General features: G+C 39.6%; 5 protein-coding genes across 22 annotated transcripts; 1 reads left to right on the top strand and 4 right to left on the bottom strand.

Moving 5' to 3' along the window:
* The first annotated feature begins 1,154 nt into the window (after positions 1-1,154).
* On the top strand, positions 1,155-87,307 carry MED24 (mediator complex subunit 24). Of its 7 annotated transcripts, none has more exons than XM_039358836.1 (26): positions 1,155-1,229; positions 4,769-4,910; positions 19,969-20,051; positions 21,057-21,095; positions 22,949-23,022; positions 25,316-25,539; positions 30,612-30,723; positions 30,816-30,966; positions 32,210-32,323; positions 35,667-35,714; positions 39,034-39,116; positions 53,400-53,486; positions 54,205-54,316; positions 55,750-55,892; positions 60,837-60,874; positions 62,208-62,290; positions 63,637-63,815; positions 64,403-64,502; positions 67,675-67,850; positions 68,480-68,744; positions 69,266-69,447; positions 70,575-70,668; positions 74,127-74,241; positions 79,110-79,190; positions 81,862-82,010; positions 86,941-87,307. In XM_039358836.1, exons 1-26 carry the CDS (start codon positions 1,212-1,214, stop codon positions 87,055-87,057), a joined length of 3,009 nt encoding a protein of 1,002 aa, XP_039214770.1. In that variant the 5' UTR covers positions 1,155-1,211; the 3' UTR covers positions 87,058-87,307. The 7 variants fall into 7 exon arrangements, 6 of the variants coding, with proteins under 6 accessions (XP_039214770.1, XP_039214773.1, XP_039214774.1 ...); XM_039358839.1 differs by having other exon boundaries at positions 79,113-79,190; XM_039358840.1 differs by having other exon boundaries at positions 74,127-74,226.
* A 31,154-nt stretch (positions 87,308-118,461) lies between these two features.
* Positions 118,462-127,636, bottom strand: LOC120315179 (myelomonocytic growth factor-like). 3 transcript variants are annotated; one of them, XM_039359116.1, is made up of 5 exons: positions 127,541-127,636; positions 126,594-126,754; positions 123,812-123,919; positions 121,668-121,814; positions 118,462-120,238 (listed from the first exon to the last, which is right to left on the bottom strand). In XM_039359116.1, exons 1-5 carry the CDS (start codon positions 127,554-127,556, stop codon positions 120,119-120,121), a joined length of 552 nt encoding a protein of 183 aa, XP_039215050.1. In that variant the 5' UTR covers positions 127,557-127,636; the 3' UTR covers positions 118,462-120,118. The 3 variants fall into 3 exon arrangements, with proteins under 3 accessions (XP_039215050.1, XP_039215048.1, XP_039215051.1); XM_039359114.1 differs by having other exon boundaries at positions 118,462-120,277; XM_039359117.1 differs by lacking the exon at positions 127,541-127,636 and adding an exon at positions 127,128-127,340 and having other exon boundaries at positions 118,462-120,277.
* Positions 127,637-149,895: 22,259 nt separating this feature from the next.
* On the bottom strand, positions 149,896-162,625 carry PSMD3 (proteasome 26S subunit, non-ATPase 3). Its single transcript, XM_039359090.1, has 12 exons — positions 162,340-162,625; positions 160,373-160,563; positions 159,751-159,888; positions 158,904-159,040; positions 158,612-158,802; positions 154,682-154,785; positions 154,468-154,582; positions 153,464-153,583; positions 152,893-152,996; positions 152,413-152,568; positions 151,708-151,758; positions 149,896-150,558 (listed from the first exon to the last, which is right to left on the bottom strand). Exons 1-12 carry the CDS (start codon positions 162,518-162,520, stop codon positions 150,481-150,483), a joined length of 1,566 nt encoding a protein of 521 aa, XP_039215024.1. The 5' UTR covers positions 162,521-162,625; the 3' UTR covers positions 149,896-150,480.
* A 1,736-nt stretch (positions 162,626-164,361) lies between these two features.
* Positions 164,362-196,601, bottom strand: GSDMA (gasdermin A). 2 transcript variants are annotated; one of them, XM_039358965.1, is made up of 12 exons: positions 196,111-196,601; positions 189,533-189,650; positions 188,251-188,431; positions 182,953-183,118; positions 182,747-182,840; positions 179,573-179,611; positions 178,105-178,131; positions 177,671-177,697; positions 175,147-175,289; positions 173,408-173,558; positions 168,648-168,721; positions 164,362-167,675 (listed from the first exon to the last, which is right to left on the bottom strand). In XM_039358965.1, the coding sequence occupies exons 2-12, from the start codon at positions 189,546-189,548 to the stop codon at positions 167,433-167,435; spliced, it is 1,161 nt and encodes a 386-aa protein (XP_039214899.1). In that variant the 5' UTR covers positions 189,549-189,650; positions 196,111-196,601; the 3' UTR covers positions 164,362-167,432. The 2 variants fall into 2 exon arrangements, with proteins under 2 accessions (XP_039214899.1, XP_039214898.1); XM_039358964.1 differs by lacking the exon at positions 189,533-189,650 and adding an exon at positions 192,855-193,091 and having other exon boundaries at positions 196,111-196,600.
* An 11,992-nt stretch (positions 196,602-208,593) lies between these two features.
* On the bottom strand, positions 208,594-244,374 carry ORMDL3 (ORMDL sphingolipid biosynthesis regulator 3). 9 transcript variants are annotated; one of them, XM_039358790.1, is made up of 8 exons: positions 244,156-244,374; positions 237,991-238,052; positions 237,227-237,415; positions 229,647-229,704; positions 227,518-227,642; positions 225,926-226,117; positions 220,974-221,125; positions 208,594-217,166 (listed from the first exon to the last, which is right to left on the bottom strand). In XM_039358790.1, exons 5-8 carry the CDS (start codon positions 227,545-227,547, stop codon positions 217,031-217,033), a joined length of 510 nt encoding a protein of 169 aa, XP_039214724.1. In that variant the 5' UTR covers positions 227,548-227,642; positions 229,647-229,704; positions 237,227-237,415; positions 237,991-238,052; positions 244,156-244,374; the 3' UTR covers positions 208,594-217,030. The 9 variants fall into 9 exon arrangements, 8 of the variants coding, with proteins under 8 accessions (XP_039214724.1, XP_039214723.1, XP_039214726.1 ...); XM_039358789.1 differs by lacking the exon at positions 237,227-237,415; XM_039358792.1 differs by lacking the exon at positions 227,518-227,642.
* Between the last annotated feature and the right edge of the window lie 22,413 nt (positions 244,375-266,787).

Raw genomic sequence — 266,787 nt, forward strand, 5'->3', positions numbered from 1 at the left:
TAGTTTTTGGCCTTCTTTTTTTAGCCTTCTGCATGAATCTGAAAATATTTGAGCTTTGTAATGAATAGCATAGAGGGGCTAATGTGATGTCTAAAATAATAATAATAATAATAATAATAATAATAATAATAGTAGTAGTAATAATAATAGTAGTAGTAGTAGTAGTAGTAGTAGTAGTAGTTGTAGTAGTAGTAGTAGTAGTAAAGTTGGAAGGGACTTTACTTTCATTTAGTCCAACCCCCTGCTCAGGCAGGAACCTTACACCATTTCAGACAAATGGCTGTCCAATATTTATTTAGAATGTTTGGAGTGTGCACTGCAACTACACAATTTATTTGAATTTATTATTTGTTGATGATAAATGATGATTACAGGTCACCAAATCATTGTAGATTCTTAACGCCGCATAGTTTTTCTCCATGATTTTGTTAGTGAAAGGAGACAAAGAAAGAAGACTATGATTTTCCTCCCCACTATTTGCTTGTATAAAAATTGGATTAAATATCTCTACTTGCTAGTTTTGAACTAGCTTTTTTTCCTTATATCTTTAAATACATCTCTATTTATTTTAGCCTTAAAATTTTAAAGCATGAGATGCATACTTAAAAACTGCATTGGCATTCTCTTTCTCTTTCGCTCTGTTTGAATTCTGAACTATTTTTTTCCAGTCAGAATTCTGTTTTTAATTTTTACAAAACGCTTTTTTAAAATATGCTCAGTCAGCCTGATGACTAGGAAATATAATAGGTATGAAGGACATTTCTTTAAGAAATCTGTTTTACAGTATCTGAATATATTAGTGATAAGTCTAAAGAATTTCCTCCATTTGAACGTCTTAGTTTTGGCTCGTGGATTTTAACTACAATAGTAAAAATGATGTACTAATGCAATAAAATTCTAAGAAGCAAGATTAAATATAATTAAGCACACCCATAAACATGATTTCTGAAACAAAAGCTGTAATCTCAGACTATGAAATTAGTGTTTTAGTTATCTTCTTTGTAACAGCGTAATATGTATGTATATTCAGAAATAAATGCCACTTTTCCCTGACCATTTGAGCTTAACACGTGTTAAACAATTGTTACTTTTGAACTACAACACCCAACAACCTTTGCAGTGCAGAAAGTTGTTACAGCCAATCCGGGCGAGCCTCTTTCTAAAGTGCAAAGATGGCGGATTCCCGGAAGTAATGGCTGTGCGTTTCCTTTATGTATGAAAGGGAACTGGTAAGTCTAATGTAGGATGCTCATCCTTCTCTTTTCGATATCATAAATGAGCTCTAGAGTGATTCTCGCTATTTAGTTTTTCCGCTTTAGTCCATCACATTTCGTGTCTCAAATCCGGTAACAGAAACTAAGGAAGAGTAATGTATTTCGGTTCTGGGGTAAGCTATTTTATTAATTTGTTTCCGGAGTCGGCCCATCTCCTTGAAATTTAGTATCAATTCTATTAAAGGATTCCAGGGCATGCGTAAAAGGGGAGTTTGTAGTGTTATGTATGACTGCTTGACAGTAAGTCCACTAAATTACTTCAAACGTACATTTGTAAAATTGCCATTTAAGATCTCGTGCTTATCACTCGTACTTGGAGTGTGTTTAAGATCCTAACGACGCCTTTTCTAATCAAAACAGGGTTTATCGTAATATAAATTGTTTGTGTTTTGACAATTCCAGTACGTAATAATCTGCTATTGAGATTGCCCACCAGCAGGCATATGAAAAATTTAAGGAACTTATATAGGACCTTACTAGAGATAATGTTAAAATTCAAGAAGTGTAAAGTACCTAATTATTTTACAAATATTTGTAATTAAATAAAAGTGTAAGGGTCTTAATTTGCTTGCTTGTTAATAAGAAGTAAGCAAAATATATTTTTTCTTATTTCTGAATTTAGATATAATTGTGTAATGATCCCAACATGCTTGTATTCAAGATTTTATACTTCCCACTTCCCAGTTGCTTCAGCATGAAAACATAAATGGTTATTGACAGTGGTTATTAAAAAGTGAGCAGGAGATATTTTCTTCTGATTCCAGATAAGTTGCATTAATTTAGTATGATTTCATATAATTATTTTCCATTTTTTATACAAAGGTTGCATTCCTATAATACTTAAGCAGTGTAAGATCTATTAGAAATGTTCTCATGATGTTCTAAGCTAAAGAGTATAAACAAGTTGTACATCCTATTACTGTGTTTTATTCTACATTATGCATAACTTTTTAACAAAGCTGCATGTCTCTACATTGTTCAATGTGGAAATAGCCACTGTTTAGGATTGGGTCTTGTGTTGCACTCTCTCAGGGTCATGTGATCACCATTTGTAATCTTCTCAGCTGGTTTCTGACAAGCAGTGTCAATGGGGGAAGTAAGATTCACTTAACAACTGCATGATTCGCTTAACAACTGTAGCGATTTGCTTAAAAAGGGTGGCAAAAGATTGTAAAAAGAGTAAAACTCTTAACAACTGCCTTACTTAGCAACAGATGTTGGGCTCAGTTGTGGTCATAAGTAGAGGACAACCTGTATTTTAAATATTCTCTGTTTAAAATATAGGTAATTCTCGACTTAACGACATTTTTTATGAGTGTCCTTGTTTTTTCTCAGAGCAATGTGTGAAATGACTGTTCTTTAATATTTTGTGATCTGGTGTATTAATATTTTCTCTTTGCACTTTCTGTTTGAGAATTGCTTCCTGAATATTCTGGCCATATGTATCCTAGTCTGGGCAAAATGTTTTGGGAGTGGTGAAACATTTGTCCTACATACAATATTACACAGCAGGGGTGTCAAACTCAATTTCATTGAGAACCGCATCAGCATTGTGGTTGCCTTTGGGAGGCCGGGTGGGCATGGCCAGAATGGATGTGGCCTATTGGATGGGCATGGCCAGCTCTACATTGTTCGCGTCAAGGGTGCCTGTGCGGGCCTGGGCAGGAGTGAGACAGATCTGAAGGTCTCTGTCAGAAGAGGGTGGGACGAGGGCAAATGCCAAGGCATGGTCCACTGGAGGAGTCTCACGGTTCCTCTCAGACCATGTGGGGGGGGGCTGGATGGTGGTGCAGGCTGCCCAGAGCCCTGGGCAGCAGAGGTCAAACACCCAGCCTGCCCTCAAGCACCCGCAGCACCAAGCCCAGCCCCACTTTCCCAAGGGGGCGCCCAGCTGCACTTTCTCCTCAAGGCTTCTGCTGCTATGCTTGCTCTCCTTAGCCAGGTTGCTCATGATGAGTACGAGGGCAAAGTCAGAGGGAGGCCCATTCCCTCTCCATGGGAGGAGACCTGGCTCTGTATCCAAAGCTTCCTTAGTAATAGGATGGGAGACCTCCAGGAGAGGCCAGGATGAGGGGGCAAGGGGATGATAAAGAGGCAGCAGGGCAGGACTAAGGCAGGACTTCCCTCAGACCCTCCTTTTCCGTCTTTCCTTTCTTCCTTCCTATGTACAGAGTGTTGGGAAAATATTTGAGATGAGGGAGGGGAAAAACAGGCAAGAAACGCAGCTGTATAGACATGTCAAACACAAGGCCCAGGGGCTGGATCTGGCCCGTAAAGTGGTTTCATGTGGCTCATGAAGCCATCCTGGAAACAGTGAGAGAACGGCCCCCGCTGCCTTGGCCCTGGCCCAGGCCAGCCAGGAGCCAGTGTACAATTTTTTGGTCGCCACCTATGCTGAAACACATTCAGTCTTAGTTCCACAAGACCATCTGGAAACAGCGAGGAACCAGCCCCTGCCACATCGCTCCTGTCCCCTGCATGCATGCTGGGGAGGTGTCACCTTCGTGAGGAACGAAGAAATGCACCATTGCCTGGAAGTGGCCAGCCCATGGCCCTCATCTACTTCACATATCTGGCTTGGTGGGCTCTGGGGGAGCTGATGCCATGAGCAACGTGAGAGTCAATGTTACTTGCGCAATGCTGCCTAGCCCCCAGCCTGCCCGATGTCGGCAGGCAGCGGGGTGCTCTCCTCATAGTGCCAAGAGGCTGAGCTAGGCGGCACGAATCTGAAAAGAAGCGCGATGCCGTCCAGCCCCCAGTCTGCCCGGTCTCGGCAGGCAGCAGGGCGCTCTCTTCACAGCACCAAGAGGCTGAACCAGGCAGCGCACATCCAAAAAGAAGCGCGATGCCGCCCAGCCCCCAGCCTGCCCGGTTTCAGCAGGCAGCGGGGCGCTCTCGTCACAGCACCGAGAGGTTGAGCCAGGCGGTGCGAAGCTCGCCAGCTTTGCACCTTGCTGCCTGCTGAAACTAGGCAGGCTGGGGGCTAGACAGCATTGCACTTCTCATCAGTTTCATGCCACCCAGCTCAGCTCTTGGCGCTGTGAGGAGAGTGCCCCCTGTCTGCCAAAACCCCTCCCCTGGAGGCCACCAAGCTGGATATGTGAAGTAGGTGAGAGCCATTTGCTGGCCACTTCTAGGCAATGGTGCATTTCTTCATTCCTCACAAAGGGTGACACCTCCCCAGCATGCACTCAGGGCAGGGCTGACGTGGCAGGGGTTGGTTCCTCACTGTTTCTAGACGGCTTTGTGGAGCTAAGACTGAATGCATTTCAGCATAGATAGCCACCACAAAATTGTACATTGGCTCCCGGCCGGCCTGGGCCAGGGCCAAGGCAGCGGGGCCGTTCCCTCACTGTTTCCAGGATGGCTTCATGGGCCACATGAAACCACTTTGCGGGCCGCATCCGGTCCCCGGTCCTTGTGTTATATAGTTATATAGTTCTGAAACCAGGGTTGGACATGCCTACTATGAACCTTTTCTCTATTTCTTTCAGGAAAGGAAGATGATGAAAGTAGTCAATCTCAAACAGGCCATCCTCCAGGCTTGGAAGGAAAGGTGGAGTGATTATCAGTGGGCCATAAATATGAAGAAATTTTTCCCCAAAGGGACTACCTGGGACATCCTGAACTTAGCAGGTTTGGTTCATACCTTTTGTACATGATAAATGTTAAACTGTGAACAACCAATTGCTATGAATGACAAATTATTTCTTCTTTAGCAGTATATAGCTTAGTATTTGACCACTCTGGTACTTCAGACAACCCCAGCCTTACAGTGAATTCCACAACCTAGTAAGTGCAGTGCTAAATCAAGCTTAGTTACTACAAGGCAAGAGGTCATGTTAGAAATTATGTAAGTGGTGCCAAGTATTCAAATTAGCTATTATTTTCCTTTGGAAAAGAAATCTTTGTCCTATAATCTCCTTACAACTACTACCTAGAGTCTTTGGTATGTAGATTTCTATGAATTATGAAGCAGATCAATTAAAAATGGGGGTTGCACTCTTTTAAAATGCTTGTCTTTTTCCTTATGGTACATGATGAAATCAAGATATTTTTTGTTGTTTAAGATTCAGGCTAATAAGAAAGCTGAATCACTGTGGAAATATCCCTTTGAGGTAATTAAGTATAGTTAAGCATTTTTAACTATCTAACTATTAAGGAATTGCAAGTTGTAAAAAGAGAAAAAAGTATAGTAAAACATAGTTGAACTTACAACAGTGTGCTGTGCAAATGAATATCTTGAATTTACTAATTATTTTAGTATTTTACATTTGGAACTTTAAAAGTCCCACTAAGTTAAGGCTTTTGTCCATTACCACACTAATGGTAATGGTAACCTTTTCATCTATTGTACCACTTTTAGGATATGGCAATATCCGAGTACCACCAGTTGCCTAGCAAGGTGTCAAAAACTTGATGACCAAAAAAAAAAGGAAAAAAGTGATAAAGTACAGGTAGTCCTTGACTTACAACAGTTCGCTTAGTGACTGTTCGAAGTTACAATGGCACTGAAAAAAATGTCCCCCAAGCCACAGCCGAGCAAGACACCTGCTTGCCCACCCGGCAACGCTCTTCCTCCTATCTGAGGTTTCCATTGTTGTGAGCATGTCTGTTGAGGATTGGCAACGGGGGTGGGGTGGGAGGTGTTTGATTTTTATTCCCGTCTGCTGAGTGGTTGCAGCAGGTTTTGGTCACTTCACATGACCCTGGGACACTGTGACCATCATAAATATGAATCAGTTGCCAAGCATCTGAATGTAAATCACAAGACCCTGGAGATGTTGCAACATTTCAGCTGATTGGCACTTCTGGGCTCAGCAGAAGCGCCAGGATCAGCACCGGGCTCCAACTGGAGCTGGTGCTGATCCTGGCGCTTCCGCTGAGCCCTGACAGCGCTGCAGCTCCAGCCATCTCTCGCTCAGGCTTGTACAGTGCTGCCACCGGTTCAGCTCATTCCCTTCTCCCGCTACCACTTTTCTAGGATGTTCGCGAACCACCTGCCAGGAGCCAATGTACCACAGGTGGTACCCATACCACTGGTTGAAAAGCCCTGGTCTATATGAGGCAAATTAGGAAGCATTGCTTTCACTTCCATATTGCGTGAATAAATGCAGTCCATGCTGGCTGAAACACTCAGCCAATTCTTCATACCTCACCCTAGATGGCATGACTTCAGCCCTGCTCACTTTCTCAGGATGGGAAATGTGTGGAACAGTTAATAAACTTGCATCTCTGAAGATTCTCAAAGTGAAACACCTTCAAGGGTAATTGTATCAAATTCTGGCTGCTCAGTATCTATGTCCCTTAAAAGTACGGTATCTTATTTCAGGCTGAGTGTACACACAATAAGTTGTAGTCACAAGTAGAGAGTGCTACAAATAGAGCAGCAAGTAACCATACATAAGGCAGACAGAAAGCTGCGAGAAATATAGATTCAGGTTTAGAGATTGAAACATAGAATCCAGAATGTCAACCAGCCAGCCAGTCAGATAAAAGAATCAAGGTTCAGATAATAAGGAGGAACACAGGAGAAAAGAAGACAGATTCAAGGTTGGTATGGTTGTTGTTAAAAGAGACTGGTAGCTGCTCTGATGTAGCTCATCGCAGATGGCTCAGTTATAGGCAGTTTCCTAGAGGTCATCTCAAGGTTGTCAGTGAAGATTTATGGTTCTCAGTGACCTCAATCTGCCCTCCCTGGGTTTGGTCTGAGAAGCAGTTCAAGAGTTCATGACCACCATGACAGCCACGTCCCTATTCCAGATTATCACTGGTTTGACTTGGGACAGTAGTCACAAGCCACACCTGATATTCTTATTGGAGCAATGTCAATGTGATCTGGTGGGGAATCTAGCATTATCCCCCCCCCCCCCCGTTGTGGTCAGATCATGCCCTCATGTTCTTGAGGCTCTCTTAAACCATCCTACTCTGCAGGGAAACTGGACTCATTTGTATGGTCTGCCCTCAGAGACTGAAGGACCCAAATGGGTTCCAGAGGGAACTAGAGGATATCCCAAAGGCTTTGCTGCACGGCCCGGCCAAAGTCTTAGTAACAGCTTGGAAACAAAAGGCTGTTGAGGCTCTGGACAGGTTTGTGTCTATGGGGGCCTCTCTTAGCCTATTACTCCCGTCTTTCACCATGGTTCACAGAGGAACTGAGGGTTTTGAAACAGATTAAGTGATGCCTATGCACTGCTGGAAAAAATAAAGGATGACTTTGAAAATGTATTATTTACGCAGAGGTCCCCAGTCTTTTGGGCACAAGGGACCGGTTACGTGAAGAGAGGTTTTTCCGTGGACTGGGGGTGTGTGGTTTTGTGGGCTGCCTGGATCCCACAAATGGGGCTTTGCTTGTTTGTGTGGACCAGTTGCTGGCATGCCGTGGCCCAGTACTGGTCCATGGACCGGGGGTTGGGGACCCCTGATTTAGCGTATATTCTCTATAGAGGTCAAAAGGATGACTTTGACAGGACGTGATTTAGAGCCACTATTAAGGCCTATCTCATGGCAATAAGAGCAGCAAAACAACATTATTTCTCTGTCCTTATTGCATCTGCAGAGTGTTGCCCATCAACACTGTTCTATTATTCTGTAATTTACTGCACTAAAGCCATATTTTTTTCACTGACTCCCCATATTCACACATGCAATTAATCTAAAATTAAATACTTCAGAACAGCAGAATGTGTAATTTCTATTTATTTTTTGCCATTGAAGGAACTGTTAAACAGAAATATAAAAATATATTTCTTAAATAATAGTCGGTATAGGAAATGGACTAATTTTTACTCTTGCTTGGATATTGTCAATCAACTTTTTCTTCAACTAAGCCCATTCCTGGCTTTGGGTTTCTTTTGAGAAAGGGAGGATAAAAATGTCTTGATCAACTTCTTATCCAAATCTGGTGACATTTTCTTAAATTTGAAATTATTATAGCATCTTTGTTTGTACTGAGAGTCCACATTGCAGTTGCCTACTCCGGTTTGAAAAAGCAGGGGACAGTGTGTGTCTTTGTGATTGAAAACTGCTCAGCTACCAATGTGAGATGCTCCAAAAGAGAAATTTCTTACTACTTTGCTGAATATGTGTGCAAAACATGGGTTGTAGCCTGGCTGTCCAACTATAAACATTTTCTGGCTCTGCCCCAATCTTTAATTCAGATTTACCATAAAAGCAGGTTAGTTTGGAGATAAATTATAGTTTGGGAAAAGCTTTTTTCTCTCATTTAGAGAAAGCCAATATGACTTGCTACACTAATGGAACTCTTCTAATCTACAGAATTGATTTAGAACAAGCTCATTTTTGTAGTATAGATAGGTTCTCAGTATGTCTTACTATCTTTCTCACTTCTTACAAATCCTCATTCTGTTCTGCTTTCTTTTTTGGAATGCCACACAGAATTTTTTTTTCTTAAGATTGTTCTAGCTTTAGCAATAAAAGATAAAGAGATCGAATAAATATGCAGTTAAGCAGAATTTAACTTTCTCATAAAATTGTAGCTCTTGAAAGGTTTTTAGAAGATACAGACAAAACTTGTAGCTTCTAATTTCTTTCTTAGTTTCTCATACTGGAAATATATTAGAACCTACTTCTGTTTATGATTTACTGAATTTTAGGATTCATCTAAAGGCAGATAAAATATAATTATCTCAAAGCTGTTTTAGTGAAATAAATATAATTAATGATTACTTGAATAATGATAATGAAATAGATTTCTGTCAAATCATAATTAAGATCTTTTGTGGCTTATTCCTTCAGAGAAATAAAACAGAGCTTATTTAAAAATGGAACTACAATACTTAAAATTACCATGTAGAAAATTAGATAAAGGAAAATATATAACCCAAAGGCTCGCTATGACTCATTTATGCAATGAAAAATACCATTTCGGTGATAATTAAAGTGGTCTCGCATTGATTTAATTGTTCTATGCAGGTATTCCTTCTTGTTATTCATTGTCTCCTGATACTCTTCTTCACAAGACTTCTACAAGTCTTCATAAAATTATTAAAAATTTCAGGTAGTGTTCAACTTATGACCAAAATTGAGCCCAAAACTTCTATTGCTAAGCAAGATAGTTCAGTGAGTTTTACCCTTTCTTGCCACAGTTGCTAAACAATCACAGCAGTTGTTAAGTTAGTATCTCAGTTGTTAAGTAAATCTGGCTGCCCCATTGACTTTGCTTGTCAAATTGTTGGACTCTGCAACCAGGTTTCATGCCATTTGTCCAAATTTTAATCATGTGACCATGGGGATGCTGCAATGGTTGTAAGTATGAAAAATGATCGGTCACTTTTGTCAAAGTTGTAACTTTGAACGGTCACTAAACAAATGGTTGTAGGTTGAGGACTACTTGTAGTTCTGTAGGATGGGTAATATATCTATCTGGAACTCTGCATAAATTAATTAAATGTTCTATTATCACTATAGATTTCTCCATTTTCTCGCCTTTTGATCAATATTGCATTTTTTCTATTTCTCTTAGTATTTTTTTAAAGATCCTTTTTATAATAATCCTAGTATCATTTTTTTGTATGGTGAAAGCTTGGGAATTCGAAATCTGCTCAACATTTTTTAAGTCTATAAAGCTTTTAAAGCTGGATACTGTTCTGTTTAATTTTGCAACATACCATCTGGATTAATAATGAAATCTAAACAAACATAGTCATTATTAATTTTAGCTCCTTGTTTAGAAAGAATACTTTTTTCTGCATAATTATGCAAACAATCCACCCTGTAAAAACCACGGGTAATTATCAAAAGTGTGAATTTGTAGAAATAGGAGATTAAGTATGGAGTTAACATGGGAATGAACATCTTAAGAGCTAAAGGAATGGATATCATAAATATACTTTCTGGTGATCAGAAGGTAGCATTGAAGTCGTCAAAATCCATTTCCTTTCTCTTGATTGATTGCCCTCTAAAGTATTAAGATAAATTATTTGTATTTTCCAAAATGTTGCCTATTAAACAGGCTATCTTATTAGCCTATGCTAATCTTGAATTTGCACCGTAAGTATTCTTAATACAAATAACATTGTGCAAGTATATCTAATTTACATAGAAAGAATGTGCAAAATCACACATAATATAAACATAAAACAATGGAAACTTTATTGGGACTACAACATCCAGAATTCACAGCAAAAATGGCTTCTCTAAAACTGCTTTAGAGGCAACCCCAAAAACATGTACCAGTAGTGAAGATTATGTGAGCTGAATGGCTGCTAAGTATAGCACCCCTGGCAAGACCTATTGATTACTGAAAATTTGAAATTTTTAACAGTTGGAATTGGAATGACAGTAGATGCATGGAACAATCCATCAGAACAATTTTTAGGAGAGTCACTAACTCTTAGAAAGATGTGGGGTTTGAAATATCAGTTCCCTTGTGCAGAAGTTCTTTCTAGTGATATTTGTTATTAGTAGACCAGAGAAAGGTTTCTATGCACTACTTTTTTTCTTTGTTAGAACCCAAAATTCTAATAACTAAAACTGTATTGCACAAGATGTACAATAAAAACAAAGATACCTGGATGTTAGGAAGCCTGGTCACTTCTTTTATCCAAGCTTTATTCTGAAGAATATTAACATCTGTTGGCATTCTCCTTAAAAGATTGATGGGGAAGACATGCAAATTCTCAGTGTGTGTGTGTGTGTGTGTGTGTGTGTAGTGGAAAGAACAATGAAGTAAAAATTAAAACCAAGTTGTAAATGTACAGCACTAATGATGGCATTTGTGGTGAAAGAAGGCTCATGAATGTGTCAACAGAAGAAATGGCGAGGTCCTGTATTTATAGGAAAATAGAAGTAGGTGGCTGGAAAAATCATGCAGCGTGGAAAACTGAGAAACATGTAAGTGGAAGAAGTAGAAGACTATCATAGGCTATAACAGGTATGTCGCGCGACGTATCGGAGCTTTTTTGCCATTGCCGGCAATGGGGTGGGCGTGTCTCTGGTATGATGAAACCGGTCCGCGGGCTGGCAATTTGACACCCTGGGCTATAATAACATAATTGTGGATTTTCATTATGTAGTAGAGAAAGAGTGTACATAGGAAGGAAGGTAACTGACTTATGAAGGATATGGATTGTGGTTGGGACTTTACATTGTATTTGTTTTGTTCATTTTTTGATTTGTGGAATTGGCAGAAAAGAATGTTGAGTTGGGAATTACTGGTGTAAATAGTGATTTTATGGAGATTAACATTTCTTTGGAACTGTTCACAAATTATTTACAAAATATATTTACCGTTTATGATTACAAACTATATAATTTTGTGGCATTTTAATGAAAAGAGAATCTGTGTTGTTTTTGTTACTGTCATGACTAGAAAACAATATGGGATATAACTTGCTGTGGGAAAAAAAGTTTGTCACCAAGGTTAGTCCCATGCTATCTTTTGCTCTTTTCCTTTGCTATTTTGGGTAAAGTAGATTTAAGAGTAATTGCTTTATTTACTGGTTTTGTAAATATGATTTGAATTGATATTTAAATTGTTGAGTTGGTGCTTCTATATTTGGGTGGGATTTTGTATAGGTGCTTCATTTTATCAAGTAGGATTTGCAATTTGAGAAGGAATAGTTGATTAGCAGTTTCTGGAGCAGATGGTAGTTCCATAATGGAACTAGAAGCAGTTCTTTCAAGAAATAGATAGTCAAGTAGATTATTCCTGTTCCTTCATTTGATTTCCAGCTAAATGGGAAGACACATCCATACCTCATTTTTGTACTTGTCTTGTTGAATTCTAGATAATTTTAAATAAGGGCATCATCTATTCTAGGTGATTTGATCCTAGATTGTGAAACTGAACTGATTTGTATGTCAGAAACCTAGTAGGAGAAACTAGGTGATATCATCTGGATGCATCTGTTCACCATATGTCTAAATTCAGAAGTAGAAACAGGAAGCAGGATGGGAAGAAGGTATGGCTGTATCATTGCTAAATATTCTATCTATTTTGTAAGATTAAGGTGAAAGAAGCTAAGAACTCAAAATATGTTTACCTGGAATTGAATGAAATATTGTTTATGGACATTGTAAGACACTTGGGTAAATTTTCAGGTTATTCAGTTAATTGTAATAGATTTAATATACTTGCTACTAGTTCTAAAATTTTTATGGATTCATTTAAAAATCTTGAAATATATACCCAGAAATGTCTTTGTTGCTGAAGCTAATATTCTTTTTTTCAGACCTATAATATATAGTTAAAAATCCCCATGAATTTATGGAGAAGAATAAATATAGTGTATAACTAATCTTACTCAAAATTTGATATATATTCTTTTACCATATTATTACCTATAAAACATTAATTTATACTAAGAAAGGTTTTATGGAATTTAGTTACTCCTAAATTATAGTATTTATATGATTTGGGATTGATAAGTTAATTTTTCAAGCAATTTGGGGACTAATGTGGCCTTTTTAGAAGTGTGAAGTCTTCCTTGAACCTTTGGGAGCAAACTGTGATGTCTTTATAGACTTTGTTTATAAACAAAGTTGCTTGTATTCATGGCCTTATTCATTATTGTCCATGAATATAAGCAACTTTTTTATATTCATAACATTGAATGATCTTACATTGATTTGTTCTGGATTATTGAATCAGTTTCAGTCTATGAACATGGTGCTTTGATGAGTCTCTGTGCAATCACATATCCTTGAAAGATCAGCCAGGGAAATGCTTTGTGATCCTTAATATTTCTCTCAGCAGTGGGGCGATACCAGTGGTATGCCTTGTTTTACAAAACCAATAATAGATTCTTTGCTTTTTAACTATTTCAGGCCATCTTTGAATTTTCCATTTCTGAGAGGATGATGGTGGAACAATTTCAAGTTCTTTGAGTGAAATCAATTATCTAAATCTGTTTCAGGTCAAATAATAACAGAGAGATGATATGAGTTGCCTTGATGGATTATTTATTAACAGAGTCTGATAGGGACAACTTGTCGCTTTTTGTGAATATCTTGATAGCTTCTGACTTCATTAACTATGGTATCGTTCTGAACCATATTGAGACTTGGAAGTTATAGTATGGCTTTGTTGTGGCTCTGTTATTAAGTTAAGACTAGGTTTAACACACAGTAGTACTTCACACCTTTTTTGACTTAATTCTATTCTCCAGGTCAGTTACCATCTTTTTGTAAAAGGTTTTAAAGCTCAGTGGTACTTTTATGCACCTTCACTTTTCAATTTTTGTCAGATTTGCTGGGCTCCTTCCTGCCAAGACTGTGCTACAGACAGCATGAGTTGTAATAGATTAAAATTAAATCCAGACAAGCCTGAAGATTTAATGGGTAGAGAAAAGAGATTAATCAATTTGAGGGGATACTTTCTATCCCCAAAAAGGGTATTTTCACTCTTAAAAGTCTGGTCCACAATTTGGAGGTGATCTGAGACATGATATCCATGCATGTGTAGGTTAATGAAGTGGTTAATATAACATTGCCATCCACATCAAGTAACTTATCTTCTGGACTGTTTTTTGTTGTGGATGATTTAGCCACATTTACACATGTAGTTGTAAATTCCTGATTAAACCATTAGAATGAGATCTTCAAGAAACTGTCTTTAAGAAGTAGTGGACAGGTGGACTGTAGATAAAAAAGAAGGAATAACACTAGAGATGGAAATCTGGTTATTCAGATTAAAGATCAGAGTCAGGCCCATATAAAAAGAATTTACAATGCTTTAATAGAATTAGACTCTGAAACAGAATTGGTTAAAGACTGTATGATTAAATGGGCTCAGAATATCCAGGATCCGATCCCATTGGACTTATGGGAGACAATTTGGATTAGAAATGTTAGATTTACACAAGCTCAAAATTTGAGGGAAAATTTTTATAAAATGTTTTACAGATGGCATTTAGATCCTAAAAAATTATCTTGTATGTATCCAAATTTACAACCCAAATGTTGGAGATGTGGTAATATGGATGCGACATATTTTCATGTTTGGTGGAATTGTAAAAAGTAAAGGCTTTTTGGATTATGATTTGGTGGAACATTCAAAAGATTTTTAAAAGGAAGATAAAGTTCACCCCTCAATTATTCTTATTGGGTATCTTTGTGGATTAAATGACAAAGAAACTACTTAAATGTTGAATTTATTAACTGCAGCAAGGTTATTAGTAGGCTCGTATTGGAAGAAGGACTTGTTGCCTACTTTAGAAGAATGGATATTTAAAGTTTCTAACTTTGCAGAAATGGCAAAAATTTCTGCTTATTTGAAGGATCATACACAAGAAAGATATATTATTGTATGGAGAAGATGGATAGATTATATTCAGAAAAAATATGGGACTATAAAGTTTCCTTTATTTTATGAGTAAATTTTATAGTAACCGTTGTAAAGATTTGTTTATATGACTTAATTTAAGGGGAGGTAAAGGTTAAGTATGATGTTTTTTTCTCTTTTCTTTTTTCTTTTTTTCTTTTTTCTTTTTTATTATTGTTAACTTCCTTAATAATAACCCTGTATTCTGCTCTGGGAAGCGAGGGGGGGAGGGTTGAGGGTGGGTGGGTGGGTGAGTGGGTGGGTGGGTAATGATAATATAGACATGGTAAATGCTTGGGCATTTCCCCTATGCTGCGTTCATGTGTGTGAGAGGGATGAGAGGGGAGGAAGGAGTAGGGAGGAAGTAGGATGGTTAGAGGAGAAGGGGAGGGGAAGAGAGTAGGAGGAGAGGAGAGAAAGAGGAGGGAAGTGGGGAAGGATTAGAGAGGGTGGACGCAGCCTGGGGGGAATGGGCAGGCGGTACCAATGGTTAGGAATTTAATTGTATTTTGTATGAATAAATGGAAAATAAAAACTTTTTAATAAAAAAAGAAAAAGAAAAAAAGAAACTGTCTTTAAGAAGTTGTGGAAATTGTAATTGGCCCCAAACCTGGCAGCTAAATTTCTGGTAGAAGTTTCCTGGTTTAAAATTTATTCTTCACTCCAGATTTCTTAATTCCAGAAATTCAGTTATTTTGCTGGGAAATATGAAGATAAATTAGGGCCATATTTAAACAGTTGGAAGAGAGAACACTTACTTTTTTTCTACCTTGATGTTTTAGAGCAATGTTTCTTAAATGTTTTCTCTCAGGTCCCCTTCCCACTTTTAAAAATTATGGAAGACCGCACATTAGCTTTTGTTTGTGTGAGTTATATTTATCAATATTTTCTGCATTGAAAATTAAAATTGAAGTATTCACTGCCATTACTGCTTCTCATGATTGGTTAATGAGATTTTAATATTATATTATTTTCCAACATAGGCTGGCAAATAATTTTGATTTTGATTTTAAGAATTCCTGAGATAGAAACTCCCCCCCCAGGTCCTAGGACCACACTGGTCTAGACGAGCATAAATATGAATCAGTTGCCAAGCATCTGAATATAAATCAGGGCTCAGCAGAAGCACCAGGATCAGTGCCGAGCTCCAACTGGAGCCTGGCGCTGATCCTGGTGCTTCCGCTGAGCCCTGACAGCCTGCAGCTCCAGCCATCTCTCGCTTAGGCTTGTGCGGTGGTGCCACCAGTTCAGCTCATTCCCCTCCCCCGCTACCACTTTTGTAGGATGGTCGCGTACCACCTGCCAGGTGCCAATGTAGCACAGGTGGTACCCATACCACTGGTTGAAAAGCACTGGTCTAGAGCATGTAAATCTTAAATAGACTTTAATAGTTAATTTTTCAAACTCTCATAATTTTTAGAGGTTTTGCAAGTAGCTTAATACTGATAATCTGTGAGATTGTGATTAATGTTCATGGGAAATAAATATGCAGATAAATAAATTTCTAAAACACGAAATTGTGGCCTTATTAGAAATAGAATAGATAGAATTTTGAGGATAAGAAAGAACTTATTAGGGAAAATTTAAGGAAAGCCATAGAATACCCTATGTTGAAGAATCTCCCTGTGCCTTTTATGTTCATCTATATAGTCATTCAAATAATTAATTATATTTTATAATTAAAAATTTCCGCAGCAGTAGAAATATTTTATAGATGAGAAACAGCAGGCAAAGAGAAATGGTTAATATATGAAAACTTAATAATACAGGTACAGGAAGATGAAAAGAGAACAACTAACTAACTGCAGAGGGATTTAGTGTTCAGTCGTTTTTATATGCACAATTAAGAGAAAGTTTAATGTTGATAAAAAGTTTAATGTAGATTGAACAACATAAAGCAGGATTTGAAATAATTTGTGTACAAATAATAAACACATGATTCCAAAACCAAATAAACTGTTGAAATTTGAAATAGAAGAGGAACAAATTAAAGATTGCAGGAGAAAAGGAGCAAAGAATATTGGTTACAATATAAGGTGAATCAGGGAGAGAATGTTAGATAAATTGAACTTTAAGGTTGAAATTCATATTGTGTTATAGTTTTTAAGAGATATCTTACAAAATGATGTATAGCTGGAATATGACATCAGAGAAATTATCTAAGTTATGTAAACATACTTCAAGTCAATGGTAGAAATTTGAAAAACATGAAGGGACATTTTGCATGCATTGTGGACCTATGAAAAAAAATGGAGACAAATATAGCTGATGATACAAAGACGTTTGAAGATTAATATTGAGATGAAATCAGAATTCTTTTTTTTTTTATTTTAGACCAGTGGTTCTCAACCTGTGGGTCAGGACCCCACTTGGGGTCGAACGACCATTTCACGGGGGTCGCCAAACAACGCAGTCCGGCATTTTTTCCCCTTTTCCTTAGCTGTGCTATTCCCTTTTATTCTATTAGCTTTTGAAAGCCAATAGAATAGACTCTCTTGAATAGAGTCTAATTCTATTGGCTTTCAAAAGCCAATAGGAATTGTCCAGGATGTCTCTGCCCTGCTGAGCCTGCCAAAAGTCCCATTCTGTAAATGGTGCTGCACCAGTTGAGTAGTCCTCGACTTACGACCGGTTGAGTAGTCCTCGACTTACGACCGGTTGGGGGTCGCGGCATTAAAAAGGTTGAGAACCACTGTTTTAGACCAACAAAACAAAACAAAACACAACAAACATTACACACATACAAACGTAATATATCCTTTTTTGTTAACAGCAGTTTGTAACAGTACTCTTCTATTCTTTACATTTCCCCCCTCTTTCTTCTTTGAAATATTTGTCCTTATTGCCCCATTGTTTCTTATTTACATTTTCCTTCTTTGATATTCTACTACTTACTAGGAATCCAACATTATTCTTTGTAGTAACACTCATATTTTTTATAAGACTCGACCGGAATTCCATCTAAGCATGGTGATCATACAAATATTCTCATATTATTTAGTGCATATACTGTTTTTACTCTAATACTATTTCCAACATTAAAATTCACCCCTTTTCATCCAAGTATATTTATTTAATTTTATTTTTCTTTGACATATATAATAATTCCTCCTTTCTTGTTTTATGCTAATATTGTGTATAATGTTTCTAAATTTTACTTTCTCTAGTAATTTTCTATAATCCTATTTTATGTAAACTTCCTAAAGATACATCACATCTACATCCAATTTCCTTAAATTGTTAAACGTCTAAACTCTTTTTCTTGATATATTTAATCCATTAATATTTATAGAAAAGAGCTTAATTACGTCTCCCATTTTTAACTTGATCTATTTTTTTGTTTTTATTTTGTTTTATACTTCTTGTGTCTATAAGTCTTCCTTTTGCTTCTCTTTCTAACCTTTCTCTTTCTTGTAACTTTTGTATTTCTCGCTCTCGATCAACTTCCTCTAATAGATCTTCATCATAACTTTTACTCTCCAGCTCTTCCCTACTTTCTTGTTCTTCTCCTTGTGAAAAGTAACTCTCATAAAAGTCCTGTGCTTTCTCAAGTGTATTTATCTATTGGGACCTATGGATAATTTGGCAGAAAAGGCTTATGGAATACTGATTTTATATATGGTAACTGCAGCAAGATTATTACAGGCAGTCCTTGACTTACAATAGTTTATTCAATAATGATTTGAAGTTACAACGTACTAAAAAAGTGACTTATGACCATTTTTCACACTTACGATTGCAGCAATCCCATGATCATGTGATTTACATTTGAATGCGTGACAATTGACTCACATTTATGACCATTGCAATGTCCCAGAGTCATGTGATCCCTTTTATAATCTTTTGACAAGCAAAGTCAATGGGGAAACCAGATTTACTTAACAGTCATGTTACTAATTTAAGAATTGCAGTGATTCACTTAATAAACTAACCAAAGAGAGAAGCAACCTAGAACTAAGGAGAAACTTCCTGACAGCTAGAACAATTAACCAGTGGAACAATCTGCCTCCAGAAGCGGTGAATGTTCCAACACTGGAAGTTTTTAAGAAGAAACTGGACAGTCATTTGTCCAAAATGGTATAGGGTTACGTGCCTGAGCAGGGGGTTGGACTTGATGACCTCTAAGGTCCCCTCCAACTTTATTACTTTATTACTAAATGTGGCGAAAAAAGTCATAAAATGGGGCAAAGTTCACTTAACAAATTTCTCACTTAACATAAATTATGGTTATAAATTGAGGACGATCTCTATACTCAAAAAGATGGGAGAAATATTGAAATATCTGTAATGAAGGAATATCAAAACTGACCTGTTTGGTCAGAGATGAAACGATAAGTATTTTTATGAAAGCCTGGAAACCTTTTATAGACTTTTTGCTCAAAATGGAAAAAGTACTAGATGATTCCTAGATCTGATGATTTTAAAAAACAATAAGGGGCTGAAGAGACTATTGTAATTTTAAGGAAGGAGGAGGGCCACTAGTAGTCCTTGACTTATGACTGTTCATTTAAGGATGGTTCAAAGTTATGATGGCCTTAGAAGAAGTGACTTATGACCTGTACTTGCACTTAGAACTATCACACCACCCTTGCAGTCTCACAATCACTTTTGGGTTGCTTGGCAACTGACTTACATGTTAAACTGGTTGCAGCATCACTAAAAGACTGTGGTGATCTGCTTATCAACTGTCATAAAAGTTATTGTAAAACTGAATCTCACTTGATTTTCAATTGCAATGACTTACTCTACAAAAGACGTTCCGGTCCCAACAATGGCTCTAAATTGAGGGCTATCTGTGATGAGTTTGTAAATACTATAAAGAAATTGTTTCTTAACTATCTTTTTTCTTTCTTTCTTTAACTGTATTCTTTTCTGCCCTTTTCCTTTTTTCTTTCTATTCTTTATATATTTCTGTATTTGTCTTTAAGTTATATAAAAAGTTTTAATATTTGTTTTAAAAAATCTAATTAATTAAAAATAGAGGAATGTAGGAAAAATGTATATGGTTCTTTATTTTTATTTAACATATTTAACACACATAATTAACACATATCTTTAAATTAAAAAAAAAAACCAAAACAAATTTAGAAAAGAAATAATCCAAATAAAAGAATATAATCTATGAAAAAAAGAAAGAAAAAATTCTCACATTTTATATTTATTGATATTCACTGGTTTATTAAATGCAGTACTTTAATACAGTATTGTAAAATATCACAAAATCTTTACCATCCTCCTGCATCTTTTGATTAGTAGAAAACATTGCCTTTTCCAAAACAGATAAATCACAAATTTTCAAAGTGATCTAATTGCATGAGCGATTTTAGTAGATCAAATTATGGTCATTGTTATTCTTTGTGAAAATGATTGTAATTTTCTAGAAAGAATTTCCTTTGTTTTAAATTACAGAAGCACTTCTTGAACAGGCCATGATTGGCCCATCGCCAAACCCATTACTCCTATCCTATCTGAAATATGCCATCAGTTCTCAGGTAATAATCCCATCATAAAACCTTTCAATTTCAGAGGATGTAAATGAATGTTAATGGATTAAATATTATTTTAGCTGTAGGACTGAAGTATCTTTGAATTAAGTGAAGGACTGAAGCATCTTTGAAAAAATTGAAAAAATCTGAGATAATCCAGTTTTAAGTAGCTCATAGCGCAATTTTAAAATAGTGTGCAAATTTCATATTTTTTTAATTTGTGTAAATTATTTTCATTTTGCTGAATTGTAAGAAAGGTTTGTGAAACTCTACCCCTGATTTTATTCACATGCCCACTTTAACTTTTGAGAATAACTTTTTTTTTAGTGAAATCAATGAATCTTAATCAGTTGCTTTCCTGCTGATCTGCAGAACTACAGCAGATACTTGGCTTTATTGTGAGGAGAGGGTTCAAATGTTTGAATGGTTTAAACATGAATGTTGGACTTCTACTTTTGTAGAAAAATTAAAAAAAATATTTTATGGCCAAAAGAATAAAAAGAGTTGTGGAAGCCTATATCTTAAAATAGAAATTAGTTAGTCTTAAATGGAGTTAACCAACTGATTTTGGGCTAACATAGATTTTACCCTCTACAATGGTAGCAGTATTTGTACTTGTACAGGTTTTGTGATGATTGTGGTGGTGATGTGTTTTCTTATCATAGTATTCCCAAAATGAAACAGGTGAGTGCTTTTCCATTGCTATGAATTGCCCCAGTGCTGCGAGATTCTTGGTAAAATTGCTATAACAGAAGCTTTTGGGTTTCATTTTAAACTCTCCTTTTTTTTCTTGTGCTGCTCACTATAATGTTGGTGTGAAACTGTACACCATTGCCTAAAAATGTCCGTTTAAATTTGTGCCAGGCCAGTGCTTCAGCAAAGCTGTATTGCTGATAAGTGACTTTGCTGTTTGTCACCCCCTTCACACAGCAGTTGAAATGGCAGATCTTGTTTGTGGGTTTGATTAAACATTAGCTTTAGCTTGTAACCCTCCCCCCCTTTTGTTTACAGATGGTGTCATATTCGACTGTTCTGATGGCCATCAGCAAGGTAGTATTCAAACATTTCTGTGTCCCTTCTCTGAATTTTGTTATTCTATTCTTTGCAGGTTTGGCTCATATAGAGGGCACCAGTGTATATTCAGAGCCTGCAGAAACCACTTGGCAGCATTGCCTAATTGTCATCTGCTTCCTTTTGTAGACCTGTCTTCAACAAACTTTCTCTTTTCTCAGTCATTCAACAAAGAAACATATACTGTATATGCATTTCACTAAAAAAATCATAAAAATATGAGGTGCAGATATATTCCATTAGCTTGATTGGCTTTCATATCATAGTCTTGGAACCCTTTCAGAATTGGGTATGTGAAAATAGAGACCTCAAATACCACAATCATTATATTTTTCCTTTCCCTTTCCCGAGAAATATTTATACAGTGCATATACCTCTCGACTCCCATTAATTCTGATCACCTTATCCTGGGCAAATGCCTTATTTGCTATTTCCCAGATTAAACTTGGGACTTTAAATCTAGATGCATGTATTTAATTATGTTTTAAGGCTGCATTCATACACTCTGCTAAGTTTATTTATTTATTGATTTGTATTCTGCCTTTATTATTCTTACAAATAACTAAAGGCTGCAAACATATCCAACACATTCCTTCTCCTATTTTCCCCACAACAACATCCCTGTGAGATGAGTTGGACTGAGAGTGACTGGCCCAAAATCACTCTGCTGGTTTTTATGGCTATTCCTGATCCTAACACAGCTTATACAGTTTGGCTTATATCATAGTATAGACTCAGCTATTGTCGTTTTCAAATCACAGTGCAATATATGGCTTGCATGTGGTATAAACCCAGTTAATTGTGAGTTGGTAAAGCACAGTAACATTAAGCACACAATGATATAACCAAATGAGGGAACCTATCCTAAGTGTTATTGACTAGCAGATGGCAGTCAAAATCAAAAGAGTGAAGAGTGTAATATAGTGTGACTCACAACCATTTGTTTAATGACTGTTCAAAATTACAATGATACTGAAAAAGATGACTTATGACCAATTCTCACACTTATGCCCATTGGGCATTCCCACGGTCACGTGATCAAACTTCAGGTGATTGGCAGCTGGTATGTATTTACAGTGGTTGTAGCATTCGGGGTCCTGGGATTATCCCTTGCTACCTTTCCAGAAGGCTTCTGATAAGCAGAGTCAGTGGGGGGAGCCAGATTCCCTTAACAACCACATGATTCGCTTAAAGATTGTAGTGATTCACTTAATAACAATGGCAAAAAATTGTAAAATAGGGCATGATTGACTTAACAATGGCCTTACTTAGCAATGAAAATTTTGGGCTCAATTATATTCATAGGTTGAGGACTGTCTCTATATTTTCTCCAACATTTATTTTCAGAATTTCTAATTTGCTAGTAGAACCTAATTCACTAGATGCAAGACTGGGTTAAAATGACTGGTCTCCTCCCTTCTTGCCTAGTCCCATCCATTTTGCAGGAAGATTCACAATCATATGTGGCTGAAGTTTTTAAAAATCTATGCCAGGTAGAGTGAATAAAAAATATATAAAAGGTAAAGATTCAATAGGTGGTAATTGTCTTCCAGTTTTTAGACTGGACTGCATCTCCATTTAAAAAGGCAATACTTGGTGATATTTTGATAAATCAGAAAACGTACTTTGGAGACTTAATTGTAAAATATAAAGTATGAGACATTTTGATAAAACATAATGGGAACATAATTATTAATATTTTGTAAGGCTCTTAAAATATCAAATTGCTTTAGAAAAAGTGGTAAGAAACATTAACCTTACACGATTCAAGTCCGTACCTTAATTTTTGTATTACTTAAGACCAGTTTATGTTTTTGTGGTCCCTTTTTTAGTTTGATGACTTCTCCCGAGATCTCTGTGTCCAATCATTACTAGAAATTATGGACATGTTCTGTGACCGTCTCAGGTAGGGAATGAATTGTATTCGTAGGTGCATATGTGTTGAATGTAATTCTGAATAGATGAGAGACTAGCAGTATTGGACAGTGGCTTATCAAATGCCTGCTGGTTGCTAGGATCAGTCTTTTAACTATGATGTTACAGTCAAAAATGTATTTATGTATGAATATTTGGACTGAATTCGGTTCCCAGATGGTGTCGTCTCTTTGGTCCTTTCTATTCAGTGTAAACTCTTGATAAAACTCACTGTCTCAAAAGCAAAATCCTTTTTGCAATCTTTGAAGCCAAGTGATTCTTAGAGAAAGAATCATTGTTAACAAAAAGAACTAACATTCTTTTTTAAAAGAAACAGAGAACACAAGACCTCAAAAGAAGTAGAAGACTGAAACACAGTGAAAACTGAAAATTGAACTGAAAATAAGCACACTGAGATAAACAAAATGATACATTTAGTTAGGGTGCTAGGAGCATTGATGATGTTACCTAGTTTGGGTAATGAAATGTCTGCAAGGAAACAAGCATGTCTGAATTGGAGGAAGCTACATAGTTAGTCAGGTCCAATCTTCAAGTATTATGAAGCCACTAACCTACCTGTGATAACTGGCTGTGGTTTCAGCAATATATATATTCAACAATTGCTTAAGTTAGTGAGCTAGATTAAAAAAAACATAAAAGGATACAAAAAAGAACAGGAAGAAGAAAAATACTTTACTGTGCTGTGTATGTGAAGAGAAGCATTTGGATTTTAAAAAGCCAGGCAATTAGCAACTGAATCTAGATATAACTATCATGTATGTTAATTTATTCTACCTCATTTCCAATATTCCTGGGAGAACCACAATTGGTAGGTAAGGCTTTTTAAAAAACTTTATTTTATCTTTGATTTCAAAGAATTAAAACTCTATAAAGATCTTACTTCTAAATTCAGATTAAATGTGTTATATAGAGGTAACAGGTGAGGATACTGGAGTGGATTGAAATGTGAGGAAACAGAAACTTCCTATAAAAAAATAGAAACAATGAATATTAAATTGTCACAGAACACTGATAAACACCTGTTACAGCCAGATACAAAGCCCAATACTTAATCCTTTCTCTGCTTAATTCAATGTTCTGCTTTTTAATTTGATCAGAACCCTTCAGCTCCGAGATTATTGCTGCTTGTTGAAAAAGTACTTGTCCCATCAACAAGATTTTTCTCTTAGTCTCCATCTGCTTTTTGGGCCTAGTTATGTTAATCACTGAATAACTGAATAATTTCGCTTTTTAATTTGTTTAAATAAAGGCATGAATTGTAATGAAAGTGACAACCTGCACTGTGGTGCCACATTATGCAAGATGTTTGATGTCACTACTTCGATACCTCTGGCTGATAATATAAATTCCCTGATATTTTACTATTTCCTGGGATGCTGAGAGATCCCCAAAAGAAAGGAGTGGACTTGAAGTTGGTTAGAGAAATCAAAGTAATAACGCTTTACATTATCTTATATTTTGGGGTATTCAGATTAATCCTATGCTGTAGCAATCCTATGCTAACATTGCAGATGGAAGGCTGAGATTAAGCACTCATGCAATTTCACTACTGAAGTAAGATTTGAAATTGGCAAGTTATTCTCATAGTAGGGTACTTACAGGTCTTTGAGGCTTAAACCACTGTGTTGACCATAGTGTTGCTTGTATTCTTGCACCATTTTGTTCTACTGCTTTCACTATTGGATTCATCATTTCCATAAAGGGAGTTTACTCCTGCTAAATTACAACTGAGGTGTAGCTACAGGAAAGTATATCCATTCTTTTCACTGTATAGAAGCCATATTATCAAATACACTTGATTGGACTCAATAGCCAGAAGACCTTACACAAAGTGATCTTTTAAGAATTAGAAGTGGCTATGAAACTGGGAAGTTAATAATAGGCAGGAAAGTGGAAAGAAGATTACAAAGATCATTAGGGCTTTCAGAAATAGGATCACCCTATCATTTCTTCTTTGCAGTTGAGATTTATCTGGCCACCATGACAATTGAATAATGATGAGAACTGAAGCTTTCTTTCAGGTTCTTCCTTGTCTCTTATCTTTTTTCTTTCTTTGCATCATAGCCCATATTAAAGTAGGGGAAATCTTTTCTCTGATATTTTTTGTCAGTTTTGGCATTTCTCCTGCACCCCTCCAAAGAAGCTAGGATTAAGTTTATGTTTCTGAAGATCATGGAAATTCTGCAGTAATTGTCTGCATGCCAAGCAAGATAGTCTTTTTGCTAGAGATGATTTATTTTGTCCCTTCCTTACTCTCCTTGCAGCTGCCATGGTAAGGCAGAAGAATGTATTGGCCTCTGTCGTGCCCTGATGAATGTTCTCATTTGGATGCTGCGGTGTGCTGCCTTCTATACAGAAAAGCTGAAAGAACTGCTGGAACAGGGGGCTGCAGAGAACCAGCTCAATATGTGCTTGGAGCGTCTGGTGAAAATCCTGGCGAGCATCAAAAATCGGGCCCTGATTCATATCGCCAAGCTGGAAGACACATGTATGCGGCCAGTGTTCATATGGGAAAATTATTTTTTTAAATTATGAAAAAAGCAACATAGTGCAAATTTTAATACAGAACATTTAGTCTCTAGACTTTGAACTCACTTGTGCACCTTGAATTAAATTAATGATAGAAGTATTTTGTTGGGATTCTTTTTTTTTTATTAATTTTTTTTATTTTCCATTTATTCATACAAAATAAAATAAATTTCTAACCATTGGTACCACCTGCCCATTCCCCCCAGGCTGCGTCCACCCTCTCTAATCCTTCCCTACTTCCCTCTTCTTTCTCTCCTCCCCTCCTACTTTCTTCCCCTCCCCTTCTCCTCTAACCATCCTACTTCCTCCCTACTCCTTCCTCCCCTCTCATCCCTCTCACACACATGAACGCAGCATAGGGGAAATGCCCAAGCATTTACCATGACTATATTATCATTACCCACCCAATCACCCACCCACCCACCCTCAACCCTCCCCCCCTCGCTTCCCAGAGCAGAATATAGGGTTATTAATAAGAAAGTTAACAATAATAAAAAAAAGAAAAGAAAGAAAAAAGAAAAAAAGAAAAGAAAAAAAATCATACTTAACCTTTAACTCCCCTTAAATTAAGTCATATAAACAAATCTCTACAACAGTTACTATAAAATTTACTCATAAAATAAATGAAACTTTATAGTCCCATATTTTTTCTGAATATAATCTATCCATCTTCTCCATACAATAATATATCTTTCTTGTGTATGATCCTTCAAATAAGCAGAATTTTTTTGCCATTTCTGCAAAGTTAGAAACTTTAAATATCCATTCTTCTAAAGTAGGCAACGAGTCCTTCTTCCAATACGAGCCTACTAATAACCTTGCTGCAGTTAATAAATTCAACATTAAAGTAGTTTCTTTGTCATTTAAATCCACAAAGATACCCAATAGGAATAATTGAGGGGTGAACTTTATCTTCCTTTTAAAAATCTTTTGAATGTTCCACCAAATCATAATCCAAAAAGCCTTTACTTTTTACAATTCCACCAAACATGAAAATATGTCGCATCCATATTACCACATCTCCAACATTTGGGTTGTAAATTTGGATACATACAAGATAATTTTTTAGGATCTAAATGCCATCTGTAAAACATTTTATAAAAATTTTCCCTCAAATTTTGAGTTTGTGTAAATTTAACATTTCTAATCCAAATTGTCTCCCATAAGTCCAATGGGATCGGATCCTGGATATTCTGAGCCCATTTAATCATACAGTCTTTAACCAATTCTGTTTCAGAATCAAATTCTATTAAAGTATTGTAAATTCTTTTTATGTGGGCCTGACTCTGATCTTTAATCTGAATAACCAGATTTCCATCTTCTAGTGTTATTCCTTCTTTCTTATCTACAGTCCACCTGTCCACTATTTGTAAATATTGAAACCATGACTGTAGAATATTTTCTTGCCTTAATACATCTAGAAATTTTAAATGCCAATCCGAACCTGACCAAGTTAATAATTCTTTATACGAAATTTTATCAAAGTTCATCCCCTTAAAAATCCCCTCAATTGCATGTCTAGAAATCCCCCAGATAGGTATTTTATAATTTAACCTATAATAATACTTTTTCCAAACTCGAAGTAAGGCACTCCTCAAAATATGTGGAGTGGTCCACTTTCTTATTAAAAATTAAATATGCATGCCAACCATACATTAAATCCCACCCTTCAAGAACAAGAATATCCTTATTTGTTAAATTAAGCCAATCACTTATCCAAGTTAAGGCGGCTGCATCATAGTATAATTTCAAGTTAGATGCTTTAAGTCCTCCTCTTTCTCAGGCATCTTGCAAAATCTTAAACTTAACGCTTAGTTTTTTTCCCAGCCCAAATGTATTTATTGATACTCTTCTGCCATTCCTCCAAATTTACATCTTTTTTAAAAATAGGTATCATCTGAAACAAGAAAAGAAACTTTGGTAGAACATTCATTTTTACAGCTGAAATTCTCCTCAACAGTGACAATTGCAGTTTTTTCCAGTCATTTAAATCCTTTTGCACTTTTGCCCATAGTAATTCATAATTATTTTTATACAATTTTCCATTTGAGGCAGTTAAATATACTCCCAGATATTTAACCTTTTTCACCATCTGAAAACCTGTGGCTTTAACCAACTTTCCTTGTCATTGGCTAACATATTCTTAGATAATATCTTAGTCTTATGGTTATTGACTTTAAAACCAGAAACTTTTCCATACTGTGTTATAAGTTCTAATAGACAATCAACCACTCTAATCGGTTGTTCCAAAATCAAAACCAAATCATCCGCAAAAGCCCGTAATTTATACTCATTTTTTCTTATCTTTATGCCCTTGATTACCGTTGATTCTCGAATCTGGATCAACAAAATCTCCAATGTTAAAACAAATAACAATGGAGATAATGGACATCCTTGTCTTGTCCCTTTTTCAATATTAAAAGTCTCAGTCAATCCCCCATTAACAACAATTTGAGCAGATTGTTGCTGATATATAGCCTTAAGTGCATGTAAAAAATTATCCCCAAAATTCATTTTCTCTACCAGTGAGAATAAGAATTGCCAATCTAATTGATCAAAGGCTTTTTCAGCATCCAAAAATATAAAAGCCGCAGGAATCTGATTGTTCTTATCCAAATACTCAATTAAGTTAATAATTTGTCTAACATTATATTTCATGTATCGCCCTGTTATGAATCCTGATTGATCACTGTGAATCAAATCCTTCATAACCTGCATTAATCTATTTGCCAAAATTTTTGTAAAAATCTTGTAATCTACATTTAATAATGATATCGACCTATAATTCTTAAGCTCTGTAAGATCTTGATCCTCCTTCGGAATCAATGATATAAATGCTCTTTTCCAAGAGGGAGGAACTTGTGCTCCCAGCAATCCATCTGTTCCTGGAGACTTTCCCACCTTTAACTGCTTGATAGCTAAGCCAATTTCCTCCACAGTAATTAAACAATTCATCCCATTTTGCTGTTCCTCAAAAAGTTTAGGAAAATGTACTGATTGTAAATATTTATCTATATCCATTCCCTTTATATTATCACGAGTATAGTTTTGTGTAAAAATCTAAAAAACTCTTTTTAATCAAATTTTGCTGAAAAACCTCAGTACCTTTATATTTTACTTTCTCTATAATCCTAGCCTTCTGTTGTTGGGATTCTTTATAAGGCTTGAAGCAGCACAAGTCTCTTAGGATCCTGATTTTTTTTTTTTTTGGTGGTGGAGCCACAAAACTTTATAAACCTAATCATTATTCCCATTGCTTCCCTGAAATTCAAGGAAACAATAGCACACTTAATCTAGGCACATAAGCTTGGTTAGATTAGATGAAGTTAGGACTTTGGATAGTAGCTGCAGATGAGTAGACTGAATTGATATAAAACAGATCTTTATACACGTATTTTAAATCCAGCAAAACTGCATATGCCTGCAAATAGGTGAGGCTGTTAGAAAAACCAGGGAGACTGGAAGTCTTATCCTTGTCTCTGATCCTGTCCATCACTATTCATGGGTATGAGCAATAAATATACTCAATAAGGTTCATTCTTATCACTTTGCCTTTTTTCCACCCAGGTTGCAGTCTGCCAAATTTCAAGTCATTTTCTAACTGCATGTGTGTGAGAAACTAAGTGTGCATATATATATATATATATATATATATATATATATATATATATATATATATATATATATATATATATATATATATATATATATATTTGGGGCTGTTGTTCGTTTAGGTTGTTGGACAAACTGTGTGATTAAAATGTAACCTTTATGGTGACATTTTGGACAAAGAGGGAAAACTTAAGGACAGGCAAACTTTACAACTACAAGGTATTGACTTGACATGGTGGTCGTATTTCAAACAAGATACGAAAAAGATATAAAATCGACAGGTTTTTACAAAGAACAGACCCCATTAGATAAAATTTTGTTAAAAACAGATGAGAATTTGATTAGAAAACTCTATAAATTTCTTTTAAACTGGAAGATGGAAGAAGAACAAGTGAAAGAAACAATGATAGTATGGGCAAAGAACTTTGGACATTCTATAGATCTGGAAGACTGGCAAAAACTTTGGGATAAAAATATTAAGCTTACAAAAGCGGTAGCATATAAAGAAAACTTATATAAGATGTTTTATAGATGGCATATGACACCAGTTCGCTTAGCAAAAATGTTTAAAAATGTTTCGGATATTTGCTGGAAATGTAAACAACAGCCAGGCACTCACTACCATGCCTGGTGGATATGCCCTATTGCTAAGAAATATTGGTCTAAGATCCATAGATGGTTGGAAAAGATAATGAAACTACAGATAGAATTTAAACCGGAATTCTTTTTGTTAGGAATATTAAGACCTAATTATGGTAAAGAGAATGACTATTTGATATTGCATGTTTTAACAGCTGCAAGGATAGTATTTGCCCAATTTTGGAAAAATGGGAACTTACCATCTGACTAGATTATAATTACTAAAATTTTAAAGTGTGCAGAAATGGATAGACTAACATTAGAAATGAAAGAAAAAATGATTCAATTTATTTTAGAACTTGGGAAAATTTTTATCAATGGTTAGAGACACATTAGAACTTGAAAGATTCAATATTTTAGAATAGATGACTGACTTTTAATCGAGTTCTAACTAACATTTTGATGATATGATTATTTTTCCTGACTTACTGATTTTCATTTGTTACTTTTGATTGTTAGGATTTTTTGAGATTTTATTAGTAGTGTTTACTTAATAGATTAACGTATTTGTTTACTAATTGTTCTTAATATGTTATAGTCTAAGCTTCGGTAAAAATGGTTGAATATGATGTTTGCTCATTATTATGATCCTGACGGTAGCTTGTTTGTTGAAATACGTGAGTGTACCTATCCTTATTTTACCCTAAACCCTTTATTCCCTTCCCCTTTCCTCCCACCCCCTCCCTTTACCATACCTGTATTGTTCCTATTTTTCCTCATCTATATAAACTTAATAAAATTTTGTTTAAAAAAAAGTAACCTTTATGGTGTTTTGTTTAGCTTCCTGGAATGCAATTGAACAGTCCCTTGCCAAATTGGGAGACAATGTAGGACATATTAACAACAATCAGTTACGGAATCAATTGGAAGAGTGCATTAATCTTGTCAAAAGGTAAGCAAACAACAGCCACAGGTTAAGGAATAAACAGTTTTTCTTTTCATATGTAAGTAAAGTTAAACCGTATCTTCTTTCTTTGTGTACAGTATCCCTACTATGCTCTCAGTTCATTCAGAACAGCTAAACAAAACAGGCTTCCCTACCATACATGCTGTGGTGCTGCTAGAAGGAACCATGAATCTGACTGGAGAACCACAGCCTTTAGTTGAACAACTGATGATGGTGAAAAGAATGCAGGTATCAATGGATCATAGAGGAATTCTCTTGTCTTTTTGTTTGCTCCTCTATAGATAAAATATGGTAGAATATATCTTTTTTCAACTATCGGTGAAAGATTCTGTCTAATAAAAAAGCATCTATTGCTTACCATGTTGAGTAGAATTGGCTAGAATTCTTCTGTCTTGACAAAAAAGAGTAGGTTCATACAACATACATAACCATGTTAGCTGTATGATGTATGTGTTGACCTCTACCAAATGGCTTAGCATCATGTGTGAGCCTATTGTTTCATTTTGTTCAACAATGTACAGTAGCTAAACTTGTGAATAGCCAGATATATGACCTAGCCATAGTCTTCTACATGCAGAATATATGTATGTGATGGAATATCAGGTTAGGACATTTCACTTGTATTCATTCTGAGTTGGTACAGCCCAATATTATTTTACTATATAATAACTATCTAGACTAGAGTAAGCCACCTTTTTGAATGAGGCTACAGTGACATACAAGGAATTATTTAAGGAATTTCTTGGTGGGTAGGCTAGTGAGTGAGATCAGGACACAATCATGTGTCTTTTTACATGTTCCATATCTGCTGTCTCAGACATCTATTCTCCTTTCCAGAAATGGAGAGACATTAGATACTTGACCTTGATCTTCCTTTTTTTTAAAAGTTTTCTTCTTTCTAGAACATTAGGATCCCTGATATCCATTTGGCTTCTACATATTCTTGGTTCTCTTGAGATTCCATATTCAGTCTCCTTTTTTGGGGAGGAGTGGTAGTGTGGAACTAGCTATATCACCATTTCACCTGTTTTTTTTTTAAATGGTAAAGCTTTTCCCTGCCTTTTTTGCAAGCATAGAATTGATGACATTATTCTAAAATGTCAAACAGGTTCAGCAGCCCCCAAAGGTTGGAGACCTGACAGAAAGTTTTCCCTTTTCATTTGCTGTGGAATGAAAGATATATAATTGGCTTTGTAAAAAAAAGAAAGATGCTTCTCTTTTCAGAAGCTCTGTTACATATCATTGGCTACCAAATGATTTTTGAATTCTTAGCAGCAAGAAGCATTTTGAGAGAGCAGGAATCTGTACTGTTTGGTTGAGGTTGGGTGAAATTGAATTTCTAGAAAAGCTATGGATAGTCTGTACATTTACATATTTAGCTTATGGTGAAGCCTAGGTCATTTCATATTATAAGTATTTTTGTTTTGGTCAGACCTGAAGTTTTCTGGGGGGTGTTTCTGCTTTTGGTTAGCGTATCCCATCCCCACTCTTCATTCTGGAAATCTGGAAAGCGTGCTTTGTGGGACTGATTGAATCTCCTGAAGGGACGGAAGAGCTGAAATGGACAGCCTTCACTTTCCTCAAGGTAAGCCTGAATGTCAGGGAGAGACAGCTGGGCTTAGCTGCCTTCAGTCAATTCCTGACATTTCCACACACACAACTGTGAAAAACTTATGTATGAAACTTGAACTTATTACAGCCAACTTCAGTTGAACAGACCACTTGTCTGAGGTGATATAAAGCAGTTTCTTTCATTCCTAATGGAGAATTGTTTAGTTACTCGTCTTTGTTTATTCCAATGGTATGATTTAGGCAAACAAAAGGAATTTAATATGAACTATTTCCAAAATCTGTATTACTCCTTTGCAAATATATGTTTCATAGCTGTTTGCTTTTTCTCCATTTACTGCAAGCTTTCTTACAGTCTCTGGCATTGCACAAACCTGATTAAATATCCAGTGAATGGGTTGCATTTCAACCCATTCATGCTCATTCAGCTATGCACCTACATACATCTTTTCCTTGGTTAGTTACTTTTGTAGGTTTTTTTCTTCTTCACTGTAGAGTAAAGAAGAAGTTTATTGTAGAATGATAGCAGTGTCAGAAGTGCATTTAGGTGGCTCTTTAGCTTTCTACATGAACTACGGATGCTTTTGTAAGTTTGTTTTTGCTTTTTCTGCAATTGAAAAAAGTTATTTTTAAAGGAATGAAAATGGAGAATGCTCAAGCACATGACTATTCAGTGCTAGCTTTTAAACCAGGAGGGTCTTAACTTTGATTTCCTATGGCCTTCAGTGAGAATTTAAAAATCCACCATAAGTAGTCTGTTCAGGTGTCTGACAAACAATATCTTTTTTGTTCCCTGTGAGGAGTAGTATGTGGGAGCAGAAAGGTGAGGGAAAAAGTGGATGACGTAAAGAGAGAGAAAACATGGAATTATCTTACTTACTTTGGCTGTGACCCTATTCATCGATGGCATGACTTTTCCAACATAAGGGGAATTGTTTACTTCCCTTGGCAACTCCAGATCAAACTGTGCTGGGGACCTTGGTCAGGATTAGCTGCTCCTGGGGGCAGTATACCAAAGATTAGATGTTCTTTTTATAATAGAAGGATATTTACAGGCATATCTGATCTATATGGAAAATCTTTCTTTAGGTACTGCAGCCATGATCATTCTTGATTTTGACTCTGCATAAATACAAGCCTTCTTTTTCTGTATAGCTGGTGACATTCATTGCTATATTAGTGACCTGAAGCCCAGGTTATTCTTTGTTCTTTCTTCTGGGCTGGTGTCTTTTGGTAGAGTACGGAGAAATCTGCATTAAGCTTCATAATATTTTTTGTAATATAAACATAAGCCAGATGGCTACGTCTTTCTTCTTCCTGGCTTTCTTGGTAAACACACCATGACGCTACTAGATTCCCCAAAAGAGACTCAACAAATTGCAACTTAACATTCCTGGCTTGTTTAATAAATCACTACTGCAGTTCAAGGACATCATGTATCCAATTGTCCATGCAGAGATGAATACATTAAGCATGAAAAAGACGAACATACACAGGCACAGCCTGTGGACAAATTGGAATATTATGGAATAAAATAAAGTAAAAGATAGGACAGTTAACTTGTGAAACTGCATGAAAATCAGATTAAAAACATCAAAGTGTTCCTTTATTATTTTTTTGGATCTTCTCCACAATATCATTGTTGTGTCTTCAAATGTTTATTCATATTCAGCCAATGTCATAGCTAAGCAGAGTTATTAAATCTGGCTTTTCTACCTCCATCGTATCAGAAGAACTTCAGATTTCTTCTAAAAATATAGAAATTTCTAAGTGCATGGTGTATAATAGAGAGCTCTTGTTGAAACTCTCCTGAGGCATTAGTTGAGTTACTTTAATGTCACAAAATGTTCACAAATATTGTTGCCCAAGCCTTTGGTGAAGCTCTCTTTAGATTGTATGCATTGTTTTCTTTGTTCCCCATCTGGTTTTGTCATTTTCCCATCTTTACTCTTCCTTTGTTGTTGTTTTCTTGTTTTAAATGTTTTAACAATTTTTAAAATATCCAGAATTGCTGGGAGTCAGACAGCATATACATTTGATGAAGAAAAAAAAAAGAACCTTTTTATCAGCAAAACTCCATTAAGGGTTACCAGAGAGGAACAATATATTCGTTTTAACCTTGATCACATAAATCAATTTTATATTTCTTCTTTTTACTTCTAACAGTCTTGATCTTTAATCCCTTCAAATAATCTCCTAAAATAATAATCTCCTAAAATAATAATCTCTTCTTTGTCCTTCTTCTAGAAGGAGCTTTGACAAATCCAGTATAGAAAAATTAGCCAGGTTTTGGTCTGTTATTTATATATCCCTTTTAATTATTAAAATATCAACTGGCTTTTTTAATTTGTGCAGTGTAGTACTTTTTCCCACATCATTTTTGTAACATCTTTTTTTAATCCACTTTCACATCTTGTCATATATAACTTGTTCCTTTTTCATGACATCTTTTAAACATAGTCTATCTATACAGGCAGACAATATTAAAAGTAATTTCTGAACTCATTGTTCAAAAATTATCATTCAATATGTTCAGTATTAAAATATGTTGCTCCCTTCTGTATTAGTAAGTCAAATTTAAATATTCTTATGCTTTAGTTATAATATTTAATGCCTTTTGATTCCCTCTAATGTACAACCTTCAAAGTTCATCCTATTGTGTATTTTTTAAGATAGTTCAAAACAAAAGCATTTTCCCAAAGGAAAGTTTATTCCAATTAATTCCAAAATCTTATTTCAAATCCATCTGGATCTTTAGTCCTTTTGTAACTTTCCAAAATCAAAGTTCTAAATCTAATCACTCTTTCACAGGTTATTCCAAAATATTTCTAAAGTCTTTAAATTTGTATTTAAAACTTCTTTCCTTGAATATTGAAGGAAATTTACCCAGTGCTGTAAAATGTATTGACTGAGAATTTCCTAATAGCTGTTATCAATAGCAGTTAAAAAACAATATCCAAAAGTGATTTGTCCAGAGAGGAATTATGAAATTCCTTATTATATTATTTTTTCTTTTTTCTATTTTACTTTCTATTTTTATTTTTTGTAGTTCCTATTTTTTATTCTTTCTAGTTTATATTAGTTTTTATATTTTTCATTTTAAGTCTAGTCAACCCCCCTGCTCAGGCAGGAAACGCTATACCATTTCACACAAATGGCTGCCTGATAAATAGTTGCTTAGGAGGAGAATCTTGAAAAATGATCCAAAGTTTATGGGAGGAATGGGAATAGATTTATATGGAAGAAACAGGGTCAGATGGAAATGAAGATTTTTGTATTAGGAGGACAGATGAGAAAAAGATGGGGAGAAAAGACTAGGAATAAAGATTCCTAAGTGGCTAATTTTATTCTTTTTTTAGATACCACAAGTTTTGGTGAAACTGAAAAAGTATTCTCCAGGAGAAAAGGTAAAAATATATCAGAGTGACATTGAGGTTTTATTTTAGTGCTCTGTTTTGTTTCCTATATTTAATTTTTTAAATATGGGAAAACAGAAACAAATTGACCATAACCTCCCAACTGATAATGAAAATTGTTAGGTTAGTGGTGATTATGTAAACTTGAGGTGTCAAACTCAATTTCATTGAGGGCCACATCAGCGTTATGGTTGCCCTCAAAGGGCCAATAGCTGGGTTGCTATGACTAGGTGGGCATAGCTTGGTGGGCATGACTGGCCTGATGCTGTTTACTCGTTGTGGCTGACTTGGGATGGCTGGGTCAGGACAGAACAAGTCATACTAGACAAGCTCCTTGCCTCCCCAAACTGCTGTCAGCCAAGCACATGCATACATGCACGCACACACACACCATTCCAAGTTTGGGGATTTTTATCCACAGAGGAAGAAGATGGCCTTCTCCCTAAGCCCAGGCATGATTGGCAGTTTATAAACTCAGATGTGGATAACAGTCTCCAAGCTTGGAATGGGGTTTGTGTCTGTGTGCATATGTGTGCATAGCATGCCAATGGAGACATTCTTCTCCCAATCCCAGACATTGGTGTTTCTGTATCTGTGTCCCTCCCAGCAAAGCAGGAGGCAGCGGACAATGCTGCTGTGTGTGGGAAGCACGAAGGAGAAAGTTTTCAGGAAGCAGTTTCCTCCAACTTCTACTTTGACAGATCTCTGGAGAGCAAAAGGAACAGCACTCCCTAGTCCTGCACAAGGGAGGCTGGCCCTTCTCAAAAGGAATCCCCATTTCCAATTGAGTGTGGTAAGGATGCTGACTTGTTGGGGCAATCTTCCCTCCCACAGCTCCCCCGCCACCCACTCCTCCTTTCCAGAGATCTGTCAAGGCAGAAGTTGGACTTGAGGGAAACTACTTCCTGCAAACTTTCTCCTCCACGCTTCCACACGCAGTAGGTTAGGTTGGAAGGGGAGATCCAAGGTCTCCAGCGGAGGAAGATGAGACCAGAGCAAGCGCCAAAGTGCAGTCCACCAGAGGAGCCTCACCATCCCTCTCAGGCCATGCGGAAGACTCCTGCATGGCAGTGTGGGCTGCCCAGAATCCTGAGCAGCAAAGGGCAAACGCCCAGTCCAACCCTCAAGCTCCTGGGGCACTAGAACCCTGCAGCCCAGCCCAGCCTGGCTTTCTCAAGGAGGTGCCTGGCTGTGGTTATCTTCTCCCTGAGGCTCTGTTGTGCTCGCTCTCCTTGGCCAGATTGCTTATGGTGGGTGTGGGAGGGCAAAGTGCATGGGTCAGAGGAAGGCCCATTCCCTCTCCATGCGAGGAGACCTGGCTTTGTAACCAAAGCATCCTGAGCGATAGGATGGAAGACACCCAAGAGAGGCGAGGAGGAGGGGGCAAGGGGATGGCAAAAGGGTAGCAAGGCTGCTGGTGGCCAAGTGCTAAGGCAGGACTTCCCTCAGACCCTCCCTCCCTCTCATTCCAATCTCCTCCCTTCCCTGCCTCCCTTCTGCTCATTGCCATCACCTTCCTTCCTCCCTCTCCTTCCTTCCTTTCCTGCCTCCCTTCTTCTCATTCACAACTCCTCCCTCCCTCCCCTCCTTCCTTCCCTGCCTCCCTCCTTCTCATTCCCATCTCCCTCCCCCTCTTCCTTCCCTGGCTTCCTCCTCATTCCCATCTCTTCCCTCCTTCTATCCCCCTCCTTCCCCTCCCTGCTTCTCTTTCCCACCTTCCTTCCTGTTTCCCTCCCTCCTTCCCTGTCTCCCTTCTTCTCATTCCCATCTCCCTCCTCCCTCCCTTCCTCCCTTCCTCCCTCCCTCCCTCCCTTCCTTCCTTCCTTCCTTCCTTCCTTCCTTCCTTCCTTCTTTCTTTTCTTTTCTTTTCTTTTCTCTCCCTCCCTCCTCATTCTCATCTCCTTCCTTCCTCCCTCCCATCCTCCCTCCCTCCCTCCTTGCCCAGAAAGGGATGAAGGGAGGGGGAGAGGTTGGCAGCGTTGCCAGTAGCTGTGCAGCTGGTGGCCATGGCTTTCCTACACGGGCTGCAAGGCCAGGCCGGTGAGCAGGCCATGGAGGCACTGGTGGTGGGCACGGCACTGATCTGCAACTTTATGGCAGTCATCTCATCCAGAAGGCAGTCAGCCTTAAATCCGGCCAACAGGGCTGCCCTGGAGACAGTGAGGGGCAGCCCCCGCTGCCTCAGCCCCACCTCTGGGCATGCACACAGGTGGGGAGTGCGTGGGGCCTGGTGTTCCTGGTGACCTTGTCCCACAAGCTGACCATGTTCTAAGTGCTTCCTTTCACCAGGGACGCCAGTCCCCATGCGCTCGCCACCTCTGTGTACACCCAAGGGGCGGGGCTGAGGCAGTGGGGGCGGCCTCTCACCATCTCCAGGGCGGCCACGCGGATCTAAGGCTGACCAAGTTACGGCAGGGATGGCCACCACGATGTTGTAGATCAGTGCCCGGCTCGGCGAGGGCTGAGGCGGCAAGGGCCAGTCCCGTGCTGATTCCAGGGCAGCCCCACGGCCCAGATCTAACCACATTGCAGGCCAGATCTGGCGCACGGGCCTTGTGTTTGACATGTCTAATGTAAACTGTGAAAGTGTCCATATCAGTGACTGCTAAGAGTGAAATGCCTATATTGAGGAGCAGTATAGTTTTTATTATTGGTTTGATTATTACAACAAAAAGGGAAATTAACAGTGAGTTTATGACTGACTTGAGATTTGAATCTTTGTGTCCCTTATTTATTTTAGGAGGCCTTATCATGAACTTTGAAGAAAATTAAAAGAAAATTAAATGCTCACTAACAGCTTTTATTTGACTTCTTAAGATTCTCCCTTTTGAAATTGGAAATCTTTATAATCTGCTGCTACACACACACACACACACACACACACACACACACACACACAGCCCACCCATCATAATTAAATTCCACTGAAAGCTGGAAACAATTAAAGAGTGTGTTTTGCAAAGCAGCAATATTTTTTTTAATCCAAGGTAATTGCATAAAATATAGATAACAGTTTACCACATACAAAGGTAGGGGAAAGGAAGTATCCATTTATAAAATTTCACTCTGCACACTACAAACAGAAACATAAAAAGTTATCAGGATATCAAATGGGAAATAATTATTTTTTAACCTCATTAAACATAAAAATGCATATTCCAGTTACTTTAAAAAATTGAACAGCATATCTTATTGAAATGCACTGTGTCAGCTTAAATTTATAACAAATTAGGGGTAGAGTTACTAGTGCTCAATTCCTAGATTTTTAAAGATCTAAGGGAGAAGCTATTGTATTGTTATGCTGTTGTAGGATTTCACAGAAGATGTGAATTGTGCCTTTGAATTTCTACTGAAGCTGACACCACTCCTGGATAAAGCTGATCAACGGTGCAAGTAGGTCCCTTTTGTTGTAACATCACACATAGAATATGTAGAACTTTCTACTTAGAATTTCTGTCTCTATGACTATAAGACTCCAGTGCTACCAGGAATATGGCATGTCTGACTTGCAAAATATCGGCCATACATTCAACTGGGCTTTAGTTTTTAAGAATAAGTGAATACCCATTCGTTTACTGAGAAAAGAGATGGCCAGATGGGGAAAAAATGGAAAATTAAGATGAGGACAGTATTTAGACATAGTAGTTCAGAGGAGGGCTAGTAATAGGGAAAGCAGCCAATATATTTGACATATGGGCTAAATCCTGAAAATTAGCCTGTTAAACAAGGTATTATTATTACCTGACAAGGTCTGAATAATTGAAAATATGGGTAAGTTTCAGATCAAAGTCTGAAGTTAATTAACTACTGATGTACGTTTGCTTATCAATATGTATTCTGTTTGTATAGAAGAAAAGTACCCTATTGTGAGTTGGGTTGTTCCATTCCTCAAATTTTGTAGTCAGTTTGAGGAAGACACGATGTCTGTTAGGCCTTAGCTTCTGTATTACGTGCAAAGAGAGAAAGAAATAGAACACAACTGATATGAAGTTTTTGTTTATATTTAAGTAAAATTAGATAGTTGCATTAATAGTTTAGAGAAGTGTTTGTTTTATTTCATTTACAAAATTTTGTATAATAATTCGTATTTTAAAAAGTCATGAACCATAGTTTATTATAAATGTATGAACCAGGTCAGAAGTTGGGTAGCAGTTAAAAGATGTCGATTGAATTCAGTTTTAAGGGACTGCTTTTCTGATTCATTGGCTAATTGCAGAATACAGGCAGTCCTTGCTTAGCTGCCACAAATTGGTACTGGCAATTCGATTGCCAAGTGGAAAATCAGATGATCATAACAGAGTTATAGCATTACTTCCCATTCTGTTGTTAAGCAGCTGCTGACTGATATGTGACTGTAACTGACGATTTTACTTTCATGTTCTCCATTAATTCTGTTTGTTCCAAAAGCACGCAAATATGACAATGGGATGCTACAATAGTTGTAAATGCATGCCAGTTGCAAAGTGCCTGAATGGTGATCACATGAATGTGGGACACTGACAGTCATAATTGTTAGGATTGGTTGCAAAGCTGTCTTTTGCAACACCATCATAATTTTATATAGTCACTAAACAAGGCAGCCAATAAGCAAGGACTACTGTATGTAAAGCAAGCAGACAGTACAAATGAACCTTGTTTATATAATAGTTACAGACTGGTAATTTGGTATCCAATGACAGATTTTGCAGTATATACATTTAGAAGGCAGTAGGAATGATGAAAATTGGACATAAGTTTAGCATTTGGAAAATTGGACTGACAATTCTAGGTGAAAAGGACATAGAAGTCAGGAAACCGACTGAATTAACTTAGCTGTATCATCATATCTCAGCCTAACTCTGCATAAGGCATTTTGGGAGGTTACTTTGACATTATGTCTGGATAAACCACCTGGAAGGACAGGAAGCAATTGAACATGATATAGTCAATTTAACCTATTGTTGACTCCATTTCCACCAAGTGCTGGAAGCTGCTTTAGAAATCCTCTTTGGGTTGTTATTGTTGTTAACGATGAAAGGTCTAGAAAGAACCAATTTTATATCTGGTCCTTCATATCAGGAAGAGATTAAAATACAAATAAAAATGTAAAGCAACAAACAGAACAGCACAGCAATATTTACTGCATGAAACCAATATTTTCATAGTTGAAAGGCCATGGAAAATAAAATAAGTCTTTTCCTGTTACCAAAAAGCATTAATGAGAAATTTCTGTCCTTGGTTCTTAAAGAAGGCATCTCCGCAGAGAGGTTTTTTTTTTTTTTTTTATCATTTGCCACTTCTTTGCAGGTAGTTGGGGCACACTGTGAAAAGCCTCTGTGAGGGCAGGTTCATGGACAGATGAATGAATTCATAACAATAAGAGAGGTTTGTTGTTGTTGTTAATTGTGAAGTTGTGTCCGACCCATCGTGACCCCATGGACAACGTTCCTCCAGGTCTTCCTGTCCTCTACCATCTTCTGGAGTCCATTTAAGTTCACACCTACTGCTTCAGTGACTCCATCCAGCCATCTCATTCTCTGTCGTCCCGTTCTTCTATTGCCCTCAATCTTTCCCAGCATTAGGCCTTCTCCAGTGAGTCCTTCCTTCTCATTAGGTGGCCAAAGTATTTGAGTTTCAACTTCAGGATCTGGCCTTCTAAAGAGCAGTCGGGGTTGATCTCTTCTAGGACTGACCGGTTTGAACGCCTTGCAGTCCAAGGGACTCGCAGGAGTCTTCTCCAGCACCATAGTTCAAAGGCCTCAATTCTTTTGCGCTCAGCCTTTCTTATGGTCCAACTTTCACAGCCATACATTGCAACTGGGAAAACCATGGCCTGGACTATACGCACTTTTGTTGGCAGGGTGATGTCTCTGCTTTTTAGTATGCTGTCTAGATTTGCCATAGCTTTCCTCCCCAGGAGCAAGCGTCTTTTAATTTCTCGGCTGCAGTCCCCATCTGAGGTGATCTTGGAGCCCAGAAAAATAAAATCTGTCACTACCTCCATTTCTTCCCCATCTATTTGCCAGGAATTGAGAGGGCCGGATGCCATGATTTTGGTTTTCTTAATGTTGAGTTTCAAGCCAACTTTTGCACTCTCCTTCTTCACCCGCATCAAGAGGCTCTTTAGTTCCTCTTCACTTTCTGCCATTAGAGTGGTATCATCTGCATATCTTAGGTTGTTGATATTTCTCCCAGCAATCTTAATTCCAACTTTTGATTCATCTAGCCCTGCCTTTCTCATGATGTGCTCTGCATATAAGTTAAATAGGCAGGGCGACAGTATGCAGCCTTGCCGGACTCCTTTTCCAATTTTGAACCAATCAGTGGTTCCGTGTCCAGTTCTCACTGTTGCTTCTTGACCCGCATATAGGTTTCTCAAGAGACAAATAAGATGGTCTGGTATTCCCATCTCTTTAAGAACTTGCCACAATTTGTTGTGATCCACACAATCAAAGGCTTTAGCATAGTCAATGAAGCACAAGTAGATGTTTTTCTGGAACTCCCTAGCTTTCTCCATGATCCAGCGTATGTTGGCAATTTGATCTCTAGTTCCTCTGCCTCTTCGAAATCCTGCCTGTACTTCTGGTAGTTCTCGATCCACATACTGCTGGAGTCTAGCTTATAGGATTTTAAGCATAACTTTACTAGCATGTGAAATGAGTGCAATGGTGCGATAGTTTGAACATTCTTTGGCATTGCCTTTCTTTGGAATTGGAATGTAAATTGACCTTTTCCAATCCTGTGGCCACTGTTGAGTTTTCCAAATTTGCTGGCAAATTGAGTGTAGCACTTTTACTGCATCGTCTTTTAAGATTTTGAATAGCTCAGCTGGAATACTGTCACCTCCACTAGCTTTGTTGTTGCTCAGATTTTCTAAGGCCCATTTCACTTCACATTCTAGGATGTCTGGTTCGAGGTCAGTGACCATCTCATTGTGGTTATCTGGGATGTTAAGCTCATTCTTGTATAGTTCTTCTGTGTAGTTTTGCCATCTCTTCTTAATCTCTTCTGCCTCTGTTAGGTCTCTGCCATTTTGGTCCTTTATCATGCCCATCTTTGCATGAAACGTTCCCTTCATATCTCCAATTTTCTTGAAGAGATCTCTGGTCCTCCCTATTCTGTTGTTTTCTTCTATTTCTTTGCACTGTTCATTTAAGAAGGCATTCTTATCTCTTCTAGCTACTCTCTGGAATTCTGCATTCAATTGGGTGTATCTTTCTCTTTCTCCTTTGCCTTTCGCTTCCCTTCTTTCCTCAGCTATTTGCAAAGCTTCCTCAGACAGCCATTTTGCTTTCTTGCATTTCTTTTTCTTTGGGATGGTTTTAGTTGCTACCTCTTGTACAATGTTGCGAACTTCCACCCATAGTTCTTCAGGCACTCTGTCTATCAGATCTAATTCCTTACATCTATTTGTCACCTCTACTGTATATTCATCAGGAATATGATTTAGTTCATACCTGAGTGGCCTAGTACTTTTTCCTACTTTTTTCAATTTAAGCCTAAATTTTGCAACGAGAAGCTCATGATCTGAGCCACAGTCAGCTCCTGGTCTTGTTTTTACTGACTGTATACAGCTTCTCCATCTTTGGCTGCAGAGCACCTAGTCAATCTGATTTCTATGTTGACCGTCTGGTGATGTCCATGTGTAGAGCCGTCTCTTGGGTTGTTGGAAAAAAATGTTTGTTATGACCATCGTATTCTCTTGACAAAATTCTATCAGCCTGTGCCCTGCTTCATTTTGTACTCCAAGGCCAAACTTGCCTGTTATTCCGGTTATCTTTTGGCTTCCTACCTTAGCATTCCAATCCCCCATGATGATAAGGACATCATTTTTTGGTGTTAATTCTATAAGGTGCTGTAGGGCTTCATAGAACCGGTCAATTTCATCCTCTTCAGCACCAGTGGTTGGGGCATAGATTTGGACTACTGTGATATTGAATGGTTTGCCTTGGATTCGAATTGAGATCATTCTGTCATTTTGGGGATTGTATCCCAGTATTGCTTTTCCTATTCTTTTATTGACTATGAAGGCTACTCCATTTCTTCTGAGGGATTCTTGCCCACAGTAGTATACCTGATGGTCATCTGAGTTAAATTCACCCATTCCTGTCCATTTTAGTTCGCTGATTCCTAAGATGTCGATGTTCAGTCTTGTCATCTCTTTTTTGACTACGTCTAGCTTGCCTTGATTCATGGATCTTACATTCCAGGTTCCTATGGAGAAAAAAATCTTTACAGCATCGGACTTTCCTTTCACCACCAGATATATCCACAGCTGAGCGTCCTTTTGGCTTTGGCCCAGTCGCTTCATTCTTTCTGGCGCTACTAGTACTAGCCCTCTGCTCTTCCCCAGTAGCATATTGGACACCTTCCGACCTGAGGGGCTTATCTTCCAGCGTCATATCTTTTTGCTTTTTAGTACTATCCATGGGGTTTTCATGGCAAAGATACTGGAGTGGTTTGCCATTTCCTTCCCTGGAGAAGGAGAAGAGAGGTTTGCAAAACTATAAAAAAGATTAAAACAGGAAAGATGCCTGGAACAGAAGGCTACCGACTATTTACTAGAAATGCTGTGAGGATGAACTTCTACAATCTTTACAAAATGTGATGAATTTGATTTTATAGAAGGGAAGAAGTCAGAAAACTGCAAAAAAAAAGGATAATATAGCTTCAATAACTAAGGGGGGACAAGATTTGACTTTAACAAGAAATTATTGACCAAAATCATTATTGAATAATAATTATAAGCTCTTTACAATAATTTTTGAAAATATTTTGCATAATAATTCGGTAATTTGGGGAAATTATTTAATTCATAATATATTATCAATATCCTGTTTCTTTTCATGCTTAGAATAATTGATTTGCCTGAGATGGCTAATCTTATGAGAATAAAAAAAAGGTATTTTACTCAATACAGCTTTCTCCTAGTTTTTATATTTTTATATTTGGGGAGATGTTAGGTTGTCTTGCCCTGGCAGATTCCTTGTTGTGAAAAGTTTGCCTTTCTCAGTGCAAGGCTGTTTCTTGTTGATGTTCTCTGTCTGTTTGGGATATCTCACCCATTGTGAAGGTTGAAGTCTTGGCGACACAGCTTTGATGTTACATCTGTTGTTTGGGTTTCAGCATTTTCCTAAACCTTGGAAATTTTTAATTATAGACTGAAATAGTTGCATTCAGATAAAGGCCTTTTACAGATAGCTTTTAAAGGTAGTGTACATAATTCCTTAAAAGGGAGTGTTTTATGTTGTATCTCCAACCCACTATATTTTGTGATCCCAACACTGAATTGTGATAGCATAGTAGATACGTGTGGAACTATGTGCCTTATTTAACATCTGAAAAGGCAATATTGTGTACTATACATTTTAGAAGAATGTAATCTGGAGATAGACTATCAACAGCTGTCTGAGATCAAAGGAGGATTTGCTACTCCTCCAGATGTTCTCTTCTATAAACCTCTTCCCCAGTTACTCTCTAGCGATGTCACTTTGAGATGGTCTTTAGAATGATATATTATGAAGTTGCTGCAGCATTTACCTGAGCAGGCAAATGCCACAGAAGCTTTATAATGCATTGCAATTTGGACTCCCTCAGAGTGATGCTTAGGGTAGTGTACTGTAGCATCAGGCTGTGCTTAATGGTATGTGAGTGGGTATTAAATATCAATCACAACATGTTAACATAGACCATCTCTTCTTGGTTGATATTTTGGAGGGAAGAGCAACTAAGGAGAGAGGGATTTGGCTATTGCAGGTGAAAGGACTGATTTAAGGGAAACTTGGAGTCCTAACCTATGTATGTATGTATGTATGTGTGTGTGTATATGTGTATATGTGTGTGTGTATGTATGCATGTGTGTATGTATATATGTGTGTGTGTGTGTGTGTGTGTGTGTGTGTGTGTGTGTATATATATGTAGGTCTTTGGTTGTTCGGGTTTTCTCCCGCGTAAAATTGGAAGTGTCTTGGCGACGTTTCGACGAAGTCCCATTCGTCATCTTCAGGCTGGTGTTTTCAGCTTCGTGCTGCTCAAAGCACGAAGCTGAAAATAGCAGCCTGAAGATGACGAATGGGACTTCGTCGAAACGTCGCCAAGACACTTCCAATTTTACGCGGGAGAAAACCCGAACAACCAAAGACCTACATACAAATACCCACGAAAACCTCAGAAAATATATATATATATGTGTGTGTGTATATATATATATATATATATAGTGAGAATAAAATATGATCACCAGGAAAAGTTAAAACATTAAAAGTTTTAATATAAAACAGAAGTTTTAAATAAAAACATTAAAAGTTTTAAAAGATTAGCAACCTAGCTTTCGTTGGCTCCTGCCAACTTCATCAGGGCGTACATAAATCAATGGGAGTAAACATTTATATGTGAGTTAATGCCTGCGCTCGACTCCTGGACCTTGTGATAGGTCCAGGTCGGCCAATCATAGCATTCCCTGTAATTGCTGCATGATTGAGTGACTCATCTACTTGTATCACGTGTCCCTCATCAGAGTTTAAACAAGCCTCCGACTTTCCACTCATCCATATCCGTGGTCTAGGAGGATCCTCGATCTTATTCCAACTCGAGATGTCATCCCCACCACTAAGTCGTCTCCCCCTTCTCCCTTCCTTTGAACTCTCTGTGAGTTTATGGCCCTCCCCTTCTCCACCATTCTGACATCTACCCTTAACATCATGATGTTTTTTACAACGAAGCCTCAATCTGGGTAATGTACTTGTGCTTTCACTGAATGGTTCTCCCCCACGCACCATTTTCCCAGTTTTCCCAGCCTCGCTAGGTTCCGTAACAGTTGTTCTCCCCTTTTTTTGAACAGCTGCCAACACATTGCGGGGGTTGGAATGTAAACCTTGTTGGCCAGTCACCAAGGCCGTCAAGATCCCCAAAGGTGGTTGCTTGCAAACTCCAGTGGGTCGGCTCTCCTCGCTTCTCCCCCGGGAGGGGTGTGATGTAAAACGCGATGCGGATCCTGGTGAAATGCACATGCTACCATTCACCCTGGCTAGTAACGCTGCCCTCCGAGATCGTGTGATTATTCCTTCAGCAGGGGGTTTACGGTAGCCCTCTCCTCGTATGTCTGCAGGGGGTGTGGTCAAACTGTCAATCCAAGCTCTCGTTATACTCCACGGAGGTGAGTGCATCTCTGATCGACCGACATACGGGTTAGTCATCCCAGGGATTTCTGAGGAGGCGGAGAAGATGCCTAATGTGTCGGGAATTAAATCCCTAGCCCTGGCAGGTGTTTCTTGGCGTAGTGATCGCATTTCTATTGCGGTGCTCCGGGGGGGGGGGTCTCAAGCAGTCGGCTATCATTAGACTGGATATTAGTCCTTTCCGGCAGTAGAGTGAAGTTGTCTTTACTGGGCTGCCGGTAATGGAGTGAACGGGTGCGGGCTTCCCACGCTCTTAATGTTAGATGTGCAGGGCGCAAGTCTATATGCCAATTAATCGACTCCTCTTGTGAAAGCCACGCTTCTTTAAGCAACCTGCCACTCTTTGTAATGTCGCTAGCAACCACAGTCACACCCTCGAAATCGAACTTGTGCCCAAAGTCCATCATATGCGTAAGGATCTGGGAGTACTGTTCTCCTCTCCTTATGGCCAACTTGTGCTCCTGGACCCTTGTTTTTACCCTCTTAGAGGTTTCACCCACATAGTTAGAGGTGCAGTCCTTACAGCTGATTTTGTAAACAACCCCTGATTTCTCTGCCGTGGGGAGTGGGTCTTTTGGCCTCATAATACATGAACGTAGCGTGCGGCCAGCGGTGTCTCAGAGGCTACGGCCAGAATACTGGCACCCCATAACGTGAGGGTGGCACATAAACCTGGCCGCACGCTACGTTCATGTATTATGAGGCCAAAAGACCTCCCGGAGACCCCCCGGAGCACCGCAATAGAAATGCGATCACTACGCCAAGAAACACCTGCCGGGGCTAGGGATTTAATTCCCGGCACATTAGGCATCTTCTCCGCCTCCTCAGAAATCCCCGGGATGACTAACCTGTATGTCGATCGATCGGAGATGCACTCACCTCCGTGGAGTATAACGAGAGCTCGGATTGACAGTTTGACCACACCCCCTACAGACATACGAGGAGAGGGCTACTGTAAACCCCCTGCTGAAGGAATAATCACACGATCTCGGAGGGCAGCATTACTAGCCGGGGTGAATGGTAGCATGTGCATTTCACCAGGATCCGCATCGCGTTTTACATCACACCCCTCCCGGGGGAGAAGCGAGGAGAGCCGACCCACTGGAGTTTGCAAGCAACCACCTTTGGGGATCTTGACGGCCTTGGTGACTGGCCAACAAGGTTTACATTCCAACCCCTGCAATGTGTTGGCAGCTGTTCAAAAAAAGGGAGAACAACTGTTACGGAACCTAGCGAGGCTGGGAAAACTGGGAAAATGGTGCGTGGGGGAGAACCATTCAGTGAAAGCACAAGTACATTACCCAGATTGAGGCTTCGTTGTAAAAAACATCATGATGTTAAGGGTAGATGTCAGAATGGTGGAGAAGGGGAGGGCCATAAACTCACAGAGAATTCAAAGGAAGGGAGAAGGGGGAGACGACTTAGTGGTGGGGATGACATCTCGAGTTGGAATAAGATCGAGGATCCTCCTAGACCACGGATATGGATGAGTGGAGAGTTGGAGGCTTGTTTAAACTCTGATGAGGGACGCGTGATACAAGTAGATGAGTCACTCAATCATGCAGCAATTACAGGGAATGCTATGATTGGCCGACCTGGACCTATCACACGGTCCAGGAGTCGAGTGCAGGCGTTAACTCACATATAAATGTTTACTCCCATTGATTTATGTACGCCCTGATGAAGTTGGCAGGAGCCAACAAAAGCTAGGTTGCTAATCTTTTAAAACTTTTAATGATGAAGTTGGCAGGAGCCAACGAAAGCTAGGTTGCTAATCTTTTAAAACTTTTAATGATGAAGTTGGCAGGAGCCAACGAAAGCTAGGTTGCTAATCTTTTAAAACTTTTTAATGTTTTTATTTAAAACTTCTGTTTTATATTAAAACTTTTAATGTTTTAACTTTTCCTGGTGGTGTGTGTGTGTGTGTGTGTGTGTGTGTGTGTGTGTGTGTGTGTGTGTATGTGTATGTATGTATGTATGTATGTATGTATATATATATATATATATATATTTTCTGAGGTTTTCGCGGGTATTTGTATATAGGTCTTTGGTTGTTCGGGTTTTCTCCCACGTAAAATTGGAAGTGTCTTGGCGACGTTTCGACGAAGTCCCATTCGTCATCTTCAGGCTGGTGCTTTCAGCTTCGTGCTTTGAGCAGCAGCAATGTGTGGTCTTAGCTGTTTCTTCCTTTTAACTGCCAGTGGGGGTATGAACTGATTGGGTGGGAGCTTGGCTGTGTTCTGATTGGGTGGAGGTGTGTTCTGAATGGTTAGGGGCTTGGCTGTGCTCTGATTGGCTGGGGGAGTGTTCTGTTTGGTTGTGCTCAGGTTAGTCTGAGTTGCAGAGGGGTTTAAGATTTTGGGCTGCCTTGCTAGTTTCTGGCTTCGCGTTCGTGGTCGTGCCTCCTCTTCATGGAGGGTGTCAGTTTGCTTCATGTATGGATTGGAGGGGTTTAAAGTGGCTAATGATGCAGCTGTGGTCTGGCTTCTGGTTTGTGGTCGTGCCTCGTCATCGGTGTGGCTTTGGGTTTGTTTTTTGCGTGGATGTGTGGTGGTGACCCTGTGTGGTTTTTGTGAGTGTGGGTCTAGTATCATTTTTTGTGTTAGGGAGTCGTTTGTCAATAAGGGCGGGTTTCCAAATGGCTGGTAGGCGGGAGGTATCATCTCGCTTGTTCATGCTGTGTGGGCGTTTTTCTATCTCGATGGCTTCTCTGATTATTCTGTTATTAAAATGTTCACTTTTGGCAATGGTTCTGGTATTTTTAAAGTCAATTTCATGTCCTGTGGCTTTAAGGTGTTGGACCAGGGAAGATGTTGGTTCCTCTTTTTTGACTGAGTTCTTATGTTCTTCAATGCGTGCACTTATTCTTCTGTTGGTTTGTCCGATGTATGTGGTGGGACAAGTGGTGCATGGGATTTCGTATACTCCTTGATTTTCTAATTCAATTTTATCTTTGGGGTTTCTAAGGATGGTGGATATTTTTCTGTTTGTGCAGAATGCTGTTTTGATGTTGTGTTTATGGAGGATCTTACTGATTCTGTCTGTGGTGCCTTTTATGTATGGGAGGAGGGCTTTGCCGTTTTCTTGTTCTTTGTCTTGGATTTTAGTGGGGGTTTCTTTTTGGATTAGGTTTGTAATCTTATTTCTATGGAATCCATTGGATGTTAGTACATTGGTGAGAGTGTGTAGTTCGGGTTTTAGGTGTTGTTCGTCAGCTAAGCGTTTTGTTCTGGAGATGAGTGTCTTGGCTACAGAGTTGATCTGTGCTGGGTGGTGGTGTGAGAGAGCGTGCAGATAGCGGTTTGTGTGTGTTTTCTTCTGGTAGATGGTGTGTCCTAGGGAGCCATTGGATTTCTTGTAGACTAAGACATCCAGGAAGGGAAGTTGGTTGTTAGCTTCTGTTTCCATGGTGAACTGTATTTTGGGGTGTAGGCTGTTGAGGTGTGTGAGGAAGTTGTCCAGTTTTTCTTTCCCATGTGGCCAGATTATGAAGGTGTCGTCTACATATCTGAGCCAGAGTTTGGGTTTGTGATCCGATTTTTCTAGAGCTTGGGTTTCAAAGTGTTCCATGTAGAGGTTGGCAATGACAGGTGAGAGGGGTGATCCCATGGGTGCTCCTTCTGTTTGTTTGTATTTTTGTCCATTATAGATGAAGTATGTGTTGGATAGGCAGTGGTTGGTCAGATCTAAGATGTGTTTGGGGGGGTTATATTTGTTTTGAATAGCTGTCAAGGCTTCTTTGATAGGCACTTGGGTGAAGAGGGATATGACATCGAAGCTCACTAGTAGGTCGCTGGGCTGTAAGTTTTGTTTCTTTATGATCTCTATAAACTGGAATGAGTTTTTTACGTGTGAGGTGATGGATTCTGCATAGGGCTGTAGTTGTTTGGCGAGAAATTTGGCTAGGTTTTGTAGAGGTGAGCCTATGGAGCTGACTATAGGTCTGAGTGGGGTTCCTTCTTTGTGTATCTTGGGGAGACCATAGAGTTTGGGGCATCTGGATGATTTCTCTCTGGGAATGATTCTTTGCTGGATCTCTTCGCTAATGGGGGAGGCTTTTATTTTGGATCTGGTGGTTTTTTCCAGGTAGGTGGTGGGATCTGTATTTAGGGGTTTGTATGTGGAGTCTTGGAGTAGGTTGGTTAATTTGGTTTGGTAGTCAGATGTGTTCATAACCACCGTGGCGTTGCCCTTGTCTGCTGGTAGGATTATTATGCTGGTGTCTTCTTTCAGGTTACGTAGTGCTGTCTGTTCCTCTTTGGGTAAGTTGCTTTTGGGTGGCTTGCTGGTGCAGAGGATGTTGGTGATTTCGAGTCTGATTCTGTTAGCGTCGTCGGGGTTGATTTTGGTCAGGCTGGTTTCAACTCCACATATAATGGTTTCAGTGGGGATGTGTTTGGGAGCGACTGCAAAGTTGAATCCTTTGGAAAGGACATTGGTTTCGGCTTTGGTGAGGATCCTATCTGAGATGTTATGCACTGTTTGTTTCATGTGTGGCTGTGAGGGAGGAGGGGTTTGTTTCTGGCGTTCTTGTAGTCTTCGGAGTTTGTTGGTGTGTGTATCTGTCTTGAGGGTGGTCTGTGTTTCGGCTCTCCAGATGGCGAGTTGTTTGGATTTGTCCCAAAGTGCGGGGTGGATCTTGTTGCTGAGTTTGAGGTGGAGTGTGAGGAGATCTTTGTTAATTCGGTCTAGGAGGAATCTTTTTGTGTGAAGTTCATTTCTGATTAGGGCCAATTCTGTTCTTTTCAGGATCCGTTTGGTGGCTGCAGAGTTGGAGTGGAATTTCAGTTGGAAACATGTGGGGATTAGATTTTGATCTCGGCAGTTGCGTAGGAATGCGAGGTCGCATAAAATGGAAGCTCTTTGGACTTCAAGTTTTTCATAGGTCCTGGTCAGATGGTGGATTTCCTCCCCGTAGAGGTTTGATATTTGTTTTCTGAGGTTTTCGCGGGTATTTGTATGTAGGTCTTTGGTTGTTCGGGTTTTCTCCCGCGTAAAATTGGAAGTGTCTTGGCGACGTTTCGACGAAGTCCCATTCGTCATCTTCAGGCTGGTGTTTTCAGCTTCGTGCTTTGAGCAGCAATGTGTGGTCTTAGCTGTTTCTTCCTTTTAACTGCCAGTGGGGGTATGAACTGATTGGGTGGGAGCTTGGCTGTGTTCTGATTGGGTGGAGGTGTGTTCTGAATGGTTAGGGGCTTGGCTGTGCTCTGATTGGCTGGGGGAGTGTTCTGTTTGGTTGTGCTCAGGTTAGTCTGAGTTGCAGAGGGGTTTAAGATTTTGGGCTGCCTTGCTAGTTTCTGGCTTCGCGTTTGTGGTCATGCCTCCTCTTCATGGAGGGTGTCAGTTTGCTTCATGTATGGATTGGAGGGGTTTAAAGTGGCTTAATGCTAGGTAAGGCAGAAATTCACATTCTATAGATATATTAAGGAAGTCAGTCTGCAAAGCATCAAACCTTAACAACCTCCAGGCACTTCTCCTGCATTGCCTACTTGAGCCACAGCAGAAATATACTTTCTTATTGATACTTCACCTAATCCCAACAGATAATTCTACCCATGACTTCATGTAAATGGGAGTGAGCAGATTGGGCAGTCCACCAAGTGGAATCACTTGCTCAGGAAGGAGTGGATCCACTGCAGAACAATGTTGCCTACTCCTAGGTTTTGCACTTCACTTGGAGGGATTCCAGAATTGATGGTATTAAAAACATTTAGTAGAACCAATAGGGCTGTTCTCCCCTGTCCATGAATTGCTACAAGTTATCCACAAGAGCAACCAATGCAATTTGTGCCTCATGCTCAAGTCTGAATTCTGACCAGAAGGGATCTAGATCATTCATTTTATAAATAATCTCCCAGCAGAAGGGGAGATTGGACACAGGATGATAACTGTTGGCATGACTGGGTTGGGAGACCCTCAGGTAAAGAAGTATTCATCATTGTTAGTAGCAAGAGGATAACTGTGGCCAGACTGTCACCATGGACGGTGGAGTAGAACTTCAGTGGAGGTATTAGCCTTATCTGATTAAAAAGACATCTATGCCTTATTAAAATCTTCAGAGGTAAAACTGGATTCTTTACCTGTGAACCTAGTCCTTTAGACTTGGGTGGGCAGCTTATTTTCTGTTAAGAGCTGCATTTCCGAATGAATTACTGATGTTCGCCTAAGGCAAGCAGTGAGTGAAGCTAGAACTTGAACATGGGTGGGGCTGTTATTCTCTCAACTCCCTTCCAGCACTTTTTTCTCCTTTTTCCTCAAAAGACAGGCTATTGGAAAAAGGATAGTTAAGTCTTACCAACAGTCTGGAATGTTTGCAAATGGCCTTTCAATCTTGATTGAAAGTGCAAGTTACCCATTCTTACAACCTTGTTTAAAGGAAGTTGACCTACTCCCTTAAGAAAATTCATAAGGATGTGCAAAACTGACCATTACAGGAAGCACTTAAGCCAGATGACATTCATCTTTGTCTTTTGCCATATTTCTTCAGAAATTTGTACATCAGTTTCTTCTGTTGTTCTAGCTGTGACTGCACAAACTTCCTCCTCCAAGAATGTAGCAAGCAAGGTCTGCTCTCTGAAGCCAATATGAATAATCTCATAGCAAAAAGGTATGCTTGTTTAAAAAACTTTTCATGAAAAGAGCAAGAGTCAAGTTCAAGTAAAAAGACAACATTGATGGCCATTAGAAATATCTCTCTTTAACCCTCCCCCTAATCCTTTATTAGGTTTCAGTCAAGAATTGGAATAGAAGTGGAGAGTAAGTTTGTTGCTGAGTTGCCAGAGCCCAAAGCCACCCTTCAGCCTTTCAGGAATCATATATTTTCCCCAAGTTTCTTAACTCCTAGGGGAAAATATTTTCAACCATTTAAGCTGATGTGAGAAATTTTGCTCATGCATGTCCATAAAAGAATATTAATGTGTTCTCATATTCTTGACCATGTAATATTAGTGTTTGAAAGTGATCTCTTCTTTTGAATATTTTTCCTTCGGAGGGGAAAAAATCTTGAAAGCAGATTGCTTTGTTTTAATCCAGTAACATTTTCCTTCATGTTTTTGAGACTATGAAGGCATTTATTATATGAAAGTACACATCTTAAGTTCAAATAAAATACCTTTCTGTGTGAAATCTCATTCTAAATCTGTCATAGTTTTGTGTTTCATTTAATAAAAATGTAGAAACATTATTAAGGCTAACCACAGCAGTATTAAATTTAGAATAGCATTACTACGGACCACTAAGTATGTTGAGTTCTACTTATACATTAAAAAGTGTCAAATACACCATACTTATAAAACCTTGTATGTCTTTCCTCCTTTCCCAATCAGAGCTGCTGATAGAGAACATGCACCATGTTTAAAATCTGCAGAAAATGCTAACATTCAGCCCAACCCAGGCCTTATCTTGCGAGCAGAGCCAACTGTTACCAATATCTTAAAAGTAGGTCCTGTTTTGGTGCTGATCCTATGCATGCTTTCCATGGATTAAAGTATTTTCAACACAGACATGTTTCTGACTAAACATAGCTAGGGCATGCAATTCTTCGGGTGTATTTCAAGACGTTTAACACAATTTTTGTAAGGATTATTTTTGGATTGTAATGTGGTTTGTTATTGTGGTTAACAATAGGCCTAATAGCTTAAAAGGAGTCTGAACCAGTTTTCCAACTAAAGAAATTGTTTCAGCTATCCTGGGACACATATGTGTTTCTATATAGCCGCAAAGTGACACTTATGTGTTTCTATATAGCTGCAAAGTGATTGATTATGATTTTACAAGGTTAAATGGTTTATAAAATTATATAAATTGATATTAAAAATTTGTTTCAATTAATGTGAGGAATCTTTTTGCTCAGTTCATGCTCCCCCCCCAAAAAAAACCTGAGGGTTAAGGGTTCCTTTTGGTTGTGCATTAATTATAAAGTTAGCTCTAAATACACAAACATTTTAGCAATTTCTGGGAATAAAGCAATAGATTTAACTTCATTTTATCCATTCAACACACATGCTAAATCCTAGTTGGCACAGATCACCTGAAGATTATAAGACAAATTGAAACTGTAGTTTATAATTCTGGTTAGTCAGTTTACAATAATATCAAGTTAAGATTGGTACGTCTTAGAAAAGCCATAGCGGCTTGGTTCTCCCATAGGATTAAACCAAAATTATAGCACATTATGGCTCAACACTGTGAGTAGTTCAGACAAACACAGTTCAAATTCCTGAATGTGATGATATAAATGAAGGTAGAATCAAATTTTATTCTAGTTCTGTTCCTACTTTAATGATTCTGTCTAGCCAGCATATATCATTTAATATCTCTTCATTTAATTCAGTACTAAGTATAGGAACCGTTTGTGATAAAATACAAGATTAAACTATATAAAGTACAGACTTAAATGTCCTTTTAGCCAAATGCCTCAAATTTGGTTGTCAAATTTAAATATAAGGGGAGAAAAACTAGATACTAAAGATGGACAGTATTTAATATTTATTTGTTATGTATATGTGGGTCTATACATATGTTGTACATAGTATGTTTAGGTGTGTGTCATGTATGTGTTTCACTTTGAGAGCAGGCAACTAAATTTCATTTTGATGTGTGCCATTGTGCCCACAGTATCTTAAAAATCATTTCAAGTGTAGGCAGAGATAAGGTAAAATTGGTCCCCAGACTTAACAATATCAGATTACAATACTTTAAGGAAGAAAGAAGTCTGGGCTGGATACCAACTTCCAGTGTTTGCTTCCTGTGTGGTTGTATATCTAGGTTCATTTCATTAAAGATTTAGAAGCTGATTTTTCTTTTAGTCAAATCTCTTATGTTTTGTGCATCTAGATCCACCATCCTTATTTTATTTCTTTTTACAATAGACAATGGATTCAGATCACTCAAAATCTCCAGAAGGACTATTGGGAGTCTTGGGCCATATGCTTTCAGGAAAGAGCTTGGACCTACTATTGGCAGCTGCAGCAGCTACAGGAAAGCTGAAATCCTTTGCTCGGAAATTCATCAAGTGAGTGTATATGATTAGTTATTGAAAGTCAGGATTGTCTGTTATTCCCCCATCCTTTGATAAACTAAAGAGTGTGGTGTAATACCATCATTTGGTGAGACTCTTTGCTCCTGGCTATGGAGTTGCTTATGGAAATTGCAATGTGACAACTTCATTTTGCTTGAGTAAATTGATACAGGGAGCAGGTGGCAATCTTTTTGTGACTCAGGATTACACTTTCAAAAATTATTTGTGAGAAAAACTAAGAGCCATAGTGGTAAAACAGCAGCATTACTGAATTGGAAGGAGACAGAATTTTCTGTTTGCTCCTCCTGCCCCCTTTTTAATGAGGATTTTAACTAAAATTGGCTTAATTATTAGACAATTAGGATTGTATTTCATCTAAGGATTCCTCCCCCCCCTCCGCAAATCATAGAGTTAAAAGACCCATTGTTATTCAGTGGTACAGAAAGTTGGAAACTGCAAAAATGGGGTTTCTCCTTGCTGATTCCTGCCTTAGAGCCCTAACTTAAAGGCTATGCAGTTGTGAGCAAAAGAACTATAGACTATGTATCATCCTTGTAGATTACACTGTGACCTGCACTGTGATCAGAATTTTATCTAAGTCCTATAAATAAAGATGTTCTAGTTAAATAAACAACAGCTAGAACAGGTTATTGCGTTCTGATCTTTATTGAATGTATTCAAACCAACATTAACTGTCCTTATGTAAAGCCTTAAATAATCAGTTCTCATAAATGAGTAAGTTGAATTAGATTTCCAATCAGTGAGATGACAATCAGATCTAAACTTGAGGGTTCCTCCTGTATTTTAAAAAAATCATCATCATCATCATCATCATCAGAGTCTTTTTTATAAGATATGTTTATGGAAGTCAGCAATGCCCCGTATGGAAGAGATCTCTGTAGATCTTTGGGAAAAGGTTGTCAGTGCTCAAGAAAATGGATAGAGTTTCAGAACTGTTGTTAGAATCTTTGGCCTTCATTAATCCATCATCATACAAATAAAGAAAATGCTTCATTGTTATTATTTCTATGAATGATCATACCATACTATGAAAGTTACCCCAAGAACAAAGTGTATATACAATACTATGGGAGACTGAGAGCAACTCAGTTGTTCACCAAAGCACCAGAGGGCAGGACAAGAAACAACGGTTGGAAACTGATCAAAGAAAGAAGTAGCCTGGAATTAAGGAGAAACTTCCTGACAGTGAGGACAATTAACCAGTGGTATAGCTTGCCCCCAGAAATCGTGGGTACTCCATCACTGGAGATTTTTTTAAAAGAGGCTAGACAGTCACTTGTCTGAGATGGTATAGGTTCTCCTGCTTGAGCAGGGGGCTGGACTAGAAGACCTCCAAGGTCCCTTCCAGCTCTATTCTGTTCTATTCTACTCTACTCTACTCTACTCTACTCTACTCTACTCTACTCTACTCTACTCCAGGGTAATAACAAAGCTTCTGCAGTCCTTTCTTGAATTCATAATAAGGAAAACACTGAATAAGAGTGATGTACATATATAGGAGAGTACCAAAAAGCCAGTTAGATATAGTGGTCAAGGCACAAGGCTAGAAACTATAAGACCTTGAGTTTTAATTCCACCTTAGACACAAAGCCAGCTGGGTAACCTTGGCCTAGTCACTTTCTCTCAGCCCTGGGAAGGAGACATTAATAATCAACTTCTGAAAATCAGACATAACTGAACAGAAGAAAACAAAAACAAAAAGGGAAACACTTTTTTTCAGAAAGAACATTGCTGCTTGTCTTAAGTTTGCTAAAGACCATCTGGTTGATGATAGAGGACTTGAACTTTTGGATAGTAATGAAAAATGTTATGTTGGGAGAAACAAAGATGCTGCAATGAACCTCATCTCAGCTGTAAAGCATGGGAATATCATGGTTTGGGACTGCTTTACAGCCTTGGGGTGAATTGAAGGAATAATAGTTTCTAGATTGAATCAACAAATTCTATCAGAGTATCCAATTCATCTGTGAGCTGAGGCGTAAATAAATATAGGTCATATAGCCCACAAAAGGAAATCTACAACCAAATGGCTGAAGCAAAGCTCTGAATATTACTGATTTTAAATGTTCAGTAATATCTAAGAAGTGCAGTGTAAGACAGCCAAACATATGAGTTGAAGCAGTTCTGTAAAGAGGAGTGGGCCAAAATATTTCCAATTTTATATGATCAAAAGGTACTGGAAATGCTTGCTTAAAGTGGTTGCTGTTAGTGCCACAAGTGAATAAATCTAAAATTCCATATGACTTCCAAGAAGTCAGTGAATATTGGCTTAATATATTCCATAAAGACATGACATTCTTTTGTGTGTCATCTGTTTAACCAAGTCTTTTTGTCTACTAATAGGTCATAGATGAAGCTCAGATAACATTGTAGGTCATAGTGCTCCAACAAAAGATTCACAAACATTCTCTTACCATGTGAATAATACAGAAGGCACTAAATAAATGCAGAGTTTATTTGCTTCTCCCGTTTTTGCTAAAGAAGATAGAATAACTCTGCCCTGTATTTTTTGACATTATGCTGGAAACTAGCCCAGCAGCATTTATCAGAGCAGTTTAAGAGCAAATTATAGTCAGCTAATAATTCCAGTTTTTCATTCATGGCACAAGCAACAACAATAGTTAAGTTGGATAATTTAACACAGTACAGAAATCAAGCTAGGAAAATAGTGGGGTCCTTGATATTCTCTGAGCTTGGTTGTTTTCTTGCAGATGTTTCATCACCTAACTAGGTAACATCATCAGTGCTAATTGGGAATGGAGCTTGCTCTCATTTTATATACAAGTGATTTGTCCTGGTCATTGTTGGTGGGAGTGATCTCTCTATATAGAAACAGTTTGTACAAATAGACTAGTAATGATAGATTGGTAGATCACTCCTACCAACACTGACATAGCAAACCACTAGAATATAAATTGAGAAAAAAACTCCATTTCTTACTAGCACTGATGATGTTACCTAGTTACATCTGCAAGAAAACAACCAAGCTTGGAGAGCACCGAGGACCCCAAAATTCAACCCTGAGCTACAATATTCTCTTCTATGGGAGAGACTAATTGGTGGTCAAAGTTCACAGGGTCTGTTAAGGTAGTTGGCCTGAAGTAGGAATAATTTCTAAGCCAGGAGTGTCCTTAATTTGCTGGGAACAACACTCAAAACACCCCGCTGAATTATTAAAAATGTGATTTCTATTTATTTAAAAGTATTAATATTTAGTCAGTGAAACACAATTGATAATTTATCATCTGAATTTGTTATACTTTTCCTGTCTGATTAAAAATTATAATTTAATGGCAATCGTTGGAAGGATTCTGGGAGTTTTCTATATATAGCCCTAGAACTCCCAAGTTGTAATGCTTCTAATCAATTTAACAAGGCCAAAGTGAATTCAGATATTGTCTCAATGTCTAGTAATCTTTTAATAGAAATATGTAAATGAAGACTCAATCATCCAGGCCAAAAGCATCTAAAAAATGCTAAATCATGGTAACTAGTAGTAGTTATCATGATTTAACCTTTTTAAATCCCTCAGTAGAGATTTTTACCCAGTAAGCAGCTGACCTCCTGTCTAGCACACCTGTGCTATTTGGCTGAAATCAAATAACAGCAACAACAGTCAACTCTTGAGTAACATTTATTACCATACTATTTGCTGCCTTTTTGCCTTAGAGATGCCTTTTTTTTAAAAAAAAATGTATTGGTGAATTATAACTACCAGATAATATGATAAAGTACAACCAAAAATATAATGCCAATAAAATCAGAAAAGAATAATTGATACTATATTCAATTTAATATAATCAGAAAAGAATAGAATAAAAACTTTATTGTTACTTTAAACGTACACTAACCAGCATATATTAAAATGAAATTTTGTTGCATTCAGCTCTCAAAAAAATACCATTTTGCATATACTCACATGCACACACATATTTGTCACAGAAAAACATCACAGTTTAGTTCGAATATATACATATAAATGATGGGAAAAAAAGAATCCTGCAAATTTACAAGATGGATGGCATAAGGAACAGAGCTGTTACAGACTCTAATAATTCTGCTATAAATACTTTGAAACCTTCTCCCAAAGGGGAGCAACAGAAACAGACCGTGAAGTGGGTGTATGGGGTCTCTAACAATGCTCTGATCTCTAAACACATAGCACTTATAAGCAGTATCCCGAATAATGGAAAACAGGCTTCCTATAATCTTTTCAGCTGTCCTTACCATTCTCTATATGGAGTAGAATACGAAAGAATTCATAAGAAAAGTACCTCAATCAAATGTATTTGTTTCTTTGTTTCATAAGACATGTATTCTGCTGTCCTGCCTTAGAGCAGTTTAAGAGCTAATTACAGTCAGCTAATCTATTTTCTCTTCCCTTCGTTTTAGAAATAAGTATTCTTTATGCCAGCTCTATACATTACGTATCCTATGTAGGGCACATTAAAGGTCTGGGGAGTTACTGGATTAACCTTAATCATCTTTGGTCATCTGCAATATTGGTAAAGACTGGTTTCAGGAAGAGGCCAAGGAGTGATCTTCTAATAAAGGGCCTTTTCACCAAGCCAAGGCTTTCCCAACTTTAGAAAAGAAAAACCCAGAGGTTTGAACTATTATAACATTGCAGCTTACTAGAGAATGGAGCAGGGTTGGGAAGATTTTACCTGAATATAATTGCTACAAAGTAGAGGATTACTACAGCAAAATAATGTCAAATAATAATGGCGTACCAAAATCTGAAGGTACAGAATTTCTGTATTCTGACTTTGTTTTTGCATCATTTGGAAGATGAGAATAATTATGATCTACCTGGTTTTTAAAAATGGTTTTGCACATTAAAGATACCAGGTTTTTTAAATGTTAAAGAACAGTTAAAGTGAAAATTTTTATATTTTCATTCTTTACACATTTCAGGCTCAATGAATTTACCAAACATATCAGTGGAGAAAGCTGTAAGTCCCTGTTTCCTTTTGTCTTTTTTTTTCCTGCCATCAAGTGTCTGCATAGCCAGCCCTGGAAGTACAGACTTTCATGGGTTAACCATAAAAAGCTGCCAGGAAAGGGGGCCTGGGTCAGGGAAGAGTTGAAAGTGAGCATGGTGCCTGGCAGCGTAGGCTGGCCCAGCTCAACATTCCTGATGCAACAAGGGGGACATTCAAGTTATGACTGGGGTCTCTTTGTCTTTTTGGCTACCACGTGCACTAGTCTTTCCTCCAATCCCAAGAATAGTGACTTTGTGCGCTTTGGGTGGGGTGCTCAATGCTGAACAAAAAGGGTTAACTTGCAGCTGTGTGTCTGCTTCCTTCCCTCCTCCTTTGCACCCCCTCCCCTTGCATCTTAGGCTTTGTGTACCCATGTGGTTCAAGTCCTTTGGATGGAGTGATGTTTGAATCCCACTCAGTCCAAGATAAGGAGTCTGAATATGTTTGCATGTGATTACACACGCAAGAGCTCTCTGACCTTCCACTGGACAAAATCAGCAAGGAGTTTGCGGATGTTGAAAGAGTTGCTTTGTTTTCATTTGTGCAAATAGTGCAGCTTTCCTAAATTATATTTATCCTTAAGATAAATTGGATTTCAGATCCTATAGTCCTCCAGCCAAGGATTATGGAAGTGGAAATCCAATACAGTTTGGGGAAGGCTGTTTTGGAAGTTGTATGTATTTTAATCATAAATCATTCCCAGAGGGGTTGATAAAATTTCAGAACCCAGAAAAATGAAACTGAGCAGGCTTTCCATCAGTCTTTTAATAGCATCTTTTGTTCTCTCCTTTGTCACTTACCATAACAATATAATTTAAAACTTGTTTTGTGATTACCTCTATACACAAATTAGAGCAAAAGATACAACTTTCTTTATTATTTATATATCTCATTAAAAAAATTACTTGAAATTTGGGGGAAGGGGTGGATAGAAGTGTTTAACTATTTGTTTCCCAAAATGTTTGGTGCCCTGTGCTTCAGAATCCTTTTTCCCTTGGTAGAATTAGATACAAAATGTCAATGTTTTGTTATATAGATGAATAAATAAATGAAGTTGTATGTAGAATATTAGCTGTGGTGACTAAAATTTTTGGAAATCAAATTTCCATTTATCTGAAGGACTATCGATGAGATTTTATTTATTTAAAGAAATAAAAATGAACGAGTTGGCATATTCCATTAATGATACTGTTTAGTGTGATGGTGGCTACAAAGTATTCCTAGCCCATAATTCAACAACATTTTGATTTACATATGATAATTGCTCTGATTTTTATCTTTTTCTGCTCCATCTGAAATCTAGCTAAGGGAGCCTCAGTCCGAGCACTTCTCTTTGACATTTCTTTCCTTATGCTGTGTCATGTTGCCCAGACCTACGGCTCTGAGGTAGGAACATTCTGTAACATTTTGTATTACATCACATAAAGAAAATATTGAGAACAAGGTCATGCTCAGATGTTTATTCCTGAACGTGTACTGTACAGAATACCTTTTATATGCCATTCTTCCCTTCACTTTTCACTTTAGTATTATATATGCTGGCTGGGATTTTGAGGTTTATATTCCCAAAACATCTGGACAGTGCCAGATTGGGGAAGACTAACATATAGTATTTTTTAAAAGAATAATAATTAGAGCATAATGTTGATGCCTATAGAAAAACTTGCCCGAACATTTCTAAAATTCTACCAATCTAGAGTCACCCTTAAATTGAAGAAGACTTGGGACAGTAGTGAATTTTCTCCAAAGGGGCCGGGTCATAAAAATTATTTCAAAAGAGAAATATAAAATTGTTCAGGAAATTATAAAGAACCACCTTGAGCGCCTTGGATACAATAAGTATTCATAATTCTGTCATCTGGGCTAAAATGGAGTTCATAGAATGTATGAGCATTTTAAAGAGGATATTTTTACAAACTATCGAGGTCCCTGACACAAATGAGCTGTTGGGGTAGAGAATTGGAAGATAACTTTATTTAAAACTGCAAAATGAAGCATTACCTAGAATTTTCACCTTCATGTGTTTGTACTGCAAAATGGTGTAATCAAAGTATTCTAGTAACAGAGGTTTGGGGAACGAAATTATCTTTGGATTCTATTCTTGTCCATAAAATTGGAAAAGAGACAATAAAGCAAAAATTTACAATGGTCATTTCACTGAGTATTTCATATATTTCATTTAGTAAAATTAAACGTTTCTTGTTTGCTGTTAGTGAATCACATCTCCAAATAGACTATTGAAGGAAATATATTATGTATACTAATAAAAGCAATTGTAAATCTAAAAGCCATTAAAGGAAAAGAGTCCGTAGCAATAAAATGTTAGACATACAGATAGTTTAATAACTCCATGTATTTAACTCTAAATTGCTCCCACAAATTATGTTAATTTGGGGAATTAGCCCCTTCTTTTCATTTCTGGAGTGAAATAATTTTTCTTTCCATGAACTATTTGTACAATGCAGTAAGTAGCATACTGTGAAATCACTTCCAGAATTATCCTATGGTTGTCCAGCTACTCACTAGAGCAGTGTTTCCCAAACTTGACAATTTTAAGGCATGAGGACTTCAACTCCCAGAATTCCACAGCCAGCAATGCTGGCTGTGGAATTCTGGGAGTTGAAGTCCACATGCCTTAAAATTGTCAAGTTTGGGAAACACTGCACTAGAGGGTGCTATTGTCCTTAGTCAAGAATTTCATGCTATATTATTGCTTGGTTGGCTGCTTTCAGGTAATCCTGTCAGAAGCTAGCCCTCCAGGAGAAGTGCCTTTCTTTGAGACCTGGATGCAGACCTGCATGCCAGAAGAAGGGAAAATTCTCAACCCTGACCACCCTTGCTTCCGACCTGATTCCACCAAGGTGGAATCGTTGGTTGCTTTGCTGAATAATTCTTCTGAAATGAAGTTGGTGTAAGTATTTAGTGAGAAGCCCCTAGTCTTTGAAAAAACAGGTTGAAAATTAAGTAACATAAAAGAAAATAAAAGACAGGCCTTTTATTGAGGGGCTGTTTTTTGTGTTTCCTTTGTGCCATAGATCTTAAATTCCTAAACTGAAATATCTTGAAGCAAAATTGTAGTCCTTAACGTAGAAAACATGACAGGCTGCATTAATAGGAGTTAGGCATTGTGCCCAAAATATCTGAAAATCTTTAACTGTACATAAAAACAATTTGTGTAAAAAGACTAGCATGAATTTTCCTGTGATACTTAGAAACTTTATTCAATTTTCAGGATTCATTAGGCATTATTAATATATTGTTTGTAATAATTAGCTAGAAAATGGTTTTAAAGTTAAAGATATTGAACTTGGAATCCAGTTTAGCTGTTTGTTGCCAACAAACATGTAATTGTTGGTCTCTGTCAACAAGCCACTTTGTTGTTTTTCCTTTAAGAATTCTTAGATAAAGAATTTGGGGAAGTGGGTAGCTGGATAAGGATAAGTTCTTATATTCATTTTGCTTTTTTTTGCCTCCTTCTATATCCCTACTACTGAGAAGGCAGATGAAATGGCAAGAAGCATGTCTAAGCATCTCTGCTGCAATTTTGGAGATCCTGAATGCCTGGGAGAATGGGGTTCTCACTTTTGAATCTGTCCAGGTATCTGTCTTGCCCAAAGATTGCATCAACATACATTTATGACACTCTAGAGCCTTTAAAAGCTAGAAACATTTGAAGGGAAACACTGAATCGATCTAGAATTGTGCTGTTTTTGGGGAGGGAAAAGCATTGATACAGCAGGGAAAGTTTGTGTAACTTAGCATTAAGCTTCATATTCTTGCTTCCTGGGTAATATGGATAGTCTTAAACATATATAAGGAGAACATTTTCAAATGTGGATTCTCTTGTTGAGAGTCTGAAATGATACAGTCCAACAATAGAGGTAATCCTTGACTTACGACTATAATGAAACCTGCCTATTATGGTCATAAGTCACGACAGCTATAAACTGTTCACCACATGACCAAATCTGTTTTTACAACCTTTTTTGCTGTGGTTGTTAAGTGAACACCATGGTCATTATTTGCTGTAGGCCGAAGAAATGCTGGTTTTCTGCAAAAATGTTATAAAACATGGTCATGTGATTGCAGGACATTGCAAATGGCATAAATACAGGCTAGTTGTTAACATATAGTCATATGTCCATCCATCAGAACTTTGGAACTGGGATATTCCATAATCCTTCTGATTTTTTGTATGTTGATACATTCTTTTTATATGCTAAGTAGATCTAGAATGGATAGAATTACACTAGGATTGGGTAGTGTGGAAAATGTAAAGTTCAAGAAAGCATATTTATGGACTTCTGGGAGAGGTATGAGGAACTAACCAAATTTTCAAGAGAGAAGACAGTGGTGGCAAAAATTAAAGAATTGGTATGTAGGCTGGGAGACAAAGGGGTCAAGCCATCATGCTCACAACCACAGTGGAACCTTTAAAAGGTTATTGGATTCGCTAACTTTATTTTCTAATCACTTTTGCAAATTGCCTTTTTAACTATTTAATGTTATTAGAGATCTTTGGAATGACTTTGAAAAGCTCCCTTCTGAGTTTACCTTCATTCCTGAACAAAAGAAAAAAAATAAGTTTAAGAATTTAAAAATTGGAAAATATGGGTTATATTCACCATATGACTGTAGTTGAGCTATGATCTTTATGATCCAAGCTTTTGTCCAGCATAGCACAGCAGTTCTCCTCCTGCCTCCTGAAGAAATTACCCCACATGTGGCGAAATCTCTCTGGCAAGCAATGTTTCTTGCTCTCAAGAATACTGGCTGAAAAGGATTTCTTAGAAGTGACTTCTTAGCCAACAAACGTCTAAGCCAGTGGTTCTCAACCTTTCTAATGCCGTGACCCCATAAAACAGTTCCCCATGTTGTGGTGACCCCCAAGTGGGTGTGGCCACCAATAAGAGGGAGTAGGACAGCTAGGGAAAAGGGAAAAAAATGGCGGACTGCGTTGTTTGGTGACCCCCCGTGAAATGGTCGTTGACCCCAAATGGGGTCCCGACCCACAGGTTGAGAACCACTGGTCTAAGCAATTGCTTAGCAAACAAAAATGCTGCTTTGAAGAGTCTCTGCCTGGTGCAGAGTGAAATCTTTCCAAAAGCAGCTTTTTTGGTTTCAGAGAGGCTGACTGAAAAAGGTCCACCCTGAGATCCAAGATTGAATTTCAGGATGGACCACTTTCAGCCAGGAACCAATCAGGTTGACTTTTTGGAAAAGTCAACATGGAAAATTGCAGATGGCGATCAGATGATCTCAGGACACTTGGCAACCTATTGTAAGTGAGATTGCCTAGATTGCAATCACACGACCACTGGAATATTGCAGTAGCCATAGGTTCTGTGCTGGTTGTAAGTCCTAACAAAGCTTTGAGATTTTATGACTTTAGAAATTGGGCAGTAGAGAGGACTAAAGACTAGGCAGAAGAGAAAAACGGAGGGAAAATATAAACTTGCCTCTGGTTTTTGGTTATCATAGGGATTTCAAATTAACACAAAAAGTTATATATACTCCAAGAGATTTTCAAAGAATGGGGTCAGAAATTAGTAATTGCAATGTCAGTAATAGACTATGTCCAAAAGATGCTAAAGAAGGAACATAGATATGAAACAAATTTTGCCTGATGCAAAAATATTAGAACTAAAAATATTGGATAATAGTAATAATAACAATACAAATGTTGATTATAAGACAAGCAAGGCAGCTAACATAGAAACACAAACAAGTCAAGAGTATGACCCAAATAAAGACTTTCTATTGGATGTACAAAACAAAACAAAAGAAAACAAAAAAAAACCACTTTGTTAAAGATTTGAGAAACAAAGTGGAAATACATATAATAACCATGAAAATGGCTTGGATAATTACTTTTTAGTGGATTTACAAAAGAAGTTTGCTAAAGCCTAGAAGATGCGTTTGGAATGGGGGAAAAAATTGAACTGGGCCCGAATTCTACAACACCTGAATGAATTAAAGATCAAAATTGTCAGAAGTAAAAGGAAGGAACATAAAGTTGGTTCATTTGACCTAGATTAAAATAAAACATGTTTCTATAAAACTCTGGTAACCCTTTATGGACTTTTTGCTGACACCAAGATTGAAAAGTTGATGATTTATGGTTTTGCATACAGATAAGAGTTATTGGGGGGGGGAGGATACATGTTTGGGAGGTGAAGAGTTATTACGTTTGTTTATATTTGTGATGAAGATTAGAAGTCATTCATTTATGTTTTTTTTCTTTATTGCAATTTTTTCTTTATATTCTTTCTTTCTGTTTCTCTTCTCTGTGGATTTAATTTGTGTTTGCTTTTACTGTTGTAATTAAAAGCTTCAGTAAAAATTACATATATATGTAGATAAATAAGCATGTTCATCTGAATGTGCTTATCATTTCCTTGCTGCTACACTAAACAAAAAATAATATTTTGAACATCTCCATATAAGATGTGAAAAAAGGTCTTGTGTGCACACCCTTGTTCACTTTAATCTGATATTAATTATAGGTCTATATGCTGCCACATTTCTAACAAAATAACTCTGGAAACCAGAAGCCAAAATCTTCCTTTTTTCCCTCCATTCAAATTTATTTTGTTTATTTATTCAATGTATTTGGCTGCCTGTCTCACATACATGAGTCTATAAGAAAGAATACCACTGAAAAATCTGTCCCAGTTTAAGTCTTCTTCTCTCTGTTCCAAAGCAAGAACAATTTCTCTCTGTATTAGAATTCTCAGTTATGTTCATGACCTCTTTTTCTCCCATCCCAGAAAATCGCAGATAATATCAAGGGAAAGGTGTGTAGCATGGCAGTATGTGCTGTGGCTTGGCTTGTGGCTCATGTCCGAATGCTGGGCTTAGACGAACGAGAGAAATCACTGCAGATGATTCGACAACTGGGGAACCCTCTATATGGTGAGAACACCCTGCAATTCTACAGTGAAAGGTAAACAACAGATCTTGGTCTCTTCAAGAGGAAAACATTGTACAGTGGATTTAATCAGCCTTTTCCCACATTGTTTTGGAGAACAGTCCTCCTGATTCCCAGCCAGCATGGCCTAGGACAGGGTAGGCAACCTTGGCTCAGGCTCAGGAATTCTGGGAGTTGAAGTCCACGAGTCATAAAAGAGCCAAGGTTGCCTACCCCTGGCCTAGGACTAAGAATTATAGGCACTCCATTCAAATTCATTTGGAAACTGCTCTATGGGGAACAGTGCTTTAAAATCTAGGGTGAAGGCTGCAAGATTTTGTTTACTGTTCTGCGTTGTACCAATCTGCATCTTCTCCTTATTGGCATATTTGTCATTTTAGTGTAATAAGGTATTTTATATAGCACTGAATTCTAAATCTTAAATTTTAGTCCATTATTTATACATTGCCCTGCTTAAAGTATGAAAAGTCTGTAGAAAGAGTTAAGCAAGGGCATTGTTTGGATATTCCGTTCCCCCAGCTGCATCTGATATGATTGTCCCAAGTCTAGGCTATAGTGTTTAAAAAGTTTTTTTTCCTACTTCCTTTTGGAAAGGATTATTTTATAACATTAATAACTGAATATTTATCCTCTTCCCTATCCAGAGTGGTGATCATGAGTTCCATCCTTGAGCACATGTGTGCTGATGTTGTCCAGCAGACAGCTGCACAGATTAAATTCCCAGCTACAGGAGTTGACACAATGCCCTATTGGAATCTTCTTCCTGCCAAGAAACCTATAAAAGAAGTCCTGATGAGTGTCTTCTCCAAGGTCCTGGAGAAAGGCTGGGTAGACAGCCATTCTATTCATATCTTTGATACACTATTACACATGGGTGGTGTCTATTGGTTCTGCAACAATCTTGTCAAGGTATGGAAAACATGAGAAATGTAAGCAACATATAGAAGTAGTTATTTTTGTTCAAAAGAGGCATGCCTCAAGCTTCTTGCATTGCATGAGCAAGAGAAAAAGCTGCATGAATTTAAACTTTTATTTCATTATAAATACGGCTTGCATTTAATACATAGCAGTCATGGGAATAGCTTCATTAGTTCTTGCAGTAAACTTACCACAAATCTGTATTCTCCAATGCCCACCTGTGACATTTGTTTTATTAAAGCAAATTAAGAGAAACCTGATACATACGAATTTTTCTGAGATTTTTAATTGGCATTATAGTAACTGAATACTGGACTACAGGTCTTTGGTCTGATCATCACATTCTTATGCATGGATCTTAGCATATTGAATGCATGAACTGTGTAAATTAGATTAGGATATTCAGATGGGTGAAAACCTACACTGATTGCTATAATTCAGTGGAAAATAAGGGCAAAGTTTAATCCTTTTCCTCCTTTGCATTATTTTTGCTGCCTTTCTTCTTTTTTCAGGAACTCCTGAAAGAGACACGGAAAGAGCATGCAATGAGAGCTGTGGAATTGCTCTATTCTATTTTTTGCCTGGACATGCAGCAGCTCACCCTCACCCTCTTGGGACATATCTTGCCCAATTTACTTACAGACTCTTCCAAATGGCATATGCTAATGGATCCACCAGGCAAGGCCCTTGCCAAGTAAGAGATAGATCTCAATGAACTACACCAAAAAACTAGATAGCTGCAAGCTGAAACTTGATGCACAAGGGCTTTGTGATTGTTTTGTTATTTTGGAAATGGAACAAATATATTGTGTTATTTCCCCCTGGAAGTTCTGCATAGTCAGGTTTTTTTATGTTACAATTACAAATGAATACATTCTGTTGAGTGTAAAGGAATATGAAACAGTGATAATCAAAAGCTTCATTATTTTGATGTATAATAAGGCTTTAATATAGATTAAAGTATATACTGTTAAGAATTGTACATTTTTAAGTGCAAAGCTTGAGACTAACACATATAAAAATCTGTCTGTCTTTAACCCAGCTGTTAGACCCTGTTAGAAAAGGTGCTATGATGTCTTGAGATCGCAGGACACTATTTTGTCTTCAGAACTGTATTCTCGCACACACTAACAACAACAACAAAAACAAATCTTGCAGTGAAAAGGGTACCATCTAGTAACTCATTTCAGGTTACTGAGTCTCTTAATACCTACACAGTCTTTACCAAACTGCAAGTCCCAATATATTTGGAGGACACCAGATTGAGAAAAACTGCTCCATGGTTGTATCAGTGAACCATTACTAGATTTCCCCCACCACCACCACAGTATACAGACTTTTCCATTGGTCAACATCACAGTTTTCTTTTCTGGGGTAGCAATAAATGATTGAGGTTTGGGTCCAGTATAGGAATGAAGCCTATTTATTTATTGATAGAAAGATTCTAAATATGATGTAGGATTCTGTGATTTCCTAATACAATTTTAGATTATCAATCCATTTCCTAGACTGGTGGTTGTGCACTGGTGGAGGTGTAGTAGTTAGAATGCAGTACTGCAAGCTAACTCACTGTTCACTTCAGGAGTTCAATTCTGAATGGCTCAAGGTTGACTCAGCCTCCCATCCTTCCAAGGTCGGTAAAATGAGGATCCAGATTGTTGGGGGCAATAGGCTGACTCTGTAAAATCACTTAGAGAGGGCTGTAAAGTACTATGATGTGATATATAAGTCTAAGTGCTACTGCGATTGCTACCTTGTAAAAAAAGGAAGAAGTTAGTATAACCCAGCCTTGAAGTTGACTTTCTTTTTGTCCCCTACCAGGTTATCTGTGTGGTGTGCTTCCAGTTCCTATTCCTCCCATAATAAGGGACAGGTATCTCTCTGGCAGCGAAAGAGGCACCGAGAAGACATAGAGGTAGACTGAAATTACTCTAAGACATGGGTCCCAAACCCCCAGCCCACGGCCCACCACCAGGCCATGGCTTATTTGGAACTGGGCCATGTGAGAGGTAGGCTGGTACACGTGTACTGCTCGACTCACGTAAGCGGTAGGCCGGCATGCATGCGCAGCTCCACTTGCAGTCGAGCTGCATGCACATATGTTTGCATGCCGATCCACAGCTCACATGACTTGAGTTGCATGTGCATGTGTGACGGCCCACTGTTTGCATGGCCCGGTTCTCTTCTCTCCCCTGCAAAATTGGGGACCACTACTCTTAAGATGTTGGGGGGGGGAGAAAAAAAAGCTGAAGTTTGATCAGAGGGAATGAAGTTGGTAAATTTGAAAATATAAGAATGAATGCTTGAGAACAGGGGCAGGAATCTTTTGAAAAGAGCACAGTATTCTTCTGATTAATAACTTGGTGTTGCAGGCATTTTTAGCTGTAACTTCTAAAAATCCTACATAATTTTTGGTATAAAAATCCACAATACAAAAAAGATGTTGAGATTCTAGAAAAGGTGCAAAGAAAAACAACAAAGATGATTAGGGAGCTGGAGGCTAAAAATTTTGAGAAATAGTTGCAGGAATTGGATATGTCTAGTCCAGTAAAAAGGAGGAGTAAGGATGACATAACAATTTACCAATATTTGGGGGGCTGTCACAGAAAAGAGGGGATAAACCTATTCTCCAAAACATCTGAAGGCAGGACAAGAAGAAACTTATCTAAGATAGATCCAAGGTAGAACTAAGGAGAAATTTCCTAACAGAACAATTTACTCGTGGAATGGCTTGCGGATGGGTGCTCATCATTGGAGGGCTTTAAGAAGAGATTTGACAGCCATTTGTCTGGAATGGGCATGGTGTCTCCTGCTTGAACAGGAGGTTGGACTAGAAGACCTCCAAGGTCCATTCCAACTCTGATAATCAGTATTCTGTATCTTCATAATGAATATGAGACTTTTAAAATTGCATCAAGGAGACTGTCTTACTCTGAGCTCTAAGACATGAATACATTTTGACTGAAACAAATAATTATTTTGTTTCTGTTTTTGTTAAGTTGAATGTTGGTCATTATTAATTCTGATCATAGAAATTATGTTTACTTTTTCTTCTCAAGTCATATGAGCTAGAAGCTTAGTACCTTAAAAAAAAGCCAGCCTTTTTTTTTTCCAGGACAAGACATTTTGAAAAGTCATATACAGTGTTATAGGTTCAGAATCACAGAAATACATATAGTGGCATCTAAGACCATTTCTAACATATTGTCCTATTTGCTTTTAAAAACAGAAGTGCAGAAAGTTCAGGAAAAAAGGGGGGGAAGTAGGACAGAAAATAAAATGATAACAAAACAGTAAAGAAGGGACTTCTAAACTTCATCACATCAGGTTATTATACTAACTCTTGACCTTGTTGTAAAGTTACAGATAAAAATTACTTCTCCTTAAAGCCTAATTTTTAACTATACTTAATCCAAAAATCATTTTTTCAATCCTAGTTCATCAAAAAGTCTGCTAGAAGTTACCAAATAGTTTATCCATGTTCAGATATCCAACTTTACAAGTGTTTATGTGGCATCACAGGATTTGATCTTTCATTACACTTCGATATTTCAAAGAAGTTTTCAAAGCTTTCATCAACCCATTTTGCAAACTGCATGAAAGTAGCATCACTAGAGGATTTGTTCTTGGAGACGTTCTATATCCAGATTCTTTTCTTCCTATATACAGGCATCATGCAGAATTTCTTGTTCTCACCATCCCTTCATCAAGCCTCCGTTTCTAATATGGGCTTAGTTCCATTTTAGTTGTTTCCCAGGAGTATATTGATTATATACATGTTTCTTAAGTCTTATATCAAAAATAACCAATTCCAAATCTCTCCAATCTACTGATCCATTCAAAACTCTTAAATCAAAATATTTTTTCTGCTTTTGGCCAGTTGTATGTTGTTTTAAATTTTTGAGACTTTATCAAATCAAATAAAACCTTTATTATGATCAAAGTCCAGCATAAAAAGCACAAAGAATTAAAAAGCATAATACATATAATAAAAATATAAAAATATATATGCAAAGCCAAAAGATACAAAAACTAAAAATCTAAAAATGAGTAAAAGCAATCAATAGGCATAAAAAGTATGGCAAACTTACCATAAAGTACTCTATAATAGAGAGGTAGGTGCTTTAAAACTGGTTTCGGGTATAGGTCATCTTCTGACAGATTTTAATATTGGCAATATTATACGTTGTAGCAGAATTAGTATGTAAAAGCAACAGGGAAGTATACATTTGTCCTCACCAGGTGTCAAATTAAGCCTGCCATTTGAAGCTCTCTAATATCCGATAAAATAGTTACACTGAACATTTCCCAAAGTGATTAGAGAGTGAGTTTGACTGGGTTTGTGTCCATGATAGTCTCCATGATTGTTGAGAACAGAGATGTCATCTCCCTCAGCTTAGCATTAAGCCCAACTATTGTAGAGCCCTTGTAATTGTAATGTTAGAATCCTTGTTCCTGATATATAGGTAGTCTTTGACTTACAACCACAATTGTGACTGGAATTTTGATCATAAGTCATTGCAGTTGTAAGTTGAGGCACCTATGTGACCGGATCCATTGTTTTTACTGCTTTTAAGACAATCACTAAGTGAAATGTAGTTATAAATCCGAATCATTAAGAGAATCACACAGTAAATAACCAAATCAAAGTGGCAAAAAATGTTGCAAATTGCATCACGTGACTGAGACTCTGCAATCAGTCGTAAATGCAAGTTGATTGCCTAATGCCAAAAATGCAGGGATATGCTGGGGGTAAAATGCAACATTTTATGACATCCAAAAGTCCTTTACAGGCCATACACTGCTCTTTCCAAGATCCTATTAACTTCAAACAGTCATTAAATGAATGATGGTAAGTTGACAATTACCTGTAAAAACTAAGGCTTTTCAGATATTGCTGAACTACATCCCCAGTATCTCTCTTCATTAGCTATAATGACTAGGGCTATTATGAGTTATAGTTTAGTAACAACTAGTAATAACTAGTTTTAATTACCATTATACACTAGATCTATTTCTACTCATCTCTGTCCCGCAAGATAAGTATTATGTTCACAGATTTGCAGAAGGAGTGTTTGGGCAAGCAGTGGTCTTTGAATCAGAGACTTGTGTGCCACAACTCTTAACTATCATACATTTCTTTTTGTCTTATACTTTTACTGGCTTTCTATTCCTTCTCTTCACGCATTGCAAAAGAAGGAAGTATCAAAACACAGTGTGTGAATCATCCTTAATTTGCCTGCTTGACATGGAATCTTGAGTTTTTACTACAAGTACATACTTGAATGGGAGGATGAGGCCCAGAATGCCTGCTTTGGTTTGCATTTTGTTAACAGTAACTGCAATTTGGTCTTGGGGGTCATCCTCTTCCAGGATTACATCAGTCTTTTTCCACTGGATGACACTCAGCCATCAAAACTTATGCGCCTGCTCAGCTCCAACGAGGAAGACACCAGTGTTCTGTCTAGCCCCAGTAAGTGGAATCACGGTGAGGAATCTTTTCTGGAATTTGCCTCGTTCAGCTTGCTTGTTGTCTCTCCCCCACACATCCCAATGCTTAGAGAGAACACTACAGTGTGTTTTCCAGATTCTTGCACATCCTGGATGTTGAAATCTGCCATTTCTGGTTCAGCGATGCAAATCTCAAAAGTGGTTAATACTTCTTTGATGCACAGTCTGCATAGTTTTGAAAAAGGTACTGATGGAGTATTTATTAAAGAAATTACATTAATATCCCACTGTTTGCAATAATTACTGGGCTAGGCATAGTAGCTTTGGTTTGCTTCTCAGTTCAATCAACATTTGCTTATTTTTAGATTTAAATTCCATCTTTCTGTCAGTAATGCAATGTGTTATAAATAGTGCTCCCCTTCCCCCTTTTCCCCATAGCAACCCTGTGAGGGGTTGGAGAGAGAAAGACTGAGACTGACTGATTGATTGACTGAAAGTTGCCCAGTGAGTTTTTGTGGCTGAGGAATTGAGTCTCCCTGGGATCAGTCAATTGCCTTAGCCATCTTACTACACTAATTACTTAGGTCTGTTCAGTCTATCTGGATATCCAGATCATCGTGGTTTGAGAGGTTCTGGGACATAGGAAGATTAATCTCTGGAGGAGATGCTAGGCCTTGGTTGGATTACAATGAAGCTATCTCCATTATCCTATTTAACAAAACAGAAATATTTTATGGCACAAACTGCTAGCTTGTTATTGAGTATTGATGGGGATTAGATAGCCAACTATGTAATATAGATAGTCTTCAGTTAATATTGTTAATTGCTAACCAGTGCAGCTTTAGAATGACATAATGTAATTGCACCAAGTTAACACAGCAGTTCTGGCAGTTCTAGGTGTGTGATGTCATGAGATTGCCATTTTTGACCTCCTATTGGCTTCCATACTGAGTTTGCTTGTTGGAAGCCAGCAGTGACAGTTTTAGAACACTGCAACAGCCACAACTTCAAAAAATAGGTGTGTTTCCTATTTCAGTGCCATTATAACTTTGAATGATTGTTAAACAAATGATCATTAACTGAGGACTACCTGTACTTGCATTACCTCAATAAATAAAATATATTTTGGAGGATTACTCAAATCAACCTTTATTGTCAGAGTACAACATGTGTACAATGATTGAGATTGGCTAAGCCTCCCTTCGGGCACCCCCCCCCCTGACAACTCACAGTGACAACAAACACACAATCTTATTGCACCATGTGAACTTATTGCACAACGCACCGGCCCCGCAGTCTATCATACGTGGAGTTATTTCCCATTCAAAAGTCTGATTGCCCATGGGTAGAAACTTCTTCCGCCTGTTGGTGCGGCTAGCTATGCTTTTATATGTCCTACCCAAAAGTAGGAGAGTAAAGAAGTGCTGACCAGGGTGTGAATCGTCCCTCAGGATTTTCCTCACTCTTCTAAGGCAGCTGGCCCTAGCGATGTCATCTAGTGGTATCAGGGGATAGCCCACAATGTTTTGTGCTGTGCTCACCACTCTTTGTAATGTCTCACCTTGGTCTTTCAATGCTTTGTTAGTGAAAGGTAACGATTTGAAATAAATTAGTTTAAAAAATAGAAATAAATAATAAACAGCCTTTTCCCTACTGTTGCTCCCTAATTGTGTTCTGATCATTGCTGCATGACGTATTCAATTCATGACTGTATCAAAATCCATTACAATTGTACTTATTAAAGTTGACATGTTAGCATTAAGGCATAAACATATTGTTCATTGGACTGTCAAATGAAAGCAAGAAGGGCTGCTTTCCTCTACTACCTCAGTTATGAAAAGAGAATCAAGAAAAGAGATCAAATGAAAAATTGCTGTGACAGCAAGACATTTATAGCATTAGTCAGAACTTCATGGAGATGAAGAATATGATTGTTCATCACCTTGGACTCTTGCCCAATTTTTTTTGTTGTCATAGTAATTGTGATTTCCTCTTATTTCATTATACTTTCTTGTGATTTCACTTTTTCCTCTATAACTTTGCAATTTGGGAGTTTTTAATGTGCTGATTCTTCTTTTCATTGAAGTGGTTTAAGATTCATCTTTTTTTTCTGCTATGATAGATAGTCACACTAATTTAATATGAGAAAACAAAAGACAACAGCTCTAGTTTTTTTTTTTTTTACTCTAAAACCAAGAGTAAATGGGGGGGCAGGTCAGTCATGACAGCATTGGAATTAGAAAGGAAGGTAACTAGTTTGGTTTACTCTCTGAAGTTGATCAACCAAGAAAATGGCCTAAATGGAAATGGTTCACCTTAGCTTAATTGTGAACCACTTCAAAATTAGATATTAGAGAAGGAGACAGACAGGAGTAGCAGAAAAGCCAGTTGTAGCCTTGTCTAGACTCACTCTGATAACATACAGCAGCCATAACAATGATCATGATAATATTTTGCATTTATATTGGTGTTTCCCAAGCTAGTGCTCTCTAAAACTTCTGGGCTACAATTCTCATAATTCATAATCACCTGTTGGTCTTGGGAATTGTAATCTGGCATATCCAGAGGACAACCATTTGGCAAAGACTGATTCATATAATACTTTTAAGTGTTTAAACTTTTTCACATATCAGCTTCTCTGTAATTCTTCTGATAATCCCTAAAGATTTATCAATGTTGTTATCTCCATTGTTATGAAGCCTGCTGTGCAAGCTTCTCTGATGGTGGAGTTTACTTCTGAAGGTTCCAGCAGAGCACTATGAAATATTTTAATACTGCTGTTAAAACTGAGTGGAATAATACCATCAGACATTCAGAATGACAGTCTACTTAATTAAATTGATTTGTTCAGTAGTGATAAAACAAAAATCCAGCATCAACCTATTTTGACCACTGAAACCTCTGTGATTGATTGCAACAAAAGGGGAAGTGTCAGGAAGCTCTGTTTAGGCAAATCTCGACTGATAGGCGCATGTAGACTTTAGAAAGAATGTAGTAGGCGCTGTCACAAAATGGTTGGAGGTTGTAAAAACCTACTCATTAGAAGACAAATTTATGGAAGGAGTTCTTGCCAGATACTGGCAGATGTGATATCGGAGCCACTGAACTATATTTTTCAAAGATCCTGGAACACAGGGGAACTACCAGAGGACTGGAAAAGAGCTGATGTAGTTCCCATCCTCAAAAAAGGAAAAAAAATGGATCCAGGAAATTACAGACCTATCAGCCTGACCTCAATACCTGGGAAGATCCTGGAAAAGATAATCAAACAACGAATCAACGAACACCTAGAGGCAAACAAAGTCATTACTAAAAGCCAACATGGGTTTGTCAAAAATAGATCATGCCAGACAAATCTTATTGCATTCTTTGACCAAGTGACAAAATTAGTGGATCAGAGGAATGCTGTGGACATAATTTACTTGGACTTCAGTAAGGCATTTGATAAAGTAGATCACAACCTACTACTTGACAAGATAGAAAAATGTGGGGTAGACAGAACCACCACCAGATGGATCCGTAGCTGGCTGACCGGCCGTACTCAGCGAGTGGTCCTCAATGGAACTGCATCTATATGGAGGGAAGTGTGTAGTGGGGTGCCCCAGGGCTCTGTTCTGGGCCCAGTACTCTTCAACATCTTCATCAACGATTTGGATGAAGGGATAGATGGGGAACTCATCAAATTTGCAGACGACACCAAGCTGGCAGGAATAGCCAACACTCCAGAAGACAGGCTTAGGATACAGAAGGATCTGGACAGACTTGAACACTGGGCACTAACTAACAAAATGAAATTCAATGGTGAAAAAAGCAAGGTTCTACATTTAGGCAAGAAAAACCAAATGCACAAGTATAGCATAGGTGGCACCATGCTCAATAGTAGTAACTGTGAGAGGGACCTCGGAGTCCTAGTAGACAATCACTTAAATATGAGCCAGCAGTGGGCTGCAGCTCCAAAAAGGCCAACACAGTGCTAGGCTCATTAACATAGGGATAGAATCAAGATCACGTGAAGTATTAATACACTCTTCAATGCCTTGGTAAGGCACACTTGGAATACTGCATCCAGTTTTGGTCACCACGATGTAAAAAGATGTTGAGACTCTAGAAAGAGTAAAGAGAAGAGCAACAAGAGATTAGGGGACTGGAGGCTAAAACATATAAGGAACGTTGCGAGAATTGGTATGTCTAGTTTAACGAAGAGAAGGACAAGGGGGACATGATAGCAGTATTCCAATATCTCAGGGGCTGCCATAAAGAAGAGGGAATTAAGCTATTTTCCAAAGCACCTGAAGGCAGGACAAGAAGCAACGGGTGGAAACTAATCAAGGAGAGAAGCAACCTAGAACTAAGGAGAAACTTCCTGACAGTGAGAACAATTAATCAGTGGAACAGCTTGCCTCCAGAAGCAGTAAATGCTCCAACACTGGAAGTTTTTAAGAAGAGACGGGACAGCCATTTGTCCGAAATAGCGTAGGGTTTCCTGCCCGAGCAGGGGGTTGGACTAGATGACCTCCAAGGTCCCTTCCAACTTTACTACTATTACTATTACTTTTCCATCTAGTATGCTCTTGACTACTGTAAGTGACTTGTATCTTTTTCGTGAGCACATTTATAAGCAAAACACTAGGTTGCAGCCATGTCATTTTTTAAAGTGCTTATGAGCCTTAATGAGGCTTAGATATTTTATTTATAAAGATTGTGTTTGATGCTAAGATACACACATTATTACAATTAAAAGCATTCAACAAAGTTCTGGCTGGCAGAGTGCTGACAGGCTTGTAGAAACGTATGGGCATTACACTGAGTAACCATGATCTGATAGAAAAGTCTTTCTTGTTTAGTCTGTATCTTCATAGGTGAGTTGCTAGTTATGGAAATGGGATTGTTTCTCTTTTTTTTCAGCAGACCGCACAATGAGCACTTCGCTTTCTGCCTCGCAACTCCACACAGTCAGCATGCGTGATCCCCTCAACAGAGTTCTTGGTAAGCTGTTCAGCTTTCACTAAGTATTGGGAATAAAATTGCCCTAAGGAGACCAAAAGATTACTTTAACCAGCAGCCCATATTATGCCGGAGCTTGCCAACCAAAGAGATAGCTAGGATCTTTGTTAGAGAGATCTCAAATATTTCATTTCAATCCAAGATCAGAAAAGTGTAAAGAAAGCATTACGTGCACAATAGCAAAATCTGTGCAATATCTAAATACCAAAGAAGCTATAACCAATTGCATAAAGCAATTTGAAAGGTGCCATTTCAACCTAGAATTAAACAAAGAAATAGTTTCTAGAACAATAACCTAGATATTCCATGGCAAAGTGCAGCAAAGAATTTCGTGGTATCTTCTTCCTAATTACTGAGGTGAAAATCAATACTGTACAGTTTTCCAAATCACATGGCAAGCTGTACTGGTCAACAGAATTTTTTGGTCAAGGACAAGGGTTTCCTATACTGTAAGCTAAGTAAGTCCTTCAAGTAAGCTTTAGGGTATTAACAAAAATTATCCACTTACCCTAATCATTCAGTTTTACAGTACTGCTTTCTTTTTATAAAGACAATGAAATTAAAATCAAACTATTATGAAGCCTCTTTGAGTTTGAAATGCATGCATTTTGTTCATATGTTTGTCTGAATTCTGAAAGCAATGAGGAAAGCTGATATCTCAAAAGCTCAATGACTGATTTACACAGAGTTAGATCATACATGTGAATAGTGAAAGAAAAATATTTTGTAGTATTAAATATCACGCGATATTTAAAAATCAGCAATGCAAACCAGTAACTATTTGGAGACGACAAAACTAAAACCGAGTAAAGAAGTGAGGATATTCTCAATGCAATTATGAAACTTTTAATTCAATGAAATGTTTAGTTTTAGATTCACCAGAATGGCATTTTTAGAAATTCAGGTATACAGTGTGTAGAATGAATAATAGCTACACTTTTGCTTTTACCAATAAAAAAAAAAGTCTCATTGTCCAGTCCACCATCCTCCAAACTAACAAAAATGGGAGATAATTGTTTTACCATAGTGCACAGTTCGGCAACCTGCGGCTCCGGAGCCGCATGCGGCTCTTTGAGCCTTCCCCTGTGGCTCCCAGCCTCCTCTGCCTTTGCAGAGAGAGACAGAGACAGAGAGAGGCAATTGCGCTTCCCTGCTTCTCTCTCTCTCTCTCTCTCTCTCTCTCTCTCTCTCTCTCTCTCTCTGTGTGTGTGTGTGTGTGTGTGTGTGTACACACACACACACACACACACACACACACACAAGAGAGTGCACTCACAGTGTTCTCCGAGGAGCTGAAAAGCTTTCTGGATGGAGCTCCTCCCTTTGCTGCGTCTCTGCAGGAAGCAGGAAGGGCAGGACTCATTGACTCAGGAATTCATTGACTCAGGAATTCTGGGAGTTGAAGTCCATGAGTCATAAAAGAGACGAGATTGCCCACCCCTAGCTTGTTGGACAATAGCTTGAAGCTTGCCAGGTGAGCAGCAGATAGGAGGGGGGGGGGAGAAAGAGAGAGAGAGGGAGGGAGAGAGAGAGAGAGAGGAAAGAGAGAGAGAAAGAAAGAGAGTGGGGGAAGAGGAGTGGCAGACCAAGGGCAGATAGGGAGGGAGGGAGGGAGAGAGACAGAGAGAGAGAGAGACCCTTTTGACATCTAAAATGAAGATAACACTGCATATATCCTTTTTTTACCTGTGTGTGTATGTAATTTTATTCTCTTAAAGCATTCTCTTGGTGATCATTGTTTTAATGGTATGGATATTCCCAAGAGTCATATTTTTACTTTTATTTTTAATGTGTGTGTGTGTGTGTATGTATGTATGTATGTATTACACACACACACACACACACACACACACACCTATAATAAAGGTAAAAAAGGATATATGCAGTGTTATCTTCATTTTAGATATCAAAAGCGTTTTGCGGCTCCCGGTGTTTTGTTTTTGGTGGGAAACAGATCCAAGTGGCTCTTTGAGTGTTTTGGGTTGCCTACCCCTGCCATAGTGGATTTGTGGTAAATGGATGGATTTATTAACATCATCTCTTTGGAAGCTATTACTTCTGAAAAGTATGTAAAAGCTTGTCTCCAAATTGAAAAACTCCTAGTACCTAACATTTTGTGTTGGCATCTAAGAACTTTAACATAGGCTCGTGCCAAAAAAAGAATAAATAAAAGAAACTCTTCAATGTAATGGATGTCAAGTAATTGCTTGTAAGCAGAATTTTTAAGAAATACATTTCACTGACTTATATATGAGTCAATGTGCACAAACTTATACTATGTGAGCTAGAACTGTGATCCAAGAAAGCTGTTTTAAATCTAAACTCTGCACCGAATTCATTGTTGTGGCCTTACACCAGTTGTAATATTTTGAAACCAATATGGGATTACAGTACAGCTGGTGGAAACTCCTAGCCCTCTTAGCTGATCTCAGAAAAGCTAAGCAGAACTAGAAATACATAAGGAGGAATTGGCAAACCTCTTCTGTATATTGCCAAGAAGAAAATGTGAGTATTTGTAGTTACAAACAAATCTAGTTTGGGCCAAGAAAAGTAGAACATTTGTCCTGATGGTGCCTCATAGGATTATCTGCTGCTGTGTATAACACCCAAGGACAATTACTATTTATTTTACCATATGCATTCTACTCTCCAGCCAACCTCTTCTTGCTGATCTCTTCCATATTGGGAGCCAAGACAGCTGGAACACATACTCAGTTTGTGCAGTGGTTCATGGAGGAATGTGTGGATTGCTTGGAACAGGGAAGCCGTGGCAGCATCCTACAGTTTATGCCTTTTACCATGGTAAGCCAATTCCATTTTTTTTATTAGGTAAGATATCCATTTTTCTTCAAACTTTCCTTTTGAATGTGGCTTCTTACTGGTGCCCTCTTAGCATGATCTTTGTAAACAGCCTCCCATTAGATTGTTTTCAATAATCACCATTCAGATTCTCTACTAATGCCATCCAGACCCTAATCCATTGGTGAAGATGGAGTGTTTTTCAAGCAGTTACTTCCTACATTTGCCTAATAGTTTTGTTTTGTTTTTTTGGGGGGGGTTGAATTCTAGCTTAAAGAATCAATTTCAAAGTGCTTTTTCCTGGATTTCATTGTTATTGGGGACATAAGCTGCTAAAGCACCAGCCAGCTCTGATTTGCAAATTTCCAGTATTTTGCAAATTGTAAGGATGTCTCCTTTATATTCTGTTTGATTTTTCTGACACTAGAGGGAGTCAGTTGGCCAAAAAGAAAATGATAGTATTGAAAGCAATTAGAAGAGGGTGTCACTCAATTTCATTGAGGGCCGTATCGGCATTGTGATTGCCCTGGGGGGGGGGGCTGGGATGGGAAGGCCTACTGGATGCACGTGGCCAGCTCGACATCACTCGTGTCAAGGGTGCCTGTGCGGGCCTGGGCAGGACTGGACTGAATCCTAGGATCTCTGGCGGAGGAGGGTGGGACCAGGGCGAATACTGTGGCATGGTCAACTGGAGGAACGTCACCGTCCCTCTCAGGCAGGGGGGGCCCTGGACGGTAGCATGGGCTGCCCAGAGCCCTGGTCAAGCACCCAGTCCTCGAATTCAGGGACCCTGCAGCCCAACCTAGCCTAGCCCCACTTCCCCAAGGGGATGCCCAGCTGCACTTACTGCCTCCTTGAGGCTGCTGCTGCTGTGCTCGCTTTCCTTGGCGAGGTTGCTCATAGTGGGTGCACGAGGGCAAAGTACGTGGGTCAGAGGGAGATCCACTCCCTCTCCATGCAAGGAGACCCAACTTTGTAACCAAAACATCCTCAGCAATAGGATGGGAAACTACCAAGGGATGTCGAAAGGGTAGCAGGGCTGCTGGTGACCAAGTGGTAAGGCAGGACTTCCCTAAGACCCTCCCTCCCTCTCATTCCAATTCCTTCCCTCCCTCCCTCCCTCCCTCGCTCCCTCCCTCTCTCTGTGCCCAGGGACAAGGAGAAGGGGAGAGGTTGGCAGCGCTTCTCTCAAAGAATAACAGAGTTGGAAGAGACCTTTGAGATCTTTTAGTCCAACCCATCTTTGTAATCAAAGCACCCTTAACAATAGGATGGGAGACCACCAGGGGATGGTGAAAGGGCAGTCGGGCTGCTGGTGGCCAAGTGCCAAGGCAGGACTTCTCTCAGACCCTCCCTCTCTTTCATTCCAATCTCCCTCCTGGTTAGGTTGGTGGGGGTGGGCCTGGGTGGGATCCATTTATTTAGCACACTGGAAGGCAGTTGCTACCAGTGCTGACTTTGTTTGCATTTGCTTTGAGCTCGCAAGCCAGAGTGTAGCTATATAAACCAGGTTTCCTTTGAATCCAATGTCCTGTTTTCTGTTGGGCTCAGGTCTGTGGTTGGGACCTCTGACACTTTCCCTCCTTCCTTCCTTCCTTCCTTCCTTCCTTCCTTCCTTCCTTCCTTCCTTCCTTCCTTCCTTCCTTCCTTCCCTCCCTCCCTCCCTCCCTCCCTCCCTCCTTCCCTCCCTCTTTTTCATTCCCATTTCCTTCTTTCCTTCTTGTTTCCCTCCTTCCTTCCCTCCCTCCCTCTCTCTGTGCCCAGGAAGGGACAAGGGGAGGGGGAGAGGTAGGCAGCGCTTCTCTCAAAGAATAACAGAGTTGGAAGAGACCTTTGAGGTCTTTTAGTCCAACCTCCTGCTCAAGCAGGGGACCTATACCATTCCAGACAATGGAATATCCAATCTCTTCTTAAAAACCTTCAGTGATGGAGCACCCACAACTTCTGAAGGCAAGCCTTTTCACTGGTTAATTGTTTTCACAAGTCCTTAGTTCTAGGCTGGTTTTCTTCTTGATTAATTTCCATCTATTATTGCCTTCTGATGCTTTGGAAAATAGGTTGACCTTCCTTTAAACAGCCCTTCGCTCCCATTTTTGCTCTGCAACGATGAGGTGGGGTGGGAACCATTCCTTTTGCTTTTGGACCGGCTCCAAAATGGGCTGGAAGGAGCGGGCCAAGGACTCCAATCTGGCTTTGCAGCAAGCAAGGGGATTGGAGGCACGTGAATGCATGTCAGTCTGGTGTCTTAAAAAAAAGTGTTTCCCCCCCCCCCCCACTACCGGATTTCCGCTGCCATACTGTTTAACTTTCTTTAAAAATTACCTGTTGTAGAATCCAGATCCTTCCTGTTCTGCATCAAGTAAACTTTAAAGAAAGTTAAATTGTATGGCAGCGAAAATCCAGCAGAGGGGGAAAAAATCCTGGTGTCACGTACAGGGAATCTGCTCAGCCTGCCTCCACCCATGCCTCTGCCTGCGCACTCGGCCTGTTAAACCTCATTTCTAGCTAGGTGATTGATTTAGCGAAGGCACGGGCGGCATGCCACCCAAAAACAGCAGAGTCTGTGTGTGTGCCTTCCTTGCCCGCATCAGCCATACTTTCAACGTTGCACTGCAACTGAACCAAGGCGGCTGGCCAGACACCAAAGTGTTGCTGAAAACAGGAGAATCTGTGTCTGTGCCTGCTACATGCTCACCCGTATGCCACGAGGCTTATCATGCCAATTGTGCCGGTTCCGCCACTCATGGCTGCAGGCCTTGAGGCTCGTTGCACCGATCGCACTGGTGCCACTGCTTGCTGCAGGAGGCCGCGAGGTTTGACACGCAATCAGTGCAACAAACCTCGCAGCTTTCTGAACCAAATGGCAGCACTGGCATGATCGGTGCAACGAGCCTCAAGGTGACAAACTCCGCCTTGGTTCAGCTGCAGTGCAATGTTGAGAGGATGGCTGATGTGGGCAAGGCAGGCACGCACACAGACTCCGGTGGTTTTTGGTGGCGTGCTGCCCATACCTTCGCTAAATCAATCACCTGGATAGAAATGAGGCCTGCAGCCATGAGTGGTAGAACTGGCTCAATCAGCATGATGAGCCTCGCAACATGACGGGTGAGCTCGTAGCAGGCGCAGACACAGACTGCTGTTTTTGGCGGTGCTTCAGTGTCTGGTCGGCCGCCTCGGATCAGCTGTAGTACACCGTGCAGTCCATGGCTGAAGCTGGCAAGGCAGGCACGCACACAGACTCTGCTGCTTTTAGCGGCACTTTGGTCCCTGGCCCAGCAAAGAAGAGCCGGATGAGGAGAGGCCCAGTAAAGCAGGTCATGGCTGGGCTTGACAGGGTGAGGCCAGGAGGGGTGGGGCGAGGCCAGGAGGGGCGGGATGGGGTGAGGCAAATGAGTTGCAGCTGCTGCTGAACACACCACCAGTCCCCGAGCACTTGCCGTTTCCTATGCGTGTGCCAGGAGGGCACCCAGCTGGATTGGGGTGGGCTGGGGCTGGGGCAGCGGGGGCCGTTCCCTTGCCATTTCATGGAACAGCTCCGGGGGGGGGGGCAAATCTGGGCCCTTCACGGTCAGCCCAGGCCCATGGGCCTTGTGTTTGACATGTCTGAATTAGAATGTTTAAGTGGGGATCAGTTGTGTGTTTCCTGAAACTAGGCTCATTGCACAGAGTAAGTATTATTTTGGGTGTAAAAATGCAGTGGATTGCAGCATAAAATCCATGATCTTTAAATGTAAGAAAATGAAATTGATTAATTTTGTAGATGCTTGAAAATGCAAGAAAATAAAAGAATAGCATCTTTTATCTATATAAATGTTTAGATTTCATCGAATAGTGGTGCTTAGAAATTGAACAACACACATAGACAACCTAAATTAACACTCTGTGGAATTTGATGTAACAATCAGGCTATTAAGTAAAATTACTAAAATTTAATTTATTTTTAGTTATGTGGGACTAACAAAGTAAAAAAAATATTCTAAACAATGGGATTATACTATTATAGTTGGAGTGTCAATACCAAACTGTTTTTTTTTATCTTTCAACTAAGAAAATATAAAAAGAGATATTTTGTTATTACTAAAAGTTGTATAGAAATATTATAAGTATTTATAAGTACTTCTTGGATCTAAACATTTTTTAAAAGAAGCTCAAACCAAATCCAGTATCTCAATATTTGTATAAAATCTATTAAGGGAGCAGTACAATCAGTTCTTTGTTTTGAGGAAAAATGCTTTATAGCCAGAGCCAAATCCCAATTTTATCCCATGGGAGATTATGTTCTTCTATGCAAACTAATATCTGAGATTATTTTGCACCCCAGCATACTCTTGCCCTATAAGGTATAAACAGTATGCTCATACACACTGAGAATGCAAATATAACTTCCTCCCCCCTCCCCCCAAAAAATTATTGACTAGTGGGACAAGGAGCTTTATTAGATAGATGCTCTCATAGTCTTCATGATTAGAAATAGGTTTTACTAGTAAAACTAACTCACATAGTCTCTTCTTCATTCTTACTCATGTTTATAATTTCTCCCTTCCTCTTTACCAGCCAATAAAACTCTGAATAATATGCAGTATGGGGCATATAAAACTCAGACTAATCAGAAAGCAAGAAAAAGGAAGGAACCCAGATCAGGAAATTCATACCATTGTCTTTTTTAAAAAATCATATATAAGAGCTTATTTTAATTATTACTACTTATATTTCTATCATACTGGTCCAAGATAATATTTACAAATGCAGGGAAATGCATTAATCAGTACACATAAATACATTTCCAGAGCATGACATATGAATTCAACATTACTTGTAGATAAGTGCTTTAGTTTTTACAGATTAATTCTTTAGATAGATATGGGCTACTTGGAGGAGGCTTTTTGCTACTGTATGCTTTTGGTGAATTGATTTCATTGTTATTCCTGGCCAGGTCTCTGAATTGGTGAAAGCATCAAATATGTCCAGCCCTAAAATCGTACTGGCCATCACAGACCTCAGCTTACCTCTGGGACGTCGAGTGGCCGCCCAAGCCATTTCTGCCTTATGAAAAAGATCGTTTTGAAGCTGTTCCACAGAAGCAGGAGCTGCACCTCTAAGAGATACTGATGAAGCACATAACCAAATTAGCTTCCAGTGCAATCCAGAACTCTTCAACAGGAACTTGCCAGGATTGCTATTCCAAATACTGAACTTTTTTTTACTTTCAAAAAGCTGTATCCACAGTGCCAGTAACACCTCTCTTTAAGTTGTTCATTGATATTTGCAGAATAAAATAAAAATTATTTTGATTTGCCTTATTTTATAAGTAATGTTTTTCTCCTATTTATTTTCAGTGCCCAAAAGGAGCTGCATTCTTGGCCAACATGACTGCAATCAGATATTGTTGATATAATTTTTTTTTGTCAACAAATTACCATTGGTTTCAAAAAAAAAAACAATTGCATATTTAAAAATATTGAATCTATCTTTATCAAAAGTTATTTTTTAAAAATTGCTAATATATTTGTTTTCAAGACAGACCCGAATTTAGTAGGCTTACCATTCTTTTCTGTCTGCCAGCTTTCATATTTTATGGCTTTTGCAAGTCTGAATTGTTTTATAATGCTAAAGAGTAACCTCTTTCTGTTTTCTCCTAAATATAGGTAGCCCTCAACTTGCAACAGTTTGTTTAGTGTCTATTCGAAGTTACCACAGAACTGCAAAAAGTGACTTATGACTGCTTTTTCACACTGATGACTGTTTTAGCATCCCCATAGTCACGTGATCCAAATTCAGATGCTTGGCAACTGGTTCTTATGGTTGCAGTGTTCTGGAGTCATTTGATCACCTTTTGCAACCTTCTGACAAGCAAATGTAATGAGGAAGCCAATAGATTCACTTAACAACTGTGTGACAGACCTAACAGCTGCAGTGATTCACTTAACAACTGCGGCAAGAAAGGTCATAAAGAGGCAAAACCCACTCAATAACTCTCACTTATTACCTGTTTCTCCAAAAATAAAACCAGGTCTTTTTTTTCTCCTCCAAAAGAGGCATCAAGTCTTTTCCGCTCACCTCTGGCACTGACAGCCCCACCCAGCTAGCCCACTTTTTCTGCGTCTGAAGAGCAGGTTTATTCTGCAGCTGAGAATGGAGCTCTGACCTGCATTTCGCAATCAGGCCTTTCCAGAAGGCCTCTGCAGCCGAGAACCGAGTTATGGATTGAATCCATAGCTTGGTTCTTGGCTGCAGTGGCCTGGAAAGGCCCGTCTGCAAAATGCAGGCCTGGGGATGCCGCAGAAGAAGTGGGCTGGCAAGGAGAGGCCTGGCTGCCAGGTAAGTTAGTGTGGGGCACGTGGGGCAGTTCCACACTCCCACCCTAGCTTGATTTTAGGTGTGAAAGCTAGGGCTTATTTTTGGGGTAGGGCTTATATTAGGCTTGCCTGCAAAAATAAAGCTAGGGCTTATTTTCGGGGTAAGCCTTAATTTTGGAGGAAACACAGTAATAGAAATGTTGGCTTAGTCATAAATTGAGGACTACTGTAGAATTATGTTTAAAACAAAACTGCTGAATATGCTTATTTTGGATCACAAATACAGAGTTTGGTGAATTGATGAATCAACATTGGCTTTAGAATTGATTATATATACTGCTATCTATCTATGTGTATGTATGTATGTATGTATGTATGTTTTCGGAGGTTTTCGCGGGTATTTGTATGTAGGTCTTTGGTTATTCGGGTTTTCTCCCGCGTAAAATTGGAAGTGTCTTGGCGACGTTTCGACGAAGTCCCATTCATCATCTTCAGGCTGGTGTTTTCGGCTTGGTTAGGGGCTTGGCTGTGCTTGGCTGTGTTCAGTCTTCCAGCCAATCAGAGCACAGCCAACCCCCCGTCCAATCAGAGCACAGCCAAGCCCCTAACCAATCAGAACACATCTCCACCCAATCAGAACACAGCCAAGCTCCCACCCAATCAGTTCATACCCCCACTGGCAGTTAAAAGGAAGGAACAGCTACGATCACACATTGCTCCTAGAAGCATGAAGCCGAAAACACCAGCCTGAAGATGACAAATGGGACTTCATCGAAACGTCGCCAAGACACTTCCAATTTTACGCGGGAGAAAACCCGAATAACCAAAGACCTACATGTGTGTGTGTCTGTGTGTGTGTGTTTTCTGAGGTTTTCATGGGTGTTTGTATGTAGGTCTTTGGTTATTCAGGTTTTCTCCCGCGTAAAACGGGTTTTCTCCGGGTTTACGCGGGAGAAAACCCGAATAACCAAAGATATATGTGTGTGTGTGTGTGTGTGTATCTATGTATATATATGACTTGAACAAAGCACACAACTAGATGCTCTCTCGTAAGATTTATCAAACAGAATATTTCATTCAAAATAAAAGCATGTATGCAAATAGCATAACTCCCAGTGTTGTCTGGAGGAGCGCGGAGGGGAGAATTGCTGGAGGTAGAAATAGTGTCGTGCTCAGTGCTTTGAGCAGCGAAGGCAAATGCTGGCTCCTTAGAACCAAAAATGGATTACTTGAGGCTGGATTTATTAACAAACCGGGAGGTGAGAAACTGCTGTGTCATCATTGCTTCAAACCCAAAGCAAGAAAAGGCCTGCTTAATTTTCCTGCAATGAATTGGCTGCAGCAAGCTGTCCTGCAGCAAGTCGGCAGCAGCAAGTCGTCCTAGAACCAGGTCTATGCGCTTTTATGTAACAGAATATACTTTACTACAGGAGAGGTTATGATTCAATATGAACAACCCTGCATATTTAGCAACCTGCCCTATTTTATGTGACAGAATTCTTAAGATAGTATGTTGAACAGACACTTCTTATTGGGTCAACTTTACAAGACAACTGCTTTTTTCAGATGCTATATCTTACTAGTAAATAATTACTTTAATCAGTATTTTTTTAAATTACTGTACTCCCTGCCAAAGAAATAAAGTATACATGAGGAATATTGTTTTGCTCATGAGTGTCAAATTTAAAATCAGCTAGTACCTTCAGAAATTCTGAAATTTCCAAATTGTATTGGGAACTTGAGATTTGCTCAATCCAGTCCAAAAATCTAAAACTGAAATAAAATTTGATACCGAAGGACATTATTAGATAACCTTTATTGTCATTTTTTTTACTGTGGGCACAACGGCACAAATCAAAAATGAAATTTAGTTGCCTGCTCTCAAAGTGAACACATACATGACACCCACCTAACATACTATATACAACATATGTATAGAACTCACACATATATAACAAATAAATATTAAACACTGTCCATCTTGAAAATATAATGGAGGAAGCTTGAGAGTTCACAAGGTTAATGCTGTATGGAATGAAACTATGGCTGAATCTGGATGTTCTATGGATACCATGAAGCCTCCTCCCAGAAGGTAACAAGGAAACAGGTTGTGAAGAGAATGTGTAGTGTCCCAGATAATCTTGCGGACGCTGCTTAAGCAACGCTTCTGTGCTGGATGGGAGGGAGAGAACTGCCAATGATCATTTTGGCCATCCTCACCACTCTGCATTGCCTTCCTGTCTGAAGCAGTGATGCTTCCAAACCAGACTGTGATGCTGTATGACAGGATGCTCTCAATTGTCCCCCTGTAGAAAGTGGTAAGGATAGGAGAAGGAAGATGTGCTTTTTTCATGCGACGCAGAAAATGTAGGCACTATCTGCCTGCTTCACCAGTGTCTCGCTGTTGAACTAAGCCAGCCTACTCATTAGCTGCACACCCAGGAATTTAATGCTGGTAATCATCTCTTCAGTGAATCATTAATGCACAGAGAAGTGACCGTGCCTGCCTTTTCTGAAATCGACAATGATTTATTTGGTTTTTCCGGTATTTAAAACTAGGCTGTTTTCCTTACACCAGTTCACCAACCCCTCAAGCTCCTTGTGGTAAGCGCCCTCATTGTCATCATGAACAAGGCCCATTACTGTTGTATCATCTGTGAACTTCACAATATAGTTAGGTTCGAAGTTAAAGCAAGAGAAGGCCCCTTCCACAATTCTGAGGTGAGTTGTCCCGTGGTATATCAGCCACAGGAACTTGTCCCATTCTAACTAGGACCTTACTCTGTTTTGTTCCCCCACCCCCAGGTTTAAGTTGCCATTTTACAGCTGTAATAACTATAGATAACATGTTTTGGTTTTGTTTCAATGAAGTTTTGCTGCCAAGTACACCAGCTAAAAAGAATCTCCAGCTTTACTGTTCATGCCATGTTCTTTTCATTTCTGCTGTCTGCCTGGAGCCTGTCTGCTTCCTCTGATGATGATCTGTGATAGCAGCCAGCCTTTGTGTTTGCAGAATGAGCTGATACTCAGCTGTTCCTTTCCCTTTTTTTCTGCTGATATAATCTTGCAGCTCCAACATCTTCCTAGCAATGTATGTATTAAGTTCCAGTCTCCATTTTGAAGCTGACCTTAAAATATACATTAGGTCCAGTAGACACAATATCTGACTTACGTGTTTTTTCTTCTTACTTCTCTGCTTTATCTTTGTTTTTTTCTACTACTAGCCTGATGTACTGTAGAATTCTAGTGCATTTCTAATCCTGCACAAACACACTTATATACACATATGACATTTTTGTTGGTCCTATAATAAACCTGTGGTTTGTGCATTCTGGTTTCCAACTCACCACTTAGTACAAAACTTTTAGCAATATTCCATGATTATTGTAATAGTATCGTCCAAATTTATTTTCTAGGTATGTTCAAGAACATGTCATCATGTCCCTTGAATATAGTTCTCCTACCGCAACCCCACTTCAGTTCTTAAGACGTGAATGGGATACCCATATTACATAAATATTACATAAGTGTTGCAGGGTTTCCAGTCAGATTGTACACAATTTTGATTGGTGCATGAGATCATCATCATATTTGCTTCAGCAAGCAGGCTGGCAGGAGACAACCAGGCAGTGGCCGATTCACATGAAAAAGTTGGCCAATCCCTAAAAAGGAATACTGCTGATCTGCAATCTTAATGAGGAAATTTAACAAGAATTGTGGTTTGAACTTGATGCAAGGGATATCCTTTGACTTGGTTAGCTTTGGGTCTAGGAAGAACATATTGCTCTTGGGCCATGAGTTGTGTTTCCTTCCTGTTTATCTGCAGAAGGAAGCAGTGGTTGGGCTTGAAATCCTGCAAAACATCATTGATAGCTTTGGGACTGGAGCTGTGCCTAAGGAATATTCTTAGGCTGACACAAGACAGCAGTTAACATTGTAATGAAAAATGCTTACTTGCATCTTACTTCAGATTTCTTGTGAATGAAATGTTTAAAAAATAGATGACTGGTCTTCTAATACTTGGCTAATGCAACTTCCTGAAATTGGATGACTTTTGAAAGATGAATGGAAGGGGTATACATTATGCAGTACTGCAACCAGAAAAGAGAGGAAATGCAGCAGTTGATTGATAGTTGTGTTAGTTAATCAAAGGTGGTAAGATGTTTAGGATACGATTGAGGTCACATTTGCAGAAATTTAACCTTCCATTGTTAAAGAGATAAATCTTTCTATTCATGATTGAAGGATAATTGGATGAAGTTGGATATTAATGGTGAATTGGAGAATTTTTTTCCTAACTGTTAAATGAACAATGAGCTTAATTTATTCACTGAATTAAAATGCTGCAGTATTTCATTTAATGTATGTAAATTGTACAACAAAATAATCAAAACCTTAAGAGTGGGCAAAAAGTATAGCAGCTAGGTAAGAATAGGAACATTAGTGACAAAAATTAATTTCAGTAATAAAGTGCTTTTTTTGAGTGTTTGCAGCTCCTCATATTCATTCTCAGAAATTAATATATTGTATAAAATTTATAAAATATTTAGTAATCATCTTCCTAAAAAAAATACAAGCTGTAAATGCATTGTGTTTCAACTTTTCTGGAATTATTTGATTCCTTGTCTCTTTTTTCTTCTTTATTTCTTTCAATCTTTCATAGTTTATTTATTTATTTATGAGACTTTATTTATGAGACTTATATACCGCTTTAAGTGCAAGCACTCTCTAAGCGGTGTACACCAGTAAGCAATGCATATATATATATTTACATTGCCCCCAACAATCTGGGTCCTCATTTTACCTACCCCGGAAGGATGGAAGGCTGAGTCAACCTTGAGCTGGTGAGATTTGAACCGCTGACCTGCTGAACACAGTCAGCTAAAGTGGCCTGCAGTACTGCACTCTAACTGCTGCTGTTTTTGTTTTGTTTTATTTTTAATGTTTCTTATAATAACTGGTGAACTTTCAAATGGTTTTCTGCTTGTATTTTAGTAGTGTTCAAGTTTCTAAGTCAAGCAAGGTCAGGCCTGCTTAGCAAAGATAGGATTTCATCAGGGAATTCCTGGACCACAGGTTAAATTGAGAAACAGGGGAAAAAAATGCTAGAAAAAGGCGGTGACAAACTACTTCCTTTAACCAAGAAAGCTACCTGGACAGGTCCATGAAATCAGTAAGAATTAAGAATAAAGAGTAAACTCTTAAATTATTCTGTAAGTACCATCCATCTCTTTCTTCTTTTCAACAAATCTCCAATTTATCTTCATTTGAAATTCATCATGTCTGTAAAGGCAAATGCAATTCTCAGGTGCCTCGACAGAAGAATGATTTTCACATCATGAAAAGTAATCACTTCATTCTGCTTTGGTCAGACCACCTTCAAATGTTGTGTTCTATTCTGAGCATCTATTATTAGATTAAGATTAAAAAGAATTGGAAATTGGAAGAGATTCAGGGAAGGGCAATGAGGTCAACCAGCTACTAAAAAAAATAAGGTTGAACAAACTAAATCTGGTTAGTCTTGAGAAAACATGTTTGGAAAATATGATAGCACTCTTTGAATACCAGGAAGTCACGTAGAAGAAAATGAGACCTGTTCTTTCATGTTTCAGAGTCCATGATATAAATAATAAATTTTAGTTACTGGAAGGCAGATTTAAATTAATTATTGAAAAAATACTTTAATGAAAACAGCAATGGAACCACGTATTCAGAAGTGAGCGACTTATTGGCTACATTAAAGTAAAGCCAGCCCTTTTATTTCTCAATATGCCTTTCTTTTACCCGTTGAAAACTTTGCTAATTTGCAAACTGGCATCATTAATCCTCCTCTGTTTGTTTTCAAACATTGGAGTAAAAGAAAGAACTAGCTATTTTGGAAAGATAATTGGGAAGTTTATATTGTAAACTGCTTGATTTGATGTTCTATGATACAAATTATTTAACACTTTGAACAAATGTGCCTTGCAGACCCTAATTTCAAGTTGCCACTGATTTATAACTTGGGGAAATATATCAGAGGTCTAATGATTGCCCTCAACATGAACAATACAGATAGTCCTCGACTTATGACCAGAATTTCTATTGCTAAGCAATGTGATTGTTAAGTGAGTCATGCCTGATTTTACAACTTTTTTGCCACAATTAAGCAAATCTGGCTTCCGCCATTGAAGCTGGCTGGGAAAGTTGCAAATAGTGTTCACGTGACCCCAGGATACTGCAACTGTCATAAATATGTTCTGGCTGCCAAGTGCCCAAATTTTTATCAAGTGACTATAGGGTTACTATGCCATTATATCTTAAAATGGTTGCTAAACAAATATAAACCAAAGACTACCTGTAGTTATACAACTAGACCTTGTTTAATTACTACTCTTTTAGCAACCATTCAGTATTATGGGGGAGAGGCTTAGCAAATAGTACCTTATGGCCAGTCCTCAAATATCAACCATCCCAGCATTCCTGCGATTGCAATCTGGATACTTGATTACAACTGGCTCACATTAATGATGATTGCAGCATTCCACAGTCACCATTTGCAACCTTCCCTGACAGCTTTTCACAAGCAAAGCCAATGGAGAAACCACCAAGCAAGGCTGTTAATTGCTCTCATAAGTCACTTGCATCCTTCCCCCTCCTAGCAGCAGCCACACCCAGTCTGTTTGTGCCATGGCCTCCACTGCACCTACCTGCCTGCTGTCCTACTTGTAAGCCACTTGGCACTTGATTAAGTACCTGTAATCCTCGCTTAACAATGACAGTCAGGAATACTGGGATTGCCATTTCTTAGTGATGCAGTTGTGTGACATAATGTTTTATGACTATCGCTTAGTGATGACAATTCTGGTCCCAGTTACTGTTGTTAACCAAAGACTACTGGCTGCCATGCCGTTGCATGAAGCAGCCAGGCAGGTGTGTATGTGCATCTGGAAGGCAGATGGGTGCATAGTATGGAGTACAAGATTGCCAGGATTGCATATTCTATAACTAAGCAGCAGGAGCAGGAGCAACTTGCAGGCAGTTGCAAAGTGCCTGGATCTGGATCTTGATCATGTGACTGTGGAGTGTCAGATTCACATGATCATAGTGGCCAATGTCCACTTTCAAGCCCTTCTCAGATGCATTGTTTCTAAGTCATGATTTCCCTATCCCACATTTTTTTTAATCTCCAAATATAATAAGCTGCTCAGACTCATTGAGAGTCAGGCAGCATACAAGTTTAATATTTTATTATTACTGTTGAGTCCTTGGCGCAAAGCAGACACGAGAAGCAGTTGGAGTTCTCAGTTTTCTTTATTCTGCGTTCAGCTTACAAGTAGATGGCTTTCCTTAACTTCCCAAAAGCTCGCAGCCTCTTATATAGGCAACTCCCAGGTAAATGTGTTACTTTTCCCGCGCCAGCACTCGCACATGCGCACGGCGCTGGCGACAGCCTGTCTGGTCCCGGGCAGCCTTGCACCTGCCCGGGACTGCGTGCAAACGCCTGAGCCGTTTGCAAGGCTCGGGACATAACACCCCTTTCCCCCGGGCTGAAACTACTACCAACATATAATCATTTGTTCTATACAGCGTTCCGCTCCCCAGTGCTTCCACTGTTTGCTGGCTTTTGCTTTGCCAGCACTGTTATATAATCCTCTAGGTACTTAGGAGATTTCTTTGCTCTCTGTGACCTTCTCAGCTCTGGGTTACTAGCAGGAGTTCCCTGACTGGAGGGAGATGTGAGCCTGTTCTCCTTATTTTGTCTTGGTGCCTTCCAAGGGCTGTGCCCTGATGCCTGGCCTGCTTGCTCGCCCACCGGGCTCGTCAGGCCAGGGCTTCTGTCACTTTGTGACCTGGTTGACCTGCCTAGCTGTAGACCCTCGGGCCCCCTGAAGTGATAGCCACTTCTGGGCGTTTCTGTTGAACCTCCTAGGTCCATCCAAGACCTGTCAGGAGGCTGTCCATTCCCTGAACCCCGTTCTGTGTCCGGGCTTGTGTGGGTTTCTGTACCTTCCCAAAACTCAGTTATTCCCTGATTTGGGCTAGAGGTGTTGTAGTCGGGACTTGGTTCCTCGACCACCTCCCTGTATGTTTGACCCCCTGTAGGATTTGGGGTAAGGTCAGGCCAACTTTGGGGATTGTGTGCCAGCTCTCTTGCGGGGAATGATTTGTTGGGATGCCCCCGGGTATCCTCCGTGACTGGAGTGCTGTGTGATATGTGTGGAAAGTGAGTATGCCACCGGGGTGACTCCCTGGCTGGAGTAGGCGTGGATGCCTGGTAGTTGGGTAGGCTCATAGAATTCTTGTTCGGAGCTCTCGCGGAACCCTGGAATGGGCCGTTTGTGGCTCCATCAGTGGAGATGGGCAGCAGCTCGTGCCCTTCCCTTTGCTCCAAAGGGTCCCTCTCCTCCCCTGGAAAAGACCCAGGAGTCTCAGCTGGAAGATGCAGCCTAGGGCGGAGTTGGTCGATGTGCCTGCGCAGGACACGACCGTTGTCCAGAGCTACCTCGTAGGATAGAGGACCCGTGACCCTGGAGACAGAAGCGGGGACCCATGTATGACCAGGCCCGTAATTGCGAGTCCAGACCGGGGCACCCTCAAGTAGTTGTCTAGGTGCCCTAGGATGTGAGGTAGATGAAGGCAATCTGTCCGGATGCAACCGGTCAAGTTTAGTAGTAAGTTGACGCCCCCAACGAAGTTCAGCTGGACTTCTCCCTGTAGAAGTGGACGGTGTGGTGCGATAAGAAAGGAGAAAGTCAGCCAACCTGTGATGCCAGTCCCCGTAGGAGAGTCTTTTCAAGGCGTCCTTTGTGATGCGTACCATGCGTTCAGCCATACCGTTGGTGGACGGGTGGAAAGGCGCAGACGTGGCATGACGAATCATGTTAGCCTGTAAAAAAGCTTGGAATTCGGAGGAAGTGAATTGAGGGCCGTTGTCGGACACAATGACATCTGGCAGCCCGTGTGCAACAAAAATCCCCCTCAGTACCTGAATAGTCTTTGCAGTGGTGGTGGATGAGACAGGTACAACCTCAAGCCATTTCGAGTGGCTGTCAACAAGGACCAAGAAGAACTGGCCCTGAAAGGGCCCAGCGTAGTCAATGTGCACCCTAGACCATGGGGACTGTGTTTCCTCCCATCTGTGCACGGGAGCTTGGGGCATCTCTGGGCGAGATTGTTGGCACAGGTGGCATGCATGCACCTTAGCCTCAATATTTTTATCTAAACCAGGCCACCATAAGTGGCTGCGTGCAAGAGCCTTCATACGAACAATGCCAGGATGACCCTCGTGGAGGGATTCCAAGACCCTAGTCCTCATTGAGGTGGGAATGACAACTCTGTTTCCCCAAAGCAAACAACCCTGAGAAAGGGACAGCTCGTTCCTTTTGGACCAGAAACTCTGAAACTCAGGACTAGGGCAGTGCTCAGGCCAACCAGACAAAACCCAGGAACGGACACGTGAAAGTGTGTGATCTGTACCTGTTTCAGCGGCAACATTCCTGGCACTAAGAGGGAGCTCGGGCAAGGCTTGGATTGATAGAATGTTGACAGCTGGCGCAGGGTCAGCTTCCACTGTTGGCAGAGGCAGTCTACTGAGGCCATCAGCATGGCCCATATCTTTCCCAGGCTTGTGGAGTAAAGAAAAATCCTATGCAGACAAAAAAATAGACCACCTAAGCATTCTAGGGAAATGATTTGGGGAGTCTGCTTACGTGTGGTAAACAGTCCCAGCAGAGGCTTATGGTCAGTGAAGACCATGAACTGCCTGCCATATAGAAAATCATGGAATTTTTTAATTCCCGCAACAACAGCCAGAGCCTCCCTGTCTATCTGAGCGTAGTTGCGCTCGGCAGAAGACAATGTTCTTGAATAATATGCAACAGGAACCTGAGTTCCATCAGACCTGAGGTGGCTCAGGACAGCCCCAACCCCGTAAGGGGACGCATCACACGCGATGCACACAGGAAGAGACTCGTTGAAATGTGCAAGTACACTGTTAGAAGTGAGCAAGGCCTTGACTTCGTTAAAGCAGGCCTCATGCGTCTGTGACCACCGCCACACTGCTTGCTTGTCTAGTAGCCTGTGAAGAGGCTCAGCTACACTAGCTTTATGTGGAAGAAAAGAATTGTAGAAATTCAGGAGACCCAGGAAGGCCTGAAGTTCGGCCTTGGACTTTGGCCTAGGTGCTTCTAAAATGGCAGTTAGTTTGGATTCAGCAGGGTGAATTCCAGCAGCATCAATTTTGAATCCCAGAAATTCAGTAGAAGGCACCCCAATTTTGCATTTGTCTTTTTGAGCTTGAGGCCTGTTTTCCTGAACCTTAACAGAACAGCCCTTAGCCTTTCAGCTAGAATGTGTGTGGAGTCTCCTGCAATTAAGACATCATCAAAGTAGGGGCAAACCCCCGGTATGCCCCGTAGTGTGTTTTCCATTACGCTTTGGAAAATCCCAGGAGCGACATTCACTCCAAACTGAGCCTTTTTACCTTAAAGGCTCCCTGTGGGTCACAATGGTCTGAGCTATAGCAGCATCATCATCAACAGGCAGCTGTTGATACGCTTGAGCTAGGTCAAGCTTTGCAAAAACGCCCCCCCCTTGAGGGAGGCCAGAATATGACTGACCACAGGAACAGGATAGGCATGTTGCTGCAATGCCTTATTCAGAGTGCATTTGTAGTCAGCACAAATGCGAATGTCCCCATTTGCCTTTAGAGGCGTGACAATGGGGGTCTCCCAAGGACTGGAATCAACAGGTTCTAGGATTCCCTGTTGAATCAGTTTGTCTAACTCAGTGTCAATTTTACTCTTTAAAGCAAAAGGGACCCTTCTTGCTTTAATTCTAATGGGAGTGACAGTGGGGTCTAGCTTTAAGGACACAGGGGGTCCTTTGAATGTGCCCAGCTGGGGGCTGAAAACATCTGCAAATTCTTTGCAGACTTCCTGTAGGTCGAGTGTTTGTACGCTGTTGAGTCCTGTGACGTGTATCCCCAGGGCCTCAAACCAATCGAGTCCTATGAGACTCGTTCGTTCACCCCCTACTACTAATACGTCTAGTGGACCTTCAAAATTCTTGTATTGCACGTTAAGGGTGGCCTCCCCCTTAACACACACTCTTGAATTTTGAAAATCTGTTAACACAATGTCAGAAGGCCTTAACTTGGCCTGAGTTCCACTACCGGAACAAATCTTCCTAAATGTATGCAATGAGATGATTGAAAGGGCAGACCCTGTGTCCAGTTCCATAGACAATGGAACCCCTTGTAGCTTCACCTTGAGTGACAGCTTTTTCTTGATGGGCTTGTGTGTGCCTGTCCTAAGGATGCTTCTTCGCGAAGCGCAAAAACCTACCCTATTCTGGCTGGGGAATCTGGTACCTTTCAGGCGCAGTTCTTCCTGAGGTTGTACCTTTCGTCGGCCCAGACACACAGCTGCAATGTGTCCTTGTTTGCCGCATGCCCGGCAGGTAGCGGAGCGGAACTTGCAGTCGGTTCTCCTGTGGCGACCTCCACAGCCGATGCACTTGAGTGGAGCTGAAGAGCTTCCCTTCTGATTTTCTTCCTTCGTGGGGTGGAGACGGTCGACTTCCTCGTCCGGATCCTCCTCGGAGTTTCTTTGGACGTCTTCCTGGTGCACGGATGCAACCTCTGGACTGTTTCTGATCGGCCGCATGTTCTTGACAGTGCCGCCTGCTGCTTCTTCTGCGGTGACTTCCCTTAAGGCATCTTGGTAGGACAATTCTTCTTTAGCGAAAAGTCTCTGTTGTAGATCTCGATGCCTTAACCCGCACACAAATCGGTCCCTCAGTCGTTCTTCGAGGTCTTTGAACTCGCAGTGCTTGGCGGCCTTCCGTAATGCGGCGATGAATTCTTTGGCCGACTCACCGGGCCGTTGATCCCTCTGCTCGAAGGTGTGGCGCCATGCGATGACGGACATCTTGGGGTGAAAGTGCTCCTTCAATAGCTTCTTCAGATCTGCGTAGCTGACAGACTCTACTGGAACAGGTGCTGCAAGGTTTTCTGCGATGTCGAAGGCGTCTTGACCGCAAACACAAAGCAGGGTGGCAGCCTTCAAGCTCTCTTCCCTCACTTGGTTTGCCTTGAAGTAGTTCTCCACCCTGGCTACGTATGACTCCCACCGCTCTGGATGTGAGACGTCGAACTCCGAAAGCCTTCCGATTTTCGCCATCTTCAGGAGACGGGTCTATCAGCCAGCCTTCCCCCGAATGCGCACTGGATTGGCGGGTAGCTGCCGAGTCGACGCCATTCCGCCGCTCAGGACTCACTTGGGTAAGCTTACACTTCTTCCTTTCTAGGCGGTGTAAGGCAATCCCATCCTCGTCGCCAGTGTTGAGTCCTTGGCGCAAAGCAGACACAAGAAGCAGTTGGAGTTCTCAGTTTTCTTTATTCTGTGTTCAGCTTACAAGTAGATGGCTTTCCTTAACTTCCCAAACGCTCGCAGCCTCTTATATAGGCAACTCCCAGGTAAATGTGTTACTTTTCCCGCGCCAGCACCCACGCATGCGCATGGCGCTGGCGACAGCCTGTCTGGTCCCGGGCAGCCTTGCACCTGCCCGGGACTGCCTGCAAACGCCCGAGCCGTTTGCAAGGCTCGGGACATAACAATTACTATCTCACATTTTTCTAATAACATGTTAAAAGGCATCTTATTCATCTCAGCCACATCTTCCAAACTAACCAGGTTAGACTGAAATTGTGTTCTTTCATCCTGATGAGGGCCAAAATACAAGCAGCTATCAATCCTATCATCCAATTCTTTAATAAAAATCTTGAATAATACTGATCAGAAGACAGGTTCTTGAAGAATCCCATTAATTATTGTTTTTCAAGCCAAAGTAGAGTGATTAATGCTACTTCTTTAAGTGTGGTTAGCCTGTTATGGTCCTATTTTACCACAGTGCCATCCAAACTAAAATGTCACGTGGAACTTTGTCAAATGCTTTGGTAAAATCAGAAGGGAGATCATTCACAGCATTTCATTCATCAATCATTAAAAGAGGTGAGATTTTGTCTCATACAATCTATTTTTGGTAGAACCATATTGGTTTTTATCAATCACAGCATTGCTTTCAACATGCTTACAAATGATCTGCTTTATTTCCTGCTCTAAAATCTTTCTGGGAATGTTAGGCTTACTGGCCTATAATTACAGGAGCCTTTTTCCTTAAGAAAATATTACATTTATTCTTTTCTAGTCCGTTGGCACTTCCCCAGGAGTCTCCAGGATTCCTCAGAGATCATTAAAACTCTTCAACCAGGTCCTCCAATATTCTAGAGTGCATTTAATCAGGGCACATATTTTTCACATATTATTTCAAATATATGTGTACACAAACAGATGTACAGTAACATGATGAGAAAAAGGGAGAGAAAAGAAACACACAAATACACAGGCATCCATTCTCCTTAGATCCTTCACAGGCACAACACACTACTTGAACTCTTTTCAACCATTTATAAGCAGTGGCCATAAGAAATATTCATATTTTCCTTGTTATGAAGAAATGTGCACTTCTTACGGCCACTGTTTATAAATGATTGAAAAGAGTTCAAGAAATCATACTTTATACGTTTTCTTATCTTGTTGTTGATCTTCCCAATCCAACAGAATGTTGAAAATAAAGGGCTCAGAATTTAGTAGATTTTAACTATCAAACAATTGAACAAAACAAAAGCAAAATGTAGTGTTTATGTAGAAGCCAACAGGGGAACAGAAAACATTCCATAACCCTAGATTAAAGGAATACACTGCATAGGCAGTTGTGAGCAAGCTTTTAGGTGATGCAATTATCTTGGTAATAGTTGTTCTCACTTCCAGTCTCAACTTGTCATGAGTTGGCTCATGTGCACTCCCACCCTACCCTGTCTTGTGAAACCAAGTTCAGCTAGGAAGTGAGGCTTTTGCAGGCATCAGAGCCAAAAAAAGGGGGAAATGAGGAAAACATCGAAGAATTAACCTAGAAAACTATGTCAGCAACAAGCTGCAAATTGGCAAGGAAGTGAAAAGAATTCTAAGAAGCCTAGGGCTGTTACAGTGGTTCATTTTATGGCAAGCTTACATATACAGTATGTTATAGAAGTAACAGAATAAGATCCATAGATATAAGCAGTGTGATATAATTAGTTGTGTACCGTGTTTCACCTAGCACTACCAATCTGGGATTCTCCAGCTGCGGTAGATTATAATTCCCATCATGTCTATCAGGTCCCTAGTGGTCTCCTATCTAAGTTTTAACTCTGCTTAGTTATTGCTTAGTGACAGATTTTATCTTTCTGGGCTCCAAGATCACCGCAGTTGGGGACTGCAGCCAAGAAATTAACAGATGCTTGCTCCTGGGGAGGAAAGCTATGGCAAACCAAGACAGCATAATAAAAAGCAGAGACATTACCCTGCCAACAAAAGTATGTATAGTCAAGACCATGATTTTTCCCAGTGGCTGTGAAAGTTGGACCATAAGAAAGGCTGAGCACCAAAGAATTGAGCCTTTGAACTATGGTGCTGGAGAAGACTCCTGCGAGTCCCCTGGACTGCAAGGCGTTCAAACCGGTCAGTCCTAGAGGAGATCAACCCTGACTGCTCTTTAGGAGGCCAGATCCTGAAGTTGAAACACAAGTACTTTGGCCACCTAATGAGAAGGAAGGACTCACCAGAGAAGAGCCTAATGCTGGGAAAGATTGAGGGCAATAGAAGAAGGAGATGACAGAGAATGAGGTGGCTGGATGGAGTCACTGAAGCAGTAGGCGTGAGCTTAAATGGACTCCAGAAGATGGTAGAGGACAGGAAGGCCTGGAGGAATGTTGTCCATGGGGTCGGGATGGGTCAGACACAACTTCGCAACTAACAACAACAAAGCTATTGCTAGCTTAGCCAAATTCAACTAAATTTTACCACCTTGACTCAATCCAGAGATTGATTTAAACCCAAACTTAGCCACAAGCTGCTTGCACGTTTATGGGTCAGTCATTTCTTGATTTCAGTTGAAATTACTGCAGAATTATTCTGAGGATAAAATTGATGTCCATGCTGCCTTTGGGCCCAGAGGAAAATATAAACAGTAAAACTAGTAATCAATTTGAATAAACTGGAAAAATCTGCCAACTTAGCTTTTCCTTCTTATTAATCGTTTACAGACAATTTTAGCAGTCCCTTTGCACAATAAGAGCATTAAGCAATCCCATCTGTTATTTCTTGTCAATACTTCATTACATCAGAAACATAAATATACAATGAATTTTTAACAAGTGATGAAAATGACACAATGGAATCTCTGATAAAATTCATAATATTAGATATTATAGTTAGGCAATTCATCTAGTCAAGGAAAGATCAAAAAATAAAAAGTAAGTGTATTTTAAAGAGCTGAATGAAAAGTCAGCTTTTAAAAATAAAATATTTTTTTTTTAAAAAAAGCCTAGCTTTTTGGATTTCACACACAGGTGACAGCAGTAAACAGAGTATTGGAATCATTTCCCAGCATTTAATTTCATTCACAGAAACATTTGTCACATTATGTCTTATTTCACAAAGAAAGGCTTCATGAGGTATGGATTATTAACCCTTTGTGGATCACCATCAATTTAGAGCGAGTCACAACTTTTCAAAATCTAATTAGGCTTGCTTAAATATTTGCATACTTGTTTGTGAAAACTCGTGGATTTCGTTCTTCCTTTCCTATATAAGTTTGCAACAGGCAGCTGCAGCCCTATATAGCTGAGAAATCTTGGGATACATATGTTCAAATGTAGTGATTCATCCTGAGAAATACTTTCTTTTTTTAAAAATCCAATTTGATTCTCAGTGAAATCATGAGTTTTACTGATGGGGATACAGGGCTGTGCCAATGCTGACCTATGGCAATCCTGGGTCACACATCTCCTATCAATGCAAAATTTTGCATTAAGATACTTGGGCAATACAGCTGGGAAATATTGCCCTTAACACATTCAGGACCCCAGGCTTGGGAATATAGCCAGGTTTTAAGGCTATTCTTTTTTTTTTTTTTTTTTAGGTGTTAGAAAATAGTTTATGAAGACATTTCCCTATAAGATTCTCCATCTTTCCTCAATCAGGATAATATACAGGAGAACCATCCTGGCATCACCCACTTGTAAACATCTCGTTCCGGATCGTGTACTATTGTACACAACGTAACTTCAAGAAAAGTACCCTGAGCTTATTTCCCTGCCCATTAAATGCCTGATAGCCTTTAAGGTTAGTCACTTAAATTCAAGTTTTGCCAACTGGCTATTCTCTAGGGCTATAATATACTTTTACTTGCCATTAGATTAACCCCAGCCAGGTTTGAACAAATCCATTTATGTTTTTGGAGCTACGGGTACCCCAGAGTTTAAGAATTGCTGTGCTAAAGATTTCAGGGGGGTGTTTCTCTCTCTCTTCTTTTTTTCCTCCATAAGAGGAAAGAAGAAAAATGTAGTGGGAAAAACAAGAAGGTTATTTGTGGACAGATAGGCTCATGTAACGAAAACCTGTACAGTTTTTAAAGACTCCACATTAACTTTTTTTGAAAAAAAGTAAAGACATCATTACTTTCTGGCTGAAAGAGGAAGAGGGAAAAAGCAGCGTCATTAAGCTCACTGGACGAGTTTAGGCCAGGCACTTTTAACCCACCCCAGTTCCACAAACTTCTTTTTTTAGGAGGGAGAATGGGAGGCAGGAGAGATATGCCTTCTTGACCTAAAGAGTGTGTGTATATAACTCTGTATATATATGTGCATATGCACACACACACATCTCTATATTACTTGTTTCCTTTAATTGGGAGAAATGGTGCATTTTAGGGCAATAAGATGCTTCAAATATGTTAACTTATATAGCGGGGATAGGGTGAGCTGAAGAGACAGTACTGGGAGATGCCTGGGGGAGGAGCCAGTGAGAAGGCAGAGAGGAGCGGAGGCTCTCTTGAGGCCTAGGTTAGGGGGGATAAGCCTGGGAGAGGAGACTATAGGGAGGAATGGGAAAAAGCTTTTATGAGGTAAGCCTGAGGGAGAAAAGGGGATAGGATATGAGAGGCTTCTGTGGGCGAAGATAGAAGAGGAGAGGTTTCTGTGGGCAAGCCAGAGAGAGAGGGGGGGAAGAAGAAGAAGAAGAAGAAGAAGAAGAAGAAGAAGAAGAAGAAGAAGAAGAAGAAGAAGAAGAAGAAGAAGAAGAAGAAGAAGAAGAAGAAGAAGAAGAAGAAGAAGAAGAAGAAGAAGAAGAAGAAGAAAGAAGAAGAAGAAGAAGAAGAAGAAGAAGAAGAAGAAGAAGAAGAAGAAGAAGAAGAAGAAGAAGAAGAAGAAGAAGAAGAAGAAGAAGAAGAAGAAGAAGAAGAAGAAGAAGAAGAGCTGACCAGCCACCTGAACACTTTCCCTGCATGTGACCTGCCTGCTGAGAGAGACTGAGCATGACCCCATCATATGACCTGTCTGCCAAGAGAGACTGGCCACCACCTCATCACATATTCCAGCCAAGCAGAGATGCCTATGTGAGGGACTACTGTGGATCGGCGGACATACCAAGAGAGCCAGAAGAACCCAGACTCCAGCGACCCTTTTGGGGGTAGTGCTACAAGTGGGGGGGTTCATCCAGGATTTCCTTCTGGCCTTTCTTCAGAAGGGGATGGTGGTCCCATCCAGAGACATGAGCCAAGTGAGCACCATTGTGCTCACATCACTGTCACTAAGTGGTCTGAAGACCAGGAAAAGGTAAAGCTGAGCATAGCAATTTACATCCTTGGGGATACTTGGCCAGAAATGTGAATTCTACAGGCAGTGAGGGCCCTTGTCCCTGATCAAAGGGTATATGTGATAGACACAAAAATGGACCGGGACTCCTCTCACTCTTATGTGCTATTGGAGTGGAAGAAAGTGATTCCAGAATGCTTTGGGGTTAAGAGCTTTCAATTGATTGAGGACACCAGGGAAAGGGTGATACACCTGACCCCAAGGGCCACACCTTCAGCAAAGACATTGGGCCCCCAAGAGGCGACACGTACTTTGATTACCATAGGGGCAGCAGAGGCAGGATCTACCCAGGCCATGGGGAGCCTGACACCCATCCAAACCCTAACTGGCAACTACTGTACTGGGGCTGAGTATAAGAAACTGTGTATCTTTTCAGGGATACAACCAGTACCACAGGAAGAATACAAAATTTGGATGGAGCAGGCAGTACAGGCTGTTGAAGAATGGGATGTATCAGATGCTCAAAAGAAGCACAGAGAGAGCTTAAAGGGTCTTGCTGCGGAAGCCATTAGAAGCTTGACATTCAATCGAGGACATTTTACTGTACATTATTACTTCTGTTTACTGTGTGATGAATTCGGATCTGCCAAAACAGTTTCTAGCCTACTGTTTCAGTTTGAGCAAATGTACCAGAAGAGAGGTGAAAGGCTGTATGAGTACATAAGACGATTGAACAAGTTACTATGTCACATTGTGGAAAGGGAGGGGATGGATCCAACTGAAGTAGAACAGGCCAGGATGGGGACTTCTGGTTTTGCGCCTGTAGCGCATGGCCATGCAATAGCAGACCTCTGCTCTCCATGGCTAGTTTCATCCTGCCAGGAGGACCCTAGATGGGTCTGAAGTCACCCTGAAGAGGTGACCATGAAGGAGGGTGCCCCATTTATCATGAAGCGATAGCAGTTGTTTGATCTGGGGGAAACCCTCCGAACCCAACAGGAGAAAGGCTAGTGTGAGATCAACGTCACTCTAGCCCAAACTACTTGCAGCCGAAGTGTCCAGAGCACAAACCTGAACATCGGTGAACAGCGTGCTTGGAATTGGTGAAAGTATTGATCTTCTTTCTTCTATCTACTAATTGGATCCTTGAGAAAGATTCCCAAAACAAGAAAACCTCCGGAAGTGAAGGGAGGGGACTATATCCCCGTTCCCTTACAGGCAGAAGCGGCAAATTAATATTAAGGAGGAAAAAGATATACTAAAATTTGATTTAAAATACTACAGTCTGGATAAATCTAGGAACTAAGAAACTGCCAAAATTATACCCTAAAGAGTTTTTGATGGAATTATAAAAATATGTAATAAAAATAACTTTTTGATTGAAAAAAAAACTGAAAAAAGAAATAATTGCTGACATCTAGTGGAGAATCAAAGCATAGAATACTAACAATAAGGACTCAGAAATTGTCAGAATGCCTAGAGATAAAAAAAAAAGCTGTTCCTTGAATAAATAACCTTGAAGACAGCTGGAAACAAAGCTATAAGGTTAAAAAATGTCTGAAAGAGAAAAAAACAGCTGGACTGTTGCTTAAGTCTAAGAACTGTTTATGGGAAAGAAAAACCTTGGCTTTTGGCTGATCTTTTAGGGGAGAATATACAGGAAGGATTTAAAGTGGCTTAACACACTGAACTGTAATTTTGACTGACTGATAAATTGACTTTTGAATTAAAACATTGATGAAAGATTACTTGAAGGGGGAGACATGGATATTACATACGTATCAAAAAATGACAGGACGACACATTCAATATTTTCTCCTGAAAGACTTAGTCTGGAAAATCAAGAGCCTCCAGAAGTAATACTTCAAGGCAAGATAAATACTTATCAGGAGGAAATATATGCAATGTTAGGACAAATACAAATGACAATAGACTCAAACCACAAGGAAATTCAAAACAACTTTGACGATTTAAATAAGTATATTTCCAATCTAAATCTACAATTAAAAAACACCAATAACAACGAATGAACAAATAAATCAGAGAACAGACCAGAAATTAGAAGAATATGATCAAATTGATGATATAACAAATGAAAAGAATTACAATTTAACACAAACAGGAAAAAAATCTACAAGGTTCTGATACAACAAGAAAAATGGAATGGACTATAGAATTACCAGGAAAACCATCAAAGTTTGGGAGACAGAAAGTATTCATTTTACTTACTTCATCTTTTGTATTCCCAACAACATCTATAAAAACACAGGAACTGCTGGGTAAGTGGATTACATCAACTGGAAAGCTACTCAGCAAAAGAAGAAGACCAGAGACAGATACAGGAGATTTGACTTGCCCTACCAGATGGACTATCACGTGAACAAACATTTGTTTGAATATGGCTAAAAGAATAGAGAACTTTGAACATAAAGGGGCCCTATAACAAGAGGGATAATAGATTCAAGTAATATAGTATGTTCCATAATATACGAAATGTAAAAATAGCAGGTTGATGTAACTTTTATTAATATAAGTGAAATATAAACTGATTAAAAAGAATGTTATATCTAAATACTATAAAATAGATAAAAATATAGTATTTTTTATAATGCATGACATAAAATATTGGGATGATGTACTTAAATGGGAAAATTTGGACAGTTAGATGACTAACATATGAAGAAATTATGACTGATAAGAATTGGATTGAATATAAGGGAAATTAAGCATAAACAAAAATTACGAAAATAGGATGCATGCTGAACTATTGAGATGATGGTCATAAGAATAATATAAGCTGAAAAAAATGTCATATATAGAGATTATTACTATTTGTATAAATATAAAAAAATGCCTATATCTAATCATTTATATATTGAAAATATTAAAAATTATATTTTGGTTAAGGTTGAAGAAGAAAAATACAAATGGGAGAAGGGGAGATCAAAGAAATATATCATTAATTAATATACTAATTATGGAATTATCAATCTTAATCATTATTTATTGTTAATTAATTATTATTGTCTTATTTTTTTCTTGTTAAAATACAAGCCAAGACAACATGCTGCACAACATGGAGATTATTATAGTTAAAAACCAATAATATATATACATATATATATGTAGGTCTTTGGTTATTCGGGTTTTCTCCCACGTAAAATTGGAAGTATCTTGGCGACGTTTCGACAAAGTCCCATTCTTCATCTTCAGGCTGTGTTTTCGGCTTCGTGCTTCTAGGAGCAATGTGTGATCATAGCTGTTTCTTCCTTTTAATTGCCCGTGGGGGTATGAACTGATTGGGTGGGAGCTTCGCTGTGTTCTGATTGGGTGGAGGTGTGTTCTGATTGGTTAGGGGCTTGGCTGTGTTCTGTGTCTTTTGTGTTGTAACAACCTGGGTAATGTTGTGTTGTAATGACAAAAGACTAATGGGCACACAGCCAGCACCTCAGCTACTAAGGATGTTATGAAACAGCCAAACAATCTGCAAACAATAACTCCAACACAGCCAACCAACCCACCTACAGCAACTAAACCAGCACTCCACACACACACCCCAATATTTATAGAGAGACGGCAGCTCCAATCACACTTTGCTCGCACAAGCATGAAGCCAAAGACCCCAGCCTGAAGATGACTATATACATACATACATACATACATACATACATATAAAACAGGCCAGGATGGAGCAATTTTCACGGGGTGCTTTAGACCCAGTCTGGAATCAAATAAAGACTGAAGCCAAAGGGAACAACTGGAGGTATCATGAGCTCATAAGGAGAGTTAGGACAACAGAAGTGGTGGAGGAGGCCAAAGAGGCTACAGTCGATTTCCCACCAGAATGGCCCTCAGACACAGGAGTGAGGAAAGCTGGAGGTGATGATGCCCAGCTCACCACTATGCAAGCTCAAATATCCAACTTGACCAATACGATGGTCTCGTGGATGGCAATGGGTGGCTCGCCTTTGAATGGAGGTCTAGCTAGGCTAGTCAGTGGAAGAATGGGCTCTTTCACTTCAGCTGACTAGTTGGCAAGGCCAGTGATCTGTTATAACTGGGGGGCAGGGCATTACAGGCATATTTATACAAAAACCACGAAATTCAGCCCAGTTGGGAAACTTCTAATGGGCCCCCATGAGGGAGCCAATCGGGTGCCCAGCAATACTAGCTAGTTCCAGTCAAAGGGGTGGCCGAGGGCAGCCTTCATGAACAGAGTTCCCCCAAAGCCCCCCTCAGTGATAGGAGTGATTGGACCATTTCCCTTAGTGAGGGACTCCCATATCCTAGGACCTACAGATGTCAAAGTGACATGGCTTCAGCAACAGCCTTTGGAAACTCAAGCAGGGGCTGTCTGACCAGATGCTGTGTCTCCTACTATCAAAATCCCTAAACATTTGGTGGGCCCTTCAATGGTGCTGGTACAAGTGGAAGGCATCTACGCAAGGGCCTTCTTGGTCTCAGGTGCACAAGTGACATTTCTGTACTGGGATTTCTATGACAGGCACCTGACGCACATACAAAAGTTGGGCAATTTGAAGATTTGGGGGATTGGAACAGAGAAGTTCCCATACGATGGGTATCTACCTATCCAGCTAACATTCAGCCCCCCAGTTGTTGGATACACTAAAACCTTTGACACCCTGGCCATTGTCTGTACCCGTGCCTCAGGAGCTAGCCAGGGCTCACTGATTATGAGGACAAACACCAACTTAGTTAGGCGTCTGCTCACCCCAGTTGACCCAATAGGAAATGACTTGGTGATAGGGGATGTTTATCCTGCACTGCAGGCAATGTACCAATACTTGATGCGAGAGCAACAGGCCCTCGCCGAGGATGTGGGGCAACTGGAAATTGGACAGAGCAAATAGAGTATTACAACCAGGGGAGGTGGCATGTCTACGGGCCTCTGTCTGACTAGGCTGGAAGCAGTCTGGGCCCTATCTCATCCTTGAATCTGACCCCAGAAGACAGAACGTTGGAGTGGAAGTAATCCCAGAGGTGGTGTCCACAAAGACCCTGCAGCAGGCCAAAGGACAGATCTCGGTTGGAGTCCGGAATATTACCAACTTTCCTGTGAGGTTGAAGGACCAGATATTGTTGGGACAAGTGAGCCTAGCCACCCCAATTGTACTGCCTGATACTAGGAAAAAGACTAAGGGTAAGGTTTCAACAGATCAGTTCTACCCGAAGAGCACACAGCTCTCCCAAGAGGGGCGAGAGAGGGCTAGAGACCAGCTTTAGAGATGGTAAAATTTGTTCTCAAAAAATGAATTTGACACGGGATGCACTAAGAGTGCTCAACATATAATCCATCTACAAGAAGATAAGCCTTTCTGAGAGAGGTCTCAGCAGATTCCCTTAAGTGACTTAGATGACCTTAGAAAGCATGTAGTGGAATTGAAGAGGACTGGGATCATCCGAGAATCTCAAAGTCCCTATGCTTCTTCCATAGTGGTAGTCCAGAAGAAGAATGGGTCCTTGAGAATTTGTATAGATTACCGTACCCTCAATCGGAGGACCATTCCAGATCAGTAAACCTTGAATTGAAGATACCTCCAGCCTCAGAGACTTTTGGGTGCAAGAAGTCTTGGGAGGATGACTCATTCTTTACAGCTGAACCAAAAGTACAAAGACCAAAACGTGTAATACATCCCTTTAGGAGATTGACATATGATACTCTGGGCCATAACACAGAAGAGGCGGTACTCATTGTTAGATGAAATTTTGACCCATGCTCTGACACCCTAGATTCTTGGTGAGCACTTCCCACTCTTTGGGGGACCAAAGAATTTTGGGCAGGGGGAGTGCGTAGCGGGGGTAGGGTGCACTGAAGAGATAGTACTGGGAGAAACCTGGGGGAGGAGTCAATGAGAGGGCAGAGAGGAGTGGAGGCTCTGCTGAGCCTAGGTTGGGAGGGATAAGCCTGGGAGAGGAGATAATAGGGAGGAATGGGAGAGGCTTTTATGAGGTAAACCTGAGGGAGAGAAGGGGATAGGAGAGGCTTCTGTGGGGAAAACCTGAGAGAGAGAGAGAGAGAGAGAGAGAGAGAGAAAGAGAGAGAGAGAGAGAGAGAGAGAGAGAGAGAGAGAGAGAGAGAGAGAGAAAGAGAAGAAGAAGAAGAAGAAGAAGAAGAAGAAGAAGAAGAAGAAGAAGAAGAAGAAGAAGAAGAAGAAGAAGAAGAGCTGATCAGCTACCCGAACACTTTCCCTGCATATGACCTGCCTGCTGAGAGACTGAGCACCCCCATCACATGACCTGTCTGCCGATAGAGACTGACCACACCTCATCATATGTTCCAGCCAAGCAGAGTGCCTAAGTGAGGGACCACTGGGGACCGGCAGCCATACCAAAAGGGCCAGGAGAACCCAGACTCCAGCAGCCCTTTCGGGGGTAGCACTGCACTTATAGAAGGTGTACAAAATCTGGGGCCTACAACTTGTGTGGAATTAAAATTTGGCATTTTTTATAAAACATTTTATGGCATAGAAATTATCATAAAACAATTTATGACATAAGGCAAAGTCTTAAAATGATCCTGTCCTGATGTTTGGGACCCTATACAGTTCAATACAAGTTTTTTTCAAGGCAGATACAGGTCTGAATATCTCCCTGAATTTTTAAGAACTTTTCAAGTACATTAGAAGTACCATCATTGTTGAAGGCATTGAGGAATCTGATAAAGAAATGTCTCTGAAATGTTGAGAGATCATGGGTTATCTAGGCACTACTTTTACTAACATATTCTTTTCCACAGTTATTACTTTAAGGGATAAAACTGTAGTTTTTAATATATATATATATAGTAAATGTGGCTGGATGGAGTCACTGAAGCAGTAGGTGAGAACTTAAATGGACTCCAGAAGATGGTAGAGGACAGGACGACCTGGAGGAACGTTGTCCATGGGGTCGCGATGGGTCAGACACGACTTCGCAATTAACAACAACATATATATATATATATATATATATATATATATATATATATATATATATATATATATATATAGTTAATATATAGTTGATTGATATGTAGTTATTAACTGGTGAGCACAGTTTCCAGTTACTTAAATCTGAAATATGAAGCAATTTGCCTTATGTTTTTTCCAGTATTACTCAAACTGTTGCATTTTTTTAAAAAAAACAGGTTAGAAAAGGATATCTATTCCAATCCCTCATTTGCATTTTATCCCTTCTCTTGGTCTGCTTAATTCCTAGGCTAATCTTTTTGCAAGGGCAGCTTTTTAACCTCTCCTTTTGTTTACATCTTTGTTTCAGCAACTCTGTAACAAAACAAATAGGAAGCTCTTCCAAGAAATGTAATGCAGTCTTTTGGCTTACATCTTTGGTCTTGCAACCTTACAAGAAAATAAACATTAAGGTTTCCCAAAGAAATGTAGCAATTTGGGAAAGTTTCCTTGTGAAAAGTTTTCTTCCCACGTCATAGCAAGACACCTGGGAACCTGGACCCACAAGCCTCAACAAAGCCCCAATTCTGTGCAGCTGGTTTGGATAATCCAACCTGAATATTTCCTGATTTCAAGAACCTTTGACCAAAGGCCAGTCTCCTTAAGAATATGTTAATTATGTCAGTTTCACTTTCCACTGTATTTTTGGCTAACATTTCATCAGTCTTCCTTTAGGACAGAGTGAGTAAATTTTAGTGGCTGAAGGTTGCAACGAACAATTTAGAGGACTGCAATGGAGGGGAATATAATGCAATCTGTGTGGGCCATTTTTTTCCATTTCCCCTGGATTTTTTTTTTTTTTTTTTTTTTTGGAGCAGTCTCCCAAAGATTTCTGCCAATTTTCAATCTCAGTATTTTCATGTATTTCTAATCTCAGAATAGTGAGCAAGTGACCAATCTTCAGCGATTATGCTAAAAAAGACTGTTGTGGAACGCTATAAAAAGTCCTGCTTTAACATTACTTGTTATCCTCATCCATTCCATCAGGGAAAAAGATTATTCTCAACTTCTTTCTTCATAGGGGTATTTGACTGCAAACATGTCTGTATCTGAAAATGGTAGGCACATTCTTTATCTTTCCAATTCTCTGAAATAGGCCTGAGTTGCTGTACATGTAATCCTTGATTTACGACCAGTTGCTTAGCAACCATCCAAAGTTATGATAGACACCCCCAGAAGTTTCTTAGGACCTAATTTTGAAGTTATGATGGCCATATCTGCTATGGTCCCATAGTCACATGAGTGCTTGGCAACCGTCTTAGCTTTATGGCAGTTTGCAGCATCCCATGTCATGTGACCATACATTTAATAATATGACATTTACTTTTGGATTTCCAGCAAAAAATGGCTATTGAGTAAAAAAAATTCACCTAACTGCTGAAAAATTGTAAAATCAGATGTAGTCACATGGTGACTCCACTTAACCACTATGACTTAATTCCAGGCTTAGTTATGGTCGTAAGTATATATGTTTGTCCAAATCTTACCAGCATGGTTAGACGCTGAATTTGTGCAGGATTTCTTCTTTGTAGTCATATGTATCATGGAGTTGCCTAATGCAGTTATGTCAAATTTGATAAAGAATATCTTTCCAAGACTGGCCCAAATCCAGGACTGGAGGCAGCCCTTTTTTTATGAACCTAGTATAAACCCTAACCTTTGGCTGCTCTTAACTGAATGTTTATTGAGCATGAACTAGTATAAAGATTATATTTTGTTTACGAAAAGAGTAGACTATTAGAATTATTAAGAATCATGAAAAGTCAAAGGCAACAGAGATCATGTCAATTTTTTTTTTCTCTATTCTTTCTCTTGAACCATTAGATTTGTTTATTCTGTTGGAAGAAAATTCTTTGGTCTGTTTCCAAGGTAGATGCAAAGAAACACACTGGGCAACATGCTTGAGGCAGAATATGACTTTTAAATTTACAACATAACAGACAGTACAGCTCCTAAAGATGGCCACAGATTGAATGGCATAGACAGCGATATTTATATAAAAGCATGTTCTTCATGAGTTTTGTGGATGTGCTTGCAAAGTTGCTGCTAGTGGGAAGAAATACATTTTTTTCACCCTGAAGGGTACATTAATCCTTAATCTTTTTTGTATTGGGATGTTGTATTTGGGGTAAGGGATTTGGTGTTGGGTATTGTCTCTGTGTGGTTAAAAGATTTATGTCTTGAAGGGATTTATTTTAGTTATGATTAAGAAATCAGAGTTTGTCGATTTCTTAATGGGAAACATGCTTTGTTAATTTCAGCCTACATTTCAATATAGGCGGAAAGGCTTAGGGACACTTTTGATAGTTTGCCAGTTCTTAGTGGATCAGGGGAAGCCTAATTCTTGGGAAAGGAATTGGTTGGTCAAGAGAGGGGTGGGTCATACAGGGGGCACCTGGATTTTTTGCTCCACAATACATTGTTTTAACTTCAAAACTATCACTCATTTTTGGACCCAATTAGTTCACGATGACCTTCAGATTGCCTTGTGTGTCTTTAACAACATTCTTGCCCTTTGTATTTTGACAATTAAGTGTGTGGAAGTTTTTGAAGCAAGTCCTATATCAACCATTTCCATTCATGCCCTACACATCTCTGAGAGATGTAAAAGTTGCTAGAAAAGCCAAAAGCCAACATAAAGTGTATTTAATAATACTTAAGCTGTTAATATGATTTCTTTTGTTTTGCATTCCAAAATTTTATCTGCTGTTAAACAAAGTTTTCAGTCAACATTTCATTCCTGTGCATTTCATATTTTTGTTTAAAAAATCCAAAATACCGATCAATTTCTTGTACAAAGTGGGACCCTCTTTAATTTCCTTTTTCTGCTATGCCATTTTCTACTAAATTTCAAATATAAAAAAATTATCTAACCGGTTTTAGAATTAGTTTGATAATTCTGATATATTGTATCTGGTTTGGTTTTTCTGTTTATATAATAGCACATAGTAACTTTTTCCAGCACTTTCCCCACATAAAAAAATAAGTAAAAAAAGCAATAGTATAACTTAGAATTGCATTATGCTCAGGAGCACATGGAAACTGATTCCTAGGAAGCTCTGCCATAAAGAGTTAACCCAAGTAAACTCAAATGGACAAGTTGGGTCATATTTTCTCTGCAAGTGAGATAGTTTCCTGACAAGATATGAGGCCTACTTGGATTCCCTCCCTCCCTTTCACTTTTGGCTTAGCTCCAAAATAACTAGCTACCTGATTAATCAGGTAAGAATCAATTTGCTACACATATATTGTAAATATTGTTCTGTATTACTCCTGATAAGGTTTAGAAAAGTGTGCCCTTAAAATAGTAAAATTCAATTTCACTAGTATGTTATTTTGTTATTTTCTACTTTGATATTTATTTTTTCTTCTTAATAGCTTTTATTGTTTTCTGTTGGATATAGAAGACCCTTTAATCCTGTTTATGTCCTATTGCAGGCATGTCAAACTCAAGATGTCACGTGACATATTGGGACATTTTCCCTATTGCCGGTAATGGGGTGGGTGCGGTTTTGACGTGACGCATCTGGCCTACAGGACGGCAGTTTGACATGCCTGCCCTACTGGATCTGTAGATAAGATTTTTCATAAATTTGATACTAAGATATCTCATTATTGTAGCTTTTAAACTATATGACTGGACAAAATGTTAAGGAAACATGTCAATGGAGATTTTCAATCATCTAGGTCATAGTTGTCTCAAAAGGCAACTGAACTTTTTTTTCCTTGAGGAAGACATTTCACTTCTTATCCAAGAAACTTCATCAGTTCTGGCACAATGGTGGGGGTGATGGATTAATTGTGACAGGATGTGGCAGGGGGGTTGGAAGAATATTTCTTTGCAGTCATCTGGTCTTTAGCACTGAGAGCTCTTGAGGCCACTTAGTGGGGTAGTCTTCTCCAATAATCATTCAGATATGATAGTTTATAATCTCACAATCTATTTGTTGGTTGGCAAATGACACATTACATGGTTTTCAGTAGAAATCTGAAGTTTGTTTTCATTGTATTTCAGTAAAAGGTTATTTAAATTAGAATGGAAAATATGCATGTATTTATATTTTGAGGAGTTTCACTTACCCTTGAGAGTACCTCCATCCTTGGTGCTTGTACTACTCCAGTCATGTCAAACTTGCAACGTCCTGTGATGTTGCGCAATGTACTGGGCCAGTTTTGCCATTGTCGGCAATGGGGTGGGCACGGCTTACATGTGATACGTCTGGCATACCCCTGTACTACTTCAAGCTCAGGTGACCTTACCATATTTCCGTTATTTGTTTATTCATTAGGAACTGATCTCAGTAACATCATTGGGCTTCTAAGGAGTTTTAGGGGTGAGGTGGAATCTGCTATTGGTCCTTCAACCACCTCCACAGTGAAACTCCCTCATTGGGGCCCCAAGCCAACTGGCAGAGCCAGGTCTTCAGGCCCTTATAGAGGATCAGGAGGGGGGAGGAGAAGATCTCATGGGGGAGGGAGGCAAGGTATTTCAAAGGTCAGGAGCCATTACATTAATATATTTTTGAAAATTACAATTGTAGCTTTATATATTCCTCATATATAACTTCATTTTCAAAAAAACTTAGAAAAAAGGAAAATAATGCACTGAAGATTGCTATAATAGAAAATTTATTTAAAAGCCGATAAAAATTTAACCTTATACTTAGTGTCATGTTCATACAAATAGTTACAGCTTAGATTAACTGTTTACAATTTATTTCTCACTTCTTCAAAGAACTGACAGATAAGAATAGACATTTTATTTCAAATGGAATGTGATGGCTATACCACACAAAACACAAAAATAAAACAGCATTTAGAAAATAAAAGTTATCAAAAGTTTTGATAAAAATGGCTCCTTTGAACAAGATTCAAGATACTGACTTTATACAATTTTCAAGCAATATTATTTCAAATTCATTCAGTTATAGTAGACACTAGCAGCTGAAGAAATTGAATGACAAGAATTCTGTGTAAACTTTAAACACATGCACAACTAGCCTGGATTGAAGTTTACTATAACACTCTCCCAAAATGTATAGGTATTTTGAACCCAAAACACAATAGGATTCCATAGAAATCAGCATCAATTTTGGCAAAGGATAGCATTTAAACAAAGACACACAGTATTCAAGTAGTTAGGAACTGAGTGCAACTCCAATGGCCATTTACCTTTGTGTTCAAATCATTTAAATGATAACTTAATTTCACTGTAACATAAATAAGATCCATATATAATTATTAAATACCCCTACACCAGTGGTTCTCAACCTTTTTAATGCCGCGACCCCCAACCGGTCGTAAGTCGAGGACTACTCAACTGGTCGTAAGTTGAGGACTACTCAACTGGTGCAGCACCGTTTGCAGAATGGGACTTTTGGTGGGCTCAGCAGGGCAGAGACAGCCTGGACAATTCCTATTGGCTTTTGAAAGCCAATCAAATTAGACTCTATTCAAGAGAGTCTATTCTATTGGCTTTCGAAAGCCAATAGAATAAAAGGGAGTAGCACAGCTAAGGAAAAGGGGGGAAAAAAATGGCGGACTGCGTTGTTTGGCGACCCCCGTGAAATGGTCGTTCGACCCCAAATGGGGTCCCAACCCACAGGTTGAGAACCACTGCCCTACACAGAATTCTACAGCAAATGAACAAAAAACTTTATGCTTATGAATTTTTAAAGCTTGAAATGGTATCACCTTAACCACTTGGCCTTGCTAGAGGGGGTCAGTCTGCCTCTATCACCAAACTCTTAAGAGAAGATGCTGAAACCTGGTGATGTAACATAGGCGGCTTGGTGGATATCAGAAACTGTCTAGCAAATAATCTGACACATTAGCAGAGGGAGTGCTGTTTACTAGTTTGCTTAAATAAGGAATTTATTTTGGACCAGGATTACTGTACATAAAGCCAGGTTAAACAGTCTGGGCATTGTTGAACTTTTTATGCTACAACTATCGTCTGCATAATAGTACGGCAAATGATAGAGGATGATGGAAGTTATGAACCGAACCTCTTCCAAAAAGAGGTGTGCCTGGAGTCTATTTCCCATCTATAAAAATGGTAAGGACATAGATTGTACTGTATGCCTCAAACACTAATAAAGACGGGAATTGGAAACTTCCCTTATGTTTTATCCTGTAGTTTGTTCTAGTTACTACCAGCTAATACTCTTTGTTTAAATATTAAACGTTAGTTTAATGTTGTAAGTATCTCAACATACATGCCACACATGGCTATAGCACTGTGCACTCAAGAATGGCTGAAATCTAAACAATTGTTTTCCATTCATCTGACAGCATTGGTATAAATAATAAATAAATATCTAGTACTGAAGTCCAAATTCAAGATTCAACAATTCTGACACTATAAATATTAAATATGCTAATAAATTAAAACTCATTAACAAACTATTAAAAACTGATCACAGTGATATTTCATCAAGGAAAGAAGAGCTTGAGTGAACTGGGAACTTGCCATCTTAGGAAGAATACATTTCATTGCAACATATTTGATATGTGAAAAGAAATCTTTCCATTTTTCTTACAAGTTAATCATTATCAGTCTTAAACAACTGAAGTTTTAATCGTAGTAGCCTCTCAAGTGGTGAAAGATCTCTGAAAGATTCTGAAGGCAAATTGTCCAATTTGCATGTACATGTAAGATGTTCTTCTCTCAATACCATATCAATAGTTGTTTGAAGTGAAGGCTAATCTATAAAAATTTAAACAGTTTTAAAACAAATTATAATTTAACCCAGTGTTTCTCAACCTCAGCAACTCCAAGACTTCAACTTTCCTCAGAGGCAGAATTGCTGAGGCTGAGAAACAGTGACTTAAGAGAATGGAGTGTTCACAATATAAAAACAAGGGTTTGTTTTTCACAACATGCTGAATCTCAAGCAACCCAGCTCCACTTTAGTCTAATGTAAAATGTTGTACAAACCCTAATATTTTTATTTCTCTTAGAGCTAAATGTATCAGGATTACTTTATTTGTCTCCTACTTTCAGTAAAATGGTGCATAAAAATTTAAAATAAATTAAAAACAAAGACAGAGGAGTTGGAATTCTACCCGTCAGAGCAGTCTTGTCAGGCAAAAGCAAGTCTTAGGACTTCCTTCTGTGTAGAGAAATATTTCAGCTTCAAGGTCTTTGGTGAGAATTCTCCATTCCCTTTATGTGCTACAGTGCCTCAGGGCCCGGAAAATCATATCCATAAATAGCTGGAGTTTGCGGAGAACCAGGTAACTTCCAATTTCTCTTTGAACTTCCACAAATTTAGGCTCATTTTCTGCCTGTGGATAGATAACACTGGTCAGGCTGCTTTCTTCCATCTGAAAAAAAGATTGGGGAAATTGAGGAATCTCAGATTAATCATTAACATTTGCATATTAATTCCAGCAGTATCCAAATTGGCCAGCATGTTACTCTTGGATCAATCCTATTGCAGCCAATGTTATCACTATCATATTCCCCCCCCCCCCAAAGTCCTCTTCAATGACCTTATTTTAACAAATAGGCTGCATGTATGTCATGGCAAGGGGTAACGGGATGTAATCCAGCAGGGAAAAACATGGTCCCAGCCTCCAGAAAAGCAGAGAGAAGTATTTTTGCTCCATAAAGAGCAATGGGTCAAGGGATATGCTCATAAATACATCTTTGAGCTGGTGCAAGCAAAATAATGCACCCAGATATATTTACTTCCTCGTGCATACACGCATCTCTACACTCTGCTCTACCACAGTTAACAATTTTATAAGGCATGCTTGAGAATTGCCTCAGCTCAGAGGGAGCACTTTGTATAAGTTAGGATTAATACATGAACAGGAAAAATGCTCATATCATATAGAGTTCAGTACAGTAGAAAGGTGTGCAAAAGCCAGGCACTAAGATTATCCACAATATGAAAAGCAATGATCTTAAGTATTTATTACTTTGAAATTTATGCTTACAAAATGACAAAGTCAAGGTTTCTTCCTTTTATAAGACTGGATATACAACTGTTCAACAAGTAATGATAACAGAGGTTATTCCTGAAGATGACGTGGAGCTAGAAATTTTAAAAATCTTCCTGCAAAGCCCTTTTGGCTGGCTGGGGGGGGGGGTATCAAGAACCCCCCCCAAAAGGAAAAAATGGGAAAGTATAGGTAGTCCTCGACTTACAACAATTCGCTTAGTGACTGTTTGAAGTCATGTGATTTACATTCGGATGCTTGACAACTGATTCATATTTATGACGTTCAGTGTCCCAGGGTCACATCATCAATGACCCTGGGGATGCTACAACAATCATAAGTGTGAAAAATGATCATAATTCACTTTTTCAGTGCTGTTGTAACTTCAAACAGTCACTAAGCCCTGTGTTCAATAGCAGGAAAAACCTAATGGCTTTCCCTTTCACAGCTATTGTGATTCCAGAAAAAAATAGTCTTGCAACTGATGCTATACTCATGCTCCATGTATCCTTTGGAAACTGAATCTAAAGTACTCTTCAGTGCTCATATCTGCAATTTTTAGAAGCTTACCTTCATAGTTCATTATAGCTCATCAACATTCACCAAGACATTGCTAATGTCCAGGTAGGTGACCTGCTAAATTATTATAGCAGATTCACACTCATACCTATACTAAACATTTTTTTGATATACCTATAGAACTGGATAGTTTCTCCTACTTGGCTCTGATCCTTTCTCAACTTAATGAGTTATTTATGCAACTCCTCACCTGTTGTTGAATGTTGTGGGACAAGTTGGAAATATCCAGCTGAATACCATGTACTTGGTCAGCGTAAGTTACTAAGATTTGGTGAATATATGAGAGATAACCAGAATAGGTTTGGAGGCCTGCCTGTACCTGATTGAAGCATCTTTCCTACATGATACAAATGTAATAGGGAATGAAGAAAAGTTATTATGTATTCCATTCTTATGCAAATTTCAGTAAAATTTTTATTTTATTACACTGGTGCTGTACAACTTGTGTTGAGAGACAAGTTGAGCTCTGTTCTCCAGAAAGTGGACACGGTTATTGAAATTATGAATAATGTTATTTCCACAATAAAATGTACATATATTCTGAAAACAAACCCAGTTTTGCTGTGCCACAATTAAAGGCTATATTAATTATAACTGAGGTTAGAGGTAAGGAAACAGTGACACTACTCAGGATGAAATGTTAGATTTGGCTTAATATGGATAAATATGGATGATTTCTATTGTTGTAAATTAAGCAATGAAGGGTAAGCAGATTAAAGAGTGACTCTATTTCTGTACCATTTTAAGCTATGACCAGCCAGTATATACTAAGAATAGATTAACAGTAGAAAAATTAAGTTATAAAAGATAGCAGCCAGAAAAACATGGTTTGAATAAATATACATTTTAATTATTAAACAAAATCTATCTATATGGTCGCTGTAGATTTCCATACACTACACTTGAATTTATAGCCCTTAAGAAATATTTATTGGATAGGGGAATTTTCTCTATCAGTGATGTTTACCTATTTTGTAATATTCTTCTCTGGAGATGTTGGATATCCCAAGATTATCCAACATCTGGATAATATTGGATAGATAGGTAAAATATGAACACTCTGAAACTAATGTCTGCTTTTTTTTTAAAAAAAAAATATCCATCTAGACTCAATCTCAGAGCAGATTTTTAGAACTAGAACATGAGCGTGGCAAAGTAATATTAGAATAACTGCATTGCTGTCTTCATTTATTACTGTTTAGGTTTGCCTGTTCACCTTTTAAGGAATAACAAAGATTTCAAAGTTGAATATGATACCAGCAGTGCTAATGCCATATTTAAAGTAGGCATCCATCAAGAAGTTATCTGTACTTATGCACTTTATAAGAAGGTTGTCAAATATTACGCTTGATGCATGTGTATTATCAGTCAAAACCTCATTAAAAAGGTTGGTTATATTTAAGACGATTAGGATTAGAAAAAAGATGGGCCAATGACAATGTGGCTATTTCATCTCCAGTGAAATCAAGCTACTGAGTTAAGTGATTACTGATATTACATGGATCTACAGTAAATGGTACATATTCTTATTATGAGGAATGTGGAAAAAACTTGACTGAATAGAGGTAACAAGAGAGTTTATATAGCACATTCACAGACAAGGTAGGTATTTGAAGGACCAAGTACCATTATTGGCTTAAAATCAATATTGCTTTATTTCTGCTTTTGTATCTGATTATGGATAATATAATGTCCGTGAGTGTCTTTGTACATATGCAAACTGTTAATTATTAAAATAGGAAAAGATCCTCCTGAGCAACAGTACAGGTCCTGTCTTACCACATTCTGTTTTAAAGGTATTTGTTTTCCTTCAGCAAAAATAAAAAAATGAGAAAGAGGCATATAATAAAGCAAAGTATTAGCTTTTTAGCATTATCTTTGCTTACAAATACGCCTGTGAGAATCAAATAGTTTCCAAAAGCATTTTTAAGAAATTAAAAATGGTTGGTGGCTAAAGTCTTCTGAAACAAAAAACAATTACCATCTAGAAAAAGAGCCAGTCTGGATAAAAAAAGGATCCTAAAACATAAAGGGGCGATTAAGAAATATCCTAACCAGCTTACTTATAAGAAAGGATACTTAGCCAGTCATGCTGGCTGGAGAATTCTGGAAGTTGAAGTCCATATGTCTTAAATTTGCTCAGTTGAGTCTAAGCAGCCGTTTTACAAACACCACATACAGAACCAATTTGTGAGAACACTACAGATGCACCTAAAAATCCCAAATATTGCCACGATTGATTTCTTTCAAAGTTATGTGCTGCTACCCTAGTACTTCTTAGGTTGAGGAGAAAAATTGTTTTAGGTTTACAATCAGATTGGTGTTGCTATTTACCATATCACAGGGGTCCTGTTGGCAATGGGAGATATTAACTTGTTGAATGCCCAAGAGTTTCTCTATTGTTATCAGTTCTCTGTTACTGCCAAAGCTGAATGCTTTACGCTGGAGGAAAAAAAGAAAAGATAATTTGAAGAGGTATTTCTGCAATTCCCAAAAGGAGCAAACATATATGAGTGCTTTTATATCTTTACTCCCTACAAAATCCTTCCCTAATCCTATTTTTACTATACTTCAAAATCCAATGAAGCTCCAAAGAAGCTGAGCAAGGTTTAATATGTACTTATTAAAAGAATGCATATTAACTTAGTTATATGAATATAAAGAATTTAATGGTAGGCCTGATATGCAAATAGCAGTATGGAAAAGGGCTGAATGATGCTGCATTCTGACACAGCAGATACTTGAAGCTCAACATTTAAAATTTCCCACCAAATTTCTAAATCTTTAAACAGGATGCTTTAAAGTGCATGAGTAATGTCTATGGAAATCTCAGAAGCCAGTGAGAACTGTTGGATATGACTTCCAGAGATTAGGAGGTTTTGACTGCTCTTTACTGTATATCTTTTCATCTTCCTCGTGATTAGCAAATTATGCTCTCTACAATAGAGAGTTGAATACATATTTATTAACCCGGAGCTAGACAGTGAAAACCAATCAAACTTAATGTTAGCTGTGATTAAGGTAATTTCTTCACTAATAGCTTACAGCATCTGCCTGTTTTCGGTCCAGCCATTGTTGGACCGAAAACAACAGTAATGAGAACTTTAATATTGCTTCAACAAAATCTGACTGATTTTATGAAAGTACCAGAAGTCAGTGGAGAAATGATCAAAAAATCCTTCTGGATTCATTGAGGTTCCCTGAAGTATAATACAATGAAACCTGATTCATCCTTTAAAACTGAGTGAAACTTGGCACAATTTACAATGAAGACAGGATTTAGGATTATTCTTAAAATAAAGGTTAAATTTTACCTCTGAATTTATAGTTCTATTCACCATAAGCTACTCTTACATTAACCACTATCCACACTATCCAAACTAAAAAATTGTTACTGTATTTAAAGGCCTGCAAAGGAGCATCAAACAGTTAATTTCACTCCCTTAAATTATCTCTCTTTGTATTCAGTAAGCCTTAATTACACTATCTTTTATATTAATTTGACAGATTCAATCAAAATATTCCCTCTCAACACCCAAAGAGGAAGAATGCCAAATTTTCTGGCTTGTTTGCAAACAATTTTCTCCTTTGACGTTTTACATTTTGAATTGGCACAATCTTACATGTATTCCGGAAGCATGAGACAGAAACATTTGTGTAATTTTAGTCGGGAGAGCCCCTGTTCACAGTTCTAGGAAATGCTATATGAGATTAAGACTCTTTGGAAGATTAAGCTGTAATTTATGGGAAGTACTAGAAAAGGATCTGAATGATGTCCCAAGTATTTTAATCTGAAATTTTCAGCCCAATTTGAATTTTGATTTTCTGTGTGTATAGTGATCTAATTATTTTAGTCTATAACTTTTCTCAGTCATGTCATATTGCAGGAGAAGATATTTTGGCACCATGGACATTAAGTTACCTCTAAGTAACACTCTTCATATCCTCTAGATTTTCAGTAATTCTAAATTTAAACCCTATGCTCTGCAGATGTTGTTGGACTTTAACTGCTGGCTTCCTTCATTATAGCTGTTGAAAGCTGAAATTCAACATTGGCAGGACTACTAGTTTTCCACTCCCACAAGGGGTTGGGTGGGTTGGTAGGTTGTTGACCAAATTCAACACTTGTATTGAAGGCCCATGTGGTTTTATAACATGAAGCATCTACTAACTAAAAAAGGATGTAGCATGGTCATAGTTATAATCAGGTATCCTAACTGATCTTCAGATTAATACTTCAGTTTCTTTGTTCAAGAATGCAAGAACATCTACAGAAGATATCAGTTGTAAAGCAATAACTAGTACATCTAAATGCACACTGAAAGCACATCATCAAAAATATTAATGGTTTAAAGCCATATCTGAGTTACCTTATCTCATATGTCTTTTATATTACTCAGATTCTTTCCCAAATCCTCCCTTATTTAAAATTATGCATTGATTTAAGTACTGATTTAAAGGATATTTTTAGCTTTGATATTCTATGAAATACCATGTCAGCGGAAGAAAATCAGAACACTTCAAAATTGGTATTTCAATAGATTTGATATGACAACTTTGTTCCCTTCCACTATTCATTTTCCACTAGACTGAAATTCTGCTGTATCACTGCAGTATAATAGGGATAGTTTATGAATTTTAATTAATTGCAAAATAGGATTTCATCTAGCTATATTACACTCAAATTCCTTAATTTCTGAGTTTTCATGGCCAATAACCATACTGGCTTGGAAATCTGGAAAATGTAATCCCAAATGCAAGTCTCCAGGTTTAAAAAAATTGACTTAAAACTGAATATTAGAAGAAAAAACTAAAACCACCAAGACTGCAGCTATATGTCTACTTTATCTGCATCCTTACCAATATAGCTGGCAAACATTTTAATCAAAGTACCCTAAAGAATCAATATAGATTACTGGTTTTCCTCTCCCACTACAGATTCTTTACTTTTTGTTGGAAAGAAACTTGATATGCAGCAATTTAATACATGATTGACTCAAAAGCCGATTCATAAATGCTCATAGCATACCTCCAAATCCTTTAAAATAACCTGAGAAATTTGGCTGACAAATTATGTGTATCTCTTTGTAGATTTCTTTACCCAGCATATACTTACCACAAGCTCATTCAATGCAAGGAGATCAGTCTTTATTCTGATGACAAACTCCTTATTTTTCGAAACAAACTGGTGCAAACCAGGATCTCCAGAAAATTCTGCATGAGGTGCAGCTGAGCACATTAGCCAAGAAAGTGCAATACTGACAAGAAGAAGACCACCTGGGAAAATAAAATAATATACACAATAGTGAGGACCGCTCTATGAACTGCACCAAAATATCAGCCGGCACTAAGGTCTAAAAGACTGAAACCATTATTAGACAGTTATGATTATCATTTATCAGCTCCAGCCTACCGTCTTCACTTATGGCCTCCCTTCTGGCTTTTTTTTTTTTTATTAAGTAAAAGTGGATCTGAAGGGACGCCGCTCAACTCTCCATAGCTCGAGCCAAGAAGAAACTCTAAGGTAGCTGAACGCAAGTGGGTGGAAAAGTGATTCCGTCAGAATTAAATCTATCATTCTAGCCAGCACGTGCAACAAACTCAGTGAGACTCAGCCCAGAATACGGGTCTGCAGCTTTCGTTTCCCAACCTTTCCAAGTCGGGGGCGACTCTATCACGTGGCAACGCTGTTTATTTCAATCTTTGGCTTCGCCTGACGTGAGTCCCCGCAAGAGTTACGGCGGGTTTTTCAAAACCCAGTTGCCTAGCTCGTTTGAAAAAGGTGAAAATGGGCGTCTCAAAGCTTGTTAAGCATTCCTGAAAGTGGTGCTAAGGAGGAGCGGTTGTAAAGGGAAGCCGGGACTCATCCTCCTTCCTTCTCTCTGCCGCAAAAGTGGGCAATAGTTCCAAAGGCGGCGGGAAAGTTCTCCGGGGAGCCCTCGCCCCGAAGGACGCCAAAAAGCCGCCCTTCCCGAGCAAGGCGCCACCACGAGGAAGCTTACCCTCTCGTCTCGGGCTCCGCCCGGCCGCGACGAGGAAGGACCTGCCCCGAGAGCTACTTACTCCGTGTTGAACTCATGCTTTTTGCAGGAAAACCTTTGGTCTCGCCCACTTTCTTCGAAAACGACGTGCTGGTGATACAGGAGGCTACAAGCGAGCGGGTGCCTAGGTTGCTGTGAATCAAACTGTTCTCCATTGGGGTTATTTATAGGGAGAACGATTCGGGAACTTCCTCGGACGGTGAAAGGAGGGAGGGGCACTGGAGACTAATTGAGAGGGGTGGTTTTAGGCTATGACTCTCACATTTTTTTGGTTTATGCACTAATTACGGTAAATTCAAAATCCACTGGATGTCCTTGATCAGGGTAGGGGCGGGGAGCTGGAGGTGATGAGGGTCTGGAGCTTTTCTCCTTTTCCCACGTGTGAAATAGTTTCACAAGTAACTCTGGGTTTGTTTAATTGAAACCTTAAAGAATTCACAACTGGTTCCAACATTGGTACAATCTTTTGTGGTCTTTTAAAACTTTATTGGAGTTATTGAAGATTTTGTTCTTTTAAAAAAGAAAGCCCAATAAGGAGTTTAAGCTTCATGTTTGAAAATAATTTTATGGAAAATAAAGGCAGTAACAAAATGCGACTTTTTTTTTTTAAAAAAAGTTTTGTCTCCTTATTTAATTTAAAGAGTTTATAACTAGGAGATCATGTTTTTTCCCAACCTTCCAGAGGCATTTTATTTCTCAGATTTTGGGTCCATCTTCCCTCATATATTTCTTTATACCTTTCCATTATTTATTTACTCTAGATCCATGGATTGGTTCCAGAATTACAACAGTCTTATCGGAATAGGGCTTGACAAACAAAAAACTCATTAATCTTAATAGCCCTACGCAATGTATGGCAAAATCTGATCAGGATTCAACAATGACTGGTATTAAACAGGAAGAAATGAGATTCTGAAATCTGCTTAGTAAAAATAAAAGGCATGAGTAAGATATGGAGACTTGATACAGTAGTACATGTGAAACAGATCTAGTGTCTTATCAACCCCAAGTTCCCAGAGCATCCAGACTGATTCAGCTACCTGAAAAGATAAATGCTACCTTGGGGCAGCATAGAGTCCGTGTCATGAGGAGTAATTGTTTCATTCTACTGGGTCCTGCTTAGACTTCACTTGGCATATTGTGTTCTATTCTGGGCACCAGTTTTAAAAAAAGATGAAGGACAAATTCAGCCAGTTCAAAGGATGGCTATTAAGGTTTGTGAAGAGTCTGGTGTCTAAATCCCATCAAGAATGGCTACAGGATCTGGGTGTGCTTGACCCACAAAAGAGATGACTTGTGGGAAGGTCAGATAGCAGTTTACAAATATCTGAAGACTTGTCATATACAGGTAGTCCTTAACTTACAGTTGGTTGCTCAGCGATCATAGTCACAATGGATCCGCCAAAAGATACAACCCATTCCAAAGTTCTGCCAGCTGTCTTCCCCCATATGATCACATGGCCATATTTCAGGTGCTTGGCAACCAGCCCTGCAGGCATGTGAATGCAATTTATATCATTTTCACCAAAAGACAAGGTTTACTTTCAGTTTTTAGCAAAAATGCCCCATGGTGAATGATGAGTTCACTTAATGCCCACAGCACTGATTGACAACTGCTATAAAGATTGTAAAACTGTGTTGGATATAGTATGACCTGCTGCATAATGGGTAGGCTCTGTTACGGTCATAAATTGAGAACTATCAGCAGAAGAATTGGATTAATTCTGTGTTGCTTCAGAAAATAGAATAAGAAGTAGTAAATTAAAACTACAAGGAAGTAACGTTCAGGCTAGAAAGCAGGAAGAACTTCTTGAATATACAAATTGTGAGCCAGCAGAGCAGGCTGCTACTTGAAGTGAGGACCTCTCCTTTGAAGATGTTCAGAGATTGGATATTTATGTGTCAGAGGTGCTCTGGTGAATTCTGCACTGAACAAAGGTTTGGACTAAATCTCTAATATTCATTTCATCTCTATGGTTCTATGCAGATTTCACACATCATCACTATTACTTCTCCAAACTTAGTTTACCCTCTGATAACGAGCTGAACTGAAAGCACGGGTAGCCCTCAACTTATGACCCCAACTGAGCCCAAAATTTCTGTTGCGAAGTGAGACAGTTGTTAAGTGAATTTTGCCCTATTTTACAACCTTTCTTGCCACAGGTGTTAAGTGACTCACTGCAGTTTTTAAGTTTGTAACACGGTTGTTAAGTGAATCTGGCTTCCCCATTGACTTTGCTTGTCAGAAGGTCGCAAAGGGTGATCACAAGACCCCAGGACATTCCAACCGCCATAAATGTGAGTCAGTTGCAAAGCATCTGAATTTTGATCACATGACTATGGGAATGCTGCAGTGGTTCATGAATGTGAAAAATGGCCATAAGTTTTTTTTTCAGTGCCTTTATAACTTCGAATCGTCACTGATTGAACTATTTTAAGTCGACTAATAGTTTGAAAACGGAAAAGTTAGACAGGTCCTTGAGCATATCTTTTCTTCATATAGTCTCACAGTGATCAATCAGAAGCAAGTAGAACTGATGCTGGTGAAGATTCATTAGAACGTAGAAAGGATGCATCCTGAAGGATGCATACTGTACCTCCCATCAACATGATAGTTCTCTGTTCTCTGCTATTTGTATCCTCCAGATATGACTTCTGACCACGTTTGTGGATAGCACTATCTAGGAGGAATATAGGTATATAATAATTAGACATATATCCAGATGCACATACAAGTGTCTACATACGTTAGACGTATATTTATTTATTTTATTTATTATAATATTTATATCCCACCCTTTATTTCGGAGTTCAGGGTGGTGCACAACAGTCCTTCTTTCTTAATTTTCCCCACAACAGCTATCCTGTGAGGTAGATATTCTGGATGTCATAAAGCTTAGTTTTAAATGTTTTTTTTCCCACCTCAGCCTTTTTATAAAAGTTCTCCAATATTTTTCAGGGATTGCTGTCATGTATTGCTTTCTTTCATGAGAATGCCTATTTGGGCAAAGAGACATTCTTATAAATAGAGGTAGCTCTGCTCATTTGCTTCCTAATGTAATAGCTTCCTGTTTAATCTAACGAAATCTTTAAATTGATCTTAGTTTCTTCTACTATCATTATGGTCCTATTCAGACGTTCTATTTAGAGACTGCATTTTTAGTATTGCATATACAACCTTGGCAATTCTTAAAATATGTAGACTTCAACTCTAGAATTTCCCAGCCAGTCTCTATACTCTTGTATATATAGATATGGATCTTTTCAAACCAAAATGGTTTTGATCCATCCAATGTGCCTTGTCGACTGGATGGATCTGCAAATATATGGGTTAAAATGGCCAGAAATTAATGATGTGTTTTTCTCTCCTGTATTATCCTTGCAATAGATAACCACGTAACTTTATAATCTGCCCAGAGAATTTTTGTTCTAGAATAGAGTAAAATGTAATAAAATGTAATAAAACAGAATAATATCCCCATCCAGCATTGGATCATTTTAACAGGCAACCTGAATTGATTCCAACTTATGAAGGTTCTTCTTAAGAATGCATGGTGATTAAAACTAAATAATGGCCTGCAGAACAGCTGTTCTTCATTCTTTTTCTATGTATTTGGCTAAGATGTTCCCTACTGTGCCACTTTATACTGTCTATAGTGTCCACTATATACGGTAAGCTTTAGGCTAAATCTACACTATGTTAGTCTAGCTTTAAAATATATTTGAATGTTCATGATTTAACACTTAAATAGTGAACATTGCCCCTTTAATAAAAGAAAACCCTAACCCTGTTTTGTTTCTATTCTCAGTAATTGAAGACCTATAGTGTAGTCATCACTAAGGATTACTAAGGAAGGTGCTTGTTAAGTAAGTCGCACCTGATTTTATGACCTTTTTTGCCACAGTTGTTAAGCAAATCACTACACTTGTTAAGTTGTAAGCTGGCTGGAAAGATTGCAAATGGTCATCACTTGATCATGGGGTGCTACAACTGTGATATATACCTGGCAATTGTCAAGCACCCAAATTTTGATCACATGACTGTGGGGCTGCTGCAACAGTTGGAAGTGTGAGAACCAGCTGTAGGTCACTTTTTTCAGTGCTGTTGTAACTTTGAATGACTTGTTACAAGTTGAGGACTACCTGTAGCTTGCTAGCCTAGCTAAAGTAGGCTTGGGTAGTTTTTATTTATTTATTTGCATCTCACCTTTATTATTTTTATAAATAACTCTAGGCAGTGAACATATCAAACACACCTTCCTCCTCCTATTTTCTCCAAAACAACAGCCCTGTGTGATGGGTTGGGCTGAAAGAGTCACTCAGCTAGCTTTCGTGACTAAAGCAGGACTTGAACTTATGGACTTCCATTTTCTAGACTGGCGTCTTAACAACTAGACCAAACTGACTTGAGAAGCAGTCATTGCCTTAGTATGTTGTGTGAACCAGATCAGGTTATCATATTAAACCATCATATGGTTTCTTTGGCATCAGATTTCATTTATTGCATTGCATTGTACTGCACTATATTATATACTATTTTATGTATTGCATTGTACAGTATTTTTACTAAGCCAAATTTACTGCATAGTTAGGTAAGTGAATGCAGTCAATATGTTCTTACCCAGAATTGCTCCAAGCATTTTTGGGCAGAGAAATGCCAATGTTAATTAAAGCATTAGTATTGAGTCCTTGGCGGGAAGCAGACACGAGAAGCAGTTGAAGTTCTCAGTTTCCTTTATTCAGCGTTCAGCTTACAAGTAGATGGCTTCAGCAGCTCCCAAAACCTCCCAGCTTCTTATATAGACGCTTCCCGGGTAAATGTGTTACTTTTCCCGCGCCAGCACCCGCGCATGCGCACGGCGCTGGCGACAGCCTGTCTGGTCCCGGGCAGCTTTGCACCTGCCCGGGACTGCCTGCAAACGCCCGAGCCGTTTGCAAGGCTCGGGACATAACACCCCTTTCCCCCGGGCTAAAACTACTACCAACATATAAACATTTATTTTATACAGTGTTCTGCTTCTCAGTGCTCCTATCGTTACCTGGCTTTTGTTTAGCCAGCAATGTTATGTAATCCTCTAAGTATTTAGGAGACTTCTTTGCTCTCTGTGACCTTCTCAGCTCTGGGTTACTAGCATGAGTTCCCTGACTGGAGGGAGATGTGAGCCTGTTCTCCTTATTTTGCCTTGGTGCCTTCCAAGGACTGTGCCCCGATGCCTGGCCTGCTTGCTCGCCCACCGGGCTCGTCAGGCCAGGGCTTCTGTCACTTTGTGACCTGGTTGACCTGCCTAGCTGTAGACCCTCGGGCCCCTTGAAATGATAGCCACTGCTGGGCGTCTCTGTTGAACCTTCTAGGTCCGTCCAAGACTTGTCAGGAGGCTGACCATTCCCTGAACCCCGTTCTGTGTCCGGGCTTGTGTGGGTTTCTGTACTTTCCCAAAACTCAGTTACTCCCTGATTTGGGCTAGAGGTGTTGTAGTCGGGACTTGGTTCCTCGACCACCTCCCTGTATGTTTGACCCCCTGTAGAATTTGGGGTAAGGTCAGGCCAACCTTGGGGATTGTGTGCCAGCTCTCTTGCGGGGAATGATTTGTTGGGATGCCCCCGGGTATCCTCCGTGACTGGAGTGCTGTGTGATGTGTGTGGAAGGTGAGTATGCCCCCGGGGTGACTCCCTGGCTGGAGTAGGCGTGAGTGCCTGTTGTGTGGGTAAGCTCCATGAATTCCTTTTCGGAGCAATTGCGGAACCCTGGGATGGGCCGTTTGTGGCTCCATCAGTGGAGATGGGCAGCAGCTCATGCCCTTCCCTTTGCTCCAAAGGGTCCCCCTCCCCCCCTGGAAAAGACCCAGGAGTCTCATCTGAAAAGTCCCACCTAGGGCGGAGTTGGTCGATGTGCCGACGCAGGACACGACCGTTGTCCAGGGCAACCTCGTAGGAGAGAGGACCTGTGACCCTGGAAATAGAAGCGGGGACCCATGTATGACCAGGCCCGTAATTGCGAGCCCAAACCGGGGCACCCACAAGTAGTTGTCTAGGTGCCCTAGGATGTGAGGTAGATGAAGGCAGTCTGTCCGGATGCAACCGGTCAAGTTTAGTAGTAAGTTGACGCCCCCAACGAAGTTCAGCTGGGCTTCTCCCTGTAGAAGTGGACGGTGTGGTGCGATAAGAAAGGAGAAAGTCAGCCAACCTGTGATGCCAGTCTCCGTAGGTGAGTCTTTTCAAGGTGTCCTTTGTGATGCGCACCATACGTTCAGCCATACCGTTGGTGGACGGGTGGAAGGGTGCAGACGTGGCATGACGAATCATGTTAGCCTGTAAGAAAGCTTGGAATTCGGAGGAAGTGAATTGAGGGCCGTTGTCAGACACGATGACATCTGGAAGCCTGTGTGCAGCAAAAATCCCCCTCAGTACCTGAATAGTCTTTGCAGTGGTAGTGGAAGAGACAGGTACAACCTCAAGCCATTTTGAATGGCTGTCAACAAGGACCAAGAAGAACTGGCCCTGAAAGGGTCCAGCGTAATCAATGTGCACCCTAGACCATGGGGACTGCGTTTCCTCCCATTTATGCACGGGAGCTTGGGGCATCTCTGGGCGAGATCGTTGGCACAGGTGGCATGCATGCACCTTAGCCTCAATATCCTTATCTAAAACAGGCCACCACAAGTGGCTGCGTGCAAGAGCCTTCATACGAACAATGCCAGGATGACCCTCGTGGAGGGATTCTAAGACCCTAGTCCTCATTGAGGAGGGAATGACAACTCTGTTTCCCCAAAGCAGACAACCCTGAGAAAGGGACAACTCGTTTCTTTTGGACCAGAAACTCTGAAACTCAGGACTAGGGCAGTGCTCAGGCCAACCGGACAAAACCCAGGAACGGACACGTGAAAGTGTGTGATCTGTACCTGTTTCAGCAGCAACATCCCTGGCACAAAGAGGGAGCTCGGGCAAGGCTTGGATTGATAGAATGTTGACAGCTGGCGCAGGGTCAGCTTCTACTACTGGCAGAGGCAATCTGCTGAGGCCATCAGCATGGCCCATTTCTTTCCCAGGCTTGTGGAGTAATGAAAAATCATATGCAGACAAGAAAATAGACCACCTAAGCATTCTAGGGGAAATGATGTGGGGAGTCTGCTTACGTGTGGTAAACAGTCCCAGCAGAGGCTTATGGTCAGTGAAGACCGTGAAATGCCTGCCATATAGAAAATCATGGAATTTTTTAATTCCCGCAACAACAGCCAGAGCCTCCCTGTCTATCTGAGCGTAGTTGCGCTCGGCAGAAGACAATGTTCTTGAATAATATGCAACAGGAACCTGAGTTCCATCAGACCTGAGGTGGCTCAGGACAGCCCCAACCCCGTAAGGGGACGCATCACACGCGATGCACACAGGAAGAGACTCGTTGAAATGTGCAAGTACACTGTTAGAAGTGAGCAAGGCCTTGACTTTGTTAAAGCAAGCCTCATGTGTATGTGACCACTGCCACACTGCTTGTTTGTCTAGTAGCCTGTGAAGAGGCTCAGCTACACTAGCTTTATGTGGAAGAAAAGAATTGTAGAAATTCAGGAGGCCCAGGAAGGCCTGAAGTTCGGCCTTGGACTTTGGCCTAGGTGCTTCTAAAATAGCTGTTAGTTTGGATTCAGCAGGGTGAATCCCAGCAGCATCAATTTTGAACCCCAGAAATTCAGTAGAAGGCACCCCAATCTTGCATTTGTCTTTTTTGAGCTTGAGGCCTGACTTCCTGAATCTTAACAGAACAGCCCTTAGCCTTTCAGCTAGAATGTGTGTGGAGTCTCCTGCAATTAAGACATCATCAAAGTAGGGGCAAACCCCTGGTATACCCCGTAGTGTGTTTTCCATTACGCTTTGGAAAATCCCAGGAGCGACATTCACTCCAAACTGCAGCCTTTTTACCTTAAAGGCTCCCCTGTGGGTCACAATAGTCTGAGCTATAGCAGCATCATCATCAACAGGCAGCTGTTGATACGCTTGAGCTAGGTCAAGCTTTGCAAAAACGCGCCCCCCCTTGAGGGAGGCCAGAATATGACTGACCACAGGAACAGGATAGGCATGTTGCTGCAATGCCTTATTCAGAGTGATTCCCTGTTGAATCAGTTTGTCTAACTCAGTGTCAATTTTACTCTTTAAAGCAAAAGGGACCCTTCTTGCTTTAATTCTAATGGGAGTGACAGTGGGGTCTAGCTTTAAGGACACAGGGGTCCTTTGAATGTGCCCAGCTGGGGGCTGAAAACATCTGCAAATTCTTTGCAGACTTCCTGTAGGTCGAGTGTTTGTAAACTGTTGAGTCCTGTGACGTGTATCCCCAGGGCCTCAAACCAATCGAGTCCTATGAGACTCGTTCGTTCACCCCCTACTACTAATAAGTCTAGTGGACCTTCAAAACTCTTGTATTGCACGTTAAGGGTGGCCTCCCCCTTAACACACACTCTTGAATTTTGAAAATCTGTTAACACAATGTCAGAAGGCCTTAACTTGGCCTGAGTTCCACTACCGGAACAAATCTTCCTAAATGTATGCAAGGAGATAATTGAAAAGGCAGACCCTGTGTCTAGTTCCATAGATAATGGAACCCCTTGTAGCTTCACCTTGAGTGACAGCTTTTTCTTAATGGGCTTGTGTGTGCCTGTCCTAAGGATGCTTCTTCGCGAAGCGCAAAACCCTACCCTATTCTGGCTGGGGAATCTGGTACCTTTCAGGCGCAGTTCTTCCTGAGGTTGTACCTTTCGTCGGCCCAGACACACAGCTGCAATGTGTCCTTGTTTGCCGCATGCCCGGCAGGTAGCGGAGCGGAACTTGCAGTCGGTTCTCCTGTGGCGACCTCCACAGCCGATGCACTTGAGCGGAGCTGAAGAGCTTCCCTTCTGTTTTTCTTCCGTCGTGGGGTGGAGACGGTCGACTTCCTCGTCCGGATCCTCCTCGGAGTTCCTTTGGGCGTCTTCCTGGTGCACGGATGCAACCTCTGGACTGTTTCTGATCGGCCGCATGTTCTTGATAGCGCCGCCTGCTGCTTCTTCTGCGGTGACTTCCCTTAAGGCATCTTGGTAGGACAGTTCTTCTTTAGCAAAAAGTCTCTGTTGTAGATCTCGATGCCTTAACCCGCACAGGAAATGTCCCTCAGTCGTTCTTCGAGGTCTTTGAACTCGCAGTGCTTGGCGGCCTTCCGTAATGCAGCGATGAATTCTTTGGCCGACTCGCCGGGCCGTTGATCCCTCTGCTCGAAGGTGTGGCGCCATGCGATGACGGACATCTTGGGGTGGAAGTGCTCTTTCAGTAGCTTCTTCAGATCTGCGTAGCTGACAGACTCTACTGGAACAGGTGCTGCAAGGTTTTCTGCGATGTCGAAGGCGTCTTGACCGCAAACACAAAGCAGGGTGGCAGCCTTCAAGCTCTCTTCCCTCACTTGGTTTGCCTTGAAGTAGTTCTCCACCCTGGCTACGTATGACTCCCACCGCTCTGGATGTGAGACGTCGAATTCCGAAAGCCTTCAGATTTTCGCCATCTTCAGATCTTCAGGAGACGGGTCTATCAGCCAGCCTTCCCCCGAATGTGCACCGGATTGGCGGGCAGCTGCCAAGTCGACGCCGTTCCTTTCCGCCGCTCAGGACTCCTTGGGTAAGCTTACACTTCTTCCTTTCCAGGTAGTGCAAGGCATCCCATCCTCGTCGCCAGTGTTGAGTCCTTGGCGGGAAGCAGACACGAGAAGCAGTTGAAGTTCTCAGTTTCCTTTATTCAGCGTTCAGCTTACAAGTAGATGGCTTCAGCAGCTCCCAAAACCTCCCAGCTTCTTATATAGACGCTTCCCGGGTAAATGTGTTACTTTTCCCGCGCCAGCACCCGCGCATGCGCACGGCGCTGGCGACAGCCTGTCTGGTCCCGGGCAGCTTTGCACCTGCCCGGGACTGCCTGCAAACGCCCGAGCCGTTTGCAAGGCTCGGGACATAACAATTAGCATAGCCAATTGGCCTACTAACATTTGTGTCTTGGATTTGTTTATTTGTTTGTGAAAATAATTATTTCCATCATACTTTTTGCCCTGTGGTTTACATTTTTGGAGATGTAATGAACTAGGGAGGGAGATAGCTTAAGATTCTTCTGCTATCAATATCTGTTTCAGAGATGGGCCCTGGAATCCAAGTGGGTGTTCCTTTAATCTCAATGAGGAGAATCCAATGATATTGTGGCCCCATGGAAGACAGTAGTCTTGTGCTTTAAACAAAATTTTGACATTAAGATTGAAGGAATTGCCGAGATGATGAAATTTGTAGAGGTGAAAGTATTTGACATCTGGGTTTCTCCCCCCCAGCCCCATTTATCAAATGTTTGTGTAGGTTAGAATTAGTCATCTTAAAGCAATACTGTACTTCTAAAAAACTGGCAGTGTTAGTAGTTAAGGATAAATGAATCAGATTTCCTTTCCTAGGCTGGAATTTTCCTTTTAAGCAGAAAATTCAGAAAAACTGTCCCATTCAAAACTATTTCCTTAGAAGACAACCAAAGACTTTGGCTTTAGGGTCCCCTCTAGGGTTTAGAGAGCTGGGGGGTCCTTAAGCAAGATCTTTTGGGCGGTTTCCTTCCCATTATTGCTCCTTTGCTGTCAACTCCCACTGGCTTGTGATTTCTTTCTTTGTGCCATGTTTTTTGGAGAGATCTGTTGTGTATGACAAGGGATTATTACTTTTTCCATTGACAGAAGAGAAAAGAGTGGTTTAGCTTTCTGCACTTGACTTTTCAAGAATTTATTTTCTTTACAATGGCATGCTTGAATGGCAGGTAGCACAGTAGCACAGAATTATGTAGAGGCCTTTCTGGACAGAGGAATCCCAGATCAATGTGGTCTGGGTCTATTTTCAGTAATTTGAAACTATTTGCAATAATGTGGATGATGGCAGAATGGGATGGCATCTAAGGAGAATGGTTTCACCTTCTGTTTCCTCCTCTGCATTAAAGCAAAATGCAGTTTCAAAAAATATTTTGCTGCCTGAAGCAGAATTCAAATGTCACTCCGATTCCACAGCTGGCATCAGAGCTTTTAAAACTCTTGCTGTTCAGATACCAGTTTATGCTTTCACCTGGCTTTTAACCATAATGATCCTATTATCTGCTAAAGGTCAAGTCAAGCTCCTGAAGAAATAATTAGCATTCATAGGTGATGAGTATATTTAAAACTATTTCTTATAATATTTATTATTGCACCTTCACAGATGAGGTCAGACACCTCTGGAAATAAGGTTATTTTTCTTCTTCCAGGCAATGCTTTTATTGAAGAAATTCCATTGATATGAATTTGCATTATGCTCTTGCACAGTTCCTATTCATACATGGAAGGGTTGTAACAGGACAATTTATCTCGTGGTTGTGTTCATATTTTTGGCAGAGATGCCTCAATTCTAGCAGGCAGCAGAGAATGAAATGGCTCTGATTGTAAAATTTGCAGCAACTGAAATAAAAACAAAGTGCCCCCCTCTCCCAAAAGGTGTAGAAAATGTAGAGCTGGTTGATTACTTTTCTGATTCAGAACAAGGCAACTTCTTATATTCATAGTTCAACATATGTATTTGTTTGTGTTTTTTTATGATACATGCCTAACTTACATTGAAGAATGTTCTTCATATTGTGCAATATTACATGGGAGAAAACAACCTCTTCCTCCCTGTTTAAATATTTTCTGAAATGAAGCGCCACCTTGAGGGCAGTTATGAAAGATCTAGTGTAATAATCAGCAACGGTATTTATTACACAGAAGAGTGTCATCAGGAAAAGCATTTTGAATGACTGAGACAAAAAGCTGATTCCCTGAACTAATTAGTCCAGATTGGGAAATCCAGGACAATCTCAAATTCCCCTCCTGGCCAGGATGTAGGGGGAAGGAAGTAACGAACTATTGTGTGTGAAGTCACGGGAAGCTTTCTAATGTACAGAATTAGCAAAACTTGGGAATATTGGATAAACTTTAGGAAGATGGGAACTGCCACTATGTTGTCAAGCGATAGCCTTTTATGCAATAAGTATGTATAGCCAAAGTACAATGTGTACCAATTGGCCATGTTCATACTTTCATTCACAATTAACTTGTTCCCATTAATTTTTAAATAAGATCTTAATAAACCAATATGTGATCTTGGTTTGTTATGCTAATTAAATGTCATCTAATCATAGTTCTTAGTTCAGAACTAATAGGGAATGCTAACTAAGCTTTAAGCAGGATTTCTATTGGTTAAAGCCAGTAGCCAATAGAAAATATCTACAGAATATAGGTATGATTTTACTTCAGAGAATTCTATTTTAGAAAATTTTACTTCCAGATTTTAACTTAGCAAATTAGGGTAATTTCCAAAATCACAAAATAGTTGTGATGCCATTAGTAGCTATTACTTCCTCTTCTCCAGCATTATTGATTTCTGTAGCTAGATAATATGTGATATCTACCTAGATAAACAAGCAGCTAAGGCTTCATTCAGCTCAACCCTACCAAGACCAGCTATGAGTTTTGTGCCTCTTGGGTCCTGGAACTGGAGAAATTTCATCTTGTAGAGAATTGCACTAAACCACTTAAATTCAGTGCACAATACGAGGATATTCCTGGATTTGTAGTTCCTGCAATTATGAAGGGAAACTTTTCATAGCTTCATCCTGTGAGCCATTTGATCCTATTTTTGAATTGGGCATCCTTGTTCATGATTACTACTCTTTAGCAACTTTCCAGTGGGATTATGCAAGACACTGTTCAATAGGGTTTGAAAATCATTCAGAAGCTTCAGTTGTTTCAGAATGCAACAGAGCAGGTAGTTATAGATGCTTTTCATTGTGTGACGCCCATGTGACACCCGCACTGATTTCCTGTAAATTTTCAGGATGCTTCACTTATGAGGCCCTACATGTAATAGGACAGGGGTATTTGTGGTATCATCTCCCAAAAACACTATCTCATTCCACATGCTCCAACAGAGAAGCCATACTCTAGGTCTTTTTTCTAAAGTATTATCATCTTGTGGGACACAAGAAACATGCTCCTAACTTTCTCCATGTATGATTGGCCTGAGCCCGCTGGCCTTTAGAAAGGCAGTTAAGATCTGCCTCTTTCCCTGGACCAGGATGAGTAGAGTTCTCTGTTAGTGAGTAGTATTTTAGTCCTGATTTCTCTTTAATTGTTTTAGTTTGTTTCACTAGTATTCTAGTTTTTATTTTTATTTTAATGGTTTTATATGCTGCCAAGAGTCATGCCATTTGTATCAGGCAGCCATATAAATGTACTAAACAAATACAAGCTACTTTTACAAAACAGAAATTGGCATGATTTAACTGCCACTGAATTGCTCTCAATCCCTAGTAACTGTAGATAAACACAATGCTTCGAATGTTGTCCTGTGTCTGGCAATAATCCATTAGCATTTCTAAGAACATTCCAAGAACATTTTAGGTACCATCTAGTTACCTTATCTGCTATCTTCATCTTTTACTGCTTAAGAGTTGCCAATATAATTAAGCTTTGTTTTTAAACTGTAAACTGCATGTTTAGAAAAGCTTAACAGAAATCTATGCATGATGAAGAATATTAAGACTTTCCAAATGCTTTTCGAAAAACCTTTATCAAATGCTCCATGATAAATATGATCATAATGAAATAAGAAGGTAAGTCCTTTTAGGTAGAATTAAAAACAACAGAAAGCAAATAGTTGAGGACTATCTGTGTAAGATATGAATAATATATTATAATATACATATGAGCTTAGTAAAGTAGTATTTATGGAATATAAATTAGAAATTGGTAATGCAATGATGATTAAAAAGAAAAAAGTTTATTACCAATGTTAAATATTTCTAAAATGATAATAAACCTACAGATTTGGTCAAAAATATTGGTACCTTCACTTTTTCCTAAAGAATTCTAACTTAGAACATAGCACGTAGAATAACAGGCTTCGAAGAGATCTTGGAGGTCTTCTAGTCCAACCCCCCCCCCCTCCAGAAGGTGATCTTATCCATTCCAGGCAAATGATTGTGCAACCTAATCTCAAAAATCTCCAGTGAAGAAGTATCCACAACTTCTGGAGGCAATCCATGCCACTGATTGTTTTTCCCTGTCAGAAAATTTTTCCTTAATTCTAGGTTGGATCTCTCTTTAATAATCTTCCACCTGTTAAGTCTTGTCTTCCGCTCAGGTGCTATGGTAGCCCCTCAGGTACCGGAAGACTGCTATCATGCCACCCCTAGCCCTTCTCTTTGTTAAATGTGCCTAATTCCCACAACTGTTCATGATAGAGTTTAGCCTTCAGACCCTTTATCTTCTTTCTTGCTCTTCTCTGCATTCTTTCTGGTGTCTCAGCATCTTTTTTGCATTATGGTGACCAGATGAAGAATGAAGATGCTTGCTGTGGCCAACTTACTGCAGGCCAATCGGACATAGCCAACTTACAATAGGACAACTTTTCATGGGGCAATTCAGCATGGGACAACTCAATGCGAGATAACTGTACTCTAGACCCATTTCTTTCCTATTAAGGGAATTGTCTGCCTCTTCCTTCTTTCCTAGTTTTATTAAAACCATTAGTATATGACTCTGATCCCTAGGAGAACCCACATCGCTTGGGAAAACTGCCTAGATGGGGACTGGGAGAATTGGAGGTGGCTATGCTGAGGTTGCGCTGGTGTCTGTTTAACTCAACCAGACCTGGGCTTTTCAATCTGGTTTCCAAAGCTGGCCTGGCATAAGGGAGGTGAAAGTTCCCACCAGCGCCAATTCCTTCATCTTGCTTTCCAGCACCCCCTTCTGCAAAAGGTGGGCTAAGTGGGAGTCATTGTTCTGGGCTGGATACTTCAGTGGGGTGAGCCTTCACAGCAATGGCGATCTGGAGCCAGTTGCCCTCTCACTTTCCCTGCTTGGCCCTCTCTCACCCAGGAGCTGTCACAGTTCAATGCATATGCCAAAGAAGAGCTCCTTCTACCCAAGCCTGGGAACGATTGGAAGCTCAGCTATCGGGTTAATCACATCTCCATAGAAGAAGTCAAGATTGGCCCCATAGCCATTTAGACAATGGCTTTAGTTTGCCAGCTTGAATGCGGATAAAAGTCCCCAAGCTCAGAACAGTTGTGTCTGTGTCTGTGTGTGCTTATTGGAGACCCCAGTCTTTCAAGCCTCAGCTTTAAGGTTATTTGTGCTCTATTCTTTACTACACCTTTATTATTTGCTAAAGTGGCATTTCCTCAGGCATTATTCAGAAGGCACCACCACTGAGAGTACATCTCTGGACTCTTCTGTGTTCCTACCAACAACATTTTCCTCAACTGAGATCTCGGGCTTCATGCCTTGTATTCTTTTTCTACACCTAGGCCAAAATCAAGTCCCTACCCACTTTGGGAAAGTGGAGGCTTGGACAACTAAGGTCAGCTCAAGTTCAAATTCAGGGCTGGCCCAGATGAATGGAGCAATGGAGGGGAGGGGTGGATGGGACCTCTATTTCTTCCTTCCCTTCCTGGGGTCCCAGAGGGAGGAAAAGGTGGCTTCTGATAGTCAAAATTGGAAACTAATCAAGGAGAGAACTAACCTAGAATTAAGGAGATATTTCTTAGTGGGGGTTGGACTAGAAGACCTCCAATGTCCCTTCCAACTCTGTTATTCTTAGCCAATAAATAATTCTATTCCTGTTCCTATTCCTATTCCTATTTTGTTCTGTTCTGTTCTATTCTGTTCTACTCTACTCTACTTGACTCTAATACTATTCTGTATTCTACTCTATATATACTCTACTCTACTCGGCATCCACCATTCATTATTTCATAATCTGTAGATACTTTGATTTTGATGTATGATAACATATTCCTAAAAATAATTAAACAAGTTTTAAAAAATAAAACTGGGAATGGATAATTATTGGTACTTAGAAGTTAAAAGATATTGAATATGATCTTTCAAGCAGACAATTTATTTAATTAATATTATTTAGTATCATTTCAATCTCATAATCTCTCAGCTTCCCTGAAAGAGAAAAGTACTCAGCAATTTGTGTCATTGTGTACAGGACCATGAACAAGAGAAAGAAAAAAACAGAGTTGTCTAAAGACAAAAGAAACTAATGATCAAGGATATTAAAGATAAAGGCTACATCTCCAAAGAGTTTCATTTCCCTGTGACCATAACTGCTAACAAGATGTTAAAGATCCAGGGGATTGTAGCTAATCTCCCTAAATGTGGTCTCAAAAGGAAGATTGATCCCAAATTGAACAAAAGTAGAGAAAGAGGGAGAACAAAACTTGGGCTGAACTCCAGACCAAGATGCAACAATATCAAGTTACACCATCGTTTGTTAACCCACTGAAAGGACCTAGGAAGACAGATACAAAAAAGCAAACAGAAGTTTGCTAAGTCCATGATGACAAGCCACAGTCCTTTTGGGAGAATGTCCTTTGGCAGATGAAACAAAATTAGAGCTTTTTTTTTTTTAGTGAGCCACAGCATTTCTTCACCAAAGAGCAGCGGTGTTTTACCATCTTTATTGTGAAATCTGGAATAGCTCCATAATTTTATGGAGTTACTTTGCTATTTCTGGAAGCAGTGCCTTTAATATATGCAGGGCATGATGAAATTACAAGGTTATCAAAGTATTTTAGAGTAAAACATAATGCCTGGTGCTAGAAAGGTCTCTCTCAATGGCAAGTCACAGATCCTTCACCAGGATAATGAACCAGAACAAATATCCAAGAGGATCCAAGAATGGCAGAAAATTTGACTGTTCTGAAGCAGCCTGCTATGAGTCCTGTTCGGAATCTAATAGCACAGCTGCGGAGAGAGCTGAAACTCATGGTTGGAAGAACCCATCAAACCACCTGAAATGGTTTGCTCAACAAGAGTAGGACAGATTACTAGTTGAGAAGTATAGAAGTATTTTTCAGAGCTACAGAAAGTGGTTGATTGCCTCAAAAGGGCATGCTACAAAATATTAGGTTAGGGGTGCCAGTTATTGTCACAGGTTCCGATTAATGAAGCACTTCAAAGAACTTTCAGGCATGTTTCCTAAAGTCTTTATTGCAGAGCTACAATTTTGCCGGTCACCATGATGGACCGGTTGATGCCAGAATCTGATTTCCTTTCGCTGGCATCAAGCTTTTCTTGCTAAACCCCTCCCTTCTCATGCAGTCACAGGTCACATTATCCAATTAGTGTGAAGGTCAAAAGTTTACTTCCTCTTTCTTTCCCAGGCCTCCCCCCCCCCACTCTAAGCTAAGTATTAACCCAATAAATACCAGACAGTTTTGCATATTGTCAAAGCAAGAATATACAGTATTTGCAGCATTGACATCCGGCCCCCCTTACAAAAAGGACAGATCCTGTAAAGTAAACAAAAGCATATGTTAAGGGTTATCTTTCAGTTTGCTGGGGTGTTTCACATGAAACTTTTTGATCAATCTGTTGGCGTTCACTTCACTAGATTTCACCCAGGTGGCTTCAGACAATGGGTATCCCTTCCATTGTACTAAGTACTGTAATTTCCCTCTAAAGATTCTGGAGTCAAGAATACGTTTCACTTCATAGTGGGTCTGCCCTGCCACTACGAGGGGTCCAGGTGCCTTCTTTGGAGGAGGTCTCAAAGTGGAGCCCCGATAAGGCTTCAACAAACTACAATGGAAAACTGGGTGAATTTTCCCTAACAGTTTAGGGAGTTTTAGTTGTACTGTGACTGGGTTGATGACCTTTACTATGGGGAAAGGTCCCAAGAATTTTGGTCCCAATTTCTTGCTGGGCAATTTGAGGCGTAGATATTTGGTTGACAGATAGACCTTTTCCCCAACTTGGAATATTCTTTGGGGAGCCCTCTTTTTTATCAGCCTGCTTTTTATAGGTTTCAAAAGTCTTTTTTAAAGCAGTTTTTGTGTTTTTCCAAACTTCTTCCCACCCTCTCACCCATTGATCAAGTGTCTGTGAAGCGGAGGGCAACTGAGGGTATTCAGGTATTGGGTTGAATTCTTTCCCTGTGGCTACTTTGAAAGGCGTGTAGCCGGTGCTGCTGTGCACGGAATTATTGTACGCCACCTCCGCAAAAGGGAGGAGATCAGTCTAGTTCGTCTGTTGGTAAGAAACGTAGCACCTAAGATATTGCTCCACCATTTTGTTAGCGGCTTCAGCGGCCCCATTGGTGGCTGGATGAAAAGCAGATAACCCTTGAGATGATCCAATCAATGTAAGGAAATTTCTCCAAAACTTCGCTGTGAATTGCACCCCCCTGTCTGAGATTATTCGCTTAGGGGCACCATGCAGCTGGTAGATATGTTTCAGGAACAATTTGGCCAGGCGTTGGGCAGATGGGAGTCCTTTGCAGGCGATGAAATGAGCCTGTTTTGAGAACAGGTCTATCACAGTCCAGATGACAGCATTTTCCTTACTTTCAGGTAGGTCCACTATAAAGTCCATAGCGATTTCTTCCCAGGGTTGAGAAGGGTCTGCCACAGGTTGCAGTAACCCAGGAGTTTTCCCCGGGATTCTTTTCATTGTGGCACATACAGTACAACTTTTTACATAGTTTTCCACATCCTTTTTCAGCCCTGGCCACCAGAATTGCCGGCGGGTGAGGTGTAGGGTTTTCAAATATCCAAAGTGTCCAGCCTGCTTCACATCGTGGCTGTGTTTGAGAGCATTAAGACGGAGCGCTTCTGGCAAATATAACTTCCCCCCTTTGTAAGCCAAGCCATCCCTGCATGTTAGGGACGCTTGATTATCTTTGAACCATTGGTCAGTGAGGAGCTCTCGTTTTATTTTCTTCACTCCAGGGTCATCAGGATTGGGGACCCTGCGAGGTATAAGTTGAGCAACAGTTTGTGAATTGGGAATAATTGCCTCATTAACCTGCTCTCGTTCGCTTTTGTACTGGGGTAACCGGGATAGCGCAACAGCTAGAAAGTTCTTTCCTCCTGGTATGTACTTTAGAGTGAAGTTGAAGCAGTTAAAGTACTGTGCCCACCATGCTTGCTTTGGTGACAATTTGCGGGGAGTTTTCAGTGCCTCTAGGTTCTTGTGTGAGTCGATTGGATTTTTCTCTCGTTAGCCGCTGAGCAGGTTTCTTTTGCATTGCCGGTCCTGGCTTGCTCTGCAGTCGAGGGTAGGGGACTGGACAGTTATTCTGTTTGTGCCATTTTCATTTGTTTTGTTATTTACAAGAGTCATACAACAGAATTCTGCTCTATGGATTATAAAGTAATGAATGATGGATTCCAATGTCAGTTTCAATTTGTTTTACAGCAAATTGCAATTTTGGGGGCAGAAAGTGCAGGGTGCCAATTCTTTGGCTGTATTTGTAATTGCTTCAATTGTACAAATATAGCTAAGGATGGCATTGATGGACAAGAGCAAAAGACATATTTATTATTATTCACATTAAGAGGATAGATAGAAAAACAAAAAACAAAAATGAGCTGCTTGGAAAATCAGATATGTGATTTCTATCTCTGTTTATACTCTGACAAATTTGCACTATTTATAAATATATAGAACCCATATTATAAGTATTTGTATTTGCCTTATTGTGTGATGCATTGATTAGATGGACACCATTTTTGCTTGAATTTTGTTAAAAAGTCTGTTGTGGATATATACTATTAGTTTTACAATTGTTACATATTTTTCAAATTAAAATTCCAATTCAGATCTTGTTTACGTTGATATCTTTCTTCCAGTGTTGGACAATGTTTATTTTTGCTGCTGTGAGCATGTATCTCAGTAAATTATATTTCTTGTACATATATTCTGGAATTATATCTAGTTAAGTGATTTCATTTCAAGTTTAATTTCTAAAATTCTCCAGATGGTATTACAGTTGTAAGTCATGTGGTTATTAAGCAGGTTGTCATGTGACTGCCTGCTTTTATGATCTTTCTTGAAGCAGTCATTAAATCTAATGCTGTGGCTGCTAAGTAAACACAATGGTTGGTAAACAAGTGTATTCTCTATAATGGGTGAAATCAAAAATTGTAGTCACATGATCACAGAACACTGCAAATGGTCTTTTGTGCACGTTGTTAAGTGTTCAAAATGTGATTATTATGGGGGTGCATGTGTGCAGCCAGTGGAACTCTGGAACTGAATTGTAAGTAGCTGTGGGAAGGTCTGTCGTAACTTTGGTTGCTAAGCAATCGGTCATTAAGGACTACCTGTTCCTACCACGTGGTAAAATGTTCCTTCACAGCATTTACACTATTTGTTACTGTATGATTTATCTTGGAAATTATTAAGTTGTGTACCATTTGCAAAACAATTATATATAAATGCTCTTTCAGAGTATAAGCTGGCATGAATTTTACAGATTTCATGTAGTTTTTCAGTTGTGTTGTTTCTTTAAATTTTACATCCATTTTATCAATTTTTTTTATTTATTCTGTCGTATCAGAATAACAGTTGGAAGGGACCTTTGAGGTCTTCTAGTCCAACCCCCTGCTCAGGCAGGAAACCCTATACCATTTCAGACAAATAGTTGTCCAATCTCTTCTTAAAAACTTTCCAGTGTTGGAGCATTCACAGCTTCTGGAGGCAGGTTGTTCCACTAATTGTTCTGTCAGAAAATTTCTCCTTAGTTCTAGGTTGCTTCTCTCCTTGATTAGTTTCCATCCGTTGCTTCTTGTCCTGCCTTCAGGTGCTTTAGAGAATAGATTGACTCCCTCTTCTTTGGGGCAGCTCCTGAGATATTGGAACATTGCTATCATGTCACCTCTAGTCCTTCTTTTCATTAAACTAGACATACCCAATTCTAGAAACTGTTCTTTGTATGTTTTTAGCCTCCAGTCCCCTAATCATCTTTTTTTGCTCTTCTCTGCACTCTTTCTAGAGTTTCAACATCTTTTTTACATGACAACCAAAACTGGATGCAATATTCCAAGTGTGGCCTTATCAAAGCATTATAAAGTGGTATTAACAGTTCACGTGATCTTGATTCTATCCGTTAATGCAACCTAGAACTGTGTTGGTTTTTTTGGCAACTGCAGCACACTGCTGGCTCATATTTAATGATTGTCCAGTAGGACTCCAAGATTCCATTCATAGTTACTACTATTGAGCTAGGTATGACCTAAACTATACCTACACATTTGGTTTTTCTTGCCTAAATGTAGAACCTTATTTTTTTCACCAATTTCATTTTATTAGATAATTAGACATTCAAGTCTGTCAAGATCCTTCTGTATCTTAAGCTTATCTTCTGGAGTGTTGGCTATTCTTGCCAGCTTGGTGTCATCTGCAAATTTGATAGGTTCTCCATCTGTGTCATTGATGAAGATGTTGAAGAGTACTGGGCCTAAAAGAGAGCCTTGGGGTACCTCACTGCATATTTCACTCCATATAGATGCAGTTCCATTGATGACTACACATTGAGTGCGCTAGTCAGCCAGTTATGAAACCATCTGGCAGTGATGCTAACCCACATTTTTCTATCTTATGAAGTAGTAGGTTATGGTCTACTTTATCAATTGCCTTACTGAAGTCTAAGTAATGTGACATCGCATGACATATCGGAACTTTTCCCCCATTGCCAGCAATGGGATGGGCGCAGTTTCCTCGTGATGTGTCCGGCCCCGGGCTGGCAGTTTGACATCTCTGGTCTACACAATAAATATCCATGGAATCCTGCTCATACTGTTGTTTTATTATATGATCATTTTTTTCCCACTCTGTTAATCTTGGGGTAACTGTCTTTATGATAAAATTTAAAATCCAGAGCAAGACCTCTGTTTTGAATCTTATAACTTTTTAAAATTTAACTCTAGGTCTTTTCCCACTCTGGATAAATGGATTGGCGATTTTTTGCTATTCTTGTAAATTTTCTTTGATATTGGAATTGATGCCATTTAAAACAGTTGTTTATTTGGGGTAATGTATTTTGAATAAATGAACAAGTAAAATTTGATAATTGCAGCTGATCCCTATCAAGACTGCTATAAATGTCTCCACCTTTCAAGATACCTTACGATTTCTTGCCATAATTATTTTGAAATATTTCTTGATTATCTGCCATATGCTTATCAATTTCACTAAATGTGTTGTCTATCAGTCCAATTCCTCCAGCAAGAGACTAATTTGTCCTTGAGTAAAAAATCTTGTAATTATTTGATAAACCATAGTGATGCACTGATTAGAATGCAGTTCTGCAGGCTAACTCACTGTTCACTCCGGAAATTGATTCTGAACAGCTCATGGTTGACTCAAACTTCCATCCTTCCGAGGTGAGTAAAATGAGGACCCAGATTGTTTAGGGCCATATGCTGACTCTGTAAACTGCTTAAAGGGGGCTGTAAAGCATTATGAAGCGGTATATAAGTCTTAAGTGCTATTGCTATTGAACCAATTACTCAAGGTAGCAAAAACTAGAGAAAGGCAAGAAAAAAATATCTAATTTCTGTATTTTTTATTTTTAAAACATTTTTTTTTTCACTAATTGCTGCTCAGGCTCTATTCTTCTGCCTGTAACATTTACGATTTCTTATCAAATAGATTGTTATTTTTAAGCATACCAATATCAATCAGAGAAAAAATAAGAGTTTGAATTCCTATATTTCCAGTGACTCCATTATTACATCTGAATAAATGTGAGTTCCATTTAAGAGGCATTTTATTTTCCTCAAACTTTTATTTAAAAGTCCTAAACAAAACTTAACAAGATCTGTCACTGAAATTATTTTGTCAGCTGGAGTAGAACTCCAGTAAAGACAACACTGGATTAATCTGGCCCGTTATAGGAAATATTTATGAATGAAAACCATAGTGATCTTTAGTTCAGAAGCAAGGACCAACTTTTAATTTGGGGCCGTGTCTTCTTCCTGCAGCAGCTAGAGGATTTTTTTTTTGTACCGCCCCCAACATGCAGAATATGGAAAGAAGGGAAGTTCTGGTTTTCAGATGATAAAAGTTTTGCACTGGAAAACAAAACAAAACCCAAAAAACGTTGCAAACAAATATTGCATCCCTACAGAGCATCAAGGGAAACCGTCATCATCATCCTCTGCCATTTCCTTAGCAAATTCTAGATCCTGCTGCTCACGCTCACGCCGCTCCTGCGAAACAAAGGTTACTGTATGATTTAGTGTCATTTATGTGCTACACAGCAAAACTGAGTTTCAATGCAAATTATATACAAGTTATGCTGCTTTCAACAAGGCTCATTAAAATATACTATTATTTCACATGTTTTAAAGTTGCTCATATAGCTGACATATTGCAGAGAGAGAATTGCATTTTAAATATTTCTGAGATATTTGACCTGAATTGGCTGATATATGTATTTTGGTATTCATTACATTCCTAATATGCATATTCAGTTTTCTGAAAGTTGGAGGGCAGCTGGTAAACTGAAGGACTTAAATGTGTCAAGTTTTGTCTAGTTATATAAATTAAGTAACTTTGCTCCATTAACATTTTTGTTATTTTGCAAAGAAATAGACAAGAGACAATAACAAGTACTCGAGATACCGTTAGATAAGTGTTTCTCAATCTTGGCCAATTAAGGATGTGTGGACTTCAACTCCCAAAATTCGCCAGCCAGCCATGCAGGCTGGGAAATTTTGGGAATTGAAGTCCACATATCTTAAAATGATCAAGATGAAAAATACTGCTCCAGATGATATAAAAATTAAACATTAATTTAAAAAAAGTTTGAAATCTCACAGCTCAAGTTTAAGAGATTACGACAAACCATTCTGTATTTAAATCTTACATAGTTTCAGCAATTTAATGTTTAACAATCTAATGCCATTACACAAGATCAATAGGATCTAGTTCAGTGGTTCTCAACCTTTGTAATGCCGTGACCCCCAACTAGTCGTAAGTCGAGGACTACTCAACTGGTGCAGCACCGTTTGCAGAATGGGACTTTTGGCGGGCTCAGCAGGGCAGAGACAGCCTGGACAATTCCTATTGGCTTTTGAAAGCCAATAGAATTAGACTCTATTCAAGAGAGTCTATTCTATTGGCTTTCAAAAGCCAATAGAATAAAAGGGAGTAGCATAGCTAAGGAAAAGGGGGAAAAAAAAATGGCGGACTGCGTTGTTTGGCGACCCCCATGAAATGGTCATTCGACCCCAAATGGGGTCCCGACCCTCAGGTTGAGAACCACTAATCTAGTTCATTAAGACTGCCAGTCCTAATCTTATGCAAAACAATGCCCCAGCTAAGGAGCTTTCTGTGTGACTGACAGGAAACCTTACCTCTGCAGACTCCAAATCCTTGTTATAAGATTTGGGGGGGAATCTCATAGCCTAAAAATGGGAGAAAAGAAAAAGAGCAAACACCAGTAAGTTAAAGGTAAATTTCAAAAAGAAAGCTCACAGAAAGATCCCATATATTCCTCAATGGCAGAGGCAGAGGCAAAGGGACAAAAGAACAATTCAAAAGAGACATGTACTAGCTCTTCCACTTGAAACTGGTCAAATCCTACATGTATTTCCTCACTTTATCTTTAGTGACAGGAACTGAATTCTTAATTTTTCCCCAAAATTGGAGAGTTCCCTGCCTTCTCCACATCTAAAAAAATTCCTTAATACTTACATAGGCCTTTAGAGACTTTAAAGCACCTTAAGCATTGATGTTTGATTATAGAGAAAACTACTGATGATATTAACTGAAAAGTCCTTCTGTGGAGTTCTGATGCACATTTGATATTTTACCTTATACAGCTTGCAGGCAGCCCTACACTGGCATTTGCAACAAAATCTTAAGCTTTGTGGGTTTTTTTTTATTTCTTTGAGGCGTGGGGGGCAATCTGCTTCTGAGAGGCTGCCTTCCCCGATGCTCCAAAAATCCACCCCCAAAGTGTGTAAGAAAAATGTATGCTTCTCTTTTAGGTAATGTCACATCATTGGATGACTAGGAGGCTGAAGTATGTCCTTAAACATTGACCATCCTTGCCTTACCTTGACAGACATATTGTGAATGTCGAGGCAGAAGGAAATACGTTGGTGGAAAGCAAGTTGGGGCTCCCGGGTGGAATAAATGTCAGTCATCTCCTTTGACTGGACATATCCTTTTTCATGGTTAATGCTAGCTTCAATCACACCATCCCGAATAGCCTGGAAATCAAGGCACAACAATGGACCTCAGAGAAAGCTTTCACAGCTTGTTTGGGAAAATAAGGTTTATCTTGTCTGCTAATGGAAAGGAAGGAATATTATTCAGTTCCATAGTATTAATGCCAAAAACATAATGTGATGCCAAGTATTAAAAAACTAAGTTAAAGCAATCAGCAGTGGATTTTGAACATTTGTTTTAGAATTTTTCAAATAATTAAGATCCAAAGTAAATTTCTCTTACCACCAAGATTGGCACCTAATGGCTTTAAGTACAACCCAATTGCTCAGGAGGTCTGGAAGATTATAAATGGTATAGTCCCTCACCTTAGCAACAATGAATTCAGCATCTTCTGGGCTATCCAATTGCAACTTCTGAGCTATATCAGCTAAAGAGATGCGTGAATATGAAAGGCTGATCATGCGAACACCTGCATTAAGAGGTAAAAGAAAATCAGGGATAAGTGCACAAAGGTCAAAAAAGAAGAGCGAAGAAAATTAATTGTGATTTTTCTTTCTACTTATTCATAAAAGCAAGAATTCGTTCAATCTTGAGGTCCTCTTCAAAAAAATAGAAAGAAAAATGAGAAGATCATGTCATTAGCAAGTAGAAAAACAGATTTCTTAGATAGAATTTTAAAGTCCATGTTATCACCAGAAGGAAAATAACAAGGAATTACCGTATTTTCCGGTGTATAAGACGACTCGGCGTATAAGACGACCCCCAACTTTGAAGAAGATTTGCATGGTTAGAAAGTCGTCTTATACGCTGGAAAATATGGTATTTTCCGGCGTATAAGACGACTTGGTGTATAAGACAACCCCCGACTTTGGAGAAGATTTGCATGGTTTAGAAAGTTGTCTTACACACCAGAAAATACGGTAATAGGTCTCTTACCTGTTTTAATCACATTGTGTCTTAGCCGGATGATGAGGGTGTATGTTCCATCTGTTTGGAACTTATCACCAAACTGATCAAGAACTTGGTTGAACTTGGCCAGATTTCCTGTTCGAACAGCTGTCAAAAGGATGCAAGAGAGAATTAAACTGAAGAGCTGTATGAAATACGTGAAGGATTTATGAACCTGGATGAGTAGTGAAGCCTCAGTATTCTGATTTCAGTACTCTAATATGTGCCCTTGCTTGATGATGCTTTAGATTTAATGTAAACCTATGTCGAGGCTTTGCTATACATTGGAAGCAAGTTCACAAAACACAATATTCATTGAATGGAATCAAGTCTACATTTGTTCTCGAGATTCTTTTAAATTGTGATTTAATACCTGACTAGTTATCCCAAGTTCACACACTGCATACACATAATATAATGAATAGTTATAACTATGAGAAACTTTGAGGGAATAATCACATACATTTGATTGTAGCAGACATAATCATGACATTGTTTTAAAAACTGCAGTTTCTTTGACACGCCTGGGCAACTTTTAGCCACTATCATAGTAAAGGGGAGTGTATGTTCAATCAATACCTCATATATTTCATCATTTTTCCATATAATGTGGGTAGAATCACTTACAGCAGTTGGAACAAGGCTTCCTCTCTTTTGGACTCTATTACAGTCCACTGGTCTCCTATTGCCAATAACAATTAGAAATAAGTAATCTTAAATTCCAGAAATTGGTACTGTCAATACATTAGTCTGTGGAAATGTGCTACTAATACCAATAGTGGCTACTGGCCATTTAGTTTGAATTTCTGTGGTTCCTAAAGTATCTGAGCAAGCTTACTTATAGTTGCTGTGAACTCTTCCACCAGGGACTTAAGAATTTTATATTTTTCTGCTTGCACTCCAATTTTTTTGGGAATGTATTCCCTAAAAGCCAAAAGCCTTAACATCTTTTCAAAGGACTGTTAGGTATGACCCTCAATGATAATACTTACCCTGTGTCAAAAGGAAGTAGGGCATGAGAGATCTTTTCAGAGATGGCTGCCGAAACTGCAGTCTATCTGGAATCTCACCTAGTAGCAATTCCACCACAATCAGCAACTTATGAACCTAAATTGGGGGTACAATAATAAAGCAATTGTTCAGTTAGTAGCCACAGAATGCAAGCATCCCCAGCCCACAGCACCCTCTAGAGGAATCAACTCTCACTGTCTGTTTGAAGCCAACAGCTGTATGCTGTGGTGCTTTCCGCAGCGCATTTGTCATGGTTCTCCGAGCTTCAGAATATTCCAGTTGGATGGCTTTGATACGTCCTAGAAAGGAAAGAAACTAGTGCTAAGAAAGATTAGTGCAAATGTTCACAATAAGGCTACCTTGAGATGTTAAGATTTCCCCCTTCCCTTTGTGATATGAATTTGTACTATATTACTAAACTAGAAATAGAAATATTCAATCAAATGGCGGCTTTGCTTTAATAATTCTAAGGGACATTTTAACACAAAGAAATCCTTCTATTATCTATTCCTGGTAAAGATTGAAGCAAATAAACAGGCACTGTGATTATTATCCACCTCAATAACTGCATCTCTCTTAATTTTGTGATGGTATATTTTGATAAATACATGTGCCTAAACATATACATGCACATCCTAAAAATGTAGTTGAGTTTTTATAGAAATGTTTTACTTAAAAAAATTACTGTATAACCTGATGTAGAAACAAATTTACAAAAGAAAAAGTGAAATTGTGGCTATTGAAAAAACATTCATCCATCCAGATTCATTAGTTTACAATCTTTAGAGCAGTGGTTCTCAACCTTCGTAATGCCGCGACCCTTTAATACAGTTCCTCATGTTGTGGTGACTCCTAACCATAAAATTATTTTCGTTGCTACTTCATAACTGTAATTTTGCTACTGTTATGAATCATAATGTAAATATCTGATATGCAGGGTGTATTTTCATTGTTACAAATTGAACATAAGTAAAGCATTGTGATTAATCAAAAAAACAATATAGCAATGCTCGCTGGAGAAGCTTTCTCTTCCTTGCTCAAAAATATTGGAAGGGAGGGAAGAGGAAGGAAAGAAGGAAGATTGGAGGGGAAAGGAAGGAGATTGAAGGGGAAAGGAAGGAGATTGAAGGGGGAAGGAAGGAAGGAAGGAAGGAGAGAGAGATTGAAAGGGATGGAGATGGAAGGAAGGAAGGAAGGAAGATTGAAGGGGAAAGGAAGGACATGGAGAAGGAAGGAGATTGAAGGAGGAAGGAAGGAAGGAGAAAAATTGAAGGGGGAAGGAAGGAAGGAAGGAAGGAAGGAAGGAGAGAGAGATTGAAAGGGATGGAGATGGAAGGAAAGAAGGAAGATTGAAGGGGAAAGGAAGGACATGGAGAAGGAAGGAGATTGAAGGGCAAAGGAAGGAGATTGAAGGAGGAAGGAAGGAAGGAAGGAAGGAAGGAAGGAAGGAAGGAAGGAAGGAGAGAAAGATTGAAGGGGAAGGGATGGAGATGGAAGGAAGAAAGATTGAAGGGGAAAGGAAGGAGATGGACAAGGAAGGATATTGAAGGGGGAAGGAAGGAAGGAGAGAGAGATTGAAGGGGACGGGATGGAGATGGAGATGGAAGGAAGGAAGATTGAAGGGAAAAGGAAGGAGATTGAAGGGGGGAAGGAAGGAAGGAGAGAGAGATTGAAGGGGGAGGCGCTGCCAAGGATGCACAAGCAGCTCTGCACAATTGTCCGGGGAGGGGGAGGAGGCTCTGGCAGAGAGCCAAGTGGCGGCACATCCGGAGCCTCGGAAGCTGCGCGAAGGATCCGCGCGCCTCAGAGCCACCGGCCGCCCTCTCACAGTCGCCAAGGGATGGAGATGGAGATGGAAGGAAGATTGAAGGGGAAACGAAGGAGATGAAGAAGGAAGGAGATTGAAGGGGGAAGGAAGGAAGGAGGGAGGGAGGGAAGGAAGGAAGGAAGGAAGGAGAGGGAGATTGAAGGGGAAGGGATGGAGTTGGAGATGGATGGAAGGAAGGTTGAAAGGGAAAGGAAGGAGATGGAGAAAGAGATTGAAGGGGGGAGCTGCTGCCAAGGACGCACAAGCAGCTCCGCACAATTGCCCAGGGAGGAGGCTCTGGCAGAGAGCCTGGTGGAGAGCCAAGCGGCGGCACATGCGGGGCCTTGGAAGCTGCGTGAAGGATCCGCATGCCTTGGAGCCGCCGGCTGCCCTCTCACACCCGCCAACCTGGAGCCTCCCATCCTCATCCCGGCACCTCTTGCCCTCTCCCAGCTGCTCCCTGGGACCTGCCCGCCCCTCCAGCCTGAGCGCCATCGCAGCGGTGGGGTCGCGGGGGCCCCTTTCCACGCTGCGCAGCCCATCGCACGCAAGAGGGGCACGGCCGGAGTGCCAGCTCCCGCTCGGAAGGCGCCGCTTCTCCCCTCCTGGCCCGGCCAGCTGGCCTCCGACGCACATGCGGGCATTGCCGCCTCGCCCTCTTCCCTGCTCCCTGGCTGCTTCCGAGGCCCAGAACCTGGTGAGCTGGGAAGGAGCTGCTCCTGCCCGGTAGCCCCATGGCCACACCAGGTGCCAGAGGGCCAAGGCGGCCTCCGACGGTGAGGGAGGCTGGCTGGGCAGCATGGGGGAGGCTCCCACACGGCACAGAGGGCGGCCAGGACGGAGCACGGCTTGGCAACCAGGAGGCATGGAGACCGGCTTGGCGCTGCAGCTCAGCTCAGCCGGCAACAGCAACAGCGGCGGAGCAGCCCAGCAGCAGGCGCTGTCGGAGAAGGGCGTCCTGGAGGCGGAGGAGCCGGTGGCAGAGGAGGAGGGCGGTAGTGGCAGGATAGAGGAGCGGTGTCTCAGTTTCTAAGACCATCGGAAATATTTGTTTTCTGATGGTCTTAGGCGACCCCTATGAAAGCGTCGTTTGACCCCCAAAAGGGTTGCGACCCACAGGTTGAGAACCGCTGCTCTAGAGGTAGTTGCTTTTAATGTTTTAAAGTGACTCTGACTATAGTATATAGGATGATATTTTATTTTAGGATATACAATACAATTTATCTATATTTTCCATTGCAACATAGCAAGGAATCATGCCACCAATTTTCTAGCCATGGTTGTCTGAAAGTTTTCAGAAGCCAGAGAAAAGGCCTTAATAATCCAGGGCTCAAGACTGTCTTATCCTAACACAGTGTCAAAGGCTTCCTATAGCTGTGCCAAAGAGAAGTTTGGAATATATTTTCTCATATTCTTGTTTAATATCAGTTTGATTTTCATACTATCTTTTACATATAAACCAGTCTTTCCCAGCCCAAAAATGTATTGGATTACAATTTATCTCAGCTCATGCTATTTATGCAATTAATAAAGATCAAAAAGCTCTCCTATGTATTCACTGGAATACAGAAGATTTCAATCCAACAAATCAATTTCTGAACTGCCTTTTTCAGAAGAATAGACAATGGCCTCTGTATAATCCTACATAGCAGACACCTCGCATAAATATTTACATTAGAATTTTTATTTTTTCTTTGTTGCTTTTTATTTTTATCATTAAATTTGAGGCAAATTACCTTCTTGGAAAACAGTTTCTTATAATGGAATGTGTTAAATTAAAATATATTAATTTAAAAGACATCATTACAGTAATTAGTCCGGAGAAACTATTGAGGAAACATAAATTCTTAGGTTTCTTAGGTTTCACGAAATTTAAAGAAATTGGAAAAGATATACCCCAAAATCATTGTTCCCTTCCCAGTTATAGTACTGTTAAGCCCAATATTGCTTTAAATAAATCCAAAAGAAATATGGATGTCTGTCAATAGCAGAACAGTATGGCACTTGTAAACTATTCAACATCATAAGAATTATAGCTTTTTAAATGTTTCTAATTCTTATATTAAAAAAAATAAGCGTGAGCATATATGGATTATGAAGGAGAGTATTCTATTTTTCAATATAGAATATATATTCTATATTCTATGGAATATCTTAGTTTACACAATTTATTTTGCTTTTCCTAATGATAAATTAATAAACTTAAGTCATTCTGATTTGCTTTCATGGTCAAAAACAGTAAATAAGTACACCCCTGCAAACTATAATCAAACAGAGTATTGTATTTTATATAAAAATGATTGGCTGTTTCTTCTTACCAGTGTAGTAGAGGTACCTGGCCCATTCGTTATTGTTTGCCTGCTCAGGGAATACTGATTTGGAGACCAACTTTTCTGCCTGATCATAAAGGTCATAATGAAGGTAGTTCCTGAGCAGCAAATTTAGCAGAGTAGCCTGTCCATCTGCATCATGCCGGAGTGTTGCAGTCCTTAAACGAGCATGAAGGAAACTTCAAAAGGAAAAGAAATGGAGAGAGACTCTGTTACCAGGAAAGTGCAAAGGAGTGGGAGGGGGGAGATGATGGTAACACCCAGATGCTTTCAATTTTACCTCCTGACCACATCCAACTTATTCAAGAACTCATAGATACGAGCATGGTAATAGTAACACTTGGCCACCACTAGATCAAGGGCACGCCGATTTTGAGGACTTATTTTTTGCATCAAATCATCTGAAACTTTCTGGGCCTGAAGGAAAGAAAAGAGACAATATGAAAAACATGTAAGGCTGCAAAGGAGATTTTGCATAATATCATTAAGTACGGATCAACTCTTACACTTCCTATCAAGTATGCAAAAAGTACCTGAGATTATTTTAAAAATCTTTCATAAGTCATTTTATTAAAAAAATCAATAATTATTCATTTGGATATGAGAATTCTATGCATATATGCAAGCAAAATTCACTCACATCCATTTTGAATTTCTAATCCCTGCTGTTGTAAAAAATCCAGTTTGTAGAATATTAAATTATGGTACCCAGTGTGTTCAATATGGCTTGGTGTTTTGGCTATGCATAAATGAAATGTATGTAATAATTATAGGAAATATAAATTTTAAATAAGTATCAACTTTGGGGAAAAAGTTTGCATATTGAATGAAGAATTATCACTAGTTATCTGATTATAAATCTGACCCCAAATTTATAGACTGAAATCTTCAAAAGATGCAATGTCCCTTAATTGATACATTAGTAATGTCCCTTGCTAATACATTCACTTACAGTTGTACACTCTCCTGTATATAACCATTAGCTGGATATGTGTGGAAAGTATTAGATAACACCTAATTTTCCTTATTTCCCTGCTCTTTCTTCCATCCTCTAAATCGGTGTGTAATTTCTGGCAAGTCTTTGCTTTCAATTAGGAAACAATACATATGGAATGTCAGTCTAGTACCTCTTGGTAGCGTTTGCTATTCATCAAATAGATGACCAGGAGTAATTGGAGATATGCTTCTACTTCTGGCAAAAGAGGAGCAGAAGCTGCCTTCCCTGTGCGGGGACGGAACTGTAGGTCCACTTCTGTGTCCATAGGCTATAGAGTGATAAGAAAAAAAAAGAGAGAGGGGGGGGGGAAGAGAGATAAATAGAGAGTTTCCTCCCTTTTTCATAAAAGCCAATTTACCAATGGCTTAAGATCATCTTTCCCATGTCCATAATTCAACATTTAAATTATCCTTAAATATATCGGTATGGTAGAATGTAATCCGGAGTACCAGGAGGGAGGGGCTGCTCTTTTCCAAATGACAAAGAGAAAGCAGAGTTTGAAATGTCTGACGGGCAGGAAGAGAATGAAATGGGACCCTCCTTTGGATTTCAGAGAGTATTAGCTATTACAGGTAGTTGTTTAAGTTTGATAAGATATTGTTTGTTGGTGAACAACAGTAATGGAACTAAGTAACTTTGCATGTTGCCCTTGGTTCTTTGGGCCTGACAATCAGAGATAATACATGGCAATCCTCCTAAAATTCAGTGGGAATACCCAGCTTATCTCCCACCTCAGCCTCCTCGGAACTTGCCTCCTCCAGGAAGCTGATGAGGAAGTCCCGCACAGCATTGTTAGATGTGAAAAAACCACTGATGGCTTTTTGGAGCACATTGGGGTTGAGGCGACGGGAAGTGGAGGGCAAAGCTCTGAGGGCACGTAGGACATAACGGGGTTCCTTCCCTAACACAGCTTTCTCAAGTTGCTTCACATGTTCTTTGATGTCTGCAATGAATAATAAACAAAGTTAGCTCAATAAAGATGACATTATAGTGCGGCAGGAAATGCCCACTACTGATTGGAGCAACTTAATATTCATATAACAAAAACACATGACACTGTTCTACTGTTTTATCATGTACTTTTGGGTTTCTAAGCTATAATTCTGGTGCTATTTTAAACTAATAGCAAACTTACTCAAATTCTTAACTATCAAATCTACTTATAATATGAAAAAAATATTTGCAGTGACTGTGAATTAAGCCATGATGGCTTCTGAGTTATAATGCAGATTTCAGTATCTTCTAAGCCAGTGTGTTTCAATCTCAGCAACTTTTAAGATGTGTGGCCTGCCAAAACTTCCCAACCAGCCTGCTCTAAGACTTCACACTGCCATTTCAATCAATGTATTGCTACAGCTTAATCTGAACACTTTACCTTAGTTGCTAAAGGAAAAATAATGAAATACAAACGGGCAAAAGTCAACATTATTTTGAAGTGGTGGGAGCTCCATGTGTTATCTGTGGATGATGAAAACTGAATGCTGGCACTGTTACAGATTAATTTGATAGGAAACAAATTTTGGACCTTGGTTGGAGGATGTTTTTCCATAGAGATTTACCTAATACAAATATTCTGATATTCTGGCATCAAATTAAAATATTTTCCACTTTTACAAAATTTTAAGCATTATTATTTTTTTAAAGAGATACAATTGCTCGTGCTTCTTGCATTTTTATCACTTTTAGCTTATTTTGATTTTATTCTATGTTTCTATTTTTTTTAAGATTCCACTTTGTGAACCATCTACTAAGCTTTACTATTTCAATAAGAGAGTCATCTCTATTAAAATATACTATGTTACTAAGCTGGCCATATACCACAACCTTTTAAAAAAAATCTATAGAAAATATATCCAAGCTGGGCTATGCCAGGTTATTTTAGACCAGTGTTTTTCAACCACAACAACCTTACTACATAATAAATTATACTGTAATACTTTGTTATCCAAATCTGTTTCTTTGCCAACACAAACTTATGAGAAGTCAGAATTTTGAGCAAGACATCTTCTAATTGGATTGTATTTTTATGTTTTTCCTCTGTAAAGCTCCCAATATTTAAACAAATGTAAGCCATGCAAGAAAACAACATGCAGATTTTCAAAGGCCAGATCTGGTAGCCCTAGAAAAACCCAATGTCACTAGCTTTCAAATCAAGGAAGGAAGTCTCTGTCTATGGCTGACAGGGGCTAAAAGCAGTAATGCAGGGGTCTTCAAACTTGGCCCTTTTATGACTTGTGGACTTCAACTCCCAGAATTCCTCAGCCAGGCACGCTGGCTGAGGAATTCTGGGAGTTGAAGTCTACAAGTCATAAAAGGGCCAAGTTTGAAGACCCCTGCGGTAATGCCACCGCAAGCAATTGTAGTGTATTAAACAAACTATGAAGAATTATAGCTTACACTATCAGTACATCACATCCTCCCTAAATTAGGCTCCCTTCTCTAAGCGCTTTAGTAGCTTTAAAGACCTCTGTAATTTTCGTCTTTTCTCAAGAAACAATCCCAATCTGTTCACCCCGCTTTCCAAATCGCAATTCCGCCCTCAAAACTGACTAACTGGAGCCCCTGCAACTTTCGGCAGCACCCCACCAGCACTACGCCCTAACTACGATGGGAACGGGAACGGAGAACGTTCTAGGCCCCTCCCCTTCCCACTTCTCTGGCCGCTGCCGCTCTACCTTAGCCCTCAACTCGCGTATGATGCTACTGCCCCCCCCCCCACCTTCGAGAGTGACGGCATCGAGCTCGCGCTGCGATTTCTCTGCGGAAGCAGTTTCGGCCGGAGGCGCCTCCTCCTGCATCTCCACATCGGCGGCCTGAGGGGGCGGTTGAGGGGGTTCGGCGGGAGGGAGCTTGGCCTTTTCGGATCCAGCGCGGCGTCTCGACCCGCCTTCCTGCTTCATGGCTCCGTCTTCCACGCACCGGCGGCGACCGTGACAGAGCAACAATCGCGGGGCACAGCGCAGGGCACGACGGGAAAGCAAGAGCAAGTTCGACCAGCCGATCGCCGAGGGGCGGGTCGAAGAAAGAACGCGGATGGATTTGTCTTCTCAGCAGCCTAAGGAAGGAGATCCGTTGTAGAAAGGGGGGGGGGGGAGACGGATCTTTCCGCCCTTTCGCTCCGGTTGCGAAGTGGGTGGGGATTCACCCTGGGCCGCCGACTGTGAATTGGGGGCCGAAGTCGACGATAGCCCTTTCCTTGGGAGGTCTCCTTATTAGCAGCTCTTCTCAATCTTGGCAACTTGAAGATTTTTATTTTAGTTGTTTTTTTATCACGCCTTATAAGTAGTTCAAGGCGGCGAACATTTCTAATATTCCTTCCTCCTCTTTTCCCCACAACAATAACCTTGCGAGGTGAGAAAGAGTGACAGGCTGAGAGATACTGCGGAAAAGGTGGCACAAAATCACGCAAGCCCAGTCTCTTTCTAGCCTGATGCCTTGGCCCCTAGATCTAAGACCTACGGACTTCCAACTTCGGAGTTGAAGTCCACACAACTTTAAAGTTGCCAATGTTGAGAAACGCTGCCTTATGGAAAATGCTTAAAAGTCCCCAATGCAACATCGCCATTAGGCTTATTGCAACCTTTCAAACGCTTTTGGGGATACTCTTATTTTTGTGTCAAAATAAGATACATTTTATCTGGATCTGGGGAGGAGGGCATTCTAAGCCAAGTAACTGCAAGTAGAATTGAAGCTTTATTGATTCACGATTATGCTGCTTTTCATGTGCCGGGTCTCTACATGTCTTCCGATCTTGCACTACTTTTTTGAATTGCTAGCTGATTTTAACTATATAATTCTACAATTCTTAAAATAATTTTAGTAAATTAAGGGCTTTATAGATTCACTTGATTTTAAAAAAATGCCAAAGATATGCTGTAATGCAATAGTAGTGAATATCTGTAGCTCAGGGTGTAGGACAGTGGTTCTCAACCTTTTTAATGCTGTGACCCCCAACCGGTCGTAAGTCGAGGACTACTCAACTGGTGCAGCACCGTTTGCAGAATGGGACTTTTGGCGGGCTCAGCAGGGCAGAGACAGCCTGGACAATTCCTATTGGCTTTTAAAAGCCAATAGAATTAGACTCTATTCAAGAGAGTCTATTTTATTGGCTTTCAAAAGCCAATAGAATAAAAGGGAGTAGCACAGCTAAGGAAAAGGGGGGGGGGGAAATGATAGACTGCGTTGTTTGGCGACCCCTATAAAATGGCCATTCGACCCCAAATGGAGTCCCGACCCACAGGTTGAGAACCACTGGTGTAGGATGAGGATGAAGATTTGTTCTCTGAGCTTGTGGGTTGGTTTCCAAACATTTCGGTGCCAGGCTAGATAACATCTTCAGCTGAGTTTAGGGGATGACCAGTAGGTCACCTCCCAATGACCCTGGCCTGATGTAAACTCCCCATCTCAAGACCCATGACAACATTCACTGACACTTGACCCATCACAACATCCTCATATATTTGAAGCCCTTATAAACAGAACACTGACAATGACATCCCCTAAACTCAGCTGAAGATGTTACCTAGCCTAGTAATGAAATGTTCAGAAACCAAGCAACGAGCTTGGAGAACAAACCACCCTCATGCTGTAATGTTTGAGATAGATTCCATTAACCTTGTTTCTTCAAGGTTGTTTCTTGCATACTATACTGTTTTTCTTTGTGACCTGTAATCTCTGCAAAACCTATTTGTCAATATTTTAAAACATTTCATTGAAAAAAATAATAAAACTCAGAAAAATATCAATGGATTATATATAAAATTTTATTAGACCAAAACTATAATAACTATTATTTGTACTAAAAAGTTAATAAAAATAATATCATAATTTTTGGGGGCGTGCATATCCCTTAATTCTTATGTGATCATTAAAATTAAGAATCTTGTTGCCCTGACCTTTAAATGGATGAAACACTGCATTATACTGCAACAGTTTTTGAAGCAAGGTATCTCAAATGGACTAATTTACAGACAGTGTCGAAAATCTGGGACTTATTTTTGAGGGAATGAAATTTGGAAAATTTGCAGCTGCTTCAGTGGTACTGGCTACTACTGAGCTGCTGCTGCAGTTGCTTAATCTTCATTTTCAATGTTTTCCAGCTAGTCCTGCAATCCATTGCTCCCTCTCCCACCCATCAGCTGCCACTCAACCACCTGCTAGAAGGGGGAGGAAGGAAAGCCTGTACCATTCACTCAGTGTTCTGACCTGTGCTGCTGCCCCCTCACATTCTTTTTCTGACCTGCATGACCTGTTGATGTGCCTTCTTCTTAGGGCTGAGAGAAAGTGACTACCCCAAAGGAGTCATTTCATGCCTAAAGTGAGACTAAAATTCACAGTCTCTTAATTTCTAGCCTGGTCTCTTAATCTCTACATCAAACTGGAACTGAATACATATGCTTACAGATTTTAATTTAAATTTGCTAGTCACTGATAATTAATAATTGCAAACAGTATTCTATAAGCATTTAAACTTTTTTTTATATTTGATATTGCAAACAAAAGAAAAATTAAAAAGGAAGAAAAACCCTGAAAATCATTCAAATAGCTTCCTCACTTGCATTCCTCCCCTCATTCTTCTCTAGATGTATTCTGAACTTATTTAAATTTTATTTTTCAATTTAAAAGTGATTTTTTTATGAAATTAATGGACATTGTGCTGCCCAAAGCATAACAGATATTATTATAAACCTTTTTTTTGGAGGTAAGAGGAAAATGAATCCAACCTTTATGGCATGAGGAGGGAAGTGCTTTTTCCTGTACATCCTGCTGTCCTTCACTTGGCCTTTTCTGGAGCAGATCAGCTGGGGAAAAGATGGCCTGCTAGCGATCTCAAGGGAAAGGTCTTCCATTAATGAGCCTGGCTGCTACAGTGAACCTGAAACCGTGAGCTTGTGCAGGACTCTGAATTGTGAGCCTCTAGTTTAATGGAATTTAAATTTATTTTTACTATCTTGGGTAACAAAAAAATTTGTGAAGACTTTTTAATGTATGTGGTGATGAATAGTAAGCATATGCATGCATATGTAGATGCACACATACACCTGAGAGGGAACATAGATTTGGACCTAGTTTAGTCTATAAATTAGTGCTGATTCTTAAGCTAATTTTGCTGGAATTTGATAAGATTTATGATTTTATATAATTAACTTCTGGCAGAAGCTGCATGCATAATTCAATTTTACATACAGATTATAATATATAAGTCGATTCTTGCATCATAATAAGCCAAAATACAATTCAACCAATAAGTAAGCCTTGATTAAATAAATTAAGCTTAGTTCAACTTGTGGACCCAACAAGAAACTCAAATCACAGTATAACTAGTACATGACTGGTCTATTATTGCACTAAAAGTTTATGTAGGAATGCTGGTTTTTTTATTATTTCTTGTTTTGCAAACCCAGACAATGCAATTTATTGAGTCGCCCACAAATTAGCTTAAGAATAGCCACATTAGAGAACACAATTATATTCAATAAGTAGCTGGCCAGTCTCCCTTTATGTTAGAAGTGCTATGTCGAGGAAGCAGTAGGACAGTACTACAGAATCTCTGTAGGTTGTCTCATTTTTCCTAAAGCCTGTCTGAAATCATTTCTGATAATTTTAAAATGAAATTTTATTTTTCTTCCACAATATATTAAATATAATAGGATTATGAAACAAAATGGGTAAGAAATAGTAGAAGCAGGGCTGAAACTGGAAACTCTTCAGTCTCCTGCTCCAAGCTCTCTGGTTATGCAGCCACCGCCTGGAGTTGCTTTCTTATAAAAACATAGCTGCTTGATAGTTATACTTCCATGACCTATTGACAAATGCTAGAGTGAAAAATGTTTTTCACATGACTACTTAAAGCCATAATAATTTAACATTATTTTAAAAAGAAAAAAAGAGAAAGTAATTTTATTTAGAGGCTGTGATATTGATTTGGGTCTGAAGGAATGTTTATATATGGGGGAAAATGCTTTCTGTAGTCATGTGGTTTATGCTTTAGGAGGGACTATTTTACAGTTTATTTTAATTTTATCCATAGTTCTCTTATATTTGCCAGTAAGAATTGTGCATGTCCTCACTTCCAAACATGGAATTGAGGAGGAGGTGCCTGCAAGATAGATTGTGACAGAAGTAACATACAGATAATTACACCCACATAATAAGGACTCGATTTATCCATTTCTGAAATGTCTTATATTCTAAAATGAGAAAATGTGGCAATATGTTTATGGTTTAGATTTAATAATATGTTCAATGACATTCATTTTATATTGAAATCCTATACAGATAGTCCTCCACTTATAACCATAATTGGAACTGACTATTTGCTAAGCAATGGAGTTGTTAAATATGTTTTACTCAATTTTATCTTTTTGCTGCAGTCATTAAATAAATCACATCATCATTAAGCAAATCCAGTCTGAATGTATGTGCAAGAATCGGTCATAAGTCACTTTTTTCAGCAGTTCGTAGTTTGTTAAATGGTCACACATTGAAGACTACCTGCAAATTTATTTTTCCTTAGTTTTTTTTCCTCCTTATGTTTAGTGATTATTTTTATCACCATAATGGTTTCTGACTGGCCCTAATCTAAGTTTGAACAATCCATTAAGCTCGACTACAAATGATTTAGTTTTGTGTGAATGCAGTTATGGAGAATTGAACGCAAGAAGTAAATACCTAATATAAATTGATATTCTCAGGCAAGCTTCCTTTCAAATAAGCTGTCTGATTACAACTTTCATTTTAAATATGTTAGGCTGCTACATTTGTGCATGATTCTTTTCTAGCTGCAAACATAGTCTGATTTAGAAGAATGGCTTAAAAACTTTTCTTAGATAGAAGATCAATTGCAAATAGAACCACATATAGTGCAGGGAGGGCTGAGGAAACCTCGGGATGTACAGATCCACTAACAGTGCATCCACTTCGTTGAATGGATATTCCACTTATTTCTTCAATTAACATTCCAGTTATATCCCATTCCTCTTCAGGTGATTGCTGGACTTCTACAGTAAAATTCTGTTTTCCATTCCAGAAATATTTGTCTAGGATTCTTCCAACCTTTGGAAACAAGAAACAAATAAAATAGAATTTGCAGCACTTGATCAGTAACATCCACATGTGGAAATCAATTGAGGTCAATATAAAATGTGGCATGTATATGGCATTATATTAGTGGTAAGTTTCAAATTTGCAATAATATAACCTTGTAATTGCCCCGTCTTAGTGGAAGTGATGTAGTTCTGCTTTAAGCATCCTGAAAATGTTCTAAGCATGAAAAATAGTCTGGTAACATTTAAATAATCTGTTTGAATCTCAAAATGTTTGAATTTGAAACAGTTTGCATATCAATAAATTTTATCAGTTGTAGCCAAAATATATACAGGTAGTCCATTTACAACCATTTGTTTAGCAATCCTTTAAAGTTACAGCAGCACTGGAAAAAAATGACTTAGGACTTGGTCCTTGTACTTGTAACATTGCAGCATTGCCACAGTCATGTGATCATAGATTAAATGCTTGGCATCTGGCATGTATTTAACAATGTTTGCAGTGTGCTGGAGTCATGTGATCATCATTTGCGATTTTTCTCTCTGGCTTCCAAGAAGCTAAGTCAATGGGGGAAGCCAGATTCCCTTAACTACTGCAATGATTCACTTAACATCCATGGCAAAAGTAGTGATAAAATTGGACATAAAATTGGGTAACAAAACTGATAGTAAAAAGTGACCATAAAATTGAAAAATCACTTAGTAATTGCCCAACTTAATAACAGAAACTGGTACCAATTGCGGCCATAAGCTGAGGACTACCTGTACTGTATGCCTCAATATTTTATTAGCATAAAATACAATAGAAACCCAAAGTTCACTGAACATTGCTGTTAATCTACAATAAATAAGCAAAAGATATAGCCTTGTACATATAGCCTCTTAGTTCAGCTAGAGGAAACTCATGTGTAATATCTTAATGCCTCAGAGAAGAATGAGTGTTAATTAAAGCAAATTATTTTTTCTTTAGAAGTTCTCTTACCAGGTTCAGTTGCTGGGACACAATCTTTTTTTCCATAGATTCTACCAATAGCATTATCTGGAAATCTGTCAGTTCTGGATTTTATAGAAAATAAATTGAGAAAATAGGTCTATTCTAAAAAAATGTTACATCAGAAATAACTGCCCAAAATTTTGGTAGCAGTAATTGTATATTTTCAATTGGAAAAGATGATTTAGATTAATTTAAAATTAATAACCCTTACATTATCTATAGCAAATTCTAAACTGGAATGCATTACCAGTATAAATAAATGAAACTTGATTAACCATACTAAACCACACAGCAGTTCTGATTCCTTTCAATTTGCCTTTCAGTGATCAGTTACGTCAATGTCATTATTAAGCCAGGTTCCTATGTTTCTAGCTAAATATTGTGTGTGAATTTAGCCATTGTGAATTCCAAAGTGAAAAATCATTTAATAAATTTTAAGTTATCAACAAAGTTTATTGGCCCTTAACCAAAGTTTATTTAAACATGGCTTATTTGGCTTATTGAATAAGCCATAGGTGTGTTCATACAATATGTAAAACCATTATGAATTAGCACTATGGCTGGACTCCACCCATATCTAAATTTGCATTCCCTAGTATCCTCTGAATTTTTTGCTGTTCAGTTTAATCCTAGATACAATACAAATGTAACATTTGTTTATAATAAAGATTACCCATTAAGAAACCTTTTGGGGACAAGTCTTCAGGTTTCTTTATGCTACATATAAGCAGTGTCTGCTCATCTAATGATGGGCCTATGGAAATCTACAGATGGTACTTGTTTAGCAACTGCTTTATTTAGCAACCATTCACAGTTACAATGGTGATAAAAAGTAACTTTTTGACTAATCTTCACATTTACAATCTTTGCAGGTCTATAAAGCAAATGGAAGCTGAAGTAAGATTATAAATCCCTTAGAGGTTTCATTAGCAACTGCTTCACTTAATTATTGAATTGATGGTCCTAATTAGGGTCACTAAACAATGATTCCTATTGCGTCAATACACTTCAGCAGATTCTGGCATACCTATGCATTTCCAGATGAAGATATTCAACCTATTTGGGACATAACGCTCTAGGGTTTATTTAAAACAAGATCAATGATATTGGGAATCTCTTTTCCTCCCCACACACTCATGCATAGTGGCTCTAGCTCTGATTGGGTTATGGTGCAATTGTTTTTTTAAGATTTTTCTTCTATTTTGGTTGAAAACAATAGTAGCTTCTCAGCCTCTGCAAAGTTGGGTAGGGTCCTGGTCCTGGAAGTGGTAGCCAAATAAGTAATAGATTATCTGATCAGTTAATAAGTCTTATTTGTAGTCACTTAAACAACAGACCCCTTTATGGATTACTGCCTTGTCGTGGCGAAGGGGCTTGCGTAACTCAGTGAAGCTATAAGCTATGCCGTGCAGGGCCACCCAAGACGGACAGGTTATACCAGAGAGTTCTGACAAAATGTGATCCACTGGAGAAGGAAATGGCAAACCACTCCAGTATCTTTGCCATGAAAACCCCATGGACAGTACTAAAAGGAAAAAAGATATGACGCTGGAAGATGAGCCCCTCAGGTCAGAAGGTGTCCAATATGCTACTGGGGAAGAGCAGAGGGCTAGTACTACTAGCGCCAGAAAGAATGAAGCGACTGGGCCAAAGCCGAAAGGACGCTCAGCTGTGGATATATCTGGTGGTGAAAGGAAAGTCCGATGCTGTAAAGATTTTTTCTCCATAGGAACCTGGAATGTAAGATCCATGAATCAAGGCAAGCTAGACGTAGTCAAAAAAGAGATGACAAGACTGAACATCGACATCTTAGGAATCAGCGAACTAAAATGGACAGGAATGGGTGAATTTAACTCAGATGACCATCAGGTATACTACTGTGGGCAAGAATCCCTCAGAAGAAATGGAGTAGCCTTCATAGTCAATAAAAGAATAGGAAAAGCAATACTGGGATACAATCCCCAAAATGACAGAATGATCTCAATTCGAATCCAAGGCAAACCATTCAATATCACAATAGTCCAAATCTATGCCCCAACCACTGGTGCTGAAGAGGATGAAATTGACCGGTTCTATGAAGCCCTACAGCACCTTATAGAATTAACACCAAAAAATGATGTCCTTATCATCATGGGGGATTGGAATGCTAAGGTAGGAAGCCAAAAGATAACCGGAATAACAGGCAAGTTTGGCCTTGGAGTACAAAATGAAGCAGGGCACAGGCTAATAGAATTTTGTCAAGAGAATACGATGGTCATAACAAACACTCTTTTCCAACAACCCAAGAGACGGCTCTACACATGGACATCACCAGACGGTCAACATAGAAATCAGATTGACTATGTGCTCTGCAGCCAAAGATGGAGAAGCTCTATACAATCAGTAAAAACAAGACCAGGAGCTGACTGTGGCTCAGATCATGAGCTTCTCGTTGCAAAATTTAGGCTTAAATTGAAAAAAGTAGGGAAAAGCACTAGGCCACTCAGGTATGAACTAAATCATATTCCTGATGAATATACAGTAGAGGTGACAAATAGATTTAAGGAACTGGATCTGATAGATAGAGTGCCTGAAGAACTATGGATGGAAGTTTGCAACATTGTACAAGAGGTAGCAACTAAAACCATCCCAAAGAAAAAGAAATGCAAGAAAGCAAAATGGCTGTCTGAGGAAGCTTTGCAAATAGCTGAGGAAAGAAGGGAAGCGAAAGGCAAAGGAGAAAGAGAAAGATACACCCAATTGAATGCAGAATTCCAGAGAATAGCTAGAAGAGATAAGAATGCCTTCTTAAATGAACAGTGCAAAGAAATAGAAGAAAACAACAGAATAGGGAGGACCAGAGATCTCTTCAAGAAAATTGGAGATATGAAGGGAACGTTTCATGCAAAGATGGGCATGATAAAGGACCAAAATGGCAGAGACCTAACAGAGGCAGAAGAGATTAAGAAGAGATGGCAAAACTACACAGAAGAACTATACAAGAATGAGCTTAACATCCCAGATAACCACAATGAGATGGTCATTGACCTCGAACCAGACATCCTAGAATGTGAAGTGAAATGGGCCTTAGAAAATCTGAGCAACAACAAAGCTAGTGGAGGTGACAGTATTCCAGCTGAGCTATTCAAAATCTTAAAAGACGATGCAGTAAAAGTGCTACACTCAATTTGCCAGCAAATTTGGAAAACTCAACAGTGGCCACAGGATTGGAAAAGGTCAGTTTACATTCCAATTCCAAAGAAAGGCAATGCCAAAGAATGTTCAAACTATCGCACCATTGCACTCATTTCACATGCTAGTAAAGTTATGCTTAAAATCCTATAAGCTAGACTCCAGCAGTATGTGGATCGAGAACTACCAGAAGTACAGGCAGGATTTCGAAGAGGCAGAGGAACTAGAGATCAAATTGCCAACATACGCTGGATCATGGAGAAAGCTAGGGAGTTCCAGAAAAACATCTACTTCTGCTTCATTGACTATGCAAAAGCCTTTGATTGTGTGGATCACAACAAATTGTGGCAAGTTCTTAAAGAGATGGGAGTACCAGACCATCTCATTTGTCTCTTGAGAAACCTATATGCGGGTCAAGAAGCAACAGTGAGAACCGAACACGGAACCACTGATTGGTTCAAAATTGGAAAAGGAGTCCGGCAAGGCTGTATACTGTCGCCCTGCCTATTTAACTTATATGCAGAGCACATCATGAGAAAGGCAGGGCTAGATGAATCAAAAGTTGGAATTAAGATTGCCGGGAGAAATATCAACAACCTAAGATATGCAGATGATACCACTCTAATGGCAGAAAGTGAAGAGGAACTAAAGAGCCTCTTGATGCGGGTGAAGAAGGAGAGTGCAAAAGTTGGCTTGAAACTCAACATTAAGAAAACCAAAATCATGGCATCCGGCCCTCTCAATTCCTGGCAAATAGATGGGGAAGAAATGGAGGTAGTGACAGATTTTATTTTTCTGGGCTCCAAATCACCTCAGATGGGGACTGCAGCCAAGAAATTAAAAGACGCTTGCTCCTGGGGAGGAAAGCTATGGCAAATCTAGACAGCATTCTAAAAAGCAGAGACATCACCCTGCCAACAAAAGTGCGTATAGTCCAGGCCATGGTTTTCCCAGTTGCAATGTATGGCTGTGAAAGTTGGACCATAAGAAAGGCTGAGCGCAAAGAATTGAGGCCTTTGAACTATGGTGCTGGAGAAGACTCCTGCGAGTCCCTTGGACTGCAAGGCGTTCAAACCGGTCAGTCCTAGAAGAGATCAACCCCGACTGCTCTTTAGAAGGCCAGATCCTGAAGTTGAAACTCAAATACTTTGGCCACCTAATGAGAAGGAAGGACTCACTGGAGAAGGGCCTAATGCTGGGAAAGATTGAGGGCAATAGAAGAAGGCGACGACAGAGAATGAGATGGCTGGATGGAGTCACTGAAGCAGTAGGTGTGAATTTAAATGGACTCCGGAAGATGGTAGAGGACAGGAAGACCTGCAGGAACGTTGTCCATGGGGTCGCGATGGGTCGGACACGACTTCGCAATTAACAACAACAAAACAACAGACAGGTATTTGTACAAAAATACTTACAAATTTTTATTTGATTATATTTCATATTTAACTGCCTGTCTCCCTCAGAGAAGGAGAGGGAGAATTTTGTAAAGATGTGTTTGTCTCCCAATTTTACTTGCTCTTAGTTTGAAAGTTAGTGAATTATTAATGACCATTGTAATTGAAAGAGACTATTTTTACCTTCAAGAGCCTGAAGAAAATAGAGAGTAGCCTCAGCAAGTCCAGGGACAATTACTCCTTTGACATCTTGCAAGTTCTCCATCAGATCCTTAAACTCTGGTTTGTCCATATTCAGTCTGAATTGTTCAGGGTCCTCAAGAACCTGTTCTAGCTAGAAGTTTGAGTTGGAGAAATAGGCAGGAAAATAATATTTTACAAATGGATATTTATATGGATGGGTTAGTATAATGTGAGAATTGAATCTGAATACTGCTGTCCATTGGGAATGTAAATGATTTTTTAAAAAATAAGGTAAAGTTTAAGAACCATAGGGGGAAATGCTTTTTTAATTTGTGATAGTGGAAACATAAGTCATTCTTTTTGAAATCTTTTTTTGTGTTGGCAAAAAGGATGTTATGACTTTTGGTAATTGATAGACTGACAGCCCCACAGTGTGGCTTCCTCCTTCCTACCTGTCAGATCCTCTTGACCTTCCTGCAGATGCTCTTTTGGGAGAAATAGTAATGTGTATAGCTGATACCTGAGAGTTGGAAAATCTGGCAGTTGTTTAGGTCTCAGAATCCAATACTCCAAAAAAATAAGTAAAATTTTATTGCAAGAATGAAAGGTAGCCCTTTAAGGTAACCATATTAGGAAAGTCATGCATGCTAATGCTACTTTTATTATAAGATTATAGTATCAGAAATAATATTATAATTTATGACTTTGGTTTTCTAGTGTGGTCTAGTCTACCTTGAAGAATTGATATCAGTCTTGCAAATATTAGTCTGCTTCCCCTCCTTCTCTTTTATCTTCGTGAGAACTCAAAACTCTTGTCTGAGATACTTACTCAGGTTACAAGTTGTGCTCTAGACTCAGATTTCTTTGATCTAATGGTTGTCTTGGTTGTGGCTCTTCTTCCTATTCCTCAAGATTATTTTTTCTGCCCATCATAGGGCCTTTGGAAAAATTCATCTTGTGAGCCAATTCTGCCCATTTCTGGACTGGGAGGCCTTCGTCACTTATACCTTAGTCACCTCCAAAGTGCATTACTGCAAGGCAGTCCACATGGGGGTGCACCTGAAGGCCATCTAGAAATAGGAACTGGTCCAGAATGCAATGCCACACACAGTTCTGGGTGCCCTGTGGTTCACCCAAGTTACATCATTGCTGCATGAGCTTCAGTAACTCTTAATTATTCCTGCGTGCAATTCAGGGTGCTGGTTATTACTTTTAAAGGCCACCACGGCTCAGGACCAAGATACACGCAGGACTGTTTCTCCCCAGGAGATAGGTTGGGGAGCTCCAAGTCCCCTCATGGGACATTGGAGGCATGTCTTCTCTAATCACCACACCCTTTGGCACCCACGTCAGATGCCTGAAATTTGGTTTCCCCCAAGCATTGGACTAGACTGGCTAATGGATTGTTTGATCTGGTGCATGGAAGGCAGGATGGTTTTGTTTTCATTCTTGTTTTAACAGTTGTCAGATCCCTGGGATCATTATATGAGAAATATAAATTCTGTAACTAAATAAGTAAAAGAATTTTGGACCTCTGTTATTAAAACATAATTGCTGACTAGAAGACAAATTGGAAGTCTAATGAGAGAGTTCAGCTATTTTCTTCAGTGAGAAGTTTTTAAAGAGGTCAGCAATTGTATAATGATATACTCTTGTACAGGTCACATACAACTGCTACAGTATGTAGAACTGTGAGAAGCAAAGGAAATGAACCACAGTATTAACAGAAACTTCTTTACCTGGAATTCCAGTTCTTCCAAAAGGTCAGTTTTCTTCATTAGAACCACAAAACTAGTTAGAAGTTTGCCACGCAGGTTTGAAGACATTAAAGAAAATGGTACATATTCGTTCTCAACTTCCTTTTGAAGGTCTTTCCTATTGTCTACCCAAACAGAGACAAAAGTGTTAAAATCAAAGTTTGCTGTTCTTATCTTGCCTAACGCCAGAAGAAAAAAACGTGGGTAAAATAGAATTGGTATATTCTTTGCCTTAAGTTGTATATGAAAAAAGGCAGGATAAAAAAATCTAAAAAATAAAAATTTGGATATTATCCTATTTTAACTAAGCACCCGTAATAAATATTACCAGCATATACCGTAGTATCATTGCAGAGCCTTTAAAGTTCTGTATTTTTTACAATTTGGTCTCTGAATTAATCATGCTGAATATCATATAATAACAACAACAACAATAACAACAATAATAATAGCAGGCTGCCCAGAAAATTGCCAGTATCTGTGATGCTTTCTTCTCTTTTCTTTAGTCCCCCTCCCCAGCATCAGGATGGCAAGGCTGTGTTATGAAACAGCTGAAGGCATGTTTGAGAAAGAGAAGGAGAGAAGAGGGAAGGAGGTGTGTGTTTGTGTGTACAAATAAAACAGCCTAAAAAGAATGCTTTTCTCTAGCAGTACTCACAAGGAGTAGTAGTTGGAGTAGCAGTAGTAGAGTAGCAGTAACTATGCAGAAGAGTGGGTAATGAATATGCAAGCGGTTGTGTGTTTTGAGTATGCAAGCGGTTGTGTATTTTGTCTAAAGACCAGCGTTGCTGGATCTTTTGTGAACCTCTGACAATATTATCCAAAATATTGGCTAAATTCTGGTGAACACTCATAAAACATTATATAATTTCTGCTCATATAGTGTGACTCTTTCTTGATTTTTTCTCATTCTCCAAACAGACAATATCTCACTGAGGAATTGAGGACCCATGGGGGGGGGGGAAGGAGAGAAATGGATATAAATTCTTTTGATTATTTTCTGATTCTATACACTGAATGATCCTGTGAGATCTGTAGTAAACAAAATGGATAGGCCTAACCTATTGTTAGAAGACTTCATCTCCCACTTCAAATGAAATTATAGATTTTTAATCAAGCTCTACAAAAGACACATACTGGGGACGAAAATCTTCTTTTCTAGTTCTAATAAGTGGAAAAATGCAAAATACATAGTAGTAACATTTATTTTAATCACATTTGTATGGAAGCACTTTTTTCCTTGTGAACATCATAAGCATATTTCTGATTTCATGTTTCGTATTAAGATAGAGAACCAATAAAAAAAATTGGGGGGGAATAGAGTAGAGTAGAGTAGAGTAGAGTAGAGTAGAGTAGAATAGAAAATAACTTTGTCACTTTGAATGTACACTAATCGGCATGCATTAAAATGAAATTTCGTTGCATACAGCTCTCAAGGGGTCACCACCTCCGATATACTCTACATAAATATGACAAAAATAAATAAATACAAAATTATGCATATACCCATAAGTATTATATGACACAGAGAAACAGCAGTCTAGTTTGGGTTATGTATACATGTGCATGGCAAGAAAAACAAATCTTGTAAGTTTACCAGATGGATGGCTTAGGAACAGAGAGCTATTACAGAATTGGATAATCCAGCTAGAAATACTTGGAAACTTCCTCCCAGACAGGAGCAACAGAAACTGACCGTAAAGTAGGTGTATGGGGTCTCTAACAATGCTTTGAGCTCTAAGCACATAGCACTTATAAGCAGCATCCTGAATACAGAAATATAGATCTAGAGTTAAGAAAGCATCAGTTCAACTTCTGATTGGCATCTTCAGCTTCCTTAATTCCTAGACAACATGGTTACAAGTGGGCAGCAGGTTAGCTCATGTTAAACATAAAAGTTTTAGGAGAAAAATCCAAAGGCTCTTAATTCCTTGGTGCTTGCATTTGTGATTGAGTCCTTTTGAAATATTAATATTGACTGTTCCCAGTTTTGCACGTGTATTGACCAAAATATGTCATGATTTCTGGTAAGAAGTTGGACTTCCAGGAAATTGATAACTCCTAGTACTGGACTACATATTTTTTTTTAAAAAAACCATTTTTTTAAAATGCCAGATTTCCACAAAATTCAGTATAAATGAATAAATCATTTTGCAATGATTTGTACATTTTGCAATCACCACAAGCCACCTAATATCTGCACCTTTGAAAAAAAGAAAAAAGTTCAATAGTAATTAATAGAAACATTTTGTATTAGCTGGCAAGATTTTAAAGGAGTAATATCTGTAGTACTTTCTTAAGTAACCTGTATAAATAGCTGCCAAAATTTAGAAGCATCTGTTGTAGGCTTTTCATTTTGGATTTAGCAAGCTCTTTAGATTTCTTGTGATTGCTTAATTAGGTTTGGATTGACATCGTAAACCATACTTTCATAAGGGGAACAAGAACTTTGAAATGAAGTATGTATACAGGAGAGAAATAAAAGACAGAGAACAGAGAGATTTACCTGCACTTTCAAACATAGATGGTATATCTGAAATGCAAAAGAATTACATGAATAGGATGAGGAAACAGAATGACAACATCAGTCTGAGACCTGTCAGTTTAGATGACCTTCCCACCCAGTACAATAAAAAAATTTAAAAGATCTTTGTAGTTTCTTTCTTACCTACTTCTGCATATAAAGAACACCTGTTGTCATCCCATATTTTAGGTTTAGAGCAATGATGTGCCAACCACAGCTTTTCAAAAAGTTCATGCAGTATCTTACAAATGTACAATATTTCACTCACTTGTCCTAAAGCCAGATGCATTTCTTGTGATTGCTTAATTAGGCTTGGATTGACATCTTAAACATACTTGCATAAGGGGAACGAGAACTTTGAAATGAAGTATGTATACAAGAAAGAGAAATAAAAGAGAGAGAACAGAGAGATTTACCTGTACTTTCAGACTTAAATTGTATATCTGAAATGTAAAAGAATTACATGAACAGCATGAGGAAACAGAATGAGATAACAACATCAATCTGAGACCTGTCAGTTTAGTTGACCTTCCCACCCAGTACAATAATTTTTTTAAAAGATCTTTGTACTTTCTTTCTTACTTACTTCTGCATATAAAGAACTGTTGTCTTCCCATATTTTGAGTTTAGAGTAATGATGTGCTAACCACAGCTTTTCAAAAGGTTCATGCAGTATCTTACAAATTTACAATATTTCACTCACTTGTCCTAAAGCCAGGTGCATGGAATATACATTTCTCAAATTAAGACAAGTAGACATGTCCCAGGATAATGTCGCAGGATCCAATCTGAGTCGGTCACTGGGGCCAGAGGTTTTTGTCTTCTGAGCTTTTGGATTCATGTTGGAACCCATCCTCAGGGACTTCTCTGTGTGCTTTGGGCTGTTTGGTGTGTGTTATTTATATGTTGCCTGTTGTGTGTAGCTTCTTAGATGTAGATTGGGGAGATGGAGATTGATGGCTGGTTATTAAGTTGTTGGCTGTTGTTTCCTTATGCTGCCAACCTCCCACCTCCTAAGTACTTGATAAGCTGGGGGTAAATCAGCACTATTGTTGATTGATGAGGGGCCCTTTTCTCAGGCTTCAATCACTTCCCTGGCTATTTTTGTGCCTGCTCATCCAACAATCTTAGTAGCTGCAAAATTGAATGTATGTCCTTGTTTATTGCAATGTGAGGCGACCAATGACTTTGGGTCTCCTCATCTGATGACTTGCTTGTGGTTCTTGCAATGTGGTGGTTAGCTTCCTCCCTGTTTGTCCTACATAGTTACAGGTAATCCATGCAGGAGATCCGGTAGATTACGTTGGAAGTATCTCCCACCTCCAAGCGATCTTTACAATGCATAATTTGTCTTTGTATACTTTTCCACATATTTCTTGGAGGTTAATGAGTCAGGCTATGTCTTAGTAAAGGCAAGATTAGACTTATTTTTGTGATTTTTTAAAAAAACATACACTATAATTCAGGTTTAATATACTAAGTTTTCTTTTCTCACCCAATGAGAATTTGTGCTCATGTAATTTTGCAACTGGGCATGGATTTATAACAGCCTAGTTTTTTTTTCTTGTGAAAGTAAATAGGTAGCATTATTTTAAACCTCTGACTTCCTATTTTAATTGTTATCAGTGCCGGTTGATAAATTCTTGTTTTGATGTTTAATGCCCTCCCTCAACTATACAAGTTCATTTGATGGTTTTCAGCCAGTCATTTCTCAGTCCTGCCTACTACAGAGGACTGCTGCTATGACAATAACATTGGAAGAGGTATACTGCTTCACGTTCCTAGATTCTTCATCTGGATAAGGAACAGTAACTGAACAAGAATTCAGGTATATTGTGATATATTCATTAAAACAGTAAAACAAAATGGCTAAAGTATACTTACCAAAAGTTCCTGTTTTATCAGTTGAGTAATAAGAAATACCTAAAGTAAAAATTAGGAAAACTCAATTGTTAACATTATGCTAGCTAACAATACTGTATATAATTTTTTGGAAGAAGAGCTTATCAATAATTTTTAAAGTTTCAAAGAAACCTAACACTGAGAAAAAGAAATGCCTTAATTGTACATTTACTTCAAATTTTCCTGCCAAACACATTTTTTTAAAAAGAGGGATGAATTATCCCCAGGATCCTGTTTTGTGCTCCAGATCCTGCTGTGCAGTCTCATTGTAATCTGGTGAGAAAGGCTCCTGGCAGGGATGAAAGAATGCTAAGAGAGTATATATTTCAAGAATATATGCTTCCAATCAGGGTCATCCAAAGCATGAAAATCATCCCAATTGTCTGAACAAAGCAGGCACCTGTATCAGAGGCAGCAGCAGTATAGCAAAATGATGGAGATGGAGATTACTTTAATTGCAAGGGCATTACCAAGGAGGGAGGGGGTGCATACCAGAGGAATAAGAGGTAACTTAGCTACCACGTGAGAAAAAGGGCAAAGACAACCCCTTCCTAATAGTTCACAGAGTATATGCAGAGAGTAGGATGAAGGCAACTGGACCAAATGTTTCATTGCTCATCCAAGCAACAGCATCAGATAAGAGCAAAATTAGGCAGACAATCATTGAAATTTAAATGTCTCAGATTTACAAAGTTTAGTCCAATTGCCATAATTCAGCCTTTAGATACCTTTGGCCTGGATGATTGAGTCTTCATTGACATATTGCAATGCATTTGGGTGAGAAATTCCTGAAATTGGTGTGCCAAGAGTTGGTATATTCCAACGATTCTCTGACTCTCTGACTAATTTTGCTGACTCATGAAATTGCTTGGAGGAGCAACAAAATGTCTCAGATTAACGAAGTTTAGTCCATTGCCCTGATTCAACCTTTGGCCCAGATAATTGAGTCTTCATTGATATTTTTCTAATGCAGTTTGGAGAGAAAATCCTGAAGTTGATATGGCGAGAGTTGGTACGTTCTAATGACTCTCTAACTCTCTGTCTAACTAATTTTGCTCTGACTGATGAAATTGTTTGGATGATCAATGAAACGTCTCAGATTAACAAAGTTTGGTCCAGTTGCCATGATTCAATGACACCATTGGCCTGGATGACTGAGTATTCATTGACCTAAAGGAGTGGAGGGTTTAACAATCGGAAGCAAGAGAATGAGAAGACATCTACACTAGTGGAACTCAAAAAACTTGATAAAAGGAATAGCTTCTGAGCCTTCTGTGATAGAAAAAGGAAATCCTTTGAATCAGGAAATAGGATGGCGGAAGTGTGGAGACAGAAAAAGTTTTTAGAATAACAGTTGATTACACTGCTGACTCATGTTCATTTTTCAATATGGCTGGCTGCAAAAAGGCAAATGAAAATTTGTTTGCACCAGTAGCTACTTTTTATCATGGAAAATAGTACTTCAATTTGTCTGTTGATGGAATTGCTTGTGGATTGCAGGCTTTGATGAACTCCCGAGCATGGCAGGTAGTGGCATGGCAGGTGGTAGCTGATGATTTTAGTGTTGCTCCAATTAAACTGGTGTTGTGTGGTATCAGTGTGGGTAGCAATTAGGAATTTGGGATCATGGGATCCTAAGAAGCAATGTAATCTACAAAATCAACTGTAACGACTGCAACAACTTCTACGTGAGACAAACATCACATCAATTAAAAACTAGGATCCATGAATACCAGCTAGCAGTCAAACGCCATTATCCCAAATCCCTAATCACTACCCTCATTGACACCAAACAACACCAGTTCAATTGGAGGAACACTAAAATCATCGGCCACACCATCACCTGCCACGCTCGGGAGTTCATTGAAGCCTGGCACTTCACAAGCAATTCCATCAACAGACATATTGATCTACAACCAGCATACGAACCCCTCAGAATCAAAATCAATTGAACAGTCATCCAGAGATTGCACCAACCCTCAAGCCCCTCCCCCAGCAGTTCACTTTCCAATGACCCTGACTTGATATAATCTCCCCATCACAAGACCCATTACCAGCCTCCACTGATGACTCATTCCTGACCTAGTGATAATTCATACCCTTCAATGACCCTGACCTGAAGTACCTCCCCATCACAAGCCTCTCTCTGATAACTCATACTTGGCCCATCACAAGACCCTCACTTGATACTCCCACACCTGAAGCCCTTATATAAGTAGAACAGTGACACAGATATCCCCTAAACACTGCTGAAGATGACCCCTAGCCTGCTAACAAAATGTTCGGAAACCAATCCTCAAGCTGGGAGAACGAACCTTCACCCTCACTCTTCAAATACCTATACAGGTAGTCATAAACTTTCAACCATTCTTTTAGTGACAGTTCAAAGTTACAGTGGCACTGAAAAAAAGTGACTTAATGACTGTTTTTCACATAACCATTATAGCATCCTCATGGCCAAATGATCAAAATTCAGACACTTGGCAATTGGCATATATTTATAACAGCTGCATTGTCCTGGGATCATGTGATAACCTTTGCAACCTTCTAACAAGCAAAGTCAATGTGGAAGCCAGGTTCATTTAACAACACTTTTGCTAACTTAACAATTGCAGTTATTCACTTAATAACTGTGGCAAGAAAGGTTATAAAATGGGGCAAAACTCAGTTAACATCTGTCTTGTTTAGTTCTGAAAACTTTGGGCTCAATTGTGGTTGTAAGTCATGGATGCCTGTATGAAGAAAAGAACATACATTGCTCTCATTCATTATAGAATTCAGGAATGGAATGATGATTTCAGTTGTAGGAAGAAAGATTTCAAATGAATGAAATAAAATTCTAACAGTAAAAAAAGTTGGAAAATGGAGAGTAGAGAGACTGGGGGTGGGGAGATATAGGCAGCTGTGTATCAGGGATACTTTAATTGAATTCCTGCACTGAACAGAAGGTTGAACTCAAATGTACCCACATCTACCTTTCTTGAGAAAATGGATGAACATGAGAACTGCACTTTATTAGATCAAATATCTGTCCAACTTACTTCTACCTGTTATCAGCCAACTGCTAGATCTTTGAAACTTTCAGCTTGCTGGAGCAGTAACATTTTCAGAAAACTAATAATTGGTACTGGCCTCAGATAAAAAAAAGTCCCTTACCTAAGGTTCCTTCTTCTATAAGTAATTTCTTAGCTTTGAATGCCAAGATGCACCCCTTTGGGATAGTGATTATTTTCTTCCTATCTCTGGTACCCTAAAAGACAAAATAAAATCTTGGATCAGTTGTATGGGATACAATAATTTGGTAAGAGGAGATGCATTTTTCTTTCCTCCAATTTCATGATAATTCACTATTCAGATTAGACCTGCAGGCTCAGTTTGATGTAGGCTTTATGAAAGATGCTGCTTTCTACTTTGCTGGATTCCCCAAACGTTGTCATTTCCACAGCTTCTGCTGATTCAGTGATCACGTATAAGTTCCTCTGGAGTTTCTTTGATTGTTTAATAAATGGATGTTCAGTGTTGATTTTTCTAAAAAAAGAATACATATATATTTCAATAAAGTAGACTGCAATCCAATTTATAACTTTTTGAAAAAAAAACCAATTCAATAAATATAGGTTCAGTTGCAATAAGTAATCAATTTCCTTCCAATTTCCTATGTACATTTCTGAGCTATGTTCTTTACCATATTTGATTAATGCTTAGAAAGAATTAAATCTTGTTGCAGTGAAAGATTTATAGCTATTTAGAGGCTTTAAATTATAATACATTTTTGGGAAATACTGGTTTAATTCTATTGGTTTCCACCTAGTGGTAAATTGTATAAATAGTGGTTAAGCAGCAGTTAGGGTTGCTTCTGTTGTTAAGTGAATAAAGAGTTGTTGTTTGCACCATTCGCCTTGTCAATGCCTCACCGAACTTGAAACATAACAGTGGCAATGAAGGTGGGATGTGCTGCAAAGAAAGAAAGAGCCAGAAATCAGTAGGAGTAAGACCAGGCCTCAGTGCCCTGGTAGGAACTATGTTCCCCCCTCTACCTGCCAGCACGCAACTCTGGAGGCTAATACCCTGAGGGACTTGTCCCCAGGACCAACAACAGAAGCCTTAGCAGCACAAGGTATTGTGAGATCAGAGACAACTCACCATGGCCAAGCTTGGAAAATTGTCAGACTTCGATGTGTCACATCCCAAGAGGTGAAGCTCTTACATTTAGAGAGCTGAGAACTACCTGAGAGCTAACCAAGTTAGTGAAGACAGCTTAAAGGCCGCAATGCTCTGTGTGTGTGGTCAGGTGACGTTTGATATCACCGAAAACCTGGTCGCACCAGCCACACTTGAATCGGTCGCTTATGCTGAGCTCAAGAAAATGCTCAAGGAACATTTTGAGCCAAAGCTCTCAGTCATTGCCTGGAGACACGCATTCGAACAAAGGAAGCAGCAACCAGGTGAGTCTGCTGCTGAGTTCATAGCCGCTCTTCGACAGGTGTCCCAGCTCTGCAATTTCACAGACCTCGAAGAGAGACTGAGAGACAGTTTGGTGTGTTGGTTGAGGAACAGGGACCTTCAGCAGAAGTTGTTCGCAAAAGAGTCCTTGTCATTCCAAGATGCTCTAAAGGAGATTATGGCTGAAGAAGCCGCAGCGGGAGCCCTTCAAGAACACTCCCCACCCAGAAGCCATCCACCAAGAGGACGCGGAAAGAAGCGAGGCCTCCGACATAGACAATTAAATTGATCTGCTGCAGAAGCCACCAGCAAGGGTTCAGCAGCCACTTGACAAGGAAGTTCCCTTCACTCGATGTATGGGCTGTAGAGGCTAACACAGACACTTGGAGTGCAGGTTCCGCAGAGGGCCCCGGGACAACACAGAGTTGGTTTTTGTGCCAGTAGGAGGAGCATGTTTAGAACAGGTGCCCATCGCCCCACGAAGGAAAAGCTGAGACTTAAAGTCATGACTTCATGGAGTCCCATGCAACATGGAACTAGACACGGGGTCAGCCCTGTCTATAATTTCCCAAGGAACCTTTAACCACATTTGCATCAGCAAATGAGTTAAACTCAAGCCACCGAATTGCCTGTTAACTGATTTCCAAAACGCCCGTGTAGCAGTTAAAGAAGAAGCCACACTCAAAGTTCAGTTCAAAGAGTTTGAGGGTTCCCTGGACGTCGTAGTAGTTGAGGGCCACCGCACAAGCCTCATCGGGCTAGACTGATTTGATGCATTAGACATCCACATGACTGGTATACACAGAATGCAAACAACGGACCTGTCATTAGTTTGCCAAGAGTTTGCTGATGTGTTCAGCCATGACTTAGGGAAGTTCAAGGGTTCTCCAATTACCCTCCACCTTGATGCTACTGTAACCCCCAGTAAAGAGCAAGCCTCAAAGAGTGCCCTTTGCCCTCAAACCCAAAATCAATGTAGAGATGGACAAGCTGGTGGAACAAGGTATGTTGCAGCCAGTAGAGAGCAGTAGGTGGGAAACCCCCATAGTTACACCACTTAAGGCCAACGGGGAGGTGTGCATATGCACGGATTATAAGTGCACGATTAATAGATTGCTTCAACAACATTCATATCCGGTGCCTGTAGTCAGCCACATTCTGGCGTCACTACAGGGAGGTCACATATTTGCCAAATTGGATTTGGCTCAAGCCTACCAGCAACTGCCCGTGGACGATGCCATGGCAGAAGCTCAACTATAGTTACCCACAGGGGAGCTTTCAGGGTGAAGCACCTACGATTCAGGGTCAGGGTTGCCCCAGGGCTTTTCCAGGGTGTGATGGAACGCACGCTCAAGGGTATTCCAGGTGTATGTCCATATTTCGATGATGTTCTCACAGCTGGGGAATCAGTAGAGAAATTGGCAGAACGGCTCAAGGCCGTCCTTCAGTGTTTCCGCGAAGCGGGGCTGAAATTAAAAAAGGAGAAATGCAAAATTGGGGTAGCTTCAACCGAATTCCTCGGTTTCCACATAGATGCCGCAGGCATTCACCCTGCTGAATCCAAGCTTCAAGCAATTCAACAGGCTCCTCGCTCTAAGACAACGGGGGAGCTCCAGGCATTCTTAGGCCTGCTCAACTTTTATCATGCCTTCCTTCTGAACAAGGCCGCAGTGGCAGAGCCGTTACATCGGCTCTTGGACAAAAAAGCACAGTGGCAGTGGACCAGTGTCCACGAGAAAAGTTTTTCAGCAGTCAAACTTGGTTCTGGTGCATTTCAATGAACAGCTGCCCATTTGCATTGCCTGTGATACATCCCCGTATGGGATTGGGCTGTGTTGAGCCATTTAATGGCTGATGGGAGCCAAGCTCCCATAACTTATTATTCAAGGACTCTGTCCTCGGCAGAACACAACTATGCCCAAATAGATAAAGAGACATTGGCCATCATGGCTGGTGTCAAGAAATTTCATGACTATTTGTATGGTCGTCCATTCACGGTCTTTACGGACCACAAGCCACTTCTGGGTCTGTTCACGACGGACAAACAAACACCTCATATACTATCTCCTAGGATGCTGAGGTGGTCTATTTTTCTTTTAGCTTATAGTTACTGTCTAATTCACAAACTGGGCAGGGGAATGGGCCACGTGGATAGCCTTAGTAGGCTGCCCCTGCCGCAATCAGAGCCAGACCCCGTTCTGGCTGCTCTCATCTTGGCTATCCAGGATTTGCTGGAGTCTCCCCTTAACGCAAGGGACGTGGCTGCCGAAACAGATTCGGACAAGATGCTAAGCTGCTTGTTGAATTGGGTGCTCACAGGATGGCCGGACGTGAGTCTCGGGCCTAATTTTCAGAGCTTCTCTAGGAGGAAGGATGAGCTATCTGCTCACAAAGGCTGCATTTTGTGGGAGAGTCGGGTCCTAGTTCCACACTCCTTAAGACCCAGGGTACTAGAGTCTCTGCATGAGGGACATCCGGGAATAGTCCGGATGAAGGCACTCACAAGAAGCTTTCTGTGGTGGCCAGGGTTAGATACAAGATATTGAGGCCCAAGTACATAGCTGCTACATTTGCCAGCAATCCCGACCAGAAATGCCACAAGCCCCCATCCATCGATGGGAAACCATACAAGCCCTGTGGTCAAGAATCCACATTGACTTTGCGGGACCCTTTCAGGGACAGCTGTTCCTTATTGTGGTGAACAGTCACTCTAAGTAGTTAGAAGTCACACCTGTTCCAACTATGACTACTGCCAGGAGCATCCAGGAACTGCGCAGGATCTTTGCCACACACGGGTTACCTGACATGATAGTTTCAGACAATGGGGCTGTTTACTACTGAAGAATTCCAGTCCTTTTTAAGGGCTAACATGATCAGGCATGCCATTTTGGCCCCCTTTCACCTGGCCTCTAACAACCAAGCAGAACGCATGGTCTGAACGATCAAAGAATCCTTAAAAAGGATCGTAACTGGCAACTGGCAGCATAGACTAGCAGACTTCTTACTCTGCCAATGCACGATTCCCTGCACTTCCACGGGCAGAAGCCCAGCAGAATTAAGATGGGGCCATCACTTAATCACTAAGCTGGATTGTCTGCATCCAGACCGAATGGCATCGTAATCAGCACAGCCAATGCCACTACAGAGATTGCAAGTTGGAGACCTGGTTTGGGTTCAAAACTATGGGCAAGGGTCACTGTGGGTGGTAGTTGTGGTTGGTAAGGTGTCAGGGCCATTCTCTTACGAAGTGGTCCTGGAAGCCTTGCATGCTACAAAGGCACATTGACCAACTGTGCAAGAGGCTAGCGAACCAGCTGCTGGCTCATGACTCTCGAGAAAGTCAAATTCAGGGGCATCACAACAGCAGCTGTGCATCGGAGTCTGCAAGCGAGGGTGAGACTCCCAGGAGAGGGGATGGGGCACTAGCAGATGCCAAGTTGGCCCCGAACATAGGGACTGCACCCACTGAGCAATTCCGGCAGATGGCTCCGATTTCCAGCCCAGTGGAAACTGTTCCACCTATGGACACTGGCTCGGGTCTACCCAGACAGACCAGCCACAGAGACTCTGGTCTACCCATAGCAAATGGGTCCCAAAGCCCTGGTCTACCCAGCCTGCCAGGCGAGTTAGTAGACCGGGAGCCTACAGTGGTGCCAAAGTGCTTGCAACGGTTAAGAAGGCCACCAAAATATTTACAGGACTATGTTCAATATTTGTCATTATGAACTATCTAGGGGGAAGGGGTGTTATGTATTAATTACTTGGAAACTGTTGGAAATGGTCTAACGCTTGCACCTGTTTAAGCTCCAGACTGACTGTCTGCATGTTAATTAGCTTGTCTTTAAGCGGGAAATACTGCTTTAATTCTATTGGCTGCCGCCTAGTGGTGAGCTGTATAAATAGTGGTTAAGCAGCAGGTAGGGCTGCTTCTGTTGTTAACTAAATGAAGAGTTGTTGTTTGTACCATTTGCCTCGTCAATGCCTCACCAAACTTGAAACATAACAGTAGTGGTGATAGCTGCACCACTGGGAGACCTGAAAAATTAGGTTGGGTTCAGATTCTCCTGGAGAAAAGCTATATGATTGCTAAAAATTGAAACTAATTGAGGTCAATTAATCAGAGACATTACTGTTTTAAAAGAATGGAGAACTTAAGTATTGAGAATGTTAAATGTAGCTGGAATCTATTTTCATTTTGTTGTTTATGTTATACTTACTTTTCTTTAATAAAGGAATCAAGGTCTTGGATTGGAATATGTATCTTTTTCACCTTTACAGACCTTTCATGAGAAATTCTGACAGTGCTAGTTACTTCAGTGTCAGTAACTCCACTAATATCCCCTTTCAGTATTCCATCTATAGTGTCTTCAAGGATGAATAACTCTGAATTTTTGCAAACTAGAGAACAAATATTGAGAAAAATCATAATATTAGAAGTACTATAGAAACACATAGAAATAGAGCAGCAGACAACTATTTTAATGAGAGAACAGCAATTCTGGCAGCAAATGATTCTGTTGACATTGAATCAAACTGATTCTAAATCAGCATTATCTAATTAACTACAGTTCATACTAAGAGTTCCAGAAAGTAGGAAATACTTCTATTTGCAAGTTGATATATTTTCAGTTTAAATCTCTTGACATTTCTTGAAAAGTGCCTTTGAAAGGTGAGGGTGTGCTCTAGAACTTGCTTCATCGTTGCTGTGAATAATAGATAGTTCCATATCAACTACTTATATGTTCCCCTATGCTTAAGAGTAAAAACATTGCAACTCTACTTTTACCAAGAACTGTTGAGACACACGGAGTATTTTGCAACTTCTGATAGTAGATATCAAGGGCTATGTTTCATCTTGTGATACTTGTCACCAAGTCAAGACTGTTTCTAGAAAGACTGCTAGTTTATTTCAGCCTCTACCTTTTTCTTTGGAATTATGTAATTTTATTTTAGTTTTAAGTTTTAATTAGTGATCTTTCCCCTTTGCAGAACTGTTTTTATGGTAGTGAATTCATTTGCCAAGATAACAGTCTTTTATTCTTTGCAATGGCCTTCTCAGGAGACTTCTATTTTTTCTAGATCATTTTTTAATATAGAAAACCATGTTACAATAAACCATAGACAACTTTGGATACAAATTATGTTTCAGAATGTTGCCTTTTCCACATCATGAGGCTGCATTTTGGGTGCTTGGCAACCAGCATGCTTTTATGACCATTTGCAGTGCCACCTGGTCACATGATTTACAAATTTACATTTTTTTTTCTGGAAACTAATATTTACTTCTAGTTTCTAGACAAAAAACACCCCATAGTGAACAATGGGTTCATTTAATGACTGTAGGGTTCACTTAAGGATTGCTATAAAAATGATCATGTGATGGACTATGATTTTCATGGCTTACAACTCTAATTATGAGCTCAATTACAGTTGTAAGTCAAGGACTACATGTATTGCCACTTATAAAATTTGCTTCTACAGTAAAAATAAATACAGTACATTCCTCCATAGACATTTCTTCTTTTTGGGCAACCTGTGGCTACCATTCTTGAATTTCGCACTCCAGAACTCCTTCATCTATTATTTCTTGTGCCTTGTATTTTCTGCAGACGTCCAACTGTTAAAAGAATCATTACTTAGCAATAGCCACATGTAACTGTAGCACAGAAGCATATAGGCAAGAGATTGACAGGTACAGGTAAGACTTCAAATTATGATCATAGTTGGAAAGAATGTCTGTTTCTAAGCAAGGCAGTTAAATGAGTTGCATTTTACTACCTTTTTTGCCATGCTGTTAAGTGAATCTGGAATCCCCCATTGATTTTGCTTGTTAGAAGCCCCTTGGGAAGTTCACCAATGACAATCACATGATCCTAGGATGCTGCAACTGTCGTAAATACATGCTGGTTGCCAAACACTGGAATTTTGATCACTTGACTGTGGGGAAGCTGCAATGATTGTAAGTGAAAGGCCAATTGTGAGTCACTTTTTTCATTGTTGTTGAACTTCCAACAGTCATTAAATGAATGATTATAAGTCAATGGGAAATGTAGTGGGGACATTTAGTGGGGAAAATGCCTACTTACATAAGAAATCAAAATATTTGAATATAAATGCAATAAAGTATCTTATTGGCATGCACTGGGCCCCTGGCTGAAAAATTGCAAAAGAGATCTGAACTATGCAAGGCTATAGATTATATACTCCAAGAACTCTTGGAGTATATTCCATCTTCCACTGGAATGATAAAGAAGGTAATCCAACTGTGACCTTTGTAACAGGTATGTAACATTGATAATAATATGGAATAAGCTTACTATGGGTTTCTAGGCACCTATATATTCTTTTCTTCTCACGGGACTTTAATTTACTCTAATTATAGATATTAACACTGTGTACTGTAAATAGTGGCATTGCTTATACTCCTTTACACCAAAAGTGAGACCACAGCTTGGTTCTGGTTATCTGTCTCTTTTCTCTCTAGGGTTATCAAGTGGATTATTTTGACTGTATTTCTATGCCTTTTCTCATGCTTAAGGCATGCATTACTCATGATAAGTGACAACCCTCCACACAAGATTGCTGTGAGGACTTTGGTCTTGTCCCTTAGGCTCTAAATGTATTCCTCCACTTCCTTGTACATAGAAAAGAAGAATATGAGGATTGATATCTGGATTCTAGATGCAGGAGATGTTTTGGATATCTGATTCATTGGAAGAGCTGCCCTGAATTTGGGAGAGCAAAAGTCCATATGGCCCATATCTTATACACAAGTTTTATCTGAAATTTCCTCATAAGTCACATCTCTATGATCAGTCAACACTATCCATGGACATTGATGGGAATATGCCTGAAGTTAGCTCCCATGGTACCTTGCCAAATGGTTTCTTTGCACTCAGGATGGGAAATGATTCTAAGGTGGTGTAAAAGAGTATGGATATGGCCTTGAGGAAAATATTAAACAGCTTTTAGGTAACCAGAAAAAGATTACAGATCAAAATTATCTCTTTTTTTTCCTGATTTCCAGTGCATAAGTTTTATAATGCATCTATACCATGTCTGATTGGATTCAATTGGATTCAAACATTGTTCAAGCTATTAGTGATCACTCTGTATCTGCTCTGAATATCATGATATGTTACAGATTATGATCCTGTTTACACAGAAACCATTCTCTCTGAAAACCGAAGTATGTAGTCTAGAGATTGTGGTAGAATCTCCAGCTGGATTGAGGGAGATGTTAAGAGGGGGCTGATCTTAGAATCCTTGCACTGCAGAAAGCAGCACAGACCTGATCTTCCCCAGAATCCCTGAAGCCTTATGTGACTGTTCCCAAGGGAATATAACTAATCTGGTGAGATTCTTGTAATAGATGACTATTTCTGTTTGTGACTATTCATGAATACTTCTGATTGCTTGCGCCTGACACAGAGATACATCAAGACCAGGGGTTCACAATTTTTTGGCTGGTGAACATACTTGGAATTTTGAATGCTTGGGTTGGGCCATAGGATTATCATGGAGATAATCCTACTATCATTCTACTGATAGAATGTTTTCCATATTGGACAGGCTAGTTACAAAACAAACAATCTAACAATAAATCAGGAAAGATAATACAAATGGAGATGCCTATTGACACCCTGCCATTCATGGGCATCATCTAGACCAGAGATGATGAACCTATGACGTATGATACACTATGACATTATTATGGGTGGCACTCTGGTATTTACTCCAGCATTCATCAACACCAATAATTATTCTCAAAAACATGGCCTGTTCTTATATAATTTTCAGAAGTTCTAGAGGCTGCATGGTAATGGGGTGTGCTCTTGTGTGGCCAGACCCTCCAGTAATTGTGAGAGGGCCATGCTCTTTCATGGCCTCTAGAACTTCTGGAAACTGTATGAAAATGGGATATGCTTTTATGTAGTTTTCAGAGGTTGCAGAGACTGCAGAAGAGCATTGTCCAAAGCCACTTTAAGAATGAAGGCCTCCTGTGAACAAAGCAGCCTAGGGTAGTTCACAGGTGCCTGTTAACAGAAAGAGGACATCACCTTACGTTTTGTACATGGAGCAGATCCTGCGGGCCACTGGATTGCAGGGGCAACCATCCCATTCCCTAAAGCACTTGCACCTTGAGAAACAGTATGAGTCAGCCCTTTTGAATGGCAGAGGTAACACTAGGACTGAGGTTGAGACCCAGGCCTACAGGCCTAGCCTCAGTGCTGTTGTTGAGTGCTGTTTGTGTGCCATTGAGTGAACAATAGGATGGTCCAGTGTGTAGGTGGGAGATAGAGAAATTGGGTTCTTTTGTTTGTTTGTTTTGGGTGAGTGTGTGATAAATTAGCAGAGTCAAATTAAGCATTTTCAGAAGTAATCCTTAGCTACTTTCTCCAAACTGAAAGCATCAGTTTTGGTCCTTAAATGACAGTGGGGAAAAAATGAGTCCCAAACTTGCAGCCTCAACCATACCTTACAGAGCTTCAGTAGATCATTAATTCTATATGTAGTCCTTAGGCTAAAAATATTTGCTGAATCTGTTTTAGATAGCATAAATGGATTTTGAATAATCTATTTTTTCAACTTTGCTGTTTATTCTAATTTTCATAAACATGAGCTCAAGGACTCTCTTATCCTTCAGCCTCTGGAAATCTCAGACAAAATTGTTCACACAATTTGAGTACATACTTGAGTGCAGGTGATACAAATGTTAGTGTTAAAAATGTACTTTTCATTTTTTTGTACTTTTCTCAAAATGCAACAGACAGATAATCCCATAAGTAATATATGAATGAGACAGATTCTTGAAGATTACCTAAACTTGAAGTGTCATTTCCTGGTAACAGCATATGATATAATTGATATTCAGTTTTGTGATAAGAGCAGCTTTGCCACCATGATGTCTTCATCTTCTTTTGAAGCAGGCAAAGGGGCCTAAAATTGTTATGGTCTATCAAGCTGGGTACAGGAACCCAATCTCCTTGTGAGTCTATCATTTTTGTCAAAGATTTAGTTGCATTATAAAATGACATATCTGAAGAAGCAATTTAGTCTAAGAGAAGGAATGAGGAAAGAAACAAAATCATAACTGAGTCCATACATCATGCTAAACCATGGTTTAATAATGAACAAATTACAGTTGGTTGGGTTCTCACCAACCCACCCTAACCCAAACATATTATGATTTAATTAATATTGAATCCAGCCTATGAGTTGAAGAATTCTTTTCTCATGTTACCTTATCACTTTCTGGGCTTAAAACATATATTGCTATTTGCCTATTTTGTATGGCTTTGAGGTAATCTGGTACAATATTAGTTTTTCCCATTAGTGGATGGTAGCATTATTTGGAGAATATATAGGTCTTCAGGTACTGTTGGATAACAACCACCAGTGCAACTCACCACTGTTTGTGCTGTTTGGAAGTTCAGTAAAGTTTTTCCTGAATAATATAATCAGGAAAGGGACTTTGGAGGTCTTATAGTCCAACCCCCTACCCAAAGCAAATGGCTGCCCAATCTTTTCTCAAAAACCTCCAGCAATGGAGCAGCCACAACTTTGGAAGGCAAGTTAATTATTCTTACAGGAAATTTTTCTTTAGTTCCAGGTGGATCTCTTTTACCCAGCTTGCACCCGTTGCCTCTTGTCCTGTCCTCAGGTGTTTTCAGGAATAAGTCAAACCCCATCTTCTCAGTGCAGCCCCTCAAGTGCTGAAGACAACTATCACGTCACCCTTAGTCCTTCTTTTCAGTAGACTAGAAATACCTAGTTCCCTTGATTGTTCATCATACAGTTTAGCTTCCAGACCCTTTACAATCTTTGTTACTCTTCACTGTACTCTTTCTAGGGTTTCTTTCTTTCTTTCTGCCTTCCTTCCTTCCTTCCTTTTCTTTCTTTTTCCTTCCTTCCTTCCTTCCTTCCTTCCTTCCTTCCTTCCTTCCTTTTCTTCCTTCCTTCCCTTCCTTCTTTCCTTTTCTTTTTTGTATTATGGTGATCAGAACTGGATGCAGCATTCTAAGTGTGGCCTCACTAGTCAATAAAATGCTATACTATCACTTCTCATGATATTTCACTGTAATGATAGTGACTCTGCTGGCTCATACTTAAGTGATGGTCCACTAAGACACCTAATCCTTTTCACAGTTACTACTGTTGAGTCAGGTACTGCCTATTCTATACCTTTGCATTTGATTTTTCCTGCCTAAGTGCAGGACTTTATTTTTTTCACCACTGAATTGCATCTTGCTGCATCTTGTTGGATAATATAGTTCTATAACTTCTGAAATGTTAGAGTCTGATATTAACAAATCAAGGACTTGCATCATAAGTTAATCAGAGATTCAGTTAAAAAGACAAACTAAGGATATGGAAGTACCTCTCTACTTAATACCAATCCTTAGCAACCATTCAGTGTTATGACAGACCCTGGAAAAGGGACAATTCAGTTTCTGATATCAGTCCTCCTCCCAGGTAATGTGACCAGATTTCAAGCACTTGGCAACTGGCCTGCATTTACTGCCATTTGCAGCATCCCATGGTCATGTAATCACGATTTATGATATTTCTGCCAAAAATCAACATTTACTTCCAGTTTCTGGCAAACCTCCCCTCCAGTGAATAAGGGGTTCCCTTAACAGCCATGGCTTTCGCTTTACAACCGCAGTGAAAAATAAAATTGTGTCTGACATGCCTTATGACTATCATGCAAAAGAGCTCTGACTATAATAGCCAGCCTCACTGAGGTCTTGCTCAGAGTCAATCATGCCTTGGTCACCTCCGGTCTGGATTATTCTACATAGGGCTATCCTTGAAGACTACCAGAAACTGCCACTGATTCATAATATAGCAGTGTACACAGTAATGAGGGGCATTAGGTTTGTCCATGTAACACCTCTTGTGCAAACTGCACTGGCTTTCATTTTTCCCCCCAAGTGCAATTCAAGGTGCTGATAATCACCTTTAAAGCCCCATATGACCAGAAGGCTTAGCTATCTTTGGGACCACCTTTCCTATTCTACCAGATCAGGTAGGGTGGCCACACTTCTAGTCCCTTCCTCTAAATATCCCTAAACTAAAATGGGAATGTTAGCAATAGCAGTTGAATAAAATGTCTTTAACTTGGAAGTCTCTGGAATTCCCTGTGGGGAAAAAATGTCTCTATTCTAATAAGTATTTACGCAGGCAAGTCTGATTCATTCTCTTTTTTGATTTTTCTCATTGAATCATGCTATAAAGCAGTGTTTCTCAACCATGGCAACTTTGAGATGGGTGGACTTCAACTCAGAATTTTACAGCCAACATTCAACCAGTCCAGAGTTCCACAGTCAATATTCAGCCAGCCCATCTGATCCATCTTAAAGTTGCCAAGGTTGAGAAACACTGCTATGAAGTTTAAGATGTGTTACTGATTATAAAAAGTATGTTAAAGTGCAGATGGAGAGAGTAACTGGATGATTGTTTCAGACTTCATAATGATTGCTTTGGTCTGAATTGGAAATATCAGAGCCTCCAGTAGCTTTAGGGATTGGATCAAAACAACAGCAACATATGTTTAATTTTAGGCTCCCTGACTGGGGAAAGTGGATTTTTGTGTCAAATCACCATCATCTACCACATTTACAACATGAAGTCTTAATGTTTTACATCCCTTGTCATAGCTGATACTTTAAAAAAGTTTTTTAAAAAAGATTAATAATTTAATATTGTACACATCGGTACTTCCTATTTTCCTTCATTGCCCAAAATCACTTCGCAAAATGTCCGTTGAGATTGGTTAATGGGTTTGTGTGTCTTTACCCAAAGAAAAATCACTTTTACCTGATTTGGAGCAATTTATCCAATTAGCAATTTACAAACATTAGTTACTATCTTTAGTTCCACATTTTATTTTGCGTCATCTTTTTCGGGTTGAGTTAGTTTAAAAAATGCATGACACTGTATTTACAACTTCTGCAATAAAATAACCCCGCTTCGTTCCCGTCCCTGGGAAGTTTGCTTAATTGGAAGAATAATATTCAACTGTCCGCCACCCAGCAAACTTCAAGTAAAAAAAAAATCTTAATTTTTCTTACCTTTGCCTATGTTTAAACGGCGCTCCGTACAGCTGTAAAAGAGATCTCTAGCGAAACTCAGTCTTTGGCCTATAAAAATGCAGAAGCTAAATATGCAGGGAAATTGGGGAGCTTCCTCTAAATTCTACTTGCATCAGAATGGTTTTATTTTACTTTCTTATTCTTCTTTTAAGGAAGCCGACAATTAAATCTTACATTTCTTTTTGGTCTTAGAAAATGTCGCGTTGTTCTACCTTACGCTTACGTGGAAGTAAGGTTCGCTGAAATTAACAAGCTTACTTTTGAGTAGCTGCTTGTTACATTGATCAAGAGACGGGGCGGCTGGTGATGGGAGTGATTTGCTCGGGGAAGGGCGGGAATTGTTAGAGAAGGAGTTGTTCCTTCCATCCATTGGTAATGCCATTTTTTAAATTGAGAAATTCCATCGCTGGAAAATCGAAAATATTGCATCGGCGGACTTTCCCCTTTTCACTGTCATGCAGAGACAGCTGTAGGAGATGTGCACTATTTTTTGTTCGTTTTTTAATGCTGTGGCCGGAAGAGCAGTAAATCATAGGGCAGAGAGCGATTTCCAAATCCCCCGCCCCGCCCTGCGATGATTCAAAGATCCAAAGGAACACATTTAAAGAATGTTCAAATACTCTGGGAGTTGAAGTCTACACATCTGCTAAGATTGAAAAACATAGATTTAAAATAATAGAATGAGGAGAATAACTTTGCATAGAAGGTGAATATTTCTTCCTTACTACCGTTTTGCTCTCAGCACGTAACCCTTTTTATCTGAAGTCTTAAATTTACTGTGTGGTCTCAATCTGGGTGGCTGTCATTTTTATATATTATCTCAAGTACCAAACTTTCAGCAGGCTTCAAGCTTTTGCCAAGTTCTTTCCTGATAAAATGGCAGGAACTAATGTCCAAATGTAATGTAGTAGGGAAAAACAGCATTTTCAAGAGTACTTTGTAAGTAAAAGAAACCTCTTTGTCTTTCATTTTATGTATGTATCTACAGCCTTTACAAGTTGCTCCAGTTGTAAGATTTTGGACAGTGTACAACCAAGAGGGAAAAAAATAACCAGAGCAAGATTGGGATTAGAAAAGACAATTTCATGGAAAGACAGCAGAAAAGAGAGTTTGCTGGGAATGTTTATGTTGTGATTAAATGCAACTATTGCAAACTTGAGGGAACGGCAGCCATAGCAATTAGAAATGAAATGAAATGAAATGGTGCACTTTTTTTATTGTGTCTCAGATTGGCTTGCCAGGCAAAGGTACTAACCTTGGTTTACAGCTTAGTATTTGGCTTGGGATGTCAGTTACTGATATGGAGCCTGGATTTTCCTTTATATTATTATTATACCATGCTTTTTGATAGGCAATTGCCAGGAAATGAAACAGATTCTCACTTAGAACAGTTGTGGTTATTTCTACCACATTTCCACCAACAGACATGTTTTTACTATAATAGTTATATTCAGTCTAAATTGTGAAAAAAAATTGCTATACTATAATAAAGGTCTTTTTCTTCATCAGGACATAAATGGCATAATAGGGCTTTTGCTGCTTATAATACTGTTCATGAAATCATATTTTGGGACTCATTTATACACCTAAAGCTATTCCATTAAAGGTTATGGAATTTGTTTGAAGCAACTGTTCCATTTTGGTTCATGAAACAAAATAACATTATAAGGTATATTGTTTACAACAGGGACAAACACTCTTTGAGTAGACAGAGCCAAACTTATTTCCTGATAGTGGAAAGATTGTGGTGGCTGGGGTCAAGAAGTTTCCTTTCCCCCCTCCTCGGTTCTGGGGAAGTTTTAGAGATTCTTTGGGGTTTAAAACTATGCAAGCCTTTTATATGTGTCCCATCTCACAACTGTGAGAAATATTTGGCCAGAATAATTATAAAATTAGAAAAAGAAGTGTATGCCGGAGACAATAGCTGTGTCACAGCTGTAAATCCAAGATTTGTGGAACAGGACTTAAACAAAAAAAATTGCACTTTTTAAAAAAGAGTATGTAATTAAAATCCTATACTCATGTGCATTGACTGCATCTCTCTCTTGACTTGATTACTATGAAAGGATCAGAGGAGGATTCTTGCATATAAATACTTTAGTGTTGGATTTACACAGAATATAGAATAACTGCATAGATTTCATAATGTATGGGAACACTTCCTTTACTTCTCAGTGTTTTATCCAAATTTATGGCAGGGATGTTTCTAGGCATTCTTTGAGATGATGATAAATCTTTCTCTCTCTTCCTTCCTCTCCCTCGCTCTCTTTCTCTATTAAGAGTATCAGATTTTTATTGAAATGTTCAAGAAATTGCTTTTCCTTAGGAGTTTCAACAAAATTCTGCATTTGAAAAGTGAGTGACAACATATTTATAGTTGAGTGCAGTTCCTCCATAATGTAGTTAGTTGAGCCTAACCAAAGTCATATTTTTGGTGATTCCTTTCTGTAATCCTTTAAAATTGAATAGGTTAAACTAATAAAGAAATAACTTCATAATAGTGTCCCTGATCTAAGTCTAATTTAGTCATTAATTTTTTCTGATGGACAATGTGATCCCTCATTAAGAGATCGTCATAACACTAAGTTATACCAATTCTCAAGAGGAGAAAAATGGCCCTGAATAAGAGGAGATTTTAGGGGAAAAAAATCTTCCCTTTGCTAGCCATATTCATCGTTATTATTAAGTGTAATTCTAATGGATAGTCCTTTTTTAAATTCACATTCTACCATGGCTAGCAAGTTTCAGCATTGGAAAAAGGGATGCAGTGTCACTGTGGCTTAATGATGCTGGAACTACCAGCCAGAAATGGTCTGCACTCCAGTGGTTTGAGTCTGGCTCAGTGAGACAAAATGAGCTCCCATCACTTGATCCCTAGCTCCTGTCCACCAGTTCGATACTGTGAGTAGATAATTAGGTACCACTTTAATAGGGAAAACCTAATTGCTTTCATGTGTGCTAAGAATGGAAGCCAGCATTGGACTTGGTCAGTCGTGAGGCATTGCAACACAAGGCGAGTGAGGTGAGATCAATTGGAGGAGCCCCAAAGAGCCAGCAACCTGAGTGCTGTTAGTTAATTGGGATAAAACTAGTTCTCCTCCTCTGCTCTACCAAAGGTAGATGCGCAAGCACCAAACAGAATGAACTAGCAATCTAGGCTGTCAGGACTGCATTGTGTGTCTAGCATGTATTGTGTGTCTAGCACAGGATTTTTCAACCTTTTCACCCATTGTACCACTTTTAGGATATGGCAACATCCGAATACCACCAGTCGCCTAGCAAGGTGTCAAAAACTTGATGACAAAAAAAAGAAAAAAAAGGAAAAAAGTGATGAAGTACAGGTAGTCCTCGACTTGCAACAGTTCACTTAGTGACTGTTCAAAGTTACAGTAGCACTGAAAAAAGTGTCCCCCAAGCCACAGCCGAGCAAGACGCCTGCCCGGCTGCGCTCTTCCTCCTGTCCGAGGTTTTCATTGTTGTGAGCATTTCTGTTGAGGATTGGCAGTGGGGGTGGGATGGGGGGTGTTTGGTTTTTATTCCCTCCCATCTGCTGGATGGTTGCAGCAGGTTTTGGTCACTTCACATGACCCTGGGACACTGTGACCATCATAAATATGAATCAGTTGCCAAGCATCTGAATGTAAATCACAAGACCCTGGAGATGCTGCAACATTCCAGCTGATCGGTGCTTCTTCTGGGCTCACCAGAAGCACCAGGATTAGTGCCGAGCTCCAGCTGGAGCCTGTCCCTGATCCTGATGTTTCCACTGAGTCCTGACAGTCCTGAAGAAGTGCCGATCAGCTGGAAAGCGGCACTGATCCTGGCGCTTCCGCTGAGCCCTGACAGCCCTGCAGCTCCAGCCATCTCTCGCTCAGGCTTGTGCGGTGCTGCCACCGGTTCAGCTCATTTCCCTCCCCCACTACCACTTTTCTAGGATGGTCGCGTACCACCTGCCAAGTGCCAATGTACCACAGGCGGTACCAATACCACTGGTTGAAAAGCCCTGGTCTAGCATGTATAGATTTCCCTGAGATTGTATGCCATATGGTAAATAAATAATAAGCATTGAAAATGCTGCCTTCATGAGCAGCACTACGAAAATATAATCCTGGGAAAATCACTTCAAAGGTTGAGAGATGTATCTCAATTCAGAACTTGACAACTCTTGAACCAGATGATCCAATCCAACAGCCTAGAGAAAAGCAAAATTTCTGTATGCATCCAGAAGAACACTAATGTGGCATAAATATTTGAAAATATTATTGGTGATGCTGACAGAATTGGGGAAAGTGTCATAGCAGTGTGTCCTGCACAGTGTCCACCACTGCTCTTTCAGGTGTCATGTCAGCTAGAACCATATCATTGTCACTTCTTCTATTATGCCCTTGATCCTGGGATGCCCAGCAAGTGTTACATGACATCTGATTCCTGTAAATTGTCACTGGGGATGGAGCTTAGCCAAAGCATTAGTGAGCTGTTTGGACACAAATGCTTTTATATAGAGTATCTCTGATTAACCTATGGTCTCAAGTTCCAGAAATGGAATCAGATGAACACAAGACATGGAAACAATGCACATTCATGCAAAAAGTAATTTTTTGTTGAACCTGGATCTTTAGAAATATGGGGAATGAAGTATAAACTTGAAACTTCAAACTTCTCAAGACTTTGAAATCTTGGAAATTAAAATACAATTCAGACCAGAAACTTTTTCTGTTAGGGTTTATGGATAAAGGACTTGAAAAATATTTTACTTTTACATGTATCAGGAGCATGACTTTTATATGCTCAGTCCTGGAAAGACACTGCAATACCTACAATATAGAAATGATTAGTAAAGATGATGGAGCTTAGTAATTATGGCTAAGAGGTTAACAGCCCTTGTGAACCCAAAGGTGCTTTTTCAACAGACAACTGGACTTTCTTGTTTTTCTTTGAAGATGTTTCACTTCTCATCCAAGAAGCTTCTTCAGCTCTGACTGGATGGTGGGGAATTCTTGCAGACAGCTGGTCATTTGCATTCTTTTATTTAGAGAGTTGTTGAGGCCACTTTGAGGTTTATCTGTATCCTCAAAGTTACCTCAGTGGTGCAGCTACCCACCTTGATGGCTACCCCCTGCACCCTTGTATACATACTCCCACCCAGCAGCAGCCACATATCTGTCTGCCAGCCTGTTTACGAGCTGCCTAAGACTTGCAATTTCCCCACTGACTTTGCTTTTTGGAAGCTGACAGGAAGCTGTGGGGTCGTCACTTAACAATGGCAATGGGGAATGCTGGGATTGCCATTGCTAAGCTATGCAGTCATGTCACATTGTGCATTATAACTGCATCACTTAGTGAAAGAAATTCCAGACCCTATTGCCATGGTAAGGACTACCTATAAATACAAGTCCATATAGACAAATTCATGGTGAATTCAGTAATTGTCGAGCCTAAAGCAAAGAGAATGAGTGCTGATTGGCTGCTCAGTGCTCAGCTAGTGGCTGCTTTAAATTGAGCAATGGATGAAGTTGTAATGCGAGCTCCAGGATCTCCATGTTGAATGTGCCTTCAGTCTGCAGAAGGTGAGGATAAAATGTGCAAAATGGGGCAATGGGCATGAATTGCAGATGTAAAGAAATTTCAGAGATCACTGTAAGCCTCAAGCTTCAAGAAATTGGATGGTAGTCTGCAAATACTTTTTTTCTTGCTATGCACTTTTTCAAACATTCCCAACTAATACTGAGAAGGAAAAAAACTTCCACAATCGGATTGTTATTAGCTAACACAACACAAAAAAAATATTGTAGCAGTATAAAAAAATATTTTGCAATTGCATTTTCATAAATATACTCATGCAACAGGAAGCAAATAGTTTCATATTTTTGTTTTCAGAAAGCACTTTAGTTATAAATGTATAGACTTAAAGAATGTATATTCAAGATATTAAACAATGAGTTTTATACCATGTATGAAAAGATCTTATTGAAACAATGATCACACTTCATTTTTCAATACTGCAATCAATTTTGGTTACCATACTACAAAAAAGATGTTGAGACCTTGGAAAAAGTTCAGAGAAGAGCAGCTAAAATGATCAAAGGCCTGGAGACTAAAACATATGAAGATCTTCTGCAGGACTTGGGTTTGGCGAGTCTAAAGAAAAGAAGAAACATGGGCCACATGATATCAGTATTCCAGTATTTGAGGGGCTGCCACAAAGAAGAGGGAGTCAAGCTATTCTCCAGAGGGCAAGTCAAGAAACAATGGTTGGAAACTGATCAAAGAGAGAAGCAACCTGGAATTAAGGAGAAACTTCCTAGCATTGAGGACAATTAACCGGTGGAATGGCTTACCTTCAGAAATTGTGGGTGCTCTATCACTGGAGGTTTTTAAAAAGAGACTAGACAGTCACTTGTCTGAAATGGTATAGGTTATAGGTTCTCCTGCTCGAGCGGGGGGCTGGACTAGAAGATCTCCAAGGCTCTGCTCTGCTCTTATTCTATTCTATTCTATTCTATTCTATTCTATTCTATTCTATTCTATTCTATTCTATTCTATTCTATTCTATCATTCTAATTTATGGGTATTTTCAGATTAGGCCTCTGTCTTTGGATCCCCAGAAAAACAAAGCATAATTAAAAAATGAGGAAGGGTGGAGAGAACCCCATACCATATCATATTGGATATAAACATGTGAATGTAAGACTATGAAAATGCTGAATATATAAATGCCTGCAAAATAATGGTGTTATGTACTTTATTTCCTACAGAAAGTTATTTGGAACAGGATTCCACCAATGAAAACTTATGAAAATGAACTGTTTTCATTAGATTATATTTCAGTTCCCATCCACAATATTTTTTCTACAAGCATATTTACATGTTCCTTAGTTTTGGGGTTACAGTTCTGGCCGCATTCACCACCACTTTGGAGTGACTGAAAAACTGAAGCACAAAAAATGATAAGGATAATTGTTTATTTTTCTAACCAATTCGTGGCATGCAAAATGTGACTTCTAGTTACTCTTTTTTTCTAAATTACTTAGTTGTAAAAGAGATTGTTGTCATCTTTAAGGAAACAATAAAGTACTTTCACTGGTAGGCAATAACCCCTGGTAAATAAATGCCAGTATTATAATCATACTCCTCCTTTGCCAATATAAGTGATCCAGGAGAAAATTATTCTGAATGGATGGATCACTTTTATTTAAAATATTTTTCTCCAAAATACATCCTAGTTTTTTTAATTATTACCAAAGCATAACATCCACATAGTATGAATTTCTAATTTCATGTGAATTCACAACTGTTTAGATGATGCCAATTTATACTTTAGATGACGCCAATTTATACTTCATACATTTTAGCCCTATCATTCATAATTAAACCTACAAATTCACTTCCATGCTATTAGCTTAGAATTCTTTTATCACAATCCTATTATTTATATTGCATTTCCTTGATTTCTGTTCTTTCATAAGTCAGTCTTCTGCACAGAGAGTACATAAAAGTGATTGGGCCATGCAGAGACCCAAGAGCGAAGGACTATCTGTTTAGATGTAAAGTTTGGATAGTTTACACTCTAGGGGAAAGAAGTGCCTACCTCAGTGGTCAATGGGTGCTGCCCTGCCACAATCCCTCAGGAATAACTTCCGCCTGCTGACAGAATAGTTGATGAAGCACACTGCATTTGCCAGAGGATTCTGCTGGAAAACATTACCTTAAAACTGAAATAGCTCAGGCTGATTTAAATCTGACCCACGAAGACAGGGCAGAAAAAAGAGAGTACAATGAAATTACTATATCCAAAATACCTAGCTACCAACTTCAGTGTGTTAACAAACTTGGTTTTAGTCTGCAATAACTGAACCATGGTTTATGGATTAGTTTTCTATGAGAACTAGATCATAATAGTTTTTTCAACAAAACGTGTTTGAAATAAATTGTGCCTTACAGCAGTGTAGAAATCCAGCCTAATTCCCATAGTCTAACACATAGAGAATAGAGAACAGTCACGTCAAACTGCCAGCCTGCGGGATGGATGCGTCATGCTGAAACTGCGCCCACCCCATCGCCGTTATCGGGAAAAAGTCCCGATAACATCACGCGAGGTCACGTGATGTTGTGAATTTGATATGCCTGATATAGAAGGTTGCAGAAAATTGATTTATAGTTTCTCTCTGCATCTTCAAGAGAAGCCCAGGCCCTCAACACTTTTTGCTATTTCAGCATATAAAACTATGAATTTATTTCACACGCATAATTATCAACACAGTTTATAAGTAAGAACCTGTATATAGTGATTAGTTATCCAAACTGTAGAGTGGAGGAAATATTAGTCTTTTATGCTAAGAAATTCTGAGAGTTGATGTGTATGCATCTTACAATGACCTGGATTGAGAAACAGTGATCTACAGCCCTAGTCCACATTTATTGTGGGGCTGAGGTTGTAAGGCTAGTTTCAATAACCCTCTGCAACTGATCAGTTTAGAATTTCATATCAATGGCAAAGGTATGCAGTTATGTACAGTATCTCCATCCCAAGCCAGACAAGTGATGTGATGGCAGGGATAGTGATGTGGTGTGCCTGGATGCTGTAAGGGTCTGGATGGGAAAGAACCAGCTTTGACTGAACCCTGCAAGATGGAGTGGCTATATGGGATTATGGCCCGCCAAACCCATATGATTTTTTCATCTTTGACTCTGGATAGGTGTCACTTTCCCAGACTGAGTTGGTGCATAATGTTGGGGTCCTATTGGACTCATGATTCATTACTCTTCTGTAGCTTATACAGATCTAACATAGAACAAACATTTCTTAGTGCCATTTTAATTAACTTTATTTGAACTGCATTTTAGAAAACTATTAAATCAGACTTCCGGTTCCGGTACGCGGTGACGCCGGTCGTATCTGGGGACTTGTCTCCAGCCTGACCGGGTTTTCTTTGTTGGTAGACCCCTTAGTGGGTCGAAAGTCACCCTGGAAGGGCGAACACCGTGGAGGAGGCTTGCTTGTGACTGCAGGAGAGTGGCAGCTTCTCCCGTGGCTCCAGCTATTTCCTTAGGGCCGATGGAGCAACGATCGTCCTGCAAGATGGCCGATTACTCTGCTGCACCAGCTGAAGTCACAATAACAACTAAGTGTTTTAGACCCACAGTGGGGGATCCAGGTGAGACCTTCTATGCCCCTCTCTTTGTTCTAATTGGTTTTTTTTATTGCCTGTAAAAGCGTGTTTGGTATTACTTCCCTGTCTGAAAAAGCAGCTTCTGTATGTGTGGGAAGAAAGGCGCTGAGAAAAATTTTAAAGATTACATTTTATTTTCATTCCGTTTGGGATACAGAAAAAAACACTTTTTCAAATTGTATTATTTTATTTTGGAAGACTATTCCTTTTTCTATGTTTTCCTTTAAAAGATAGAAAAAAGGAAAACAATGGTGTCTGGAAAAGTTTTTTTTATTTACTGAGGACATCTAGTGGTGAAAACTTAATATTACAACTGTGATCATTCTTTGGAGAGAAGGACCTGACCTTCAAACTATTTCTGGCAAAGATAAGCTGATGCAGCTGTGGGAACTGAGGGGGTGGGCACTGCTTAACTACAGTTTTTACTAAAAAGAATAAAAAGGATTTTTTAAATTACTTTCAAAATGGAGATATTTCATTCTCAGCTAAATTGCAAGCTTATGCTGGAAAAGATTTATGAGGCTACTGAAGAAATATGTGCCATAAGGAAAAGGATTACTACAGAACGAAGAGCCAACTCTACCTCAAACTCTCAAATTGACTTTCAGATCACATCTGATTATTCTACAAACCAAAACATACCAGAAGAGGAACTAAGGGAGATTAAAGAGGAATTTGTTACAATGGAAGAGATTTCCACAGATCCAAGAGCCAGAAACTCTCCTTCAAATCTTAAAATTGACTCTCAGACTACATTTGACTATTTTACAAACCAATATATATTAAAAGATGACTTCAATGAGAATACAGAGGAACTTATTTTACTTTATAAGCATTTTATCTATACTCCTGAGGATCAGAAAAAGCAAAGACTGAGATTTGAACCTTTAAAGCAACGAGGCTTCAAAGATAAGAGAAATAGAGGTCCAATGCAGAAGACAGGAGGCTTCTTACTGTCTCACATGGTACTACAAGTAACAAAGAGAGACCTATCAGCTGAAAGAGAAGCTTTGTTGTGGAAACCTGCTTGGCATAAAAAGAAACCTAGAATAAGACTGAAAAGAGAAACTTAAAACTATATATACTGGATTTAAGGCATTTTAGACCTATGGATTGATTTAAGGCAGTGGTTCTCAACCTGTGGGTCGGGACCCCATTTAGGGTCGAACGACCATTTCACGGGGGTCGCCAAACAACACAGTCCGCCATTTTTCCCCCTTTTCCTTAGCTGTGCTACTCCCTTTTATTCTATTGGATTTTGAAAGCCAATAGAATAGACTCTCTTGAATAGAGTCTAATTCTATTGGCTTTCAAAAGCCAATAGGAATTGTCCAGACTGTCTCTGCCCTGCTGAGCCCGCCAAAAGTCCCATTCTGCAAATGGTGCTGCACGAGTTGAGTAGTCCTCAACTTACGACCGGTTGGGGGTCACGGCATTAAAAAGGTTGAGAACCACTGATTTAAGGGCTAAGCTTTTGAGTTAGAAGTAAGAAAAATGAGTGAATATTAGAATATATATATTAAATAATGTATTTTTTGGAATAATAGGTTTATTTGTATGAAAATTATCATGTAATGGAATGAAGAAAATTGAAGAGATGTTTGAGATTGGGATTGAACTAATAATTAATTGATGTTATTTTAATAAGATGTGTTTGTTTGATAATATGGAGATTATTAGGTTTGATAATTAATTGGATGAAATTAGTACTTTGTCTAAAGGACTTAAAGGATTTAAGGTTGATATTACTTTGTTTAAAGAAATTGATTGCTTGATGAATTAGATATGTATAGGATAGATCAATCTTTTATTTTAACTGGGAGATATTAGTGGAAGACAAAAAGTAAAAAAATAAGATTTATGATAAAATTAAGGAATTAGGATATATTTGGAAGGAATACCTGAACTGGAAATGTGGTTATTTAAAGTTAAATTTGATTATGGTATTGTAATTGTATAAAGCTCTAAAACAGGTTTAGGATTAATAGAAATTTAAGTCAGAAATAGATTATTTTAAATATATTAAGCTATTTGAGGGAAATAGAGAGAGAATACTTGATGTACTGATTGAGTTATTTATATATGTTTTGTCTTTGGATTTTTGATTACCCCAGTACTACAGTGTGTCTCGAGCACTTTCTCTTAAGAATCAAAAAACCAATAAAATTTGTTTAAAAAAACAAAACAAAACTATTAAATTAGAAGTACTGTTGATATAAATGTTATTGTGATTTACTCACAGTAGTCACTTCTTGTGATTTCTCTCTTGGCTGCTTGAAAAGCTGTACTTTCCATAGACGATAAGGAGTGGCTTCTTTAATAAAGTTTGACTTGTGATAAATACACATCAAAATATCCATGGAATTTTCTTCATTACTTTATGGTTTGGTTTAGTTTAGTGTTGACTGATTAGTCTAAAGGTTATATAACATAAAATAAAATAATGCAGCATATTGCAGCATTAAAAATATTAACAAAATAGTCAATTAATATCATTCCCTTTGGCAACTGACTCCAATCTGATCCAAATAGGAAACTCTCAGACAAGTGGCTTTAGATATATACTTGTTTGTCTCTCTTTCTGTCCATGTGTTGGAGGAAGTAAGATAGCTTATTAATGGGATCCCAATAGGCTCTCTTATCAATTAGTGACTTTAAAAAACCACATTCTGGCTGGCATATGGTTGACAATTACAGAAGAGATGAGTGATATTCTGTTTGTTGTGTGTCACATAAGGTTTATAATACATCCTCTCTGGATGAGGTATTTGATGAAATTGCCCATTTTTACCACAGAATTGAAGCTTGCTTAGATTCTTGCTTAAATCTTATTCTGGTTAGAGTTATTCTTTGGTCCTGTGTCAGGCCCATAGTTAGATATTTTGCTCTTGAAGGTTTTTCTTAGTCTTTTGGCTGAGATCAAGTGTAGTATCACTGCTTTATAGAACTGAGCTCCTGTTCTTTTTTCAAAAAAAAAAATCCAATCTATTTTACAATCCTGATATTTACTAAATACCTCCCATACAAATACTAACTAGGCTGACCTTGCTTATCTTTTTAAAGTCAGCCAAGGTTGGTTAAGAAGTGCTATGTTTTGATCTGACAAATTCATTAACATGAATTTGGTCACCATATTTTGCTACTTTATGTTTTCATTTTCAGATTATTCTTTTTGTTTGGATTTGAATTTCTTAAACTTCTCATATTCCTAGAAATTTGCAAAGACCATTGGCTAAAACAATATTATTGCTACATTCATATACAACCATAAATTACAGTACCACAGACAGGATATTGCATGAATACTGTTTTTTGTTTTATTAGTTGGTCTAGAAATACTGTAGAAAGGACTCATAAAAATAATATTCACACTTTGTCTTAGAAAGTTTTCCAGACGAAGGATTTCTTCACTACACAAAAAATTAAGGTCAAATCTAGAAATGAAAGGATAGGATAGGGTAGTGTAAGGTAGGCTGGAATAGGATAGGAAAGAAAGGAAAAATATAGCTATAATACTATGTTCATTGCAAAGAGGTTCAATGTGGAACTGATAAAACTAATTTAAAATACCATTCATATGGTCATTCTAAAAATTGAATTTCAGATAATGGCAAATCAATGCAATACGTTATTTCACTATAATTAAAGAATAATCCATACACATTTCATAAATTTCTGTTTGTGATAGCCTCAGCTACCTTTGCCTTCCTAAAATGCTTATACCTTAAAAATAGATTATTTTTTTGTATTGTTTTATACTCTTGTGAAGTACATAGTCTGAAGCTAAAAGGAAGCCTATATTCCCTCACATTGAGTAGATATCAAACTGTTCGAGAACTTAGTACTGTACTATTGCAAATGTATTAACTAAGCTGGAGAAAGCATCCAGCTGGGTTCCCCACCCCCCTTCTATTTCTAGATCTCTAGAAGTGCTACATGGTTCTTCAAACTTTTATGTATGCAGTAATGTATAGCAGGACTGCCCAAATCAGTCTGTCAATCTTTATCTGGTATCAGTGGAAATTCTAAACTCCATCCCTTCTGTTTTCTTTTTGCAGTTAGAAAACATAGCTGTGTGTGTGTCATATGAACTGTCCTGAAGCTTTACTTTACCATAAAGTAATTTGCCAGGATGTCAAAATGACCTCTTAATCCTCATTGCCACATAGGATTCAAATGCTAATCCTGTTTCTACATGGAATCTGGGTGGAGGCAGTCTTGTCATCCTGTCATTTATCTTAGACGGCAAAATATTTTTGGCCCACCCCAACAAACAATAGCTTTAGCTGGGCAATCTAAAGCAGGGAAGCAATATAAACATAATACAGCAATGGAAGAAGTGCATCCTGATTCTTGCCTGAAACAATGTTAGCCTCTCTTCATTCCTAAGGTGATGGTCAGTGGGAAGTCTTTCGGGCTCAGTCAGTAGCCAATGAGCCTGAATGCTGATTGAAATTTCTTTAGCTAGGGATGGAAAATTTGTAGTCTCATCCAGAACCTTTGTCAATTTCTCCCTTTGGATCAAAGTATATCCCACAATATACTTAGAACGTTCCACTCTCTTTGTCCAGTTTTTTGTTATGTACAGTATCTAAGATTCCTCGGAGTCATCCATCATGTAGGAGTTCAAAGGGATTGAAACCAGAGGAGTCTTGCAGAATTTCCCTATATGCAAATAATAGATAAGGCAATCACATGTCTCAATACTTAGGATCTTCTGCTGCATATTTTTTTAACATATTATTTAGGGTCTGGTTCAATTGTTCTATAATTCTATCTATCTGAGGGGGTTAAGTACAAATTCTATAGAGTAGTTCTTCATACAGACATGTGATTAGAAATTGATCCCATTCTGCAATAGAGAAACTTATTACTAAATAGTAAGAGGATCTTACATTATTCCAGTGATAAGACAGCATTCACAATATATCTCATGCCTAATAATAGCAAAACTCTAAGGTATTAGCGTAAACTGAAGCTTTTAATTTTAACAATGTGGTACAGGAGTGAGGATTTGCTCCTATTGTATTATTTAATTTTATTAGGTTCATAAGACCAGTAGTCCTGAATCAGTCATTCAGTTTTTAAAGGAAAGAGATAAAATAGAATAAAATTTTAAATTGCATTAAAAGTAAAGAGATAAGAACTAGAACAACCTAATGACTACACTGAGTAACTATTAACTCTTTGAAGGTAACTATTATAGTACAAAAGATAGAAACTATATCGCTCTGTGTGTGATAGGCATCTCTTTCTGCTCGCATGGATAAAGAATCATTGGTGTATTCTTAGAATTCAGCCACTATGGGAAGTGCCCGACCAGACCTCCAGAATGTTTCCTAGCATGCCCCAACACGAGAAACACTTCCAAAGCAAGGCTCATGTCCATGGCCATTACCCATCTACTACAGATAGAGGCCATAGAACCAGTACCCACGGAACAGAGGGGAAAGGGGTTTTACTCCATTCTGTTCGTGGTCCCGAAGGCCTCAGGGGATTGGAGGGCAATATTGGACCTGAAAGGACTAAATTACCACTTGGCCTACAAGTGGTTCAAAATGCAGACTCTCAAGTCTAACCTGGCCAGCGTCAGGAGGGGAGATTTCCTGTTATCCATAGACTTGACGGAGGCTTACTTGCATGCTCCAATCCTCCCCGAGTACCGCAAATTCCTCCAATTTTGCCACGCACACCGGCATTTTCAGTACAGAGCACTCCTGTTTGGCCTGTCTTCGGCCCCACGGGTGTTCACAAAGATCTTAGTGGTATTAGCTGCCTACCTGAGAATGATTCTGGTGCATGTCCAATGTTATCTGGATGATATCCTCATCCAGTCCCATTCCTTCCGGTCAGCCCAGTCGGACCTGGTACTCATCATCAGGACTCTTCAGGTTCACGGATTCTCTGTGAACTTCCAAAAGAGCCACATGGTCCCTTCAACTTGTCTCCTTCACCTGGAGGCAGTCATAGACTTGAAGCTCTGCAAAGTTTTTCTTTCCCCGGAATGTCGGGACAGCATCTGGATCTTAATACACCGGGTTTGAATGGAGAGGGTGGTTCCTCTAGTCGTGCTGTCACAGTTGCTGGGGAAGATGGGAATCGTTCCATGAGCCAGGTTACACTCCAGAGAGTTGCAATGGTTCCTTCTTCCCTTTCAGAAGTTGAACATGAGCTCTTCCAACAGGAGAGTAAGGGTTCCACGCCAGACATTATGTTCCCTCCAGTGGTGGACCTGCCCGGCGATTGCCAAGGGATTCCTCTTCAAGGAGCCAGTCAGGCTCACCTTGACCACAGATGCAAGCTTATTAGGCTGGGGGGTTCACCTCCAATCACAATTAGCTCAGGGTCGGGGTCCCACTCGGATTAAGACACAGTATAAACTGGCTGGAGCTCAGGGCCATACATCTGGCCTTACGCCACTTCACCAACAGGGTGGCGGGACAACACGTTCTGATCCTCACCGCTGTGGCAGCAAAGGCACACGTAAACAGACAGGGAGGGACCTGATCCAAGTCCCTCATGAGCGAGGCCCGCCATTTGAACTCCTGGGCAAAGGTCCACCTCTGCTCTCTGAAGGCAGAGCACATTTTGGGGGAGGCAAACCAACAGGCAGATCCCTGAGCAGATCTACCGTGGACCACTCCAAGTGGCGCCTGGACCCTGCTCTGTTCAGGGAGATCTCGGACAGATTCGGTCAGCCACAGTTGGACCTGTTTGCCTCTCCAACCAACTCCCAAGGTTCTTCTCCAGGTTCCCATCCCCAGGGGCAGAGGGAATGGACGCCCTCTGCAGCTGGTGGCCCAGGGGGGTTACTGTACGCCTTTCCTCCCCTTCCCGATTCCAGCTACCATCCGCAAGATACTTCAGGAACGGGCAGAGATCATTGTCATGGTTCCGAAAAGAAGCAGCTTTTCAAAGAACTTTGAGGCTTATTCACCTTAAAGAATCCTTTATTTTCTGCATAGCTTTGGCACTAACAAAGTTAAGCCAAACTATCCCTGTTAGCTTAGGGATAATGACTGGGGTAAGGGACCCCTAAATGGATTTAAAAGTTTGTGGTTTTTGGCTTGATGTCAAAGTTCTTTGAAAAGCTGCTTCTTTTCGGAACCATGACAATCATATTTGTTGTCCCACATTGGCCGAGACGTCCATGGTTTGCTGACCTTGTGGACCTGTCCATTTCACCACCATGGAGGATTCTTCCAGATTGTATCTCCCTCAGCCAGGGGGCCCTTCAACACCCGGATCCCCAGTGGCTCCAGTTGGCCGCCTGGCACTTGAGCGGCGGAACCTAACCAGGCAATCCTATTCGTTGACGGTGATCTCTATGGTTCAGGCTTCCAGATGTCCCTCTACAAATAGGATTTATGATGTGACATGGAAGAAGTTTTGCCTATGGTGCACTAAACATCACCTCCAACCTCTCTCAGTAACTATCCCAAATATTTTGGATTATTTGTTGGAAGGTCTGGATAAGGGGTTAACTCTTAGCACTATCCGTAGACAGGTAGTGGCATTATCCATGGTGCTCACATGTGACAATTCTGTTCCTTTGGCCCAGAACCCAGTGGTAAGCTCCTTCCTCAAGGGGGCGACTAACGTCAAGCCACCGACAATACGCCGCTACCCTTCTTGGGACCTGTCACGGGTTCTACAGGCTCTACTTTCACCGCCATTTGAACCCATCAGGTCTTGCTCTTTACGACTCCTTTCACTGAAAGTAGCCTTCCTGATTGCAGTCACGTCAGCAAGACGCATTTCTGAGTTGGCTGCCCTGTCCGTCAGGGGTGACCTATGCATCTTCCATGCGGACAGGGTGGTCCTTCGTTTAGACTTGTCCTTCATCCCCAAGGTGAATACCTGGTTTCATAGGACTCAGGAGGTAGTACTGCCCAATTTTTGTCCCAATCCACAGCAGTAGCATAAGCTGGATGTGCGCAGGGCCCTGCGACACTATATCAAGCAGACTTCGGCCTTCCGCAAGTCCGAGGCCCTGTTCGTGTCCTTCCAGCCCTCATCCATGGGCCGGAAGGTCTCTTCTTTCATCACAGGAAGATGGATAAAGGCTTGCATTGCCCGTGCGTACACATTGCATTCCTTGCCTGTTCCCGGCCACATCACGGCCCATTCCACCCGGAGTGCGGCTACATCAGCAGCCTGGTCGACACAGGCATCCATTGAAGAAATCTGCAAGGCTGCAACTTGGTACTCCCCTTCCTCCTTCATCAGGCATTACAAGTTGGACAAGTTTGCCTCTTTGGATGCTTTGTGTTGCAGCAGGTATTTCCATCTAGTGGGACACAAGCACAGACTAGTTCCCCCCCGTAGGGACATGAGTGGCTTTGGTATGTACCACTCGTGGATTCTCCACTCATCATGCTGGAGAAGGGGCATTGTCTTACCTGAACGCCTTTTCTCAGCATGATGATGGAGGATCCACACTCACCCATTAAGGGCCGTCTGGTCCTGTGTCAGGGATAGGAGGAACCAACATGTCAGACTATCGTCGGTTGCTTTGCCTTGGTCGAAAACTGGGACACTCTAGCCCAGCAGGAACCAGACTTTCTAGTATCATCTGAGCAGGAAAGGTTAAGACAACCCACTCGTGGATTCTCCATCATCATGCAGAGAAAAGGCATTCAGGTAAGACAACGCCCCTTCTCTTTTTATGGATACTTAAAGGTATTTTGCTTTGAAGATGTATTTGACAATCTTTCTGCAATCCAAACTCCTCCAGATGTTTTCTGATTTACAGTCCAAAGGCCACACTGGGTGGAGGATCATGGCAATTAAGGATGCTCAATCCCATTTGGAGGCACCAAGTTGTGAAGGAAGTCTTACACAGGCATAAAAATAGGACATACTGAAATGAATAGCAGTGAAGAATCTCAACTATGCTGGGATTTGGGTGAATACTCCCAGAGTTATTTGCCACAGTTTTTTGCTAAATGTATTTGAATTGGGAATGCCACATCTCTTAAGAGAAAAATTACATTAGGAAAAGCCATTTTTCTTCTCTAGGCTTTAATTATTTCCCTAACGAAATAACCTCACCACTGCATTTGGATAGTCTTCAGCTCATTTAGCCAAAATGAGGGTTCAAAAAGGCTGATTTAGATAGTAAATCTTGAGCTAGATCTGCCACAACTGAAACATCCTGTCTAGATGATTCCATAATGAATAACATTAAATGTCAGCACTTTATAATTGTCAGTATCAGTAGTAATATTGTTATACTTTATTAACCATCAGCAATAAATCACTTGCCAAATTCTAAGAGCGTCTCTCCTCTCTTTCCAAAAACCTTCAAAAATCTTACAAGATCTTGAAATCCTGCTATACTTCACGTGACTTGGGAAGCGCATTTGAGCTGTCATGTCATCTTGCATGATGGCTCCAAGGGTTGGAGAAAGTTGCCAGTCACTAGACAAGTGATTGCCAGAGCTTGAGGTTGGCATTGGGCAGCTTTATCCAGGACCCGGTCATTGTGATCAGGTTTGAGAATTAGGAATTTTCCATGTATCGTGTACTTTTTTTACATTTAATCAAACAAGAGGAAATTATCTTTCTTTTAGTACTTGATGACTGATCTAATATCTGGAGAGGAAGCTTTAAGGACATAGAGTTAGACTGGGTTATGGCTCAACTTTAGATTAGCTTATTGGTTCAAGCACTAAGCACTTCAACTTTGATAAAAAATATTGTCACTATAAATAGGAAGATGAAAACCCCAAAGTGATCACTATCTATTCACATTATTAACTTCTAGTTTCCTCCCTTTTAGATCCATGTAGAATAATTTTTGAAGCTGCATACATTATAGTGCATATAACTCCCACATTATCATTTAAGTGTCCTTTTACGTTCTGGAATATGTTTCATTACAAAATCTGTTAATATTTGTTAACAAGAAGTACCTATTTTACTTAGACTCTCTGGAACAGAAGAAATGTTTCAGATATGCTGCTGTTTCCTGAGAAGTGTTAAAAGAGTTTAATTACCTAATTGAAAAAAGTTTTTCCCGCTTATTTTTATATTTAACTCCACTACCATCCATGTGTATGCTAAGTAATAAAACAATAGAAGCTGATGTCAGGCTCCAATCTTTAGGAACTTGAACAAATAACGCCAAAAAAATATTCTAGCCATGTTAATTTTTTCTGCAATCTCCTTTCTTAACTAACTATATGCACATTGGCAGGGGAGGGGGCAATTAAATTATACTCTACTTAACAGAATGCATGCTTAATAATAAGAAGCAACTTCATATCCAAGATATTGATCATCAAAATTCATCCACCCAAAATATTTTCAGTGCCCAAATGCAGCCTGAGTTTTTTTTTTAAATGTTGACGTCCCATGTCTTAATCTATTAAGCTTCTAGTGTTGTCTTTTCTCTTTCTTCTTGTGTCCTAATAAAAAGCTGCAGAAGGAAAACACCCAGGTAGCAGTGCCCTTTCCCCAGATTATGCCCTCAAGATGTGTGAAAATTCAACTCATGTAGCAGTCCAACTAGTATAATCAATGTGAAACATATCTGGAAAGTATGTAAATTGAGGAAATCTGCATTATTAAATGAACCTTTTCCTTTTGCAGCTTTTTGAAGAAATGATAGGTTAACAATCTTAACCAAATAAAAACCCATTTTCCTTTCTTACAGTAACCGGCACTGTTGATAAGAAATAGGCTAATAGCAAGCAGTCCTTAAAAGTAAAGATTATATCGTGCTAGATGCGCCGTTGCTGCTAGACATGATCAATTTTATTTTAACATAATGATATATTTGTGAAAAATCTGTTCTACTATATGGATGGTAGGTACAAAGAAAACAAACCCATCACCTTGCTAGACATCACAATGAGTAATGAGAGACACTAGCTTCTGAGCTTCAGCACTGTCAGAAATAAGCAGTAATCAACAATAGATTTTAATAATTTAACTACTACTGTTGGATTTATGACAAAGAGAAAGATATTGGAAATGAGGCCCTGGTGGTTTTTTCTAGCCACATTCCTTGTCTTCTTCATCTCTGCTCTCATGTAACTTCACAGTAAGCTATTTGTGCTCCAAGAGGCTGATCATTCAGCCAATAATTCTCTGGCCAGGAGTGCAGTGGGGAAGCTGGGATTCAAACTGCAGCACCACTGCAAAACCAAGGGCAAGCATTTCATCTGCTTCCTGCCTCTTTCCTTCTACCCCAATTCTGCCTTTACATCATTAAAGGTATTTATAAACAATTGAGAGAAATCTGACTATTCTTTTCATAGGCTGTAGCTTCATTTTTCTGACATAGCCCTTCAATGAGCAAGTCAAACTCCCCCAATGGGACAGTTTGATGTTAAAGTGCATTTATCATCTTAAATAAATGTTGCCTTGAATCAGGCTTCTATTGTCCTTCTGAACAGAATACTTTCCTACCAGAGAACAAATGATAAGTACCTTTTACATAGCAGTGTTGTCTGCATCTATTTTCAGTTTCTTGAGAAGAAATAATAAGATTAGTTATCATACGTTTCAGCTTCCTCTTGTCTTTTTGCAAGCCCAAAGCTGGTTATGTTTTGCTGGTTTTTGCAATCCTGTGCAATATGTGCCCCTTGAGAAGAAGAGCTCTCCTGCAATCCTAACCTGAAGATGCAGCAGAGCAAAGAAAGTGGGGTTCTCACTCTGGTTTATCACAGCTCACCAGAAAAAGGGAGAGGGGAAAGAAAAGACCTCCCCCCCTCCCGAACTCAGTACTTGTTGATTCCAAAGATACGGACACCATGCAGCTGGGGCAACTTGGGGATCAAGACGCTCATCAAAGAGATGGTGTTGATGATGAAATGTACCCGGTCATATTTTGTGTAGAAACTGGTAAAAAAATAACTGAAAAAGAAAGTAAAGGAGTTTCAGTTTTACAATAGTGCTTAAAATACTTTAAAACATTTGTCTCTTTCCTACACAACTGGATGATACTAAAGAGAAAGAAATGCCTGGGTCTGCAATCTAATAGATGGTGACAATAAAACAAACAAACCAGGAGTCTGGGGCCATCTTTTCCAACTAACACGTTTTATTAAATTGTATAAGATTTGATGAGCTTTTATCAGATGAAATGAGTTGCAGCTCATCAAACTTCATTATTCTTTTTAATAAATGTGCTAATCTGATATAAGGACTCTATTTATTAAAGGTAATCCTTGTTTAGAGATTGCCTTCTATAGTGACCATTTGCATTACGATGGTGGTGAAGAAATAATTTTCAGACCAATCCTCACATTTACAATCTTTGCAGGTCTATAAAGGAAAGCTGAAGTAAGATTGTAGTGACCAAATTGCCAATCCCAATTGTGCTAATTAAATAAAGATTACCTGTACTTCAATCATTTACAATGATTTTTGTAAATTCCAACCAAGATAGAGGAACGCCAAAGCATTATAAAGTGCTCCAAAAAAAGCCCAAATAAAGATGATGTCTCAGAGTTATATGCAATTACAGGCCTATCCTGTCTACTGTGATCTTTTAAAAGAGTTGGTAGAAAAAAGAGCAATCCTACATGGTTATTGATTCTGTGTAGCTCCTGGCTAATCCTTTCTACTAGAAGGACTGAAGAAAAGCAGCAAAACAAAGTGTGCCAAAAATGTGTGCCAAAAAAATTGCTGCTTGTTTTGTAATAGCTTCACTGATCCCTTCCAGTTTTGCAACCCAATCTTTCATTGTCATCTGAGGATAGAAATTGGGGCAAGAAGAAAATAGGGATTCTGAACATTTGGAAAGAACTAATGTACAAAATTGGCTACCACAAGATGGGATGAAGATGCCTACTTTTGAGACAGGTATTAAAAAGAGCTAGATAAACCTGAGGAAGAGAAGTTGATAAATGCTGTTGATGAACTCAGGGAAGAGACAATGTCCTCATGACTTGCCATTGGTTTCCAAATTGTCATCAGATTGGGCAATACAAAAAGCAATAATTGGTTTTCCATATCGCACTATGCTTTCATGTGGGTATTTTTGTCATTAGCGTCTTGTGCAAACCAGCAAACTATGGCTCATTAAATAAAATGTATTTAAGCATATAAGCATGAACGCAATACATATATTGCTTCAATGTACAAAACAGATTGCTGGATAGATAAGCCTTGATCTAATCCAGCAGGACTCTTATTTTCTTAGGCTAGATGATTTAAACTAAGGCTGTGAGCCAGGAGTTAGGAATTTGTAATATCCCCCTCCCCCATCTGCTGACCTACAACTCTTGGCAAAAGTTTCATCAGCAAGGCCAACAGAGAGGGAGGCTGGAAGATGTAGTTCCAGACTGCTCTATACCTCCCATAAACTATAAGAGATCTATGACTTAAATCATCTTGTTCTCAATGGTCTTCCATGTAACAATGCCTACATTCCCCCATTTCAGTGCAAATTGCAGTACTCCCTGTATGCTGAAATTGAAAAATAGCGATAGACTTCTGGTTCCGGATCGTGGCGCTCGCAGCTCTGCGAGGAGACAGCTCTCCTCGCCAGCTGAGTTTCCGCTGCTGGTAGACCCTTAATCGGATCAAAAAGCTGCCTTGGAGGGGCAGCTACCGCTGAGGAGGTCCTCGTCGGCTGTGAGAGAGTGGCAGCTTCTTCCACGGCCCGAGATTGCTCCTTTGGGCCGACAGTGGAAAGACCGGCCAGTAAAATGGCCGTTCACCTTGCCGCTGTAACCAGAAGTCAGAAGAACATCTAAGCACAGGAACCATTGTGGCTGAGCCGGGTGAGACTTTTTTTTCCTCTCTCTTGGTTCTCCTTTTTCTTTTGTGCCTGTAAAAACCACTTTTGAAATTATTTCCCTGCTCTAAGAAAATGGCGTTTGTGAGTCTTGGAAAAAGAAGCTTGAATGGACTGAATTAATTTAAAGTGATTTTTCTTTATTTTTATTATTATTTTTTTTAAATTCACTTTAGGGTCTTGAAATTTTTTTTTAAATATTGAATCTCTACTATTGGATCTGAATTCTCCTTTCTTCTGTCTTTCCTGATCTTGTTTATGAGATTTTTGGTCTCTGGGAGAAGATTTTACATTTTACTGAGGACACCTTGTGGAAAAAGTTAAAATTGCAACTGGCTCTCTTTTCTGATGGTGAGACTGACTTTGACCTTCAGATTATCATAAAAGGAAAATACAAAGAAATTTAACAGCTGTACTGGTGGGGGTGGATACTGATTAAATGTTCCTTGAACACAGCCTCTACTAAATGATACAGACTGTTTCTAATTACTTTTGAAATGGAGCAATCCTATGTTCAATTTGACTATAAGCTTATCCTGGAAAAACTTTATGAAGCTACTGATGAAATATGTTTGCAGATAAAAGAATTTACTATGGAAATAAAAAACAGAAATTCTGCTTTGAATTTACAAACTGACCCTCAGACTTTAGCTGAGCATTCTATAGACCAAAAAACAATAGAAATGGGATTAACTAAAGGTAAAGAAGATTCCACTTTACTTTATATGCATGCTGATGAGATCTCCGAGGAACTAAAAAGGACTGTAACTAAATCACTTACAACTCTAATACCAACAGAAATGGACAGACAAGCTCAATGAACTGAAAACTATGATAGCTTGGATAAGCAACTATTACCTACAAAGTTGGACATAACTGAGCCTGCTATTCATCAGTTTCAAACGTGGAGTCTTGACTCTTTAAAACAACAAGGGATTACTTATAAAGAAGCTAGGTCTCTAAAACAGAAAAGGGGATGTTTTTATTTGATCCAAAGGATACCACAAGGCATAAAAAGTGACTTGTTCATTGATATAGAGGCATTGTTATGGAAAGCTGTCTGGCATAAAAAGAAAGCTAGAATAAGATTTAAGAGTGCGATTTAAGGCTTTATGTAATGGGTTTAAAGGGCTAATTAGATATGGACTGATTTATGGCTTAAGACAGTTAAATAAGATGTTAGATTGAATAAAAAATAATTAAAGGTTTGAATTTAATAATAAGATGTTTGTTTATGTATCAATATGTTTTGGATATAGTAAGTTGGGAAGGAGGTTAAAGGAATTTGATACAAATATTGAGGGATTGATTGATAGATTATAAAGTATAATAGAAATAGAAAGGTATTTTTCTTTTTTCTTGGTTTTGTTTTTTGTTCTTTTTTTCTCTTTCTCTTTCTTTTTTGTTTTTAATTAATATTTTTTTTACTAGGAATGATACCTATTTTGTAATGGAAGAAGAATAAGATAAAAGAAGAAATGATACTAATAAATGTTTATTGAATATGTTAAGGAAAAAGGCAATGGGGAGACCCCTGAAGTGTTAATTATGCATTTAGATTAGAAATATGGAATATAGCAATTGAAATAGTTAAGCTTAACACAGGATTTGGATTTGTTCATCTACTTAGATGAAAGGTTATTGAGGATTGTTATGATTGACTTAGTTCTATTGAAATATATTAATTTGAATATAATATGTTATTAGAGGGAAAAGAGAGGGTTTTTAAAATGATTTTTTAAAAATGATTTAATCTGAATTTTATGAAAATGATCTTGTTTGTGGACAATTGATTGCCCTGCCACCACTTGATTCTTAAGCACGTGTTTGTAAAATGAAAAAACCAATAAAACTTGTTTAAGAAAAAAGAAAAATAGCGATAGAAGAGGATTTCCAACCACAGTCCCTTTGGTACTTACAGTACAATTGGTGTGATAGTCAAGAACTTGCGAGAAGCTGTGAACTGCACTCCATAGTCCATCTGTTCCCAGTGAGTGAGCAGCCGGGCCTTCCCCTGATCGGGAGTCTCAAATGGTGTTCCTTTCACAGTGTGTAAGAAAATGTACATACTCTGTAAGAAAATAAAGGCTTGTTAGTTAGGATTTTTTAGCTTGCTTGGCTGCATATGTTCTTTCAGATAGCAGTTTAAGTGATGAGAAAGGTGAAAATGATCTACAGTACAATATTCTTGCAGTGAAAGTGACACAATAAGGGAAGGTGCTGGGGTACAATTGAAAACTTCTGTTTCAATAAGAATTAGTGCACAATACTAGAAAATAGGATAGGCTTAATCTCATCTCAGGTTTCTAAGTTACTATCATAATGAGAAGCTATGATTTTTTTAAGCGATTGTTTCACTGCTAAAAATTGCAGCTATTTCTTAGACAGTACTACAGTATGGGTGGTCCTTGAATCCATTCATTTAACAACCATTTGAATTTAAAATAATTTAAGTAAGTCCTTGCATTTATGACTGCAGCAGTTTTTCCACAGTCACATGAACAAAATTTGGGCACTTCGTAACCAGCATATATTTACAATAGTTGCCGTATTTTGGGATCATGTGATTGCCATCTGCAACTTTCCCAGCTGGCTTCTGACAAGCAAAGTAATTGGGCAAGCTAGATTTGCTTAACGACTGTTTGATTCATTTAATAAAAGCTTGTAAAAGCAGATGCTTAACAACTGCCTTGCCTAGCAATAGAAATTCTGTTATGTATGTAAGCTAAATACCACCCATATAAGCAACAGTTAACATTTCAAGAGCTTTCTGTTTACCAATACCTTATTAAAATAAACTAATTAGACTAAGAAGGTATAGTTGGCCAAGTTTGCCAATTGTAAAGATTTGAGAGGATAAAATGACAGAGATACTTAATAGTCTGAAAAATGGTATGATGAAAGCTTACCACTGAGATGATTAACATCTCATCTCTCCTAGGCTGATGTTCATGTGTGGAATATTTAGTTATTTGAATTATTTATTCAATTTATATGGCTGCCCATCCCAAACAAGTGACTCTGGAGGACAATCAATTAAAAGTATATCTTCTGTAGCTTGAGAAAAATCTGAAAACTCTGTTCTAGAACCTAAAAATCAGATGATTAACAAACTATATTGAACTTGTACTCATTATATTGTAAATATATATGTATTATATAGTGTGTATGTGTGTGTGTGTATACACAATACATTATATTGCCATATGCTAAACAAAATAAATTGAGCTGATATGGTAAGGTTTCTTCAACAATGTGTTATCAGGGTTTGCTGTTGTCAGTTTTGTTAATAACTAAGTACAAGTAGTCTTCGTTTAGTGGCTGCCTTGTTTAGCAGCCATTCATCATGATGAGAAAGTACCTTTATGATCAATCTTCATGTTTATGATCTTTGCAGGTTATAAACTAAAGAAAAATGGAGTAAGATCATAACACACTCAGTTTCAATTACTGACCACTTTGTTTAATTACGGAGTTGAGGGTCCCAATTAGGTCCCCATGAAACAAATTTCAAAAGCTGCAAGACTTTCACTATCTAACAAAATGAAATTCAATGATGAAACAAGTAAGGTTCTATATTTAGCCAAGAAAAACCAAATGCACAGGTATAGTATAGGGGATACCTTGCTCAATAGTAGCAACTGTGAGAGGGATCTCAGAGTTCTAGTGGACAATCACTTAGATATGAGCCAGCAGTGTGCTGCAGCTGCCAAAAAGGCCAACACAGTGCTAGGCTGCATTAACAGAGGGATAGAATCAAGATCACGTGAAGTATTAATACCACTTTACAATGTCTTGGTAAGGCCACACTTGGAATACTGCATCCAGTTTTGGTCACCACGCTATAAAAAAGATGCTGAGATTCTAGAAAGAGTACAGAGAACACTAACAAAGATGATTAGGGGAATGGAGGCTAAAACATATAAGGAATGGCTGCTGGAATTGGGTATGTCTAGTTTAATGAAGAGAATGACTAGGGGTGACATGATAGCAGTGTTCCAATATCTCAGGGGCTGCCACAAAGAAGAGGGAGCCAAGCTATTCTCCAAAGTGCCTGAGGGCAGGACAAGAAGCAATGGATGGAAACTAATCAAGGAGAGAAGCAACCTAGAACTAAGGAGAAATTTCCTTATAGTTAGAACAATTAATCAGTGGAACAAGCTGCATCCAGAGGTTGTGAATGCTTCAACACTGGAAGTTTTTAAGAAAAGACTGGACAACCATTTGGCTGAAATGGTATAGGCTTTCCTGCCTGGGCAGGAGATTGGACTAGAAGACCTCGAGGTCCCTTCCAACTCTATTATTGTTATTGTTACTTATAAATATACTTCAAAATTCATGTAATACATCCCCATTTTTTTTGTATTGCTTTCCAGGCAGAGATGGCAATATGTTTTGCCTTCTGTGTGCAGCAATCATATATGCTTGAGCAGGTGCAAATGTTCTGGCAATAAAGCTGCCCTTTGCTGAGTAGGAGATTTTGGTATAAATCTTTGGGTTGTAGGATAATAGATGGATTCACCCCTTGTAGCCAACTTTATATTTCAAGAGTACTTGAAATATATTTCAATACTGAATAAAACTACTGTAAATTATGTGACAACTTAGTGGGGAAACAGGGGAGCCTAAGTTAAGTTTTTCACCTTCAACAACAGCCAACTGGGGTGAAAGCCCAATTGGCAATAGATTCTTATATGATGGACTAGTAGGATTAGCCAGGTAGATGAACAGCTGAGAGTCAATTCCACAAAAGTAAAATAATACAAACTACAACCAGAGACTATTTCAATATTCTTGCCCCCAATACGGAGGGGAATGGAAGGATTTATATGCAAATGACCAACTGTCTGCAAGGAATATAAATCCTTCCATTCCTCATCATCTAATTAGTGCTGAAGAAGCTTCTTGGATGAGAAGCAAAATGTCTTCAAAGAAAAAACAAGAAAGTCCAGTTACCTCTTGAAAAAGCACCTTTGGGATAATCATGACCCTGGATGATTGAGAATCTCCACAGGGGTGAACCTATGTTATTAAAAACTAACTTTTTGAGTTGAGCATCATACTGTATGATTAAACCTGAAATCTGTTTGGAGCAAAGGAACTCTAGTCATTCTCAGTCATTATATTACTATAATGAAGTAATAACTCCAGGCAAGTAGCTGAGGCCAACAGTTGGAGTACTGATTGCTCTCTTTGGGTCAGGCTCACAGTATGTATGTCCATGAGGTTGGCCACCCAGTCTGCAGCTGAAGTAATTACTTGGCACTGCAGAAAAGATGAACTGAGGGGACATTACTCTGAGATACGAATCAGCTTAAATGACTGGCTTATGTGATCATATCACCAAAGAGGGGGAAAAGCCACTTCCCTGAAACTGGTCATCATTGTTATAGTTTTAATGTATTCTTTTCTATTACATTTCACCTTATGTTCTCCATGCAGTTCATTTGGATATGATGCTTGGTTTACTTATACTTATTTCCCCTATTCTTATAACAGAGATTTTTTTGGGTGTTGATTCTCCCTCCAACTCATATATATAGGTAATCCTTGCTTAATGATTGCACCATTTAGAGACATTCAAAGTTACAATACCACTGAAAAAACAATTTTATGATGGATTCTCACAAGATCATCATAATGTTTCCATGATTATGTAATCATTCCATCATTTCACAACTCACAGAGTTTACAACTCTCATAAGGTCCTGTGATTTGCACACTTCACAGATAAGCAGAGTCAACAGAGAAAAGAGCAGTAAACTGGCAAGTTGTGGTCACATAATGATTCGTTCAACAATCCAGAATGATTCATTTAACAACCGTGGTAGAAGTGAGCTCATAAGCCTGTCATAATCATGCTTAACAGCTACATCACTTAGTGATGGAATTGCCAATCCCACCTGTAATTGTTAAGCAAGGATTACCTGTAACATAAAATGTGCATAAATCCAGGAAGAGGGCTGGTAGTGTGAACATCTGTATATCAGTCAGATCTGATACACACCCATGGCTTAATATTTCACTGTAGGACAAATTAACATTCTACCAATCTAACTCTATTCATCTTTTCTACACTGGGCTTAGTGAATCTATCATCATGATTATAGTTCCCAAAACAGGGATAGGCAGCCATTAATTAATTCTTCTGAACCAACTCAACCAAGGGCAAGAGAGTATGGGGCTGCAAATCTCCAAGCTTCCTAATTCTCTTTTAAACCACTATTTTCTACTGTATCTAACCTGGGAAATGTGAATTAATCTTGATTATTCACCAACACATCAAACTTGATATTGCAAACTAATAAAATGTTTTTTTTCTCTGTAAAGGGAAATAATAGTTTAAGCTAAGCATGACAGAAAGCAGTGTGAATGCCACTCTGACACCTTACTGGGTTTTGACTTAATAAACAAAAACCTTTATATGTGAATATTCTGCTTCAAATATGCAGCTTATTCCACTGCTATCCTTGTCCCAGGTAATGTGATGGACCTTTTGACCAGATAATTACCCCCTGTCATCACATTATCCTAAATTAGTATTGCCACATAGAGAACATTGAATGATACCAAAGGCCCCAGATCAGCAACTGTTTAGCTGAGACGTATGGCTAGTTTTCAAGTTGACCCAGGAATCTATAGAGGATGATGAGATCTCCAAGGAAGTACTCAGATCCAGGAAATAGATTCCTGATAGATACCCATTGGCAGAAGGGCTCTGCAACAATTGCACCCGAATTTACTACAGCAACCATTGTTGTGGTTGCTCCCCAATTCCTTTGCTTAGAGAGCATAGAAAAGAACCAGTTTTGCTTCCTTCCACTGCCAGTTGCAGAAGCACTGTTTGTGAAGTCAAAGAGCACCTTCATACCATGTTGTGAATGAGGTTGGTTAGAGTCCAGACAACAGGGACACTGAAGAAAGGAATGCTGAGCAAAATCACATGCAGGAGACCAATTCCCAAGACATAGGAGAGCCAGATGCCGCGGCTGTTCATGACTCGGGTATTTGGGTTCACTTCGCTGTGAGCTGTGCCCACATTCATCTTTCTGGTGCAGCAGCCCTGGAACAGAGCACAGAGCAACAAAGGTTAGTCAAAGACAATATACAACTTCACCATGCCAAAGAATATTATAAATGTGCTTTCTTCCTTATCAGTTAGGGGTCTTCAAACTTGGCTCTTTTATGACTTGTAGACTTCAACTCCCAGAATTCCTCAGCCAGGCATGCTGGCTGAGGAATTCTGGGAATTGAAGTCCACAAGTCATAAAAGGGCCAAGTTTGAAGACCCCTGAGTTAGGGAATAGTTCTACTGTCAAACTCAAGATGCAGACTCACAGGTCTCACTGATGCCTGATATTTTTCAAGACAGACTTTGACAGCTGGGCATCTGAGCATCTCCATACCAAAGTGAAGAGAAAGGAAGTAGGCATGGAATTCAACACTTTCCCAGCCTTGTGTTGTTTAATTGCACTGGGTCTACAAATCCCATCACTCTCAGTTAGACATGGAATTGTGGTTCTACACTGAGAGGATACCATGCTTAGAAATACCTATTCTTTCATTAAAACAACAACAACCCTCGGGATCTTGATCCAAGGAAGAAACATAAACATTTGAATTCTGTATGTATTTCCCCTTTGGCTCTAGCATCAATTGTGGATCAGCTGTAAGCATCAGCATTTCTTCCCCTCCCCCATTCCAATCAAGAAATTATTTGAAACAGATGTCAAGCAGCTAGTTCTTTTGAAAAGTGTTTCAGTAGTTAATTTCCTTGCCTCAACCTGGCTCCAGATTTCAGGATCCAGTTCCTGGTGTCTATCTGGAAATATGAATTAGAATGCTTCTCCACCTACTGTATGGGCATCAGTCAGGATTAGAGGTAATGACCCTGATTGCAAATGCTAACATTACCATTTCATCATTATTGCTTGCAGAGGTCTTTTAAATGTAGGAGGGAACATGACAATGCAGTTGGAAAGCATTTTTATAGAAGAAAAACTCCTTTTTTTTCCAAATAGCCAAACAAATGCATAGAAGGCAAGTGAGGTGGCTTACAATTTATTTTCCTTTTTTTCTATGGTGGGAGTGAGGAATTTTAATGGCTTCAGGATTTGTAATTGTGCAATGGATAAGAAAATGATGGGGAAATATTTTTGTTCTCCTGTTACTCAGCTTGAGGAGAGCACTGGTTGCTTTATGACATTTTTTTGCAGAGAAAAACTCATTTTTTTCCCAAACAGCCAAACAAATGCATACATGGTGAACTAAAAACTTCAGGAGGAGGGGAAGGTGGCTAATAATTTATTTTATTTTTGTATGTGGTAGAAGTGAGAGATTTTTATGGCTCCAAAATGTGCAATTGTTCAGTGGATAAGAAAATGACGGAAAAACATTTTTGCTCTCCTGTTACTCAGCTGGAGGAGAGCACTGATTGCTTTATGGCAGGCATGTGAAACTCACGACATCATGTGATGTTGCATGACATATCATGACTTTTTCTTCATTGCCGGCAATCCGGTGGGTGCGGTTTCAATGTGATGCATCCGGAATAAAAAATGATTTTGCACATAGTTGCTGTAAAAGAGCTATTTGGATAGATGGTTATGAAAGGAACTTAACCTGACACACAAGCAATTTTAGAGTCAAGCACATCTATCACCCCACTGAGATTTAATTTTTGAGAGACAGTGATTGATGTGCTACATGTCACATATTTAACAGGTAAACAGCCTGCCATCATATCTGTCCATTACTAAAGCAAGAGACAGATGCTTAGGATATCAGGAGTTTAACCAAATATCTTTTTCATACAAAGCACATGCTATACTACTGGGCCTGGTCTATTTTGTACTATTCAAATCTTTGTCCTCTTTCTACAATAGCCCTATAAATGGAGATTAGCACTTATCTAAGTTAATATGCAATAAAACTGCAAGCTGTATTTTTTTCTTGGCATGTGCATTGCATACATTCGAGATTGTCCTAGTTCTTTTTTTTCAAAAACAGTTTCTATTTGTTTCTGGGACTAATGGGTTGCAATCAGATCTTATGTATCACATGGTCCATAGCTTTTAAATGCTCAACTTTAAATATAGGCTTAGTCCTGGTAGTTTCCAGGCATCTTTAGCTTTGCTTTCTCCTTTGTCCTAGGAATTTACTACAAGGAGAGGGTGGGGGCATTACAAGTGAAAATGCTTCCTTCTTCCACTGCTCTGGACCTTTTATCATGTTTGATTATTTAACAACAGTGAGATTTCAAATATAGAGCTTCATCTAGATGGTAACTTCATTATTTTAACTTTTTAAAATCAATCTAATTCTTTAGGCCTATTTCCAGTTCAGGCTGGCCTAGTGATTTTTCCCTCCATTTTTATCCAGCTCAAAAATTAGTAGTTGATAACGATATGTATGGATTTTTGACTGTGAGAAGAATTTTTGTTGCTATACTAACTGTGAAAAGACAGGAACAGGGTTCCAGAAGCATAGATTTTCCAAAGGACAAAAGGTCCAGAAATATGTAGAGTCAATTCTCTCTTTCTCTAATTTGAATTATGACTAAATAAGCATGTATTTATCCAGAGGAACTCCCTTCTATCACTTTAGGACAGGGGTGTCAAACTGCCGGCCCACAGGCTGGATGCGTCATGGCGAAACCACGCCCATCCCATTGCCAGCAATGGAAAAAAAGTCACGACATGTCACATGACATTGTGAGTTTGACACCTCTGCATTAGGAGATATTGCCATGGTAGATTTCTATATTTTGGTAAAATGTATAAAGTTTTGAAACTTCAGGGATGTTTGAGTTATTTGTTTAAAGGACTCAGAGAAGAAAAGGGCAAGCTATAGAAATTAAACTTTCCATGAAAGAGTGTTATGAAATCTTGAAATGTGTACATGTGGAATTTCATTTTACTGATGACTGCAACACTGTACTGTATAAACACACAGGTCAATTTTATTGTATAAATACACAGATCAATGCAAAGAAGAAAAATGTAAAGTGTACATTTCCAGGGCCACCTGGTAACTTGGTTTCCATTTTCCGCAGAGTGCAAAATCCAGGTTACTAATTTCTTCTGGATATAGGTAGTCCTTGACTTACGACTACAGTTGGAACCAGAATTGTTGCTAAGCAAGGTGGTTAAGTGACCAATTTATGACTTTTTTTCTATGATTGTTAAGCAAACCACTGCAATTGTTAAATGAAACATGGTTTTTTAAAAAGTCCTTCTCCCATTGATTTTGCTTGTTGGAAGTCCCTGGGGACGTCACAATAGTGATCACATGACCCTGGGACATCACAACCATCTTAAATACAGGCCAGTTGCCAAGCACCCAAATTTTGATCATATGACTGTGGGGATGCCACCATGGTTGTAAATTATAAGTCATTTTTTTCAGTGCCACTAAACAAATTAAATATTAAACAAATGTTGTAAGTTGAGGCCTACCTATATAAAGAGAGACATATTTGGATTGAATTCTTGTTAAGGTTTTATAGCTTGGTTCCACAATCCCAATTGACCCAGGTTTTCTATAAATTATTTAAGTAATCCATAAATTCACAAACTTTCATCTTTGCTTACCTCTCTGGCAGGACAGGACAGATATATTAGGAAAGAATTAGATGTGACAGCAGAAATTCTGTTTAAACAGAAAAAAAGTAAGGAAGGGAGCAAAGTGATTTCTAAGAGAAACAGAGCACGTATTGTGAAAATTAAAAAAAAATCTTCTACCTACATAGTTTTTCTCCTCAGCTATGCTTAGATAACAAAAATGACATCTGTTAGACAAAATATTTCAAATAATATTCAGCATTCCTTATCCACAGGTCTATTCTGCTATTTAAATTGGACTTCTCTCCATCTTTATATTTAATGAGGTAACGAGTAATTATTTTAAATCCATTTCACCCAAATGACACCATGCTCCATCTGACGATTGTATAAACTCCTCACTGGCTAACTCAAAAGGGCAATCACTTATTAGTTACATAATTCATTCCTGTAAAGAAAGCAGAAGAGGTGCTTGCATCATTGCTTTAGTAATCAAAATAAGGTATGTGCCAAGGGTACTATGAAGCTTTTTTCTTCAAAGGGAAGAACATTTCTTCTTTATCTTACAGATGAAAACATCCTGTCATGGCCTTGATTCAGATCCAAAGTTTAGCATTCCCTTCAACTTAGTGTCCTTGATAAATTCTGGATATCCACTCCCAATTAACTATGCTAGCAAGAAATGATGGGATCTGGCATCAGTCACTTATGGGAGATAACATATTTGGGATAACTAACTTAGCATGATCAGACAAGTGATAAACCTGGACACGGATCCTTTCCTTCTTCCTCTTCTGGAATGTCTACATAAGGTCAACTATGGTTTAATACAAGGGTGAGAATATGTAGTCCTCTAGAATTTGAGCTAACTCTGTTTTCACTAGAATCACAATAATCAGGATTGACAAGGAGTTGAAGTCCAATAACATCTAAAAAGCCACAAGTGTTTCCCATTCTAAGATTGCCTGCAATATGATGTTCATAAATTATATGGTCCTACCTGATCTCACATTCTTTCTAGTTAAAATAAGAAATAGGGAGAAGGAGCATTTGCTTACCTGGATGTCTCTTCTCAGCATGATGATGAAGAATCCACCAATGAGTTATTTCAGTCCTCCTGCCCAATCAGACTAAGTTGTCAGAGTTGTCATGCCTATCCTTGCCTGGGATCTCCCAGTTTCATCGACGGCAGAGCCAATGACAACAATTCGACATGATGACTCTCCAAGAAGTACAAGGTAAAACAACACCCTGACACTGACCTAACTGATCTCTATAGGGGCGGGCGTGGATTCTTCATCATCATGCTGAGAAGAGGCGTTCAGGTAAGCCAACACTCCTTCTCCAGCATGATGACTGAAGAATCCACCAATGGGATTTACCAAAGCCCCCACAGTCTCTACGGGAGGGAGTCAGTTGGGGTCTGTGTCTCTAGTCCTGTCACTACCTGTTGTAGTATTCGTCTACCGAAAGAGGCCTCAGCTGAGGCGAACTTGTCTAACTGGTAATGTCTAATGAAGGGGGAAGGCGAGGACCATGTCGCTGCCCTGCAAATATCCTCTATGGATGCCTATATTGCCCACGCTGCAGATGTAGCAGCGCTACGGATGGAGTGTGCCATCACATGACTAGGAACTGGCAGGGAAAGCGACACATACGCTCCTGCTATGCACGCCCTGATCCATCTGCCTATGGTAGAGACGAATACCTTCTGTCCCATGGAAGAGGGTTGAAATGATACAAACAGGGCTTCTGATTTACGAAATGCCACCGTGCGCTTGATGTAACAGCGCAGGGCTCTACGTACATCCAATGTGTGCCACTGGCGCTCCAGGTCATGTGACGGACGGGGACAAAAATTTGGGAGGATAACCTCCTGTGCTCTGTGAAACACCATGTTAATCTTAGGGATAAAGGAAGGATCTAACCTAAGCACCACCCTATCCTCGTGAAACATGCACAGGTCCTTCCTGATAGATAAAGTGGCCAGCTCCGATATACGCTTGGCGGAGATGATGGCAATCAGGAAGGAAACCTTGAGTGACAAGTATCTCAAGGAACAGGTTCTAATGGGTTCAAAGGGTGAGGCGGTTAGGGCCTGTAGCTCCCAGGAGGGATACCTATGGACCACAGGTGGTCTGCTATTTGTGACTCCTTTGAGGAAGGAGCGGAGCATGGGATGCTGAGAGAAGGGTTGAGAACTGTCCCAGGACAGTACCGTGGAAAGGGTCGCTACCTGCCTCCGAATGGTGTTGGATGACAAGCCCTTATTAACACCCTCCAGTAAATATTCTAAGACCCTTGGGATGGTCACAGTTGAGAGACTCAGGTTGTTCCTGTCACACCAGTGACAGAAATTCCACCAAATGTGATCGTAGATGCGGTTAGTCGCTGGTCTCTTGGCCGCCTGAGTCATGTCAATCACACCTGACAAATATGACTGCTGAGTCAGGGTGCGGCGTTCAAATGCCAGGCGGCCAATTGGAGCCATTGGGGGTCTGGATGTTGCAGGGACCCCTGCATTAACCGTATTCGACTGTTGGGAATCTGCCACAGATAAGTTGCGGAGAGGCTCACTAGGTCCACAAACCATGGCCATCTGGGCCAGTGGGGTGCAATGAATATTAACTCTGCCTGTTCCTCCAAGACCTTCCTGATAGTTGCTGGGATCAGAGGAAGAGGAGGGAAAGCATACAATAGGCCTTGCGGCCATGGACTGTGTAGTGCGTCTGTCCCCTCCGCCCCGAGAGGGGAAACGTGAAAAGAACCTAGGAAGCTGGGTGTTCTCCGGTGAGGCAAAGAGGTCCACAATCAGATGGCCCAACCTGTCTGTGATCTCCTTGAAGAGATCCGGGTGTAAGCGCCACTCCAAATGGTCCATAACTGACCTGCTGAGAAAGTCTGTCTGCCGGTTCGCCTCTCCCGAGATATGCTCGGCCCTGATGGAAAGCAGGTTCTTCTCTGCCCAGGAACCCAACGTCTGAGCCTCCAACATGAGGGACGTGGAACGGGTGCCCCCTTGCCGGTTCACGTAGGCCTTTGCAGCTACATTGTCAGTGAGGACAAGCACATGTTTTCCGCCAATCACCTTGTGGAAGTGTTTGAGAGCCAGATGAATCGCCCTGAGCTCCAACCAGTTTATGTTGTGCCTCAGGTCCGAACGTGACCACTGGCCCTGAGCCATCTGGGTTTGGAGATGTGCAACTCAGCCAAACAGACTTGCGTCCGTGGTCATAAGAATGTAGTGAGGCTCCTTGAAGAGAGTCTCCTCGAGCATGGCTGAGGATGTCCACCAATTGAGAGAGCGTAGCACCTGACTGGAGACCTGTACCAACCAGTTGGAAGAGCTGATATGTAGTCTCTAGTACGGGAGCATGAACCATTGGAGGGTCCGAGCATGAAGTCTGGCCCAAGGTACTATCGCTATGCAAGATATGAATTTCCCTAGTAGCTGGGAAAGCATAGCCAGCGTCACTACCCTGTCCCTGCGGACTCTGATGACCAGGTCTCGAATGCTTTTCTGATGGTCCTCTGACAGAAACATGTGACAAGAGTCCGTGTCTCAAGAGTCCGTGTCTCTTACCACACCCAGGTATAAGAGGCGGGTTGAGGGACAGTCTGGCTCTTTTTGAAATTTATGGAGAACCCGTGGTCCTGAAGAGTCCTGATCGTGAGGGCCAGATCCGACTGGGCGGTCGTGACAGAGGTTGATTGTATCAGGATGTCGTCCAGGTAGCACTGGACATGTACCGGGGCCAATCTTAAGTATGCTGCCAGAACCGCCAGGATCTTGGTGAAGACCCTGGGAGCAGAGGAGAGACCGAATGGTAGGGCTCTGTATTGGAAGTGGCGGTTGAGATGACAGAACCGCAGGAATTGGCGATGATGGGATGTGCAGATATGCCTCTGTGAAATCGACTGAGGTCATGAAATCCCCTCGCCTGATGCCACCCAAGATGGAATGGAGCGTCTGCATCTTGAGCTTCCAATACTGGAAATGGAGGTTCAGGGCCTTGAGGTCCAGGATTGCCCTCCATCCCCCTGAAGACTTTGGGACTACGAATAAGATGGAGTAGAACCCTTGTCCTACCTGGTCCGCTGGGACCTCCTCTATGACCTTGATGCTTAGTAGATGCCAAATTGCGTTTGCCATGAGACCCCTTTTTGTTGAGTTTCTCAGGGCTGGACAAGAGATAAAGTGGTTTATGGGTATGTATTTGAACTCCAGGGACAGACCTTCTCTTATGGTGCGCAGAACCCAGGAGTCTGTGGTTGTGTTTTCCCATTGGCAGATAAAAAGGGTAAATCTGTCGCCAATGGGAGGGGTCCCTCCTGAGTCACCTGGAGCGACGGAAGGGACAACCCCCTCTGCCTTGAAAGAAAGATTTGTTCTGGGTCTGGTGTCGGGACCTGTCCCAGTAATTCGTCCTGTCGATTGGACGGTCTGCCCTAGGAACAGGGGAACAGTATGCTTGTTGCTATGGTCCGTAAGGACTGGTGGCGGCATAGGGAAGGAAACGCCTGTTTGCTCTTCTAGACAAATGAGAAATAACCTTCTGCGTTTGTTTATTGTCCACTAGGAATGGTGCTAATGCCTCCCCAAATAAACTACCTCCCTTGAATGGAGCCGTGGCCATGCGCCATTTGTGTTTGTTCTCGGCCCCCCAATTTTTGAGCCAAAGCAGCCTCCAAACGACTACACTGGAAGCCATTGCTCGGGCCGAGTGCTTGGCAGCGTATAAGGACACATCCGCCATATACTCCGAGGTCACTATGAATTGGTCAGGTCCTGGTGGACTCTGACCTCCTCCAGGGGAATCCTCTCCTGAAGTTGTCTAAGCCAAGTGAGGGAAATCCTAGCAAAAAAAGAAGTGGCTGTAGCCGTCTTCGCAGCCCACGCAGATGCTTGATGAGCTTTGCGAAATGCTATCTCAGATTTCTTATCCTCTGCCTTAAAGGCATCAGATACATCTGCTGGAAGACTGGAGGCCGAGAATAGTGGAGCTATGGATTCATCCACTTTGGGTACCTCCAATAGGTCAGTCAAGTTTTGAGCCATGTCTACTATCTTACATTCAGCTCCCCCTGGGATGGTTGTGCGGCCGGGGATTCCCATTGTCCCTGAATATTCTTCAGGAATAAAGGGGGGCAGGGAATTTGTTGATGCCGAATTACCGGTTTGGAGAACAGGGGATTCATATCCTGGCCAGTGGAAGTTTCCGGAGTGGGGGCCGGGTCAGAAGTGATCTTACCTGCTGCACATGCCCTGAGAAGTAAGGAGGGAAAGAGCGAAGCAATGAAGAGCTCTGCCATGGGCTGGGAGTCTTGTGGAGGCTCCTCGCAGTCCGACCACTGGTCTGCAGTCCCGTCATAGTCTGAAGCGCTGGAAGAGTCAGATTCAGGATAATGGGATGGAGAAGCTGGCCCGGTGTAGTCCATCAGTGCAGGTCGTGATGAGGTGGTAGGCACCAATGGGGATTTTTGGTGATCCGAGGAGGTCATGGCTTGAATAACTGCCTGTGAAATCAATGACTGCAGTTGGTCGGTAAAGGAAGGTCCCTGTGGGAGATGAAGTCCCAGTGCAGTCGGTGTGAAGGTTGCTGTGCATGCCATGGAGGGGTCTGATAGCTTGAGATCCTCTCCAAAGAGGGGTGTGCCTCCCTGACCAATGGTCTGTGTTGAGACCTGCTGAAGCTCCCACTCAGGCGACCAAGCTCTGGTGAAGTGAGCAATTGTTGGACCATCTCAGGAGCTGCAATCGGAGGAAGTGGTGATTTGTGCCCCTCCCCCTCAGACAAGCGTTGGGCCTGAGAGAATTGCTTCTCTAGGGCTCGGTGCATGCGATTGGCCTGTCTGTTGCTAGCCTTGCTTGACCTCTTGCCATATTTGGCTTTGGCCTTACCCTTAGCCTCCTCTAGGCCGGGAGCTGTGAGACTGGGTTGCTTGTCTGCATCCGAAGCCTGTGGCTCAGTGATGTTTGCCATGGTTGATCGAGAAGCATTCCAGATGCGGCTCTGGAACTAACTCGCTCTGCAAGAGATGTCAGTTACCCCCCCGTGGAGAGACTGACTGCAGTGGATCAGCGTGGTCCGGCCCACTGGCCGAGCTGGACACACGTTGGGCGCAGCAAGGCGCTCACCACCAAGGCAAAGGGCAAAGTTAATGTGTCCGTGTGAATAGCTTTGCAGCCAATTGGTGACGAAATCTCACATGTCTCACAATAGTGGCAATGGTCAGGTCCTGATAAGCAACCACTAGATGCAGAGTGGCAGAAGCTGAGGTGAAGGAGTGCTAAGCGACCAAGGCCTGAAGAGCTTGTTGCCAACAGATCGCAGTAAAGGGATCCTCAACTCGTTGTGAGTTCAAGTTGTTGTTGTAATTGGTGAAATTAAGGTACAGTAGCTGTGCTCCAATGGGCGAGCTCGCTAATGTGGAATGTCAGAGGCCTATCAGTGGGGTTGCAGGCCTGCAAGATCACTCAAAATGGCGCCCGTAACTGTGAGGCAGCAAAACCTATGTAGAATATTCCCAAAGGAATACTTGCTGCGTCACAAAATGGCAGCCGTTCTTGTTTTTTGTAAGGGGAGGGGGGAGAATGGGAGGGGGGTTGAAACGACCGTATACCTAGCCTGCGATCGTGTAGTAAGACGCTCAAGGAATTCTTGCCCCAAGCACAATTGAAGTGGAAGGAAAGAAGGAAAAATGGCTCTCTCCGGATCGCGCCTAAAAGCTGATAGGCGCAATGGCCATATCGGTGTATTCCGGCAGAGTCGGAGATTCCTTAGTCAAAGGGCTGCTGTTAAGAGGCAAGGCTCTACTAGGCCTCTTCTCCTTGTATTGCTTGTAATGTCAATAATTTAGGCCAGTCCACTCGCCTGAAGTAAAAACCTTTGGAAGGGGGCTGACAGCCTAGTGGCTTCAAAATGGCGGCCGTGAAAATGAAACGGCTTCGGAAAGGGCTGGAGGTGTTTTGGGGACAACAAAAACCCCTGAAAACAGGTTGGGAAGAAGGGCTCAGCTGATTGCTGAGCAGGAGAATCTCCTCCCCCCCCCCCAGGAAATTGTTCAAATGAAGAATGGGGAAGGGAAGTTTTTTCCCCGTTAAGGGAATGGGATAGAGTTCCCTGCAAGGGAGATGATCAGAGACTAGAAGTCTCCAATCCTCCAGTGAAAAGATCCACCAATGGGTAAAATGAATAGTTTCTAAAAGTCTAACCTGCCTGAAGAGTAAGCTTTGAGACTCAAAGTTATCACGTCCTCATGGGAGAAAGACTAAGATGAAATTGGGAGGTCCCAGGCAAGGATGGGCGTGACAACTCTGACAACTTAGTCTGATTGGGCAGGAGGACTGAAATAACCCATTGGTGGATTCTTCAGTCATCGTGCTGGAGAATAAAAAGGATATAAGACAATGCATGATCTTACAAATAACTTTTTTAAAAATATGATTTATATGATTGCCCATGTCACATAGATGACTCTGAGTGGTGTGCAAATATTAATAAAATGAAAATCACAGTATACAACGCCCATTGTACAACCCCCCCCCAATATAAAACAATGATTCCCCTCAAATGTTAGAGCTCATCTAACATCTTGACCCAAAATACCTGTGGAAATAGGCAGGTCTTCAGTACCTCGTGAAAAGCTAATAGGGTTGGGGCCACCCAAATTTCCAGGAGGATGTTATTCCATAGGGCAGGTACCACCATTGAGAAGACACAACTCTGGGTTCCAACAAGATTATATCATTTGATAGAAGAGACCCAGAGCATGCCCTCTCTGCTGTTTCTGGAGGGCTGAATAGAAACAATGGGAGAAAAGCATTCCCACAATTAGCTCGGTCCTATGCCACTGAGGGCTACAAATGATAGCCAGAACCTTGAATCACACCTGGAAACCTACTAGGAGCCAGTACAATTTATAGAATAGTTGTGTTACCTGGGCATGAGAAACATCAAAAATTATATGAGCTACTACATTCTTGGAAATTAGCAAAATCTTCTGGCTACTCACTTTCACCTTCAAAGATTGGGAGCGTCCATTTGGGAACACGGCTAGTTTTATATAAAATAGGAGGGCTTATAAATATTCTAATATGAGATTGTGGAATATGATTGCCAGTCAGTGAACGGCAAATGCCCCAGTCTTTTTTTGGCAGGTCAAAATGGAATTTTGAAAGACAAGACACACAATAATCAAACATGATGTGACCCAGAAACATATCATCTTCACCTGTTGCAGATATTTCCAAGAATGTTGGGGATATTATTGGTTGTCCAGATGAGTACTATGCTAAAAGAAGTAAATAAGGGTCAAGCCATCCCCTTTATTATTTCTAAATGATAATGAACCTATTTTAAAAGACACTTACCGAGTCAATAGGCACACGTACACATAGCTATTGATTCATGTGACCTTTTCCATCCAGAGCACCTTGGGGAAATATAAGAAGTTTGAAAAGAAGATGAGTTAATTGGGCAATATAATTTAAGCATATATCTACATCAATTCAGTTTACAGAACTGCAACAATGAAAACAGTTGGGCCAAATAACTTTTAGAGAGGAGGCACAGCATTAAAGCTTATTTCATTCAAATCTTTCAAATGCCTTCCCACTTAGGAGACATAATGATATTCTATTAGCCAAACATCAACGGCCACTGGGAAAAATTCAGTGCACATCATGTTTGAAATGCCAAAATGCTGCTCTTTTGTTTTACAACTTTTCCCTTTGGCTTCAATGGGAATGAATGTTGGGAGATGAGAAGTTGTGTCCATCTTTTTAAAAAAATTAAAAAAAAAAAGATGGTAGTTAGTCCCAGGTAATCATATCTAATGAATGGAAAAGAACATTGGAGATTATTACTATTATTAGGCTGTGGTAAAAGTATTTATTAACTGGCTTCCTTTAATACAAATAATTGAAGTTGAAAATTACTTTTCAAAACACGTGGAGAAATAATAAGATACCGTAACATCATTGTCTATGGAAATATTGTTATCAAGATTTTCAAAGCAGATGGGGAAATAATGTGAGGATACAGTAGCATCATTGCCTGTGGAGAACATGTATTATCAGGGTTTGCTGGAGAAAAGATGGAGATTGACTCCTAATGACTACCTGTGCAGATGTTTGTGCTAAGTTGTTTATCACGTCTTTCTTTTGGGATTTCATTCAACCTTTTTGTTTAGCCCTCAAGAGGCGGTGTTCCTTCTATTAAGACTTTAGTGTAACTAATTAGAAATGATAATGGGGAGAAAAGATGTATTCGTGGGAGAAACAATATATCACATAATTTCTTTAAGGTGATTGTACCTTTACACCACTTTCCCCATACCTTTTTTTTTTTTTTTTTTGGCTTCTGGTATGCTATGGTCTGGCTTCAGCAAGCAGATGTGGAAAGGGGAAATTTTGCTAAATTAATAGTTCATCTGAGGGTCCTTGGTACTGTCTGAGCTTGGTTGTTTTCTTGCAGACATTTCATTACACAAACTAGGTATCATCATCAGTGCTTATAATTAATAGTTCTTCTTTTAGGAAAGAAGAATGACAGATGATATGACAATATATATACAATATCTATTCCCCAATAATGTAATGTACTGGATAACTGACATGTTCTCTTCCCCCTCCCACACCCATCACCACATTACTCTGGAGAAGGGCTGGCAATTTTTCAGAAATTAATCTTCTGGACTGGAAGCAAACTATCCCTGGAGTGTCCAAATCAGTATATTCTTTTGCTCTTTCAAATCTGCATACATTATAAATTCATGCCTTAGAAGGGGAATGTTGCCCAATACTCATAGATTTTAAGTACTTTAATGTTAGTTTATGGTTCTTTTTAAAAAAATTTTTTTTGCCAGTTTTAGATTATTTTAAAATCAGTTTTGTTAAATAAGTGCTGTATTTGCAGCTGCATCAAATGATAGGATGAGAACTACACCAATTATAGTACTTAACTGTTCTTGAAGTTACTTGGCTTATTTTCAGTGACTAGAAGCTAGAGGAGGCTGGAAACCTAAACTAAATGGTGAAAAATAATTCTTTCTGCTCTTAAGTAGTATTTATACACTCTTATTTTCTTCATGCAAGAGAATTGTTAAAGAGATCCAATGAGAAATGCAAGATTATGGAATCTGGTATATCCTGTGTCTGTTCAAAGTTTTAAAAATGTTGGTCTAAACCAGGGTTTCTCAACCTTGGCCATTTTAAGATATGTGGACTTCAACTCCCAGAATTCCCTAGCCAGCGATGTCCACACATATTAAAATGGCCAAGGTTGAGAAACACTGGTCTAAACTTTCACCAAGAATTTACCCCTTTTCAGCATTGCAAGAAAAGCTGGAGGAGTGAAGAAATATCCATTTCAGATTTCATGGAACAGGGAGTTAGAAGCAGACTATTTTCAGAGGGAAGCAACATCCTCAGGGAGATTGTATTGTGTAATGCTGGATATGTTCATATTTAACTTGGAAACAAAAATAGAATCAACATCCCAGAACATTTCAACAGCATATATGCCATTTGTTGAAGTCTATGTAGCAAGGGATAAATGAAATAACACTAAAGGGCTCTAAAACCTTAGGACATACTGTAAATCTATATTGGGGAGTAAATCTGCCAAAAAAAAAAAAAAAGTCCTGATCCTATCTATTTAAATTTTGTTTGGAGATTTTCCACTAAGAGAATATTGATAATGCAAATCTTGTTTCATTGTGTCCCCAAATAATAAAACTATGTATAGTCATTGAAAAGAAACATTTAAAGGAGCAAGAGATAATCCTAAGAAACATATTGTATTTCATCCTCTTATATAACTTAAGCTTTCCTGTATTCTTTTATCTTATTCTGATATAGCAAACTACAGCCCTTTTTCTCATTCCTGGTCTATCCTAAAAGGAGCTCCCTCCCTCCATAAAGCGATCGGGAATTGAGATTATATCCAGAGTGATCCCTTCCTCAGTTTGTTTCTGAAATTATCAAGTCATCTTGCTAATAGAACAGAGCAGGTGAACTTTATAATATAAGTGCAAGTCACAGATTAAAAGGCCTTTTAACATTCTGTTTAGCTGGTCTCCTTGCATTCATATTAAATATTTTGGCCAAATATTTTGGCCCTGCCTGCATTTGTTAAATTGCACAACCTGAGTTTCAAGTAAGTGCCACAAAAGTCAAGAATATCCAGACTGAATATTCAAACGCTTACTTTAGCCAGAAACTGAAACTTTTGATTCTTGACATTCTTCTTTATTTGTTGAGCAAATGCTTCTAAGACCTCTCCACTTTACCTGCCCCCCCCAAACCCCTCTGCACACTCTGATTTTTGATTGTTTGAAGGACCAGTTCAGCTGCCTTAGCTGGAATGGAATATTTTGTCATGATTTAATGCAGTTGCTTTAAATGCAATTTTAATTAGAGAGCCTTCCTCAATATAAGTTCAGACAAAGCCAAAAGGTCATTCTTTAGTTAACACCTCAAGTTAACAAAGCTTGGCAGCAATGACAAATTTTCAGGAAGGAAATTCCATGATCAGGCATCTAAACTGGGAGCATCTTTCTCTTGGATTGCTATGGAGCAAATGTCTGGTAAACTGACTACCGTGCTTTCAAAAGAGTATCCTCAAGCAAGATGAATTTTGGATAGATATGTAAGGGATATCCAGGACCCATACTGGCAGGGCTTTTCTATATCACTTGTAAGGAGAGAGACTTGGAAAAAATGCCAAATGCTGGGAATAAAATCAGGCTAAGTTTCTGGCTATGTTTTTGTGTCCCAAAATCAAAATGAATGACTATCCTAGTCATCAAGTGAAACTAGGTTATCCAAAAGACAAGCACTAGAATGATCAACTAGCCTGTGTTATACCAGTAATAATAATAATTAGGTACTGACAAAACCAAACCAACTTGACCTGCAAAAATGGATGATGGTCATCTTATTCATTTCAGGGCTGCCCATTCAATTTATACATTCTGACCAAACCACAAAAGGTGATGCTGTTGTTGTAGGCCATGTTTCAGGCAATAAATTATCACTTTTGGCTGCACATGGGGATTTTGAAATGGTTTCCCACACTAAAAAACACCCCCCCCCCTTTGCAAGGAACTATCTAGCATAGCACACTGGAAGAAAAGGTCTAACAGTCTAACTGGTTAATCTCGACAGTTTTATTTTCTATTCTTTCTCAGCAGAGACTATTAAGAAGGTAATCCCACACTTGCAGTCTGATGCAATAATTTTCTACTATTTCTAAATTCCTACCACCTTATTCCTTTGGGGTGAGGTCCAATAAAGAAATAATACTTCAGAATAATGGTGATGGTACTGAGTGAGGGTGTGTGTGTCCTGCTCCAATTCACTCATCATATCTATTTGCAGGATGTTTTGAAAACTCTCTTAAGAGGTTCCTGATTAGGCGTTGTTCTTACAGCAGGGTGAGAACTATTATGACCAATCACTTTTTCTTTTTTTTAAACTCCAGCATATAGTTCCCAAAATAGCCTTTCTACCATATTTAGCCAATTTTTATTCTGCTTTGCTTTAAATAAAAATTCAACTAAGCAGACGTTAGTTTGCAATGAAGCTTCCCTGTAGTTCTTTAGCTTTTTTTTTTTTTTTTTTTAAAATGTTAACGTGTTTGAATTAAAGATCAGGCATATAAATTGCTAGAGGTAAACCTTCATTTTTACCTCCCATATTATGTTGTAGATTGATTCTATCTTGTTTTGAATACTCTTTTTACTCCTCCCAAACTTTATCTTAATGTCTTCAGTGCCAAATTAAAGATCAATAGAAAAGAAAATATGTAGCTCAGGATTGAACTGAGGAGTCCTTAGTGTTCGGTGAGCTTGTTTGTTTGCAGATGTTTCATTACACAATTAAGTAACATCATCAGTGCACTATCAGAGCACTGATGTTACCTAGCTAGGTAATGAAACAGCTGCAAACAAACAAGCTCAGTGTGCTTTTAAGGAGTCTACAGATTAAGATTCAGCTATTTGAATCTTAATCTATTGATCTATATTCATCCTTGGAGACAGAAATTTATTACCTGTTATTGGGGTGGGGGAGGGAGGGAGAATACCAACTGCCTGCTTTGAAGTATTTTATCTAACAGTAATGAGAAAGCATAGCAAATCATGAATTAAGGGAGGTTAAAGTCTGGTTTCGGTCTTTTCAGATCCTTTAGTTTAGTTCAATATATGTGAAGCCAAATGTTAAAAGCAATCTCCTCTAAATTAAGATCAACTTCTTGTGACTTCACTTAAACATTTAGTTTTCTCAGCAAAAATATGATTTACTTTAGGTTTACTATTCCCTTTTGTTGGGAAATTTACTGACTTCCCAGTGTAAACCACAGACCTGGTATTTCTGGTTGGTCTCCCATCCAAGTCTAATCAAGTTTGCTCTTATCTAATTTTTTGGGTCAACCTGAAATTGACTAGATTCAACAGCTTAGCAGGGCAAGTCAGGCAGGCAAATATAATAGAGTGGGGTTATTGGAGCTAGAAACTTTAGCACACCCATTAGTATTTGGAAAAGGCAATCAAAGGGCATGAGCATCGCTAGCAATACAAATGTTAAGACTTTTGACTTTATGATGGTTAATGGGGGTGGGGGTCCAAATATGATAAAATTATTCCAAAATATTACAACCCAATGTGCTGTATTGGGAAATATCTTACTCATTCTTTTGAGATTTTTCTTGCTTGAAAATCTTACCCTGTTAATTCTGATGCCAGAAATTTGGTGTACCAAAGAAGTCTGTAATATACTCAGTTCTATATTCCATGTTGTTGCATACTTTCCCCTCTAACCATCTTTTGTACAAAAAACCCCTCTAGAATACATTTGGTGGGCTATCTTTTGACAGTTGTAACTAAATAATGTAACTTTGTTTTATTTCTAGCACTTGTAGAGATTCTTCTTCTATCTTAATCCATCATGTTTTTTGAGACTTGTCAGTTCAGTCTTAAACTACAATCTTCATCAGTCTATATTTGGCCCTTCTCCAGGCATACGCAGACTAAAACTCAGAGCCAAAATATAATACTGGAATTTTAAGCATACATAATTCCCAGAATCTAACTTTAGTGCAGTGTTCTGACACAGAAAAAAATGTGCATGTATGTATGTACCTAGCATATTGTTTCACATTGGCTTTATTACAAACTTTACTCCCTTAATTGAGGCTCTGAAAACCTCAATTAACTTAACTTTTATTTTTATTGCTAACATTTCAAATTCTACTGTCCTCCTTCCTTATCCAACCCACCAGATCTCCGTCCTTCAAGCCCGTTTACTCACTCTCCTCCGAAAAAAACCCATAGTTGTCCTGTACTGTCTTTCCCAGTACAAATAGGAATGTTTTTGTCCCATTTGCTTTGCACACTCTCTTCCACCGTTATGGGTCTACTCATTTACTCCTGGGACACAAATTTTAAATTTCGCTTTCTTGTCCGCTTCCCCGTTCCTAATTTTGTTTACTATTACTCAACCCCTTCCCCCTCCCCGCGTTGTGCTTTTGCCTACTTTTTGCTGGAAGCAGGAGGGTCCAGTTCTCCGCTCCCTTCCCTTCCTTACTATCCAATGCACACGGCAGGCACGCAGGCAGGCCTCCTCGCTTCCCTCTGATCTAGGTCTCCTGGAAGAGCAGAAATGTCCTTCCGAAGCAAAGAGAGAGACCCTCGCAGCTCAATCACCGCTTTTTAAGAGCTGACAACAGAGCAAGGAGCTTTCCCAGTACCTCCTCTTCAGTGCATCATCACCAGTAGACGGCGAAGCATGTTGGGAAATGTAGTTTGCAAAAGAGCAAGTGAAAGTCGCTCTTATCAAGCGTGTTCTGCTCTGCCAAGACGAATTGCAGAGAGCGAAATCTGATGGCTTCTGCCTAGATAATTTCTCTTACAGGATGGTAGTTCAATGCTGAGTTAATAACAGACTTTGTTCCTGACGTGTTATTTTTTGTTGATGCAGAGGGATTTTGAAATCACAACTCCAATATTATGACAATTTACAAAATAAGTAAAACTCAGTTCTCTGCCTAATTCAGTGGTGGGATTCAAATATGTGAACAACCGGTTCTCTGTGTGAATGCTGTTTCCAGAAGTCCATTCAGGGCCTGGGAAACAAAAAATTAGTTACCATCAACTGGTTGTGGGCTTGTGAACTGCCATACCCTCACCTCACGGCCAACTTTCGTCCTGCCTGGAGACCCTAATGGGTCCAAGCCGCCCTGGAGAGGCAGCGAAGAAAGAAGGGTGCCCTGGTGACTCTGGAATGATGATGGTCTTTCCGTTCATTTTGGGGAAAGCCTTCTAACTCGACAGGAGAAAGGCTGTATTTCATTGATCAGCCCAAGCTACTTGCAACCGGAATCCAAAAGAACTAACCAGCACTACAGTAAACAGCGTGCTTTAAACTGGGTGAGGAATCTGATTCTCCCTTTTCTATTCTAAATTTCCTGGAAAAGATCCCCAAGAAGCAAAATACCTCCAAAAGTGAAGGAGGGGGACTTCCGCCCCATCCTTATACTAACAAAAGCGGCAAATTAAAATTTCTATGGAGCAGTGGTTCTCAACCTTTTTAATGCCGTGACCCCCAACCGGTTGTAAGTCGAGGACTACTCAACCGGTTGTAAGTCTAGGACTACTCAACTGGTGCAGCACCGTTTGCAGAATGAGACTTTTGGCGGGCTCAGCAGGGCAGAGACAGCCTGGACAATTCCTATTGGCTTTCAAAAGCCAATAGAATAAAAGGGAGTAGCACAGCTAAGGAAAAGGGGAAAAAATGGCAGACTGTGTTGTTTGGCGACCCCCGTGAAATGGTCGTTCGACCCCAAATGGGGTCCTGAACCACTGCTATGGAGGATCAAAATATATGGCAGTGAAATAAATGCATAAACTTGAAAGCTAAAATTTAACTTTGGACAAGTTTAAGATTGTTGAATGGTTAAGACTCTCATTTTAAAGACCATTGTTCCTGAGAGCGACACTCCTCCTAGGGGGCTGCTGGTGAGGAGGGGGCCGCAGGTGGAGGTGGGGCTGGGGCGATGGCACACGTGTCCACAGAGAAGGCTCCGAATGCTGCCTCTGGCATGTGTGCCATAGATTCGCCACCACTGCCCTATATCAGTTCAGACAAATGATTGTCCAATCTCTTCTTGAAAACCTCTAGTGTTGTAGCATTCACAACTTCTGGAGGCAGGTTGTTTCACTGATTAATTGTTCTAACTATCAGGAAATTTCTCCTTAGTTCTAGGTTACTGTAAATAGTATGCTGTCTGGGGAATTCTGGGAGTTGAAATCTTAAAAGCTGCCAAAGTTGAGAAACACTGGTCTATGTTTTCTGATAATCTCATTGTGTGTGAAACTATCTCTTTGTTTGTCCTGTTTATTATCTTGAAACCAGGATCTTCTCTGCAATGCTTCAAGAAGACACCAAGTTGACAAGCTCTCTTTCTCCTCATCTCCCCAAGATTTTAAAAAAAGATCTCTTTTTGCACAGAGTTCACTACATGAATTTGCTTCATTGACTAAAGTAGCATGTCATTGGCTCATTCATGTTTCAGGGTGTGTCAAGCAAGCACATTTAAAGCCTTTTATAAGGAAGTGGTGTGTAGGCAATCCAACAAAAACATTGAGGACCAATTTCAGGGGTTATTAAGACCCTTCCTTTCTGAAGCTTTTGCCTATTTAATGAACTCTTTCAACTCTCTCTACTTCTATCCTGAATGGAATCAGGAAACATTCCTAGCTATTTGCAGCTTTTCCTCCCTAGTCAGCCTCCAAGAACTCTGGCTTTCATTCCTTGGTATTAATGCTGTGAGAGGAACATCTCCCCACACACTGCATTTCTGAAAGGAGCAGCTGAAGATTCCCTGGGAGGAAATTCCAGCTGCCTTCTGACATTTCATTTCTCTTTGCATAGTAATCAGTGCTCTTGGTATTCCCTGCATCTTTCAATAAGGTTCCTGGACCACTGAATGCATGGGGGCCTGTGGCACTGGAAACGATTTCACTGACAATGTAGAAAACCTGTGGAAGTCCTTCTTTAAGGGAACCTCTATGCTTTATGGCCAAGTGTAAAAAGCCAGTGTAGTATAGCCAGTTAAGTCTAGTGGTTAAGGCACCAGTCTAGAAAGCAGGAGATGGTGAGTTCTAATTCCCCCCTAGCCATGAAACTTGGTTGGATGAATTTGGGCCAGTCGTTCTATCAGTCTACAATAACATCAGGCTCAAGTAACAAAGTGGTTAGTCAATCCCAGTTGCAACCAATGGATCAATACTCAGTTAAAAAAAAAAGCAGACTCTGTGTTTGCAGGAAAATACTAGGAAGAAAAAAAAACAGTATAGTGATTAAGGGATTGGATCTGGACCAGGGAGATTCAATTTTACCCAACTGAGTGACTTTGGTTCAGCCTTCCTCATCAGAGTATACTGTTGATAATTCCCTCCCCCCCTCCCCCCCCCGCCGTACTATCTTGAGCTAAGAAAAAGAGGGTATAGAATGCAATACATAAATCAATAATAAATGGGTTAACAACCCAATAAATAAATGAAGCTCCAGGGGCAACTTAAAGGGAACATTGCCTGTTTCTTGGTCCCCACTTTGCCCCAGTTATTTTTTTCAGTCTCTAAATTTCTGGAGTGGCAGGCAAAGGAAGATTCCTGGATTTCTCCCCGAGGCTTGCCCTGCTTAGCTGGGAGTTTGACTTGTACAAATCAAAGAGCTCTACATGCATACAAGGTGGTGTTCTCTCTAATCCAGTTTCTCTGCTTCCAGGAAGCAGAGATGCATCTCATTGCATGTGATCATCAATAGTCTTTGATCCTCCTATCTGTCTGTCTGTCTATCTATCTATCTATCATTTTATTGTATTTTATTTTTTAATTTTATTTTATTTCATTTCATTTCATTATTTCATTTCATTATTTTATTTTATTTTATTTATTATTTTATTTTATTTTATTATTTTATTTTGTTTTATTTTATTATTTTATTTTATTTTATTTATATACTGCCCATCTTGCTATTAAGTGACTCTGTATTCTTTTTATCATTGATTTTGACTTCTTATCCTGGTTTCTCTGGGTCAGTTTTTTGGGAGACTGAATCTTGTGTATAGGCAGGCAAGGGCTATTGCACAGTTGCACATACATGGGTGGCAATTTTGTATAACAAGGAACTAGGTCAAAGTAATATTTAATCCTCTCTAATAATCCTTTCTCACAGCCATGTTTCCTTTGAACCAGAAAGAAACAGGTTCCCAGGGAGGAGGGTTACTTGAATGGCTCAACAGGCCAATTCCTCCCCACATGCAATCTTTGGTGTCAGGTCTTTTGACCTTAGATATCATGTCAGGATTATCCTCAAATGTGAATAGCAATATCACTTAGACTTATATACTGCCCCATAGAGCTTTACAGTACTCTCTAAGCGGTTTAGAATCAGCATATTGCCCCCCAAAATATGGGTCCTCATTTTACCAATCTCAGAAGGATGGAAGGCTGGTCAGGATCAAACTCTTGAGCCGGTCAGGATCAAACTCTTAGCAGTGGGCAGAGTCCTCCTGCAATGCTGCATTCTAACTACTGCGCCACCATGGACAAGAGACAAGACTAATGCTTTTCAGGAAAGAAGAAACATTTTCTTTTGCACTGTTAATTTTGGATACCTTCCTGGAATGCTTCTGAAGCAGTAATTCTCATCCTTAGGAATTTAAAGATGTGTGGACTTCAATTCCCAGAATTCCCCAGCCAGCATGGAGCCTTCTGGGAGTTGAAGTCCACACAAAATGCTAAGGTTGAGAAACCCTGCTCTGAAGTCTTGTTCTGTTGAAAAATTTGGGAAAAAATAAAACCAATTGATATATCTATGATAGTGTATGGCTAGATTTTTATATTTTATTATGTTAATATTATACTGGAATGGATTGTGGAAGCTGCACAGAGTCTAGAAGCAATAAATATGTAAACAAATGCACATAGTGTGATGGCTCCTATTTAGTTGATTGCTTTTCACTGTCATAGCTTTGTTCCCAGGTCTTTGCATATATCACTTGCTTGAAGCTAGACATAGTAATTTCCCCTCTTTTAGTTAGTGGTGAGTGGATTCTTTCAATTATCCATCACAGTTATCATTTTGTATTGGAGCCATCATTTGAAATGCAAGTTACAAATGTATAGAAGTTATTTCTATAGGACTATGAAAAGGAGAGTGGGAGAGAGAATTAAATTCTTCTTCCTCATCCTCATGGTGAAGTGGCTGCTCTGACTTACTGTAGATCCACAAATTATCCCATAAAAATATGTATAATTTGACCCTAAGGATAACATTCTTTCTTTCCCCACTTTCTCTGTCCCGGGTGTTATGCTTAGGTTTTTATTAAGTTTTTTTGTATTTATATATAACTTTAAATACACACTTTTAAGAAATATTCTTTTAAATGTTATAGTTGAATGCTGCATAATTTCTATATCTTTTTGGTGGGATTTTTTGGCTGTGCATAATCTAGTTTCAAAGAATGGAAAAAAGTATGACCTTTTGTACATCGAGAATACATTTTAGGGTGATGTCATTTCAGAGGTGCAGAAAGTATGGTTTAGAATATTTCAGAGACTTACTGATATATAGATAACGTTTATTGTCATTTTTTTTTACTGTGGGCTCACTGGCACACATTAAAAATGAAATTCTGTTATCTGCCCTCAAAAGTGTACACATAGATAATGCACATATAAACATGCTATATACATACATACCCTTACATATAAACAGTGCTTTTTTTGTAAAAAAAAAAAAAAAAGGTGCCGGAACTCTCATCTTGTTAATCTTTTATTTATATAATTTTATTTATATATTTATATAATTAAAAAATTATATATTCAATTCTTGACATAAATTTAATTTATTGTATTTAAGGCAAATGTTCATAGTAAATTCCAAAGTTTTCTCCAATTCTCATCCGGCAAATCTTCTCAACTCCTTTCCTTGCTGTTAATATCTATGGCTGGACCTACCTATATTAGCAACCACATTATTGATGGCTTGTACATACCATTTTAAAGATATGATCACATTGGTTCAAGTGAATGAGATGCTCCTATAACCCAAAATGCATGCTATTAATTCATCCCTGCCAAAATAGTTGGTTATTTTCATCAGACTTAGTTCATGATGAACTTAGAACACTAAGTTCTGTTTTATCAAATTAATCATGGACAGTATAGTAGGCTGCCAAAGGGGTGAAAAATTGTGGAATAGCTCTCCCATGTTTATATACTGCAGGTGGGTATAGTAAAGATGGAATATTATTTTTTTGTCTACTTGGAAAATGATGTGTTGCACTTTAATAGAGGAGGAGACAACCTTTGCATATATAGCATGACATATATTAAGTTCATTTTGGAAGGACTAGCAATGGGAGATAATAGATGTCTAATACAAGTGCATATGCTGCCTTCAACATATATATGTTTAATTGATGGAGTCATGTTACTGACAAGATAATGAATTCCAAAGAAATTGTTATTAATACATAAGATAACATTTTGTTTCTATTTCTTTACAACTGCTGATAATAAAAATGGCCTGGCTGTGTTCAAATTATACACTCAAAAGAACAGGCTTAGATGAGGGGGAAAGTGTTACAATTCAATCTATTTATGAATATGAATGAATATGTCCATAATTGCCCAGTGTATTTTAACAATGATATAGAACTGTGCTATGAGGAGCTTACAATTTACATTTCTTATTTTTGGGGAATTAATGAAAGAAAGAAAATGGATTGAAAAAAGTAGATGCAAAAGTAACATTAGATAAATATGAGAAAATATAGTTGCATATCCTTAAGTAATTTATTTTTATAAACAGTATATAAGCTGTTAAAATATAGCTTTTCATATCCAAAAGTTGATTTTGAGGGAAAAATAGAAAAGATTGTGTTACAATACTGATGATTTATATAAAGTTTGTGTTTAAAAGAAAGCTAGAAAAGACCCATTTTAGAACAACGAATTGCTGATGGGTTGGGTTTTTTTTTTTGACATTATCAACATTTCAGTGGAGTCCATGTGTGTGCCTGCCTTGTGCTCACCCCGTGTCAGCCAGGCTGACTTTCCCCATCTCATTCCATTAAAAAATGACATTTAGTATTATTTATGAAAAAAATGCTTAAGATTACCACTTCAGATAGACGTACAAAATCTGCAAGAATCCAGATAACCATTGAAATAGCAGCCATGAGACAGAATATTCTAGCAACAGTAAATGTTGCCATTTACTGATTATCTGGATTTTTGTCACTCAGCCTTAGCTGCACAATCACTGGGAAGCGGGATATATTAAAATATGACACAAATTCCACCCCTTACATTACAACACCAGTACAAAAGGGGGAAGCTTCTATTGTGCTAGTTTTATTGTATTATTACTGTACTCTGGAACTGAGTACTGTAGATTATTTTTGAAAATAGAATCCTTGTCTGAAACAATGCTGTTTTTTTATGGATCACACATTTTGCTGAGCCATATTGTTTAACTGTAATAAATCACAATTGGCAGGAGTCATACATATGGATCCACAGTCTAGGTATACTATATTTATTCATACTTTATATATACCATAAATTATGCATCTAATCTGGATTCGCCAAACATGCTAAAGTGGATCAATCATTTGCTGCTTAAAGTGATGTTTGAATCCAGTCATTGCAAAGCAACATTTATGACACAGTGTATGTCCTAAATAAGTCAGTTTGGGGCATATTCAGGAAACTATGGCCTAATAATATGATATGTGAACTCATATAGAATATCCTCCTCTTCTGCTTGCAAGGAAACCCGATCTTAACTTGTATTGAGGAAAACCCAAGTCGCCGATCCATTCAGCCATATCCTCGGGGATCCAGGATAAATACAAGGGACCAACCTGACGAAGACCTTTCTCATTTGCAGCCGGAGTTAGGCGGGAACTCCGTACTGGGAGAGGCCTGAGAAGTGGCCGCTCTCAGAGAAAGCAGTGTGTGTTCAGCTTTTCCCGGCTGCTTCCGGATCATTTCACCTCTCCCTGGTTGACTTTGGGAGCTTTTTTGTCTTGCTTTCCGATGTCGGATGAACCGGCCATTCCCGAGGATACCCAGTTCAAATCCTCCGCACTAGGAGGCCGGGAAAGTGGAGGCAGTCACCATTATTGCCATTATTGCCCTAGCACAGTGTTTCCCAAACTTGACAATTTTAAGGCATGAGGGCTTCAACTCCCAGAATTCCACAGCCAGCAACGCTGGCTGTGGAATTCTGGGAGTTGAAGTCCACATGCCTTAAAATTGTCAAGTTTGGGAAACACTGCCCTAGCAGAGCTGAAAATCAAGAGAAACTTGCCATGGTGTTGCCACTCCCATCTCCTCCAGGTATCTTTGGGACTACCGTTAAAAAGAGGTGGAGATGGAAATTGTGTCCACCAGGCTTCGTCTCCCCATTGGGCCAAGGGTCTCGCAGAGGGCAAGATGGACTTGACAAATGTGAGTTATTTGAGGAGGGGGTTTCTTTGCCACTGCATTTTCTCCTTCTGACTTGTGGTCAGCCTAGCTGTTGCTTGACTTCTTCAGTGGCTGCTTGCCACCACTTGCGGCTAGATGCCATGTGGCACATTGTGCCGTTGCCGCTCTAAGGGGTAGGGGGTGGAGCTGCCCCATGCACCCCGCACCCGCTTACCTTACTGGTAGGACCCCCATAGCCAAGCTTCCCACATCCTGACACTTATCAAGCCAGTGCTGCCGCTCACGGTAAGAGGTTGCACGGCGCTTCGAGCTGTTGTCCTTTTCGCCACTCGGCTTCTTGCTGTGAGTGGCAGAAATGGCCAGGTGCTTTTTTCCATCAGTGGTTATGAAACTGTGAAAAGAAGATGATGTAGATCCCTTGTTGCATAGCTAATACAGTTGTCCTTTTCAGATTTGCCAATGCATGCTCGATACTAAATCTGGCAAAAATCTGCAGCAAACTTTGATGCTGTTGTAAATAAAGAATTGTCCTCTAAAAGTCCACCAGATCACTCCTGCTCTTGGTCAATAGGTGGCACTGCATCCTACATTTTTGTTTTGTAGGGAGCTGTGAACCTGCTATGAAATACTGCTTGGTTCACAGTCTAGGTTTACGTCATTTTGTTCCAGTGCAGAGAAAGAGGGTCCCTCTTGGAGAGGTTTCCTCACAGCTACAGTTGGCAACATTAGAACCAGGGAACTGCCAGGTTGTGTAATTTCTATTTCAAGATCCTGTAATGTTTCAACTGGAATTATCCATCAAACACCCAATGTTCTTTGGACGTGGTTTTTGTCTATGCACAGAAGGCTTAAGGAAACAACTGCAATCTCTCTAGCTTTCTACGTTTGACGGGGGGCGGCGGCAGCGGGGGAGCGGGGCCCCGAGGATTTCAAACCCATTTCTTGATTTCCCGGCAGAAATCCCCTTTCTAGCAATGAAAAATGTTCTAAGGTGGGTGGAAACAAAATAGAGACCATTTCAAGAAAATCCCTTTATTTATTGAGGAAACGTATCTATTCCTTTACTCCGGAAAGATTCTAGTCTGTGTACATATGCGGGTTATAACCAAAACAGGATTGCAATACAGCAATCAAGAGTAAGAAAACAAGCAATGGTAATTGCATTCAGTTGCCAGTGACTTTCTGGAAAATTTAGGTTTTTAGAAGTCTCCAGAACGCCAGGACAGTGGGACTCCTCCTCGCTGGGGGAGGGTTTGCCGAACCATTTGTCAGTTCATTTCCTCAACCATTATACATAGCAATGGCGGAAGATTACATGAAGGGTAAGGGGACAGGCTGTCGGCTGGCATCTCCCGGGCTGGACCTACCATCAGACGGAAATGAGAGGGGAGACAGCAAGCCCTCTCCCTCCCTCCCTGCGAAGAATTGCTGCTTCTGCACTGCAGAAATTCTTCCTGTTTCAAAAAAAGGACGAGAGAACCCGGAGCGATGGAACTCCAGCGACTGCTAGAGAGAAGAGGGCAGGAAAGGCGCCAAGACACCCCATCTTTCATCTCTGGGTGCAAATGTTGCCCTCCCGAACGCTGCGGGGCTTCTCAAGGAGTTTTCCGCTCAGGAGACAGACCTCACACACAGTCTATTTTTATCCGCTCTCCTGCCCGAACGAGCAGAATCCCTTCGCTGTGCTGACATCCAATTTAGTAAGGATCCCTGCTGGCTCAGCACGTGAGGGGGAAACCGAAAGCCGGAGCTCCTTCCAATTGCCATAAATATTCATCTCCTTCAGGCAGCCAACAGGGTTGCTCTTTTTTTTTTTTTTTTTTTTTGCTTTATTGAGAAGCAAGCGGCCTGCCAGGGAACCGGCAAGGCTAGGGAATGACAAGGTTTTCTGCGAGAGTTTTTCCGTAGGCAGAGGGCTGCAAATTTTCCTTGTTCTTGTATTTTCCCTGGCCTTTCGAAGAAGGGGAAGGTTTTAAAACCCAGTTCCTCCATTCATTCAGAACCTGACCCTTATTTGCCTGCACCGAAGAGTTGATGTTTATTAGACAATGGCTGCTGTTTTTTGTTTTGTAAATTCCCCCCCCCCCCAGTGCTGTGGACGGCACTTGTACAATGTAGATATTTTAACTGAATTCTTTTATTCTGAGAGCTACATTGCTGAGCTGAATGAGCGTTCTCCCTAGTAAGCATGCAAAATGTGTCAGCCCTAGTAATTGATACTGTGCATATCTTAATTCAAAGGAAGCTCCGTAGTGAAACTTAACACCTGCATTAAAAGGCAAATAACCTTGCAACGGGCCTCACAAAACCTTAGTTGCAACCTTTGAATTCTTTTGAAAGTAGCCAGTGAACTTCTAAATTTTAAGGTGACAAACTGGGAAATGTTCAAACGGTTGTGATATAATTCCTTTGATTTTATTCAACTTGATGTGAATTCAGGTAGACAGAATGTCTCCCCTTGTTGTTCTTTATGTTCTGCCCATCCACTTGATAAATTTGATAGAAATGCTCTGAATCTGCCAACATTTTAATAAAAGTATGCATAGAAATGAAATATATCCCAAATTCAAATCCTCTTAGAAGAATGCTGGGTTTCCTCCAATACATTGAGGATGAACCATCCTGCCTAAAATGATGTGTGAAATCGTATGTATGGAGAAGAGCTTAAAAAAGAAAGGCAAGATGCTGATTTTATTCAGAATTTTTTAAAATAATAAATGATTTCAGAAATGCTCACCACATAATTCACCTGGAAAAATACTTCAATTAGTTTACATTTAGAAGTATTTTAGGGCATGTACTCTATGAGGAAACTGTAAGTTGTTCAGTTTCCATTAACATCAATTATATTGGCCAGCAGTTGGGAGAATAGCAGTTGGGAGAATAATCCCAACATCTGGCAGACTTGGTCTTCCCAACAAACCATCTTAAGCCAAAGAAGGTTCACATAATTCTAACAAGTATTAAATTAAATTTTAATATGCACAACTAAAGCAGCATGGCCCTACAGGAAAGCAAAATATAGTAAATGCAGAGCAATTTCCAGGCGATGCCCATTTTTATTTTATAGAACACACCATGGAGGACATGGAGGAGGGATAAACCGGCTTGCCCTGGGTCTGTGTCGAAATGGCTGGCAAAATTTGCAATGAAAAGAAACTCCTCTCAATTGTCTTGGCTGCCCCATCCCATTCCTTGCTATGACACTGCAATTTCTTTCCACTTTGGGCACCTCACCCCACCTCTCCCACCCCATAGGTCAGTGCTGTCTCAGCTTCTGCCATTTCATAGTCTGGGTCAATCGCTGCTTCTATATTTAGCAGGAGCTGCTTCAGCAACATTGACTATTTATAAACCTCTCTGCCAACCTCCCCTGAGCTCCCACCCTGTCTGAATGCAAAATGAGGGGGCTCCTGGTTGCTGAGGAAGGAGGTGTGCGGCACAGCCATACTGCACTGCAGCCTTGGTTGGTGGGGCTTGGAGAGGGAGTGAGAGAGACTGATTTATCTGCAGGCAACTGCTAACAGGCTTTCTAGATGCAGTAATGAAGGTGGCGGTTGAGGAAAAATGGATCATGTGGAATTAACTAATTAATGGAGAGCAAAAGGCGACTCAACATAAAACTGCACGGTATAAACGGGGTCAGGGGAGAGGCAAATGATGTTGGCAGGAAAATCCAAGGTTGTTGGAAGAAAGAGTGAGCCAGAAATGGAAGTTATTCCTGGTGCATGCAAACACAAACAGCCAATATTCTGAATAACTTTCTGGGTTGCATGATGCACTAAATTTAAGTGGGTGCCAGACGAGGAAGTAGAAAATAATAGAACAACTTCTTCCACTCTAGTGCCTACCAGGGACCAAACTCTCAGTGACCTGGCTGGCTGAGGATTCCTTAGAATTGTGGTTCCAATCTATCTCCATGGTGGCAAAGCTGTGATGAAAAAAGACAATATTAGGGGACATGGTAAACTCTTTAGTCTAACCTCATCTGGAACTGTACTTTTAAAGAATTGCTTTAAAAGAATTGCTCCTATCAAGGTAAGATAAAGCCAAAGAGTAATCAGAATACTAGCTTAGCAATGGAAAGCTCTAAGAAAGATAGGGCAGCCACAGTATTCCCTGCTACAGCAATGACACAAATGCAAAATGCTTTGGATGCTGTCCACATGGTGCTGTCCAAAGTCGGTGATGGCTGGGAATTCTGGAAGCCAAAAATGAATACACATAGCTTAGAGAAGGCTGCTTGGCCTTAGTTTAAACACAGGGAAAATGGAGGCTTTTTCATCAAGAGCATGTTCTCCCTATGTCAGGCTGGAGAGTGTATTTAGCACAAAAAAATGGGAGAGGGAACAAAAATTCAATTTTGATAATGCTCACTATATATTTTGTAATTTTGTTATCACCTACTGGGATGTTTTATGTAACTATTATATGCCATCAGTGTGACAACTACCTCCCTTATGGAATACACAATATATGCTCAAACCTATTTCCTTATTGTTATTTTTTTTTAAAGTAATTCTTTCCCAGATTGTTTTTATGATGGACCTTAAGACAACTATAGTTTCCATGTGTTACTAGAAGTAAGAGAAAGTTAAACAAGGAAAAATAAACCTGGAACTTTTCTGATGTGAAATGAAGGGATTATGAAATTGATTCTAGTGTGTTTCCAAATAAGATCCAGAGGTAATTACAGAAAGAAAATCGCCATCTGGAGAAATTAAAGGAGGAATGGTTATTCAAACCTGCATAGGTTGAAAAGTAGACTTAAAAGTCTAGAAATACAAACAATCAGAATTACCACAACAAAAACACATAATTAGCATTCTTATTTTTGCCACAGTTATCAGTGTGGGCCTCACAATCATATTTTAAATACAGTGACTATTGTATGCCATTGCAGGTCATCTTTATTTAGTGATCCTAACTGGGATTGTTAATAAATGAAGCAATCATTGAGTGAAATATCATGTGACCACCTCACTTAATGATAGCAGTTCCAGCAATCCTGGTGGTGATTGTTCAGCAAATCACAGTCATTAAGTGAGACATTAGGTGACCATGACTTTCAACTTTCTGCTGTCTTCCATATTGCCCTTTCTGTTAGAAGCCATCTGAGAAAGTTGCAAATGATAATTGTAAGACATGAGTTGCTGCAACTGTGATAAATTAGGAATGTGGGGAGTCATAAGATGATCACACTTTTTTCAGTGCTGTCATAATTTTGAACAGTGGCTAAACAAATGGCTGTTAAAAACTAACCAGTATTTGTCATGTATTTGGGGAACATATTGCTGTTGCAGGATCTTATATATTCAGAACTGATCGTATTCTACAGTTATACTTTGATTGTAATAGACAAGTTCCTCTCTACCTTCTTTGGACAATTTGGTACTAAGAGAATAACAGATTTGGAAGGAACCTTAAAGGTCTTCTAGTCCAACTCCCTGCTTAGGCAGGAAACTCTACTATTACTGTTAAATACAGGATTTGGGGGGTGAAACTATCTGATACATATTTCTTTGATGGAGACTGTGCATTACAAAGTATATAAAATATCAGAAAGATAAATCTGTTCCCCTAGGCCAGGATCTGAAGTATGCATTTTTGGAGCAGGCAGCTCCTAAGAATGTGTTAGTGAAAACTGTATGTTCTCACACTTCTGTCACACAGGAACCAAGAGCCAGTGGAGGTCTCCCCAAAACAACTTCATAGCAAAGAAGAGATTATCCCCAAAAAACAAGGCAAGTTACTCAATCAGAGAAGTGGACAGCTGAAGGGCAGCACCATGTGGCTTCATCCACTGGCGAATCACCAAAATCCATCAGTAATAATTCAGACAATAATATCAGGAAGAAATCTGCCAATTTATAGGTTGCTAATGTGTTTTGCTACTGAAGGACCAAAATCCAATTTCCCTTTTCTTTCTCTGTATCTATCTTTTATTGATGTGAGCTGCTTTGGGGGATAATAGTGTGAAAAGCCAGATCAAAATATGCTCAGCAAATGATATTCCTCAAATTCTTTAGGGAAGACATGGAAGTTAGGTACTGATGCATTTTAAATAACCTTTTGCGGTGTGTGTCTCTTGCCCTGAGTTTCAGTCCCTTAGTCCTCTAGTGAAGAGCTTGAGAAGAAGAGACCTCTTGAAAACTCTGAAGATCTGGGTTTTTTCTGTTTTTGAAGTAAGCCCTACCTTGATATTGATCCTATTATGGAGGTTTTGCAGGAACAAAGAAAGAGGCTCTATGATAACAGGGACCAATATCGTATAAGATGTTTAGCAATTCCCAATATGGATTGATGGAATTGCATTAGATGGCAGATCCGGTCCTCCCTAAGCCCATCACAATTCTTCTCTGTTGGAAGATCCCTAAATATGTCATAAAGTCTGATTGGCACTACCCAAAGCATTGTATTGTTCTGGGTTCTATCTATCCCCAAGATTTAAATAAATCCACTGCCAAACCAATTTGCTTGGGATATGGCAGTTCCATCTTGTCTGTTGTCTAAGGCAGACCTTCATAATACTTCTGTTCTGTGCATGGTTATTTTGTTCTGTCTTATCATTTTTCTAATTCAATGAGGTAACAAAAATGGTAGAGAAAAAGTCTTGAACTCTGCATGATGACTTCTTTAAAAGCTCCTTAACACCTGGTATAATATTGCTATGCAATTTTGCTTTTGTGCCCCCATTAATCCTTTTGCACTTTAGGAGTTGGTTAAAAAAAATTGACCATGAAAATATTAAGAGGAAATGTAAACTTGCATCAGCTTAGAAGAATAATGAGATGTTCTTCTTCTCTTTCCTGGCATTCTACTTTTGGATCCTAAGTGTTTAGAAGAGACCCTTTCTCTTGATTTCCGGATCCATTGTGCCCTTTTTACAACTCATCCAGCATGGAAAGATCATTGTATTTTCATGAGAAGAACAAACATATTCATAATCCTCTTGGAGAACTATTCTATGAGAACAGGCCAATTCCCTATGAAAGGAAAACACTAAGGATATTCCAATAAAGTGTCAAGGGAGAAGTTAACTTTTTCCTTATCTTCATGAGAAAAGGAAGTTTTCAGATCTGACCTATGACTCACCAAGTCAAGTGGAGTCTCTTAGCCACATGTAACACAATGCCCACCAGGTCTTGCCATTGGTCTTGTTTTCTAAGGTTGATTAGAGCTGAAGTCCAGACACCTGAGTTACTTATTTTTATATACTGTAGTAGTGTCTTTGCCTGGCATAGCAGACACTATGGTTGAATTTTAGTACCATGCTTAGTCATAATTAGGTGAGGAGGCATAGAGCATGTTTTCACAACAAGCTAAATCTAGTTTAGTATTAAACATCAATAAATATAATACCTCTCTGTTGCATAATAGATGACTTAGCCAATGTGGCCATTTTTATGTTGGCTACCATTCCATCATTCCTGGTATGGTTGCCATTAAAAGGAATAATTAAAAACAAACAAATATGACAGCCTCATCAGGAGTCAAGTGACTTGGTTTTTAGATCTTTATCCCACTTTTACTTTATACAACTTGTGTTACCTCCTATTTTTCCGCAACTACTCTATGAGGTAGGTTGGAATTACTGGCCCAGCTGGTTTTCATGCCTAAGGGAAGATTAGAAACAATCTTCTCTTGAAGAATGGTCTCTTGATTTCTAATCTAGCATCTGAACCCACATCAAACTGGGTCTTGTGGAGATGCAAAATGCCACATGATGCAATAACATGAATAAATAACAATAGAACACATCATGAGGGCACATTGTATTGAAAGTTCTTTGCCTTGACCTCAGTTTAACACATGGTTTGGATATGAATATTACATTACATCAGACCTAACCACATTATGGAATAATGTATTGAACAGATCAGATCACAGTGGGACAAAGACATAAGAAATGGTCTACAGATACAATTCTCTGAATTCATATGCCACACTAAGATGAAACAAATCACATTATAGTTGGCATGGTGTGTACCAGGACCTGTGTGGGGAAACTTCAGCTAGCATTTTTTTTCCCTAAGGAAGAAGTCTCTTTTCCCACCTAGAAATTTACATTTTAAGTTAAAAACAAAACTGCTGAAAATTAGAAATTGGACTAATTATCTGGACCCTTTTCAATCTGGTTTCAGGCCCGGCTACAGCACTGAGACTGCTCTGGTTGCACTGACCGATGACCTCTGGCAAGCCCGGGATAGGGGTTATTCCTCTATCCTGGTGCTTCTTGGCCTCTCAGCGGCTTTCGATACCATCGACCATGGTATCCTTCTGCGTCGTCTCGGAGAGGTGGGGGTGGGCGGCACCGTATTGCGGTGGTTCTCCTCCTACCTCTCTGACAGGTCGCAGTCGGTGTTGGCGGGCGGACAGAGATCGACCCCTAGACGCTTCGATTATGGGGTGCCTCAGGGCTCGGTCCTGTCCCCCCTCCTTTTTAACATCTACATGAAACCGCTGGGTGAGATCATTCGGCGACACGGGGTGAGGTATCATCAGTATGCGGATGATACCCAATTGTATATCTCCACCCCGTGTCCTTTCAGTGAAGCAGTCGACGTGATGTGCCGGTGCCTGGAAGATGTGAGGGTCTGGATGGGGGTGAACAGGCTTAGACTCAACCCTGACAAGACCGAGTGGCTCTGGGTCTTGCCTCCCAAAGGCCAACTGGATGGTCCATCTTTAGTCCTGGGGGGGGCAAATTTACCTCCCTCAGTGCAGGCACGCAACTTGGGTGTCCTCCTGGACTCACAGCTAAATTTGGAACAACATCTATTGGCTGTGGCCAGGGAGACCTTTGCACAGGTTCGCCTAGTGCACCAGTTGCGGCCTTATTTGGACCGGGAGGCTTTACTCACAGTCACTCATGCCCTTGTCACCTCAAGACTGGATTACTGTAACGCGCTCTACATGGGGCTACCCTTGAAGGGCGTTCGGAGGCTGCAGTTGGTTCAGAACGCAGCCGCGAGAGCGATTGTGGGCGCGCCAAGGTACGCCCATGTGTCACCTATCCTCCGCGAGCTGCACTGGCTTCCTGTGGGTCTCTGGACGCAATTCAAGGTGTTGGTTATCACCTTCAAAGCCCTTCATGGCATAGGGCCAGGTTACTTACAGGACCACATTCTGCCTCACAGCTCCCAGAGACCGGTGAGGTCCCATAGATTGGGCCTCCTTCAGGTCCCGTCGGCCAGACAATGTCGGCTGGCGGGCCCTTGGGGAAGGGCCTTTTCTGTGGTGGCTCCGACCTGGTGGAATCAACTTCCCCCCGAGGTTCGAACTACTCCCACCCTGCCGGCCTTTAAGAAAGTCGTTAAAACTCTCCTGTTCCGGCAGGCCTGGGGCTGATGTCCCCGGGGGGCCGGGATATGATCGGACGCGCGGTATGACTGGATTATTTTATTGTTTTATGACTGTTTTTAACTTTGTACGCCGCCCTGAGTCCTTTGGGATTGGGCGGCATATAAATATTTGTAAATAAATAAATAAAATAAATCTAAGAGGCCTTCTTGACCTTAGAAATGGACTAAGGCAGTGGTGGCGAACCTATGGCATGCGTGCCAGAGGCGGCACTCAGAGTCCTCTCTGTGGGCAGGCACGCTGTTCCCCAGCAGAGTTTGCCAGAGTAGCGAGCATGTGGTGTTTGGAAGTGACAGGGCAGGAAGTGAGTGAACAAGTGGCATTGGCCCCCCAGGGATTCCCCGTAGATGGCGAGGGACTGGCCCTGGCCATGCTCACCCAGTCTGCCATGATCACTGCAGCTCCACTCACCCAGTGGACCATGCCCCCCTGAGGGCACCACAATGCTGATGCAGCCCTGGCACTTTGTGATAAATAAGTGGGTTTGGGGTTGCAGTTTGGGCACTCGGTCTCTAAAAGGTTCGCCGTCACTGGACTAAGGGCTGAATCCAAATCTTGGTTCAATTATTGCTTGCCACTGATGTAACACTTCAAATGCCATAAAGCAAAGGAGGAATAAGCAAACAGCAGACCAGCCCTGGCCACTAAGCCACTTAGGCAATGTGCTGCAGAAGGAACTGCTCAGTCAATGTCACTGCAGGTTGTACTGATGCAACTGGTTTCATGGTTGTCAGAAGTTTCTTCAACAAATGCCTCTTCCTTTAGAAAATTCATCTTGGGATGTCCTGGAGAATGATTTTCATTAATAGGGTCTGAACTTACTGCACTGAAGTTTAAAACTAGCATTATAGTGTAGATCAGCATTTGGGATCGAACGACCATTTCACGGGGGTCGCCAAACAAAGCAGTCCGCCATTTTTTTCCCTTTTATTCTATTGGCTTTTGAAAGTCAATAGAATAGACTCTCTTGAATATAATTCTATTGGCTTTCAAAAGCCAATAGGAATTGTCCAGGCTGTCTTTGCCCTGCTGAGCCCGCCAAAAGTCCCATTCTGCAAACGGTGCTGCAAGTTGTCTGCAGCAAAGGCGAGCTGTCTGGAAGCTTCCACCCCTCCCTGCTGAGCAACTACTAAAAATGTAAGTAAAAGAGGGCCAGGGGTGGGAGGTGGGAGGCCGGCGGGCACAGGGAGGGTTGCTGGTGTGCGTGAGGCCCGGCGGGTGCCTTACCTCCCTTGGGCTGGGCCAGCTGGTGGACCAGCTGATGGTCGGCCTGCGCCATCGCTGCCCCTTGCCAGCTACGCCTCGGCCGGCACAGGGGGCGGCACCACGCATGTGCAGTGCTCCCGGGCAGGGAAAGTCCTTGACTTACGACTGGTTGGGTAGTCCTCGACTTACGACCGGTTGGGTAGTCCTCGACTTACGACCAATTGGGTAGTCTTCGACTTACGACCGGTTGGGGGTCGCGGCATTAAAAAGGTTGAGAACCACTGGTGTAGATCCTGCCATCCTGGCAAGTGCAATCATCAATTCAGATCAATACTATTCTGCTTGCTCTATCATTAGATAAAGTTTGTTTAACTGGTGTTAACATGTTAAGATACAGTATTTAAATTTAGTGGGGTTGTGCAGTGAGCCATAGCACATAGTTGTGGTTGATTGATTGTAGATCGCTGGCTCCTGCATGAGGCAAACTGTGCTGTGATTGGCTGCTGTGGGTGTGGAGGGGCAGTTTCCCTTTTTTCCTGCCTTTTTTCCTGGGTATGCTGTGGGTGCTGTTTAATTTATCTGATGATGCTCCTGCTGGGTTGATTTATCGAACAATGCTCCTGTTTGCATGACTATATTATTTGCTGCAAATATATTTATTTATATAAAACTACAAGCTTGTGTCAGAGAGTCTGACTTCATTTGGAAACCTGCCGCACGATTCCCTGAGAGGTTATGAACCCAGAAGTGCCCCAAGGGCCAGTAGTATTTTTCTGAGGTAAAAGTTTCTTCATGAGCCTGGAGGTTGAAAAATATTGGCCTGTAAAAGTTTCTTCATGAGCCTGGAGGTTGAAGACTATTGGCCTGTAAAGATAGCATAATGCTATCTGAATGATTGGATTTCCTGTGGCTCGTCTTAATGAGACCAATTATCTCTCATGGAGCCTAAAGATGGAGTTGTTTTCTGTGGAGGGAGGATTTATGGACAGTTGTAAACAATTGTCCAGCAGATATCAATAAGGAGGGGAGGAGCAAAGACAAAATGAAAAAGCATTAGCTAGCATAATTTTGTGCTTGGAAGATAGTCAGGTAATACATCTGCATGGGCTCACATCTGCTAGAAAATGCTGGCTGGTCTTACGTAGAATTTATGTAAGAGAGAGACTGCAAGCAGCAAAGTAACTCTCACCAGAAAACTTTACAGGGCAAGGCTACAGTCTGGAGAAAGTGTGTCAGATCACCTCCAGTTCATGAGGAAACCCTTCCTTGAATTAGAAGAGCAAGATGTGGTACTTTCAGAAGCATACAAAGTGTATGTTGTTCTTAGTTCCCTTGATGATGCTTGGGACATGTTAGTAACAAGCCTTGAGTCCATGAACAAGTGTGATTTAAGTATGAGCTATGTAACTGGGAGGCTTTTGGAAGAAGATCAGAAAAAACTGAGGGGTGATAGTAATTTGCAACTCAGTCAGAAAAGAGGTGCATTCCAGAGAGATAACAAGGTGGGAGAGAAAGTCTGTATAATAAAACACTACTTTGCATATGGATCTATTCAGCATATCCAGAGAAATTGCCCAGTAAGAAGATGAAATGATGCAAGCAAGAGAAAGAGAGCACTAAGACAGAGGAAGGAAGAAACAGAGATTTTTTGGTGACAGTAACCAGCAAAGACACTAGAGACATTTAGTTGTTGGACAGTGGGGCAAGTGAGCATATGGTAATAACCCAAAACCTTTTTCCAGTCTGGGGCTAGCTACCCAGGAAGCTGGCAAATGGTAATCATTATTTTGTACAGGGGCAAGAAACAGAATATGTACCATGTATTGGTAAATTGTTTGATAAGGCTTTATGTGTGCCAGATTTAGATCACAATTTGCTGAGTGTGTCTTGCTTAGACAATGAAGGGTATGAGGTAATTTTTTGCCAAGGGTACATGGAAGGTCATAAAGAATAACAGGGTGTGTGCACAAGGTTTGAAACTGAACAATATATATATTTTGAACAAATGAAACTGGTAGTGCGCGGACAATCTTTTCTAGTGAACCAAAATATAATGGGTGTGCACAGAAGGCTGGATCATGCAAGCTTTAAAGTATTGCAGAAAATGCCTGATCTGGCTGTAGGTTTGAATGTAAAAGATTGTAACAACTATTGTGCTGTTTGCAAAAAGGCAAAACCAAAAATCAGCAAAAGAAATGAAAGGAAATCTGACAGGATTTTTCAGTTAGTACATGCTGATTTAACTGGCCTTCTATCCCCTCAATGGGAGTGGTCAAATTTGCTTTGATAATTGTTGATGATTTCTCAAAATTTGAATTTTATTATTTATAAAAAGCAAAACAGAAGTATTTCAACATTTTAAGCAGTGAGTAATGTTTATAAAAAGGAAGTATAATCAATGTGTATGTCAGCTACAAACAGACAGAGGTACAGAGTTGTCTAACATATTTCAGCAATGGCTGAGAAAGAAAGCATAATACGTAGGAAGATGAGCCCCTACACTCGGGCACAGAATGGAGTTGCTGAATGCAGAAATGGTGTTACAGACTATGGAAGATGCATTACTAGCAGATGCAGGAATGAGTAAGCTGCATTTGGATGAAGCAATTTTAACTGCCAATTATTTGGTCAATAGATTAAGGAGTTCAGCAATTAATCAAACTCCATATTACATATTGTATAAAAGACGACTGTCTTTGGCACATTTAAGAATGTTTGGCAGCAGTGCATGGGTGCACATTCCCAAAACAATTAGGAGCAAAGGACAGCCAAAGGCAAGGAAATTGAAATTTATAGGTTATTGAACATGCTCAAAGGCATATAGATTTACAGATAGAACACAAAAATGTTATTATTTCACGTTCTGCAAATTTTTCTGAACATGAGAATTGGGAAAAGGTACAGGCCAATACTGAAATTTTAATGCCTATTAGAAGTCTCCAATGAATGAACATTTACACTGGTATGTTAAACAGGAATCTGAGAATAGCTTAGGGTTTGAGTATAGATCAGAGAAATGTTTAGAAAGTGAGATTCCAGTGAAACAAAAACAGTTTATTTCAAGGAGGTCTGAAAGAGTAATCAAAGGTGTCCCTATAGAAAGATTCACAGTTGATGTGGTAAAAGTATGTAACATTTTTATGAGCCTCAAAATTACCAAGAAGTATTGAATTTGCTTATGGCAGAACAGAAGAAATGTAAAGAGTTTAAGGAGAAATAAAAAACTATTTAGGAGTAGAAATAAAGAAAGTACAAGAAGGAAGGCATGTTCTAAGTCAAAAGAAAAAAATGTACAATTGTTAAAGGATTTGGATATTGATGTGAAAGAAGCTATGCCAGTATTTGAAGATAACATAAAATGTATAGAAATGACAACAGGTGAGAGAATAAAAAACTAGAAGCAAACATGTTGATATAAAATATTGTAATGTCAATGAAGCAGTGAAAGAAAATGTAATAGACCTAATTTATCATCTGTCAGAAGATAATTTGGCTGATCTCATGACAAAGCCATTGGGTATATAGAAATACAAGGATCTTGTGAAACAACTTGGTTTAAATGCTGTCCACTATAAATTGAAGAAGTGTTAAGATATTTAAATTTAGTAGCTGGAGCAGTTCGGTTGTGCAGTGAACCAGAACACATAATTGTGGTTGATTGGTTGTAGATTGCTAGCTCCTACGTGAGGCAATCTGTGCTGTGATTGGTTGCTGTGGGTGTGGAGGGGCAGTTTCCCTTTTCCCCCATCTTTTTTTCCTATGAATGGTTTGTGTGCTCTTTGATTTAACTCATGATGCTCCTGCTGTGTTGGTTTACCTGCCAATGATCCTGTTTGTCTATTTTATTTGCTGTAAATATATTTATTTATATAAAACTACAACTTTGTGTCAAAGTCTCTGACTTCATTTAGACACCTGCTGCGCAATTCCTTGACATAACACATTGGAGGCTGTTCACTTTATAGATCTGCTGAAAGTAAAACTATCCGCTAATGAGAGAGCAATGACTTTTCTCTTTGAAAGCTGAAGAACCAGAAAGCTCCAGGCTTCTTTATATCTCAATATCATAATAACACAGGGGGGGGGGATAAAA

The sequence above is a fragment of the Crotalus tigris genome, unplaced genomic scaffold (assembly GCF_016545835.1).
Source record: "Crotalus tigris isolate CLP2741 ecotype Arizona unplaced genomic scaffold, ASM1654583v1 scf7180000019068.10715455, whole genome shotgun sequence".
In the NCBI taxonomy this organism is placed as follows: domain Eukaryota; kingdom Metazoa; phylum Chordata; class Lepidosauria; order Squamata; family Viperidae; genus Crotalus; species Crotalus tigris.

Bases quoted from the DNA above. Each gene is read 5' to 3' on its own strand.
- MED24 (XM_039358836.1), top strand. The intron at 30,967-32,209 runs GTATCAATGGAT...GCTTTTGGTTAG, and splicing joins TGATGGTGAAAAGAATGCAG to CGTATCCCATCCCCACTCTT. The intron at 63,816-64,402 runs GTAAGTATTTAG...ACTACTGAGAAG, and splicing joins TCTTCTGAAATGAAGTTGGT to GCAGATGAAATGGCAAGAAG.
- LOC120315179 (XM_039359114.1), bottom strand. The intron at 123,920-126,593 runs GTAAGTATATGC...TTTTTCCTCCAG, and splicing joins TTGCATTGAATGAGCTTGTG to CGTAAAGCATTCAGCTTTGG. The intron at 120,278-121,667 runs GTGAGGAGTTGC...TCTTTTTTTCAG, and splicing joins CCCACAACATTCAACAACAG to ATGGAAGAAAGCAGCCTGAC.
- PSMD3 (XM_039359090.1), bottom strand. From the start codon at position 162,520: ATGAAGCAGGAAGGCGGGTCGAGACGCCGCGCTGGATCCGAAAAGGCC. The intron at 160,564-162,339 runs GTGGGGGGGGGG...TATTCATTGCAG, and splicing joins CGATGCCGTCACTCTCGAAG to ACATCAAAGAACATGTGAAG. The intron at 150,559-151,707 runs GTAAGGTTTCCT...TTTGTTTCGCAG, and splicing joins AGGATTTGGAGTCTGCAGAG to GAGCGGCGTGAGCGTGAGCA.
- GSDMA (XM_039358964.1), bottom strand. From the start codon at position 193,071: ATGTCATTTTATAATGCAACTAAATCTTTGACAAAAATGATAGACTCA. The intron at 183,119-188,250 runs GTAAGTATAACA...TTCTTTTTTTAG, and splicing joins GATTCCTTTATTAAAGAAAA to AAAAATCAACACTGAACATC. The intron at 182,841-182,952 runs GTCTAATCTGAA...TTTGTCTTTTAG, and splicing joins ACATCAAACTGAGCCTGCAG to GGTACCAGAGATAGGAAGAA.
- ORMDL3 (XM_039358789.1), bottom strand. From the start codon at position 227,547: ATGATATGTCATGCAACATCACATGATGTC. The intron at 226,118-227,517 runs GTGAGTTTCACA...GCTCTGTTCCAG, and splicing joins ATGCAACATCACATGATGTC to GGCTGCTGCACCAGAAAGAT. The intron at 217,167-220,973 runs GTAAGTACCAAA...TTTCTTTTTCAG, and splicing joins ACTATCACACCAATTGTACT to TTATTTTTTTACCAGTTTCT.